At 35.0% G+C, this 288,358-nt stretch overlaps 3 protein-coding genes and 1 long non-coding RNA gene across 6 annotated transcripts; all 4 read left to right on the forward strand.

The window, feature by feature from the left end:
* The first annotated feature begins 46,658 nt into the window (after positions 1-46,658).
* LOC136028872 (amyloid-beta-like protein) lies at positions 46,659-204,272 on the forward strand. Its single transcript, XM_065706814.1, has 13 exons — positions 46,659-46,835; positions 61,022-61,228; positions 100,831-100,957; positions 109,671-109,892; positions 144,085-144,293; positions 160,862-161,032; positions 176,000-176,097; positions 181,993-182,149; positions 183,742-183,932; positions 188,727-188,908; positions 195,861-196,003; positions 199,961-200,170; positions 203,331-204,272. Exons 1-13 carry the CDS (start codon positions 46,773-46,775, stop codon positions 203,586-203,588), a joined length of 2,238 nt encoding a protein of 745 aa, XP_065562886.1. The 5' UTR covers positions 46,659-46,772; the 3' UTR covers positions 203,589-204,272.
* LOC136028871 (syntaxin-5-like) lies at positions 82,152-85,300 on the forward strand. The gene has a single exon (XM_065706813.1). It carries the CDS (start codon positions 84,321-84,323, stop codon positions 85,281-85,283), a length of 963 nt encoding a protein of 320 aa, XP_065562885.1. The 5' UTR covers positions 82,152-84,320; the 3' UTR covers positions 85,284-85,300.
* A 6,098-nt stretch (positions 204,273-210,370) lies between the features above and the next one.
* Positions 210,371-245,206, forward strand: LOC136028873 (N-alpha-acetyltransferase 30-like). 3 transcript variants are annotated; one of them, XM_065706817.1, is made up of 4 exons: positions 210,371-210,389; positions 226,120-226,591; positions 239,864-240,043; positions 242,088-245,206. In XM_065706817.1, the coding sequence occupies exons 2-4, from the start codon at positions 226,178-226,180 to the stop codon at positions 242,223-242,225; spliced, it is 732 nt and encodes a 243-aa protein (XP_065562889.1). In that variant the 5' UTR covers positions 210,371-210,389; positions 226,120-226,177; the 3' UTR covers positions 242,226-245,206. The 3 variants fall into 3 exon arrangements, with proteins under 3 accessions (XP_065562889.1, XP_065562888.1, XP_065562887.1); XM_065706816.1 differs by lacking the exon at positions 210,371-210,389 and adding an exon at positions 210,469-210,589; XM_065706815.1 differs by lacking the exon at positions 210,371-210,389 and adding an exon at positions 210,528-210,622.
* Positions 245,207-252,346: 7,140 nt separating this feature from the next.
* On the forward strand, positions 252,347-277,147 carry LOC136028875 (uncharacterized). Its single transcript, XR_010617898.1, has 3 exons — positions 252,347-252,393; positions 259,795-259,979; positions 277,039-277,147. It is a non-coding gene; the product is annotated as an uncharacterized LOC136028875 (long non-coding RNA).
* Positions 277,148-288,358: the final 11,211 nt, after the last annotated feature.

The following is a 288,358-nucleotide window of genomic DNA, read 5'->3' on the forward strand; positions in this document are numbered from 1 at the left end:
GCAATATTAGCATGTTACCACTACTACTTCTCCTAAAACCGTTACTGCTACTAATACTACAGCTACTACTGTCACTATTACCACTGCTAAAGCTAAGGGTATTAAGGGGACAATTTCAGGGAATTCGAAAGGGATGTTCAAATAAAAAAAAGGCACTTGCTGCTACTGCTGCTTCTTTTGCCACTCCTGCTATTAAATTACTAATGCTATGACTACTACTTCTGAGCCTAAGAGTATCAAGGTTAAACTTTCAGTGAATGTTTAGGGGGATGTTGAACTAGCTCTAAACACACTTTGTTCATGCAGGTTGTCAAAAGAACGTATCTGCAATGTCCCAGGAACTGTTTACAGTATTAAGCTGACATTATCAACCTGTGTTGAAATGTTAGGGAATGTTAGGAAAAGCAAAACGTGCTATTTGCATACTGCTATTAATGGTCCTAATATTACTACAACTACTGCCACTACTGAAACTAATGGTGTTTATTAAGTTGAAACTTTCAGTGGTGGGATGGGGTTGATAGGGCTGTTGAACTAGCAAAATGGAACTCTGTGTATACTGCTATTATTAATAGTGCTGCTACTTCTACTACCACAACTACTACTGCTGAGGTTAAAGGTAGGAAGAAGAAACTTTCAGAGAATGTTTAGATTGGTGTTGCAAGCAACTAAATTAGACACATTCTCTACATGCATGTTTCCAAAAGGGCTTGTCAGCAACATCCGAAAAACGTTTCTGGGCTTTAAGTTGAAACTTTCAGGGAATTTAGGGGGGGGTGCTGGACATGCCAAAAGACACCATGTGCACACTACAACTACTACTACTACTGCGATTGGTACAACTACTACTACTACTTCCACAAGAACTGCTGCTACTTCTACTATTAATAATGCTACTAAAACTATAGCTAGTAGTACTACTGAAACCAAGGGTGTTACGGCGAAACTTTTTGGCAATGCTGAGGAAGATGTTCAAGTAAATTGAAACGCAATATTTCGATTCACGCTATTAATAGGGCGTAACAGCTAAATTTCAGGAAAAGCTTATAGCGTTAAGTTGAAAGTTTCAGTGTGTGTTGAGAGGAATGTTGAACTAACCTAGAGGTGCTAAGTTCATAAGGCTACTGCTACTTCTACTGGTACAGTTAATGCCACTACCAAGTCAAGGGTATTAAGGAAGAATTTTAGGGAAATGTTGAGGGGGGCGTTCAATTAAATTGAAAAACGCTATGTATATGCAGGCTGTCAAAAATACATATCAGTAGTATCTTATGAACGGCTGAGAGTATTGGGTTGAAACTCTCAGCGTATGTTGAGGGGTAATGTGAACTAATAAACTGCAGTATCTGAATACCACTACAACAAGTGTATTAGTGGTATTTAGTGGTAATAAGACAGTAGTAGCAGTACTGTCACTGCTACCAGTACTACTATTACTAATTACTATTGCTATTACTATTACGGGGGTGTCAACCCTACTCCTCTTAGTTTCTGTTTGTTTTGAGTTTGATTAGGTTGGTTATTTATTGTAACCTCTGTCATTTTGAATTTCATTTTATTCATTGATGTTGATTTACGGTAGTTTTACACTTCAAAATTTACTCTATTTTGTATCGTCTTTGATTTAATGTTGCTCTTTACATTTCTTTGTAAAACCTCTTTTTTGGAAAAGTTTTCTGAAGTTAATAAAATGAAATGTTGGTTGGGGTTTTCTGTTACGTAGAATTGTTTTTACCGAAAATTAGGCTAATTTCATCAAGCTAGGAACTTGAAAATCAATACGACACAATTTTGAAACCATAAGAATTGACCCTGTAAGATGTTCTAATGTTGTGGTGTCTGTCTGCATCTTCCAGGTCTTCAGCAAATATTTTTCATGGCCGCAATTTTACTTCTCCTTAATTCACACTTTAATTCCTGCTCTATTTCCCTTGCTGTCTTGGTATTCCCGTAAGATCTGTCACTCAGAAACTTCTTGTGCAAAACTCAAACCCCTTTCACTAGTATTCCTAGCTGTGTTTCGAACTTTCCGCCCTGAGACATCTTTTGCAACTTCACCAACTGTTGCCCAAAATTCCGTATATATTCTATACTGTCGAATTCTAAAAACTCCAGTTTAATATCCAACGATTCTTCGAAATATCCTCTCAAATTATCATCATTGGGCCTACAAAGGCGTAGCTACCCGGAAGGTAGTAACCCATCCTAAAGCTCAGGTTTAAAATGGCTCTAGACACAACTAAATGGTAGTATTTAGTTATAACATTAATAGCGACACTCCTATATATTCTAGTGTGCTGTTTGAATCCGGCCAGTCTTCAATTTACAATATCATAGCCACTAAGGTTGCCCGTATTACAATTATGGGAGCATCCTTCTAACTTGGGGGCTATTTTATCACCAGAAGTTGTATTGGCTACACCTAGATTATAATACCTTCAAAATAATAGCAGTTTATTACCATTTATGTTTTCCTTCCTTGCACCAGGTTTACCTAAACTTGGATGACATAATGAACTTGGATGATGGAAAAATACCATATTACTACTCGGGATTTTTGTCTATTTGCTCATGTAACTCTATGTAATATGAGCAACTACAATAATATTATTAATTCCCTTTCAACCAATGCAGGACATACACGATTCCTTATTCATCGTAAACTCTACTCCCTTCTTATGTGCCCCATTCTTCCTATTAGAATAAATAAATTTTATATCACTAAGTTTTTAGGGTTCCCAATCTTGGGAAATAAGTTTCTGAAAATTTTACATGTCTGAATTCGTCAATCAGAATGTCAGTCAGATGGTTGTCTTTCAACGTCGTAACGTCCCGTGCAAACGCCATACCGTTGACTCTATGTCACCTTATACCTCTCAAAGAACTTTCAATTTTGAGAAAAATCAAATGAAACATTTTGGAAACTTTTTCCACGGCACGAGTTTCTTTTATTTTTTTAATATATTTATTTTTATATACACTTTTAACGTGTTGGTATGTTAAGATTGTCCAAGATTTAGTCACGGAATTGCTGTCAGTGATGGTCTGCAAGCTTTGATTAACGAACTAGCTCGTCTAATTGCAATAAATACATGTAGTTTTACTCTATTCGATTTTTTTGCAAGTTTGAAAAGTCGGCCAATGTCGAAAGCATATGGTATTGAATATAATTAAAGACGGTTACCGCTAAAAAAATTTGGCTGGTGTTTTTATCACAAAAAGAAGTAACGGTCGCATAGTAAAAGCGGATTTCACTAGAGGCACTTTTCCGCAACATTGATTAAAACTAGCAGAGCTTAATCACGAAGCAACATAATGGTTTGACTGGAATTACACTTGAATGGAAACATACAGCATATATTATTTTTTGCGTGCAAACAAAACTTACATGCCTTATCAGGGTCACCCCAATGGGGAGAAGGGGGCTATCAAGGCACTATCACTGGGAAATGTATCCACTAAAAAAGAAATAGAGAAATGCAATGGTTCGTGTAAATCCGAAGATCTAAAATACATTTAGCTTTGTTTACTTGTTTAGAAAGAAAATTGACGATCTTCTATATAATCCTATTTAAACGTTTAAAATTATATATCCTGAACATTGATACAATTATGATTGCTATGGAAGAGGAGCGAAAGAACTGAAAAAGGAGAACACTTCAGTGCTATCCATGAAAAAAGTGATTTCCCTTATTGCTCAAGCTAGGGTGACTGTAAATTTCCTGTATCGATTTTTCGCCCATCACGAATCTAATTGTATACTTTTTGCTTCGATCCAGCTCCCTTTCTAAGGGGGTTTTCTGACAAGGGTGCTTCCAAGATTTTGTTTGCGGGGTAGGCCTACTCTTTTTCAGGGGAGGGGGTAAAAACTCTAAACTGCATCAAACACTTGTTTATAAGCATATTGCTTTTTTATGAGTTGGACAAAAATTCTAGAGGGGAAAAACCTGGTACCCCCCCCCGGATCCGGCCATAGTTTCATGCTGTTTTGGAAAATTCTCTTAAATTTATTTTCAAAAAAACATCTTACTATGAAGACTAATTATAAAACTAGTTACCATTCATAGATCACCTCGAAATGAAACTTTTTTCTCACCTGCCAGATTTTCTTAATGTGTTTCTTCAGTTTTGATCAGTATGGGCCATGGTTCGTCCTTTACTAGTTACAGCTAACACTGCAACCATGAATTTAGCTTCATGTAAGGAAAATCTATAACAAACAATGGTACGTCTAAAAGGGACATACTGAAGACTTAATTTTTGGAATTGGGACGTGGGGGTCTCCATGATATTTTATATCTCAAAAGTTGACGAAGCGTAGCCAATATACACAACTACGTACATGAGGTTTATAGTGCTGGTCGATTATGGTTAAATGTTTTGTGCGCTGACTATTGATGTTCTCCTGGGGATAGAATACAATCCTGCTTAACTCCTAGTTTAATATGAAACCAACTACTAACCGGATTTCCTACCTTAACTGCAGCAGTGTTATTCTGATACATATCACTATTTTTTTTTTTTTTTTTCAATGCCCGATTGGCTATAAAGGGAAAGTGTTTGAGCAGTGTCGGTTCTAGGCCATATAGGGGGGAAGCTGTCACCCAGTTTTTCTTACATCTGACATTAAATTCCTTTCTTTGTTGTTTTTACATTCCTATTTCTGGTCGCATATAAGGCCCTTTATGGCTCGAAATTATCGCCCCATTAACCCAAGACCCTAATCTGTCAAATTCAACAGTCTGCCAGATCCTGTCGCCAGGGAGAGCTACATAGCTTGTGTTTTGATCCAAGTAAGTAAGTACGGTACTTACTTGACTAAAAAGTTGTTGTAGTTGTAATTTTTTCATGGCCCTCCCTCAGTTTATGATGCCTAACACCGCTAGTGCGTGTGAATATAAAAAGAAGACGATTTTATTACGAAAATTATGTACAATCCAAGGTACTTCTCTAAACAATCGCCTTGACGATTGGGTCATTTTTCAAATTATTGAAGTAGCTTTGCAATACTTTTATATGTAGCTTAAAAAATAATTTCCTTAAAACTTTTTTTCAAAGAGTGGTAAAGTGCTACAAAGATGAGTAAAAATGACGTTAAATAACAGTTCTAAGATTGAAACGAACAGAAATTGCTATCAGTTAATAAATAAGAGACAAAACGAACAAAATTAAATTAACAATTGACTCAAACTTTAAATGAACAGAGATGACCACAAAAAGGAGTAGAGCTTACACCTCCTCAGCCTTAAGGGTTATTTGTACTTTACTGAAAACGATCCGTAATTCCAGCTGTGTGTTTTTATTTTTTATAACACCAAAGACACCACAACAACAACAAAAATGAGATCTCAACGCTAATCAAGGTTCAAACAGTTCGTGGTAACGAACTGTAGTAAGGAGCGACCCGGCTCAATAGTAAACGAAACTCTAAAAAAACGGAATTTCGATGCTAAAAGATATATCAAAAGAATCGGATTTTTATGCTGATTTTAAATATATAAGTTTCATCAAATTTAGTCTTTTTCATCAAAAGTTACGAGCCTGAGAAAATTTGCCATATTTTGGAAAATATTACAAGTAAGAGTGATGCGACCCGTCTCCTTCCCTCTATCTAAAACATCTAAACGGCTTGAATCTCATTTGCTTTTTATTGAGAAAAGTATATATTTGTATTATGAATATGTGGAGCTTTGTTTGTCATTACATAAAAGAAACTAGTTTTTTTAACTGAGAGTAAGGAGCTACATTAAAACTTAAAACGAACAGATATTACTCCGTATATGAAATGGGTTGTCCCCTCCGCAATTCCTCGCTCTTTACGCTAAAGCTTTTAATTGTTTTAAAAAGCAGAATTGTGGCAAAGAGTCAAACTTTAGCGTAAAGAGCGAGGAATTGCGGAGGGGACAACCCATTTCATATACGGAGTAATTTCTGTTCGTTTTAAGTTTTAATGTCGCTCCTTACTTTCAGTTAAAAAAAACTATTTTTTTATGTAATTTCTGAACGTTTTTGAATTAATGCATGTTTGATTTTGGCTCTCCACACATAAATTATTAAAATGAAATTTGCATATTAATTCCTTTTTTGGCTAAATGGCTTTCTCTTAGTTTTGATCAGACGATTTTGAGAAATAAAGGATGGGGAAGGAGGCCTAGTTGCCATGCAATTTTTTGGTTACATAAAAAGGCAACTATAAATTTTAATTTTTAATAAATATTTTTATTAGTAAAAAATATACGTAACTTAAGAAGCAACTTACGTAACAAACTTTTATATTCTTTAATTTTTATTATGTATATGAGGGAGTTTGTACCCTCGTTAATACCTCGTTCTTTACACTAAATCGTAAGTTTTGTCCCATTTTTTTAAGAATGACCCCTGAATCAGAAAGGCCGTAGAATAAATAGTTGAATTACTAAAAATACTATAGCATAAAGAGCGAGGTATTTATCTCCTCCTAATTACCTCGCTCTTTACGCTAAATTATTTTTAGAACCCCTCATATGCGTAATAATCTCTGTTCGTTTTAAGTTTCAATGCTACTCTTTACTTTCAATTGAAAAAAACTTTTCCATGTTTATTTTTTCATTGTTTTTTTATAGTAATTTTAGAAAATCCTGCGCCCTTTTCATTGAATTTCTGTTCCCCCATGACATATTTCTCTAAAGAAAAATCCTCCCACATAGCCCCTTCCCCTCAACCCCACCCCCAAAACCAAAAAAAATCCCCTGGAAACGACTGTACACTTCCCAATAACCATTATTATATGTAAACACTGGTCGAAGTTTGTAACTTGCAGCCCCTCCCCCAGGGACTGTGGGGGAGTAAGTCATTCCCAAAGACATAGTTATTACAGTTTTTGACTATGCGGAACTAAATGGCTATCTCAAAATTTTGATCTGTTGACTTTGGAGAAAAAATGAGCGTGGGAGGGGGCCTAGGTGCCCTCCAATTTTTGGGTCACTTAAAAAGGGCACTAGAACTTTTCATTTCCGTTAGAATGAGCCCTCTTGCGACATTCTAGGACCACTTGGTCGATACGATGACCCCTGGGGAAAAAAAACAAAAAAAAACAAACAAATAATCACGCACCCGTGATTCGTCTTCTGGCAAAAAATACGAAATTCCACTTTTTTGTAGATAGGAGCTTGAAAATTTTGCTACAGGGTTTTTCAGAATTTTTTCAGGCTCGTTACTTTTGATGACAAAGACTAAATTTGATGAAACTTATATATTTAAAATCAGCATGAAAATCTGATTCTTTTCATGTATATTTTAGCATCAAAATTCCGTTTTTTAGAGTTTCGTTTACTATTGAGCCGGGTCGCTCCTTACTACAGTTCGTTACCACGAACTGTTTGAAAACGTCAATAACAGCAAAAAACGAAAGATAATCAAAATAATAACAAAGATCATTGAAAATATCTAATGACAGTAGACTGATTTTTCTTTCTGTAAAGGGCAAATGACGTTTTGGCCTTTATAAGAATTATGGGGCAATAGTTCTACTCCCAGCCAAAACCGTTAACGAGATAATGCCCACAAGCTATTTTGATAACCTTATAGAAAGCTTGCTGTCTTTTGAATTACCTCGCTACTTATCCGTGTAGAGATTATAGGTCCTATAGAGGCTTAGATTTAACTCAGCATAAATGATAAGCCAATGTGTAAATTAAAAGTCGATGTATAAGTCCCATAAGAGCTTATAGCGCAAAATAGCACGCTTGTCTCGACTGGAGACAAGAATTGTTTAGCCTCTTCCCCATCGAACCAACACCAGGTTCAAACTTCCTTTGCCGTATCTTCTCCCCTTCCTTTGTGCACCAGTACCCGACTGTTTCAACCTGATCCTCCAAGCAGCCCCCAAGATATTGCAAACTTGCTATTTCGCTGACATGGACACGCATAGTTTATTGTGATATACCACTGCCTGAATTCAAAACTTAAAATTCACTGCCCCCCTCACCCTTTCCAATATTTGTTCCAATTAGAACAATTTACTCGGATATGCGTGTTGTCTTCAGTTTTTCATACATGTTGGTCATCGTTCTTCGCACTGGTATTGATTTCAACTATAGTCATCATTACGCCTACAGGCAAATGTTGGAAGGTACACCGTAGAAGGTTGCCACCACGATCATTTCTTAAAGTGCTACAATTGCGCAGATTTGCGTGCTACACAGCGTATTCGGTACAACAGCCAAAAATTTAATTGTAATACTGCTAAAATAGCGATTTTGTGCTACAGGTGGCAGTCCTGAGCACATGCCACAGTAGAAGTTCTAATAGGGATATATCCTTTTATTAGACAGTGATAATGACATTAAAAGAATATATTGGATATTTTGATCACATATACAGTGTATTCTGTGGATGTTATTATCATATTCTAATAAAACAGTATATTCTGTGAATGTTATTGTCATGTCTAATAAAAGGGTTTATCCCAATTCGAATTTTTACTTATCGTCACCGAAAGCCCGCTTGGTCTTCGAAATTACCTATGTAAAAATGGTGGGCAAACAAGCAATGGGAAATCCGTGAATGATTTTTGTTGTTCTTCTAGAATGTGCCTAAATGGTCGGAAACACGAATATTTTTTTTACTGATTTGGCAAATCGACAACGAGTTGCAAAGAAAACAGCAGCGATTTCAGTTTGAAAAATTTTTACTTTCCGTGGCTGATTTTCAAAAACGGCACCGAATTTCTTCGCGATCATTAAAAAAAGAGTTCAAGAAATGTTTTTTCTGAGGTCTCCTCAAATGTCTCCTTCTCTTCAGCTGGAAAATCCAAAGAACTAAGTTGAAGTCGATCATGCAACTACAGATAAACTGTACTTGACCATTATTGGTGTCCATGATTTTTAGTTTTGAAAATGTCGCTCAAAGGGCATCGCATCGCTCAAAGGGCATCGCATTTGTACCGCCATTGTTTGCCCAAATAGCTGCTGAAAGCGGTGCGTTTCCTAAATAGGTACGTGTGTCCGTTCCTTCAGATATTTTGAAAACTTTAAGACTTTTTCTGGTTTGTTCTTAAATTTAGATCAAATTGCAACTCAAGCAACTGTATCTGCGTGTAAATACAATCATGCAGATCAATATGCAACTGCTATCAAATTGCAATCCAGATTGCAACTTGAAAGAAATCTTTGTACACTTATGCAAGGGGATACACTTCGCAACTAACATTTTCAACTTGAACTCGCGCTTCAAATTTATTCTAGCTATTCTTCTGCTCTTTTTTTTTTTTTTTTTTTTTTTTTTTTTTTTAATGCACTCGATCACTTTGTCACTTGTTACTGTGTAAAACTCTGTCAATCTAGAATGCTTTGATTTTATCTTCACAATTTAACAGCAAGCAGCGGAAGGGTTATGGGAGGCGATAGCCCCCACTATATATGGGATAGGCCTGGGCACAATTTGAAAAATCATCATAAATTAAAAAAGGAGGGAGGATACGGCATTAGACTTTACAGTCCCTACCGGCGGTGCTGATCTCCGTTTCTTGGCCCTTCAGCCAGGAAGTGCAATGGGGGGTTGGGGGCCAACCATCCTGTACTTTCGCACACCCTTCCTGTTTACCTTCCCCAGATTTCTCCAGGTACCCATTTAAAGCTGGGTCGACTCTGGCTAAGCTTACAGAGTCACGCCACTGACTCCCGTCCCAAACTGAACAATTGGGTACACTGGGTTTATCATAAATTAGATAAACATTAAACTCAAAAATGGAATTTTGTTAATGCTGATTTTAAATAGATAAGCTTCATCAAGTTTAGCCTTACCCATCAAAAGTTGCGAGCCTGAGAAAATTTGCCTATTTATAGGGTGAAACACCCCCTTAAAGTCATATAATCTTAGCGAAAATCACACCATCGCATTTAGCGTATCAGAAAACCCCATTGTAGAAGTTTCAAGCTCCTATCTACAAAAATGTGGATATTCGTATTTTTTGCCAGAAGACCGATCACGGGTGCGTGTTTCTTTGTTTGTTTTTTTTTTGTTTTTTTTCGTTTTTTTTTTCTTTTTCTCAGGGTTGATCGTATCGACCCAGTGGTCCCAGAATGTTGCAAGAAGGCTCACTCTAACGGGGATTAAAAGCTCAAGTGCCCTTTTTAAGTGACCAAAAAATTGGAGGGCACATAGGCCCCCTCCCACGCTCATTTTTTCCCAAAATCACCGGATAAAAATTCTGAGATAGTCATTTTATTCACCATAGTCGAAAAACCTAATAACTATGTCTTTGGGGACGACTTACTTCCCCAGAGTTCCCGTGGGAGGGGCTGCAAGTTACAAACTTTGACCAGTGTTCACATATAGTAATGGTTATTGGGAAGTGTACAGACGTTTTCAGGGATATTTTTTGGGGGTTTCGGGGGAAGGGAGAGGTTGAGGGGGGTTTACGTGGGAGGATCTTTCCCTGGAGGAATTTGTCATGGCGGAAGAGAATTTCAATGAAGGGGACACAGGATTTTCTAGCATTATTTTAAAATAACAATGGAAAAAAAAATATGAAAAGTTTTTTCAACTGAAAATAAGGAGCAATATTAAAACTTAAAACGAACAAAAATTATTACGCATATAAGGGGTTCACCTCCTCGTAATACCTCGCTCTTTACGCCAAAGTATTTTTAGTAATTTAAACTATTTATTCTTCGGCCTTTGTGATTCAGGGGTCTTTCTTAAGGAATTGGGACAAAATTTAATCTTTAATGTAAAGAGCGAGTTATTTACGAGGGGGTGAATCCCTTCATATACGTAATAAAAACGTTCGTTACGTAAATTAATTCGTAAGTTACGTATATTATTTGCTTACGAAAACTTTCGTAAAAAATTAATAGTTCTAGTTGCCTTTTTAAGTAATCAAAAAATTGAAGGGCAGCTAGGCCTCCTCCCCAGCTCCTTTTTTCTCACAATCTTTCGGTTAAAACTATGAGAAAGACATTTAGCCAAAAGAAATTAATATGCAAATTTTGTTTTAACTATTTATGTTCGGAGAGCCAAAATCAAAACATGCATTAATCAAAAACGTTCAGAAATTAAATAAAAAAAAACAAGTTTTTTTAACTGAAAGTAAGGAGCGACATTAAAACTTGAAACGAACAGAAATTACTCCGTATATGAAAGGGGCTTTTCCTCCTCAACGCCCCGCTCTTTACGCTAAAGTTTGATTCTTTCTCTTAACGCTATTTTTTAAAACAGTAAAAAACTTTAGCGTAAAGAGCTGGGCGTTGGGGAGGAAAAGCCCCTTTCATATACGGAGTAATTTTTGTTCGTTTTAAGTTTTAATGTCGCTCCTTACTTTCAGCTAAAAAAAACTTGGTTTTTTTATTTCATTAAAACTAAAAACGGATAGACTAAAATGTGTTGTACACATTTTACTCATTCACTCAGATATAAAGGAAAACCAGATTTTGATATCAAAAGTTTGTCTCGTCGTAAATGTTTAAAAGAACTTCTTAGAAAAACTGTGAGAAAATCGCATTTTGTTTTTAGTGCTATCAAGAAGAGCTTAGTTACGAGCAGTAGTTTCGGCTGGGGAGATACAAAAGGCGTTATGTGACATATCAGTCAAAATAAGATATATGTAGATTTCACAAAAATCAGGCAAGCCCCATTAATTCATTTTATCAGAATATCCACTTTTATTCTTAAGATATTCTCCGTTTTATAATCCATTCAAACGCGTTATAACCTTATTTTGCAGATCAAAAAACTATAATTGCACGACTCTTTCGCAGTCATGTAGATTTCACATAAGGCCCGCCATGAGACGGCCAGAAAACCAAGGTTGGAGCTAAAAAAAGATATGGTATCCTCAAAACAGGATACTCCAGCCTGACTAGCGCCGGAGAAAAAAAAAAGAGAGACACGTCAACTGCATGCACATAGGTAAAAATTTGATCTTCTCGGGTTTTTAGGAGGGGTAGAAAACCAACGACCAAATGCATCCGATCATGATAATTCAACGTTTCATTTCTCGTTTCAAACAACCCCCCATTTCTGATTCATTTCAAGCTATTTTTTAAACTTCCATAAATTTATTTTCGTAACAAACTTTTACCATTAGCGAGTCAGCTTTAAACAACATTTTGTTCTAACTACATTTTTTTCAAAGCACAGTTTTAATTATGGGTTACTATGGGCTGGGGTTCACTCTTTTAATAGGTTGCAGCAATAACTAAAATCATGGATGAAAAATCCAAAGCATAGTTATCACTTCTTCCACTTTCCTGTAAAACCCATCTTGTAAGATAACACAATTTGAGTTTACCACAGCCAATCTAGAGCAGAGTACCACTTGATTGTTGTTTAATTCTGTCTCCGAAAACTTTCTTAGCTACGACCTGTTTTTCAGAACTGGGAAAAAAACATTTGCTATGCTTCTCCCCAGGAAAACTTCACATTAAGTTCACATTGAGTCACATTAAGCTACTTTTATAAATCCTAATACAGCGGGAACGATCTAAAGATTTTGTAAAATGAGTATTTAACTTGTCGAGCGTAAGATTCGGTAAGCAAACGGTCTGATTTCAAACATATTACAGAAGAAAATGATTCCAAAATTTCCAGATGAGAAAGGTTTGATTGTAAATGCAAAAATTTGTTGAACTGTTTTTCTCTTTGTTCTCAACATCATTCACTCTTTCTAATCAAAATCACTCATGATCTCAGCTACATGATGTATCTAACTATGCTACTTCTATTAAAATCGGAAAAAGATCAATTTACCAAAGTGAAAATTGAATAAAAACAGATTTACTGGGGGGTAGGTTGGGTCAAATCAAACTTTTGCCTTTTCTCCCTCTTTCTATTAATTCTAGACAAAAGGCAAAGTGTGTGCAGCTTTTGGGAAAATTCCAAACTATTGTGGCAATCAAAATTCAAATGATTTAGCACCCCGCCCGTAGCTTGACAAATGGATTTGTTCCTCGTAGTAAACTCGTTGTAGCTTTTCTGGCATTCAAACTAAAATACATAAATTGCTGCGACAACATGAGGAGCTTGGGGGCACGAAGGGCACAAAACTGGCGACCAGAACTTCTTATCCTTAAGGCGTTTAATCCTTAATGTCATTCGTTTTGTACAGTGTACAAACTTCGGTAAATTAAAATATGCTTAAATTCTATTGCAGGTTTTGTCTCTGATCCAGACAAAATTAATAAAGAAGGATCAGATACTAACAAGTTGAAACGCTGTCAATTATCATTGCAACAAATCTATCCGCTTCAAGCATTTCTAAAGGTCAACTGCCAGCTTGGCTATATAAGTGGTCAAAATCCAGATTAAAGTTGAATTGAATGTATTATTTTTTCTAAATTTCAGTAGTTACAACTTCAGTATTTTTAAGAACATTTAGTAGATTCTTTTTGGCAATTAATTTCGGTACTTGTCTATAATATAAAACACACTTGAGAAGTGAAGTTGGGTGACAATAAAATATAATGAAAACAAAATACTTTATTAGTAAAATTGTGAAGGTCATTTGTGAATTATTAAAGTGGGAGCTTCAGCGTCGGCTGGCCGTCTCAAAGACAAAGAAAAGTTCATTATTAACGCGATTCTTATGGACACCGGTTAGTTTGCTGTGACAGTGATAGAATATAGTGTCTCACCATGGATGTTCAGTTAAGATTCGGGATTTGGCAAGGACCGAAGGACAGGCAATTATATTTTTCCAGGATAAGAAGTTGCTGCCCAAAACAAAACACTGCGTCATTGGGCACACCATGACTTTGTACTGTTACGACGAGCAACATTTTGGAAGTATAACAGTACGTTCTCCGTCGTTCTGGGAGCATATTTACAAGCTGTAGGATTCACAATTTTGCTAATAAAGTATTCTATTTCCATCATCTTTTATTTTATTTTTTTCATTAGAATTAACCAAACTTCACTTATCGAGTGTGTTTTGTACAATAGACAAGTACCTTACTTTTTTCTGATGATTCTGAATATATAAGACCCATTAAAGTTAAAGCTACGAACGTAAAAGTTACGAGCCTAGGAAAATTTACCCTTTTTTTAATAAAGTCAAAGGACTCCCGAAATGGCGGTTGGTTTTGATGAAACTCACACACTCAAATTAAGCATATAAAAGAATCTTGTTAGAATTTTTTTTTTTTGCATTTTTTCTGACAAGAATGGTCACGGATGCGTGTTCATTTTTCTGTTCTTTTCTCCGGGGATGATTGTATCGGACTAATGATCCTAAAAATTCGGAAAAATGATTTTTTGTTCGGAAATTAAAAGTTCTGGTACCTCTTTTATATGGCGAAAAGATAGTACCATTGCAAAGTGGTGTTTCCTGCCATTTTGTAACACAAAACAACAATTCTGCCCAAAGTGGGAGGCAAAGTTATCGGTCGAAAATTATGGGATAGCTAATCGATTACAAGTTGTCGAAAAGCTATACTTCGATCTTCCCATTTTTAGGGGCCACACTGTGGCGCATTCGTCCCTAACGTTGAACGAAGTCAATATAAAATAAACGATTAATATATAAATTTATATAAATCCTCATTTATCCAAGTTAATTCATTTGAGGCTTGATAAAACTATGTACAGTAATGTATAGTTGCGCATTAGCTATTACTGAGAAAGCAGGTTTATCTTTGTTGAGGGGTGAGGGGTACCTGAAGCCTCAAAAGTTACATTTTTACGCCAAAATTTCTAACACTCTATGTGCCTCTTGGTAAATATAGACAGATATTTGAGGGATGGGTAGGGGTAGAAATTAAACTCCCTTCATTACTGGGAACATTTTTGAGTAAGCCTGTATTATGAGTGCTGCAGGGTGATAGCCCCCTTTCATTGCAGAATGTTTTTTCCTGTGTAACATGATAAATTACATTCCTATAGTTACCATCACAAAAGGGGGAGATTTTTTGGGATGAGGGTTGCCAGAAAGTTTCCCAGGAGAGATGGCAGGTCTATGTGAACTTTTTGATGTTCCTTAGCCTCAGGGGGGGGGCTTCAGATAAATATAGAAGAAAGTTTAGAAGAGAGGGGTGCATAAAGTGATCTTTAATTCATATTCATTTCTCGGAATGGTTTTGGACTATGCCTGTAACATGGGTGCTGCAGGATGACAGCTCCTCTGTTATTGCAGAAAATATTTGTTATGTAATATAAAATACTACATTCGTATCTTTACCGGCACAAAGGATGGTGAAGTAGGAGTATCATGAGTGCCGCCATGAAATCTCATAGGAGGGGAAAGGGAGAAGTACTGCCAAAGCTTTGGTTTTACCGAATATAAGTATATATATATATATATATATATATATATATATATATATATATATATATATATATATATATATATATATATATATATATATATATATATATATATATATATATATATATATATATATATGCTTGTACATTGTCGCACAAGCATATTATCTATTAGTCAACAGATTCTCGTACGGTGAGGGGGGTAACGAGGTGACAAAATCTTTTTAGGTCCGTTTTTCCAAATTTCCTAAGAGAAATGCTTCAGATATCTAAAATAAATTTTCAACCGATTACAGATAAAAATGATGGAAAATACAGTACGAGTGCTGATGGGATTGGATCCTCCCTCTTATCATGGAAATGAAGGCTCATTTTGGACAATTATACTTTTATTTGGAAAAACAAATTCGCTAATTGAGCTCTCTTCAACGAAAAATATTCAATTAAAAGTAAAAGCGATGTGAAAACTTAAAGTGAACAGAAAGTAACAGGTATAAGAGAGGGTCTGTACCCTCCTTAGTCCCCCGTTCTTTACACTAAAGTTTGACTTTAGCCTTCAATGCCTTAGGAACAACTGTTCTAGAACAAGGGTAGTTGGAATGGAATTGATAGTATTTTTTCAATATCTTAGGAATGGGAGAGTTTGCTTATGTGTAATTTCTTGAGACAATACAATTTTTTTTTTCAGAGGTTTTAAAAGGCAATCGATTAGACATTTGTTACACCCATAAATGGTTTTAGCAGAGAACTTACACCCTTAGCTAAAAAGGGGGCTGAGGAGGTGGAGGCTCCCTCATATACGGAATAATTTATGTTAGTTTTAAAATTTAAAACTGATCTTCACTTTAATTTGAAAAAAACTTAGTTCTATTTAATCGCGTAATAGAATAAACGGGCAGGAAATACTACAGATAAACAAAAGAAAACTAAAATGAACAAAAGTTAAAAATAAATAATAGCATCGATCTTAAAAATAGCTGCCATTGCTATGGACGAATAAACGAAACCTAAAACAAACACAATTAAAATGAATAACCAAGCTAAACATAAAACAATTTTGACATTGTCACAATTGATAAGTAGGTCCCCACCCTAAGGCACCCAAAGGCTTGAGTATTACTTAAGATTTTCTAAAAATTATTTGCATTTCATACAGCATGTGTTTTATTTGTCATACCGTCAGCAGACCTTACCTTAAACCTTAGATCCTCCTGCACCTCTTGAGGCGCTTAGAGCAAGCATCCAAGAAGTGTCGACAGCATGGCTACCACCCTCTAATGATTACTCGCTATTTTTAGTGATGTTTTATATTGCCTAAACCGAGAAATCACTAAATAAGCCCTTAAATGAGTAGATTATTGTAGAAAATAATAAATCAAGCTACACTTGAAAATTGAATCATAATTTTCTGACCAGTTAAAACGATTTTTGCTTCGTCGAAATGCATAGAATAAAGTTTAACGGAGAATATCCAAAATGAAAGTCCTCGAGAACCCTCCATCAAAACCATCGTGATCGTTGCATGATTTTTCTTTCATTTCATGCAATTTATTTATTTTTGGCGGTTTTCATACCTTTATCTCCCCCTCTCCCTCGAAATAACCTCATATAGATGAAAAGCTTCAGCGAATTCTTTCACTTTCAGTATGACAAAGTATTTCGTTAGTAGAAGCATATCAAATGTGTTTCCAAGTTCTGAAAAAGCGGTCTTCTCTAAGAAAGCTGTCAGGAAAAGAATTCAGCAAAGTTTAAGTGCACTCGGTTTCCAGATAATAAAAGCAAATACAAAAAGGAATAAGATAATCAATACATAAAAGTGAACCCTGGCAAAAGAAACTTGGAAAATTCAACAAAGCGTGTAGTTGTTCAATTTTTATATACATCAGATCAGGTTTAGAATCGACATGTCCAGCCCCAGCTGAAAAATGAAAACTTAGCGCCCTTACCTAAGATAACACGGATAAGCAGCTGAATAACGTTTGCTGTTTAATCTTCTACCACGGTCATCTAATGTAACAACCGAACGATTTTAAGCTGTTGTCTTATCCTGCTCGGTGCCAATTGGGGAATTCACACCCCCCCCCCCGTCATTTTGAAAAATACCCATTTTGGGTTTTGATTGAAAAATATCCTTTTTGGTTTTTGTATTGAAAAAATCGAAAAAAGACAAAATAGCCACCTTTCCTAGATTTTGAAAATATATTTTGCCTCCGATAAAATTTTTGTGAATTGACGTCACTGATCCTGTTCTAATCCTGGTTTAGCCCCCTTCCGTCAAACCATGCTGTTCTGAAGATTTTGGGCGTGTGTATCCTAAAAAGATGCATTAACCAGAACCGTCCAATATGAATCCAACGGGTTACATGCGACCCGTAGCAAATGCTTCCAAGCAAGGAATGTGAAACTCGAGGTTAGGTGTTTACCCGCTGAAAAATACCCCACACCCTACGGAAAATACACCCCCCCAGAAAATACCAGGAAAATATCCCCCTGAAAATAACACCCCCTGGCTGGTTGGCCTCCAATTACTTTCGACTTATAAAAAAGGGACCAGGACTCTCAATTCCTGATAGGGTTAGCATCCTTCAAAGTTTCTACGACCATGAGGTGGAGGTTGGGACGAGGAAGGGGCAGTCCCACTCCTGTACGGATATTTTTAAGGTCTCAACAAATTTCAGTGTCTGTGCTAAATTCCCGGTTGCTTTACAATTTCACATATATGCATATAAAGGCTTTAAGCCTCTACAATGGGTTTTTCTTATTGTTCTGTAGTTAGAGAGGGAGGGAGATGCCTCAAAGAGTGTATTTTAATGCCAAATTATCCTAACTCTCATTGAGCCGTCAGATAAATACATAATTAGTTCTAAGGGGAGACGAGGAGAGAGTGAAGGTAGAAATTTATATACATTCCCCATGGTGGTACCCAGTACTTTTGTTTGGAGAGTTGTTTTTTCGTTGGGGGGGGGAATACAATTTTTTGAAAAACGTCAAAAATTTCTCTTCATTTCTGGCAATATTTCTTGTCTACGCTGTTATTATGTAAGAAAAGGGTAATATTAAACCCCAAACGATCAGAATTTAGACGGTATATGAGGGACTTAATTTCGACTTAAAGGGACTGCCCCTTGCTCATCCTCACCTCCACCTCATGGTCGAAGAAACTTCAGAGGGTGCTCATTACGTTAGAAATTGAGAGTTAGTCCTTTAAGTCGAAAGTGACTGGAGACCAACCACTCTTGGGGGGAGGGTATTTTTCCGAGGGGATATGTTCCAAGGGGGTGTTTTTCTCGTGAGGGGAATATTTTCCAGGGGGTAAACACCGGCTCCCAAGAAAATCGGTAGGTAGAACCAGCTTGCATAGATTATTTATCAGTATTTTAAAGCATTAGGAATGCAGAATTATAAGATATTGCTAATTGTCGAGTTCAGTTTCCAACTCTATTCCTGATATCAAATTTGGCCAAAATGATTATAGAATACATTGTTGTTGTTTTTTTTTTGTTTTTTTTTTTTTGTTGTTGTTGTTTTTCATTGTTATTTCAAGTTCCTACAGGTAATAAAAATAAATACTGTAAAGGGGCTTAGTTGGAGGCTGTATTTGGGAGAAGGAAATACCTGGTTAGCTATTTCGTTTATTCCAGTCAGCATGTTTAAACGCTTGCCAGGTTCCAAGATGAACAGCTTGTAAAATGCCTATTTTCTATTAAACATTTGACTGTTGGTGTAGATTCAAATGGTTCAAATCCTGCTTTGTGCTTTCCATTGCTAAAAGTTAAAGACCCTTGCTGAGGTCCCCTGGGTGCATATTCCTGATTTTTTTTTTTTTTTTTTTTTTTTTAAGGTTTCAACCAATGGACAAAATTTATTTTAGGTTTTATAGTAAAAGACTAAGATCTTACTTTTATTTTACCCTGAATCTAGTATATTGGATTGTGAAATATATATATATATATATATATATATATATATATATATATATATATATATATATATATATATATATATATATATATATATATATCGAGAAAATTGAAAATATAATATATTTAGAATATATAGATATTTATTGAGAAATTGAGAGTTAGTGCTTTAAGTCGAAAGTGGTTAGAGACCAACCACAATCGGGGGTGGAAGAGGAGTTATTTCCCTTGGAGATATTTCTTGGAGATAAATATCTATATATTCTCGATATATTATATTTTCTATTTTCTCAATATATATATATATATATGTATATATATATATATATATATATATATATATATATATATATATATATATATATATATATATATATATATATATATATATATATATATATATATATATATATATATATATATATATATATATATATATATATATATATATATATATATATATATATATATATATATATATATATATATATATATATATATATATATATATATATATATATATATATATATATATATATATATATATATATATATATATATATATATATATATATATATATATATATATATATATATATATATATATATATATTGAGAAAATTGAAAATATAATATATTGAGAATATATAGATATTTATTGAGAAATTGAGAGTTAGTCCTTTAAGTCGAAAGTGGTTGGAGACCAACCACAATCGGGGGTGGAAGGGGAGTTATTTCCCTTGGAGATATTTTCCGCGGGTGTTTTCCAAGGGGTCTGATTTGATAGTAAATGACTGAGATTTTACTTTTAGTCTTAAATAGCGACGGAGACCACACTGCCTTTCCATCACAAACACCAAAAACAAGACGAACATAGGGAATTTCTCAAGACAGTGGGAAACAAATTAGAATGAATATTTTGGCCCTATGTCCAAGGGCCGTTCTCAGCAATGCAAAAATATATAAGAAACAACAACTTACAAGAGGATAAAATCAATAAAACTAAAATGTAGTCAGTGGATGACAGTGGGAAACAAATTATAATGAATATTTCAGCCCTATGTCCAAGGGCCGTCCTCAGCAATGCAAAAATATATAAGAAACAACAACTTACAAGAGGATAAAATCAATAAAACTAAAAAGTAGTCAGTGGATGACAGTGGGAAACAAATTATAATGAATATTTCAGCCCTCTGTCCAAGAGCCGTCCTCAGCAATACAAAAATATATAAGAAAAAACATCTTACAAGAGGATAAAATCAATAAAACTAAAATGAATTTTTTTTCAAAACCGTCCCAGCATTCTTGCCTCAGCGAAGTCCAACCAGGACTGATAAATAAATTGTTATGAAACGAGGCAATTCAATTAAATGAAAGAAAATGATTAAAAACAGGTTTTAATACCAGCCTAGCTTTTTTCGCTGCTGATCTCATAGGTTCTGTTGTGACAGGTTCTGTGTTAACATCTATTGTTTGTTTTATAATATTTCGTTAGTTCATTTTTAATTAAATTCGTGTATAGAGCATTTAGTGTATATTCTCCTAAATCCCTATTTAAGGAAATATTATTATTAATCTTAAGTTTGATTTCAATTGCTTCTCGAACTACTTGCTTTATGCCTAGATCATTGCTAATAATGGCGGATTCTTCAAAAAGTATTTTGTGGCTAGAATTTTCAAAATCATGGCTGCTTAAAGCAGAAGCAACAGAAACAGAATTAATATTAGAATTCAGGGCTTTGGTGATATCATCCTTATGCTGTTGTAGGCGTTTCACGAGATTCTGGTGGGATCTCCCTACATAGAATTTGCCACAGTTGCATGGTATTTAATAGACATCCCTTTGGCGAGTAACTGGAGTTTTATCTTTACCAGAATTTGGGAGATTTATGATATTCAAATTATTGGTAAATAAAACATACAGATTATTTTGTGTGTATACTTTTTTAAGATTTCTAGTGATTTTTCGAAAATATGGGAGGTAAACTATGTTTTGGGGCTTATCGGGATTCTCACATGGTAAATTATCGTTGATTTTATGGGAGCGTCTTTTCACTCTATGGTTAATTGTATTATTAATAAATAAAAGAGGATGCCCATTTCCAAAAAGTATGTCCCTGTTAAAGTCTAGTTCAGCTGTGATGTATTAATCAGATCAAATGTTTAGGGCACGATCAACGAGAGATGTTATGACACCTTTTTTAACTTGTGGGGGGTGGTTTGATTCGCAATATGAATATCTATTGTTTTGTGTTGGTTTTCTGTAACTAGTAAAATTGAGTTCATCTAAGTTACGAATAATTAGAACATCTAGGAATGAGATTTTATTTTCAATTTCAATTTCTAAGGTAAACTGTAAATTACTATCATATGCATTAAGGTGATCTAAAAAACCCTAAGTTCACTTTCCCAATAATTCCAAAGTGAAATTACGTCATCCATGTAACGTCCCCAAAAGATATGTTTCAAAAAATACGGATTTAATGCCCAATTTTCAATATGCTCTGCATAAATATTCGCCAGTAACCCGGAGACAGGCGCACCCATGGGTAAGCCATTTATTTGCTGGTAATAAGAATTACGGAATTGGAAATACATTGAGTACTTGTTACAAAGTTTAACCAAGGTCATTAAAATGTCGCAATCTAATCCTGTTGCTGGAACTTCTATTAAGTCATAATTCTCATTTATTTTATTTTCTAATAATTTCTCGGATTCTGCTACATTAATATTTGTATACATAGACACAATGTCAAAGCTACTGATAATTGTATTTTCTGAATTATTTACGTTTTTGAGTTTTTCAACTAAATCGACCGAATTACATATATAAGATTTTTGAGAAAAAAGCAAAGGATTGAAGGCTGTAGATAACCATTTTCCAATGTTGGAGGCGAGGGCTTTCGTACAAGCTACAATTGGCCTTAAAGGAATGCATTGCTTATGTAATTTTGGTAGACCATAAAATTTTGGACAAAAGCTGCCTCGGGGAAAAATTTATTATATAATTGTGGAGTAATTTTACCATTTTGTTTTAGTTCTTTTAATTCTTTTATAATTTTGTTAGCAAACTGATCAGTATGATCGTGGGTTATAGTTTTATATGTAGTTTTGTTATTTAGATGTGCATACATTTTTTTGTCGTAATTTTTCGTATCCATGACAACCAAAGAATTGCTTTTATCTGCTTTAATTATAGTAATGGACGGGTCTTTGTGGAGACTGGATAGAATTCTTAGGTCATGCAAATTATCTGGTTTTATATTAGCCTCTTTTTTTTATTATTTATTATGTGTATCAATAAGACTAGCCCTAACTTCGTCTGGGTTAGAAGTAGATGAATAATAGAAATAGATTTGTGCAAAGAAGACTCTAGAGAGGAAATCAAATCCGCCATAGGAACTTGTTTCGGAAGAAAAGATAATTTTGGACCTTTTTCGAGAGTTTGAATTTCCAATGGTTCAAGCGTTCTAGAGGACAAACTAACCACTGGCGGTCCAGGAGTGAATCTTGGAGCATAAATAGGGTTATTTATTGATTCATTTCGTAAGTTTTCCAATTTTTTAATAAGTCGTTCCCTTGATAAGCTGAAATCATGACTAAATAAATTTCTTTCCAATCCAGCAACTTGGTTAAAATCAGCAGAAGACAAATTTTCGAATGAAAACTTTTCTAGAGATTTCTTTTCAGAGGAAATAATATATCTTTTTTGTTTTTATCTATAATAATGTTTATTAATGTTTTTAACTGTAATGTATGAGCAAATCGCTCTTCTTTTCAGGTATTTAATCTTAAAGACTTGGGAATATGATTTTCAAATTTGCAAGATTCCAAGAATTTTTGTTGGTTAATAATATTAGCTTGTTTTTTGCCTAAACTAATGAATAAAATATATCACTGGTCAACTGCTCCCCATAAGCGAGACGTGAACAGCGACGAAGGCCACACTGCCTTTCCATCACAAACACCAAAAACAAGAACAACAATAGGAATTTCTTAAGACAGTGGGAAACAAATTAGAATGAATATTTTAGAATGAAACAGAACAATATTTCTGTTTCTTTTGATTCTGCTTTAAGCAGCCATGTTGTTGAAAATCCTAGCCACAAAATTCTTTTTTAAGAATCGGCCATTATTAGCAACGATCTAGGCATAAAGCAAGTAGTTCGAGAAGCAATTGAAATCAGACTTAAGATTAGTAATAATATTTCCTTAAATAGGGATTTTGGAGAATATTCACTTAGTGCTCTATGAGCAAATTTAATTAAAAATGACCTAATAAAATATTATAAAAAACAATAGATATTAACACAGAATCTGTCACAAATAGACTTATGAGATCAGCAGCGAAAAAAGCTAGGCTGGCATTGAAACGTGTTTTTAAATCATTCTCTTTCATTTCAATGAATTGCCTCGTTTCATCATAATTTATCTATCAGTCCTGATTGAACTTCGCTGAGGTAAGGATGCTGGGACTGTTTTAAAAAACTTTTCATTTTAGTTTTATTGATTTTATCCTCTTGTAAGTTGTTTTTTCTTATATATTTTTGTATTGCTGAGGACGGCCCTTGGACATAGGGCTGAAATATTCATTATAATTTGTTTCCCACTGTCTTGAGAAATTCTCTATTGTTCTTCTTGTTTTTGGTGTTTGTACTTTTATTCTACACTGAATCTACTATCTTGGATTCTGAAATATAATATCCATAATAATAGTAATTTATCTATTTGTTCTATATACAAAAATGTCCGCTAGATGAGTAAAAAAAAAGAAGAGAAACAAGACAGGACAAGACCTACAGAACTACACAAGGACAACAATAATGTTCTCACTCAGCAAAAACACGTTCTTCACTCATAATAGAAAACATACCTTACCTGACCTAGCACACACTTTAAGGTACTATAACTCGTAATACTAACGCTTTAAAGATATATAATGCAAAATTACTCTAACTTGGCCCAATACGATTCATAGGAGAGTCAACTATTTTGTCAGACTGTTTACGGAAACTGGTCGATAGCTCGTCAATCTTTTCTTAAATTTCAAACAACGGGTCACCTAGAAATTTAACTATTTCTAGTTCAAATAGGCAATAGGAATAAAAATATACAAAATTAAAAAAGACGGAATGAATTTGATTGCGTACAGTTGCAGAGAAAAAAGTTCCAAAATGGTGGAATTAAAAATACACGGGGCACAAACAAATAAGTTATAAACCCTACACAATGTTCTTTTATCGAATTATTCCTTAATTCTAGCGAACAAACCATAAGATTTTCTAAATTTTCCTTCAGAACATTTAAAATAAGTATTTCTGGCTTTTGTCTATAAGTATATTGTGTCGTAAAGGATGTGCAAAAAATAAATGCCGATCGAATATTCCAGATGACAACCAGCTTAAGGGAAATAAGATCATTGTTTCAACAAGTTTCAAACAGGTTTTTCGGATAATCTGTTTGTCATTATAGTTACTACCGAATGAGAGTCGATTTGTATACATACCCGTGGTTTGCCAATTTGGAACCAAATGACCAGGATTCTGATCAAACTTTGTGGATGAGTGCCAGTACCAGTAGTCAATGTTACCCGCCCTCGTAGATAGTACTTGTCCAGGTCCAGGTGTCTTGATTCTGAAACTATTGTAACATTTTGAAAAATAAACCATTAAAACGACCAAGTTTCATCAAACCAAGATACACATAGGGTGCTTAGCTGAAAGAAATTGCAATTTTTTTCGGTACTTTTATCTTTTTTGTGTAGGACTGACAGGAGCTTATTTAATCCATTGAGCTTGTTTCGGTATTAGGCTAATGCAGAACTGAGGCTCTTGAGAAGAAAACATGCTAAATCAAAAACAATTCTTACTACATAGTATGCAGAAATATTGTAGTTAACACATTTTGAAGCTGAATCCACTAGACCTTCACCCCTCCCCCATTTTACTGTGCGAATGTAGAGTCCACGTAATACGTATACCGTGTGTTTTTCGTTTCTTCATTTCATCAGCGTTGATTCAGTTTACGGGTAACAAGTTGAAACAAGAGTAATACATGGTAAAATGCATGGGAAATATATAATTAGGGCTGTATGTTTGCATATTAGGGGGCTTGGGGTAAAGTATAGTTGTAGCGGCTTCTGAATGTGTTACCAACAATTTTTCTGCTTAATATAAAGTAAGAATTGTTTTCTTATTACAAGAATTGTTTTCGTTAAGAATATGAAAGTTACAAATTGGAATGTTACGACGTTAAAAATATCTCTCGTATCGATATTTTGACGGACGAATTCAGACGTTTCGAACTGGACTAGTTTCAGAGACTCGAATCCCAGGGTTGGGAAACATGAAATTAGTTGAAATAGAATTTACTTACTCAGGCAGGAAGGACTGGGTGCACAGGCAGGGAGTAGGGCTCATGATAAATAAGAAAGTTGCTAAAACTTGTTTAGATTGGGAATTTGTTAGTCATAGAATGCTAGAGGCTCATTTTAAAACTAAATAATTTAGGGTTCAGGTATAGCCCTTGTAGAACTGACTAATGGAGATAGTAGTGATTCAGGTAAATTTTATTTATAACTTCAGGAACAAACAGACAGGGTCCCAGGTAGAACTATGGTATATTTACTTGGAAATTTTAATGCCCAAGTCAGTAGAAATACCGATAGATGGTATCCTAGCCTAGGTAAATTCGGTGTAGGAAAAGAAAACAGCAACTGTTATAGCCCGCTGCAATTTTGGTATGACAATCTAGTTACAACCAATTCAGTTTTGATCATAAAATGGCCCAAAAATTAACCTAGTATTCACATGACGACAAGACAGCCAATCTTATTGATTATGCTATTGTAAACTGGAGACTGGCATAATCGACATAAGATATTAGGGTATATAGGAGTGTTGTTTTTGATATTAAGGTTATTTATTGTAATTTCTGCTCGTTTTGGGTTTTGTTTATTTATTGATGCTGATTTGTGGTAGTTCTAAACTTGATAGATTATTTGACTCTATTTTGCTCATTTTTGGTTTAATGGAGTTCTTTACTTTTCCTTGAAAAGCTTATTTGGTGGAAAAAGTTTTTTAGAATAATTTCCGTTCATTTCATACTGACATAGTCTTTTCCAGGGAAACTAGGTTGGTAAGCTGATTGCCCTCCAATCACTTTTGACTCTTAGAAAGGGCCCTAGAACTTTTAATTTCCAATCAAATTAGTATCTTTAAAATATCAATGATATTACTAGTCATGACAGAGCTACGCTGCCTATGATATTGTTTATATTTCCTTTTGATACAGGCATGCATACATTTTTTTCGTTTAATTGAAACCTCCTAAATGTTCCCTAAAATTTCAATTTATTGCCCTTATTGTCATTAGTTAAAGTAACCGTAGAAGTAGCCTTAAAAGTATACATAGTGTCTTCTGGCTAGTTCAAAATTTGCCATAATTTACCCTGAAAGGTTTAACTTAATAATATAAGCCGTTATTGTGGTATTGCTTTGTCACCCTTTTCACAATCTCCATGATAATAGTTCATTTTGATTTAGTTCAACATCTGCTAAGTAGTCCTTGAAAGTTTTACCTTAATACCCTTAGTTTGTGTAGTAGCAATAATTGAAGTGGCAGTTGTAGTATTAGTAGCAGTATGCACATATAATCTTGGTTTTTTTGGGGTTTTTTTTCAATATTCCCTTCAACACCCGATGTTCAAAACTTAATGCAGAAATCAATACTTAAGATACACTCTTTTGACAGTCTAAGTACATATAGTGTCTTTTGTTTATTCTAATTTACCATTATTATTCTCTCAAATATTACCTTCATAGGCTTCCGCCCAGCGCCCACGGGGCAACTGTTTCAAGACAACGGTTGGCAACTGCAACTGGCTTACGACCAGTTTGCATACAAAATGAAACGTGTCTCTGCCCAAGGACGCGAGTGGTTGTGGATCAGTTGTGTTCATCTAACTGAGAAGTGCAGTGTGGTTAACTATGTTGAGTTCCGACGAGGAAGACTTAACTGATTACTATGAGTACTGCAGGTTTCGTAGGTTTCAGAGGGAGTATTGAGTCAATCCCTACTTGGAAAAGAGTGTAAAGTCCCATCTGTTCTTACCTGACATGTCCACTTCATCTGACACCATTTGCCAGGCTTTCTCTGTCGCGTCTATCCTTGAGTACGCTGGAAGTTTATAGTTGTACAGCTCATCATGCTTTTCCACTTCTCCTACGGATTTCACGTTAGTTCCTGGTCTGACATTTTGAGAGCCAAAATATTTGGACAATATCAACGCGGTAGCTCCCAAAATATATGGGACGACACTCTGCAACGCAACTCACCACGACTGGAGATTCATACGGAACTAGTTTTAGACATTGGAAATCAGTCTCATCTGGATGGTCTCGTCGACGGGCCCCACTCTACTTCAAGGCCATGGTCACAAAATAGTTGCTTGCGTAACCGGTGAGCAATTCTAGTCTCAGTATAGTTGCCATGTGGACGCCAGGTCTTAGTCTTAATAGTACTAGTATCATAGTAGTTACGTTGGCAATGTGAGAAGTAGTGGCGGTGTTGATGTTGCATTAGTAGTAGTAGTAACAGTAGTAGCAGCAGTTTTGATAGTGGTAGTAGCATGTATATCTTGCCTTTTGATCAGTTGAACATCCCTTTCATGATGGCCCGAAAGTTTCACCTTGGCAAGATAAGCCGTTCCAAAAATATTGCTGATTTACGCTTTTGACCCCCTTTTCTCGCCCTCTTCATTTTAATACTCTAAGCCTTACAAGTTGTTGCAATTGAAGTAGTAGCTAGAGTAGCTTAGCAGCAGTAGCAGCATTAGTAAAAGCAGCAGTGGTAGTAGTGTTTGTAATAACATGCATATATTACCTTATTGTCAATTGATCTTTCCCTTTAAGTATTCTCTGAAAGTTCCAACTTAATACCCAAAATCATTGTTGAAATACGCCCTTTTGATAATCTGCATGTAAATAGTGTGTTTTGATTTAATTCAAACTCCCAATCAATATTCTGTCAAATTTTCAACTTCTCATGCTTAGCCTTAATTGTGCTAGTATTAAAGTAGTAGGGGTAGTAGCAGGAACACTAGTAGCAGAAATAGTGCATAATTATTATTAGACGTAACAGTAGATAGATAGATACTAGTACAGTAGAACAGTAGATAGATAGATACTACTAAAAATTGCTGATACGCCCGTATGTATACACATAATATATTTTGATTTACTGCAACGTTTCTTCTCAATGTTTCCTCAAATGTTTATTTTAATATCCTCAGCCTTAGTACTACTCGCTACAGAATAGTAGTTTTAGTGATAGTAATGGTAGTAGTTGTGGAAGCAGTAGAAGCAGTGGTAGTTATAGTAGTTGTAGTGGGCAAATATGGCCTTTTTGGTCAATGGATCATCTCCCTTATCATTTCCTGAAAGTTCCAAATTAATTGATTCCGTAGAGTTACAGCCTTTTGACAATCCATGCACACATAATATTCGATTTATTTCAACTTTCCTTGAAAATCACACCTTAATATCCTAAGTAGGTTAATATCTATTAATATCTAAAGTTGTAGTCAAACATGCATACCTTTTCTCAATAAAATGTACTGTGTGTAAGCAAAAAACAAATTGCCTAACTTACAGCCCTTGCCCTGACCCCTCAGGACGGCGGGGTTGACCCCCCAAACGTATAATTACTGAACCTTTTGGAAATGCTGGAAAAAATAGATATCCCAAAACTTTGTTTGGCTGTTTGTTTTTGGGAATAATGGGCATGGGAGGGGGGGGTCTGGTTGCTCTCGAATCACTTTTGACTCTTAAAGCGGGCACTATAAATTCCAATTTCAAATCAAATGAGATCTATCTGAAGTTTATACGACAACCCATGCCATAAATACCTTATATGCCCCCAGAGCACAACTTGCAGTTCTTGCCCCAGGGCTCTTAGGGGAAGGGGTATGTCAACCCTGTAGGCATTGTTCTATCTTCTTTGGGCTATCTTGTTTTAGATGGATATTTCACAATTTCAATCAGCTGCGTTTCGTGAAAGAGGGGTAGTTAGGGAGGAGGCTGGTTGACTTCTATCACTTTTGGCTCTTAAAAGGTAGCTAGAACTTCCAATTTTCAAACAAATTAGCCACCTCTAAAGTGTATACAGCTATCCCTTAGGTAAAAACCTGAAATGCCCCTGGGCATAACTTACGACCCTTGCCCATAGACTCTGATGGTATGTAACAACCCCAAAAACATTGTTAAATTACATTTGGACTATTTTGAATAAAATAACTATCAAAAAATTTCTATTGTCTGCATTTGGGAAAAGATGACATGTGGGGGGAGGGGATTAGCTGCCCTCTGATCACTTCGACTCATAAAAGGGAACTAAAACGTCTAATAACTTTCGTATGAGACCCCTCTGAAGTATATAAGACCACCCTTTCTATAAAACCTTATATGACCCCAAGGCAAAACTTACAACCTTTGCCCCGAGCACTGTGGGGTGGCTGTCATCCTCAAAGACATAATTTCCGGACACTTCAACTATGCTCAATAAAATTAATATCTCAAAATTTTCACTGCATGTGTTTGGGAAATGATGAGCGTGGAGGGGGGCTGGTTGCTCTCAAATCACTTTTGACTCTTAAAAAAGACACTATAACTTCCAATTACAAATCAAACGAAGTCCAGCTGAAGTTAGTACAAACAGCCATTCTATTAAAACCTTATATACCCCCAAGGCATAACCTACAACTCTTGCCCAAGGGCTCTGGGTGGTTGTGTCAACCCTAAAGGCATTTTTATATGTTCTTTGGACCATTTTGAGCAAAATGGCCATCTCGCAATCTCAATCAGATGCATTTGGTGAAAAGAAGAGTAGTTAGGGGGAGGGGTCTAGTTGCCCTCTGTCATTTTGATTTCAAAAGGGAACTATAACTTCCAATTTTCAACCAAACGCGACTCCTCAAAAATTTTATGCAACCATTCCTTCCATAAAAGCCTGAAATGCCCCCGAGGCATAACTTACATTCCTTTCCCCCAGGTTCTGAAGGTTTGTTCCAACCCCAAAAGCCTTGTTATAAGATCTTTTGACTATTTACAATAAAATTGCTATCTTAAAATTTCCATTGGATATATTTTGGAACATTTCGATGTGTTTGTGTGGGGGGGGGGTAGCTGCCCTCTAATTACTCTGAATCTGAAAAAGGTCACTAAAACTTCTGATTACCAAATCAATGAGCTTCTTCTGAATTTTGTAAGATCACATTTTCTATATAAACCTTATATGCCTCCAGGGTATAACATAAATCCCCTGCCCTGAGGGCTGTGGGGAAGTTGTCATCCTCGAAGACATCATTTTCGGACCTTTCAACTACGTTGAACAAAATGGCTTTCTCGAAATTTTGATTGGATATGTTTGGGGAAATGGTTGGCGTGGGAAGTAGCTAGTTACCCTCCAATCACTTTCGACTTTTAAAAAGCGTACTAGCCCTTTTGATTTCCAACTGAATGAATCCTTTTCGAAGATTCTACGACAACTCTTTCGATATAAAGTCCTCTGGTCTTAACCCCAAAAACCAAACATAAATAAATAGCACATTGTGCCTATATCGTTCTTTACTTAGGCAGCGCTATCGTGCTGCCTATAATATATAATTCTTATCTATAAAATTTCATAGGAAACAATTTGCCGAAATTGCATTTAGTCTCTTTGCGTGGCGTTCTCTAAGTTGCGAACTGTAGGATTTGTGAAGAGTATGTTAGAATGGAAAATCTAATCCAAAAGATTTGAAGTATGATGTGGGAAAATCTCTCGCCATTGCTGATATGAGTCGTCTCACTTCTGGTATTGAATCAAACACTTAATGAACATTTACTGAAAAAATCTTTAATTGAGAAACAAACATTACAAATAAAACAAACATTATGTGTTTACCTATGTTTTAAACCTTTTTGCAGGAACTGGTTCGTTTAAGGATTTCAGTTGGGGAAAAATTAGTAGTTAAGGTAAAACCGAAGAAATCCATTAATGCAATTAAATTCGTAATTATGATAACCAGCAGTTAAATCAAGTGGCTGAATAAAGACTAGACGTTCTAAAATTAATGATTAAATTAGTTTTTTTGAGCAGGGTAATTGAGTGAGTAAATTATGTATTTCAAATAGTAGTTAAATAAATTATCTAAAATCAAGCAGTTAAATAATATGGCTCCATTTTAAGCAGAACGTAAAAATGTATTTAGTAGGCTTCTAAATAAACTAACTAAAAATTAGAAATTAAATTAAAAGTGCAAAATAATCTATTCACGCAACTAAATTGACAATAAAAATATTTGATTACTAATCAATTATCAACTAAATCAGGGGACTCAATGATGTGGTTATATTTTGTATCCTGTGTAAAACCACATGTGGTACTCTTTGAGCAAGAGACGCTAAAAATTATCAAATAGGTAAAAATAGACAAAATTTAAAAATACAATTGAATTTGCGATTCAACCAGTTGTCAATGAAAGTAAGTGCCTGAATAATGTGACTATTTTTCTGTACATTATGTGTGTACAAAAATCATTTACTGAAAAAATCTTTAATTGAGAAACAAACATTACAAATAAAACAAACATTATGTGTTTACCTATGTTTTAAACCTTTTTGTAGGAACTGGTTCGTTTGAGGATTTCAGTTGGGGAAAAATTAGTAGTTAAGGTAAAACCGAAGAAATCCATTAATGCAATTAAATTCGTAATTATGATAACCAGCAGTTAAATCAAGTGGCTGAATAAAGACTAGACGTTCTAAAATTAATGATTAAATTAGTTTTTTTAAGCAGGGTAATTGAGTGAGTAAATTATGTATTTCAAATAGTAGTTAAATAAATTATCTAAAATCAAGCAGTTAAATAATATGGCTCCATTTTAAGCAGAACGTAAAAATGTATTTAGTAGGCTTCTAAATAAACTAACTAAAAATTAGAAATTAAATTAAAAGTGCAAAATAATCTATTCACACAACTAAATTGACAATAAAAATATTTGATTACTAATCAATTATCAACTAAATCAGGGGACTCAATGATGTGGTTATATTTTGTATCCTGTGTAAAACCACATGTGGTACTCTTTGAGCAAGAGACGCTAAAAATTATCAAATAGGTAAAAATAGACAAAATTTAAAAATACAATTGAATTTGCGATTCAACCAGTTGTCAATGAAAGTAAGTGCCTGAATAATGTGACTATTTTTCTGTACATTATGTGTGTACAAAAATCATCTTTGATGGTCAGACCATCTATTCAGACAACTACGTTAAAATAAAATTATTTGATTACTAATCAATAGGCAACTAAATCAGGTGGCTAATTAATATGGCTTTATTCTTTTATCAAGTGCAAAAAATTATATGTGGTAATCTTTGAGCAGGAGACACTAATAATTAGCAAATTAGTAAAAAAAAGACAAAATTGAAAGATGCAATTGAATTTGTGATTTAATCAATTATCAATTAAATCAAATGCCTGAATAACGTGACTTCATTGATTTGTGCATTATGTAGTACAAAAATCATCTTTGGTGGTCTTTGAACTGAAAGTACCATTTCAATTAAATTAAAAATTCGAAAAAATCTATCCAAGTAATTAAATTAGTAATTAAATAAATCACCAATTAAATCAATTGTCTAAATGATATGGATTCATTTCATGTACTGAACATAAAATCGTTGACAAGTAACCGATAGCAGTAATAAATAGTAATTAAATTTAAAATATCTGTTAGGGCGATTGAATTAGTAATTTGAGCCATTGCCCATAAAATCAAGTGGCTGAATAACATGGTTTCATTTGCACATATACTAAATAAAGTCAGGCATGGTAGGCATCCTATTGAAGGCACGACACATTGTTTTTAGTCTTTACTGGTTGCCCCCGAGGGGCGGATCTAGAGGCATAGCCGCATATACCTCCCTAGAAAGTTAAATGTTACATTAGCTTATGTGGTGAAATCATAGGTAATTATTGCGTTAATATTAAGGAGAATCAAGAATACCAACGGGAGAGTCTCAGTATCATTGGTGATCCCACCTATAAACATAAATTATGTGCCTATCCTTGTCGTCTCTTAAATTCTATCTCGGATCGATAGGACTTTCGAAATGCGACCTTGTAGATCATTAGCCAATAGAGAACAGCTTTGCCAGTTGTAATCGTTCCAGCGACCCTAGACTATGTGAGTCAATAATCAGCATTAAAAATGGGTACTTGTTAAATACCCAAACCATACTTTGTTTTCTCTCTGTAATAAAACTGGTTTGTGTATATATATATATATAAAATATATATATATATATATATATATATATATATATATATATATATATATATATATATATATATATATATATATATATATATATATATATATATATATATATATATATATATAGTATTATGTTATTATATTTTATAATACTATTTTATGTTATTACTATGACACAGTATTATGCTTTCATTATATGTTAGTATATTTCATTAAGATTAACCGTACTTCACTTCTTGAGTGGGGTCGGGATATTTAATAAGTACCGAAAAATGAAGCTAAATCTGTTTTAAAAAGGCTGTTTTAATTTTAATAGAATGGTTATGATGGCTTGACCTTATTGTATGGATTCAAAACCAGCTTACAGCACCAAGGTATCAACATTTCTCCTCTACCCCAACCTTTTAATAGATTCTATGTTAACCTTCTCCTATGAGGCTTCCTTTTCCTATGCACCCTTTATTATTACTTCTTCCAGTTCAATGACGATTTGTAACTCGTTTGGCCTCGGATAGTTGGATTTCTGTCAACTGTTTTGCATATTCATGCTAATTTTAGCTCAATTTTGTCGATTTTAATATTTTTAACCAAAGTTATATTTTCGATTGGGAAAAGTAAAGAAGACCAGTCGGCAACTGTGTTAACTTCATTCCCCTCAGCCTTTTTTATAGTAACACGTCTATAAAACTATAAAACCTATAAAAAGAAACAACTATAAAAACTTAAGTATAGGTTTAATCCTCATTATTAGTTGTAATGGTAATCACAGCGCCACTTAAATTGATAGTCCTGGAGGGGGGTCAAACTGCCCGATAACTTCTATCTATTCAGAATAGATTTTAGAAAAGTCACGGTAAAACAGGAACATTTGTAGTAAAATCGCGGCATTTTCGGTATAATCAAGACACCTGATGCTGAAATTTTGAAGGCTCATCATTTACTAGCTGGCGAAATACCTTGAGATGCCTCACCCCCCCCCCCCATTCTCCTTCACTATAAGTCACCTTTATACTCTTAGTACCAGCGACAATGCAAGCAAAAATAAGAAAAGTAATTCATTTAATACAGTACGTTTCAAATTAGCAAATTAGTATGTAAAAAATCGCTAAATATTACACCTTTATACTTTATTATACATTATACAAATGCGCCATTACGCATTCCTCATTCTCTTTATTAGTCTTAAACAGATGTTAAATTAGCCTATTTATACAAGCACAAAATCAATTCGAAGATGCATTACGTCGTTAAGGTATTTTCTACCTTTTACCCGATGCTAAACCCGTATAAGAAATTACTCCTGTGAACAAAGAAGCCTAGATCTCCCTAAGATAATCCTTTTATCGATTTTTAAAGTCCTTTTTCGCCACTGCTTTGTATCTAATCAGATTTTTAAATGTATTCCTAGGAGCTGCCAAATATTCGTGCACCAATCTCGAATATTGTACTTATTTCTTAAGAAAGAGATCTACGTAGATTTACAAGAACATTGCGTGTCATAATGTTTATTATAGGTAGCGTGAAAGTCTTTTCTGTGGAAGGCCGGATTCTTAAGGCGTGTATAAACCCAGATTTTTTTCGAATTCAACAGAATCTGTTATAAAAAGAATGCATCACATTTTAAAAGAAGTTTTATATTGAACAAATATAAGAAAACTGTGCAAACAGGAATTTAGATACTATAAAATTGAGTAAAATGTAACGAGAGTCTTAGTAAAAAAGGAAACGAATGAGTGCTCCTTTTTCTGCTAGGTTATTTTTCGTTTGAGCGCATGATTTTTGTGACAGTAATTTCATCAAGTTTTAGTCATCCCCAATAGGTTGTGATGCTTAGGCTCAAAATCAAATTCCTCAATATCTAAACACAAACAACCGGATTATTTTGGCAATCAGACTGTTTTGATTTCTTTCTTTTATTTAAGTTGAAGTAATTGAAACCAAACGTTATTTAATCAACTAATGATTTTCATATAATTAATATCGTATGCGAAAATTACCCTTAAGGAAAGTATGTTTAACTACAATGAAATAAAACTGCTTTTTTTTGGGGGGGGGGGTTATGGGGGTGCTCTTTTCCCCAGTCTAATTTGTGGGATTAAAACAGGGCTAATGAAAATACCAAAATAAGTTTATTTTGCAATGACAAAGATAAAAAGCTGTATTTCAAAAAATTAGGAAGGGGAAAACTGACTATACCGAAGGCCACCACCTGCACACCCCACCCCTCCTCCTAGGTGGGGGTAATAGCGTGAACATTAAAAAATTAAAAGACACTATCACAATACGAGATGAAATATCTGGAATAATTGTGCCAATAGAAGTGTACTGGCTGAAAAGAGTAAAGAATATTGAAGGTTGTCTAAAATATAATGACTGTTATGTTGACAAAGAAAATGCTGTTATTCTTACAGAATTCAAAGAAAATTCTGTCGATTTGGAACAATATTTCATTTTGTTAATCCAACTGGAAGAATGGAGGAAAAAAAGTGGAAAAACCCAAGAATTGTTAAATGAGTAAGACGTGCTTAAAATATTTGAACAGAGTTTCCGCAGTTGTAAGATTAGAAGAGTCTGGAATTGCTCATAAAGATCTAAAGCCAAATAATATACTGATCGATAACAATTTTGAAATGACATATATTGACTTCTAGTCATCTAGAAACACGAAAGAGGAAATTACAAAGCCGGTACTTTATTTTGCTCTTCACTGTTATCCTCCCGAACTAAACAAGCATCACCAAAGAATGGCCGAAAACAATAAGACTGATTCTTATGTATTTCTTTCAGATAGTGATAACTGAACCAAGGAAGAAATGCGTAGATTCTATGGAATATGTCCAGTCACAACCATGGTCTTTAGGATTAATCTTGGTATGAAGTAGTCTTTCTTTAGTCAACTGTATAGAAGGTTTTTTTATGCAGTCTTGGTCAGTTTTACGGGCATTTGAGAGCACAGAGACAGTTTTACAAGCTTTAGAAACTAGAAAGCCTGCAGTCTCAATGTCATCCTTCACCAAAAATTTAATATCAATGTGTCTGAAGCAAGGTCCAAATAAACGGCGAAAACTCAGGAAATTTGGGAATATTTAAATTTTAATGTACCAGTTCTTGTAAATAATAAAACAGAAATTCCAAAAAAAAATGGAGAGCAAAATATTTTCATGGGAGAAAACTGAATCAGGTGGAGTAGTATTTTCTATTTTTTGATATATCTTGGTGTTACGGTATAAGGAACATAAAATTATGTTTGATAATCGGCTGCTACTGCATCTGCAGAAGTTAAAAAACGTTTAAGATTCTTATGGTAATTTACCATTCTGTAAAAAGAAATGGAAAATCGGCTGAGCTTATCCTTACAGATATTGTACCAAACGGCGGTAAATTTGAACTTGACCTTGAATAAAAATCAAATCATGAATGGCAAAACTACACAGAAAGACTGTGTATAGACTTCTTATCCTTTCAGAAGACCAGAGGAATTTATTTTTGGCGCCATGCTATTTGTCATTATGATATTTCTTTGAATAAAGTACCAAAAATGTCACAGTATGTGAGGTACCACTGTGTGTAATAATAAAGTACCACAGTATACGAAAAAAAACTACTGTTTTTGCAAAAAGGGTGCTCAGTGAAGTGGAGGTCAAGCAGTATAGAGACTTTATGTCAATTGCAAAATGATTATTTTATTTAAAACTATTGAGTATCATGCTTTAGCTACTATGTATCAATGGAAGTGGCAACAATGAAAAGGTGAAGAGTCGTTGAATGAATATAACACATTCAAAGTATTCAAACAAATAGATTCCATAGTTATTAGATTAAATGAGTCTGAAATTGCTCATAAGAATTTAAAGCGAAATAATATACCAATCAACGACAATTTAACATAATAATAATAATTTACTTCAGGTCATCTAGAACTATGAAAGAGGGAACCCCAAAACCTGTACTTGCTTTTACTCGTCACTATCGTCAAACCAAATTAAACAAAGATAACGAAAGACATGACTGACTTGACTGACTTGAGTCTCGCCCGTCCAAGAATGTCGTCTTTTGTCCTCTTTCTTTGTAATGGCGTGAATATGCCTTCTGTATGTCTCACGGTCTTCTTTTAGACAAAGAGGATCAGAAAGGCGATGGGGCACAAATATCTCCCTCTACCTCTTTGGGGGACAATAACAGTGACTTTGGCCTTCAAAGATAGTTTTTTGGGAGATGGAACTCACTCATCTGTCTGACGTGACCGAGCCAATAAAGTTACTGGAGTAGGATCTTGGTGAGGATTGTTGATTGGATTATAAGACACTCAAGGAGTTCGACCTTTGGAATTCGATGAAGATAGGTAGTACCTGCGATATAGCAGACGTTTAGTTTGAAACACTGCGAGTCAATGCTGATCTACCTTCAACATCCATGGTTCATATGAGCATACTATCATGGGGATAATCAATGTATCAAAAATTCATGTTTTAAGTCGTAGAGACAGATCCTTTCTTCAACACATGGGCTTTGAAGCTGGAGCTCGTGATACTGAGGTAAAAAAGGTAAATAATACGGCATTAGACTTTACAGTCCCTATCGGTGGTGCTGATATCCGTTTCTTGGCCCTTCAGCCAGAAAGTGCAATGGGGACTGGGGGCCAACCATCCTGTGCTTTCGCACATCCTTCCAGTTTACCTTCCTCAGATTTCTCCAGGTAGCCATTTAGAACTGGGTCGACTCTGGCTGAGCTTACAGAGTCACACCACTGACCCCGTCCCAAACTAAATAATTGGGTTCACTAGGATTCGAACCCTCGTCCTCTCAGACAAAGGATCCTGAATCCAGCGCATAATTGCACTCGGCCAGGACTCTGTCCGAAGACTCGTGATACTGAGCCTTCCTTTTATATCTTTTGAGTTGTTGTTGTCATTGGTTATTGAACTGCCAAGGTAGAGGAGCTCTTTGACCCACTGGATACCCTCTTCGCTACGTAACAGGTCTGGCTTAATTATATCCTCCATCTTTCGTGAGCAGAACATTGCATTGGTTTTCGATACATTTGTGACCACTGCAAAACAGCTTTTCACTTTAAGTACTTTGTTAGTAACGACTTGTAGGTCCTCAGGCGTTTCAGTCATTCCGTCAGTGTCGTCAGCATAAGCTAGCTAGTCTGTTAAGACACCCAATGTCCATCACATGTTGTTTCCACCCGGGAGAGAACTGCTGTGAGGAAGAGGTTGAATAGTTATGGGGTCAATATACATCCTTGAAGGACTCCTGCAGACATTTGGAGGCTGTCAGTGAGAATTTCACTAGCCATGATGCTACATGTATATTTAGGGCACATGTCATTGATAAGGTCGACTAGGTTTCATGGGATTCCGTAAGGAAGGAGCATAATCCAAAGACCTGTTCTCCAGATAAGGTAAATTGTTTGTTTAAAAGTCAATGAAGAGCTGGTCATATTCTGGATCTTTTTTTTTAGTTTTGGGGCACATTGGAAATCTGGTCAATGGTCGATCTCCCAGGGCTGAAAGTGGCTTGGTATTCTTGGATGACTGAAAAAGACCCTGCTCTGACCTGTTGAGGTATAATTCTAGTGAGAATTTTGGCAGTCTAACTTAAAAGGCTAATAGGACGGTAGTTATTACATATTGCGTCTCACCCCTTCTTGTGCAGTGGTTCACACCGAACTTTCAGCAGTTCAGCTTGTATTCTGTCTTTTTCGGGGGGTCTTATTTGTCTTCAGCTCTCGGATACCGCCTGAAACTTCAGAGCGGTGGAAGATGGGCAATCTGCGGAAGAAGTGAGGAATCTGAGACAGTAATAGAAAAGCGGTGAAGGACAGCTGGATTTGGAAGGACATTAGGACTAAGATTTCTTTTTAATACTTTATCCCTCTCGAGTGGATACCTTTTTTACTTTGTATGTGGGAGCCGTTTTTGTCTAGCAGTGTGTAGGCATCATAAAAGAATAGCAGAAAAAAGTAAGTCTACTATGTTCTGTAAAAACGAACAAAAAATCAAACAAAGCCTATTCTCACAGATTTTATGCCAGAAGGTGGCAATTTCTAACTTGGTCGTAAATAAAATATATTTAAAATGTTTTCAATTTTTGATTTGATAAGTAAAAACTTATTGAAACTTATTGAAAGAATTCACGGCCATATCTTGAGAAGATATGGGGGTTTTCGCTCCAACTTGTGTTAAATTTCGCTCGTTTTGGGTTTGACTCGGTTATTTATTGCAATTTCTGTTCTTTTGAGTTTCATTTATTTATAAATGGTGAATGGTAGCAATTTTACGTTTGGGAGGTTATTTGACTTTATTTCTGCTCATTTTTGGCGTATTTTTCTTTGAAAAATTTATTTAGTGGAAAGAGATTTTTGAAATTATTACAAGGATAAGGCCATATTTATATGATATAAAATCAATCGGAACACCCTGAAGAAAGAAGATTACTATCCCCTAAAAAGGTAACAGCGGTAGCAACGTCCTTCGTTTTGGTAGTAGTTCCTGCTAAAAAAGCTAAAACCTTTTTCCTGCATGTTCAAATTAAAAAGAACACTTTATTGCTCTTTTTGTCAATATACTTATTCTTATTACTTTCAGCATTAGCTTATTACAGATTTATGAAAAGAAAATCATAGACACACTTTACCTACGCAAAGTGTGATGTGGGCACAATATGTATTTATTTCATGACTTCTTCTAAACTTCGGAAGCAGCTCTTTCAATTGTAAATTGAAAGTTCTAGCTTCCTTCTTAAGAGTCAAAAGTGATTGAAGTACAATCCTCCCCTCCCACGTACATCAATTCCTCAAACACTACCAATCAAATTTTGATTCAGCACCTTTGTTCAGAATAGTTGAAAGGTCCAGTAACTATATCTAAATCAAAAATTTTATGTGCATACGGGTTGTCAAAAGAGTGTAACTCAAGAATGGCTGAGTGTATTAATTTGGAACTTTCAGAAAGTAATGAGAGGGATAATTAATAGACCAAAAAGACAAGATTTGCATGCTAATGCCACTGTTTCTACTACTACTATTACTAAAAAATGATGAGACGGGTGGTTAATTGACCAAGGGCATACCGAGGGATTTTTGAAATTACCAAAAGAAGCTATTTGTGTCTTACCACTATTGCTACTATTACAACTACTATGACTATTACTTTTAATGAGTTTAAGCATACTATTGTGAAACTTTCAGAACACATTTAGCGAGGTGTTGATGAAAGTCAAAACACACAATGAGACCAATCAGATTGCAATTAATTAAAACCAATCAGTATAAGCAATTTCTCAAGATTAGCTCAGAATATTAAGTTGAGACTTTCAAGGTGTGTTGAGTATCCCCAAGATACTCTGTGTATACTGCTACTGCTGCTACTGTTTCTGTTTCTGCTGCTATTACTGTTATCGCTACAACCACTTCTATTGAGGCTAATGATAGGAAGTTGAAACTTGCAGGAAAAGACAAGATTTGCACGCTACTACTGCTACTGCTACTATTTTGTGTCCTTTTTCTTGTGGCTTCAAACTAAAGATTGCACTCTATTGCTCTTTTTTAGCCACCCACTTATTTTTATTACTTCCAGCAGTGGCTTCTTACAGATTTATGAAAAGAAAATAATAGACAGCACAATGGCACTGCCTAGGTAAAGTGTGATATGGGCACAATGTGCTACTTTTTTACCACGGCACTTCTTATAACAGGACTTCTTGTAGAAACTTCGGAAGGAACTCTTTCACTGAAAAATGAAAGTTCTAGCTTCCTTTTTGTGTATCAAAAGCGATTGGAGGGCAACCACCTCCCCTTCCCACTCTTCTTCCCACTCTTCAATCATATCTAATCAAAATTTTGAAACAGCGATTTTGATCAGTATTTTTAAAAGGTCTAGTAACTATATCTAAATCAAAAACTTTATGCGCATACCAGTTTTTCAAAAAAGTGTTTTTCTTTTACGTTGTCTTTTTGTCGTTTTTCTTTTTACGTCGTTTTCGTTTTACATTTTTCTTGTCTTTTACGGGTTGTCAAAAAGACACTATTTGCGTCTTACCATTATTGCTACTACTACGACTACTATGGCTACTATTTCTGTTGACTTTAAACGTATTATGGTGAAACTTTCAGGACACATTTAGCAGGGTGTTGATGGAAATAAAAACACACTTCGTGCAATCAGGTTGTCAGAAGGATGTATAAGCAATTTCTCAGGGCTAGCTCTGTGTCTTAAGTTATTACTTTCAAGGGGTGTTGAGAGGGACGTTGAAATAACCCAAAGAAACTGTATGCATACTGCTACTGCTACTACTGTTGCTACGTCTGCTACTATTGCTATTATTGCTGAGACCACGACTATTGAGACTTAGGCTAGGGAGCTGAAACTTTCAGGGAATGTCCAAGTGGATGTTGAACAAAACAAAAATACTCTGCAAAAACAAGCTATAGAATGGGCATATCAGCAGTATTCTAGGAATGGTCAAGGGTATTAAGTTGAAACTTCCAGTGCACATTAAGGAAGATGTTGAACCAACTAAAAGGTTATCTATGTATACTACCTCTAATATTATACTACCACTAGTAATTCTGCTCTGATGGCTAAGGATATTAAGGAAACATTTTCAGGTAATGTTGCAGTATATGTTAAATCAAATTGAAACACGCTGTATGTTTGGAGACTGTCAAGTGGGCTAAATCAAACCACAGTTAAGTGCAGGGTATTATTCTGAGGACGGTATTAAGTTTTATCTCTCAGGAAAACTTGACGAGGGGATAAAACCATATTAAACGATACTATAAGTATCCAGTTTTTCTAAAGGACGTATGTTATTAAAAAATGTTGATAAATCTTTCCAAAATATAATCAATAAGCCAAACTATGGATTCTTATAGAAAAAAAATAGAACAGATTTAAAATATTTGTTTCTTTTCCAATGAAAAGACTTTGTCAACAAAAAACGATAGAAGATTAATTTTAAAAACTTTTATAAAAATAGTGACTGAATATGAAAAAGACCGTCTCAAAACAGTATAACTTACTCAAGACAATCTCAAAGCCATGTAACTTACTTTAATATATGAATGAATTTTATATTTTTACTACTGAGAGTCTCGAACTTCAATCTTCCACATCTGGGAGAGAGTTTTTTAGTCACTATGCTATCCGTTCGATAATAGAAAAGTATTTTTAGGTTTGATGATATCATATATCTGGACATTTTTTTATGTCTTACAATTAAAGACAACATTTTATTGCTCTTTTTTGGCAATAAACTTGCTTTTATTGCTCTCAGCATTGGCTTGTTGCATATTTACGAAAATAAAATGTATTAATATTAACATTTTTCAAGCCCAGCCACGCAAAAATTTAAGTTTGATCATTTAACTTTTTAAATGTAAATTAATTTGGTTGAATCAAAGTAGCTCGTAATTTAACTTATTGTTTAACCTGTTTGCAGAGGGAATACACAATTACATGCAATAAGTTTATTAGAGTCCAGTTACTATTAATTGAAGACTGGTTTATCTTAATTGTTTGGTTATGTTATTTTATTCCTTAATGCTTGTTTATTTTGTTTTGCATTAAGTCAAGTATACGTTATTTTGAGACGAAGAGGAGCTTTTAAGGCATTGTAAACAGGAAAAGAGTGGCCCATTTTGAACGCGAAAAAAGCCTGGCCACAAATCAAACTGAAACCAGAACCAACTTTAACAGTGTGTCCTCATTTGAAATTTTTTTGGGAAATTTTCAATGAAATAGGCGCAAAATTTAGTTTTTCTTTTTTAATGGAGAAGAGGCTTGCCCTATTGAATTGATAATATTCCATTATTCTGAAAGTTAATATTTATAGGTGCTCTATGGTTCTATTAAAATTTTTATGTGGGAGAAGGTGAGAGCTGTGGTAGTGACTTCTTAAACTAAAAATACCTTGTTTATTTGCCATATAGATGTACGGGTCCTATGGTCCTACGATCTTATTAAAAATTTTATGTGGGAGAAGGTGGGAGCTGTGGTAGGGTCTCCTTAAACTGAAAGCCCCCTGCTTATTTCCCAAATATATATATGATCCTATTAAAATTTTCATGTGGGAGATGGTGGGAGCTGTGGTAGTACCTCCTTAAACTCAAAGCCACCTGTTTATTTGCCATATAGATGTATGGTCCTATGGTAATACAGTCCTGTTAAAATTTTCATGTGGGAGAAGGTGGGATATGTAGTAGTTCATCCTTAAAACTGAAAGCCCCTGTTCATTTCCCATATAGATGTCTGGTCATATGGTCCTACGGTCCTATTAAAATTTTTATGTGGGAGAAGGTGGGAGCTGTGGTAGTGCCTCCTTAAACTGAAAGGACCCTGTGTATTTCCCAAATAGATGTATCTCTTTATAACATTTTATACACGACAGTGGTTTTTACCAACAGCATTCGCTTTTTCTTCCATAGCACCAGATAAGGACTGTTTCCAAAGTTTTCTCCAGCCTTTTAAGCATCCCATGAGAATTAACAATTCTTTTCGTTCAGAAACTGCTCGTATATCAGCCAAGTTTCAGACTGAATTCTTGCGACAAAATTAATATAAAACTTAAAGGGGGGAAGATAAAATCTCGGTTTGTGCACTGCGCAATAGGAGATTATTTTTCATTCATATGTTCACAGCATCAGGTACTTAAAAGTATCTGATATGCCGCTATTCATTTACCTCGTTCTGAAACCTAGAGGTTAAAAGATATTCCTCAAATACTCGGTTTTTGGCGTGTCCTCCTTTAGATAAATGGACGGAGCTGTGTGCCTTTACGTCTACCTAGTCGGTAGAGCAAAGGGAGGAACAATGCAAGAGAACTCGTTTGAGGAAGGTGAATTCATGTACTTGTAGAAAACAGCCATCGACGCTCTATCAAACCTTTCATTTAGAGGCTGGAACGAGCCGTGTGTAGATCTACAATACGCTCTGTTTGCCCTATTCCGAATCCTCTGGAGTGGTGCCAACAGTGTTTCTGGGGCACCAGCATATATCGGAAATCCATATTCAGCTATGGATCTGATGCAGGACTTGTAAAGCGGGGAGGGGGATAATGTTTTACACTCTGTGGTAATACTTCGACTTTTCTTCTATGATTTTTGTTTTGCTTTAAGCGGCCCACTGATACAAACCGGTGAACCCACTAACAAGCCAATTTCGTAAAAATAATAAATAATATTTCAATAAATCAAGTATTTCAAAAGTTTAGCACCACAAATGAAATCTTCAGTATCAAGATCTATTCGAATATACGAACAAATGACTATTGCGATTTGCAGGGCTTGGTTCAATTACGCGATTGAGCATCCTGTGTTGGGCGTAGGGGTGAGGCAAGAAGAATGGTTGTATATACGGCAGCAATAGTCGTGAATCTGGCTGAAAAAACAGATTGTATATGACGTTTGCCTTTGCTCTTTACGCTATACTACTGTCGTTTGCAGCAGCTCATTGCTGACAATTTAAGTAAAAGCCAAGCACCAGCACTTATATTTGTGACTCTTAAATATGTGTTTATTGTTTTTAATGTATTGCGTGAAGTTTTAAATTCACCAAGAAGTGTCTCTATTAAATAGTTACATTTCGTCACTATCGCTTGAATAGTATTTACTTCAATAGCACCCCTCTTGCCCTCCCCCGGAATTAAAAAATGTAGCTACACCCCTGCCTGCTAAAGTCTTTTGCTATGTCATATTAAAGCTCAATAACTAATCTACAGCAAATTATGCAAACAAGGCCATTGGTGGTTCTAGTGAGGGGCCATAGCCCTCCCCTCCCTCTGGCTCCAAGAATGCCCAGGACACAACAAAGTTTGATTAGCATCTGATAATTAACTTGGTAAATTGAATGATTAAATTATTTTAAACAATCTTACCACACTCTGAAACATCCCAAGTTTTACGACAAACTTGCACGTAACTTGAAATTGGAAAGAGAATGAAAAGAATCTTGAGGGTTGACGTAATAGTTCATAAAAAAATGCTGTCTGATGAGAAGTTTTACATAATAACAACAAGCATTACTATATATTTTTCTTATAATACAAATACAGTTCTTTAAATGTCCTTCAATTTTCTGAAAACTCACTAAGAGTCTTAAGACCAACAGTTCTTAACAGACATTTGGTATGTTCTTGAAAAGGGCTATTCTGTCAGTAATTAGAAGAAAAACAAAAGTCTTACATCTTAAATTTCGAAGGACACTTCTATGGCCCAAATACAGAGTATAAAACAAGAAAAATTTCAGAGATTATTTTTCCTTGCCAAGAAGAAAAAAGTTCTGACGCTCAATAGCGCAATATTACTATCTAAAACCGTGGATTATTGTGAAACATAAGAAATAATCGGTGCCAAAAGTATTAAGTTGTTCCTCTGTGGTAAAACATTTTTTAGCAAACTTCAAATTGTCCCGCCACTTCATGGATCCCTTACCCACTATTTATGAAATCCTAGGTATTTCTCTGTTGCAGCGTAGACCAAAAGTTAGCAATGAAATTACTAAAATTTAATCCAAGCCCCCCCCTCTTAGAAATCCTTGATCTGCAACTCAGTCAAGTCATAACTCATACCTGTGAGATGGGACAAGAGCGAACCACTTTACCGGCTCATCCCCCTTTGTTTCTGCTTACGCGATCATAAATAATGCAGGTTTGCTTCATTTTTCAAACTTTATCGAGGAGCTGAGGAATAGAAAAGAATAGAATATATTTATTCACTGCAATAGCCGGAGCTAGCATTAGCATGTCATGACAAAAATAATTTATACCTTCAAAAACACTCACAGGAAAATTTAAACAAACATTATATTAATCAAACACATATTAATCAAACATTAAATATTAGTCGCGTCAATATTATTAAAATGATGGGTAAAATATGGAGCAAATGATTTGCGATATCTCTCAGTACTATAGGCTGAGCAAGTCAGTAACTGTGGACAATTCTTTTTTATTTGTCGGAGTCTAGTAACTGGTCCTTCAGTTGGGGGGCTCTCAAAGTTGGGTAGTAGATGACAAAGAGCTGGGGAATTAAACAATTAGTATATTTCTTTACAGCGGGGTCTACTCAGGAAAGAAAACTGTGGGGTTTTTTACTTTTTTGAGCGAAACCTAGGAAATTATCAAGTAAGTTGGCAGAGATGGCGTAAAAGATCTCAGATATCCAACTACCACAACATCAGCAACAATTCGTTTCCATGGAAATATTGGAACAAAGATTTTTGGCCTAGATTTCTTTCAAAGTCTCTAGTTAGAAGAGTGGAACTTGTAGAAAGTGTTGCATATAAAGATGTTTGAAAGTTTAGTATTGTTTCTAATACTCTCCTTCAATCCAGGATTCTGTTATATTGAGGTAAGCATGAAATGGTAGCCTACATGATACGGTAAAATAGGCTAGCCTAGATTGTAGGCAAGGGTAGGAATTAGATAGGGAGAAAAAAGAAGCTTACTATTAGATATTCCAATGACGCTCCCAAATATATTTATGGTAGCATAAATGTTCACTTGTTTCCAAGTGTGTATTACTGCATATAGCAAGATTCTGATGATCCTGTATTGTTTCTTTGTTATTATAGAGAAGTACATCCATTTCTGTTTGACCCTCCTCCTTCATGGGGCAAACTAAAAATGCATAAAGTGGGCTTGCTTACAGGCAAAATCACCTATAGGCCTAGAGTGAAGCATTTAGTCCATGAGCCCTGTGGGGTCCTGTGGCGTCCCTGTATGTCTGTATTCTATATTTATTTAATAAACCTTGTTTGAGGTTTATTTTTGGTAAAATTCTTTTTTTTTTGAGTTTTATCACTCTTTATTGAATAAATTTAGAATACAGACCTCGCCCTGCTGCCTGCAGGGCTCATAGACTAATATGCTTTGCTCTATGTGTAAATATATCTGTAAGCAAGCCCTTTTTATGCATTTTTAGTTTTGTTTGATGGGGATTTTGAAAACCTAAAAAAAGGATGTGCTTCTTTAATAATGACAAAGAAATAATATCTGATCATCAAAATCTTGCTATATACAGTAATACACACTTTAGAACACCTAGAACAAAAGTATACATTTACCATATTTATTGCTTCTGTTTACAATTGAATTCCTGTATCCTCCCAATGAGGCTAGATGTAGGCTAAGCCTAGCTATAGGCTATTCAAAAGTCTGCTGGTTTGTGGGTTTTGCTCTACTCCATGACCAATGTAGGGATAATATGAACATAGCCTAGGCTATGACTCAATGCATTTTTGCTCTTTCAAAACATAATTAGCCTATTATTTCACTTTCATATGCTAGTAACCATATGGGCCTAATTATTTGTATAATTTGGCTGGGAAGAAAGTGAATACATCACTTGATGCATTCTATATACTCTTTCCAAATTCAATAATTGCTTTAGGGGAAAATTCCATTTTGAGCCCTTAATCAGGTCTGATAAGGTAACTTATTACCTTGCCTATAGTTTTTAGACAAGGTTATGTGGTAAAGTTTAAAATTAGTTCTTAAAACTAATAAAATATAGATAATGGATTTTTAAAAGAGATGTTAAACAACTCTTTGAGTTTTCAGTACACTGTTAGTAACAAAGACAAAACCATACAGCAAACAGGCATAATTTGTTATGGGGTAGGAGGGTAACTGCTCTCTCCAGGCCTTTGGGTTTGCCCCCCCCCCCAGCTCAAATTTAATTTTTTCCAAAAAATCTTATCAAAACTAAGATAGGCATTCATAATTCAAGCATCCAGAGGAATACGTCAGTTTCCTTTGTTATATTTTTGCCTTCATGGTACCATATGGCTTTTTCATTCTTCACTTGATGTAGGAACATCTTCACTTTCATGTTTACTTGATTTAGGAAAATTGGCTCCAACTTTGCACTCCCCCCTGGATTGGGGGGATGACAAAATCACATCACTGGCACAAATGTGATTTTCTTTGTTGTTCAAGATGGGAGCTGTAAGTTTCCTGTTTAGGGTTGTCAACAATAGAGTACTTTTTCTTTTGCTGTTATTCCTTATTTGAGAAGCTTTGTCTTTTGTGAGTGAGCTTTATGGCTTATTCTTAAATCAGCTACAAATTGTAATTTTTTAACTAGATAGTTTTTTTTATATAAGCACATTTTTAAACTTTTGTGGTATTACTTACTATGGACTGTTTTTAGTCCACTTTAAAAGCTTCAAATAGAACTTGCCCTGTATACAATTATTGAATTTCAAAACAGCATAAAAAAGGGTATTTAGTGATGTATTTACTTTCTTACTATGGATATGTTCATATTTACCCAAATACAACCTTCCCTCCCATATTGGTTCCATATATAGCTAGTCCTAGGATTTTGGTTTCTACAAAAGTAAAAACAATGTGGGTGTGAAAATTGGTCTGAAGAAAAGAGTAACATACAGACAAACTCTTAAACTTTACTGTCACTTTCAGTGACAAAACCAAACTCTTAAACACCAATTTTGGTAAACTCCTATTTTAGGGGCTTCTTGCTGTCTTCTAAACTAGTTGAGTTAGGTGAATGAAACTTTCAGGAATGAATCTAGGGCTGAAGAAAAGCCCTGACAAGGTTTTGTCAAGTTATTATGTCTATCTTTTACTTTTTTCTGGGTTTTAGAAGATTGCATACATGATAGGACCTATCTGAATTCTTGTAAAAAAATCATTTTACTTTAATTTTTGGCTTTTAGTCTCTTATTTGCCATACCAAAGACCCTCCCCCCCAATTTAAGCAATAGATTCACAGATCTTTGTAACTTTATAAATTTTGATCTAGCAAAGATACGAAATTTAAACAGTTTTCTTGTGCCTTATTTTGAAAGAATATATGTTTTTTAAGACTTTGCTTTTATAACATAAAGCTTTGAAAACATCATCAAAGGTTGATGCCCTCTGGAGAAAGAAAGATTAGTGTTACGTACTTCAAAAAACATTCTCATTGCATGCTTTTGGTGGTGAACATATCATTAAAAGTTTCATTTACATAACAACTAGTTTTTCAGATAGCGAAAAACCCCTGGAGTAGAAATTTCCCCAACATTCTTACTTTGTACTTCTACTTTAAAGTAGTAAGTAATACCTACTTCCATGCTACTATATATAACATCTTTTGAGTGAAACTTGGGTTAATTTCATGCGTTGTATTATTATACTCAATGATTTAGATAAATATAATTATTACATTTTTAGTTAATTTCAGAAAAATACTCAAGAATTTATGGTTTCTAGAGCCATAATTTCTAGAATTTACATTCTAGAAACAAGCCATAACCCTACTAAACATAGGAGCATATAGTAAAGTATAGGGAATATCAGCGTTTTTTTTTCTCTGAACAGCCAAAAAGACATTATTATTTTTTTTTGTATTTTTTAAGGAGGGAGATTGAGGTAACTGTTTCCCTCACATGCCCAAAATTGAAATTAATTGTCAGTTATAAGTACAAAAAAAAATATACATTTCTGACAGTTTCTGTTCTAAATATTAAAAGGACAAAATAATATGATCTAACAATTGATTAACTGTACAGTAAGTTTGACATTGTATGCCTAAGAGAACATCCTTTGAGTGAAACTTGGGTTAATTTAATGCATTGTAAAGTACCACCTCATGTTCACATGCCTTTTGTTATACTCAATGATTTGGATAAATATAATTATTACATTTTTCATTAATTTCAGAAATATACTCAAGAATTTATGGATTCTAGAGCCATAATTTCTAGAATTTATATTCTAGAAATAAGCCATAACCCTACTAAACATAAGAGCATATAGTAAAGTATGGGGAATATCAGTGTTTTTTTTTTTTTTTTTTTAAAGGAGGGATATCCAGGTAACTGTTAGCACCCCAGGCTCTGTTTCTTATGCTCCCAGATCCCACCAAGTTAAATTGTGTGTCCAAACTTCCTGATAGATTCCTCTTTTTTGGTGCGGTTGATCTAATGTGTGGCTTCAGTTTTATTCAGTTCAGTTACAACTGGAAAATCTCCTTTGTCATTCTAGGAAATTTATACAGAACAGCTGGTAATTACAGTCTCTATTAAACCCAGAAAGTGCTTTTATGTAAATATGTACTTATACTTAGTGGTGTGGGGAATAAATCCTTGCTCTTCAACAAAGGCTGGAAAGAAAGTCCCCTTCTGGAAAGATTATAAATATTTGACGTAATAATATACTTTTTGTATCCCCCTCTCCCTTAAGGGTAGAATATTTGTGCATATATAATAAATAATGGTATTTGTATGATATATTCCTTACCACTCAGGTTGTTAATGTATTGACACACCGTAAACTGGTTTCTTTTGCTAGTTTCTTTCAACTTAACTGGAGAAAAGACAAAGAGAAGTGACAGAATAGATGGTAAATATATAATTTGGGCTATACGCATAAGGGAGGGGGTTTAAAGTATTAAGTGTGGGGATTAAGGTGGGGACAGTGTGAAGTAAAAAACAATTCTTGCTTCATAATATCAGAAGAATTGTAGCTACCACATCTTGCATCTAGACCTGCTGTACTTTACCCCTCCCCCCTAATGTGCAAACATAATGCCCAAATTGACACAAAAACAAGAAGAACAATAGGGAATTTCTCAAGACAGTGGGAAACAAATTTCATGGGAAACAGAATGGGACTGTTTTGAAAAATTTTTCATTTTAGTTTTATTGATTTTATCCTGTTGTAAGTTTTTTCTTCTTATATATTTTGTTTTGCTGAGAACAGCTCTTGGACATTAGGGCCGAAATATTCATTCTATTTTGTTTCCCATCTTGAGAAATTCCCTATTTTTCTTCTTGTTTTTGATGTTTGTGATGGAAAGGCAGTGTGGTCTTTGTTGCTATTTAATAAGAGGTTTTTTTTTCTAGAGAGAGTGTACTAAAAAAAGTACTAAAAAAAGACCTGAGACTACATATATACCACCACAAACAAGATTTTTGTGCAGATCATTTTGATAACCTATGGTTATCCCCCTATCCTTTTTGGGTGTAAATGTGTTGTAATTAGTATTTGTTGAATATCCAGTCTATGGTTGTACATATTTAGATGAATTAATGTATCTTTTATAGGCCCCTTATTCTTCCTTAACCAATTCGTTTTATTGTGTGGGAAGCACTCACAGCTTTTTCTTTGTCTGGTATGTTGCTAAAATTGGGTAAAAATTTAAGGAAAACATAGAGTGTTTTCCCAAGGCATATGTTGCTTGAAACTAAATGTGATTTATTTATATTGCAAAACAGTAGTCCAACTCTGTATCAGGGAATCTGTAAATCCTTGTCACCAGGACATATACCAAAAAAATTGTTGAATCCCAACCAATTTTGATAAGAGGTAACAACTAAGGCTTTCTAGTTGTGTCTTTTGGGATCTGGGAGCAGTTTGCCTTCTATGGGGAAATTTTAACCATCAGGATATGTTAGATCTCAACCAAAACTAGTCAGAGTAGAAAGTAGATGTCTTAGTAATGCCTTTTTGGAGTCTAGGACCTATTCATCCTCTATGGGGGGCGAATAGGGGTTTTCAGAGACTAATCAAACTGGGCAGTAAAGAAGGGCTAAGCTCATTGTGGGCATAAGTTCTGCACCTGAACCAATGGGTTGATAAGGGTTTGAAAATCTCATTGTCATCAGCCTAATTACTTGATGCATTCTGAAATTTTCACAGCTATATTTATGTTCTCTGGTTCTAGTGCTGGCCTAACATATGCACAGAAACAGCTGTTTTATAGATGGTCAATATTTGTAGGAAATTGTTTATGTCCATTGAACAGAGAATGTTGTGTCTAACATTGACCCTTCTCCTATCCCAATTGGAAATAAAAAAAAAGGGCCTTTAAACCTATTTTTCTCATATTTTAACCCACAGCAGATTCACAATGCTCTGACATTGTAGGTTGCTTGGGGGGGGGGGGGGCATCAGTGAGTTTTCAGAGGGAATGGGTCAAAAACAATGTAGGAAAAGTGTTTTGAAATTTTGCCGAAGGTGGGGGTCTTTCAGACCGTCTTTTGACAGGGGATTCTCCCCTCTGTGTACAACTATAGCCCTTGTTAAACGACCGTATTAAAATAAAAAGCTTCATCAAAAGCTAAACAGAAATATAAAAGCTTAAAATGAACAGTAATTACTAAGTATGAAGAAATCTGACTTTTAACGAATGGAAATTACCACAAATGAGAGGGGGTTACTGCCCCTCTCCTCCCTCTAGCGTCTAGAGTAAGATTTGTGCTTTATTCAAACTCTTCTCATTGTTTACTGTTTTTGTTTCTAAGTTTTATTTAGCGAACCACTTTCCTTAGATTTGAAAGCTCTGGCAATGTCACTTGTCAATGGGGTAAGGTATATTTAATGGGAATATAGCATGGTGGTCCATGCTCAGCATACATCAGATTGACCGTTCTTTGTTTTCGTCTGCATTCCTGTCCCAAGCAAACCATTACCCCAAGCTTTTTTGACAATCCTAGAAAATGTATCGTCCTTGGGCTGCAATTCGAAACTTCATAGGTATGAAGTGGAGGGGGAGAAACTTCTCCCCCTCCAATACATAACCTAAAGAAGCCTTGAGTGGCCTAGAAGCCCTCCAGCAAGAAGGTATCTCAGCAGCTGCTCCGTATTAACGTATAGTTTCTCGGTAAATAATTGTCTAGTATAATTCTTCAAAAGTATCTGTGATTTTAGTCTCATTATTATACAGGAAATAAACGCTAATCAGGGGTGCGTTTCTTGAATGAAGCAGATGGGGTGGGTGGGAGTTTTTATGGCTTCAACATCTTCTCATCCCTTATTGCCCGAACTTACTTAGTGGAATTGATGACTGATGTTAATAATTTCGAAAATATTTGGTTTAGCACCTCCGGATAATTTTATTGTGTTCCTAGACTGATTTTTACTGACGTCAAATGTATTAGATTTTATCACGATCTTCCATTTTCATTTTGGATTCAAAGATCCTATTCATTATGAAGATGGTCAGGTCTAATCTTGCGACTTTTGAAAGGAAAGTTTCTGAATTACTAACACTGAAATCAATGCTAAAACTTGCCTTGTTAGGAAACCTATATTTTAAAATGATTAAATCGAAAGTGCCACCCTTAGAATTGTCATTTTTGATTAAAAATATGGTTTTATTTGCTGATTGTTCACATTACCTATTATCTGAATAAAGGTGACGTAAAGAGGGTCAAGACGGATTGCTATCGGTATTGTAAGTTCTTAATTTATTTACCACGATCATTTTGGAACTGAAGGTTTAATTAGTAAATATCAGGCAACGGATATTGTTGTCTCAGTGGAAAAAACAAGTTCAAAATTGATTGATGAAGCGCAAATCCGTCTTGGTGCTAATAATAATCTTATCCGCCTCTTTTGCTAAATTATTATTTCTTTTTCTTGTATATTATGTTATTTGTAATTCTTTGTTTTTTCCTCCTTGTACTCCACTTTTTCCCTTTTGTAATTGGGTAAGAAATAAATTATTATTATAGGAAGTATAATAATAATTATTTCTTTAATTATTGCTTCTATTATTGAATTTTGGCATTTTTATAATTTCAATTGTTAAATTCATTTTGTTAACATGTTTAATTGCAAAATTCATATCAATTACCTTCATAAGGAATGGCGAGAATATTAAATAATAAAAAAAAAAATGCAGTCTGGCAACCAGTTCAGTTGTGGAACTGCAAAAAGGTGGTGTGTACTACACATTGCTCAATTTACAGCAGAGCAGGCAAATTGGAAAACGCACTCTAGGTTTTTTGACTGTTGTGTAGAACTTTTCGTTTATATCAAAATAAAATACCAAAAATGTTAAAAAATGAACCTCAGTGTATGGTACGAAACTTGTTTTTAGTCTTAGGAAATTTCTGCTTTTTTTGCTGGAATATAAAGAAATGTTTGTTTTTAGAACATTTCTTTGATCCGTACATGAAAACTTAAAAAAGAACTGATGGATCAGCTATGCCTGCTGTAAGTAAAGAGACACAGACATGCTGGGAAAAAGAAGGTATAATATCTTGAGAACCAGATAAGGTTCTCGTTGATTTTTGAATTAAAATCAAATAGTTGTATTGAGGTTCTTTCAGGTTCAGCACACTCGGTTCCTCCATTATAATAGAAAATTTCCATTATAATGAAAAATTCTTCCATTATAATGGAAGAGTGGCAAATATATTGGAAAGTTGGACATATACTGAAAAATGAATTTAAATGTGTATTAGACCAATCTATTATTATAAAGTATGTGGAGTTTAAGAGCAGGTAGTTTCATAAAAAAATGTCATAATCTGCAAGTCAGTTGTTTTGCGCAACAGAAGTTGCCATGAAGTGTCCCATAGCGCTACTTGTAAGGGGTTTTAATTTGCTTTATACAGTAGAAAAGACCATTGTTAGGAACAGCAACACAATGACATTTTGGAGGTGCTGCACATTTGTTCTGAAAAAGGGCTATTGGTGTTTATAGTAGTGCTGAGTCTAGGAAAGGAGGTGGGGTTCCAGGTACCATTGAAAGGGGATGCAAATGTTTGTTTACAGTAGATAGACTAAAAAAAGTGTTAAAAATATTTTTCTGGGGAATAACATTTATTTGTCGCATTTATTTAGAAATAACGATTGCATTTTATATCGCCGTTTATTTGTCAATTATTCTTAGTAAGAATAAAAATATATTATTGGCGATGCATCTCACTTGGCTGGTGAAAGGCACTAGACAACAAACCAAATAATGCACCACATTAACCATACTCACTGAGGTCATTTATTGTTGTAAAAATAATGTCAGCACTGGGTCATATAATTATGAAATTACAATTTTTGAAATAGCGACCCTGGCAGATGCGTAATAGTAGAGGCTTCAGTTGTTGAAGTCTTGATATTTTAATGATCTTTATAATTCCTTTTAGTTTTCATGTCGTTCATCTTTCCTTAATTTTTGCCAATTCAATTGTAATTATGGGTAAGCATAAAATTGATAATTAGAAATTTATGGCTGTTAAAAAGAACACTTAGGACCTCATATCCATTGTTCTTTCTACCTAATTTGTAGTCTTAATTTTCTCCATTAGGGGCATAAAAAACCCCTCACGCAAGCAGGCTCATAGCCAACTAAAAAATGAAAGGCTATGATGCTATGAAGGATGATGCTATCCTTCATATGATGCTAGGAAGGCTATGATAAGGATGTTGAATTTTCAGGGTGAATAGGAAAAAACTCACAAGGTGAGAAGCAAAAGAGCTGTACAGAATCAATTTAATAAATCTAAACATAAATCAGAACAATATAAATAAATGACGGGTCGTGTTTTCTAAAGTTTTTGCTTTTGTTTCAAATTTTTGTATATAGAAATGCTCAAATTTGCCTTTAAAAGCTCCTTGGGTGCTGAATTACCCCACCCCATTTATAGATGACGTATAGCCATTATCTGTCATGCAGTATGGTTCACCATCGAAAAAATTAATAAATCAGGGAGAACTTTTATCTTACATCGACCAAATATTTTCTTATGTGTTTTCATTTACTTTTTGCTATTCCTGCAGGATGTGTCTTGTATTTTTGTTCCCATTAAAGCTGACTTTTCTTTTTCGGGCTTCATTCTTGACTGGAAATTTTAATCAAAAGAATCGCTTGGCTGGTTTAAGTGCTATTAACCAGAGATTAGATGGCGTATAGCCATTATCTGCCTTGCAGTATGGTTCACCACAAAAAAAAAACTATAGAATCAGGGAGAAATTTTATCTTACATCAACCAAATATTTTACTATGTGTTTTCATTTACTTTTTACTATTCCTGCAGGATGTGCCTTGTATTTTTTTCTTCCCACTAGAGCTGACTTTCCGTTTTCGGGCTTCATTCTTGACTGGAAATTTTAATCAAAAGAATCGCTTGGCTGGTTTAAGTGCTATTAACCAGAGATTAGATGGCGTATAGCCATTATCTGCCTTGCAGTATGGTTCACCATAAAAAAAAACAATAGAATCAGGGGGAAATTTTATCTTACATCAACCAAAGATTTTACTATGTGTTTTCATTTACTTTTTACTATTCCTACAGGATGTGCCTTGTATTGTATTGCCTTGTATGTGCTATTAACCAGAGAATTTTCCATTGGTTTTTGTCGCACAATATTTTATTTGGAAATTTTAAATTTTTTCTGTGCTGATACTCGAAACAGATTGCTACAAAAACTCTATGATCATTCTAAATAATTCTTGTTTCATCAATGGACTAAGTTATTCTGTCCTTTATTATATTTTAGCTTTAGATGTCTTGCATCAAAGACTTTTGAATCTGTCTCTTATGTATTGTATTATCTGTTTGCTTGATGTGTCTTGTATCTACAGCGAAGGAGCTTAGGGTGGCAGTGAAGCTCTGCTCCTCAAATCACTGTGCCCTGTTGACATTTCGCGTTATTCCTCTGTATTCATGAGGCTACATGTCTTCATATCCATTCCTTCCATTTTTGGTTTGTATTTTGATCCTTGCATATTTTTTTATTCCTTTACACTTTGAAACTAAGTCATTCTTAGAACTAATTCTGTATTTACATGAAGGCTCAATGAGGGGTGGAAACCTTGGTCTGACTTGTAAAAAATGCATATAAACGCATTTTTGATGTGTATTTAGAGTATTTTTGTACCATCTCCCCCAAACAAAAGTCCTGGAGTTGGTATGTTTTGTCATTAAAATGGACCATTTGAGGCACCTCCCTCCCGTAACCCCATTATAGAGGCTTAAAGCCCTTATATGCAAATGTTTGGATTGTGGATTTTTTTGCCAAAGAATGAAAACAATAGCAAGTAAAATAGCAGGGAATTCACTTGAGACAGTGAAATTTGTTTAGACCTTGAACATATTTTGGCTCTATGTTCAAGAGCCGTCTGCAGCAAACTACGCATATAAATTAAATAAAACCTACAATAAAATGAGGTCTTTGAAACTGAAATTGGAAAATTAAAACAGTCCCAAGTTTGTTGTTTTTATTATGAAAAGATGTTTGTTCTTCGTTACTATTTAAAAATCATGGATGTTTTTTTTTTCCCGAGGGATGATCATATCAAACCAAGAGTCCTAGAAGACCGGGAGATGTCTCATTCGAACAAAAATTATAAGTTTAAGTGCCTTGTAAATGACCAAACAGAATGGAGGACAACTTGCCCCTTTCCCGAGTGCATTCCCCCCCCAAGACATCCGAGGACGTACCCAAAGATCTGAGATAGCCATTCGGTTCATCATAATTGAAAGGTGCAATAAATATGCTTTTGGGAATGGCAAGACCCTTTACAGATCTTAGAGAAAGGGCTGTAAGTTTTGTGATTTGTCAATTGCTTACAAATACCATTTTTTATTGGTAAACAAACGGACATTTTTAGCGGGTCGGGGGTAAACGCTGGCTCCCCTGTATCCCACACCAGGTTTTAATTGAATTAGAGAGTTAAATGGCTTAGAGTGTTAAATGGCTTAGAGTGTTAAATGGCTTGGTAAAATTAACCTTGGCTGGGCTGCCAACTTAATTGGACAATCTGTCTTGGCTTTTTTCTACAATTGGCCATGACTTTGACTTTTCCCACAACTATTCCCTTTTTTTAAATTCAAAAATCAACGGAAAAATCTTTTTTTAAATTCAAAAATCAACGCAGCTTGAGTTCTTGTATTCTTGCAGAAACTCGTTTTTGAATTAAGAAAGAACGCTGCTTTGCGGTTATTATTGTTTCATTTCTCCCCTTCTAGTTACTTATGAAGACACTAAAGTTTACCTCAGCTTTTGTTATCGTAGACGATTTTTAACAATACTTTATTCCTCAAGTTCAAATGTTTTGCTCCATATCCTGGCAGTATTATATGGTTATTGTTTCGCTTTCACATTTCTAATCAAACTTTTTTGCGGTCGGATATATTTTCGGTATTTTTAGTTTGATGATAATATGAATGACAAAAAAAGAAGCGATTTTAGCGATTCTTGCTAGACTAGAAGCTTTTTTTTATTCGATTTGGATCTGAAATCTTACCCTTTTTTTTTTTTTATTTAAGATTGTCATTAAGTACAGATAAGATATTAGAAATGTGGCACCCGGACCAGGATCTAGAGCCTTCAGTTTTGGAAGAAATGCTCTGTAACGAATTTTACTGACGGTAGTCAGTTAAATAGCATTACGGAAACAGAAGTAAAATTACTGTACCTGATTTGATGAGGCATTCAGTCTTTTATCGTTTTCGCTTTTACTAAATACCCAACAGCTCTGCTTTTAATCAACCTCCCCCTTCCACCTCTACCACCACCTCCACTTTCTTTTCCTGTATGCAGTCGTGATTGGTTTGCTCTGCAGAGGCAGGTAACCGTGTAGATGGGAATGTCAGTGTCTCAAATCACAGAGGCTGTAAACATCATTATGAATTATGAAGATTTTTTTTTTGTCAAATTTGGCTGAAATTTTTGCAAAAGTCAACAAAATTTATTGGCTTTATGACTTTAGCTGTAAATCCTGATTTCAACAAAATCGGTTCATACTATATTCAGTATAAGCCAGGCTGGGCTATAATTGATCTTTGCATATGCCTGAATTAGACAGATTGTATTTACTGTCTCCTCCCGAGAAAAAAAAACAAAAAAAAAAACGCTTCATAGGTTGAAACCTCAGCTTCAATCGGTTGGGCTCTGAAAACTTGTGCGTGGATTCCCTGTCTAACCTTCAGAAATTCGTATAGGCTGGAGTTTTTAGAACTTGAAGTTTGAGAAACGCTTGAGTAATCTGTTTTCTAAACACCCGCTGAAGAATATTAGGGATAGAAAGATACTGAGGGTATATTACACCTGCTGGTCTAAACCAAAAAATTGTTAGATTAATGCATTTTTTAAAATAAATACAACATTGAGATGAATGATTTATGTTATTATAGCTAAATATATAAAAAGTTTAATGTCTTAATTTCTCAAGGCCATTTAATACACCATATAAAAAGAAAATGACGGAACTCCTTTTATTGTTATATTTTCATATCTTCATGGTATTTTTCATTGCCATATAAACGGATTTTTAAATAACCATAAGTGCTAGGAGATGATCGTTAAAAAGACGTTTTACGAGGGGGTTGACATAGAGGGTTATTAGGGAAGAACAACAGATCTGAACGATCTCACTGGTTGCATGGAAAAAAATTTCCCTCGGAAGTCGTTAATCTCTAAAATTGACCTGTTGACATAAATTGATATTTTCGTCTCAATTTACCGTCTACATGCTGCGAAATGTTTCAAACAGTTTGTGGTAAGGAAAGGAGTGACGCGGCTCAATAGTAACCAACACTCTAAGAAACAGAGTATTGATAACAATAGATACATAAAAATTCATCAAATTTAATGTTACCCTTCAAAAGTTACGAGCCTGAGACAATTTTGCTAATTTTTGAAAAAGGGGGAAAACACTCCCAAAACATCAAGTGATCTTAATGAAAATAACACTGTCAGATTCAGCATACCAGAGAACTTTACTGTAAAGGTTTCAAGCTCCTATGTACAAAAATGTGGAATTTTGCATTTTTTTACCGGAAGAAAAATCACGGATGTGTTTATTTATTTGTTTAATTTTTTTCCCAGGGGGTGTTTGTATCGAACCAGTGATCGTAGAAGATCGGGAGAGGGCTCATTTGGTTGGAGATCAAAAGTGCTAGTGCTGTTTTCAAGTGACCAATAATATTGGAGGGCAGCTAGCCCCCTCCCACGCTTATTTTTTTCTTCAAAGTCACCCGATCAAAATTTTAAGATAGCCATTTTTTCGGCATAGTCGAAAAATCTCGTAGAAATGTCTTCGATAATGACTTGACCCCCCATAGTGCCGGAGGGAAGGGCTGCAAGCTATGAACTGCCCAATTGTTTACATATACTATTGGTTATTGGGAAATATACAGACGTTTTCATATGAGCTTTTTTTTCTGGGGAGATGGGGGTTGCGTGGCAGTATATTTCCGTGGAGGAATTTTTCGTGGGGGGAAGGGATTTTCTATGGAGGGGAGGGGGGTGGATTTCCTAACATTATTTAAAAATGATCAGAAATTAAATAGAAAAACAAGTTTTCAACTGAAAGTAAGGAGCGACATTAAAACTTAAAATGATCAGCAATTATTACATAAATAAGGGGTCGCCCTCTCCTCAATACCTCGCACTTTACGCTGAAGTTTTTTAAAAACTTGTAAAAGAGCTTATTATTCTAATTAAATAGCCTTTGTGATTCAGGAGTCATTCTTAAATAACTGGGGAAAAAAAAAATCCAACTTTAGCATAAAGAGCGAGGTATTGCGGAGAGGGTGAACCCCCTCATTTATGTGATAATTCTGTTCGTTTTAAGTTTTAATGTTTCTCCTTACTTTCAGTTGAAAAAAGAAACTTGTTTTTCTTTATTTAATTTGCTAAAAGAATTTGGGATCCTTTGATCTGTTGATTCTGCACTGAAAGTCTGTTGGAAAAGAGCTGGACTTAAATCACCTTCTTGCTAATTAATTCATTTACTTTACCGTTTTGTATTTTGTAGTTTTTATTTACTTTAATACTAACCATTATTTTTAGGCCCTTGCTGCCGCTGAAGCAACGGGAAGCTCTCAAGTAGCAAGTCCCCGATTTGAGCCTCAGGTTGCTGTTCCCTGTGGAGCTGGATTGAAAGGAGCCAATTTGTATCCTCAGTATCTTGCTGGTCCAGATAGATGGGTCTCAGATTCAACAGCTGAGCCTGGATGCATTAGGGATAAGATGCAGGTTCTAGAATTATGCCGAAAGGTATGACTTTTTAAGGGTGACTTTTTTAGGGTGAGCTTAAGGGTGATTTTATTTAGTTTAACTTTTTTAGTTTAACTTTATACTTGAAAGGGGCATCAAAAATTAGTTTTTATGCATATTTGTTACGCTTTTACGAGTCAGACAGAAATTTGGGGGAGGGGGGACTCAAACGCGGTACCCTTTAAACTATATTAGTCACTTTTGTACTTCTCCAATTTTTTTCTGTTTCGAAAAATGAGACTGTTCTCTACTAGGTGACCACTACTGTGTTAGCCATGACTCACGACCAGGGATGTATCTAGGATTTTTTGGGGGGTGGGGGGTACAAAAACTTAAAACACATAAACAATTTGTTTTTATTGTAGCTAGACAAAAATTGGGATGGGTTAAACGCCGAGCCCCCCCCCCCCCCCCCCCCTCACCCCAACGAGTCAAGTAATTTTATCCAGCCAAAGCGTCTATGTCGTAGCTTTTTATTATTTAAATTATTTTTGATGCGTGATTTTTATTCTAATTTTAAACTCAAATAACCTTTTCTTTTGTTTAATTTCTCTATTTGTCTTGGGAAGTCTAAAGTTAGTCCCTGTATTTTCTTGACAAGATAGCTTTGCATACTAAATAGGTATTCCATAAATTATAATATTAACAAGGATGACTACATAACATGACAAATGAAATTTAAGACAGTCATGCATAGATTGCTTTACGTCAGAAAAGAAAATTAAAATTCGTGAAAGAGTATAAAATAAATTAAACCAGTTGTTGTCAAGTTTTTTTTTTATATATTTTCTTTTAAGAGTTTGTCTCATTCAGACGTCAAGGGTAAATGCAACGGTGTATTTAGGATTTCAGTTCGGGGAGGTTTTGCAAAAAGTTTAAAAGACGCATCAAAAACTTGTTAAAATACCTTTTTCTTACGTTTTTACGAGTTGTAAAAATGTGGGAGGGGATGGGGAGGTTAAACCAACTGAAAAGGTGTAATTCTTAAGGTACGAAAATACTCATTTAAGACTATTTTCGAATCGTGAGTTTTAATTACTCTCCTTTACAGCTTCTATTTTTTTCTGAAATGCTATTGCAACTCCCTGTTCAAATTCCTTGAAAAGCAATATAAGGATCAGAGATATACACATAAATAGCGTACATCCTAGTCAAGGGCGTATCCAGGATTTTTGTTCGGAAGTGGTTTTACACAAGAACATATCAAAATTTGATTATATGAATTTTGTTACGTTCTTAGTCATATACTCTATACGACTAAATAAACCATAAAATAGATTGCAACGTCCATATAATCCACCCGTTTCTTCTTTTATTTGGCTTTACTTTCATCAGTTCATCTTTTTGTAGAAGTTATTGTAATTCAAAAGATTACGCCGAGGGCTGTAAAAAAGAAGGACGGCGATGTTCCACTCAGTCCAAGACTCAGGGGTTGACCTACTATTCTTCTAAAAGTGTATTCGGATTCTAGTTTCTTGAAAAGAATAGAAAAAGAATATTAATGTGAACCCCTACATCTATGCATGTATATTAGACGCGACAGTCTTGAGTTAAATTTCACTTTGATTAATTAAGTATGGCTAAATAAGCCCTAAAATAGATTACACCGTCCATGGAATCCATCTGATTCTTCATTTATTTGGCTTTACCGTCATCTATTCGTCTTACTTTGATTTATTTCAATTCGGAAGATTGTGTGGAAGGCTGAAAAAAAAGAAAGAAAAGAAACCCTTTGATTAATTAAATGTGGCTAAATAAGCCATAAACTAGATTCCAGCGTCCATGGCATCCATTTGTTTCTTTATTTATTTGGCTCAATCGTCGTTTGTTCATCTTAACTAATGGGTTATTTCAATTTGGAATTTTGAACACAGGGCCGTAAAAAGTGACGCCGACAAGGCCATATCCAGGATTTTTGTTCGGTGGGGTCACAGTAAAAGCTTTACAAGGTGCATCAAAAGTTCGTTTATAAGCACCTTTGTTATTTTTTCACAAGTCGGACAAATTTCGGGGGTGAGGGGGTCAAACTGGGCACCACCACTCCTGATATGGCGATGAACGTCGGCATTCCACTCCGTCCATGACTCCAAGATTGACCTACTCTTCTTCTAAAAGAAATTTTTTGGTGCATTGTTTAAAAAATAAAATAAAAAAACAATACAATATTGACATAAATTGAGAGAAAAATATATAAACCGAAATTTGGCTATAAATAGAGACACGGGAGATATTTCCTTAAGCCCAATTTATAACAACTTGATATTAAAAGACTATCAATATTTATGCCCAGTCGAATTTAAGACAGCCTATCCGCATATCCAATGAAAACCGAAATTGTAGACAGGCAAAATCTGTTGCAAGGCAAAAGGATACTTATTCAATTTAATTGGTAAATTCTCTTTCATTGATCTCTGGTTCGTTTTTATGGCACTTGGTATTAACCGAGTGACAAATAGCAATCGCAAATTCTGTCGGTCCCGGTTTTGCTACTTTAGGCACTTCCAGGTAAGCTAGGACGATGAAATTTGGCAGGCATATCAGGGACCGGACCAGATTAAGTTAGAAATAGTCGTTTTCCCGATTTGACCATCTGGGGGGGAGTGGGGGGCCCGTCAATTAGGAAAAAATGAATTATTTTTAACTTACGAACGGTTGATCAGATCTTAATGAAATTTGATGTTTGGAAGGATATCGTGTCTCAGAGCTGTTATTTTAAATCTCGACCGGATCTGGTGACATTGGGGGGGGGAGTTGGTAGGGGAAACCTAAAATCTTGGAAAACACTTAGAGTGGAGGGATCGGGATGAAACTTGGTGGGAAAAATAAGCACAAGTCCTAGAAACGTGATTGACATAACCGGAACGGATCTGCTCTCTTTGGGATAGTTGGGGGGGGGGGGCAATTCTGAAAAATTAGAAAAAATGAGGTATTTTTAACTAACGAGCGGATGATCGGATCTCAATGAAATTTGGTATTTAGAAGGATATCGTGTCTCAAAGCTCTTATTTTAAATCTCGACATTTGGGGAGTTTGGGGGGAGCCTAAAATCATATAAGACGCTTAGATTGGAGGGATCGGGATGAAACTTGTTGGGAAAAATAAACAGAAGTCTTAGATACGTGATTGACATAATTGGAACGGGTTCGCTTTATTGGGAGGGGGGTAATTCTGAAAAATTAGAAAAAATGACGTATTTTAACTTACGAAGGAGTGGTCGGATCTTCATGAAACTTCATATTTAGAAGGACCTCGTAACTCAGATCTCTTATTTTAAATCTCAACCGGATCCAGCGTCATTGGGGGGGGGGGCGGAAATCTTAGAAAATACTTAAAGCGGAGAGATAAGGATGAAACTGGATGGGAAGAATAAAAACCTGTCTAAGATACGTGACTGATATAACTGGACCGAATTCTTGGAAAACGTGAAAATTGAGGTATTTTTATCTTACGAATAGGTGATCGGATCTTAATGAAATTTGATATTTAGAAGGAATTCATGTCTCAGAGCTCTTATTTCAAATCCCGACCAGATCTTTTGACATTCGGGGGAGTTGGAGGGGAAATCTTGGAAAACACTTGGAGTGGAGGAATTGGGATGAAGCTTGGTGGATAGAATAAGCAATTGTCTGTGATACGTGATTGACATAACCCTACTGGATTCGCTCTCTTTGGGGGAGTTGGGGGGAGAGGTTCAGTGATTTGGCGAGTTTGGCGCTTCTGGACGTGCTAGGACGATGAAAATTGGTAGGCGTGTCAGGGAGCTGCATAAATTGACTTGATAAAGTCGTTTTCCCAGATTCGACCATCTGGGGGGCTAAAGGGAGAGGGAAAATTAGAAAATAATGAGGTACTTATAACTTACGAGTGGGTGATCGGATCTTAATGAATTTTGATATTTAGATGGACATCGTGACTCAGAGCTCTTATTTTAAGTCCTGGCCGGCATTAAGCCTCTGATTTTTCTTTTAAATCAACCTATTGATTCTTAGAATTTTGTTAGAGCTCATACCATATGAGCTCTTGGCTCTTAGCTCTTCTTGCCCCGTCACAGGTGCCATATGAGCTCTTAGCTCTTGTTTTGATTCAGTGTCTCTCCTCTTGCAGAGTTCATTTCAGAAGGTTAGGCTTTATTTTTTTTTCTCTTCTTTTTTTTTTGTTGAGCACTGAGGACGACTTGGTGGAGGTCCTTGTCGAAATATTTACTTGATTTTCTTCTTCATGTTTTGCTACTGGCTCACAAAATCCTCGGTTTTTCACCTATTTGATTTTTTGTTCGTTTGTTTTGTCCTTTCTTGGTTTCATACGTTCAAAAAAACATTAGAAAAAAACAGGAGCAATTCACTTTAATGTCATTTAATGCATATATGTTTGTTGTGGCAACCCGAATCGGATTGTATAAAACCAATGCTAGAGTTTCTTCTGGGCTGCACTGAGATAAATAAGACTTAAGATCATATTTCATTGTGTCATTCATCACTGCCTGCTAATGTTGTCAAGAGTATGTAGTCAATGTGCTATTTCTTCTACGGGTGTGTTTGGCTAGGATCAATTGAACATTCTCACGAATTGACGGATAAATGGGTTATATCTTCAAAGGTGTGTCGTTCTTCGGGATATCTTAGTTTGTTCGTATTTCTAAATGATGGATGAAGGTTGTTGATTAAACGCATAATAACTTTTCCTAGTCGGCGTCAATTCCCTGGCAACGAAAGAAGTTCTACTCTGACTAATTTTCTTTCTAGCCTGTGTTTCTCTTTATAAACTAGTAAGAATTTCTGTATCGATCAATGGAAAAATTGCTAACTTTAATAGTTTACTGAAGTATATTATGCTTTGGATTTTCTGCTATCTATTGCTTAAATAAAAAGTTTTGCATCCTGAAGTTTCTTTGTTGGCTTAAAAATGGATGGTTTGTTAAGTACAAAGTGCATGAAAGTTGTCTTCCCATAATTAGATCGGCTAAATTAGACCATTCGAAATGCTGAAAAAAATTTTGGGGAATAATTTTCACGCTTAAGTGATTGTAAATTCAAGGTTGCTTAAGCTTGTCAAAATTTAGGGGATATTTCAGCAAGTCTTTGCGGCTTTCAGTTAGTTTCAGGAATGATTGATAGTAATCGTAATATCAATATCATCACTATCTTTACTATCTTCTAGTGACGTAGATTCCTTTTCTTAGCTCTGTAGATTTTACAGTCGGTTCTGACCCGTCTGCAAAATCTACAGAGTAGAAAAAATGAATCTACATTACTAGTGGCTAGTAAAGACAGTCGGAGCATATGTTTATATTAAGATTTTAAAGAATTGACACGCTGTGAAGTCAGAGTGACGTGGCTTGATTATTCAGCCGAACATCTTAAGAAAGAGGATCACACTTATATGAGCGATTGATTTGCTTGAAACGTTGACTTTGTAACACCTGGTACGGCTTTGCTTTCTATCGGTCCTCGCACTAAGCATTTTTGTTACATATCATGGGTACATGCATTTCTCAAGGGGGTTGAAAATACTAAAAATTTAATTTTGTCAAGCCTGTCAAATGTCAATCCTATAATGCCTGATACCCTGTAAAGCTGTTAAAAAAGGAAATGAATATCAAGGGGAACAATTGTATTATTCACTGTGCATCTTTAGCCTTATTTAGTTAGCCATAAAATCATGCAAGGTACTTGCATTATCAGAGCCATTTTCCCCTATGGGGTTTTTCCTTCAAAATCTATAGGTTTTCTTTTCTTCCCTCGGAAATATTTATTTTATTTTAGTGAGCATGAGAAAATTATTCTCCTTTTACAAAATTGTGCTCGAGTAGGCTAGTACTGATCTTGTCAAAGGTCGGTTCTTTATGAAAAGTTATCTGAAAGAATTCTGGCATAATTAATAATATATCCTTTGGATGGATACTTCCTAAGGGATACCATGCTGTAGAACGAACTGTATTTTATTTTATTTTTGTGCATCTATTTATTTTTGTAATATTACATAAATTGATATATATATATATATATATATATATATATATATATATATATATATATATATATATATATATATATATATATATATATATATATATATATATATATATATATATATATATATATATATATATATATATATATATACATATATATATATATATATAAGTTGTTTGTGTGTCTGTTGACTGACGTCATGTTTGTCGACTGACGTCATTATAAGGATTGAGCTGTATGTCGTCATGAAGTTGATATATATTATATATATATTATATATATGTATATATATATATTATATATATATAATATATATATATATATCTATACATATATATATTATATATATATATATATATATATATATATATATATATATATATATATATATATATATATATATATATATATATATATATATATATATATATATATATATATATATATATATATATATATATATATATATATATATTATATATATATATATATATCTTTCTATATTCACAGGTGGTACACAGGGACACAACTACAATGGCGCGTAACGACTTACGCCCGCGGGGGGGCTTGGGGGGGGGGCGCCAAGCGCACCCACCAACTTGGTGTTGGGTTGGCGTATATATATATATATATATATATATATATATATATATATATATATATATATATATATATATATATATATATTCTCTAAGTACTCATTTGTATAATCTTCGTGTTATTCTTCAGTTCATGTCATGAGGTGTCAAAAACAGTTATTTCAACTAAATTGAGAAATTCTGGCGTGAATTTAATTCGTCCTTCCTGTTGATACATCAAAAAATCGGCCATTTTAAAGGATTTGTTTCCTCCTCGGAATTGTTGTGATTTTCACTGTTGCTTCTCTTCTAATCGCTGGTTTCGTTTGCGGTTCGATGTGATCACCCCTTTCGCTTTTCTTCTACCCGCTGATTCCGTTGTCTATTATTTTCATTTGGGATTCTTTGTGTTGCTTGTTGTCGCATGTCTTCTAGCCATAGATCTCGTTGTACTTCATTTTCGGGCATCATTACCCCAGACATTTTTCCTTGCCTTTTGATTTAGGTGTTCGGATTCGTTGTAGATCCTGAGTATTTTCTATGACGTCATATGTACCAAAAAACCTCTTTCCCAGCTTTTCCCTGGTTGTTACATTTCTGTTTTAATTGTGTTGTTATATAATTTGGTAACAACCTGCAATGTTCCAATGCTTATGCCCACTGAAATATCTATATTACACATTGGCTTTGTTATCGTTTTATTTTTTTGTTTTAAGTCTTTATTATTTTCAAGTCTTTAATATCGGTTGAATTAAGCAACGCAAGCAATCGTTATATATATATATATATATATATATATATATATATATATATATATATATATATATATATTAAATTAATTAGTTTATAATGGTGTTGATCTTCTCAAGAATCAATTATTTCTTACGAAAATTTGTTTCTTATCCTTTATAACCAAATAATGATATGTATGTAGATATAAAAGGCTACCATACTTGAGTAGCGGAAAGCATTTCTTGTCTTGATTATTGATTTTGTTCCTGAAAAGTTTCCAGGACTTTCCCCACAAATTGTTTGTGCTTTTTTTGGTCGACTGCCTACTGAATCAGCTTTTCCCCCCTATCCTCGACTAGTGTTTGGAACGTCTCACTGAAAATTATGTCGTTCATAAATCTGATTTCCCTTCCTAAAGTGCCTGACACAAACAGTCCTTTTGGGATTATCATACTTAGCTCAGTCTATGTAGAAACGACTGGAGGACCGAAAACCTTGTATTTTCTATCTTTCTATGCAAGCAAAGACTCGTTTTAACTTGTTTTACTTGAATGTGTTTTCTAAACTTACATTTCGCATTTTGGTGTCGCAAGAAACTTTTGAACAATATAAAAATTTGCAGTTCATAGCGTGGTCACTTCTCAGGGGAAAAGGGACAACCACAGACAACCGGGGGGGGGGGGAAGGAAATTTTGAACTAACTGTAGGTAAATTTGAGGAAGATCGCCCCCTCCTCAGTACTTATCAGCGCTCTTCACGCTAAAGTTTTTAAGTACTTTCAAAAGTATCTTATTCTAATTAAATGGCCCTCGTGTTTCTTAAAGAGTCAGGACAAAAATTCAATCTTAAGCGTAAAGATTGAGGTATTTAGGAGGGGACACACCCCCTCATATACAAAATAACGTCTGAGTGTTTTAAGTTTTATTGTTGCTCTTTACTTTCAGTTGAAAAAAATTTAAATTGAATTTTAGATCGTTTTTCAAATAATACCTGAAATCCTGTTCCCCCTCCATTGAAAGTTCCTCCCACGCAAAACCCCCCGGACAATTCTATTTTGGCTGAAGATTCCCCTTGAAAAATTTCTTGCGGACAATTCTGCCAAAAAAATTCTACTTCGCATTCTTTGATTTGAAAAAAAAACTTCGGTTTATTGTTATTTATTGAAAACCCCGTTATTAAGTAATACTGCAAACAACAGAGAAAAAAAACTTAATGTCAAATAATTATACACTACGCTAACATGAACAACAAATAATGGCGAAAGCATAAATACATTATATACAAACTTACAATTATAAACTACACGCGACGCATTAGTTCCGGTTATCAAGGATGATTAACTGTCATTGCATTGCTTTTCCTGCTTGTCAAAGATACAGCTTCCTCTGGATCAGTTTCTCCAAACTTAACGAACCTCAAGAAACATGAGTATTTGTCTTATATCAAACTTGATAAAGTCTCCCCAGAATGGGCAACATACAGAATGTGAGGAAGGGCCAATTAATTGAAAGAGATGTGTGGGAATCAGCATATGAGACAAAAGAGATATTAATACCATTGGCAATGTAGGAAGATGGACATTTTCTTGATGATCAACAACATTAATGTTGAATAGAACGGGAGAAGAAACTGCACCTTGGCGGGCTCCTCTTCAAGCAGGGATTCTTCTAGCTTGGGGGATCGACTCCTTGTATTTTGAAAGTTGGAATCTTATGACGGAATTGAAGGCGTGCATACATGTCTCAAAAAGCCTTACTGGTGCAACAATTTATATCTCCTTTAGCAGCGAGAAGGGACATTGTCGCATGGATAAGGGAGTCGAAATGTTGACTGACGGAGGAATTCTCCTGGTGATATTTGTGAGACTCCTCTCCACTTTGTATAGGAACGATTTCTGAAAATATATGCCGTCAAAATTGAGTAACCTACTGGATCTGAAAACAGTAGTTTTGAAGCATAACATTCCATCCGAAAAAATATTTGGTTCTACCCTTAAAATTTTGAATCTAATCAACTTTTCTTTTTGAAATCAAACTTCAAAACGTGTTTATGTAAAACCATTAGTTCTTGATATTTAAGTGAGAAGTTATTCTTGTTGGCAGCAGTACACGGTGAAAATCGGAGACTTTTATCCAATACTTTGGGCGTCTTTGGAGCCACAGAAGGATTCTAAAGACAAAGACGTTTCTAGAAGACCTGTTACAGCACTTTTGCCCGTCACGACAGTGTTGAGTGCTTGGCTAATTATTGTTTGGTTTTTTCATCGCTGCTAAGTTTGTGCTCTTCGGTAATGTGTAGCATAAAATTTGATTTTTTTTTCTATAGCGATTATAGCCCATGGCTTTCATTTTTTTTAACACCCTTTATAATATGATATTAAACCAGAAAATTTTGTTTTGCTCAAACTTTCTCAACTGACAAATTCCAATTTCATCATTAGAATGATCACCACTGCTACCACATGTCATGTTAGAAGATCATTAAGTCAGTTTTCAAATGCTGGACATCTGAAAAAAGGATGACTTTCTATATCATGGATGATAGAAGGTTGAAAACTCACCTTCTTAATATCCACGTGTTAACTTTCTTTGAAAGAATCTACCATTATATTTCCTTTCGGTAAATAATCTTAATTTAGGTTCTTAAAGTTTCTTCCCTGCGTACTTTTGAAAAGGATACAAATGTGGCAGTTTTGTTGGTTCGTAATAAAGTTCCTTGCCTGGATCGGTTCAATCGATGCAGCTGTTTCTAGAAGAGGTGTGACTGAAATTCCAAATTAAGAAAGAAACCAAAATAACATTTTCTAAATAGGAAAATTATATGATTAGAATTTCAGAACCGTGCAAATAGCAATCGCAACTTCATTTCAACGCTGAAGTGTCTTGTAAAATCTAGATAAAAGTATGTGGCTTCATTCAGCTTAGCGCAAGCTTAAAAGTAAATAGTCTTATGTAAATAATAACACAGAGAAAAGGTTTACATTGTCACTTACTTTAAACTGATTATGCTTCCAGGCTAAGTACTGAATTTAGGGATGCTGGAGATGTAAGAGCGAAAACACGTGGTTCTACTTTAAGATACAAATAAAAGAAAACAAGCGTCTGAAGATTCTCTGTTAGTCTGTGAATAAATATTGACAATTGAAGCGATGGAGTTTTTTTTTTTACTTATTACCCCCTGCCCCATAACAACCCTAGTTTTGACGTCCCCTTGCTCAAGTAAACCAAATGCTGTCACCATAAATGAAAGCTCAGTTATTTAGATTTTGGGTGCAAACGATTTTCACCAAAATATCCTGGATTCTGTCCTTCCTACTTGACTTAATGATCCTGCTCATAATCCAATTTACGATTTCACCTCCAACGTTAACTATTCTGGCCAGTGAACTGGCTTCATGTCTCCTACCGACCATTGAGAGGATATGACTGAGTTTATTCCGTATCCTGATAGGAGGAAGCTTCCAGGTTTCTCTGAGGGGCTCATTCTCAGAAGGTATTCTGGTTGGTTTTTCTGTTGGAATGCGCGATAGGTGACCTGTCCCTCCCTCAAGTGGCATCCTGATTTTATCAATGCCTGAAGTCCAACTTAGAAGGTGGCAATACCGAGGGCCACTTCACTCCAACCAGACAAGGATCCCTATGATGTTTGGTCCTGGATTCCTCTGGGCCTCCAGAAGAGTAGTAGACAGCAAATCACCATAGGTCGCTCAGGTGAAGATTGTGAAGATTAGTCAAGAGTTATACGATCATCCCTCAGTTAGCTGTGGTCTCTGGCTCAGAATCGTCCGAAATGGAAGTTAATTGTTGCTGCCCTATGCGCCATTTGGCGTTGGAAGATCTAAGTCTAAGTAAGTGGAAAACTCAAAACTCTAAACTCCAAAAACGTGGAAAAGTTTGTCCACGTTTCGAGCATAAATCGCGTTATTTACTGTAGAATTGCAATGTTCATGATTTTTAATAATTATTGTCTTGTAATTAAATCCAAACATTCTTTCAAATGGTGAAAATCGAGGATGAGGTGTTTAACTTGGTGCTGATATAGAGAATTCACCTGCTGGAAGTTTTCCCCATTTAGCTGTCAATTTCAACTATTGCAAATTGACCACAGTATGTTCTACCCACTTGAAAAATATAACCTGTTGTAGCGCAGTGGTTGATACTCTGCTTGGCAATACGGAGCACCCAGGTTTGATCCCCGTTGAAGCAAGGTTGGGCGACAAGCTCGCTACTTGTCCCTGTAAAAAAACAAAAACAAAAAAAACTCAGCAACTAAAATATCGACTCGAAGCCCTATGTGCCAGCAATGGCTCAGGAGGATCTTTATCCTTTATCCTTTTTATGAATAATATACAATTTCTGACAACATTTTATTTATGTCTATGCACCCTCAAAATGTTGTTATTTTGAATGTAAAGTTACAATTAATAGACTAGCAAGAACATCAATTAATAAACCAGAATTAAATGAACTAAAACTAGCAATATTCTTTTAAAAATTGCCAGCGCACCACGTATTCCCAAAAGTAATTTGAATACTTTTTCTAAGGTCGAAAAAAATGAGTGAGGCATCGCACCTCAGAGATGCTCTAAGGGCTTCAATAAAAGCTTTTAAATAGAAAAAAAAACGATTTATAATGAATGTAACACGGCTCATACAAAACATTTTTCGCGCCTGTAAATAATTGTTTGGCACAAATGTCTTAAATATCTTGTATCTTTGGGTTGCACCATTCAATGAACCAATGCCGTAGTCAGGATTTTGTTAATGGGGGAGGGGGTGTTTTTTCCAAAAGATTGGATTGTAAAAAGATCTTTAAAAAATGCATCAAAATTTGTTTATGTACATTTTTGTTTACGTTTTGACGAGTCAGACAAGAAGGGTTACCCCCCCCCCCTGAATATGTCCTTCTGTGCAACAAACTTCACTGAATGTTGCCAAAATTAGCAAACACGAGGTGTGGACGGTTTGGACAAGATTGCCCAGTTTTATCGATTCTTTAGACATCTCTAATTTTCTTACCCTACATTCTTTAGAAATAAGTTGCTTATGTTGCTCCTTTACAGATTAGATCTAATTTTTCTCCCTATTTGCTGGAGAACATTCTTTTTATTAGATAGCCTGTCGTAATAGTGAGCTTTCTCAGGCAAAATCTGGACATCCCATTAGACTCAGACTGTATGTTTTGTTGAAGAAACGCATTGCAGTAGGGAAGCCAAAGGGAGAGGAGTTGGTTTTATGGGAAAATGATTTTTGCTGCGACACTATCTGATCTAACACGATTTTCTGCTTACAAAATAGAGAGAGAGAGAAAGCAAGCTTTTTCTATACATTAAAGTGAAGACGTTAAGACTGCACAGAAATTACGTATATTTGAGGCAGGTGCTCCCCCTGATACTTTTTGCTTAAGGTTAAGTTATGCTTTAAAGGATGTAAACCATGTTTTGAAACGTCTGTTCTTTAAAAACGGCAAAACTGTCTGTTCAGTTTGTTTTTGAGAATAGAAAAAATCGAAAAGCAAGTACTTACTAACATACAACACCTTATAGAGCCCAATTAACTTTGAATAATGACATGAAGACCGCGTGGGAGTGTACTCTTGGAACTAGTATCTTTTTGTGCCATAGGGTGCGAAATTTTTTGACTGCTGAAAAAGGACACTAGCGCTGTGTTCAATATATCTATATATATAAAAATAAGTTGTCTGTCTGTGTGTCTGTCAGGTTACGTCATGTTTCTGTGTCGACTGACGTCATGAAGTTAGTTGTCGTCATTTTTGCTATGACGGTGACGTCATTAAAGATATTTAAGACATATATGTTCACGTAGAAATCTATTAATGTTTAAGTTTAAAATGACTGATGAATTTACAATGGCAAAAGCCGATGAAGATGCTCAAACAGTCTATGCCAAAAAACTTGCTGCTGATAGAGAAAGTCAGAAAAGAAAGCGTGCCGAGGAACTACCAGAGCAACGCGAAAGCAGACTTGCTGCTAAAAGAGAAAGTGAAAAAAGAAGGCGTGCCGAGGAATCACAAAAACAGCAAGAAATCAGGCTTGCTGCTGATAGAGAAAGTAAGAAAAGAAAGCGTGCCGAGGAATCACAAGAACAGCAAGAAATCAGGCTTGCTGCTGATAGAGAAAGTAAGAAAAGAAAGCGTGCCGAGGAATCAGAGCAACCTGAAAGTTATCGCCTGGCATTCAGGTACAGCCCAGTCGATGATTATAGCTTGAGTAGATGTGTTCAAATCGGGACAATGTCTAAAATTTGTCCGTATTGCAAGGCCTTGAAATTCAATGGTGAAACAATGGGAATGTGTTGCGCCTCAGGAAAAGTTAAACTTCCTCTATTGGCTGCACCACCAGAGCCATTGAAGACTTTCCTTACTGGAACTACGTCAGAATCTAAGCGTTTTTTGTCACAAATCAGAAAATACAACTCATGTTTCCAAATGACGTCGTTTGGAGCCCAAATCTAAAATCCAGATCAATTTATGTCTACTTTCAAAGTAAAAGGGCAAATTTATCATAGAGCAGGGTCTCTTCTACCATTCTCAGGCGAGAATCATAAATTTTTACAATTGTACTTCATCAGTGATAGAAATTCTGAATTGAATGCACGTTGCGAAATTTCTCCCAACGTTGAAAGGACAATCGTTTCCCAATTGCAACATCTTTTCCACGAAAATAATAATTTAGTGCGTCTGTTCAAAACAGCCATCGATTTGATGCCTACTGATACGCATAAAATTGTTATTTCCGCTGACAAAACGCCTCCTGGCCAACATGTGCGTAGATACAATGCTCCAACTATCGACGAAGTGGCAATCGTTATGGTCGGTGATCAGTTTTTACCTCGAGATATTATTCTTCATAAGCGAAACGCTCAGTTGTTAAGAATTGCTGAAACTCATCGATGCTACGATGCCCTACAATATCCTATCATTTTTTGGGATGGAGCCGACGGCTATCACTTTAATATTACATTGATGAATCCAGCCACCAACAAAGAAATGAATAAGAAATGCAGTGCAATGCATTATTATTCCTATAGACTAATGATTCGGCAGGATGAAGAAAATTATATTTTAAAATGCCGTGAATTGTTTCACCAATTTGTCGTTGATATGTATGCTAAAATTGAATCAGAACGTTTGCTATATATCCGCCTGAATCAGACCAAGCTCCGCTCTGAACAATACATTCATTTGCGACATGCAGTTATAAATGACGGTAATACCACAAACGTTGGAAGATTAACAATTTTACCTTCGTCATATGCTGGCAGTCCCCGTCATATGCATGAATATGCTCAAGATGCTATTGCGTATGTTCGTCTCTATGGTCGTCCAGATTTATAATCAATACATGAATCAATGAATCAATGTATACATGATTAAATACATGTAATCAATCTTGGGACGAGATACTGCAGCTTTTACTTCAAGGACAATAGGCGGTTCATAGGCATGACATTACGGCCCGTGTCTTCCGGCAAAAGTTGAAATCACTGATAAACTACATAGTAAAACTTGAAGTGTTTGGGTCAGTGCGGTGCTGGATGTACTCAGTGGAATGGCAAAAACGAGGTTTGCCACACGCACATATACTAATCTGGCTACATAAAAAAATTACTTCGAACGAAATTGATGATGTGATTTCCGCTGAAATACCTGATAAAAATGTCGATAAGGGGTTACATGATATTATTGTAAAAAATATGATACATGGACCTTGCGGTGCACTGAACGAAAATTCACCATGCATGGCCAAAGGAAGGTGCACAAAGCAATATCCTCGACTTTTAGTATCCAACACAATTACTGGCAATGATGGTTACCCACAATATAGAAGAAGATCTACTGAAGATGGCGGTAAAACAGCAATAATAAAGAAGCGTAACGGTACCACCATCGAAGTAGATAACCAGTGGGTTGTTCCATATTCCCCATTATTATCAAAAACATTTAATGCACACATAAACGTTGAATACTGTAACTCCGTAAAGGCAATCAAATACATATGTAAATACGTCAACAAAGGCAGTGACATGGCAGTTTTTGGCTTGCAGCCCGAAATCAAAGATTTCGACGAAATCGTACAATATCAGGCTGGAAGATACATAAGCGGTAATGAAGCTGTTTGGCGAATTCTTTCATTTCCGATACATGAACGTAGTCCAGCTGTTGTTCACTTAGCGGTACATTTACAGAATGGTCAACGTGTTTATTTCTCGGAAACCAACGTGCAACAAAGAGCCCTGAATCCATCGAATACAAAATTAACAGCTTTTTCTTTCGCAAAAAAACTGCTGTATACTGAAGTGCCTTCGTATTACACGTGGAATACTAAAAATAAAGTATTTGAACGTCGAAAACAGGGTAAGTCAGTCGACGGCCAACCTACCATCTTCAAAGATACCAACGGAAAGCTCCCAGTAGTGGGAAAGCCAAGAATGTTGTATATTCGCAATTTTTACGTAGTTTGAAACACATATATAAATCTATCTATCACAGGTGGGACACAGGGACACAACTACAATGGCGCGTAACGACTTACGCGCGCGGGGGGGCTTGAGGGGGCGCGAAGCGCCCCACCAACTAGGTGTTGGGGTGGCGCGAAGCGCCATCCCAACAGCTAGTATTTTATAAACGATTGCAATTGATTTTTTTTCACTGATAGCCAAGGCTGTATCCAGGATTTTTGTCCAGAAGAGAGGTTTTGAAATTAAAAAAAAAACATTAAAAATTTGTTCAAGTACTCTTATGATATACGCCCTATATAATAGAGTCTGTTTCTCTGACGCTTAATCCTAATGAAATATACCAGTAAGATAAAAACATAATACTTTAGAAACAAATTTGGGCTATATATTTGCACATTAGAGGCCCAAATAAACCTGACCCTCTGTTTTCCCTAGGACAGAGCAGTAAACAAATCTACTCATTTGGAGGTTGCTCTGTACAACGCGTGTCACTACATCGTTTAATAGACTACAAGGTTTTTTTTTTCCTTTAACTATCATTTTGACATTTTTAGCCACTAAAAACAAGCTATAAAGGCTGCAACTTTAAGGAAGAATTTATATTTTTCCCATGGTGGTTGTATATAACCTTTGATGACTCCAGGACATCAAGAAGAGACTCACATTGTCAGTGGTTACCAGATAAGTGACAATGAAAATCAGTAGACAAGCGTGTCACGTAGTAATAACAGGGCATGACCTCGATATCAGCTACACGGTTTACTTTCTTCTTAAGACTGGCGAATTGACGTTTCTGGACGCAAAAACGATCTAAATAGGTCACAACTTTAAGAAAGAACTAGCATTTTTCCCTTGGTGGTTGTATTTAACCTATGGTGATGCTAATGCATCAAGAAGAGGCTCATATTGTCTGCGGTTACAAGATGAATGACAATGAGAATCAATACAGACAGACCTGTTGCGTAGTAATGACTGGGCATGGCCTCGAAATCGGCTACCTTTGCTTTTTGACAGAGGCTGATGCAGAATCAGGTTCTTGGATTACGTCCGTATGAATTCTAAGGTCGTTATTCATGTGGTGGGACAAAAATTTCATTTTCTTCCAACGAATTATCATTTATAACACTTGTAACTTCTCATTTTTTGGGTCTTGTCTCATTTGATAGTCCAGGTTGTTGATTTTTACCAGGTTTGAATTTAATTTGTTTGGGGGTGTTCTCTTGATCTTATTACGTTTGATAGTTCCGTTGGTTCCAAAAAAATCATCATTTTAGTTCTCATTGCTGTCATTTTCAGTTCTGACACGTTTTGATTCTCGCTGTTGCTTATCTTCTAACTCCATTTTAATGTTAGTCACAAAACATTCATAAAATCACTGTACGAATGTCTTGAAAAGCACAGATGCCACAAAAGGCACTGTTCTTCCATCAACATTGGCTTATTAAGAGTTCTGAGCTTTCTGATTGCAAACCTGAGGCTAATATCGTAACTAGTTGAAGTACCTGTGATCTAGTCGAAATAGTTCGTTCATTTTCTTTTATTACTCGTTCTTTTCTTATGGTAGCTTACTGTCACTAAAAATCATAGTAAAGCGACGCAAAGAAAGAATCATATGAAGACTTTTTATGGCACTTGGTATTAACCAAGTGACATATAGCAATCGCCAATTCTGTCTGTCTGTCTGTCGGTCCCAGTTTTGCTACTTTAGGCACTTCCAGGTAACCTAGGACGATGAGATTTGGCAGGCGTATCAGGAACGAGACCAGCTTAAATTAGAAATAGTCTTTTTCCCAATTTGACCATCTGGGGGGAGTGGGGGGCCGGTTAATTCGGAAAAAATAGAAAAAATTAAGTATTTTTAATTTATGAATGGGTGATGGGATCTTAATGAAATTTGATGTTTGGAATGATATTGTGTCTCAGAGCTCTTATTTTAAATCCCGACCGGATCTGATGACATTGGGGGGAGTTGGAGGGGGGAACCTAAAATCTTGGAAAACACTTACAGTGGAGGGATCGGGATGAAACTTGATGGGAAAAATAAGCACAAGTCCCAGATACATGATTGACCTAATCGGAACGGATCCGCTCTCTTTGGGGTAATTGGGGGGGGGGTAATTCTGAAAAATTAGAAAAAATGAGGTATTTTTAACTTACGAACGGGTGATCGGATCTCAATGAAATTTAATATTTAGAAGGATATCGTGGCTCAGAGCTCTTATTTTAAACCCGACCAGATCTGGTGACATTGGGGGGGAGTTTGGAGGGGGAAACCTAAAACTTGAAAAACACTTAGAGTGGAGGGATCGGAATGAAACTTGGTGGAAAAAATAATCACGAGTCCTAGATACATGATTGACATAACGGAACGGATCCGCTCTCTTTGGGGTAGTTGGGGGAGGGGTTAATTCTGAAAAATTAGAAAAAATGAGGTATTTTTAACTTACGAACAGGTTATCGGATCTCAATGAAATATGATATTTAGAAGGATATCGTGTCTCAAAGCTCTTATTTTAAATCCTGACTGAATCTGGTGACGTTGGGGGAAGTTTGGAGTGGGGGAACCTAAAATCATGGAAAACGCTTAGATTGGAGGGATCGGGATAAAACTTGGTGGGAAAAATAAGCAGAAGTCTTACATACGTGATTTACATAATTGGAACGGATCCGATCTATTCTGGGGGGGGGGGTTAATTCCGAGAAATAAGAAAAAATGACGTATTTTCAACTTACGAAGGAGTGATCGAATCCTAATGAAACTTCATATTTAGAAGGACCTCGTAACTCAGATCTCTTATTTTAAATCTCAATTGGATCAAGCGTAATTGGGGGGGGGGGGGGCTGGAAATCTTAGAAAATACTTAAAGCGGTGAGATCAGGATGAAACTGGATGGGAAGTATAAAAACCTGTTTAAGATACGTGACTGACATAACCGGACCGGATCTGCTCTCTTTGGTGGAATTGGAGGGGGAGGGGGGTTAATTTTGAAAATTGGGGTATTTGTAACTTATGAAAGGGTGACCAGATCTTAATGAAATTTGATATTTAGAAGGATCTTGTGCTTTAAAGTTCTAATTTTAAATTCCGACCAGATCCGATGACGTTGGGGGGAGTTGGAGGAGGAAACCGGAATTCTTAGAAAACGTGAAAATTGGGGTATTTTTATCTTACGAATAGATGATTGGATCTTTATGAAATTTGATTTTTAGAAAGAATTCATGTCTCAGAGCTCTTATTTCAAATCCCGACCAGATCGTTTGACATTGGGGGGAGTTGGAGGGGGAAATCTTGGAGAAACACTTGGAGTGTAGGAATCGGGATGAAGCTTGGTGGATAGAATAAACAAATGTCCTTGATACGTGATTGACAGAATCGTACTGGATTCGCTCTCTTTGAGTGAGTTGGGGGAGGGTTTCAGTGATTTGGCGAGTTTGGTGCTTCTGGACGTGCTAGGACGATGAAAATTGATAGGCGTGTCAGCGAGCTGCACAATTTGACTTGATAAAGTCGTTTTCCCAGATTCGACCATCTGGGGGGCTAAAGGGAGAGGAAAAATTAGAAAAAATTAGCTATTTATAACTTACGAGTGGGTGATCGGATCTTAATGAATTTTGATATTTAGAAGGACATCGTGACTCAGAGCTCTTATTTTAAATCCTGACCGGTATTAAGCCTCTTATTTTCCTTTTTAAATCAATCTATTGATTCATAGAATTTTGTTAGAGCTCATACCATATGATCTCTTGGCTCTTAGCTCTTCTCGCCTCGTCACAAGTGCCATATGAGCTCTTAGCTCTTGTTTTTTAGGTCTATACACGATAAGCCTTAATGTGAAAACTGCTAACTGCCCGAAACTAGGCCATCTATTATTTCTCTCTTTTTAATGAAGCAAAAACAATGTTGTAATTATTATCTACGTATTCTATCTTGGACTGATTCCAATGTTTCCTGACAAGAAAACTCCCTAGATACTCTGCTCTTGATGCGTTGGACTCTATCGATCTATCAACCGGCTATCATATATTGGTCATCTATATTAGTCACCACCGGCTTCTTTTATCTTTTCCGTGGTATCTACTTTGGAGCCTATGGTCAAAACGAGGCCAGGAAAAGATGATAGATCAACTTCGCAGAATCACATAGTTCGTGGTAATGAACTGTAAGTAAAAAGCGACCCGGCTCAGTAGTAACCAAGACTCTAAAAACGAAATTTTGATATCAAGATATATCAAAAGAATTGTATTTTTTATACTGATTTCAAATAAATAAGTTTCATTAAGTTTAGTCTTGCCTATCAAAGGTTACGAGCCTGAGAAAATTTGCCTTTTTTGAAAAAAGGGGAAACACCACCGAAAAGTCATAGAATCTTAATGAAAACCACACCAATAGGCTCAGCGTATGAGAGAACCCTATTGTAGAGGTTTCAAGCTTCCCTATGCAAAAATCTGGAATTTTGTATTTTTCGCCAGAAGAAAGATCACGGATGGGTGTTTGTTTTTGTTTTTCACAGGGGTGATCGTATGGACCCAGTGGTCCTAGAATATCTTGAGAGGGCTCATTCATACGGAAATTAAAAGTTTGTGTGCCCTTTTTAAGTGACCACAAAGATTAGAGGACAACTAGACCCCCTCTTCCACCCATTTCCCCCAAAAATTGTCTGATTAAAATTTTGAGATAGACATTTTGTTCATCAGAGTTTAAAGGCCCAAAAACATGCCTTTGGATATAGCATACCCCCCCCCCCCCGAGCCCGAGGGGAAAGATCTTTAAGTTGTAAAAATAGCCCATAGTTTATGCATAGTATTTGTTATTGGGATGCATCGATTAGGGAGAGGGAGGGAGGGGGAACCTAAAATCTTGGAAAACGTTTAGAGTAGAGGGATCAGGGTGGAACTTCATGGGAAAAAAAAAAGCAGAAGTCCTAGATACGTGATTAACATAATCGGAACGGATCCGCTCTATTCGGGGGAGTTGGGGGGAGGGCTAATTCTGAAAAATTGGAAAAAATGAGGTATTTTTAACTTACGAAGGAGTGATCGGACCTTAATGAAATTTCATATTTAGAAGGACCTTGTAATTCAGATCTCTTATATTAAATCCCGACTGGATCCAGAGTCATTAGGGGGAATTGGGGGGGGGGGGCGGAAATCTTGGAAAACACTTAAAGCGGAGAGATCAGGATGAAACTTGGTGGGAAGAATGAAAACAAGTCCATGATACGTGACTGACATAACCGGACCGGATCTGGCGACATAATTCCGAAAAATTAAAAAAATGAGGAATTTTTAACTTACGAAGGAGTGATCGGATCTTAATGAAATTTGAAGTTTGGAAGGATATCGTGTCTCAGAGCTTTTTTTAGACTTTCTAGGACGATGGTAGGCGTGTCAGGGAGCTGCACAAATTAACTTGATAAAGTTGTTTTCCCCGATTAGACCATCTGGGGAGGCTGAAGGGAGAGGAAAAATTAGAAAAAATGAGGTATTTATAACTTACGAGTGAGTGATCGGATCCTAATGAATTTTGATATTTAGAAGGACCTCGTGATTCAGAGCTCTTATTTTAAATTCCGACCGGCATTAAGCCTCTGATTTTCCTTTTAAATCGATCTATTGATTCTTAGATTTTGCTAGAGCTCATACTATATGAGCTCTTGGCTCGTCCTGCCTTGTCACAAGTGCCATATGAGCTCTTAGCTCTTGTTAATTGGAACAATAAGAAGCTTTTTTGAAAAGTACTAAAAAACTTTAGCGGAAAGAGCGAGGCGTTGAGAAGAAGGCAACCCCCTTCATATACTTCATAATTTCTGCTTGTTTTAAGTTTTAATATTGCTCCTTACGTTCTGTTGAAAAACTTGTTTCTTTCCTAAACTATCTAAATGAAGGATCTAGCTTGTGATCCTAGCTTTAGTTTTGCTGCTATATGCACTGGAGGCACTATCAGAGCTATGAGACGTCGGCAAATCTTTGGATTGGATTTCTAAATTATTATTAAAAAGGATCTCTTTCCAATTATGGTTGCAGCATTGGATGCAGCCTAATAAAGAACGAATATAAGTAAATAGTGACTTAAAACTTATGATATGCACATATATTGAACGGATAGAGAGCTTTTACTCCTCCCCTAATTCGTAAAGTTGACAGTTTGCTGGTGCTTTACTGAAACCAACACAATTAAGAACGGGAAAATCCTCAGTATTTTCTGTACGATGGCTGTGCTCTTCTTCTACTAGGCTGCAGCGATATCTGCAATCACGATCTTGTATACGAAAACATAGTTTTTTTTTTTGCAAAAGCTGATTTTATTTTACATGTAGTTTTTTCTTTCTAACAAAAGTGACTAGATGTGGTGATTTCCCTTAAACTTTGTTATTAAAGATTTCTCTATGATGTTTTGATAGCCTTCTAGCCCTGGTGAGAAAAGAAAAAAGGGAGACATATCAGTGCTACAAATGCCGAAAAGTGATTTTCCTAGTTTTTGAAGATGGGGGAGTGTAATTCTCACGGTTAGGGTCTTAGACCATGCTGATTCCAAGGGTGCAGTTTTCGTTTAGGTCAGACGCCAATTGCAAGGAATATTATGTGTTTTTCAAATTCACAATAATTTTCTTTTTGTTATAAAATCTTATTTTTAAGGTGAACGAAAAAAATAGTTACCATTTCTGAACCACTGTCAGATGGCAATTTTTTCTTTTGGCAGTTTTTTTTTCTTAACGCGTGTTTTAAACTTTTGGCTGTTATGGGAAGTGGTTCTTCTTTGAATGGGTTGCAGCTACAGCTGCAACCATGATTGCATCTATTGTTGCAACCAATATATATGTCGCATTCTTAATCCTACTATTTTTTTTTTTTCATTGGCGGAGAGTATTATTAAAGCTATTTGATAAACTAGGTTGATTTACAAAAATCGGAGATATCATTCAAAATGCTCTGTTGTCATAGTTTTTTTATTGCAGTAAAAATCAGTAAATTATTTACTGTATAATCGGGAAAAAAAATCTAAAATTTAAAATAATTTTATAAAACATATAATACAATTGAAATGAAAAAGTCTCAACAAACAAACAAAAGCAACTAGCTTCATCTTACGAGTCTTACGAGTATTATGATGCATGTTCTCATTTCCTGTTCTGTTTCAGATTTCTGTTGCTGTTACTAAGCAAAACAAAAAACTATAAAATGTAAAATAATTTCGCATATCTCAACATATAAGATAATCTAAATGGAAAGAAAAGTCTCTATCTAAAAATTTAGCCGCTAGTTCGCTATCTCTAGAGTAGTTTAATGAAGTGTGCATGGAAGAAGTGCTGACTTCTTAATTGATAAAGATATGGAAACCAATTCGTCATATTTTACTTTGGCAAATTCATCATTGCTGAGGAACAGGAGCCGAGAATTCCAAACCATAGTGCACTCCATGTATGAAAAGAATTTCCATCAGACTTTTCGTAAAAAGCCTCAACCGATCCAACAGCACTCTTATTTTATGCAATCGGCAAGACAAATTTTGTTAGAGGACATCCAAAATGCGTATTTGATGCTGGAAAAAGTTAGCAAATTGCTTCGAAAGAAGTCCTTATTTGATAACAGTTCCAATAAGGTAGATTCAGTTTGCATCCAATTAAATACTAATATTCCTTCTATCAAAGAGAAGATAAGAGATCTTGATGATAAACGAAAACTCAGTAATCATGGGAACAATAAAGACCTATTGTGGAAACAAACTGTCATCAGTCTAGAAAAACACTTAAAGAATATATCGACCGAATTTCGGGACATTTTGGATATAAGGAACAAAAACATGGCATTTCTAAGCGATAGAAGAAGAGAGTTAAGTGACTTTCGTTTCGACCCAAGGTATTCTTGGCAAGGTTTTCCACAAGGCTCTGTTTTGGTTGCAGATGAAAAGGCTTCCTTAGTCAAGGTCGCTTCTTCGTCTCCCAATAACATAACAATTCCCACGGAAGCAAACCGATATGATCAAACACAGATGTTGGTAGAAACTGATCAAACTAGTGAGTATTTATCCTCGAGACTTGAGGAAGTTCAACATATTGAAAGAACTATTGTCGAAATGGGACAAATTACGCAACAAATGGGAGGCTTAATCCAGGATCAAGGGGAGACGATGGTAAGGATTGAAATGAACATTGACGAAACTGATATCAACATAGAAAGCGGAAACAAAGAGCTTCTAAAAAAGCTAAGCTCAGTGTCTAGTAATAGGGGGTTGTTAGTAAAGTTTTTCGCTGTTATTGTCTTTTTAGGACTTCTTTGCATTGTTGTGAAGTAAACCTATTGTAAAGACGGTATGATGGTTGGTATTTCTTTGTGTTTGGTTTTATTTTTCGTGTCGTATTATTTACTTTTCCTCTCACCAGGGATTCTTCAAACCCATACAGTATAAACAAGAAAACATTGGTTATAAAAATTATTAGCTCTACAGTATTCGAGATTTCTATTCATTGTCATTTCTTCTTTAACTACCGAGCCTAACTCATAAAAAGTCAAAACTCATAGATGTCTAATTTATTGGCATAAATCACGTTTACGTTTTCTGGGCCGCCCAAAGTGTTACGGCACCCTTTGTTTCGCTTCTTTGACATAATTGTTAAAACACTTTGATGCTGTTTCTCCTCATTCAACCAAAAGCTATTGATACTAGCCCCTCGAAATTTTAAGATGGGATCCAAAAGCGTTTTTTTTCTTCAAGAAAAATGATGAAACGTTCCTATAAGATGGTCTCAAGCTTGAAATGCTTACCATCTACAAGTCAATGTTGCGTTACCATACCCCAAAACATAAAACCCGTAATTTTTTGGAAGAATAATATGGGTCCGGAAACGAAACCCAAAAATGGTCAGAATTTGTTCCGTATAGGAAATGGACTAACTCTTCCTTGTCCACACCCCCACCTCAAGGTCACAGAAACTTCGGAGGGTGCTCATTAGATCCGAGATTTAGAGTTCGTCCTTTTTCGTAAGTCGAGAGTGATTGGAGGCCAACCAGCGCCGGAGGGGGAGGTAGTATTTTTCTGAGGGAGCATTACCCGCGTGGGGTGTTTTCCGGGGGGGAAGGGGGTAAGCGCCGACCACCCTAAAACACCATAGAAACTATTTACATGTGCCAAGTACAAGTTATGGAGACAAATGGATCCCTTCGCTAAATGAAAAGAATTTGCGTGATTTTGAGGAAAATTAAAGTCCTTTTGATCGTCATTTTGTATTCTCAGCCCAGAGCTCTTACTATGTTATGGTGGTATCTTAAGTCTAAAGGCATTTATTGTACTAGGCTATTTATTGATGGTAGGTCATACTGTGGGGGAATATGAAGACCTATCGACATCTCAATGGCATGATTAATAAGCTACACAGAGATCTCAAGTCGTTCGTTGATGCCAAAGCTGACTAATAGGACCTCTAAGGACCTATGTGCTTGACCAATAGAAAACGTATTATCTGTTGACAGAGTGTTCCTTGAAGACACAGTGTCCTACATTTCAAGGTGGAATGAACACTTTTCATCTCTGCTTAATGCCTCCTCTCTCTCTTTCTCCATCTGTAGCAACTTCTTTCATCCCCCAACCTGTGATCTATAATAGACTGGTTAATGTTAACATTGAGCTGTTCTCATTGGAATAAATTGAAAAACCGTAAAGCTCCTGGCATCTGTGAAATCTCAACGTAGCTGCTTAAAAACGGGGGCGGTACTATCTTTTTATGGCTCCAAATGCTATTCAATTCAGTTGGGGACTTGGAGATCATCCCGAAAGACTAGCGTACAGGAGTGATTCTACCACTGTGGAAGAGAAAAGGTTCCAGGAGAAAGTGCAAGAACTATAAAGGGATAACGCTCCTTTTATGCCTGAACGGTGAACGATAGAGCAGGAACTCTCAATAAGACAAATCATCGAGAAACCAAACGAGTTCCGCCAGCAGGTTTTCATTACTTATATCGATTTCAAGGCAGCATGAGTTGCACAACCCGGAATTTGAGCTATGGACTCAAGTATGGTGATAGATTTGTCACTGATTCTGACTTTTCTGTTGATATAACACTAGTCACAGCAGCTCATAGCTCTAAAGACGCTTCTGGGTGAAGCTGCCAGGGCAAGAGTCTCCATTAACTTGAAGAAGACGAAAGTTATATCATCAGATGGCTGCATCGACCATGAAGTTGCTGCCCGCGCGGCCAAGGCCTCTGTCGTCTTCGATAGACTGAGTCATGTTTGGAAGAAGCCAATGATCAAACGAGCCACCAAAATGAAGATTTTCGGAGGGCCAGTCTATTTGATCCTGCTATACGGAGCTGAAACGTCGCCTGATACTCCAGCTGTCCAGTGCTGTCTCAACACTCTTCAAACTAAGTGGCTTTGCACAATCAAGGGAATCCGATGGACAGACTTTGTCAGCAGCGACCGCCTACGAAGTATGACTTCCGAGTCACCTTTGTCACACCTGGTTGCCGAGCAGATACTTCGTTAGTTTGGGCATCTTCTGTGTTTGCCAGCCGACGCTTCGGCTCGGATTCTTTACGACTTTGAACCAACCAGTAGTGGCTGGAAGCGTCCAAGAGAAAGACTCGAGTTCTGGTAGAGTGATAGTCTTAGGATTTTTGTGGACCAAGCTGGAATCACGCTTTCTGCTGCATAGGCCCTTACTGCAGACCGTCCAACGGGGAGAAGGCTAACGACGTTCTCGGCGCCATCCCGGCATGAGGATCAAGTAATGCGCGGTATAGTTCATAGCATCATAGGAAGTAACGCCGATATTTGTTTTTTGAGATTAAGAGTGGGAACCGTTGATGGCCTTTGATTCGCTCAGACAAGATCGTAAGCTTGGGCCTTCGGCCCTCGCAAATGAGTCACTTTTAGACAATTAATGTTTTCACTGGAAATTTAACAAATGTTTTGTCTACAAAAAAGCTATCAGCCTTTTTTTCTTTTTGTGTCAACAAAAATATATTCACAGCATAGTAAATCTAAAAAACTATTTTAAAAAATCATTTTCAAAATGGGCTTTACATAACATGGATATCATTGATCTAAGTTATAAATCCGAATTCGAAACCAACAATACTCCTTTCCCGATTCGCGTATTTGAATGTGTTAACTCTTCACTCATAATCATTTAGAGTTTATTAGCGAATGGTTATAAGTAATGTAACGCTAATCACAAAAAACTCCTAAAATCACTGTACGATTGTCTTGAAAAGGACGTATTCCACAAAAGCACTTAGCTTCCCCCAAAATTGGTGTATATAGAGTTCCGAACTTTTCTGATCGCAAATCCGCGATTAATATCGTGATTCAGACTTCCAAACTCAAAATATTAAAAACTCAACTTATTTATGCTGGGTAATTTTGAAGTTCGGTATACAGAATTTGATTGCCCTATGCGGGTTCCATAGACTTCTAATCCCACCTTCAGCTTTCTATATTTATGGCAGATAAATCTTTTTTGACTCATGGAAATTTTTTGAGCCAAGTTTCGGTTCATTTTTCATTCCTATATAGTATTTGTTTTAATTACAAAACGTTTTCAATCCCATGAATTTCCTTTAAGATGAGCTATTAAACAGCTCTATACGATGTTCTAGTGCCATATGTGGAAAAGAAAAGAAAATAAAGAAAATTAATAAAGAAAAGGCGGTTCTAATAATGTACTACTTGTTTTGATATGACTCTTTTTTTTAGGAGTTATGGGTTATTGTGTTTTTTATTAAGGGACGCGATCGTCTCTTACTAGGTTGCTAGCTACCGCTGCAGCCCGGATTGTCCCCATTCATGATTAACTAGACTAGACATAGTCCCCATTTAAAAGGAACTATATCAGTCCTTTATGTATATGTAATAAAAGAAAGAGTTCGATCTTTATCATAAAACCAGACCGATTCCTTATATAATTTCATAGTGTAAAAACGAATTTGTCTCATGTCTTCTATATAACTTATATTTCATGACTCTCTGATAGTATATTGGTAAGCATACTCGGTTGTCATGCTGGAGACTGGGGTTCGATTTCTTGTCGGAGAGAATTTTCATCTATTGAATTTAAAGCAATATTAAAGCCTATAAAATAATTCATCAGTCTCTGAAGTTGCTCTGTATATTAATGTAATCTATGGTTCTTTCTTTCTTATATAGTTAGTGGTCCATGAAATAAAATCATTTTATTTAAAATTTTCAGTATCTACTGTAGTTTCAATTCACCAATCAGATTTTTTGTTAAAACTCTACTGACTAAGCTATTTATTCTAAAACTTCTATTATAATTTACTGTGAAAATTTTATGGAATATCACCCGCAAAAATCGTACTCTTTTTCAATTTTGTTTCAAAATGAATCATCTTTCATAATGTAAAAGCCTCAGTGGCTCAGTCGGTAGCACGTAGATTTCAAAATCTAACGGTCGTAAGTTCTGGCCTAAAATAAAGCATATTATGATTCATCTTACTATGGGCTAGAATTCGTTCTTAATTATTTAAGTGTAGTTATGTTGCCCATACACGTTAGGATAGTTAAGAGTTCGTTCCTTATTATAAATTACGTAGTCCCCATTTATAACGAACTATATGGATCCCTTGTGTAATCCAGTTAGCATATAGCTAGAGTTCGTTCTTTATTATCTATCTATCTATATATAAATAAGTTGTTTGTCTGTCTGTCGACTGACGTCAGACGAGGAAAAAAACTGCATCAATTTCATCATATACCAATTCAAAAACGAATTTATTCAAGCCGAAGTAGCTGAGTTGGTAAAGCGTTATGTTCCAGGTTCTATGTCCGAGAGGTTCCAGGTTCGAACCTTGGCTTTAGCATTAATACAAAAGAAGAAAAAAACTAAAAAAGGTAAAAACTACAAAAAAACTAAGAAAGGTAAAAAACTAAAAAATAAAAAAAAAATAAAAAAAAACTAAAAAAAGGTAAAAACTTCAAAAAAACTAAACAAAAAAAAACAAAAACTAATAAAAAAACTAACAACTAAAAAAAAAAACTAAAAACTGAAAAAGAAAAAAAAAACTAAAAAAAAAGGAAAAAACTGAAAAATAAAGGAGAAAAAGAAAACTAAAAAAATAAAAATAAAAAAAACTAAAAAAGGTAAATGTATTCAAGCCGAAGTAGCTGAGTTGGTAAAGCGTTATGTTCCAGGTTCTAGGTCCGAGAGGTTCCAGGGGCGAACCTTGGCTTTAGCATTAATACAAAAGAAGAAGAAAAACTAAAAAAGGTAAAAACTACAAAAAAAAAACTAAAAAAGGTGAAAACTAAAAAGAAAAAAAACCTGAAAAATAAAGGAGAAAAAAACTAAAAAAATAAAAATAAACTTAAAAAGGTAAAGTTATTCAAGCCGAAGTAGCTGAGTTGGTAAAGCGTTATGTTCCAGGTTCTAGGTCCGAGAGGTTCCAGATTCGAACCTTGACTTTAGCATTAATACAAAAGACTGAAAAAGAAAAAAAAAACTAAAAAAAGGAAAAAAACTGAAAAATAAAGGAAAAAGAAAACTAAAAAAAATAAAATTAAAAAATACTAAAAAAGTAAAAACTACAAAAAAAAGGTAAAAAAAAACTAAACAGAAAAAAAGGATAAAAACAACAAAATTATTTCATCATATACCAATTCAAAAACGAATGTATATACCGAACGGGACGCAGGGAATATAAATGACGACCGGGACACTCAAAGAGAAATTACAGACTGGGACACCGGGACACAAATGACGACTGGGACGTGTGTGTCGACTGACGTCATGTTTGTCGACTATAAATGACGACTGGGACACAGGGACACAACTACAACGGGGACGCCGGGGGGCACAGGGGGGATATATAAATGACGATGGGGACACAGGGAATGTTTGATTAGCAATCACCATCAACAAAGCTCAAGGGCAATCATTAGAATAATGAGGTATAGATCTGAATACGGATTGTTTTTCCCATGGACAATTATATGTTGCATGTTCAAGAGTCGGTATACCTGACAATCTATTTATATGTACAGACAATGGGACAGCGAAGAATGTTGCATATTCGCAAGTTTTACACAACTAAAATGACGCGTAACGACTTACGCGCGCGGGGGGGGGGGGGGCTTGGTGGGGGTTGTGCGAAGCGCCACCCCAACAGCTTGTAATTTATATAATGCTTGTATTGTCTTAACTTTTAGATACTATGTGTAAGGTTTCAGCTATATCCGATGAAACTTGCATAGTTCCCTTTTTCAATGAACCATATCGGTTTTTTATTTTAACTATCTTATCCAAAAATAAGTATGTTGCATCATCATCTATATAACGACTCCTTATAACGCTTCAGATACTATGGACTTACAAATCGGTGCTTAATGTAATTTTTATTCGGTGTGATTCTCAGTTTCCCTTGTCTTTTGACTGAATATTTTGATTCATCTAGTTTTTGGTTCGTTTCTATTTTTGTGCTGCAATGGGATGGGTTCGTCTCTTACTTGGTTGTCACTACCGCTGCAACCACAATTTGTTTGCTACTAGATTTGTAATTTGTTCTTTACGATATTTTTCAAGCCAATGGATTTTCTTAGTTATTCAATCCAAGGAGCTGTAAGAGTTTTGGGCTACTGTATTTCTTAATGTGGGATTGTCTCTTGCTGGGTTGCTAGCTACCCCTGCAACCCGGATCAAGCCAATAGATTTTCCTCGTAATTCAAGCCAAGGGACGGCAAGTTTCAGTATGGGACTATTCCCCAGACAAATACCTTTTCAAAAAATGCTCGTATTATCCTGACTTTTAGCTATTATTTGCCATAGTTTGTTCTTTACTAGGTTTCAGCTATATCCGATGAAACCTACATGGTCCCCATTTATTATATTGATCCTTTATGTAATTAAATAAAAAAAACGAGTTTTTTTAACTGAAAGTAAGGAGCGACATTAAAACTTAAAACGCACAGAAATTACTTCGTATATGAAAGAGGCTGCTTCCTCATCAACGCCCCGCTCTTTACGCTAAAGTTTGACTCTTTCTCTCAATTCTTCTTTTTAAAACAGTAAAAAACTTTAGCGTAAAGAGCGGGGCGTTGATGAGGAAGCAGCCTCTTTCATATACGAAGTAATTTCTGTGCGTTTTAAGTTTTAATGTCGCTCCTTACTTTCAGTTAAAAAAACTCGTTTTTTTTATTTAATTTCTGAACGTTTTTGAATCAATGCATGTTTTGATTTTGGCTCTCCGCAGAGGAATAATCAAAACGAAATTTACATATTTTTTTTTTTGGGGGGGCTAAATGGCTTTCTCATAATTTTGATCGAATGATTTTGAGAAAAAAAGAGCGGGGGCAAAGCCTAGTTGCCCTCCGATTTTTTGGTTAATTAAAAAGGCAACTAGAACTTTTAATTTTTTACGAATCTTTTTATTGGTAAAAGATTTACGTAACTTATAAATTAGCTTACGTAAAGAACTTCTGTATTCTCATGTTTTTATTACATATATGAGGGGATTCGCCCCATCGTCAGTACCTCGCTCTTTACACTAAAGCTTAAATTTTATCCCAATTCATTAAGAATGACCCCTGAATCACAAAAGCCGTAGAATAAATAGTTGAAATTACTAAAAATACTTTAGCGTAAAGAGCTAGGTATCATAAGGAGGTGAGCCCCTTATATGGGTAATAATTTCTGTTTGTTTTAAGTTTTATTGCTGTTCCTTACTTCCAGCTGAAAAAGCTTTTTCACATTTATTTTTTAATTTTTTTTTAAATAATGCTAGTAAATCCTGCTCTCCCTTCATAGAAGTTTTCTTTTCCCATGACAAATTCTCGATGGAAAGTTCCCCCAGCATATCCCCCTCTTCTCAACCCCTCCCCCCAACCAAAAAAATCCTCCTGAAAACGCCTGTATACTTCCCAATAACCATTACTATATGTAAGCACAGGTCAAAGTTTGTAACTTGTTGCCCCTCCCACGGGGACTGTGGGGGAGTAAGTCGTCCCCAAAGACATAGTTATAAGGTTGTTCGACTACGTTGAATAAAATGGCTATCTCAGAATTTTGATCCGTTGACTTTGGGAAAATAATTAGCGTGGGAGGGGGCCTAGGTGCCCTCCAATTTCTTTGGTCACTTAAAAAGGGCACTAGAACTTTTCATTTCCGTTAGAATGAGCCCTCTTGCAACATTCTAGGACAACTGGGTCGATACGATCACCCCTGGGAAAAAAAAAAAAAAAACAAAAAAAAAACAAAAAAACAAATAAACACGCATCCGTGATCTGCCTTCTGGCAAAAAATGCAAAATTCCACATTTTTGTAGATAGGAGCTCGAAACTTCTACAATAGGGTTCTCTGATACGCTGAATCTGATGGTGTGATTTTCGTTAAGATTCTATGACTTTTAGGGGGTGTACTCCCCCTATTTTCTAAAATAACGCAAATTTTCTCAGGCTCGTAACTTTTGATGGGTAAGACTAAACTTGATGAAACTTATATATTTAAAACCAGCATTAAAATGCAATTCTTTTGATATAGCTATTGGTATCAAAATTCCATTTTTTAGAGTTTTGGTTACTATTGAGCCGGGTCGCTCCTTACTACAGTTCGTTACCACGAACTGTTTGATTCTTTATTAATTATGATGGCATAAGCTACTAAAGTGCTACAGAAAAATGTAGTTTTTTTTTGTAAAAAATTGATTGCATTTTAAAACTATTTTTTAAGTACAAAAGGTTTTTAACCCTACTAATTTCCTTTAAAACGAGCATTAAACAGCTCTCTGTGATGTTCTAGTGTCAAGCTGTTTTAGGAAAAGTAATCAAACAGTTCGTGGTAACGAACTGTAGTAAGGAGTGACCCCTTGTAGGAAAAGTAATCAAACAGTTCGTGGTAACGAACTGTTGTAAGGAGCGACCCAAAGAAAGAAATAAAGGAAAAAAGATGCCATATATACAAAATGTCGTGGTTTCAGCCATTTCTTACCCAAGATAATATGAAAAAAACTTCGTTTTCTTAAAGAGTTAAAGAGGCTGCGTCCCAAAGTCGAACCTTAAAACGTACAGGAATTAGGAGAGGCAGTTGGGGGGCTGCCGCCCCCCAAACCACCCGCTTTTAAAGACTCTTTTGTACAGGTTTTTTGTTGTGGGGGGCTGCCGCCCCCCTAACCCCCCGCTCTTGGCTTCGGAAAGGCCCTCTTTTAATTAACAAAACAAAAAACCTGTACAAAAGAGTCTTTAAAAGCGGGGGGTTTGGGGGGCGGCAGCCCCCCAACTGCCTCCCTTAATTCCTGTACGTTCTAAGGTTCGACTTTGGGACGCAGCCTCTTTAACTCTTTAAGAAAACGAAGTTTTTTTCATATTATTTCTGTACGTTTTTCTACAATCCATGGTGGATGTAATTTAATAATTCCTGTACTCCTCGTACAGTAATTAGGACTGCCTCTCCTAATTCCTGTACGTTTTAAGGTTCGACTTTGGGACGCAGCCTCTTTAACTCTTTAAGAAAACGGAGTTTTTTTCATATTTTGTTAAAAAAAAAACGCCCGATAAGGGACTTGAACCCTTGACCTTAGGATTAAAAGTCCCACGCTCTACCGACTGAGCTAACCGGGCATGTTTGAAGTCGAAATACCTGCAGGTGTATAAATATAACTTTTAAATAACTTTTAAGAATTTCAAAAATTAACATGGGCTCTTATGAGAAAATGGGTTTTTCTAAGCTAGAAAATCGGGGGTTAAGATTTTCCGACGAAACTTTCCAGGAAAATTACTCGGAGAATTCCGCGTCGAATGAGTCTTCGTACACCCAGATCCGATGTCGGCTGTGACCTGTAGGCGTGGCAAAAAAAAAACAACAAAAAACAAAAGGAGAATATGAATATTAAGTGGCTATGCGTGGTTTCTGGAAAACAGGGAAGGAGTTATCGAATCGAGCTGAAATTTCGTGGATAAGCTCCTGGGCCCTAGGCCCTAGGGTCTAACAAGTTAAGGTCCCCTAGGGCCTAGGGGACCTTAACTTGTGAATTTCAGCCCGATCGGACAACGTTAAAGGGGGGCTGGGGCTGGGGGGTCGAAACTTTCGGCCAGATTTTCCCCATGAACGAAAAGTCGGAGGGGGATGAAATTTGGCAGGTTTCTTAGTTGGAGCTCGGGCTACGAAATGCATCCCTCCCCATCCCTCTGCGACCACTGGAACCGAAGATCGCTTAACATTGTCGTGGTTCGCCTCTTTAAAGAGGCACGAGTGTGCCTCCTTGAGAAGTAACTTCAAAAGATTCTTGTATTATCTTAACTTTAGTTTGTATTTAGCACTGTGGTTTGTATTTTAATAGTGTCCAGCATTATCTGTTGAATCTTAAATAGATCCCATTTATAAAGAACTACATTGGTCGACCTTGTACGAGAAAAAAGCAGTATTTCGTAAAAAAATGAATAGATATAATTTTTTTTTATTATGAAAGGTTCTTAACCAAATCAATTTCCTTTAAAATGAGCCATTAAACAGTTCCCCAAAATGTTCCTGAGCCCCACTATCGGAAGAAAAAAAAAGGCGTATATGCATAATATTGTGGTTTCAGCCACTTTTCTTGATTTTCAAGCCAATATATTCCTCTTCTTGTTGAAGCCAAGGGACGGAGGGTTTCTTACGGGGGGGGGGGGGTTGGACAAGGTGGTTCTAAAGTACTTCTTGTTTTCATCTGACAGTATTTTTAGTAGTTAGGGTAATTGTAGTTTTTACTAAGCTTCGAACTTTTAGTTTTCTTTGTTAAGGTTTTTTATGGCACTTGGTATTTTACCAAGTGACATATCTGCCTATCTGTCCCGGTTTTGCTAGTTTGGGCACTTCCAGATAAGCTAGGACGATGAAATTTGGCAGGCGTATCAGGGACCAAACCAGATTAAATTAGAAACAGTCGTTTTTCCGGTTCGATCATCTGGGGAGGGGAGTGGGGGGGGGGACGGTTAATTCGGAAAAATTAGAAAAATGAGGTATTTTAACTTACGAACGGGAAATCGGATCTTAATGAAATTTAGTGTTTAGAAGGATATCGTGTCTCACAGCTCTTATTTTAAATCCTGACCGGATCCGGTGACATTGGGGGGCATTGGAGGGGGGAAACCTGAAATCTTGGAATACGCTTAGAGTGGAGGGATCGGGATGAAACTTGGTGGCAAAAATAGGCACAAGTCCTAGATACGTGATTGACATAACCAGACCGTGTTGGTTCTCTTTTGGGGAGTTGGAGGGGGGTTAATTTGGAAAAATTCTTAAAAATGAAGTATTTTAAACTTACGAGCGGGTGATCATATTTTAATGAAATTTGATATTTAGAAGGCCCTCTTGTCTCAGAGCTCTTATTTTAAATCCTGACCCGATCTGGTGACATTGGGGAGAGTTGTAGGGGGAAACCTGAAATCTTGGAATACGCTTAGAGTGGAGGAATCGGGATGAAACTTGGTGGCAAAAATAAGCACAAGTCTTAGATATGTCATTGATATAACCAGACCAGATTGGCTCTCTTTGGGGGGGGGGGTTAATTTGGAAAAATTCGAAAAAATGATTTATTTTTAACTTACGAACAGGTGACCAGATCTGAATGAAATTTGATATTTAAAAGGACCTCGTGTCTCAGAGCTCTTATTTTAAATCCCGACCGGATCCGGTGACCTAGGGGGGGTGTTGGAGTGGGGAATCTGAAATCTTGGAAAACATTTAGGGTGTAGAGATCGGGATGAAACTTGGTGGGAAGAATAAGCACATGTCCTAGATATGTTATTGACATAACCGGACCGGATCCACGCTCTTTGGGTTAGTTGGGGGGGGATTTACTAGTTTGGGCACTTCCAGATAAGCTAGGACGGTGAATGTTGGCAGGCGTATCAGGGACCAGACTAGATTAAATTAGAAAAAGTCTCTTCCTCGATTCGACCATCTTGGGGGGGGGGACGAGCGAACAAGATAGTTGAGAAGAATTTTATTTGTCGATAAAACAAATGATTACTATTCTTAAGTATGGCTTGTGGTCTTGGGGTATGATCTCGCTTAGGGTGCGAGAGGTCTCTGGTTCGAATCTTGGAGCATCTCAATTTTTACATGAAGAAGATCCGAAACTAGATACGTGATCAATATAACGATCGCTGAAAGTTGGCAGGCGTATCAGGGACCCAGCCAGATTAAATTAGAAATGGTCGCTTCCCCGATTTGACCATCGGGGGAGGGGGAGTAGAAGGTCGATTAATTCGGAAAAATTAGAAAAGATGAGTTATTTTTAACTTACGAACGAGTTATCGGACCTTAAAGAGATTTGATATTTAGAAGGACCTCGTGCCTCAGAGCTGTATTTTTAAATTCCGGCCAGATCCGGTGGCATTGGGGGGAGTTTGGGGGGGGGGGGGGCTGAAATCTTGGAAAACGCTTAGAGTGGAGAAATCGTAATGAAACTTAGTGGAAAGAAGCTCCTGGCTCCTGGGATCTCTTCACAAGTGCCATATGAGCTCTTGGCTCTTGTTAGTTGTTGTGATCCCTTTTTAGAATATGTACACACATTTTATTCAAAACAGAGGTATTTTTCCTCAAATTCCCCTTCACCTTTATACCCCTTGGAGTTTTTGTTTGACAAAATTCCAGATTTTTTAAGGGAAAGTTAACAGTAATGTCAACTAAAACTTATATGTGTATAATACCCTATTTTAACAAAAACTCGTTCGACTTCTTTTGCTTAATTGCCTCGAAACAAAAATTAATTTAGAAAAAAGTTTTTCTGATGGAGTTAAAGTGCGAAAGTGAAACTTCAGACGAACAAAATTTATTGCTTCGCAGTCTATACAACATATATCAGCGATACTTGTTCAAATTAACTGGTCCATAATATTTCCTTAAATTTGTGGAATTGTATAAAACTAGCGCTTTACTAAAAATGGTCCCTACTTGAGGTTTTGAGAAAATTAAATTGGTCACTAAAATTTTCTGATTGCATAATCGATGCAAAACAACTCAGAGTCTTTTGAATTAGTCTTCTATTTCCTGCAGATACTTATTTTTTTTCCTAATCGTCTCTTGTTGCGTCCGTCTTTGAATTAGTCTTCTATTTTCTGAAGTTACTTATTTTTTCCTCCTAATCGTCTCTTGTAGCGTCCGTCTTTACAAAAAAAGAAAATACGAAGGGATTGGGGAAGCATCTAACCTGAACTTTCTCTAAAATAAATTATTATCTCTTCAAAGATGATCTCATTTGTAACTTTCTCCCCCGTATCTTGACTACTGCCATTTGTGTCTTAAGCCCATTTTAGCTCATGAAATAAAGCTAATAAAAGCTGAAATTGCCTTAGTCGAGAAAGGGCCCATGTATCACTGTCAACGGAAACTTCAAACTTGAAAAAGAATTGCGTTTGTTTAAAAACTCCAAGAATAATTACATATTTCTAATTTTAAAGTATGAAGTTAAATGCTGATGATCCTCATCTTATAAATATTATTTTTTAGATGCAATGACCCATTTCTAACTTTTATGTTTATACTTTTCCTTGGCAATGTAAAGCATCTAACTTTGTAATCCTTGTAAGAGTTGCTGATAGAATTGGGAAGTCTTTGAAATATTGACTGTTTTTTTTTCCCTCGTAATGTTTATTATTTAACAGTATAAGAAGGTTTCAGAGATACAGCATCATATTTAAAAGCTTGCTGGGCTGTTGGACTTTTTTGTAGTTAAGTTAAATATTGCTGTTGAAGTTAGGGTTAGCTGCTTTTATATTCTATTCAGTTCTATGATTATATTCCAGCCGAACCACCATATAAATAAACATAATAAGCGAAGTAACAGGATCCTGGCGCTGGAATCTCTCTCGGCCCTTTCACCACTAGGTCGGAGCAATACATTTTGAAGTGGATCTCAGCTAGACGACGTGTGATTTTTTTTAAGGGGAATGTCAGCAAGGACGTATCCAGGATTTCTTTTTTCGGGCGGGGGAGTGGTACAAAAACTTCAAAACGCACCAAGATTTTTTAAATGCATTTTTTCACCTTTTTACGAGTCAGACCTGTTTTTTTTGGGGGGAGGGGGTCAAGACCCTGAACCCCCAGTTAATCATATATGAAATTTGAATATTACGCGCACCTCTGTCATGTGTCTTACAAAGCTTATTACACGGCCTTCCCCGTTCGCATGTACCTTCTACAAACCTGGTTGAATTGAGTGTCAATGAAATCCGAAAAAAATGGAAAAGTAAAAAATTCTCCTTTAGAATTTAAGCCTTAATGGCCGGAATTATATATATATATATATATATATATATATATATATATATATATATATATATATATATATATATATATATATATATATATATATATATATATATATATATATATATATATATATATATATATATATATATATATATATATATATATATATATATATATATATATATATATATTATACTTTTTTGCGTACTGAACTAATTGTCCACGTAGCTTAGGTACCGATCTCCTGATTCTCTACCGTCAACCAGGAATGCTATGTGTGGTTCAGATCATCCGACGCTTCCCATGATTGTCCTCTAGGTTTTTCCAGGTACCTGTTTGTATCTGGGTTGACTTTGGCTGAACATACAGAACAATTGTTCTAACCGATTTTGGGCTATGTAATACCAAGGCATTTCTAAAATCCCGATTTTAGAAAAAAATTTTAAGCTCTAAAGTATAGTCGGCCAAAGGATGCACGTCCTGCCCATGATTCGTTTAGTGAAGCCTGAAGAGGTTTTCTGCTAATCAAACAAAAATATTTTTGGTAACAACTGTTTGATAAATTGTTGTCAGAAAGCAATAGTTCATAGTTTTAAACCTAAGTTTTGAGCGGACAATCAAAAATTTCGATATTCAGGAAAGCAAAACCTTAAAATTGGAAAAGTAAAAAATGGAACAAAAGGGAAAGTAAGAAATTCTCCTTTAGAATTTAAGCCTTAAGGGCTGGAATTGTTGATATATATATTGATATATATGATTGATTGTTGATATGATATATATATATATATATATATATATATATATATATATATATATATATATATATATATATATATATATATATATATATATATATACTTTTTGCGTACTGAACTAATTGTCCGCGTAGCTTAGGTACCGATCTCCTGATTCTCTACCGTCAACCAGGAATGCTATGTGTGGTTCAGATCATCCCACGCTTCCTATGTTTGTCCTCTAGGTTTTTCCAGGTACCTGTTTGGATCTGGGTTGTCTTTGGCTGAACATACAGAACAATTGTTCTAACCGATTTTGGACTATGCCATTTCTAGATCCCGATTTTAGAACAAAAATATGGAAACTCTTAAAGTATAGTCGGCCAAAGGATGCACGTCCTGCCCATGATCCGCCAAAATATTGACACATCTCACCGGTGGGGCCTGCGCCCTACGTCATGCCTGCTAATAGAATTCTAATACAATATAAGATACTTCTAATTATCTTCTCTAATTCAAGGTAACTGTGTTTATGTGGCTAAATGCCTTGACTCCTTAAAGGTTATCGTGTGGCTTCTTTTATAATTAGGGCCTAAATTTTCCTTGTATAATTTTATTATCTTCTACTATGTCTATCAGGTTTGAAAGGCAGTTACATGAAAAGAGATAAAAGTTCCTAAGAGACTAGGAATTTCATCTTTGAAGGCTATCTTTCGGAATTGAGATTGACTAACACACTGGACATGGCTGAGCCACCGAAGCTTCTGCAGTTTAGTCCTGCCAATGGAAGTTCATTGGATTTTGAGACGCTGCAATAGTTCAAAGTTCAATGTTTGTCATGTTGACATGGTTTATTTTATTTCCTCATTATAAGTCTTGATTTGTGTTGACATTCTTTTATTTTTAGTCTTATCCATCGAGGAATATTACAAATATTGTTGAATCAACTAAAATCACCAAAATTGATGGATGGTGTAAAACAGGACATAAAAAATGCAAGAATACTTTGTACGTCAGACCTTATAGATGTATTGGTAAGTACAATATGTCTTTTAGTTTTCATGTTGTATTGATCATGTTTTGTGTATATATAATTTTGTGCTTCTCTAATTAATTCATATTATTATGTTTTTCTAATTAATTCATCTTTAATCGATACAAGATCTAATGCAAATGTCGAGAAGAAGGGAGAAAAATATAGTAAATGATGGCCAAGCTTTTCAAGAAACCAAAAAATATTTGGAGTTTGGCAAGTAAAGTTATATTTGATAAAAAAAATAAAAATAATAAAACTGGAGGTATATTGAAGATACGAAGTTTCGTTAAGTGAAGCCTGAAGGGGTTTTCTGCTAATCAACAAAAATATTTTTGGTAACAACTGTTTGATAAATTGTTGTCAGAAAGCAATAGTTGATAGTTCTGAACTTAAGCTTTGAGCGGATAATCAAAAGTTTCGATATTCAGGAAAGCAAAACCTATAAATTTCTTTATTCTGAAAAATTACAAGAACTAAGAATAAAGCTTTTAAAAACTGTCGCACAATTTCTGTGTTTTGCCGCCGATTTTCTACGGCTATTGTTTTTTTCTTTCGCATTTTATGGCAGTTCATTTTATGGTTGTTGTATTTTATGAGACATCAAACACAACATATCTGGTTAAGCATGGTCACTGTTCTGTTTTTCTGAAGAAACAGAAAAATTAAATAAACAGGGCTTGAATGAAACAGAACAGAAACAGAACTGGTCAATAAAAAAACTGAAGCTTCTGCAGCCCAGTCACAACATATTAAACACACATTAAACACAACACATTAAACACATTAAACACAACATGTCTGGCTAAGCATGGTCACTGTTCTGTTTTTCTGAAGAAACAGAAAAATTAAATAAACAGGGCTTGAATGAAACAGAACAGAAACAGAACTGGTCAATAAAAAAACTGAAGCTTCTGCAGCCCAGTCCTGCCAATATGGTTTATTTTATTTGCTCATTATTAGCCTTGATTTGCGATGACCTTCTTTTATTTTTAGTCTTATCCATCGAGGAATATTACAAATATTGTTGAATCAAGTAAAACCACCAAAATTGATGGATGGTATCTTTGGATTTGTGGTGTCTTGGTAAAATCAGTTTTTACCACAAATCCGTGGTGTTTGTGTAAAAACACCAACAGAAAACAGCTGTTTTTGTTCAAAAACACCTGTTTAAACAGATGTTTTTCGAACACTTAAAGGTTAAAAAAAAAATTTATAAGTTTTGGCTCATCATCAAAATTTGGTTATAGCATCTTTTATTTAATCAAATAATTTTTATTTAATTAATTATAGCATCGGTTGTTTAATCAAAGCTTATCAATTAAAAATTGTGCTTTCCCTTGGTTTGGATATTGTCCGGGCATACCGCTTCCACATGAAATAATCGGCCATCAAAAATGCCTGCTCGCTCGACACACTAGTAGTAGTACGCGAAGATACTTCGGAACTATTTCTGGCAGCTCGGGGAAGATCTCTTCGTTTTGAGTCCAGAAAATAAATGAGGTTCCAATATGAAAACATTAACCTTTTAGTCTCTCATTAACTTCTAGTCAGGATTGCCACTTGCCACGGGCATTACTTTTCTCTGGCGGTATAACTTTTAAGAAAAACTAGAGTTATTGCAGTATTTTTTCCACAAAAAAGAGCATTTTTTCTAATAAAGGGGCGAAAAATTCTCTTTGCCCACAAACATCGCCATAATTTTTTTTATGGTTATTTTCTTTTATTTTCTTATTCCTTTTTCCCAAAAATTCGCTTTAATGTTTATACAACGTTTCCTCGAACTTTCCGGAAATGCATACTAGCTATTTGAGACAGTTCGAAAATAGAACAATTTTCAGCATGAAATTACGCAGTCAGCTCAAAGTCGTTAGAGTTTAAACAGAGCCCATAGTTGATTCGGGAGGGGGCAGTTTTCCCTTCCGGGCCATGCTTTCCCCTCCCCCCATCCTGATGTTTGAAGCTTTCTTAAACAAAAGTATGAAAGAAGAAAAAAGCATGGGAAAATGACACTTTTTACTGCCAGTTCAAAAATGTTCGTCACCTCGTGGCTTAAAACAGCCTTTTAAGTTTAATTATTTCCAAACCAATATAAATGAAAATTTTTCAAAAGAAAAAGTAATGGTTTAAGGGCACGTCACATATTTTTACGCCGCTTCGCGCTAGAAAATATTGTTCTACGACTCACCGAATTCATTCTTAAGTAAATAAGGAATGTGGAATTTCTCAAATGCTGAATTTCAAAGAAACTTAGAGCCTTTGCTACATAACACTTCCTATAAATATTCTCTTCTCTTAGAGTACTAGGTTTTCAAAGCGATGTAAATATAAGGACAATTGCACTTTTTGATAACTTATTCGGAAATTTACTTCGCTTTGTGGCAGAAAATACTTCCTCTAACACATAGAAATTGTTATTATTTCAAACTTCTGTTTTAAGAATACGAGCGAGCGGACAGAGTAGTGACACCCTCGACTATAACTAACTATAACTACGCAACCCAAGGATACTAATTTTATTTCTTTGGCGAGGCCACCCCCTCCCCTCCAGAAACTCTGGATCTGTAAATATTTCGAAGGTGTAACATAAGAAAAAATGCACTTTTGCCCTCCCCCTAGCATTTATATAAGTTTGCACTACTGTATTTATGCAAATTAATGCGAAAAGATAAAGCCTATTGGAAAACTCTACGACCCTTTGAAAGATAGACTAGCAGTCTCTCCTCAAAAGATTTTAAGGTATATCTGGCAGAGTTACTAACGCTGCAAGAGCGTCTTTGAAACCTGCTGTTTCAAAAATGACTGGAACCAGCTTTCCTCACTTTATTCTACCACAGCCTTAAGGACTTAAACAGTACAAAGGCGAGTTGTGGTGGGCTTTCTCGCGGTTTCTGCACCATTACTTAGTGTATCCTACAGTAGTGGCGTCAAAGATTGAGGGACCAGAGAACGATCCTCAACCGACAACCTTTCAAATGTTGTATGATCCAGATAAGCTGCCTTTTGTAAAATATTAATTTCATAAAGTACTTGTCATAAAATACTATTTAGCTCCACGACTATGAATTCTTTGAATTGGTGCAACAATAAGTTTATCACCGGCTTTAGTATTGCAAAAGAGCTCAAGTCCTTCTAAGACTATGTGTGCTCGACTGCCAGTTGTATATGAAGAAGCACTTACCGTTGCAGTGGTATTGCGCATGGTAGAAAATACGGTAATAGTAGCTTCTAGTACTGTCCAACGATTAGACATAAACCAGAGAATTCTAATAGAATCATTACATTTGTCGAATGTAAAAAAAAAAAAAAAAATCCAGGCTCCTTAATTTTTTTGTAGACTCGATCATTTCCAATGTGCTATTCCATCGCACTTTCATGTCAAGAGGATGTGAGAACAAAGGCCACTCTATTTACAACATCTTTTAAAGTTACCATGCTGGACAGCGGAAACTTTATTTTCTGTATATTTTGTGCAGTTTTATCAATGTTTGAGCAACTGTAACGTGTCATCGGATAGCCTATGCTACAACCTCGTTTTCTGACAGACTCCCAGCTCCCCACTGTTCTTCTCCAGTACTTTCGCCACCCTCTTCCGTAGGCACTGCATCAGTTTCATCAGATTCTTCAGCAAAGTATCTTCACTTCCGGAGTTTTCATTAAAAGAACAGAAAGGCCGACTGAATCATTTCACCCGCCTTCAGTTCAACTTTTTTTTTGTAGCAGCAGCATTTATGTAACGATGGGTGGTTCTCCAGGATGGTGCTTTCAAGCTCCCTGCTGTTTTTTAAATAAGCTGTTTCATACATGACTTATCACTGGGTTTTGCAGTTTTCTAAATAATTTTCGCAGTTTTATCAATGTTTGAGCAAGTGTAACGTGTCATCGGATAGCCTGTGCTACAACCTCGTTTTCTGACTGACTCCCAGCTCCCCACTGTTCTTCTCCAGTACTTTCGCCACCCTCTTCCGTAGACACTGCATTATTTTCATCAGATTCTTCAGCAAAAGTATCTTCACTTCCAGAGTTTTCATAACAAGGAACAGAAAGGCCGACTGAATCATTTTCACCAGCCTTCTGTTTAACTTTTATTTGTGGCAGCAACATTTATGTAACGATGGGTGGTTCCCCAGGAAGGTGCTTTCAAGCCCTTTGTTGTTTTTAAAGAAGCTGTTTCAGCTTCAGAACAGAAAGTGGCAATTTGTCCTTAAACTGGGTTTTGCAGCGGAGCTTCCGCAGTGCAGCTTATTTTGATTGATTAGAAATAAGGAATGGTCGTATGTCTGCTCTTCTTATTCAAATTTCACTAATTCATTGCCCTCTGTGTCACTTGCTTTGCTATTGGGAGCTTTCTTAAGGGAAGCAGAATGATTTGATATATTTTTTTTAGTTAGTTTCGGTTTGTTATTTGCTGCACTAGTCGAATACACTATTTTGTTTTGTTTTTTTTTTGCTCACCAATTGTATGCTTCCATTTTAAGATGATTTATAAATGACACGGCAGAGACTCACTTAGCCTTCAGAGACCCTTTGCAGAAGTTGCACCTGATACTTTCTTTGCTTTCTTATTTCCTGCAGGATACCCAGAGGGATGGATTATAAGTTTTGCTTCGGACATCCAAGTCGTCATCAGAAGATGACATCATGCTTTTCTGAGAACAGATTGATTTTAGGATTTTTCACAAAATTGGAAACACCTTCTAGTAGCCTTCCATTGTGAAAATTGCACCTCCACCGACATATCTGACGTCTTTCATCTCACTGGTATAACTAGTGAGAAAGGGGCTAATTGCCTCATGAGCAGTTTAGTTGATGCAATAAGCCAAGAAAATCCGTTAGAAAATAAATGCAAAATGACAGCTCCCAACTGCGGTTTCCTAAGAACTTAGACTATATGCAGCACAATATTAATTTTAGGGGAATTTCCATGTCTATAATGGGAATTTAAGACACAGGTAAGAAATAATATACCAGTTAGTGTTAATTTTTTTTTTTATTTCTTGTGCTTCATGGCAAAAAATACGGTGTTCACAAGAAGATCGGCTCAAAATTAATATGGTTTGAGCAATTTGACAGCTTTGGGAGTTCCTTGTGGTGCTATCCCCTTTGATTGAAAACCCTGTTGACGCAGTTTTTAATTTCTTGTGCTGCATGGCAAAAAATACCGTGTTCACTGGAAGATTGGTATCATACAGAATGAAAAAAGTGTTTCAGCATTTTATAAGATTTTGGTCCTTCCGGAAAAGCTGCTAGTTAGGCCACTGTTTCGACTCTAGGCTTTTCCTTGAAAGGTTTCTATTATAATTTGTTTTCGAGATGGTTTTGGTAACACGAGGAAAAGTATATTTGGCTATCTTGTTATGCTTATGCAATAAAGATTTGCGAGCAAAAACGTATATCTCTACTCGACAAGATTTAAATACATTTACATTTCTTCTCTGACAAAGTATTTAAGAAAATTTGCAATTAATAGTCAGTATTTATCATGTATGGGTTAGTATGGTAATCAAGGCAAGTCACTGTTATCTAGCAGCATAATTTCCATAAAAACAGTCAAATTAAAGTTCTCCCGGCTAAAGATGCAGATTACTTCCCATGCAATGTAGGATGCAGAGGCCCTACCAATAGGACCAGGATATACAGTAATAAGTGATTTTGTTTGCATCCTGCTACTCCTGCACAGTAAGCAATAACTTGTTTTAGTAGACCTCAACTGCACCTTTACCGTTTTAACGTTTACACACATACCTACTCTTACCTGACTCCTAGACCCTAATTCTGCCTAGCTGAAACAATCTAGCAGCCTTATTTGATATCTTAGATACACTAAGTTCCATAATTTTACTTATGTTCCCATTCTAAAAATTGTATGAGGTGTAACTACGCTTCTTCACGATTTCAAACTGTTATTTAAAATACTATTTCCTAAGTTCGAAATTCTCAAATATCTCATTCTCGTATCACTAAAACAAATTGGAAACAGAAAAAAAACAACTAAAAGTCATACAATCTTAACGAATCACACCATCAGATTCAGCGTATCAGAGAACCCTACTGCAGAAGTTTCAAGCTCCTATATACAAAATGTGGAATTGTGTATTTTTTGCCAGAAGACAGATCACGGATGCGTGTTTATTTGTTTTTTTGTTTTGTTTTTTTGACAGGGGTGATCGTATCGACCCAGTGGTCCTAGAATGCCGTGAGAGGGCTCGAAGTTCTAGTGCCCTTTTTAAGTGACCAAAAAATTGAAGGGCACCTAGGACCCTTCCCACGCACATTTTTTCCCCAAAGTCACCGGATTAAAATTTTGATATAGCCAATCTGTTCTGATTAGTCAAAAACCTAGTACCTATGTCTCTGGGGACGACTTAATCCCCTACAGTCCTCGGGGGAGAGGCTGCAAATTACGAACTTTGACCATTGTTTGCATATAGTAATGGTTATTATGAAGTGTACAGACGTTTTCAGAGGGACTTTTTCGCGTTGGGATGGGGGTGTATCAGGGGAGGGGGTTATGCGGGAGAATGTTTTCATGGCGGAATCTATCATGAGAGAAGAGAATTTCCGTGAAGGGGACGCATGATTTTCTAGCATTATAAAAAAAAATGAGAAAATAAATAAAAAAATGTTTTAACTGGAAGTAATGTGCAGCATTAAAACTTAAAACGAACATAAAATATTACTTATATAAGGGGGTTCGTCTCTTCCACAATACCTTGCTCTTTACACTTAAGTGTTTTTAGTAATTTCAAGTATTTATTCTACGGTCTTTGTGATTCAGGGGTTATTCTTAAAGATTTAGAACAAAATTCAAGCTTTAGTGTAAAGAGCAAGGTATTGACGAGGCTGCGAACCCCCTCATATACGTAATAAAAATACACAAATATAGAAGTTCGTTACGTAAGTTAATTCGTAAAGTACGTATGTTTATTACTAACAAAAACGTTCGTAAAAAAAGTAAAAAAGCAAAGTTGCATTTTTAAGCAACCAAAAATTTGAGGGCAACTAGGCCTCCTCCCACATCTCTTTTTTTTTATCAAAATCGTCCGATCAAAACTATGAGAGAGCCATTTAGCAAAAGAAAAATTAATATGCAAATATTCTTTTTAATTATTCATGTGTGATGAGTCAAAATCAAAACATGCAATAATTGACAAACGGTTAGAAATTAAATTAAAAAAAACATGTTTTTTGAGCTGCAAGTAAGGAGCGCCATTAAAACTTAAAACGAACATAAATTATTCCAAGGAGTTGTTCCTTCCTCAAGGGTTCGCTCTTTACGCTAAAGTTTTTTATTGTTTGAAAAAGTAGAGTTGTGAAAAGAGTCAAACTTTAGCGTGAAGAGCCAGGCGTTGTGGAGGGAACAACCCCTTTCATATACGGAACAATTTATGTTCGTTTTAAGTTTTAATGTCGCTCCTTACTTGCAGTTAAAAAAACTTGTTTATTTATTGAATCTATTGTAAAAACCGAAACAGAACAGGTAAATAAAAAACAGATAATCTGTATCTGTTTTTTTTTGTATGAACAGAAGAAAAACAGGTACTTCGAAAACAGAACAGAAACATAAACACTGCCCATGCTTATATTTGACATCCGGGGATGAGCATCAAGTGTAATGACAGGTTGAAATTTCTCGTCTATTTTGTGCAAATTTGTTTTCACCGCTCTTTTTAAAATAAAACTCAAAACTTAAATTGGATAGTTTTTATTCATTAGAGGGTATCACCTTTGGCTCCGTTCCAGAATCAGAAAAATAAGTTTCTTATTTGAAGTCATGTATGCAGCTTATGAAGTTTTTGTCCTTTCCTAAAGTTATAATTGTATGTTACTTTATATAAGTATGGTCTTTGTAGTATAAACAGTATTAGTTACTTGGAAAGAATAAGGGATTAGAACAAGAATGCGTCAGTGAATATTCTCGGCAGAAAAGTTTCAGTAGTCCAAACAGTTAAAGTAAAATAAGTGAAATACACCCATACTTCGCTTTACGGCCAGATACGTTCTACGAAACTTGGCCACAAAGCGATAAGCCGTATAAGTACTCAGCTATTTTAATACAATTCTAAAGGGATCAGTTACAAATTTATTATATGTAACATGGCTTTTCATTCAAAACGCATTTTATCTCTTTATTTTTATTTGAATTAAAAATACATTTATAACAAGAGGATACATAAAATAATGAAAGACAAAAAACTACAATAACCTGTAATCAAAAATGAAACTATATGATGTATGCATACATTATGTGTATGTATACATCCATGATTTTTTCAAAACGGTTCTAATCTGAATACGATGAATGTTTAACAATCAGTAATAAATATGTACAAAAAACTTTCACAAACAGGTCTAAATCAGCCGCTTTATCTGTACACACTGCTGAATAACGCTCGTAAACCAGAGCATATATAAAAAAGTGCATCGATATTGCGCTTGCGCAAGATTGGTAGATATATCGACATCGAAATATGTTTTGTTTTTGCCGTTATAGCGAAACATTTTAAGTCGTAAGTCGAAAACGTGCCTTAATTGAAGAGCGTTATAGCGAAATGCCGTATAAAAAGCGGCCGTAAATCGAGGTATGGCTGTATTTTATTTTCTTGTTAAGATGCTAGAATTTGGCGACGAACATTGATAATAACATGGATGACAATGAATGACAAAATATGACAATGATGATAAATGACAATTTATAAAGCCTTTTTTTTTAGAGGGTGCATTTCAAAGTGAAGCCCTTTTAGTTCCTGAGCAATGCGTCTTTGACCATATCCACAACGCAAGCCGCTGCTGGTCTTATGACGAATGGAATTCAACCGCATCTGAAGCTTGTCGCTCCCGAGGTCTTCGCCTTCGAAGCTTTGCTATCCTGTTGCCATGCGGTGTTGATGTCTTCTCTGGTGTGGAATTCGTCTGCTGCCCTAAAGCTAATAAAGGTACAAAAAAGCAAACAAATATATCAATAACATTTTGAGATTGACAAGGGTGGTTTTTCATTTTTGAACTATTAGCAGAGTCTATTGGACGACAGACATTAAAAAACCCGTAGCATATATTTTTTGAAAATGGGAGAAAAATGTTCCTCTATTCTAATACCACAAAATTATAAGTCCCCTCAACTCCCCCCTCCTTACTCCCAAAGAAATAGTGCAAGTTTCAGCACAATCCCCCAACCGGGAAACAAAACAGGAAAGACTTACCAAGACGACATGTAAAGTTCGTCTCCATTTTAATGAAGTGTACTTCTGCTCATTATTGCTCAACATCAACCGACTGTGTATGTCATTTGAGACCACTGAGAAGTAAACTTCACTCAAAACAAGGTAGATGAGAGGGAGGGGGAGGGTGTTGCCGACCAGCCCCCCTCTTCTTGGATTTGTAACTTTATGTCATTTGAATCTCGCTTGCTTTTGCCTTATACAACAGTCTATCAAATCCTGTAAATAGAAGCTGTGTAATATTTTGAATTCTCTCTGAATGAAGATGTTCAACGCATCTGATCTCTCTACTGAAATTCCAAAATCTTTATTCATTTAAAGAAATCAACATGGACATTTGTATGGAAAGAATGTAGCTCATTTTGAGTATATTCGTCTAAAGTTTAAAGTATTTTGAAAAGTCTTGGGTTCCACGATTACGGAAAAATCTAAAGGTCTCCACGAATATTTAAAAACTGAATTTCTTAAAGATACTTGCCTTTAGAACCTTCTATCAAATTTTGAAAAGTATAAAAAAGAAAAAGAAATTTTGACTTGAAAGTCGAAAATTTTGTTTTGCTTCTCACTGAAGATATTCAGCATATCAAAAATCCTATCAGTATACTTAAATGAAGAAAAAGAAATGAAGTTCGTTTTGATAAGACTCTTCTGAAATTGGAAATTTATTGCAGAAAACTTGGTTTTCGCGGGTTTGGAGATATCTCTGAGTCTTCAAACGAAAAAAAATAAAAAACTAATCAATCAATCTATGATTAAAGGAATTGGTTTTGACGATATTCTTCTAAATTTGAGGTATCTGGTGTAAAATCTTGCTTTTTTTTAGACGTGTTTACCGGAAAAATCATTTGCTCAAGTCTCAGGCCTTTTCAATTTTTATGGCACTTGGTATTAACCAAGTGACGTATAGCGATCGCAAATTCTGTCGGTCTGTCTGTCTGTCCTGGTTTTGCTACTTCAGGCACTTCCAGGCAAGCTAGGACGATGAAACTTGGCAGGCATATCAGGAACAGGACCAGATTAAATTACAAATAGCTGTTTTCCCGATTTGACCATCTGGGGGGGGGGAGTGGGGAGCCGGTCAAATAAAAAAAAATGGAAAAAATGAAGTATTTTTAACTTACGAACGGGTGATGGGATCGTAGTGAAATTTGATGTTTGGAAGGATATCGTGTCCCAGAGCTCTGTTTTTAAATCCCGATCAGATCCGGTGACATTGGGGGGAGTTGGAGGGGGAACCTAAAATCTTGGAAAACGATTCGAGTGGAGGGATCGAGATGAAACTTGGTGGAAAAAATAAGCAGAAGTCCTAGATACGTTATTGACATAACCGGAACGGATCTGCTCTGTTTGGGGGAGTTGGGAGGGGGAATAATTCTGAAAAATTAGAAAAAATGAGGTATTTTTAACTTACGAAGGATTGATCAGATCTTAATGAAATTTGAAGTTTAGAAGGATATCGTGTCTCAGAGCTCTTATTTTAAATCCCGAGTGGATCCAGTGACATTGGGGGGAATTGAGGGGGGAACCTAAAATCTTGGAAAACGCTTTGAGTGGAGGGATCGGGATGAAACTTGGTGGGAAAAATAAGCACAAGTCCTAGATACATGATTGACATAACCGGGACGGATCTGCTCTCTTTTGGGGAGTCGGAGGGGGGGTTATTCTAGATAATTAGAAATTGAGGTATTTTTAACTTACGAAGGAGTGATCGGATCTTAATGAAATTTGATGTTTGGAAGGACATCATGTCTCAGAGCTCTTATATTAAATCTCGACCTTATCCGATGAAGGGGAATTTGAGGGGGGGTGGAACCTAAAATCTTGGAAAATGCTTAGAGTGGAGGGATCGGGATGAAACTTGGTGGGAAAATAGGCACAAGTCCTAGATACGGGATTGGCAATATTGGCATAACCGGAACGTATCTGATCTCATTAGGGGAGTTGGGGGAGGGGGAGGAGATTAATTCTAAAAATTTAGAAAAACTAAGGTATTTTTAACTTGTGAAAGAGTGGTCGTATCTTAATGAAATTTCATATATAGAAGGACCTCGAAACTCAGATCTTTTATTTTTTATCCCGACCTGGTCCAATGTCATTGGGGGGGGGGCAAAAATCTTTGAAAACGCTTAAAGAGGAGAGATCAGGATGAAACTTGGTGGAAAGAATAAGCACAAGTCCAAGATGGGTGACTGACATAACCGGACCGGATCCACCTTCTTTCTTGGAGTTTGGGGGGGGGTAATTAGGAAAAATTAGGTATTTGTAACTTACGAACGGGTGATCAGATCCTAATGAAATTTGATATCTAGAAGGATCTTGTGCTTTAAAACTCTCATTTTAAATACCGACCAGATCCGGTGACATTGAAGGTAGTTGGAGGGGGAAGCTGGAATTTTTGGAAAACGTGAAATCGAGTTATCTTACGAATGGGTGATCGGATCTCAATGAAACTTGATATATAGAAGAATGCTCCATTTTCAGATGCTTTATTTTCAATTCGAATCGGATCCCGGGACATAGAGGGTTGGAGGGGGGAAATAGAAATCTTGGAAAACGCTTAGAGTGGAGATATCGGGATGAAACTTGATGGGAAGAATAAGCACAAGTTATAGATACAAGATTGACATAATTGGTACGGATTCGTTGTCTTTGGGGGATCTGGGGGTTGTTAATTTGGAAAAATTAGAAAAATTGAGGTATTTTTAACTTAAGAAAGGGTGACCGGATCTTAATGAAATCTGATATTTAGAAGGTACTCATATCTCTGAGCTCTTCTTTAAATATCGACCAGACCTGTTGACATTGGGAGGAGCTGGTGGGGGAAACCAGATATTTTGGAAAGTGCTTATAAATGTCGTAGGTACGTGACTGACGTAACCGGACTGGATCCACTCTCTTTGGGGGAGTTAGGTGGTGGGGTTCAGTGCTTTGGCGAGTTTGGTGCTTCTGGACGTTCTAGGACGATGAAAATTGGTAGGCATTCCAGGGAGCTGTACAAATTGGCTTGATAAAGCGTTTTCCCCCATTCGAACATCTGGGGGGCTGAAGGGAGAGGAAAAACTAGAAAATTTGAGGTATTTTTAACTTGCGAGTGGGTGATCGGATCTTAATGAATTTTGATATTTAGAAGGACCTCGTGACTCAGAGCTCTTATTTTAAATCCCGACCGGCATTAAGCCTTTGATTTTCCTTTTAAAGCAATCTATTAATTCCTAGAATTTTGCTAGAGATCTTACCATATGACCTCTTGGCTCTTCCAACCTCGTCGCAAGTGCCATATGAGCTCTTAGCTCTCGTTTGGCTTACTGATATTCAAAACAGAAAATTCTGCGCGTTGTTTATTTCAATCTTATGAAGAAGCACGTTCGAATAACCAGTACTTGTTTTGAATAAGGATTCTCGCTCAGGTATTTGGGTTGACAGGTAACTTTGGCAAAGTAGCAATCATTTGATGTGTACTTTTAAAACATGTAACCGCCCACATTATTCTAACTAATCTTCGTCCATAAACTTAACAGTAATTGTGGGACTGTATAAAAGAAAGAGTGGGAGTAGGAAGCTTTGTTTTGCAAAAAATACGGTCTTCTTTTCGGATCATGAAAATGATCTTTTAATAAAATGCTAGTCAATTTTTAAGTATATTTTACGCTTTTCTTTTTATTTTTATGGTAATTTTTTTATTTTCCTTTATCCACTGTGAATTGTTCCCTGCATTTTTCCCTATTCAAGCATGTTCAAGTAAGGTCTTCTACTGTTTCTTCGATTTGAAAATAAAAATTTTACTGTCATTTTGATCTGAAGGAAGGTGGGCACAAGTGTCTTATTGTTTTTTTTTTCTCTTTTAGAAAATTTCCTTTCAAATACTGAAAATGCATTAATTCAGAGGTTTTCAAGCTTTTCAGCCCCTCCCCCACCCTTTGATCAGCCCCAGATATGCGTCCCACTCATAAGAATAATTTTAATAGTAAGGCATATTAAAAATAATGGCTTGTGTTGCAGGGGCGGATCTAGAGTCATTTTTTTTGTGGAGGGGGCAATGTGACAAGGGTGCCCATAATTGACCTAATTGACAAATTTATTTTTTTTAAAGGACGGAAAATAGGAAAAAGACAAGGAATGAGGGCACCAGAAAAATCTTTGGGGAGAGGGGGTCGGGGTCCCTCCCGGCTCCTCACTGTCGTGTCGATTGTTTCCGCTTATATTTGCCATATAAATATTCCGAATTGTGCACTTTAACGGGAGGTAATTATTATGACGCGAAATTTAAAAATAAATTTCTGTCCTACCAATACAATTTTGAATTTTATAACTTTTTGGGCCCTGCCCCCCTATAAAGCTATTGCCCCCTCCTTCTCCTGGAGGGTCGTGCCCCACGCTTTGGTAACCTTTGCATTAATTGATTATTTTATAGAAAAAAGAAAAAAAAAATCCGGAAAAGGAACATGTCAGGAGGGTTTTGATACTTTTTATAAATGGATGATTTGTCACTGAAGCCAACCAGTCCCTATAAAGTTGGTGCGATGTGTGTAAGAGTAAAATGGAGCTTCTTACTCTTGGTTTTAATCTGTAAGAATAGTAGACAATTGTAAAACCAGATTGTCTTGAGAAGTATTTCAATACAATCAAACAGTTGGTGGTAACGAACTGTAGTAAGGAGTGACCCGGCTCAATAGCAAACGAAACTCTAAAAAACAGATTTTGGTATAAATAAATACATGAAAAGAATCAGATTTTTATACTGATTTTAAATATATAAGATTTATTAAATTAAGTCTTACTCATCAAGAGTTACGAGCCTGAGAAAATTTGCCTTTTTTTGGAAAATAGGTGGAAACACCCCCTAAAAGTTATAGGATTTTACAAAAATCACACCATCGCATTCAGTGTATCAGAGAATCCTATTATAGAAGTTTCAACCTCCTATCTAAAAAAATGTGGAACTTAGTATTTTTTTTTTCCAGAAGACCGAACACGGGTGCGTGTTTATTTGTTTGTATGTTTGTTTTTTCCCCCAGGGGTGATCGTATCGACCGAGTGGTCCTAGAATGTCGCAGGAGGGCTCATTCTTACGGAAATTAATAATTATAGTGCCCTTTTTAAGTTACCAAAGAAATTGGAGGGCACCTAGGCCCCCTTCCACACTCATTTTTTACCAAAGTCGACGGATAAAAATTTTGAGATACCCATTTTGTTCAGAATAGTCAAAAAACATAATAACTATATCTTTGGGGCTTATTTACTCCCTCACAGTCCCCGAGGGAGGGGTGGCAAGTTACAAACATTGACCAGCGTTTACATACAGTAATGATTATTTGGAAGTGTACAGACCTTTTCAGGGGATTTTTTGGTTGAGGAGGGGGAGGTTGAGTGGAGGGGGCTACGCAGGAGGATCTTCCCTTGGAGGAATTTGTCATGGGAGAAGAGAAATTCCACGAAGGGGGCACAGGATTTTCTAGCACTATTTTTAAAGAAACAATGAAAAAATAAATATGAAAAAGTTTTTTTTCCACTGAAAGTAAGGACCAGCTTTAGAACCTAAAACGAACAGAGATTATTACGCAGATCTCTTCCTAAATACCTCGCTCTTTACGCTAAAGTATTTTTAGTAATTTCAACTATTTATTCTATAGCCTTTGTGATTTAGGGGTCAGTCTTAAAGAATTGGGACAAAATTAAAGCTTTATTGTAAAGAGCGAGGTATTAACGAGGGGGCAACCCCCTCATATACATAATAAAAATATACGAATATAGAAGTTCGTTACGTAAGTTAATTTGTAAGTTACGTATATTTCTTACTAATAAAAACGTTCGTTAAAAATTTAAAATTTTAGTTGCCTTTTTAGGTAACCGAAAAATTGGAGGGTAACTGGGCCTCTTCCCCCACCTTTTTGCTCAAAATCGTCTGATCAAAACTAAGAGAAAGCCATTTAGCAAAAAAAATAATACGCAAATTTCGTTTTAATTATTTATTTGCGGAGAGCGAAAATCAAACATGCATTAATTCAAAAACGTTCAGAAATTAAATAAAAAAAAAACAAGTTTTTCAACTGAAAGTAAGGAGCGACATTAAAACTTAAAACGAACAGAAATTATTCCGTATATGAAAGGGGCTGTTCTCTCCTCAACATCCCGCTCTTTACGCTAAAGTTTGACTCTTTCTCTCAATTCTACTTTATAAAACAGTAAATAAATTTAGCGTAAAGAGCGGGACGTTTTAGGAGGGAATAGCCCCTTTCATACACGGAATAATTTCTGTTCGTTTTAAGTTTTAATGTCGCTCCTTACTTTCAGTTAAAAAACTTTTTTTTTTATTTAATTGTGTTTAAAAGCGTGAACAGTTCATAATCAATGAGATCATAACATCGGTCTGAATGAGCTAGGAAATTTTACTCTTAGCAATTACATTTTTAAACTCGGTATACTCTATTGTTTGGTCTTCCAGCTTCTGATAAGTTCAGGAAAAAGTTTCTGAACTTCGTGAGGAGCGTAATGAGCGACCCGGCTCAATTGTCACCAAAACTCTAAAAAATGGAATTTTCATACCAATAGCTACATCAAAAGAATCGCATTTTAATTCTGATTTTAAACATATAAGTCTCACCAAATTTTGTCTCACACATCAAAATTTACGAGCCTGAGAAAATTTGCCTTATTTTAGAAAATAGGCGGAAATAACCCCTAAAAGTCATAGAATCTTAACTTAAATCACACCATCAGATTCAGCGTATCAGAGAACCCTATTGTAGAAGTTTCAAGCTCCTATCTACAAAAATGTGGAATTTTGTTATTTTTTGCAAGAAGACAGATCACGGATGCGTGTTTATTTGTTTGTTTATCTATTTATTTTTTCCAGGGGTGATCGTATCGACCAAATGGTCCCAGAATCTTGTGAGAGGGCTCATTTTAACGGAAATTAAAAGTTCTAGTGCCCTTTATAAGTTACCAAAAAAATTGGAGGGCAACTAGGCCCCCTCCCACGCTCATTTTTTCCCAAAGTCACCGGATCAAAATTCTGAGATAGCCATTTTATTCAGCGTATTCAAAAAACCTTATAACTATGTCTTTGGGGACAACTTACTCCCCCAAAGTCCCCATTGGAGGGGCTACAAGTTACAAACTTTGAGCAGTGCTTGCATATAGTAATGGTTATTTGGAAGGGTACAGACGTTTTCAGGGGGATTTTTTTGGTTGGGGGAGGGGTTGAGAAGAGGGGGATATGCTGGGGGAACTTTCCTTCGATGAATTTGTCATGGGGAAAGAAAATTTCCATGAAGGGAGCGCAGGATTTTCTAGCATTATTAAAAAAGAAAAAAAAACAATGAAAAATAAATATGAAAAAGTTTTTTCAACTGAAAGTAAGAAGCAGCATTAAATCTTCAAACAAACAGAAATTATTACGCATATGATGGGCTCACCTCCTCCTAATACCTCGCTCTTTACGCTAAAGTATTTTTTAGTAATTTCAACTATTTATTCTACGGCTTTTGTGATTCAGGGGTCATTCTTTAGAAATTGGGACAGAATTTAAGCTTTAGTGTAAAGAGCGAGGTACTGACGAGGGGGTGAAGCCCCTCATATACGTAATAAAAACATGAGAATACAGAAGTTCGCTACGTAAGCTAATTTGTCAGTTACGTATATCTTTCAAACAGTTCGTGGTAACGAAGTGTAGTAAGGAGCGACCCGGCTCAATAGTAACCAAAACTCTAAAAAATTGGATTTTGATATCAATAGCTACATCAAAAGAATCGCATTTTAATGCTGATTTTAAATATATAAGTTTCATCAAGTTTAGTCTTACCCATCAAAAGTTACGAGCCTGAGAAAATTTGCCTTATTTATGAAAATAGGGGGAAACACCCCCTAAAAGTCATAGAATCTTCAAGAAAGAATCTTCATAGAATCGTCATAGAATTTTCAAGCTTCTATCTACAAAAATGTGGAATTTTGTATTTTTTGCCAGAAGACAAATCACGGGTGCGTGTTTATTTGTTTTTTTTTTGTTTTTTTTTTTTCTTTTTCCCAGGGGTCATCGTATCGACCAAGTGGTCCTAGAATGTCGCAAGAGGGCTCATTCTAACGGAAATGAAAAGTTCTAGTGCCCTTTTTAAGTGACCAAAAAAATTGGAGGGCATCTAGGCCCCCTCCCACGCTCTTTTTTTCCCAAAGTCAACGGATCAAAATTTTGAGACAGCCATTTTTTCAGCATAGTCGAAAACCATAATAACTATGTATTTGGGGATGATTTACTTTCCCACAATCCCTGGGGGAGGGGCTGCAAGTTACAAACTTTGACCAGTGTTTACATAAAGTAATGGTTATTGGGAAGTGTACAGACGTTTTCAGGGGGATTTTATTTTGTTTGGGGGATGGGGCCGAGGGGAGGGGGCTATGTTTGAGGATCTTTCCTTGGAGGAATCTGTCATGGGGGAAGAAAAATTCAAGGAAAAGGGCGCATGATTTTCTAGCATTATTATAAGAAAACAATGAAAAATAAACATGAAATCGTTTTTTCAAATGAATGGAAGGAGTAGCATTGAAACTTAAGACGAACAGAGATTATTACGTATATGAGGGGTTCTAAAAATACTATAGCATAAAGAGCGAGGTATTTAGGAGGAGATAAATACCTCGCTCTATATGCTTAAGTATTTTTAGTAATTTCAACTATTTATTCTACGGCCTTTCTGATTCAGGGGTCATTCTTAAAGAATTGGGACAAAGCTTAAGATTTAGTTTAAAGAGCGAGGTATTAACGAGGATACAAACCCCCTTATATACATAATAAAAATATAAGATTATGAAAGTTTGTTACATAAGTTGCTAATTTATAAGTTACGTATACTTTTTACTAATAAAAACGTTCGTTAAAAATTAAAAGTTCTAGTTGCCTTTTTAAGCAACCGAAAAATTGGAGGGCAACTAGGCCTCCTTCTCCACCCCTTATTTCTCAAAATGGTCTGATTAAAACTAAGAGAAAGCTATTTAGCCAAAAAAAGAATTAATATACAAATTTCATTTTAATAATTTATGTGCGGAGAGCCAAAACCAAACATGCATTAATTCAAAAACGTTCAGAAATTAAATAAAAAAAAAACTAATTTTTTTAGCTGAAAGTAAGGAGCGACATTAAAACTTAAAACGAACAGAAATTACTCCGTATATAAAATGGGTTTTCCCCTCCGCAATCCCTCGCTCTTTACGCTAAAGTTTGACTCTTTGCCACAATTCTACTTTTTAAAACAATTAAAAGCTTTTGCGTAAAGAACGAGGGATTGCGGAGGGGACAACCCATTTTATATACGGAGTAATTTCTGTTCGTTTTAAGTTTTAATGTCGCTCCTTACTTTCAGCTAAAAAAATTAGTTTTTTTATTTAATTACTAATAAAAACATTTCTTAAAAAATTAAAAGTTCTAGTTGCCTGTTTAAGAAAGCAAAAAATCGAGGGCAACTAGGCCTCCTCCCCTGCTCCTTTTTTGCCAAAAATTTTTTTTGCCCATTTTAGCCTTTTTAAGCCATTTAGCCAAAAAAATAAATGTGCAAATTTCGTTTTTGTTATTCATCTGCGGAGAGCCAAAATGAAAACATGCATTGATTCAAAAACGTTCAGAAACTAAATAAAAAACCAAGTTTTTTTTAACGGAATGTAAGGAGCGACATTAAAACTTAAAACGAACAGAAATTACTTCGTATGCGCTCCCTTCATGGAAATTTTCTTCCCCCGTGACAAATTTCTCCATGGAAAGTTCCCCCCGCATATCCCCCTCTTCTCAACCCCTTTTCAGTCGGTTCAGCAAAAATCAAGATAAACGTCTAAAATTGTTCCCATTGTTATTTATTTAAAAAAAAACCTAAATGAAATTTTGATGTTACTTTTGTTTGACAAATTCATTATTTTTCAACAATTTAGAGCCTTCAATGTTGCAACTATAATTTCATTTAAATGTACGTGGGAAACAAGAAAAATGTATTTAATTATCAAAGTAGCTTGAAGTAGATAGTCTTGAATTTATTCACTTTTTAGCATATGGGTCTTGCCTAGCAAAGTTTCTTCATTATTTATTTATACATTCTGTATAAATTTATGTATTTGTTAGTATAATTTAAAGCTTTAATAATATGGTTTTGACTGACTTTTTTTTTTTTTTTTTTAGCTCTATCAGATAAACTGGCAAAAACTCTGTTTCTGCTTTGTCTTGCTTGTAAATTTTGCAATGAAAATAAAACAGCAAAAAACAGTGAAGAAATTTAACAAAAAAAAAGATATGAAATAGGCGCTTAATGAAGCAAATAGAAAAATCTTATCACTTTATATCTCATCAAAAATCAAGACATATATCTTAAATTGCGGATCCTATTGTTGTTTTATTAAAGAAAAAAGGAAAGCCAAAGTGAAGTTTTTTTAACTTGTTTGGCAAATTCATTATTGTTTATGTTTTCACAAACTCGCACCCCTATGTTGCAACTACAATTTCATTTCAGTATATGTGGAAAAAGTGGAACTAGAGCGAAATCTTGGGGAGGGGCAATGTGACAAGGGCAGCAATAATTGGCAAATCAACAAGTTTATTTAAAAAGTAAGCGTAAAAGAACTAAAAAGAAGAAATGAGTGTGCCAGAAATTTTTTTGGAGGGGGTCTTGCCCCTCTGGACCTGCCCATGTGGGAAGTAGGAAAAATGTAGATGATAATCAAAGTAGCTTAAATTAGATACTTTAGTCCTTGACTTTTTAGCACACGGTGTTTGCCAAGCAAGAAAGGCTGGAGTCATAGGCACTTCAATGGAAACTTTTTTTTTTAATGTAAAAAAATTAATTGAGTGGACTTCAAACTTTGAAAAAACTTCCGTTTCGGCAATCAAAATAATTTTCGCGATAAATTTAGCTTCATTATCTAATACGCTATAAATTGCCATGGATGGTTTCCTCCTTGTAATTCTGTCTCTTTCAAAAGTATAGAAAAACTACTGATTAAGTTTAACTGTATTATTTTATTTTAATGGATTATTCATTTAGTTCCTTAGACCATAATTATAACTTTAGCCTATAGGGGGGGGGGGGTAAGAGGAGGCGATGTTGGACTTCTTTGTGGGAGAAGTTTCTGATTTGAAATCAAATCCATTCAAACATACATAAAGATTAATTGGCTTAGTAAAGTTTTACAATCTAAGCAATCCATTTAGTTCTCACTAAAGTGTATAAGACATTAGCATTTCGGGGTTTTAGGGACTGCAGCACTAGCCTCATTTCTATTTTTTTATGTTGTTTTTTTAGTTTGGCTTCATTGTTCATTGTATTTTCTGCTTATTTCAAGTTTTTTTCTTCATTCATAGTAATTTCCACTTGTTTTAGGTTTGAAATCTTGTACTAGCTAATTTCTGCTTGTTTTAAGATTTTAATTCAGTCTTGGTTTTTGTTTGAAAAATTGTTTTTTTTTTTAGTTTGGTTAAAGAATTTAAAAAGAATTTGGTTAAAGAATTTAACTTAAAGAATTTAAAAAGCTTGAAACCTCTGCAGTATGGTTCTCTGATACACTGAATCTGACCGTGTAATTTTCATTAGTTCTTCTATTTTGAAGGTGTTTCCCCCCTTTCTTGAAAATCAGGCAATTTTTCTAATAATCTTGTCTTTTGATGGGAAAAATATACTTAATGAGTCTTATATATTTGGAATCAGCATAAAAACCAATTCTTTTGATGTATCTGTTAATATCAAAATTCAGTTTAGAGTCTTGGATGCTATTGAGCTGAGTCACTTCCTACTTACAGTTCGTTACCTTGAACTGTTGATTAAATGTTAGATAAGGATTCTTGGTGAATTTTTTGAATTTTTTTTTTACTTAATTTTATATTTTAGTTTCATTAATTTGGTAATATTTGAAAATTATATTATTACTTCACTCTTCTGCTATTTGTCTTTGCGGTATCTTGATGGCGAATTTCCTTCCCTGAACCCTCTCTCCTAAATTGACATAATGTTGGTTTTATAACCTTACATCGAAATATTTTTAATCCTCGGGTATATATAAAACTCCCGACTAGCTCCTAATGCTCGAAACTTTGTGTTTGACATTCCTTGCAACATTCCTTAGTTTAAAATATTTCCTCAGAATTATTAAGTTTCTGACACTTATAATTTTCATTTTTTACCCACATGCCATTGCCTCCACTATCTGTTTCAGAGATTTGGGGAGAATGACTGGCATTTCGGGGAGACGAAAGTGGATTTGAAACAAAAATATTCAGGGATGAAAAAATACAGATTTTTTACTTACAGAGGCTGATATAAAATTCAACATATTTTTCTCACAAGATTAAAAAATGATTATATTGTTAGGGACATCCCTGCACACAAGAATGAAGGGAATTCTCTCTCGGAAGCTTTAGAATTGCAGGAGATTTTCCCACCTGTCCTAATAGAAACTGAATCTCTGTCTGAAAACTATCAAAATTGTATGTGTGCTCAGTGAATATTTCCGAATTTAGGTAAACGAGACGGGCTTTGCGTGTTAAATTTGGGGAATGGGAGATACGGATATCATGTTGATTTTTTCAAGACCGGTTAAGTCCTCGGCAGTTTTTGTCAGCTTTTTATTAGCATACGAGGTGCAAAGATTAATGAAATAACAAGTACATGCAATAGCCACTACCCAAAAAAAGATTAAAAAACGCATCGAAAAACTTGTCACTACCCATGGATAATTTTTGCTGATCAAGGTATCGTTGGGATTGTTTTTCTTCATCATCGGACTTGCATTATTGGAGGAAAAATCAGTCTAATGTGGAACTAGTCTTTTTAGGATTTCTACAGTTTCTTTAAACTTCGAAAGTATGGAAATAGCTATTCTATTGAATCACTCCAAACGATTAATTTCTGCCAAACTTGAAATCTTTCTTGTTAACGTATAGCCCATCACAGCTCAACGTAATCGTCTGTTGCAGCTGATGACCAGCATTTTTCATCGTCTTAAGTAGACTCCCTTTCAACTTTTCACTTGTTGCTTCCCCAATAAAAGAGTTTTCAAGGTGTCAGCTAACGACCTTGGCTTACTGGCAAGAGAAGTACCTTATTTGTATTTAAAGCTCTTTAAGACTGGCAAAATTTGTTGTTTCATCATGTTCTAATAAGTAATAATCGGAATCCTTGATGTCTTTCAGTAATTCATTCTGGAAACACGGTACAGCCCCTCATTAACTATATATTTGAACTTGGAAAAGCTCAATGTGAACTTTTCTGAAACATCACAATCAGTGGTCAGTGGTGACCACTGATCACATCACAAATCAACAAATCAATCACAACATCACAAATCAAATCAGTGGTGCCATCACATATTAACAGTAATAGATACCTAGCAAAGGTTGAAAATCGTTTTAAGGGCTATCTCAACGATTCTTTCCAAGAAATGGTCTTCTTCCAATTAGGACGACAGAAACAGACCCAAAAACGAAATACTGACATTTTTTTTTAAATAGTAGTAAAAGTTTGCCTTGTCAATATTTGACCTTGTAAATATTGACCTTTTCAATATCTCAAAATATTTACTATAAACATAGAAACGTTGTAAAAAGCAATGTAATGTTTTGTGGGAATTCCTAGATAGAATTCCAGTCTGTCCGTTTCATCAAGTATTCCCTGTGTTTGTTCAAGACATCACAAGGAAGATTTCATCATGATTAAAGTTAAATCCAGAAATGAGTCCTTTGCTTCTGCCAATTTGTAATTTTTGTTTGAATAACTTTGTATTCACATTATATTGATCCTTGAATATGCATCAAGTACCAGATAAACTACTCCATATGTTTTTAAAAATATAAAATATCTAATTTGAGGCATACAATTTTTTCTAAATTCTTGTTTTCTTACAACCTATGTGAATTCCGGGGCCCGCAGATACCACAGTAATGTTCTTGGAAATGCGCCGCAGTCACCTATTTTCATTCCACAGGGAAATTGGAATCCTACACAAACGGACCCTTGCGGCAATGAAGAATTGTGAAAAAGATTAAACTTTAGCATATAGAGAAGAGGGGTAAGAAGGGTATTAGCCTCTTTGTACTTAAAATAGTTTATGTTTGTCTTAAATTTTAACATCACTCTTTTCTTTCATCCGAGAAAGCTTGTTTTTTGTATATATTCTATTTAGCTTATAAATAGCATGACAGCCTTCAGTTCACCCTTGTCCCAAACAGATCCGATAGATAGTCCTCCCCCTCACTTCTTCCGAAGCTTTTTGGCATCCAGAAAGAGCAAGATTTAAGTGGTAAAGTGCCGCAATTGTCCAACATGCTGCAATTGCCCAATTGGCTGAAGTTGCCCGACGTGCTGCAATTATACCTGACGTACTGTAAATTTACCCGACGTGCTGCAATTTTACATGTTCAGTTTTTACTTAAGTAAATGGCTTGAAGAAACTAAAGGCTATTCGTCACATAAGATGACAAATAGAGATATGATATACACCAGAATCTCGATGTTTGCCGGTTATGTGGCAATATTCAATTCAGTCTTACAAGCTAGTCTTTTATATCCTGAAGATTACTTAGAGAACAATCTATTCTCAAGAGGACATCCGGTTCTTCGTTTCGGTTTGATGTTTTCAGTAAAGGGCTAATTTTTGGGGAGTTCGACAATTTAACATAGGGAAATATCACCAGTCAATTTATTTTAGCTAGTTTTCCAGATATATGTTGCATAATCTGCGGATCAATGATTTTTGTCTGTTTTTAAGTTTCAACTTTGCTCTTTACTTCCATAAGAAAAACCTTTTGTTATTTTTGTTAGCAACAAACGGGAGAGAGACTTTTCTCTATTTAGGCAGCGCTGTTGCTTTGCCACTGATTGCATAGCGATTATAATAAATGTTACTAGAACAATTAACTTAGCTTTGTCTGTAGGAGTGTAGGAATGATGTCGGTAGGAGTGAAAGGTAAAAACCGTCAGACTAGTTGCTTTAAATCTTTTTGAATCGTTTTGAAAGTATTGATTAAAAAACAATGATTAAAAAACCTGATTCAATAAAGTATAGGAAGATAAGTAAAACTCTGATTAACCTAGTTATATTATTTTGTTGCTGTGTTGTCGTTAATGTTATGACAAATAAAAACACACTGCTCGAAATACAAATCGTTTTCAGTAAAGTGTAAATATCACTCTGGCGTTTAGAAAGTTTTGTGTGGTGGTAGGAGCACTCATGTTCTGGTAATAACTCTCTATTCTAAGTTAGACTTGATTATTCATTTTAGTTTTTGTTCATTTGAACATTCAGCTTTATGTTTATGTGGCTATTCATTCCAATTTCTCTTCGTATAAGTTTGATCTATTATGTCCCTCAGATTCAGGTTGTCTTAGGTTTTAATGTTGCTCTACAGTTTTCTTTAAAAAACTTCGTTTTCGGAAAATGCTTCAAGTATTAAGTATGGTTGCAGCTTCACATACCTAGAATTTTTCTTTCCTCGGCCCAACTTTTCGGTCGTGTCATTTTGTAAGTGACAGTGAATCTAAATCCTTTTACACTTACGAGAATAAAAAAAAAAACTTTCATTGGGATTCAGAAATAACCGAAAGAAGTTCCAAATCCTGTAAGGATTTTAAGAGAAAGCTGGTGTTATTCCTTGCAACATAAACTTTTTCTTTCTTTTATAGATTCTTTTTTTGTAGAAAATCAAATTAGGCCTAACTGTCAGAAAACCTCCAAAAGGGAGACTTTAATATCGAAACCATGAATTAGCTGGTAAAGACTGTACCAGCTATCAAGGCCGTATACAGGCCTTGATTAGGGTAAGGAGTTTGACTCTTCCCCCCCCCCTCCAAATAAAAAACGAAAAAATGTCACAAAATGAATATAAATAAATTTTTTGATGCGTTCTGTAATCTTAATACTGGATACGACCCTGCAAGTTGCATTGTGGAGGAAATGCAACTGATAATTAAAAATGGAATTTTCTTTGTTTTGTTGTTCATTTCTTTGTTCTTCTACTGCATTCAGAATATCAGAACCATGATTAGCGAATTTGTAATTGGAATTAACACTGAACTTCAAGAAGAAGCAGAAATGATAATTTTAATTTTAAAGTATAATTTAAAAATATACAAATTGTGCCGAAAAGAATGTTTATTGTTAACAAAACTTCTACAAAGAGAGCAATCTTGTAAAAAAGAAATACTCCCCTTAGTCTTCCTCAATTCTACTGCAGGGGTGTAATTTGCTATGGGACAGCAAAGGCAAAAGCCCCTCCCAGACCTTGGTTCCCCCCCCCCAGGTGACATTTAGTTTATTCCAAAATCTTGTCAAAATTTAGATAAACCTGCATAATTCAATCATCAACAGAAACAGACGAGTTTTTTAGTGCATGTTTACCATAGTACTATGAAGTACTTTTATTGTACTTTATGGTACCGTATGGCTTATTTTTTAGTTTTTAATGTCATTTTCAGTTGCTTTGGGAAAATTAGCTACAAATTTGTCCCCCTCCCTTGATTTTGACGAAATTGCGCCACTGTTCTACTGAAGTATTGATTTTGCATCAACTCATATTCTTAAAACGCCAGCTAAATTGGGAATTTGTAGAATATCCTTTTGATTACTAAACAGAATATTAGCTGTATTGTTGGAGGAAACGTACTTACTTGTACTTGTGGCGGGAGTCAGGCGTTCCCCCCTCGCCCGGCATCCAGGATCCTTGTGACCTCTATGGACAAGGTTTCACGATCTGCTGCCAATTGCTCTGCGAACGGGAGCCACTGGGCCGACCATCTATGTCCAAATATCTTAAAACCTCCAATGGGATCCAGGTCAGACTTGATCAGGATCCGCGAGTTCTTCTTTTGCCCTCCTTGATGCCTCTTCCAAGAGTCGTGGGGCTCAAATAGAAGGATTTGACGGGGCAGGTATTCTGGTGGTCTTTGCAAGACGTGACCCAGCCATTCTAAGCGGTGCTTTTTAAGGATGGTAGCGACATCTCTTCTAATCTTGCAGAGTTGGCGAATATCGGAGTTAGTTATACGTAGTTGAGAATAAAAAAAGTTTTCAGGGAAACGTCGTTCTGTTCTCCAGTTTAGATCTTAAATCGCTTCCCTTGCTTATAAATTATATATATTCTACGTAATTTAAACAAGAGCAGGCACGTACGAGGGGATTGACTGACTTCAGATTCACTTTGTTGTGAAGGAGAGTCATTTCGTAGTGTAAAAATTTTAAGAGCTTTGTTAAAAATAATAAAATGCTGCATTTGAGGGTTTCTTAACCCAAGGGGGCGCAGACTTTCAGAAATCTTGTACACCAGGCGATGCGTACTAAGCGGGGTAGAAGTGTGACAAGCGTGGCAAAAATTGTGCCAATCTTGGCGAAATTGTGTGGTACACATAGCGTGAGATTTATATCAGGTGGCCAAAAGGGGACATCTTTTTAACATCTTGTCATATTTGCAGAATCATAATGGCAGTTCTAGATTTCGCAACATAAGGAAATAAATAACTAGATTTGTTGTTTGTTATTTAACTCTATCAAAGGTGGAACCCTATTTGTATTTTGTTATTTATTTTTTACTGTAGGTTTGATTTATTCCAAGCAGTGACCTTTTTTTATATATGTTGTTAACTATTAAATTAACATTTTTAAGACCACGTTAATTGATGAATAAGTTAATTTATTTTGCACAATAATGAACCCACCAAGGAGCATCAATACGATATTAGACGTATAAACAAACAAACAGGGATAACTTCTGTATGAAAAAAAATCTTTAAAATTTATTGTCAACTTTTGTTCGGATGGTTTACTCCCATTAAATTTTTATTATAGCCTGAGATATAGAGAGCGCAGCGACAAATTGATTGTCACCCAGGAAAATCATCTCGTTAAAATGCTTCCTGACCAATTTTATATTCTAGTTTCTTTAAAAGTTATTTCTAATCGATATTCTTTAATGAGGCAAGAAAAGAGAAGAAAATCAGATATCCATAAAGGATAGGGTCACTGACTAAACCACGAGAGAGAGGACATAGATAATTGTTCGCAGCTACTACTACTGCTAACAACTCACCGCATCACCAAGCCAACTAAGGCCAACACAGATACTCAAGCTCCTCCTCCATCCCAACCTCTTCAAAGCCTCCCTCTTTACACCCTTCCAACAAGTTCTCATTTTTCTTAAATCCTTATGACATTCTCTCACCCCAACCGCGGATAACCTGCTTTCTGTTTAGCCTTAGACAGTTGGCCGAAAGGAAAATCTTCGGCAATCTGTCATGCTTCATCTGCAGAACATGCCCTAGTCATCTCAACCTTTCTCTTGTTATAGCCCTAGAAAGCGGGATTGTACAAAACTTTTCATATAGCCTGCTGTTTGAAATAGGGTCAGTCAGCCGGGTACCCAGAACAATCCGTCGTAGGCAATTTCTCTGGAAAACATCTAGCAGATCTTCATCTGCTTTTAGCGTTCCTACTTCAGAATCATATTTGACCACTATCATCACTGCAGCTTCCAGTATTCTAATCTTGGTTTGCAGACTTATCTTCCTATTCTTCCAAGTTTTTCTAAACTGTGAAAAAACACTGAACCTTTAACATCTTCACTGTTCGCAGCGCTGAATAAATAGTACTCGTTTTGACACCAAATACTGAATAAACCACTTTTTTCTATTAAAATCAATTATTAAAGTTATCGAAACATCGAGTTAAAGTTGGTATGTTTTGGTGTTGCTCGCTAATTTAGCATAATTAGCAATACAGGCTCAAATTATATGACTTTCATTAAGCTATCTGAATACTTCTTGCCGGAAAATGGACACTCCCTACAAGTAAAACTGAGAATTCCTTCTCAGAGAGAAATATATCGGTTAATAGCAAATGCAAGACTTGCAGATGTTCATATCTTCTCAAAAATGACTGGAAAACTTTAAAAACTTCTTGTACAAGTCTTAAAGACTGTCGGTTTTGCTAGTATTTCTATAAAGGTGGTAGACCACTCTAGGCCTAACAGCTGAAAAATTAAAAAAAATTTGTTGTGCATAAATTTAACTTAAGAGGGCTCTGTTGTTGGTTTGGAAAGAATTTTGACATAAGAATGTTGTGTCCTAGACAAACTTCATATGAAGATGATTCTGATTGATCTTTATCCACTGATTACACTTAGAGGTGCATATTTTCATGGAAGGTAGGGGGGCGGTAGTGATGGGGACTATCTGTAGCTCAGTGACTACGGAACAAAATTGTAAATACTGTGTATAAAAAAAGAACGAAAACTAGACTATTCAGTAACAGAATGTATTTTTTTTTCTTGCTTAAACTCCGACAAGAGAAAATGTTCCTCGGAGAAGCTTAAAAAACTTTCTAAAGAAAGTTTTTGCTGTCTTGTAAATTATAACAATGTAAGTTGTCGAAATATTGTCAAATTTAATATTCCTTTCTCAGACAAGTGTTGGGAATGTTTATTGGGGAGGGTGGTAATAACGAATTTTTTTCCTTAACTTAAATAATAAGTGCACAGAAATTTGGGAAAATTCAGGATTTTCTTTTGGGGTGGTGAGGGTCTGAGCCCTGAAGCCTCTCGCCTCCCCTTTGTATGTCCATGTCTGGTCATACTGTAGTTTCCAAGAAGAGTGGCAAATTGAGTTTTTTTCTAGTAGTAACAACTTACTATAAATAAAAAATTAATCAACAGCGCACCGGAATCATAGCTTGCGATGTCATACAACGAAACCAATAACAATGAAGACTGGAAAGGAATCAAATAGTTCGTGGTAACGAACTGTAAGTAAGGGGCGACCTGGCTCAATAGTAACCGAAACTCTATAAAACGGAATTTCTGATACATCAAAAGAATCGGATTTTTATACTGATTTCAAATATATAAGTTTCATCAAGTTCAGTTTTACCTATCAAAAGTTATTTTCCAGAAGAAAGATCACTTTTGCCAGAAAAAAGATATTTTGCGAGAGGAAAGATCACTGATGCGTGTTTATTTATTTTGTTTATTTTTTTCCTGGGGTGATCGTATCGATCCAGTGGTCCTAGAATACCGCAAGAGGGCTCGTTCGAACGTAAATAAAAGTTTTAGTGTCCTTTTTAAGTGACCAAAAAATTGGCGGGCAACCAGGCCCCCTCCACGCTCATTTTTTCCCAAATTATACCCATCAAAATTTTGAGATACCCATTTTGTTCACCATAGTCGGAAATCTGATAACTATGTCTTTGAGAATGACTTAATCCCCGCAGTCCCCGGGGGAAGGGCTGCAAGTTCTGAACTTTTCCTATTGTTTACATACTGTATTGGTTATTGGGAAGTATACAGACATTTTCAGGAGGGATTTTTTCTGGGGGGGTGTTCGGTGGGAGGGGATTACCTGGTAGTATCTCTCCATGGAGGATGCTTTCATGGGGGAAGGGACATTCTATTTAGGGGCGCTCTATTTCACAGCTTTATTTAAAAAAACGATCAGAGATTAAATAAAAAAACAAACAAGTTTTTTCAACTGAAAGTAAGGAGCAATATTAAAACTTCAAACGAACATAAATTGTTACATATATGAGGGGGTTCGCCCTCTTGTCAATGCCCCGCTCTTTGTGCTAAAGTGTTTTTAGTACTCTCAAAAAGAGCTCTCTATTCTAATTAAACGGTCTTTGTGATTCAGGAGTCATTTTTTAAGAATTGGACCAAAATTCGAAGTTAAGCGTAAAGAACATGGTTTTGACGAGGCGGCGATAGCCCCTCATATACATACTAATTTCTGTTCGTTTTAAGTATTAATGTTGCTCCTTACATTCAGTTGAAAAAACTTGTTTTTTTATTTAATAGCAAATAGAATCGAATAATTGTAGTAAAATGTTTTTTTTTAGAATTAAGAATTAAGGGGTTGAGGAATCATTAATAGATTCCTGATGTGTCATTTATTAAATAAAAGATAAAAGTAATCGGTCCCACATATATGTCTCTTCAATCTTCAGAAATATTTCCTGCAACTGAAATATTGCTTAGCCTATATACATGGATATCTTCAAAGCAATATCTTCAGATGCTTATCTCGTGGCCCACCCTATTAGTGCTCAATTTTTGTACGTCACCTCTTCACTACTACCAATTTAATAACATTGGATTTGTTGTTTCAAAATATGCATATGAAAAAAAAGTAATAAAAGTCGATTTCTTTGCATTAAAGACTAAGTGTATTTTTGATGATATCCCTGGTGCTGCTGCCTGAAACTCTTGGAGGGGAGGGTGACACCAAGTGGGGAAATAGACTCATTGATTTATATATAAATGCTGTTTATATTGATATCTATCCTTGCCACTTATGAATTCTGCATTTTAAACTTGCGTGCCACAATTTCAATATTTTAATTTTTGATAAAACCACATGTTGCAACCTTTCCGTTTTCTGTGGGAATTCCTATTTCTACATTATTCGACCTGCAGAAGCGTATATAAGTTTATTTATTCTGTAGTATTTGTGCTGAAAAAGAATAATCTTAGAAACGAAATTCCTAATTTCCCACGGGTGCTAAAGATGTGAATAAAAACTGCTTCTACAGCATAGCAAGGAACTCGGAAGTTCTTCTACTGGGAAAAAGCGCTATCCATTTCTTTCTTTTTAACATTTATTACTGAGCTGAGGATAAATAAGAAAGGTGGAAATACGCTGGAAAGAAGCCCTTGTTCTCAATAAAGCTCTTCTTTCACACAGAAAATGACACGCTAACGATTTTCCTCTTTCGCCCCAGCAAATTACCCTTCAAGGAAATTAAATTGAATGTCACTCATCCCTAGTTCCTTGTTTTCTAGAAGATATCCCTTTGAAGAATAGACATTGACCGCCTAGTGACTTAAATTTAAAAAGAAAAACAATTGATTTACTTCAGGAGCTGATCGGTTCTTTTTCAAAAACTATTATTTCGACTGAGGTCGTTCTATTGACAACACCCCGTAATGACGGACGTATCGGCTGAGTAATTTTAAATTTGAAGCGTTATACAGCATACATTTTGTAGGGAAACATAAAAAACCAAAAAATCTATTTTGTTTTCTTCTGTTAATAGTAAGCAGTTGTTCGCAAAAGCATGAGCGTCAATTTCCACAGTATAGAGGGGAGCTAAATTTAATTTTCCAAAATATAGGAGGGGTCGAAATTTTGTTATTTTGTTGATTTATTTCAGTGAAAGTGCCAAAAATATAGTTTTCAGAAGTTTTTTACCTAAAAAAATATTTCCAAAATCTAGAGGAGTAGAGGACAAAAATATAGGCATCAATTGTCTTCCCTCCTCAACTAACCCCCAATTGGTGCCCCTTTGCAAAAGTAGGATCTATTCAACCGGAGCAGTTGCTCCAGGTGCCGTGGCTTGGGGGGGGGTGGTACCGCGGATGGGGAATTGTCCATTCTCTTTCAGTATGTCACTTTGATTCGTCTTTTTCGCTTATGTTTGAGTCCGTAAGGGGCGCTGCAATCAGTTTTTCCCCGGGCGCCACCAACCCTAGGAAAGGCTCTGCTCATGCTCAGTGTAAAAGAATAAGGGTCTAAGTGGTTTAACATGACTCTTAAAAAATATCCAGAACTACTAGCGCCCCTAATAATATAACGTGTGTTCTGGAATCAAACAGTTTGTGGTTACAAACTGTAAGTAAGGAATGACTTGGCTTAATAGTAACTAAAATTAAAAAAAAAAAACGGAACTTTGACAGCAATAGATACATCATAAGAATTGACTTTTTATGGTGATTCCAAATATAGATCCATTATGTTTAGTGTTACCCATCAAAAGCTACGAGTCTGTGAAAATTTGCCTGGTAGTCGAAAATGGGGAGAAGTCACCCAAAAAGCAAGGAATCTTAATGAAAATCACACCAACGGATTCAGCGTATCAGAGAATCATACTGTAGAGGTCTCAAGCTTTCATCTGCAAAAATATGAAATTTTGTATTTTTTGCCATGAGAAAGATCACGGATTTGTATTTGTTTGTTTGTTTTTTGTTTTTCCCAGGGCTGATCGTATCGAGCCAATGGTCCTAGAATACTGGAAGAGACATCATTCATTCAAACGGAAATTAAACGTTCTAGTGCCCTTTGAGTGACCAAAAAGACTGAAGGGCAACTAGCCCCCTCCCACACCCCTTTTCCTCACAAAGTCGTCTGATCAAAATTTTGAGATAGCCATTGTGTTCAGCATATTTGAAAGGTCCAATAACTATGGCTTTGGGATAATTTGTCTTCCTCCCACAGCCCCTGGGGAAATGGCTACAAGCTATGAACTTTGCCCCTTTTTTACGTATAGTTTTTGTTATTAAGAAATATACAGACATTTTAGGGAGAGATTTTCCACGGGAAAATTTTTCTGTGGGGAGGGAAGTTTCCAGGGGAGATTTTTCACTGAGGAAGTTTGTCAGAATTCGTAAACGAAATTCTCTTTATTTGTCTTACTTTCTCTTTGCCGACTCAGTTTTGCATGTGGAGCTGTTCTGGGGAATTTTTTTTAGGGGGATTGGAATTGTCTGGAGGATTTTTCCATGAGGAGATTTTCTTCCGAAAAAATTCTCCCTGGGAAAATTTTTCCGCAAGAGTAATTTTTCACTGGAAAGGGGCGGAATTTCCGGGAAATATTTTACGGAGCGTGGGGGCTTTCTGGCGTGATTTGGAAAATGATCAGAACTTAGAGTCCATTTCAATTGAAAGTATGCTAAGGAGAATTTTTTCAGGCGGAATCGTCCACAAGGAATTATCAGTAAGGATGGAATTGGCCGGGGGACTCTTCTGGGAGGGGGGGGGTTGATTTACGTGGGAAGACCTTTCCGCGGGAAAGGGAATTTTCCAGGATTCTGGATTTCCCAGCATTATTTGAAAAATTGCCAGAATATAAATAAAATAAAAAAAAACAAGTTTTTTTCAACAGAAAGTACGGAGCAACATCAAATTTTAAACGAACATAATTATTCGGCATATGAGTGGGATTGCCCCCTAGTCAATACCTCGCTCTTTAAGCTAAAGTTTTTTTTTATCCCAAATCTTTAAGTACGACTCCTGAAACGCAAGGGCCGTTTAATTAGAATAAGAGGCTCTTTTAAAGGCACCAAAAAACTTCAGTGTGAAGAGTGAGCGACTGAGGAGGGGGGAAGCCACTCATATACGGAATAATTTCTGTTCTTTTTAAGTTTTTATAATGCTGCTCCTTACTTTCAGTTGGTAAAACTTATTTTTTTTATTTATTAAAAGTAAAGAACGCTCATAACATCAGAGCTACAAAGAGTAGAGAGGCTCACCAGTAAAACTACTAAAAGCATTAAAACCACACCAAGAGGCGCCCTATGGCTGTCAAAACTTGTTTTGTGAATGCAGAAAGCTTGAGAAACTTGGGTTCAAATTTTCTGTGCTGTTCCGAACTAAAAAAAAATGTATATATATATAAAACGCTTTTGTCGCCGCTTTTTTCAGTGTCTTTTCTCGTCTGATTGTATTAGACTGGTGCTGTAAGCAGTCAAAAGAGGGTTCATTTGGCTTTGAATTTTGATATTTTGCCACTTTTGTGGTTTTAAATCTTTATGTTGGATATAGTCTTTATATAAATCTTATATACTTCTTTTTAAATCTTTGTATTTGAAAAAATCTATTTCTATTTATCGTTTGTAAATTAGCTTTCGAAGAACCTAAATTACCTATCACCCACTCTTACTCGCTTTCCAACCGATTTCCCTTAGAATAATAGATATTGGCCTCCTTACGACTTTCCATTCAAAAAGGGAAGTGACTAACTGCCTTAGGACCCAATTGATTGTTTGTTGAAGTAGGAAAGAAAATAGCCAGGTTTTTCAAATTTGAGCACGCAATAAAATGATAAATGAGAAATCATTTATTTAAAGACAGCTTTTATAGTCGTAGATAAAAATCGGACCTTTACAGACCTAGTCCTTGGGCATTTTGTTATAGGCACAGGTAAAAAACGACACGACTGAATTATTAAGTCGATTAGTTCTGCTAGGCACTGACACTAATTTGTTCTTCTTTCTGGTATTAACTACTGAGTTGGCAGCAGGGGATAAAATTAAGATGCAAATATTGCATTTTTCAAAATGTAGGGATATGTTTGTTATTTTGTTCTTTTCCTTTAATCAAAATTCCTAAAAGGGTGCTTTCCAAATCTAGAAATCCAATTGTCTTCTTGACCTCACCTAATTATCGCCCTTTGTCACTGGTCACACAGTAAGCCAAATAAAAATTGATTGTTTGGAAAATATGATGTATAGAGGTCTCTGTCAGGCTAATCAAAACAACATAAACTTTTGTCAAAGCTGGTGCTTTTCATGGAAAATTACCTTGAATGGAAATATGATTTCGCCAAAAAGGGAGATTTAATCTAACAGGTGACTAGATCTTAGTGAAAATTGCTAAAGCCTATTCAGAAAGGCCAAAATCTCATTTCGAGCTGTAAGCGCCATCTGAAACTAGAGTTCATTATTTTAGTTACCACATTTATTTTTCGCTTGAGATTGTGAATTAACCTCCTAAGAGCTTAAATTATATGAGTTGCTTTCCATTAAATTTCCTTAGAATAACGGAAATTGGCTGCCCTGTGACTTTCGATTCAAAAAGAAAAGTGATTGATTACTTTAGCGTCCTATTGATTGTTTCTCGAAGTAGGAAAGAAAATAGCTTTTTCAGACGTGAACACCGGGTAAAGGAACGTCACTCGTCCGACAGAAAGCCAAATGAACAATTTATTGTTGTCAAAATTATGTTGTGTAAAAGGCTCTAAGTGTAACAGTGATTATAATAATGTAAGTTTTGTCATACCTATTGTTGCCCAATGGAAAAATAATTTTTGCGGGGACATTTGCATGATTTTACCCAAAAGGTAAACTTCACCAAACCATTGATTAGATATCAGCCTCTGTAGAAAACTTGAAAAATCCTATTTTCGGAATTCCGGAGCCATCTCAAAGAATACAATTTTTTTTTATTTAATCTTTTAGTTTATAATTCCTCTTTTTTTCCTCCTGGGCTTGTAGTATTGAACCGGTATCGTCGGAGGAGTACTTGATCGATTTTTGTTTTTGGTGTCTAAATTTATTGTTGTGAACGGATGATCATGTACCCTTTTGGGTTTGTTTTGAAAGAAGTCACTTTCTCAATAGATCTATGTTTTTAAACGATAATTTTTGGTCAACTGTGTGTTGTTCTCTTCCACATCCCTGGAATAACCTACACAAGATTATTCTATTGCGTATTACTCGTGCTGAGTTCCATCTTCTCGTAATTTACATCCATCAAGTTTCTGGATCAATTAGAAAAAGCTATGGAAAATCTGATTGGTTCAGGTCAGCGCCATCTAAATCTTGGTATCATGAAATCTCATTGTGGATGGGCCTTTAACAGAGAAGAAATTGGCCGACTTGTGGCTCTTAGTTTAAGTATAACACCTGGTTGCTTGTAGTTATTTTCATGATCATGGGCGGACCTACAACACTGGATCCAGAAGGCCCACTGCCTCCCCCCAAGTAAAATGAATAAATAAGGCACCACTTACCGTTGTGCTAAATCGGTTTGCCTACTATAGGACTCTAACATCGGCTCGTAACGGCAAGAAAAAAAATAATTCAATATTTGTATTAACGTGTTAATACAATTAAAATTAAAAAAAGATAAACATCCGTTTTTGATTTTACTTTTTTTATTCCTTTCTTCTCTTAATTTTGTCTCTGCCCCATTTCTTTCTTTGGTTATGTAGAACACACACTAAGGCGGTACTTGCCAAGCGTAGCGAAACTGTACCAAGCGTGGTAGAACTATATCACGCATGGCGGAACTAAGCTACTTATGACGGTGCTATGTGACACACATGGCGCTCTGAGGTTTACACCAGGCCCATGGAAAGTGGGCAAACACCCCTCGGCAGGTTAATAGGCCTTCTTGGCTAGTGCAATACCACTGTGACGCTGCTGTTGGTTCGCGATGTCATATTCGTGCCTTTATTGCACAACTTAGATACCAATATACAGTTATGAAAACTCCTATCTTGCCCATGAGAAGCTTTTGGTACTGAGCTCTGAACTTGGCACCTCCTCCAAGCCCGCGCTCCGACGCGTAGATTCTACTACAATACCATAGGCGGAAACGCAATTTTGTTTTGTTGCATACACAGCTTAGATACCAATATTGGTTATCTGTGCTGTGCTGCCAGTTTCCTGTCTCCAGCCGCTAGCATCGCTACCGCGCACTGTGTCCTTAAACTAAATCGAGGTTTCATTACTGCATTGGTATCTAAGCTGTGCTTTATTGCTAAAATAAAAAAAAAACAAGTTTTTTTAACTGAAAGTAAGGAGCGACATTAAAACTTAAAACGAACAGAAATTACTTCGTATATGAAAGGGGCTGCTCCCTCCTCAACTCCCCGCTCTTTACACTAAAGTTTGACTCTTTCTGTCAACTCTACTTTTTAAAACAGTAAAAAATAGGTGCCGAAATATTCGGAATGTTTTTTAATTAAAGTATTGTTTTTTTTTTGTTTTTTTTTTGTTTTTGTTTTTTTTGTTCACTTCTTTGTTGAAATTAAAACCCGTTTTTTCTTGCTTAATTTTTCCTAAATAGAAAAGCAGTGTGGTCTAAGAAATTATTTATTTCGTGATGTTTTTTCTGTCTTTCCTGCTTTAGTAGTAGAGTCTTAAAGTAAGCAATTGGGTGTTATATTTGAACTTAGTGTCGTAAGGCGGGCAATTCCACTTCTGTTAAGGGACATATTTTTGGATAACTTGGACGCAAGCGTGAATGATGCGTAACAGAATTAGATCTCAGGGCGATAGCTTAGGCCCGAAGCCTCCTTCTCCAATTCGGTATGAGCATACGTGCCTTTGTCCAAAAGTATAACTACGTTTTTAATATATAAATATGTAACTTCACTTAACAGGACGTAAGATAGAGGACAAATAATTGTAATCGATGGTAAAAGTTTCGCACGAATGCGGGATTAAATAATATGCGGAAGTAAAAAAAAAGAATAAAAAAGATCCGAATGCATTGCCATTTTCTTTTTTTTCCTTTGTGAGGCAATATCACTAGCTATTGTTATCTAGTTTTCTACGCTTATTAAGAAACCCGAAGGGGTGTCAACTTCCAGAAATCACGTAGCCTACATAAGGTGGCGCGTGCCGAGTGCCAAGTGTGGCAAAATTGTGTGGCATGCATGGTGCTCCTCAAAGTTCAACATGTGGCGTAAAACAGAAGAAATCTGTCTTGTCTTTTTATTTGTTTACTCCGTTTATTAAATCAATTCGAGCAAATTGCTGATTAAATCGTTTTGTATTCGTCGAGTTTGTTTATTCGGGAAAATCTTGCCTATGATTTGCCCTGATTTGTTTTTTTTTTTCTCGATCTTTCCATCGTCGACAATTATCGATTTCCAAGCTTTAATTCAAATGTCATGTTTCCCTGGAAATTAATGGGAAAGGCTTTTCTATCTGATAGAACAGAATCAGTCAATCAAGCTGATATTCTGTTTAATAAAACCTTGGAAATTAGATGCTATTTGCTACTTAATTTCTCTGACATGAATCCAATCAACTTTGGTAAAGTACGAGAAGCTGGATTTAGTCTCGGATAATTTAATTTTGCCATTGAATATGCTTAGATACAGCGCTTAGTTCCTTTTATAAAATTATTCGTAGCGTATATGAAATTGATAAATAGCCAGACTGCAACAGACAAGTGTAAAGGTAGGTAAAAATTATTTTAATTGAAGAAAGAGATATTCCTTCCCAGGACCCTTCGGGGGGGGGCTGGGCCTGCGTCCCGTGCGGGCCCCCCCTCCTTTGTTTTTCTTAGGCAGTCGTTGGTGGTTTCTGCTGGATTTTATCGAAGGTCCAAGTTGTGAGTGACTAGCCCATATAAAAAAAAATAATAATTATTATGCTGCACCTTAACACTAAGTATATCGGAATATTCTACTACTATTAAAAACTCACTACAGCACCAAACCACCTGAGGCCAACACAGCCCCTTGCACACCCTTCAAGGAATTTATTGCGCTGTAAACGACACAGCATTTACGTTGGATTCAGATTGATAGTGCATTTGACTGTCTGCAGGATCATTGATGCGCGAAAAGGCTTTTTCCAAAGCCCTAAGACTCTTTTTGCAAATGTTCTTTGGACTTCTGTCTAAAATTTTGCCACTACTGCTAGTTAGGTAGAGAGGGAGATTCCTCCCTTTGCACGAGCGCTGCACACCCAGGTAAAACGTTGAGTTAGAGGGACATGACTTTTTTTGTTGATTTTTAGGCTGGCTGCTATGGTAATATAGCTTCGAATTGTACATTTTAATTGTATGCGGGATCATTGATGCGCGAAAGGGCTTTTTCCAAAGCCCTAAGACTGTTTTTGCAAATGTTCTTTTAACTCCTGTTAATATTAAATAAAAAAACAATTTTTTTTACTGAAAGTAAGGAGCGACATTAAAACTTAAAACGAGCAGAAATTACCCCGTATATGAAAGGGGCTGTTCTCTCTTCAACGCCCCGCATTTTACGCTAAAGTTTGACTCTTTCTCTCAACTTTACTTTTTAAAACAGCAAAAATACAAAATTCTACTTTTTTGAAGATAAGAGCTTAGAACTTGTACTGTAGGGTTCTCTGATATGCTGAATCTGATTGTGTGATTTTCGTTAAGATTCTATGACTTTTAGGGGGTGTTTCCCCCTATTCTCTAAAATAGGGCAAATTTTCTCAGGCCCGTAACTTGATGAAACTTATATATTTAAAATCAGCATTAAGATGCAATTCTTTTAATGTAACTATTGGTATCAAAATTCTGTTTTTTAAAGTTTTGGTTACTATTGAGCCGGGTCGCTCCTTACTACAGTTCGTTGCCACGAACTGTTTGATTTTGCCACGACCTGTTTGATTTTGCCACTACTGTTAGTTAGGTAGAGAAGGAAACTCCTCCCTTTTTTACCTGGTGGGCGCTGCACACCCAGGTAAAACGTTGAATTTGAGGGACATGACTTTTTTGTTGATTTTTAGCGTGGCTATTATGGTAATATAGCTTCGAATAGTACATGTAATTGTATGCGGGATCATTGATGCGCGAAAGGGCTTTTCTGAAGCCCTAAGAGTGTTTTTTTTTGCAAATGTTTTTCTTACTTCTGTCTTTACCTCTTAACATTTTACCTCTACTGATAGTTAGGTAGAGAAGGAAATTCCTCCCTTAGCCTAAGCGCTGCACACTCGGCAAAAATAAAACAGCAAAAGGGACATGGTCATATTTTACTCACCCTTACTTTAAGCCCCTTCACCGACATAAGGCTTAGAGATCCTTTCTCTGTTGAAATATTCAGAAAACAGGTTGAAATATCGAGAAAGCATCCAACGTCGGGGAGTGGACACACTTCACAGGAGGGATTTTGGTGCAAAAAAAAAGATAATGTTTACTAAAATTAGAAACATTTTTCTAACAAACTGGAGAAGTCTTCCTTGCCCTTCGGTTATCTGTGTTATCTGCTGAATAGAGGAGTATATCATAAGTCAAATGCAAGAGTGGACCCAGAAGGCCCACAAGAGGAATCATGTCCCAAAATCTTATGTGAATGTAAACGAAATGCCCTAACCTTTCATCATAAAATTTTGGAAAGAGAAAGAATGGGTGATAAAGAAGGAAGGGGCTCATCACATTGTAGTTAGTTTATTGATCAAGCTAAATTAATAAAGTTCAGTTTATCCATCTATTAGAGCGGACAAAATGAAAAACTTCGGAAATTTGTGCTCTGTTCAACGTTTTGAACTAACATTATTATTTTTTTTTTTTACTTGAGTACCCAGATTATCCTAACTCACTTCTCTCGTCTTTCAAAACTGTTTGAGGTAGTATGGAAAATTGTCTTAGTTTGCGCTGGCCTGTACAGTATTACCCGTGCTAATTTCTGTATTATTCCGATGGTTTCACTATAAACAAAATGGAAGGGGAAATATTTTTACACAGAAATTTGTTCGGAATTTCTGTGTACTTTTTTTTGGGAATTTCCCTACTTTGTAAGCATACCTATTCCAGATGGATTTGTCTAAATTTATTGATCTCTAGAATACCTTTTTAATAACAAAACAAGGCTTAAATTTGCTTCTACAAGCTTATATTTTTATTTATTCAATAAAATGATTATATTTTTTTAATTCAGTTTCTTTAGTTTTAAAAACAGACATTTCTAAGATATGACTTGCCTAAAGTCGGCGTTGCCGGGGAAACCCTCTTTAATAATAGAAGAAAGCTTGACTTTTCTTTTGAAAGCTGACATATTTTTAGACTTAATAAATATTCATTGTAAATAAAACTTATGCTAAAAGGACTTACTAGTCAATACATTTCTTCTTGTTCCCTGATGCAGGGAAAAATTGTCTATATTAAAGTACCAAGGACAGTGAAAAAAGAATCTGAACTGAAAACACATGGCGCCAGAACTTTGCAATTTTAAAGCAACGAAAGGAAAGATCTTTGACGTATGGTTTTCAGGCGTAAGTAGACTATGCATCGGCACTGTTTCTGTTTTCTGTTTCTGTTTCTGTTTTTTCTTGCCTGTTTCTGCCTGTTTCTGTTTTTACAAAAAACAGAACAGAAAACAGAAACAGGCTACCTGTTTTTGTTTTACCTGTTTCTGTTTCTGTTCTGTTTTTTTTTCATCTGTTTTTTTCCGTTTCTGTTTTTTTTTTTATCTGTTTTCTGTTTTTTTTTTTCTGTTTTTTTTTTTCAAATGCCGCGCTATCTAGCGGGCATGATACCGAAACGCATGATACCTACCCGTACCTACCGTACCGAAACGCACATCTAGCAGGCATGATACCATGATACCGTTGATTTTTGAATTTAAACAAAAAGGGAATAGTTGTGGGAAAAGTCAAAGTCATGGCTAATTGTAGAAAAAAGCTAAGACAGATTGTCCAATTAAGTGGGCAACCCAGTCAAGGTTAATTTTACCCCTTTGATTGCCGTTGTGACTGTCTCCCATTTATGCTACACCTCTCCGTGCAGGCATGTCCCTTGACAATGCCGAAATAGAGTCAACCCGTTGACTACGGGTTGACTACTTGAAAATTTTCCTCTCATGCATGTCACTCCACAATGCTCAACTAGAGTCAACCTCTCATGCTAATTCACGGCGGGGTAAATCTGAGCGAAAGAGAGAGATAGAGGAAGAGAGAGAAGCTTGAACGCTATACAGTGGACATGGGCTAGATGGGAACCCCATACGACAATGTCTCTACTGTTGGTATATGTGTAGCGGATGGCTATTACCGCTTGAGCAACGGTCTAACCATTGACGGCTTTAAGGATTCGTGCTTTAAGCGGCAAACATGGGCTCAATGAAATCCCATATAAAAGAGGAATATAGCGTTGGTATTTACTTAGAGCAATGGGTTACCGCTAGAACAGCGGTCCAACAAGCCACGGCTTGAAGGCATCCGTACTTTAAGCGGTGAACCTAGACACCTTGGTATGTGTGTAGCGGAGGGTTATTACCACTTGAGCAATGGTCTAACCATAGAGCGTTGGTATTTGCTTAGAGCAATGGGTTACCGCTATAGCGACGGTTTAAATAGCCTCTAACTTAAGCGGTGGACATAAGCTAGATCGGATGACTCTGTGTCTGTCTGGTATATATTAGCAAGCAGCGGTCTAAGTAGCCTCGGCTTGAAAGCATCCGTGCTTTAAGCGGTGAATATAGTTTTGGTATATGCTTTGAGCAATGGTTTACCGCTAAAGCAACGGTCTAAGAGCAACTAGGGTAAATTGTCAATTATAAATGACATTTAAGCTTGAAAGGAATATAGCGTTGGTATCACCCGATTGGACACATTTTATGACAAATTTCGCCCCCCCCCCCCTAAAAATACGCTAGTGTGTTGAATTACACGAAGTTGCTCATCTTTTGTATGTGACTACAAGGATTTAACAAGAAGATGTTTTCTTTCCTATTAGAAATAGAAGAAGTAAGGAAAAAACAGGAAAAACAGCTGTTAAAACAGCTGTTTTTTTTTAAAAACAGCTGTTTTCTGTTTTTTCGAAAAACAGAATAGATTACAGAAACAGGTCACCTGTTTTTGTTTGACCTGTTTCTGTTTCTGTTTTTCTCAAAAACAGAAACAGTGCCGATGCTTAAAGTAGACCTATTAAGGACAGAGGAGTTTTTAAGGGGGGACAGCTCTTGTCCAGGGTGCAGAAATTTTCGGGACGTAAGATTTCAAATTTAACAATGTAATATTATCAGTTTGTGATTTTGAAATTTTTTTTATTAGAATAAAGTTGAGGGCGCTGTTGACAGTAAATATAAGTAAATTGAATCCGAAATTTCATTTTCCCCATTTCTTTTACCATATAAAGTATAAAAAAAGTCAGATTTAAAGAAATAAGCAATTTTGTTAATAAATGAAAATATAATTGAGTATTTTGTTAAAATTTGGCTGGAAGTTTTTGGAAGACAGGAGGATGGGTTCATATCAAGGTTTTGTCCCGGCCACAAGGAAGGCCGTAACCGCTGCTGAATATGGGTCCAGGGCGAAGGGATAAGATATGTTTTCACTTTGAAGTCCTTGGTACTTTCTTTTTTATGTTCCCGTATTTGGTGCCCAATTTAACTAATTAGTTTTGCATATTTATTTTTCCATAGTTCAAGGTGGAAAAACGTTTCCACAGTTAAATATGGAACCGTTGATGAAGATGTGATACTGCCCTAAAGATTTCATAATTTGAAACAATCAAAAGAAAAATCTTGGAATTTCCCAGTTTTTCGAGTGTTAATAAACGTAAGATGTTTCCAGGGGGCAAAAAGTATTTTTATTTTGATATTCTTGGTATTTAAACAAAACTGTTCTATTGAACGTAAGAGAGACCATGGAAATAGTTTACTATGTATGACATATTAAAAAAAGATCATTGATTATTAATTTTAGACGGAAATCAGAACACAAAGACTAATGTTGACAGCACCAATAAATTCGGAGATGATGACTCAGAAGATTATTTTGACGACAGTGATGAGTCTGATGAGGATGATTTAACAGACGACAAAGATGATGACGATGATGATACGGATTTGGAAGAGGATGATTTTGATTTGGAAGATGAATCAGATGAAGATGATGATAGTGACGAGGATGACGTAAGACTGTTACCTTTACTTGAAATTGTTTACATGTTTGTAATGCAATCCAGCCGAAAGCGATTGCGCTGTGCAGAAAGTATCCACTAAAATAAAGAAAGAAGAAAATGGAAGAGAAATTGTTTGAAACTTCTGAAAGATAGATTAAGCATAATGACAGTAGTGATAAAAAGCGAGCTGGAATTTCTTAAGCCTTATTTTTTCTTGTTTCCTTTCTTGAGTTTTTGATTTCAAAATAGAGCCTATCCAAAGCATAAACTCGGTAAACAGAAACAAGCTTTAAGCTACAATTTATTGAGAATAACGAGAAGTGCTCAGGTAACATGCAAGAGGGGATAAGGGTGCTACTGCCAAAAAAACGTCAGTGCCATCTAGCGTTTGGCGTTTGTTAATATTTTTCAGTATAATGAGCCGACAAAATATGCGTATTTTGAGATAATTAGGGTTTAATTAGTGAGTAATATCAATTTTTAATAATTACGAAAAGGAACAAATACCAAGAACTGCCAATCCTTAGTTTTTTTTTTTTTTTTTTTTTTTTTTTTTTTTTTTTTTTTTTTTTTTTTTTTTTTTTTTTTTTTTTTTTTTTTTTTTTTTTTTTTTTTTTTTGGTGACACTGTTACCAGTTTCCACTATTGTAAGTCGTCGTGGTTTTTATTGCATGGCTGTACTATGCTTTGAAAAAAGTAGCAAAATTTAATTACGACTGAAATGACCCAAATTTGCTTCAATAAAAGTCAGAACAAAACTATGTATAAATTGAATAGCGATTTTTTCGCTATTAGAGAGAGAGAGAGAGAGAGAGAGAGAGAGAGAGAGAGATTTGTGTGCAAAGCTCTTATCTTAAAGTCATGTAGTTTTACCCTTTTCCTTAGAATTCCTTCCATATCTTGTGTATATAACATATTTTTGTGTGTTTTGAATTAGTCTCCCCCCAAACCAGATTCTTGCGCAAGCTCATGTTGCTTGCCATCTGGTATCAGCTGCTTCAAAATACATTGTATTCTAAAAATATATAATAATCGCGTTTGCAGTTCTTCTACTATTTCTCCTGTTTTTCTCTTTCATTATAAAGAGGAGCACCTTTTTATCAGAGATTGAAAAGGTTAGAATTGAAGTATATCTCGCACTCTAAATGTCAACAAAACGTTTCAAATTGAATATCGGATATGCAAGAATCATTCTGCAATCTGATCATTAACTAATTTTATCTCATAATTTTGCTAAATGAATAGTACGAAAGGTGCTTTTCATATAAACTTTTAGTACATCATCCTTCGCCGAGTAATTACCAATTAGGTTTGATTTCGCAGAAATTCCTGAATTAGTTAATATTTCATATAAATATTGGTGGCGACATAAAACATCAAATCGCAAAGTAAGCAAGAAAAAGAGAACAATAAACAGCCAGTGAGAAAGTTGAAAAATTATGCAAATATCTCGGTCGAGACCTCCGCTTGACTGTGCAGAGTAAAACTGATATAAATTTAAAAACCGAGCCTTAAAACAAAACACAAAACTAAAATATGATAACCCTTTCTTAGTAACGGTTTCATTGTTACTAATTTTTCAACTTTTTCACTAGCTTTTTATTGTCCTCGTTTTCTTCCTTTCTTTGCGATTTTATCATGATTAGCCAGTGTGGTCTCAGAAATTATTTATTGCAGACAACCCTGCTTTTTATGTTTGTCTGTGATTGAAGTCTATCAAAAAGGCTCAATTTTCTCCTATTCATATTAGACTTTATGTCAGCTGCCCAATTTTTCTTTACTGTATTACTGTAAAATCATCCCCTTAAAATAGAATCCAAATTCTATTTGGGAAATTAATTTTCCCGGAAAACGTTCGGAAATATACAAGACCCTTGGTAGTTTAGAAAACACAGATACACTTTTTGCAATGAGATATCCTTTTTCAGAGACACTTTCCTTTTCTTCTTATTCCTTTGCTCGTATTTGCAACTGCAACTGCAATCCGGATTTGAAAGCATGTCACGACCTCACTTTGTGGCTGCTACATTCTCTATTAGAGTGCTGTCATATATAGAAAGTAGGATAGCAGTACGTGTTGTGCCTTAGAATATCTGAACTCAACTTCGCGATCGGAAATCTTGAGTTCTATCTCCTAAATTGGGGCTTTGTACTTTCTTTTTGTGAATATTGGAAATTTAGAATTTAAATATTGCTAGAAGTGATAGTAGTGGGTCGTCCAGAAAATATTATCTTGGAAAATGGTTGTGTTAGATGAATGAATCTCTCGGGAATGTAACCAGAGTCTTACTGATCTCTTAGGAAAACATTTCCAAACATCTAACCTCCATTTTTTCTCTCTCTAGGGGCACTGACCTTTGGTGACCTTTAAAGACCTCTGTGTTACAATAGTGAAACCTTGCAAAAAAGATCTTCTTCTCAAATGAGGCACAAGAAAAGTACTTTGAGCCTCGTACCTTTGCTCAATCCTGATTTGTATGGTTTAAAAGATCTGTAAATCTATTTATCAATTTTAAGAAAAACACCTTGAAATGGCTTAAAATTCTATCAAAATAACAGAAGTTGCATTTTCAAATACTAGAACCATGAAAAAGACTTTCAACCCAAAATTAAGGCATAATTTTTTTTTTTTGTCAGAATTGCGGTAGATATACACAGGTTGTTTTTTTTTTGCCCTAAATTCATTCCTAAAAGTTTCATTCCCCTAACTGAACTATTTTTCAAGATGCAAGAAGCCCATAAGCTAGATTTATACCAAAATACAAAAAAGGCTGTAAAATGAGGAATAATCGCCATTTGAAGCTGATTCATGAACTGCAACTGTTACTTCCGCTAATCTCTTTGGTGAAAGTATGCTGCGAAAACAAATTTACGGATATTACTAAATCCCTCAAAAATGGTATTGACTCGAAGCTAAATAATAATAATTATATAAAAAGGTTGCACCATTGGAATCACCATACCCAAAAGTCCCATATAGGAGAATTAATGGCCCCCATCTTTAACAACATGGAAAATTATATTTGAATGAGAGGCAGTGTTGTGTTCATTTTCTTTTTTTTTTCCTTTTTTTTTGGTCGCTGCTAGTGGACTTTTAAACAATATAGAGAAATTTTTAAAGGCGGATTTGAAAGCTAATTTTTATATATACCTGCAGAAATATCAAAATTAAAAAGTAAGGAGCCGCCATGACGCTGTGCCCAAAACCGAAGGGCATATTTCATGCGCCTGTAATTATACAGGATAAACATCTTCCGAAGCCATTGCTTGTGCATAGGGTGTCAAAAATGAATTTTCAGTTTCTGGGCCCTTTGTACAGTAACAAGCATGTCGCCCAAACTCGCTGCAGCGGGGTTGCCAAGCATTGCAGCATTGCCAAGCAGAGTATCATTCCACTGTCTGACCGAAAAATTTTACAGGAGTAGAGGACATAAACTTAACAGGGGAAAAAAATGTATTTTTTGGACCTTGTTTTTTCATTGGATATTTAAGGAAACAAATAGTTTCTTTAAAAAATTGTTGCGTTTTTGCTTAATAACGTTGCTTCAATTTAGTTTACAGCAGTTTTGCCAGTTTTGTAGACTTGAGTAACACCGACTGCCGATTAGTCGTTTCTTGCCGAGAAACGACTTGCCGACACTAGCCAAAAACTTGCTTTAACCGGTTTTCGGCCATCAGGCAGCCTCTAAATGGAGTTTGAGCTTAAACTTAGCTCGAGTTTAAGAAATAATGTTTCTTGTTTATAGACTAAATAAAATTATACCCAGTAAATTTTTAGTTAGGGGATGCTAAAATATTTTGCTTAAATCATGGCTGGATTCTGATACCGTTTGTAAAGTAACAACTCTGAAAACGAATAGACAAAGATTTATAAAAGTCTATTCAAGTCCTAGTGATTTTTTTATGTTCAAAAACATCAGATATGCCCTTTTAGTTTTTGGTACTCCTGTAAAGATAAAACCTTGGAAACTGAATTGTTTGTATTTCAGTCCGAAAATTCAAAATTGAATTGACCTCCATGTGCCCCCTCTCCTATACTCCCTTGAAATTCAGCTTGGTCCCTCTAAGCCATTTCCAAGATATTGCGAGTTTGTTATTTTGATTGCCTTGCAGCACATAATGTCTTCTGATTTACCTCGCTAATTAACCGTGGAAGTCCATGGTGTGCTCATAGTGCATAACGTACTTGGATATGAAACAAAAAATTTTAGCTCCCCCCCCCCCCCAATCTATGACTTTCCTGGAAATTTCAATATAATTTCCCAAGCTACTCCCAAGATTTCGCATTTATGCTATTTTGAGGTTGTGATATGTCCGAAGTTCGTGGGCATACTCTAGGGTGATAAACTATGCAGGGAATGGAATCAAGACGCTTTTGAAGCAACTTTAAAAATTACGATAGGTTAGCGTCAGCTATGCCATTCTTAAATACAAACTTTCTGATTTTCACTTTATTTTTTTATTTTTTAGGCTTACTCTCTTTTGTTTTCAAAGAGATAAAATGTTGGGGTTTTGTCAAAATATAAAAATTAATTGTCCCCAACGATGCCCAAAGTAAGTTATTCGGTATATTATAAAGCTATATCTCAGCTATCAAATGACAGAAAAATTATTTCCTCATTTTAAAAATTAAACCCAGTGACTGCAGGAAAATGACACACTAAAATCTCGCAAAGTGAACATAATTTAGTACATTGCTGCTTGACAAATTTACGAAGAACCTTTATGTCTGAAAAAGTCGAAATCAGTAAACTTGAACTTCACGCGTTTATCATATCATAGTATCCTTGTTCATATGCCTTTGTTATACCGTGGAGCCTACACGCCCCTGAACCATTCAGTAAAATATCTACTTCATTTTTCATCGCTTTGAAAGTGTCATTCCCATAAAAGCTCTTTGAACTTACGACTTTTATCTTTTCTCCTATCTAAAAGAGTTTTTAGAATAAACGCTCTTCCTAGACGATAAGAAGCTAAAAGAATTTGTTGCGTAAATCTTCATTAATTTGATGCTAGGGAGCTTGTAGCGAAGGAAAGTCCCCTTAGCCCTCTTGTTCAAGGCCTACAATCGAGGGGTTTCCGTAATCACGTACACCAGGTAGCGCGTGCCAAGCGTAACGGAAGTTTGCCAAGCGTGGTAGTAATTTTGTCAAGTGAAGTGGAAAATGTGCCACGTGTGGCAGAAAATATGTAAAGTGTGTTGGAAATGCGCGGCACGCGTAATGCTCTGATATGTAAATCACCTGATTGAAAGTGGGCGCTCCCTCGGCTGTAATGCAGTTACTGATTCTAATTCTACTTTACTTGACTTTTTCCATTGAAGTTTGTTTAAAATTTATCTTAAGTGTCAATTTTGGTGTATGTCATTGTCCTGAGTTGATCAATAAGTACAAAAGTGCGAAATTATTATTATTGTTTTATTTTTACATGCCAGATTTTACCCCTCATCGTTGTGACGTATATCCCTTGTACCAGTTTTTGAAAGACTGAGAGCGTTTCGGGTACTTAGTTAAGTCGTCAAGCCTTAATTTTCAGTATAAGATCTATGTTCTCCGTTTTAGAATGACTAAAGAGAGACGGTTCTAAGGGGGGGATCTCTCCTCTCAGTGCTAGGGTATAATTTTCACGTTTGCTTTGTGAATTTGCCGGTCAAAAAACGAGTACATCTGGTATTGTTTTAGCATATCTTAATTAAAGCCATCAAAACGTAAGTAAAAGTTCTCTAAGGTTCATCTTGTAGACTGAGAAAGGAATGCTTCCGTAGTCAGCAAAAGACAAGTATGATTATGCGACACAGGGCCACCCTATAAATTTAGAGTGACCCATTTGATTGGCCACAGAATAGGGTATTTAGTTGGGTCGTATTTTACTTCGATTACGGATACTAAATGCTTCGTCAGTGTGTCTATAGCAACCTTATTACTTTCTTAAGTATACTAATTTTAGTAACGAGAGACCTGGTTAGTTAGAATTATTTATCGGATACTATTTTCTTATTGCGTAAGGCACTAATTGGAAGAGCTCAACAAGAACAAGTGAAGTATGCTTCATTAAATACTTTCAGATTGCTCAAGTTACCCAAGTTGCCAAGTTTAATATTAATTTAAATACACTGGGTGATTTAAGATAGTCATATGTCTCTTGGGGTAGAAGTTTTTTAATAGACACCTTCATAAGTGAAATTTCCACTATTAATTTTATGATAAACCTAATAAACGAAAGAAAATCATCAAACTGGCAAAGAAATGTCCTGTTATTCATCAGAAAAGTATCAAAACTATATGATAAGTTAAAAATCTAAGCTTAGTTTATGTTTGGTCATAGATATGATGTATGTATAAAATTATATATGTACTCATGGTTATCAAACAACCATATGTGCATTTTATTTAAATTATATACAAAATTTTATTTAAAATACCAGAAAAAAGCAAACACAAATATATAGAGAACTTCTTGGGAGGGTTTAAAGAGCTTTGAAAGGATTGGAACGGTGGAGCAGCGTGCGTAGCTGTGTTTTCTCGGGCGGCTCGGTACTGCAGTGAATTTTTAGTAGCAGTAGGGTCCATTAAAAGAACCGCACAAACACAATTGAACCAAAAGCACAAGGAAACATGAGAAACCCAAAACTTGAGATTCTTGAATTTTTCTTTGCTATGTGTAGAGAAGATAAGAGAGACTTGGGCAAATCGAGACATAGGGAAATACAAAATAAGTTTTACTACTTATTCGAACAAATGCAATATTTTATTCAATAGTTTGAACACAATGAAACATATTTAGCAACTTCCTCCTAGTAGCTAGATTGCAAAAAATCTCCGTAACAATGTCCTTCGTTATTTTTAATTACTCCGATGAATTAGAAAATAGATCTTTTGTTCAAGCTCTCACATTTGAGATGTGATCCCAGGACATTCTTCTTTTTTCAGGTTTTTTCTATCCGTAGTCACTATTTCCTCTCTTTTTTTTAATCTTATTCTTTATTTTATTATTATTTGGAGTACTCTACTTTAATTGCCAATTGAGCAACAGAAAATAGACGATTGTGTCTTTTTTATATGGTTTCCCACTTTTATTGAAGATATTGAGAAATGAAGCCTCACTTGTTACTTTTAATTATTACCAAAGGCTGTTAAGAAAATGACAGCATTTTTCGTATCTAAAGATGCATAATGAATAATGAAAAGAAGATAAATTGGCCAATTTCAATTTGTCAGGAAGCGCCGTGCTCGTAACTATCAAATTTTAATTTCTAGTGTAATTTGAACTTGGTCTCCGTGATAAATCGGAACATAAAATCTGCCTTAGTTAATATATCATTTTAGTCTGTGTCGTCAATTTATAATGGATGGGTACTTCAGGTTTAGTGCTTTTTGAGGGTTTGAATAATGACAGGTCCCTGTTATTATTAAATTTAGGTGGATTGTAATTATTGTAACATAATTACTATAAAAATTAGATCTTTTGGATGAAATGAGGGACTTTGAGATTTGAATAGTTTCTAGGATATTAGGATAAAAATATTTCAGTAAAATATAGGCAAACATTACTGTCGTCTGTTGTCTCTTGGGCTACTAGTTTAAATAAATGCCTATTATTTTAAAATGAAAGAGCACACAGAATATATTTTGTTTAAACACTGCCAATGTATTGTGCAATAACACCTAAGCCAAGATAAACAAGAATTAAAAAGTTACAACAAATGATACTTTTCAATATACTTAAAATTTGTTCGTTTTAATTAGCAACTCTTAAAAGTAAAGTCGAAAATGTTCAAGGTATTTTTTCAGACGCTCAATGGTAATTTTTTTGGGGGTGGGGAGGTGGTTATAGCAAAATTTTTTTGGTAGGTTCAACGATAAAAATATATATAAAAAATATATATTTATATTGGATAACTCAAATAAGATGCCCAGAAGAATGCATCAAAAAAGTTTCAATAACTCGATTATTCGAAGATCAAGAGGTGATGCTTTGATAATATGCAGCCTGCTTACTGTTAATTCATACTGGCATACATATTTCATTTTCCTAGAAAGTTAGTTTTGTTTATAGCCCCAAGCTATATATCAAAACTTGAGGATACGCTGCTAATGAAGTTCTTGCTTTATAATATATAGCAAGTTTCCATTTATTACATTATGATTTTTCTTTTATTTTCATCCATGCTTTTAAATTATTTATGTAAAAAATTATAAATGTAAAATATAATTTCACTCGAAGATAAGATTTCAAAAATGGTAGATTATGCGACACATCCGCTATCTACATTTACAGTTCTTCCAAAATCTTGTTTCCTTTGCACATCGACTGAAAAAAAGAAAACTATACCCATAGATAGCAAAAGAGTTGTATATTTTGCTCTTTTTTTATTCTTGTCAACGAGATATTTTTTTTTAATTTAAAAAAAATTATATCAAGAATGGTTTGAAAACATGAATATTAATGGTAACAAAGATGAAAGTCAGATTACTAGAAACTTGCTGCATATTGTAAAGTAAGAATTTTTATTAATAGTATTTACTTTAAATATTTATGTAGCCTAGGGCTGTATCTTGGACCATTGGCGGGGAGCATTTTCAAAGTAGCGATTATTATTTGGAAATAATGTCAAGGGAATGAAATGATGCTACTCTTTTGTTATTACAGTGCCTCCTTCAGAATAGCTCTAATACCATTACAATGTTTGTTTTATTTACCGTTTCTGTGCATAGAGAAATTTACCCTTTCAAAACTGATATTTTATCTGGCACCATGTATAAATCTGATTTTTTTTTTAATGTTGCTAGGAAAGCTAAGGGGTGCATGACTGTAAAAGGGGAACTCTACCTGGTACGGGAGAATCTCTATTCTTCTTCTTCATCTTAGTAGTAGATAAAGTCGACGCTATGCACTAGATGGCTGACTCAATTTTGTGTAACATTTTTAGCCCATATTCGCCAATCTTTACTTTTGCTTATCAGATATAGCTATAAATCCTGACTTTTTCTCTGTTGCTGACTAGTTTCCCTTGAAAAAGTTTATGACACCAAACCTTTCTGAAAAGGATTTTTCCCTGGCTTGTGCAAGTACTTATGTTGAAACTTTTAATGTAGACTCTGCTATTGTTCAAATCCACTTTGTAGGGATTATTTGAAATTTATTCCTAGTCCATTCTTCCATGTAAAAGGAAGGAATGGAAATCAAAATACTGAAGCAAGGGCCTTTTTTGCAGGGTAACAGGGCTGGTAGTTTAACTTTTTTTTCTATTTGCAAAATTGATTTTTTTTTTTTTTTTTTTTTCTAATAAGAACTTTGCTTGTCATCTGAACTTTTATTTGAGAATAAGTATGTTCGCTTTTCAGAAGATATCTTGGTGCTTGTAGGATATAGCGACCACTCTTTGGTCTTGATCTGTAATGAAACCGATTTTCTGTGTCCACTCGGGTATAATCAGCTTAGCCTGAACGAGATAAAGTACTATGCTGGTATATTTTAATTAAATGTTTAATATACAGAAGTGGTTAGGTTAGGTTTTCAATATATTGCTTTCTGGGTAATCTGTTTTCCATAATTCTCTGTTGTAGTTTCCATAATTTTATTTTTACTAAAGTATTATATTTTATCATATTTTGGTTTATTTCATTATGATTAACCTAACTTCACTTCTTGAGTGTGGTCGCTATGTCATGTAAGTGCCGCCATCTTAACCAAATCTATATAGAAAACAGTCGAAATATTTTTTGGTGTCAATTTGTCTGATAAATATGTTATCACTTATACTAAGTATTACTAACATTTAAGTGAAAGCAAGTTTGATTATGGTTGAGTCTTTGATTAGTTTGAATGGTTGTATGTTGTTGAATGATTTGATTATGTTAATATATGATGTCATGACGTTGTCCATTGAAATGGTCAAACTTTTTATGTTTTCATCATTATACTTTTAATGCTCAAAAGCTACTTTATTTTTCTGTATGCTTATGAAAGTTAATGCTAGATTTTTTTTTATTTTTTCATCTTTGTGGCCCTTATATAATAGCGTGTTTTAGAGCTATTGGAGCTTTAGTATCAAAAGTGAAGCTGTTTAAATGTTTCTTCTTCTTTCGTCTTCTTTCTTCTTCTAGAAAAGTTTAAAATTAAAAATTGAAATTAAATTTTTTAAAAATTAAAATTTCAGGCTGTGTTAGTTACGTATTATCAGGCATAAAGAACTTTAGAAAAAACAATTCTACGGTGAAGACATAAGGGGGAACTTATCCCCAAGAATTGTCTGAAGGACGATTCGTACTTTTAGAAGTAGTGGTTTGACCATCCTGCAAAAATGTTTAGAAATCGACTTTTCTTTATTTTCGACTTCATCACAGGGATAACTCTCTGAAATCTCCTTTGCCCCATCTAAGGTTCAAGTTTACATGTACCTATGATAATAAAATGGGGCATTCCAATCAAACCAGAACATAATAACATGAACTTTTTGAACATATAAAATAATCCAGTTTTTTTTTTTTTGGGGGGGGGGGTATTGAAGTACTAAGGACATCAAAAAAAAAAATAAATAAAAGAGTCCTTCGGACTCATCTGGGGTCTGTCTATGCAAAACAAAGTTCGATTTTCAAAGATTTTTCTATTGGTTGTTTTGAAACTATAATTTTTAGGGCAGCACCACATTTTCGTCAGTGTTGCCACGTTGAACGTGAAAATAAATAGGCATAACTAGTTAGTGATATATGGTAACGCCTTTCGCCAGGAAGAAATTCAAACATTAAAAGCATGTTGATTCCCAAATATAGACACCTTGTGAAGCTGTTAAGTCCTAAATTTTTTAACTTATTCTTTGCTGATTTTTCACACACGTTTCTTTTTCAAATTTGGCGGCTGCTGCCACCAAAAATTCATTGGTCTATGAGGATGTCGTTCTGATTAAGGATTAAATGCTCAAATTTTTTTAATTTTCTAAAGATAAATATGGATGTGTAAGTTTCAAGCTAATCAATTCAAACAATCAGATGCCATTTTATTCCTTATATTTTATTAATAAAATTTTATTTTATTACTAAATATACAACTAAAAATTACTACTATAGGAACTACTAACTATAATTTGCTATCAGCGAAATTATGACAGTAGTAAATAATAGTATGGATGACTTATTGATGTAAGCATTAGTCCGAAGTATGGTAAACATGAGAAGTATTTACTGGAAGTGTTTTTTTTTTTCTTTATTAAAACAAACATTAAAAAGAAACAAAATAGACATAAAAACTTTTTTTTTTCGTTGTAGCTCTTAAGGTCGTGCGGTGAAAACTGGGTGATATCACAAAATACTTTATAGTTACTTGAACTTTTTATTGCCAGATCTTTCCAATACAACGTCCTGTTCTTCTAAGTAATAAGTTATCTTAAAGAGCAATGGTTATATTGAACAAACAAAGTAAATTTATATCCGATTGAAGAGCTTAGCTTGGTAATGCCAAGTAACTATGAGAATAACTTGCTTAGAGCTTTAAATGCTTTTATTGTTATATTTAGTTTTTTTTTTTTCTTTATTTTTGACGAAAGAAAATCATTGAATACTTTTAACTGAGGGCTAAGAGAATTTGCTTTAAATTCTACTGGGCTAGGAGAAGTTTTAATTATTTTAAAAAGTAGAGTCCTGACAAAGAGTCAAACTTTAGTGTAAAAAGCGAGGCTTGAAGAGGAGACAGTCCCTTTCATATACGGAATAATCTCTGTTCATTATAAGTTTTAATGTCGCTCCTTACTTTCTGTTAAAAAAAACTTGTTTTTTATTTATTTAATCAACTAAAGGGTTTAAAGAATTGCTTTTGGAACTCAAAGAAGAAAAATATGCTGAGCCAAAAAAGAAGAAGAAAAGTATTTTGACACAAAAAAAAAGAAGAAAAAAAACACTAGGGAAATGCTGTTTTTTTTGTGTGTGAATTCCATTAGCCTGAGACCTATTTCTTATTCGTTATTTTTATTTTCTTTGGCGTAGAATGTTTTTCTTCTTTAAATAAGTTTCGCCATATTCCCATAACCTTAGACGATCCTATTATTTTCTTCGGAATTTTACTTGACAATACTTTTATTTTTTAATTTAAGTAATAATCAAAGCTACTTGTTTTTGCTGCTTACTAAAAGGTTCCGCTTGGATAGGGGTTTGATTAAGGTTCCGCTCCGAATAAGCTCCCATGATAGATAGGCTTCGTGCTTATCTTTGAAATGTGCTATCTTCCTATCTTTTTTCCAGCCATTTTACCATCTTTGTGTCGTTGTTAGGTAACGTGTAATACATCCCCTCTTCTGAAGGAAAAACTATAATAAAAATAAGAACAGTACCAATCGATTCCCCAATCAACACCTTTCCAATTATAATGATCTACTCCCTGATGGTGCCGGTTATGGCCCTTGGCAATATGCAAAACTACGAGAAAACATAATAATAGGGAAATTATTACTTACTAACATGCATCAATCTTTATTAATCAGATTGTCATGTTCCTTCCATTTTTACCCTCATTTTTATGTCATTTTAAAATAGTATGTTTATTCAACTGATCAAACAGTTCGTGGTAACGAACTGTAGTAAGGCGCGACCCGGCTCAATAGTATTCGAAACTCTAAAAAACGGAATTTTGATACCAATAGTTACATCAAAAGAATTGCATTTTAATGCTGATTTTAAATATATAAGTTTCATCAAGTTTAGTCTTACCCATCAAAAGTTAGGTTACCTTGATTACCCATCAAGGAGTTGTCCCGTCCGCAACGCCTCGCTCTTTACGCTAAAGTTTTTTATTGTTTAAACTTCAACTTTTTCTTTATTCACCTTAAAAAATACAAAAACAATATTATGCCCCAACAGAAAGCAGAGTTCGTAAGGCTGGGACAGTGCAAAAACATAAGAAAAAACATCAACATCTCATCGTAATACTGATTCCAAAATTTAACACGGCAAAAGACAAACAAAATAGAAAAGAAAATTATAAAAGAGAAGTAACAAGAATAAGTAAATAAATAAATATCGGGCAGGAGGGGCGGGGGAGGCTATCCCAGACACAGGGACACAAAAACAAAACACACAAATAAGAAGATCAAATAATTTAATTTTCCATCATCAATGGTGAATAATCAAAATTTTTGCAAACAATCTTTAATATTTGCTTTTTTAAATTTAGTTTAAAAAGTAGAATTATTATAAAGAGTCAAACTTTAGCGTCAAGAGTGAGGCGCTGCGGAGGGGACAACCCCTCTCGTATACGGAATAATTTCTATTCGTTTTAAGTTTTAATGTCACTCCTTACTGGCAGTAAAAAAAAAACTTGTCTTTTTTTTATTTAATCACAATTATGACATGCTACTGTTGGTGGGAGATAAAAATATAAACAACCTTAGCGAAGAAACACAATGAAAAATGAAAAGTGATATAGACAATGAAAAATTACGGAGAAATTGAATTAGTGCTGTATGTGGTACTGTTAAGTGGTATGGGTGGGGCAGATTGTCACAACAGTGACATATTTGTAAAGATTATTAATTAGGGAATTGAATGCTACTAATTTTTTTTTATTTTCATAGTTTCTTTCAGAAGAGGGGATGCTCTAAACCGCTACCGTCTTTAAAAAAAAATGTACAAATGAGCTTTTTTATCATTTGTTTTGCGGGATTTTGCTGCTCGAAACACCAATCTACTACCATTGTATCATATTCTTTCTTCTCACTAATGTCAAGAGCTAATTTTCTGCTTTAAGTCAAAGGTAGTCTTTAGACCTGAACCGTTTGGTAATGCTAAAGCTAATTAAGAATAACTAACAGCTAAGGTCTCTTAGTCCCCTAAGAGCTCTTCCATCCCTAAATTCAATTATATTCCACTTTTGTCCTTGTTTTCAAATGGATAACATCTCTGCTCGAAACAGTTTTTCCTTCTAAGCTTCTGATTACATAACTAATGTATATCGCCAAATTGCCGTACTCGTTCGAGTAAAAATAAATATAAAATATAAATGTTCAACATAAATGTAAATATACATTATAGGTCAAAACGTTTTAGAAATATGTTGGGAGCTGAGAGCGTAACCGGACAATGGTATAAAAGAAAACAAATAGAACGCATACTTCCATGTAAGGATCATAAATTAACTGATTTTTTTTGTGCAATAGGGAAATACTAGCTTCAGCCACGGTGCCCGTCGGATGGTGTGTCATAATTGTTGCCAGATTATTGATTTGGTGGGAGTTCCGGCCACTTGCCTATTGTATAAAGTAAAATTTGATCAGTGTAGGCTATAGTGAAATTTATGTTTACTCTCTGATGTTTCGTAAGCTTGAAAGAGTAAATAAAAACGAAGGGTTGAATATATGACAGATTTAAAACTATTTACAGCAAATTCGAGTCAGATAATGAAAAAGAGAAAACTAAAACTAGATTTGTTTTTTGTTCGTTCCGGAGAAGGAATCTTCTCCAGAACGTTCGTTCTGGAGAATTCTGTTCGTTCTGGAATGGAGATGAATCATCTGGGAGAAGGAATATCCAGATTGTTCTGGTGTGTGTTTATGCACATGGCTATGGAAAATGCTCTGAAGTGCAATTTAGCTAAATTGGTTTCCCAAAAAAAACAATTCTGGTGTATCTTCTAAGAAAGTCTTTGTCCATTTATTTGGCATTTATTCCATTTGTGGGGAATCTCTTTGTGATAATTTACGGCTCAATCAAATGCTTTAATACCAAAATCGTAAAAAAAAATGTGTGGAAAAGGGGATTTAGCTTGATTGGCTTTTGAAAGGCTCATTTATTGATTGTTCGAAGAAATCAATAACCGTCTGTCTTTCCTTTAAAGTCTATTTCCATGTAAATGTTGCCCTATTAAGACTATATTTACGCCTTATTCATTTTGATTTCGTGGAAAGCTTATTTTAATTTTTTTTCTACACGTGCAGAACGACTCCATGCTCTTGCTCTCAGTATTGACAAGCTACTGCCTTTATATATTTTTCTTAAGCGATTTTGTTTCCCGCCTTTTTTATTATTGCGTAGAAATTCTGAAACGCCTTTTCTTCTTTTCTTTTTTTTTGACCAACAGGATCGATTTATTATCTCTTTACTATGTTTCCAGTCCAGTATTGTCAAGCGGATCGATTGATAGTATTCCACCTTTTTCTTGTCCTCTTATCTGGTTATATAACTTTTATTATAAATTCCGGAAGGCAAAGACAGTGTTAAGGGAGAAAAAGTAGAAAATTCACTTTTCTAGATTTGTTAGTCAGGAAGAATTTCCGAGACGTATTTATCCTGGCAATCGCCTGCAAGTAGGTAAATTTAGTCACGTATGCAGGAATTTGCTCGGGGGAAGTTTCAGCATTTCAGTGGAGCTCATTCGAAAAAAAAAACCACTAAGAAATATGGTAAATTGCATGTAAAATTAAATGAATATGCGGAGAATATAAAAAAAGGGATATTTCAAGATTTCATTCGAACGATTTAAGATGCCGATTTGAACGTGTTCAAAACCTAAATGTGGAGACAGTTGTAAAAAGAAGATTCATTCTCGGGTATAAAACTTTCTATGACACTGAATGTGGAGAATTTCCTCGTGTATATTTTAGAATAAACTTTAGGTTTGTGCTTCCTATGAAACATGTGATTTTGCAACAAGCCGAAGCTTGTTGCAGTTTTATTCAATCCTAAAAAGGGCTAATTTATAGCCCTTTTATTTATAGTCCTTTAGGGCATATATCTTAAATTCTTAACAGGTTTGATTATTTGTAATTTTTCTTTTGCATCTTCACGATTTTGTTGTGTATACGGTTCTATTTTGTACCAAAATACAAGTAGCCGAAGCTTGTTGCAGTTGATGCAATCCTAAAAAGCGCTTATGCCAGATTTGCCTCTCAATCACTTGGTCTATCTGTCTTGGATTTTTCTATGATTAGCCATGGTTTGATGCCCACAACTACTTGATTTTAATTACATACAGCTGAAGCTTGTGTTAGTAGGGTAAGATGCTATTATCATTGAATTATTAGTTACAGGTCTATCAATTTCCCGAGTCATCAGTGTGTCATTGCTTAGATCTTTTAATTTCTTTTTTGTTTTAGAATGATCTAAACTTGACCTAAGGAATATAATTTTTTTTTTTCACTACTTCTCGTGTTGTTCGGTCTAAAAAAAAGTACGGTAAACTTCAAAATATAATTTGGTAGATAACTTCAGCTGAATTACCTTTATAGAATGATAGCTAAAATGTCGCCATACCTTAACGTTAAACAATAGAACAGTATAAAAATAACATTCCAAAATTTGCATAGGAACCATAAACCTTAATGACTTAAAATCGACAATAAAAAAATACTTGTATTAGAAAACCTTGCTTTTATTTTTTATTAATCCTTTTGTTTTCGTCAAATATCCTTGTGAATATGCAAAGTTAGTCAATAACATGTTTTGAGATTAAAGTAAATAAAATAAAAAACAAACAAAAAATAAAACAAAAACAAAACAGCTGTAAAATGGACTTGGTCGTACTGACTTTTGAAAGACTCAATTATAAACAATAAGTCTTGTGCTTATGATAAGTCTTTAAATAATTTCTTTTTAGGATTTTGACTTCACGTCCACCACAACCACTACTACTACTACGACAACCACTACTACTCCTCCTCCAACTAGAGACCCATATTTGTCCCACTATGACCCAAAGAGAGAACACGAAGATTTCCTTGAAGCTGAAAAGCGTCTTGATGAAAAATTCAAAGAAAAATTTACAAAGGTAAGCACAGTCTAACATAATTTTGTACTTGTTAATTGATCTCAGAACAAACTCAAGAATTTTTCTCTGTAAGATCTGACAAAACCGGTTTGCCTCTCTGCTATCGGTTATGATTTGCTGGTTTTGAGTGAGAAAAACTACGATGTAGGTATATTTTATTTAAATATATAATACATAGAGGTGGTTAGGGGCTAGGTCAGGTTATTCTGTATAATTAACAAGTACCCATAATTTTGCTAATTCTGTCATGTCTAAAGAAGCTCTTGAAGTTTCTAGGTCATAAAAGCAAAAGTCTTTTCAAAAAATACTATCAATAACTTCTCTCTAAAGATACATACTTCGTAGAATCAATGTTTAAAAAAGAACTTAAGAGACCTTAATACAATTCGTGAAAATAAAGAGGATAACTTTGCCACCAATATAGACCTTGTACATGACATAAGTAGATAATTATTTATTATCTATAAAAATCATTTCATTGGGGGGGGGGGGGAGGTTGTAAAACCTAACGGAGCACCTGGCATATGTGTTTGTTCATGATCAAGTATAAAAAAAAAGATACGACATTAGACTTTACAGTCCCTACCGGCGGTGCTGATCTCCGTTTCTTGGCCCTTCAGCCAGGAAGTGCAAGGGGGATTGGGGGCCTACCATCCTGTGCTTTCGCACACCCTTCCTGTTTACCTTCCCCAGATTTCTCCAGCTACCCATTTAGAGCTGGGTCGACTCTGGATAAGCTTACAGAGTCATGCCACTGACCCCCGTCCCAAACTGAACAATTGGATACACCGGGATTCGAACCCACGTCCTCTCAGACAAAGGATCCTGAATCCAGCGCACGAATCTACTCGGCCAGGACGGTTCATGATCAAGTATGACCCCGTGTAATAAATTTCTGTGGTTTTTCCGCTCCGTAAAACCCTAAGCACATGCTTATTATGCTTATTGTTTAATAAAGCCTAGTCTTTATCGTTTAATGAGTCGCCATTATCAATACTATTGCAAATTTTAGATTTTTCTTTGCTATGGCAGAGGGGCTGATAACAAAACCTCCATTGGAAACTGTGGATACAAGTTCCCCAAACTTCTTTATCACATCTCCTCTGTAGTTGAATGCTCTAGTTTCGATGAGAGATTAATTAATCGTGACTGTATTAAGTGAAAGCAGATAGAAATGTATTGATTGAATAAACTTAGCAGAAAGAAGATCTTAGCTGTGATATATGGGTTTCGATCGGGTGATGGGGCCCTGCGGCTCTAGATTACAACTTTGGGTACATTTTTGATGAGTTGAGACACACGTTTTTGAGCAAGAGAAAGAAGATAAGGCAGGTCAGTGTGGCGTGCATGTAATTCCTTATGTTATGTTCATAATTCTGCACATGGTTTATCGTTCGGCGAATAAGAGTAGGTAGTATCGTAAATATGAAAAAAAGTACCTTCTTATGCTTCAATTTTCCAGGGATATCTCAAAATTCCCTCCCCCCTTCTCTTTTGCTAAGGTTTGTCAATGTTAGTATTGTTTTGCGCTCAGAACCAAAGGGTGTGGGGAATCGATGAGAATTAGATCTTCAGCAGCAGTATAACAAGGAGTAATAATAATGGTGATAATAAAAACAGATTTTACAGTGTCTGTCGACATCAGTATAGATGTACAAGTGTTCAAACAGAATTGAATAATTATGATATTAATCAGAATTCTTTTGTTTGTAATATTCGTTCAAAGTCATGTCTGTTCAAAAGCCAGATTTATGAAATTTCAGTAAGTTTATTAAACTCTAGGCAGGTACTGATGACAGATTTTTGGACTTCTCCACCCCCCCCCCTCGACCTCCTTCATTTTAAAGTTTGTGAATCAAAATCTATATAACTAGACTAGCAAACTTCAAACTGGTACTAGTGACTGAATTTGGGGCTCCCTACCCCCCTCCTTCATTTCAAAGTTCCTGAATTGAAAACCTTTTTAAAGACAATTTATTAAACACGGGATTAAATACCATTTTAACGGCATGATATGGCTAGAAAATTGGCTTGGAATATACTATAAAACAATTTTTTTTATAAAAACATAGATCAGGGACTTCTCACTACTTTGAGAATAAACGGGTCAACAGCAGAACTGGAACTAGGTTTTTTCTCAGGGTGGCAAATGTTGACTTTACTGCCCCCTACCGCATCATCAATACTGTAAATATTGCAACTTTTGCCCAAAAATATTGCAATTCAAGCTTGTTTTGCCGCTCCCTCCCGGGATTGCTGCCCATGGCGCTTGCTCCCTCTAACCCCACCCTAGATCCGGCCCTGATCAAGAGTCGAAAACATGCCCAGGAACACATTTTTAAGTTCAAAGAATTACAACGTTTGTGAATGTCAATCGAAAGTCAAAAGAATTACAATGTCAAGCGCCAGATTCTTTTTTTTTGCCACCACTTTTTGCTCAAATGACCCATACTTTTTGCTGAAAACTATCTTTACCACCATCTATATCACCCTAAGGTTGTTTACAGCATACAATTTTATGTTCTATTTTGCATACATGTCTGTTTGCATTAACAATATCCTAATGTTTGATCAAATAAAGTGTATTCACTTTGTATCTGCCCTAAACCGAATAACTTGAAGGGCACTATTCACAGTTATTTCTGGTTATTTCACAGTTACTGTTATTTGACAGTTACACAGTTACATCTGGATATCCAGAATTCACCAATCTAGCCTTCACCTAGATTAGACTTAGTTTGCACGTATAAACTGCTCTCCAAAAAAAATCTAGTCAATTATCGATGGATTTTGTAGAGTACAGATTCGAGTTTTATGTCTCCAAAAGAGTTGAAGATTCTCCTCTCTCTTGGGTGGGATACCTTGATTAAAAAGGAAAATGATTAAAATTAAATCTAGAGAAAGTATATGTAAAAAAACATCTTAAGTCTCCTGCCGGGCACTGCTCGGCGTAGAGAGCAGTGTTTGGTCTGCCTCCTCCATCCAATTCGGTCCATGGCGACTATTTGCTCTTCGCCCTGTCTGATGTTTGCCATCGTCAAGAACTCGGACAGGCTGTCGGACCAACGTTTCTTTGGTCGGCCGCGAGGTCGCTTCCAACCAACTTTGATAGGGTCGAAGTCTTATATCATCTTTGCGGGTAGATGTGGTGGCATTCGAAGCAGATGCCCGAACCATCGTAAGGTTCGCTCGGCTGATTGAGTAGAAAACCAAGACTGCTTTGTGAGCTGCAGAAGCTTCTCATTGCTGACGAAGTCAGATGGGTAAAAAAACACGGGTAAAAAAACATACCCGTTCTTATTTATAAGCTTCATGTTGGTTGGACTTGATATACTTTCCCTGTAGCTTTCTGTAAAAAGGGATGATCTATAAATGAAGAATGGGTTCTAGAACTGTATTGACATGACATTTCCAGGTAAGGAATTAGTCATAGATAAAGGTTATTAATCGTCAAGTCCGTGTTTTCCTTTTTTCCACAATCTGTTATACACATTGATGAGTGTTATTTCATCTCCTATTTATCATGTAATAATAACAAGGGATTCTAAATTTTATAGATGTGGTGTATTTATCATTAACAGATTTTCTCTCAGTTATGCTTGCTTTTGGAATTTTACCAAATGGGGGGGGGGGTCCTGACTCGCATAGTTGAAACTACATCATCTTTGATTAACGACATATTTCCTACACTTATCAGTTTACCCGTCAAGCTAGACCGTATTAGTTTTTACTTTTAATTTATAACGGGGTGGACCCACATACTCTGGGTCTAGGCTCAGTGTTCATGAGTGTCTTTTCTTCAGTAAACCGACCCGTGTAATTGAGGTCAAGGCATCTCTTGATTCACGTTGACAACTTTGACTTGAAAATTTTTTCTTTACTTCATTTGACCTGATAGTGATACCTCCAATTATTTTCTTCTACTTATACTTGTTTCATATTTGAGGATATGAAGACTAAGACGACTTAGCGTTTGTTAGATATGGGGGGATAGAGTTAAACTTCATTATGTCACAATTGGCATATTATTCGCTTTGAGAATGATTCAGATTTATGTTCTGTACTTTTTGCTTTTTGAGGCCGTAAAAGGGACCATCCTTAATATACCTTCTGTGTATCATGCCAGTGGTCAGTCAAAAAGCACTATTTTTTAAGTCCATGGATGTTTCATGGTCTTCTCGGGATTCAAAAAGGAAAAATATTCCTGGAAGGCTGTTAGGTTTTCCACCCTTAAACTGGGAGATTCAAAACCGGGAGATTTGGTGGGTATGCGGTAAAGCAACGACCTCTTTTCCTCGAACTTGCTTCTATTGAATTGTCGTTCTCATGGAATAATTTCTAGCTGACTTTGAAAGAAAAGCCTTCTGTGAAAGAAGCTTCATGTTCTACGTCCACGAATGACGTTTTATGGACCACAAAAGTGGCGTTTTACGGATTGGGAATAATAGGTTAGCTAAGCATGTACTTTTTGGCAGTCTCTTTGGGGCACGGTAAAAAGCAGGACGTCTTAGAATAGAGTGGAAGAGGCAATAAAAAGGAAACTAGGAACTATATCCGAGGGGATTAAAGTGAAGCTCTGAACAGATTGGGGCGATGAAGAAGGGTGCGAATTGTGTTGGCTTCAGGTGACCCTCTGCCGTGATTAGTTGCCAGTAGCAATATTTGCTGTAGCTTTGATATCAATTTTTCGTTTTAGCATCTTTGATGCGAGAAAAAGGACTTCGTTGTAAAAACAACTGGCCGTTAAACAGTAAAACATCTTAAACATTTTTTTGTTTAAAATTAACTTCATCTAACGTAACGCCGTAACTGCAACCAAAAACTTTGTTTGAATCTTATATGTTTCTTATTGCCCTGTATGAAACATGGAAAATCGTATAAATCTTTACAGGGAAAAGCTTTCTAGATTTCTCCAAGAAGCGATGAGGATGCTTACATTTTCTTTCCAGATGATTGTCACTTTTTTTCTGATTCTTGTATTAGTTCAAGACAGGTAACGGCTGATCTGCCCATTCCCCTTTGCAGTTTTTTTTTCTAAATTGTGTACTGGCTAGACTGGCATAGACTGATATGATTATGAGCTGAAATGACTACATTGGTCCTCGAGTTTGCAGTTTTTTACTCTGACACCCTCGGTTCAATTTCAAGAGTGCAACCTCTTATAATTTTAGTGATCAGGATGTTTTACAGATAACCATTTGAATGATAAACTCAAATGACTTACCTAATGCTCTATCTTTACCAATCAATAGTAATTAAAATAGAAGTGATAAATTTTACGACGTACTTCAATTGTAAACAATCGCCCGAAGGAATGGTGCTTTTGTATCTCCAAGTTCGATATTCAACTGAAGATAATTGCCAGAAAACCCCTTTATAGAGAAAAAGGATTTGAACAACAAACGGCATTCAATTGGTAGAACGTCTGTATGGCTACATGAAATAAAGCATTTGTAACATAAAGTCTTAATAAACATAACATAAACATAAAGTCTAATAACATAAACATAACATAACAAATAATAACATAACAATAATAACATAATAAACAATAATATAACAAATAAAACAAATAACATAAAAAACAAAGAATAACATAAACATAACATAAAGTCTGTAAGTCTTTTATTTGTGTTGCTGTTTCCTGGAAATCTTGTGTCTTATATTGTTGTTGAAGAGTTTAAAGTCCAGCAATTTTATTTGACAATATTCAATTAAATCATTGAAGACAGTACTTGAAAATAGCGCTATCATGCACATATTAGCTCTATTTTCCTCACTGTTACCATCGCTAAATTTTTTGCTTCTTATTTATGTTCTTTTCTCTTCTTCTTTTCTGTGCTTTTTCTTTTTCTTTTTCTTTGTATAAGATTGATTGAAGTAAATTTAATTTTTGTATATTTATATATTTAACTTTTTCTTTCTTTTAACTTTTTGGTGATTATGCTTGATTTCTATATATTTTTTTATTTTGATTTAGTGCTTAGTTGAATCGTATTTCTGTCCCCTCCTTTATAGGCCTAGAAACGTTTGAAAATAAGTACTATATATTCATTGTGTGCTTAATTAATTATCAATACATCTTATCTCAATATAGCGTCCAATATAAATCCACAGTTTCAGACCAAAAATACGTTTGAAAATTGAAAGAAATTTGATTCATATTACTTTGAATGATTTGTTTAGATTTTTGCTGTAAAATATAAAGTACTTCTGTAAATAAAAGGTGGTCTCTCGAATGAGAAAATCGGCGGCGATTATAATAGAAATGATAAATCTTTACGACGTATTTCAATTGCAAACGACTGCACGAGAGAATCTCTGTTTTCCCTTCCAATGTTCATTGTTTAACTGAAGATAATTGCCATAAAATCCCGTTGGTGATTAACAAAATTTGAATCATAAACATCGTTTCATCCCTGGAACTTTCGCTAATGGGCATATAAAATTGAGCATTTGTTACGTCTACTTTTCTTTTATTTCTGTTGTCATTTCCTGGAAATCTTTTTTTTTTTTTTTTTTTTTTTTTTTTTTTTTTTTTTTTTTTTTTTTTTTTTTTTTTTTTTTTTTTTTTTTTTTTACTGTCTAGGTTGAACAATTGAGGTTGAGGATATTCACTGAAACTGTTGAATATGCCGCTTCAACATGATGTTGTCATTCCTGTTAGTTCGCTTTTCCTCACTGCTGTCATTGCCTATATGGCCCCCGATATTTATTGATCCATATTTTTAGATAGTATAAAATCGAAAACTGAAAAAAAAATTGATTCTATCTTCATCGAAGTTTATTGAAAGCAATATGGACAGCTGATAATGAAAAGAACCTATAACCTAATGTCCTTTAGTAGGAGTAATACCCATAAAATTAAATGTATAGCTTACTGTAAACTACATTACGGTTTTTTCTGAATCCTGAATATCTCTCAAGGTCTATTCATAGTTAGATTTAACAAACATCGAGCTTATGATAATATTTGACCCCCTCGTAATGAGATTCGGCTTAATCCAGAGCTAGGTAAAGCCAGATCTAAGTTCAGTTTATTTGAGCTTTTTAAATCTTTACTAATGTCTTCCAAATCAAGGGCTTAGGGAACAATTCTTAGCTTTTTAGAAATAAAACTAGATTAGAATTTAAGTTTCAAAGTCCAGGAATTAAATTCCAGTGATGATATTTTGCGAAAGCCTCCTCATAATAATTCAAGCAAGAAGAAGAAGAAGTTCTAAAATACAATCGTTAAAATTTCCTATTTAAGCTAGGCAACCAGGTCATTCTTAAAATTCTCCATTCTATATAATCAGAAAGGTAGAATCTGACCGCTATCTCAGCGTAATATAAATCTCAGCTTTAAAGGATTTTCTTTAATTAATTTTTTTTATTAACTTTATGGAAATGACAATAAAAAATTTTTTTGCTGTATCTGTATCGATTAGTTTAAATTAACTAGTTTTAAAAGACAAAAATAAAGTCAACATAATCTGAAACAAACGAACATAGAAAGGGTCCAAATAAAAGTAGCTTGGATTCAAGTCATGCCAAGCTGGTACGTGTTGCTTTTTGGAATGGCATTCCTGGAAATTTTATTTAATTCCAAACTGCCACATTTACAGAGAATTCTTACGAAAAGATTTTCAGTTTCATTGTGTTGCGAGAGCAACACTTTGGTTTTGTCCCGGTTTTTTTTTTTTTTTTTTTTTTTTTTTTTTCCTATGCCGCCGATCTCAGCTTATTCCTGGAAACTGGTAAGGGTCTAAGCTGTGCGGTTTTTACGGAAAGTGTGGACCTCAGGCCGGATTGATGAATATGACATTACATTTTGGAAAGCTCCGTAGAACTCTTGCCTGGGGCCAAAAAGGATGGTTTTTGCTTGTCCTCGAGCCAGAGCCTATGGTGTGCGAAGTGAAGTGGAGTTATATAGCCTATGTCAGAGAGGAGTATCTGAAGTTGTGCAGCCAAGCTTTCGTTTCATCAAACCATGTTTCTGCTTTCGAGTGGAAAGCTCCGTTCTAGCAGGCAAGCAGGCAGGCACCAGTTTCAAATTGAAGATGGACTAAAATCTATAAGTGTTAAATATATGCGGTAGTTCCCCGGCCCCACAGCCAATATATCTTCTTTGAGTGATAAATAGAAAAATTTACAGAAACAAAAAAGTGCGATTTTCCCACGGGTCCGAAAGTGCTGCCATCTATTGTTTCTAGCCATTTCTGTTCGTGATTTCAGCTGACTTTACCATTCTTTTTTTTCTACTTGGGATTGCAATAGAGAAATGGTATCAGATATACCTCTTAAACTTTAAAAGTTCTCTCATTGCTAAAGAAATTAGAGCTTATCCTTTGCTCCTTTCTAAGTGATGGTGTTAGAAAGTTGGCCTCCGGCAAAAAAGTCAACTTTTGAACTAAGACAGATAGAATTTTTTTTTTCAATGACAATCGATAGACCTTGATGAGCTGATCAAAGTATATGTCATCCATTTTTTGTTACAAAAATTCCTTCATGACATACACCAGTTTGAAAGTTTCAAGGGGTTGACAACTTAAGTGGTAAGGTACACACTTGAACTAAAAATAGGCCGATACCAATTGTGAGATATGTAGGGGACTTCCAAGCAACAGTCGATTATTAGCTTATAATCATCTTTGGCAATGAGGGGTTTGCAACTTTTGCTGATTGGTGTACCTATTATCTGTTTCTGGTGTAATTGATGGTAAGAACAACTTGGTTCCCGATTGTAAGACATGTAGGGGAGTTGTAAGTAATAATCGGCTGTTAGGCTACAATGACTTCAGCGACAAGGGGTTTGGAACTTTTGCTAGTTGGTGTACCCATTGTTTGTTTCCGGTGAACTTGGATGTATATCCCGGGAGAGGGACTTGTAAGTAAGAATCGGTTGCTAGAGGAGGCTCACGAGGGGCTACAAATTTTTGCAAATTGGTACACATCTATGGAATCAGGGACCCATAAATTTCCTGTAATGACTCGCTATCCAATAATAAGCGATCCTGGATGGCGAGTCATTACAGGAAATTTATGGGTCCCTGATGGTATTTTGATCCTGAAAAGTTACAGATAGCTTTATAATACCAACTAGATTACATAAGATAATGTTCCAAGTTTCCATCCGTCACGATGTCTACGATTGAAAAGGATAAAGTTCAACCGGCTGCAAAGTGACATTTAGGGGCCTAGTAAGTAATAATCGGCTGTTAGGTTACAATCATTTTCAGAGATGAGGAGTTTCCAACTTTTGCTTGTTGGTGTACCCATTATTTGTTTCCGGTTGAACTTGATGTCTATCTCGGGAGAGGGACTTGTAAGTAAAAATCGGTTCACTTTAGGCTAGAAATTTGTCCAAATTGGTGCACATTGTATTCGATCCCTGTAAATCTGTCGGTAAGAAAGTTCATATCGATGGTCTATCAATCACTGTAACCTAGAATTAAGATGTTACGCAACGGGTACAAACGATAATACAAAACAATGAGGTAGTTTCGTAATAATTAATAGAATGTCATCTATGGTATTTTGATCCTGAAAAGCTCCGGATAGTTTTATAATTAATACCAACTAGATTATACAAGATATTGTTCCTAGTTTTCATCCGTTACGATGTCTACGATTGAAAAAGATAATGTTCAACTGGCTGCAAAGTCAATTTAGTCCTTTCTTTCAATATTCTTTTGTTGTTGTTTTTTCAACGCTGGGGTGTGATCATGTGATTACTGATTGCGTTCTTCTTTGAACATACTGTTTTAAAAGCTTCGATAGGCTGACAACTTCAGCATTTAACCGATAGCGAAGAAACAAAACCAAAGTGTTGCTCTCGCAACACTTTAATCGGCAAAGCCGGACAAAGGTTGCCGCAACACTTCACGTTGCCCAGGCAACGTAGGTCTAGTTAAATTTGAATCGAAGAAGTAATAAAAGAAGCTGACGAACTGTGTAAAATTTGGAATTATAGAGGAAATCTAGTGGTGGTTTTGGTCTCTCTTGCACCCAGACCAAATTCTTGATTAAACCCCCCCCCCCCCCCTGTCTCCCAAAAATTTGCAGGTTATATGTATACAAAATTTCCATTTATTTACGAAACTTCCTATTTATTTAAATTTGACTTTTCTTACTTTAGCCTCTGCAAAATCTTTAATTGTGTCGACATCCTGAAAATATGAACACGTTTGAATACAATATATTACAAAAAACATTAAAATTAATTAAATTTAGTGTGCTTACTTTTATTTTGAAGGAATTGTGATTAAGCTATGGGAAAAAATGAAAATCTCAGAATGCTTGTGCTTACTGCCTACTGCGCCCTCTACTTTATTTTAATAAAAGTAAAATAAAGTGATTGTAACCGTTAGATTATTTATTTGAAATTTTGCGCCCGTTCTGTGCCTGGGAACAAGTGACCCCTTCCCCCATAAAGGTGCCTCCTGAGGAAGTTGCTCAAATCTTCACCTTTTTTGGGAAGCTGAAACTCTGTACTCCCTTTCGTTCAGAACATTGCTCTTTATTCCCTCTCATGAAGTTATAACTTCTTTTAGATTATCGATCTGTCCCACCCAATTTGAATGCACCCTTTTCGTTAAGTGACAATTGGATTACCAAAATTTGCAATTTTTCACATCTATCCGTAACTGACCTATCGATCTTAACCGTTCTTTTACTATGGCCTTTTAGAGGAATATTTTAACCGAATTATCATACATTTTTTTCTTCACCCTTTTTGATGCGCGTTCCTTTAAGAACCTCTTTGGACAACCTTTATTACAATGTTCGCTGGTATTATCTTAGTTCTAAAACTTATTTTCATTCTTCCAATCTGTTTTCATCTGCGTAAAAACACCCTGTGTCTTGTTTATTCTATATTTTACATCTTCACCAAATCCAACTTATTTATGAGTTATGCCATCTATTTGAATGCATTTAAGTGACTTGCTCTTTTTAGCGTTAATATTAAAACCTACCATCTAGTACCCGAATCACTAAACCACATAGAATCTATCTATTTCGTAAACGATTTTACCAAAGATCTTAAAATCATCTTTATAATTGGGAGACAATAATTTTATTATAGTCGGGTTCTTTTATTAAGTGCTCTAATTCTAACTAATTATTATCGTTTATATTGACATCGGTAATAAACCTATTAAATATTATTAAGACATGGAATTTCCATTCTTGGAATTTCCGCGCTTTTCAAATATAAAGAAAAGTTTAGCTGAAATTCTAAATACAAATCTTTAGTTTCATCATCGTCGATATGTGGATATCGGGGGTCAACTTAATTAATGTCAATCTTTTTCAAATTTGTGGACGCTTTAGTGGCAAACCACTTAACGGACTCTTAGTTTTGTTCAGTCTTCCGAGTTTTCTCTAAAAGTAGGGATTATTGCCAACAAACTACGTAAAACTATTTCATGCCTACCATTAAGCAATGTTTTGAAGACAGTTTTTTTAAGGATCTACTTAAGAATATCTAATATACAAAAAAAATACATTTTTGGGTGGTGTTTTTTTCAAATTCTACAATAAAGATAGTACCTTTTTAGAGTTATTTCAGGGAGAGAAATAAGTCTCACCCTGAGTATACCCTCACCCTCAGTATAAGGATGAATAAAACTATACATAGTAAATCTATTCTAAAATATATTCAAGAACATTCCGCATGCTCAAGCACTTAGCTAAACATCTACTTTTTTATTTTTTATTTTTTTATACCAGATAGGTGGTACCTTAAAACGAAAACAGAGTACGTTTAATTTTGAGAACTACTACTACTACTACTAATAACTCACTGCAGCACCAAGCCGCCTAAGGCCAACACAGCTACGCACGCTCTTCCTCCAACCTAATCTATTTAAAGCCTCTCTCTCTACATCCTCCCAACCCAGACAAGGACGACCTGCTTTCCGTGTAGCCCCAGACGGTTGGCCAAAAAGGACAATCTTCGGTTATCTGTCATCCTTCATCCGTAGAACGTGGCCTAGTCATCTCAACCTTTCTCTCATTATAGCCCTAGAAAGTGGGATTGCACCACATTTTTCGTACAAACTACTGTTTGAAATACGGTCAGTCAGCCGGGTACCCAGAACAATCCGTAGGCAATTTCTCTGGAAAACATCTAGTAAATTTTCATCTGCTTTGTCCATTCTAATTACAAAATTCTCTATGCTCAAACATATAACCAAATGTAAAATACATTTTTTTGCATTGGTTAATTAAGATTAAATAATTTTTGAAATGAGCTTTGAGTGCGTATTTGCTAAAAAATATTTTAGAATATTCTTTTTGCTCGATTACGTAACCAAAAATCAAAAAATTTGGTTATATCAGATAGTTGATACATTACAATCATTAACAATGTGTTTTTAAATGCCAATTTTGAGTACGTGTTTTGGAAATATACTGTACAACTTTCTCCACACTCGACTGCATAACTGAACTCCCGAAATATATGAAAAATTTTATATTTAATGATTATGATATTTTTTCGAAAGTAGCAAAAAATCATCTTGTGAATTTTCTCTACCATTTTTTTTATGGACTTGCTCAAATTAATCTAATGTCTACCCTGTACGAGTTGACATGATATAATCTTGCAAGTACAATCTCTTCAAGACAGTCTTTTTGTTTGACTTTCCATTCGCAACATTAGAAAACTAGCATTTACATATTAAGAAGATAGGCATCTATCGCTCTCCATAGGAAAGGCTTTCATTTTCCTTGACATTTTTGAGAACACTGAAAAAATTCTGTAAACAGAGTAACTATGGCGACGCGGCAAAACAGCAAGAAAGTATCTGAAATTGGCTCTCTTTGGAAAGTCAAGTTTTCTGCTGAAAGGCCTTTTAATTTTATAGAAAGATGTTTATTACTAGGAGACGGGTTGCCAGAGCAAATTTGTCCTTGATCTTTGTCCTCTGAATTGATAAGAGGAAATGACAAGTTAGTTATTTGAAATTCTTGTGATGTTTGTGTCAAGTTCATAAGCAAGGTTATAACTACTTCTGCCTTGACTGGTATTGAACGTTTGCATCCTTAAAAGGAACGGGCAGTTCAAGCAAAATATGTGCTCTTTTTCTGATTTTTGAAATTTTTTCTCAGATAACATAGACACATCCAAGAGTGATCTGGGAGAGGGGGAGTAGGTCAATAGCATGACTATCGTTATTCTTTAGGGGATATTAGCAGACGACACCACTCAGTTAACCCGTAGCTGTACGTTTTAAAACCGTTGTTCTAAGTTGTTCTCAGTCTGTTCGTAATTGCCGAGTGTGCAGGCGGTCAATATGAGTCTTAGACCTTTGTTAAATCAATATTACCCTGGAATCTGAAAATACAGATTACATGAGTTGTGTCATGTATTGACCGTTTTTACTATTAGGGCAAGTTGACCTACGAGTCAGTAATGTCGTCACGTTAAGGCAGGGGAAATGTTTGTCTAAGAAAAGAAAACAGCTTGTCTTATGCAAAGTTAATCGGTTGAACTCCCGAAAACTAAAAATGATTATGATTGTATGGAAAATATTATATGATTGATGAATCCTTGTCAAATTAAAGAGGTAGATGACTGGAAAGAGCTATTTTAGTTCAGTGTTATAAATTTTCGGATTACAGAATAATAGTAATAATAATAAAAAAAAAATTCTGCTGTAGAACTAGAGTAACTTGCTTGCGAATGTACCGATTGCCCAACCAGTCTTAATAGATATATATGTCATTTAAGAAGTTTTTTTTTATTCCAATTTAGCCAAAAATAAACCTTTCTTTTATTTATTTAAGATCTGAAACCAGTATAATACGAGCAAAAGAAAACTTTCTTCAAGCAAGGAATAAAAATCTTTTTTAACCCTTACTCCTACTCCCCCTCCCCTTCTTATAAGAATTTTTTTTTACAATTTTTCTAACTTAAGCGAAAAGTAGAAAAAAATATGAGTGCCAAGATACCGTTAATTAAAGATTTACAACAAGATACCGTTATTTAGGGATTTATAATAAGATACCGTTGTTAAAAATCTACAACATGGACCTACTTAGTTCCCCATGACGGTCAATGTTGGTATTACCGGAACAATTTTTTTGGGTCATGAAACTATTGTTAATTGATGCATTTTGACTTTTTGAACATCTTTTCCCTCTTGCGAAACTACTGCAAACTCACCGTTATGGAGTTATTCCGGCCCAGATTCTTGTATTTATACATATAGAATTGCAATCATTTCCGTTTTCGTTGATCGGATATTTGAAATCGCGAATCTGTAATAGTTTAGAAACAAATTTGGGCGATATATATTTGCACATTAGGGGGGTGGGGGTAAAGCATAACATATATTAAATACGTAAACCAACCATTGCTGTATTTAATATATGCTATGCTATACCCCCCCCCCCTAATGTGCAAATATGTAATAACTCCATAACGGTGAGTTTACGGTAGTTTTGCAAGAGAGAAAAGATGTTCAAAAAGTCAAAATGCATCTATTAACAATAGTTTCATGACCCCAAACAATTGTTCCGGCAATACCAACATTGACCCCCATGATATTGAACTATATACACGTTCGAATGATTCCTAATGACATTGGAAGTCATTTCCTGAGTGTAGCCAGTTAGTACATAGATTTAGTGAGTCAATTGCAATCGGTCGGATTTTAAAAGGTACTTTTTAGTTTAAAATAAGCTATTGTGCTTAATTTAAGATAAGAAGTCGCGTCAATTCAAAATACTGTGTGTTTGAGGGGGGAGGGGGGCTACTGACGTATTTTTCAAAACCTTAAGGGCTTAGAAAAATACAGGTACCACGTGCTTTGCTGTTTTTGTGTATTTTTTTTTTTGCATTAATACCAAAAAAGGCCTTTTTAATGAAAATGCCAAAAAAAGGCACAAAAATCTGGGGGGGGATTAACCCCCCCCCCCCCAATTGAAACCCCTGTTTAAAACCTAATTGTGTAATCACGTTTTTTTTAATTTTAGATAATGAAAGATTGGACAGACTTGGAAGGTCGCTATCAAGAGATGATGAGGAAAGATATACATGGTGCCGAAGACTTCAAGCAGAAGATGACTATTCGGTAAACTATCGTCTTTTTTATAATAAGTATATAAACCTTTACAACAAGTTTCAATTGGTAGTTGAAACTGACGCTAACCATCAAAAGACGCTGATTATTATTGTTTTTTTTTTCAATAATATAGAAACTTATGCTGAGAACAATTTTTTGTTTAATAAAACCCAGAAAAAGAGATTAATCTTCCAAAAAAAAGTCAAAATAGTTGATAAGGTTCACTGTTCTATTTTTTGTAACTGTATGCTATTGTCTTAATCTAAGACGGACGTTGTGAATTAATGCAACCATGCTTGATTCCTTATTTCTGAGACTTAATGGATTTCTGTGCCCTCCAACGGGCTTCCCCTCCCAACAAAAGTATGCAGCACTCTTGGCCTAGGTCACAGTCCTTGGAAGTTCCAAGCTAATCGAAAAAAAAAAGAAGTTTTTTCGGCCATTTTGTGGCGGGACATTATGCTCCAAATTGAAAATTTTTCTGCTACTTTGGGATACAACCAAGGGAATTTGGTTTTCGATTCCAGTCTGTTCAGAAAAAGGGTATATAGGGCCCGTTTTATTGTGAGTAAATTTTTCTTGTGTATTGTGGTGCCATTAGCCTAAGGAACTTGGGTACAAGTTTCAAGCAAATCGGAAAATAAAGTTTTCCTCGCCCATTTTCGGTTGTTCGTGCTCTCAATCAAATTTTTTTCTTCTTTGTGGATTTTTGAAAATTCAGCCCGAATTGAAAATCTCGTAAAAAAAAAAAAAAATCAGAACAAGTGAAAATTGTTTCATAGAAATAAAAAAGAGACAAATAATCTTTATGAAAGGATCTTAAAGAAATGACCTCATGTTCTACGCGGATCTGACGTTACTCAAAGCGTAAGAAGCTCACTTTCAGGCTTGTTCCTTGTATATGCTACTGAGTAGCCTGGAAGAAGAGTTATTTTCTGAAAAATTATTAGGGATTTTGCAAACATTAGAATAACACTTCTTATCCACTCTACGATTCTTATACCGTCCCAAATCCTTTGAAACATGTCCTAGCCTTCGAAAACATGTGCCTTAGGAGAATCCTGAACATATCGTGGCAGGAAAAGGTCACCAACGTAGAAGTTCGCCGACGAACCGTTCAGCCATTAGTTACTGACCTTCTGAAACGTAGGAGACGGACATACCTTGGCCACGTCCTCCGTATGCCAGAGGATCGACTTCCGAATACAGTATATGAGTGGTACCCCGAGGGGAGTCGAAAGAGAGGTCGACCAAGACACACCTTACGACGACAGTACGACCTAAACCTAAGTAATGATGAGGTGTCTCTCCAACGACAATGGGAGGACGTCACGGCTGCAGCTCGGCTCCGAGATGTCTGGCGAGGTTTCGTAAACGCCCTATACGCCACCCCTGGCTCTGGAGGATGTAACGTAACTAACGATTCTTATACCGAAAAAGTTTTGAATTTAAACATGGAAGCAGTATTGTCGCTAGTCAACACAATGAGTTAAAAATAAAACTTGACGTGAATTTATATATATATATATATATATATATATATATATATATATATATATATATATATATATATATATATATATATATATATATATATATATATATATATATATATATATATATATATATAAAGGTAGCAAACGAACTGAAGTTAAAATGGGATTTCCCTCTAATGCATTTGCAATTTTTAGTTATTAATTCATTTATGGTTTGTCGATTAAAGGTTGAGTGTGTTGAAGTGGAAAAAGGAATTTTGAAAATTCAATACAAAGCATTCAAGTAAAAAAAGAAAACCAATCTTTGCCCTATCTTCTTTTTCTTTTTATTATGCTTCAAGCTCAAAGAAACGAATTTTCAAAGATAGTGTTTCGATATGGATGGATCGAAAAGAGAACGAGGGCTTAAAAGGATTCTTTAATCGGTTTCCAGATCCTTCTTTTCTTCTTCCAGGATCTTATACTTCTCTCCATAGGATTAAATTTGTCAGCGAATTGATTGTGTATTTTTTTTTTTTTTTTATCTGGTTGGAGATTCAATTTTAAAGATTTGTCGTATCTCCTTGGGATGGATGATATCTTATTCGAAAGAAGAGTAATTTGTTTAAGGAAAATGGAACTATATTTACAGAAGAATCATTGAAAGAATCCATAGAGAAATTACGAATTTCGCACTTTTTCTCTTGTTCATCAGCTAGGAATAATGCAGAAAAAAAGAATGCGTCAATTTAAACTATTTGTGCATAAAAATAAGATTATCTGTTATGTGTTTGATATATCCTCTCTCCCAGGTATTGTATTTATCCAAATCAAACAAATGTGGGAAAAATAACCCTTTAGTGGTTAGCCTACTAGTTTTTATTCAGATTTTTTTAAGCTTGTATCCTCTTACATGGCTTGACGAACTTGCTTCACATTCTGATGCAACAGCGGCAAAACGCAACAGAGGACATACGCGTGACGAGCTTAATATGAAATCATGGGAATATCCTGTAGGTGCTATATTTAATCGAGGTCACTTCTTGTCAACTTGAAAATTGAATTTTCGAACACAAATGGTTTTAGCTTGTGTTTTAATCCTAATTGGTGATTTAAATTTCCTTTGTTAGTTCAGTAAATTCTTTAACACGAACCGAGATAATACTGATTAAAATAATACAATTCCAATGTTGCATTATGTATTCTCATGTTATTTTTTCTTCATTCTTAATACCCGAAACTATAGTGTTGGCAGAGTTGTAGATGAGAAACATCAGTTGTGCATATAGCAAATTTTTTAGCTGTACAAGTGAATTTTCGGGCGGGATATAAATTCTTTAACGCAGTGAGGGAAGTCCCCTTGTCTATATTTGTGCAGCCATTAATATCCCATTGCCTATTTCCCTCCCTCTCTCTTCCTTTTTTTCTTTTTTTTGGCATCTGCTGTTTCTGAAGATTGAGATTGCAAAGTTTTGTAATTTTCGGTCACTTATTTTAGTGAAACTTTGCGTAGTGTTGTATTTTCATTATTTCTATGACTTTTCTTCTCTTTTTTTGGAATCGTAATTTTTTTTCTTTTTTGGAATCGTAAGAGATAACGTCGGTAAAACTATATCAGGCCGAAAATGCTCAATTTGAATATTCGCTTATTTGAGGTAATAGTTTTTTTTTTAAATACAAATAACGTTAAGCATAGTTCTTGTCGCTTAGATGTAGATCTTCAGTGGAGAGTGTAAACGTAGATGTCCACATACGTTTTAAATATAGGTTTAATAAAAGTAGATTTATTAGAATTATATTCAGTACAGGTACATAAAAGGCACATTCGTTCTTAGCCACGGTCAATTAAATATCCCTCCGTCTGCCGAAAAAAATAGTCACCCTTGAGCTCTGTAGTAATACTGAGTGGACTATCATCGTCAGAAGGAAAATATTTTTTCGATTGTTCAATTATTCGATTGTTTGTATTACTCGATATTTCTATATATTTTCATTGTTCGACATCTTGACTGGTGTGTGAAAATGGCGCTCTACTGCAGCTTAACTACTTAGTTTTGCGATGACCATGTTTGAAAGAAAATCTGAGGACACGTCCATTTGATATTGACGCTACAGCTAGAGTTCTTTCAGGGTTCTTTCAGATAGGGTCAAATTTGCTAAGCTATGGCCATCATAGCTGAAAATCTTGAAAAAAAGCAAAAAAGATGTAGACAATTTTTGTCCTCATTTGTGGGAAAAATCCCAAATAATGCCTGTTGATTGACAAAGAGTAGAATTATACCTGTTGAGAACCAACCAAGAATCTTGGTCTCGATGCGGAGGCACGATGCGCCATATTTGGTTGTTTCATGAAGCAAGTCTTCCACAAGCCCCATTTAGCTACTGCACCAAAGCAAGAATATATTGTGCCTAGCTGTTCACTGTTTTTCTGTATGTTTTGGGTAATGGGTGTGTAGTGTGGCGTTGCCGGAAAGAATTCTGCTGTACAGACCAAACACCTCCAACAAATTGCCCTCTCAGGTGAGATCGACTCATGTTCTGTTCCATTGTGTGGTCACCCTCTTTGCATTACAGCTTACACGTCTGCAGCATCATCACCAATTTTAACTCAAGAACAAGCGGAATGGAGGGTTCCAGGGGAAGAGCAAACAGGATGGATGATACTAGGAGAAGAGCAAGCGGGATGGACAATCCCAGGGGAAGAGGAAGCGAGATGGATGATCATAGGGGAAGATCAAGCGGGATGGACGATCCCAGGGGAAGAGCAAGCGGAATGGACGATCCCAGGGGAAGAGTAAGTGGGGTGGACGATCCCAGGGGAAGAGCAAGCGGGATGGACGGTCCCAGGGGAAGAGCAAGGACCACAGGGGCTGGCCCAGTTCAAGGTTGACTCAACATTGAAAGTATAAAATTGCATATTATATTCACTTAACAGTCTAAAATGAGTCAAACATGTAAACGATGAAAATAATGAACGACTGAACTTTTTTCACAAATGGGGAGAATAAGATATCTACGTCTTTGATTGTTGGTGCTGAATGAATTATTAAATTCCTTAAATGTAGTAAAAATGGATTTTTATTACTCTCCCTCTCCCCCTATTATTCCTTTCGTAATGGAAAAATAAAAAATACATGAAAACTGATTCTATATTATCGGTTTTGAATCTCTTCCTTATTTAAAGCCCTTCAGCATAATGTAGCTATAAGGTGATATTTTCAAATGTCCATTCATTTTTTTCTTCATTTTGATGAATTGATGTCACGGTCCAGAATCTTCCTATCTTTGGATCCTCTATGGACCAGACTTACTAAAAATCTATAATTTCTCTTCGGTTTCTACGGTGATCAGTTCATATCTGTTGAGATATTGACTGCAAAGAAATGGGAAGGCTTAAACTTAGGGCCAGCTAATTGGCTATTGTTTTTTGGAAGAACATCATGCTTCCTTTTCACTACTCTTACTTTTTATGAACCTATTTACTGAGTTAGAAGTTTTCGATAAATTGGGGATATCTCTTGAGAAGAAACTGCTTGAAGATGTCAAAGGTGAAAAAAATAGCTGGAGTAAATGTGAAAGCCTTGAAAAATGTGAAAGCAAGACTTTCCTTTGATTTTGGGCCTGACTAGTCCCTTTTGTACGAGAGGGGTTGAAATGGTTGGCAACGCTTAGTGTGTATTTCACCGTTGTCAGTGTATGTGAAAACAGGGTAAGATTGTGACAAAGTTGTACGTTTTCAGATGACATTTTAATTTCAAATCCGTTATCATAGTGCAAAGACGGATATGGGCCAAACAATTGAATTTACTTCAGAGTAACTTACTATAGCTCGTGCCACCTCCTGACTGAATAACTTGCAACTATACCAAACGAACCCGAGTGCACCAATTGTCCCTTTTTCCTTTAGATATCCAAAAGTGCATTTTTTTTTTATTGTTTCTTCATTTAAAAGATCGAGAAAAACTCATGCCCTGGTTTCTCACATATTCATGAATTAGCGACCCTGAATGTATCATATGTCGAAAAAATTTCGTCTCCTTTTATACCAATCTGACCAGTCAGACATTATCATCAGAACTAACCCAAAGTAAAGGCACATACGTTTTAATACCTTGCACTTTTGAAGGCTATTTGTGACTTAATTCAGAACATTTACTTGCTTTTAATGATTTCTCTACAGTTGTTTTTTTCTAATTTCAATCTTTACTGTCATCAAAACCAATTGAAGAAGGTAATAAAATGACAGTATTTATTTATTAATGTTTAAATTGTTTCTATGTTGTAATCTTTCATATGTGAAACCTCTGTGTCTTCATCTGAACTAGCAGGATCTTCGAAATAAGAGTTGATATTTTTCAGAGTTAGAATTTTATTTGAGACCCTTCTTCTTCCATGAGCTTATCTGATATCTATATTCTGTTATTTCCAGTTTCCAAAAGTTGGTTCGCGCCTTGGAAGACGAAAGCCAGGCTGAAAAACATCAGCTAATTGCTGCTCACCAGCAACGGGTTTTGGCTCGTATCAACGTAAAGAAACGAGAAGCAATGACCTGTTATACTAATGCTCTTAATGAAATCCCTGCAAGTGTGAGTACCTTAGCATTACCGAGATTTATTTTTATGTTTTATTATCTCTTTCTTTCTATTTATAATACGACTGTGCAGAAACTTCTTTTCCTCTAAGCTTAACAATTCTCAGTACACATAAATCTCAGACTTTCAAAACCCCTTCCCTCCCCCCTGAACACTGCCCAAAGACTATTATGAAGTGTTGCCACTACTAACACTACCAACAACTCACTACTGTACCAAACCGCCTGAGGCCAACACAGCTCTTCACGCTCCTCCTCCATCCCCTATCAAAACTCTACACGCTTCCGAGAAATTCTAATTAATCTTAAATCTTTCCTTATGATATGCACCTCACTCGAAGACGACCTGCTTTTCGTTTGGTCCTAGATGGCTGGCCGACAGGGACGATCTTTGGCAATCTGTCATTCTTCATCCACAGAAAGTGTCCTAGCCATTTCAAAATTTCTCTCATTGAGAGAAAGATTAAAGTGTTGGATTTAATTAAACGCATTTTTGGAAGTATGACTGACTGAATTCTAGCTGGTCTGTTGCATTTGAATTTAATTATCTTCCTTCTTTCTATAATTAAGGGTATTTTAAGCGGAAAAGCTGTTAATTTTGAAAAACTTGTAATTTTTTATTAATGTTTTCCGGGTCTACAATAAGTTGTCGCATAGCGAAAGTTTGATTAAACTGTTCAAGTGAGTGGGAAAAGTTCCTCTCCAAGGAATTTCATTATCTTCTAACGTGAAGCTGCTCTTTATTTTTGAAACTTGCTTTGAAGTTTTTGACTTGCCTGATTTGAAGACAAAAAATGTGTTTCGATTAAAAATTGGTCCTCTCGAGCTCTAAACTAGAAATTTGACTTTGTTCTTCTTTTTTTTTCTTATGACAATATTTGATGATATAAAGCTAAAATAAATGTATTGTTCATATATTAGCCGTAAGTGATTCATAGGAATACAGTTGTTTTAGCAAATCTTCTTTTTATTTGAATACGATTTTTTTTTTCTGATCTGAAGATTATATTGTGGTTTGATAGATTCAGCTTCCATGGGGTTCTTGAAATCTATTCTCGCATCTGATAAAATGTAACATAACATATGTATATATGTGAAGATCATGGTTGCTTTTCCCTTTGCCCTTGTGTTAAAACAATCGTTTTTGATCTGGACGCTTTCAAATTCACATAAAATCACCAAGGAAACTTGGTTGTTTTATAAAAGCTTGAATGAATCGTGTTAGTCATATTAAATATACTAAACTTTTCATCGGGTATTTCAATATATAACAGACTATTTTTTTTACAGACTAGGCGTGAACTATTTTGTATGTGTTGAGAGGGAGGGGACATATTGTTTGACTAAACTCAGGAAATGTTTTTTGACTTGTAAATAGGTTTTAAAAACGCAAAAAAGCTCGCTATTTTAACCCTCTGTAAAAAAAAAAAGGAGTAAAAAATAAACCAGGTAAGATATTTAAATATTTCAGACCTAGTATTGTCCATGATTGTTGCATGAAATCCATAACCCCCGCCCCCTTGTGATAATGCTAGGTATGCCACCAAGTTGTAGCCTAGTAATAAAATTTAAGTATTTTCTTTTCAGACTCCAAAAGTACAGAAATGTCTTGAGAAGCTTCTCCGTTCAATGCATAAAGATCGTCATCACACTATTGGTCACTTCCGTCATCTTCTAAAGACCAATCCAGGACAAGCTCAACGTGAAAAAGAGACCACCGCTGAACACCTGGCTGATATTGATAAAATGACAAATCAGAGTCTTGACATGCTGAACAGGTAAAAACTGAATAATGATTTAAATAATTAAAATCAAAGAGGAACCATGTACAAAACTCAAGAGTTTAGAATGGGTCAGGAGCAATTGGGATTTTTTTTTGTGCCCTTAGTTCTACTCCAGAGACAAATTTCCTTAAAATTACACTTGTTAGATATCAGAATTCAGTGTTATCAATAATTGAATTCAGTTTGGATAAAGACTAAGGGTAAATCATATGCGGAACTCAAAATGTTTGGACGGTTCTGGACTACTGGGAATCTTTAGTGCTCCTAGTACTCCCTAGTACTCCCGGGTCAGATTTTCTTATTACTCATAGTCGGATACCGGTATCAATTACTGAATTCTGTTTCATTAAATGTCAAGAGGAACCATATACAAATTCAGGATTTTAGAAGGGTTGGGAGTACTGGAGATTTTTTATGTTCTTAGCCCTACTCTAGAATCAAGTTTTCTTAAGGCAATTTTTTACAACCGTATGCAAAACTCATGATTTCAGAAGCATTGGGGAGCACTGGAGATTAATTGTGCCCCTAGTCGTACTCTAGAATCAAATTTTCTTCAAGTTACTCTTGTTGGGTATGAGAATCCAGTTTCAGTAAAAAAAAATAAGGGGGAATCATATGCAAAACTCTAGATTTTGGGACGGTTCTGGACTACTTGGGATCTTTGGTACTCCTAGCCCTACTTCCGAGTCAGGGTTTCATGTTACTTGTGTTCAGATACCGGAATTCGGTGTTATCAGTTAATGAATTCTGTTTTATTAAATGTCAAGAGGAACTATATACAAATTCAGGATTTTAGAAGTGTTGGGAGTACTGGAGATTTTTTATGCTCTTAACCCTACCCTAGAATCAAGTTTTCTTAGGGGCATTTTTTTAGAACCGTATACAAAACTCGAACTGAAGTCTCATACCTAGCAAGAGTAACTTTAAGAAAACTTGATTCTGGAGTGCGACTAGGGGCACAAATGATCTCCAGTGCTCCTCAATACTTCTGAAATCTTGCATGAAGTAGTCCAGAACTGTCCAAAAAGTTTGATTTCTGCATATGATTCCCCCTTAGTTTTTACTGAAACTGAATTCTCGTACCTAACAAGAGTAACTTTAAGAAAATGTTATTCTGGATTTTGGAGTCTTTTATGCTCTTAGCCTTATTCCTTAGCCAAATTTTCTTAAAGCTATTCTCGGATATCAGACTTTAGTGTTGTCAATTATTTAATTCAGTTTCATATAAGATCAAGAAGAATCATATTCACAACTTAAGATTTAAGGATGGTTTGTGAGCATTGGAGATTTTTTTACGTTCTTAGCCCTAGTCTATACGTAAGTACCCAGATATATCACTTTTGGGGATATTTCAGTATACACAGATTAGGTGGATCCATTATTAAGTTGCAATTATTTTTGTAGTTATAGGAACAATTCCGAATTTTGGAAACAGGATATATATATATATATATATATATATATATATATATATATATATATATATATATATATATATATATATATATATATATATATATCAATTATTTTTGTAGTTATAGGAACAATTCCGAATTTTGGAAGCAGGACATATATATATATATATATATATATATATATATATATATATATATATATATATATTATACCAACACAATAAACATTCATCGAAACATATGCTCCTGTATTTATTACTCTTGGAAATAAAGTTAACCAAGTTTATATATTGTATAGATTTCAATTGCTTTTTTTTCTATTTAGCCTCTTCCTCCGTAAAGTTAATTATAGCTAACGTCAGTGCTACTAATTAATTTTCTACTTTTATTAGATTTTAAAACTATAAAAATGCAGTAACTTTTGCTTTTTATGCGTTATATATTTCTATTCTTGCGAAATATTCTATGCAGCATTTGATCAATACATTTGTGTCTAATTAGCCAGATTGCTATAGCATTCTGGAACATAGAAACAGGCCATCAAGCTCTTCCAAAATAATGATCGGCGATGTTCTTGTAGATAATTTGATAGGTTGTTACAAGAATAAAATGTCAACGTTTCTGGATTCCATAATGCAAGACGTGGAAATTTAGAGATTTTTTAGTTTTTAATGAGCGCTTATTTTGGCTTCCTAGACTTATTTGTTGCTGACTTTTTTCATTTTTTTTTAAACTTCACTAAAAAAAAAGGATTCAGAGTTAGTTTATCCTATTTGACAATAAATTGGCAACACAAGCGACTTGAACATTGTCTCTTAGGTAAGGCTCCACGCCCGGGAAGGAACATGCGCGAAAAAAAAAAACAATAAAAGAAATATACCAACAAAAAAAACTGAAAAAGACAAAAGTTATACCAAAATCCAATATCACACCTCAAAACTCCCAAAATAACAAGCTGTGCAGAGGTGCAGCAGATGGATTTCTAATCAAACAATTGATAAAACCCAAGTAACCCATGCTTAAACTAATATCCAAACCCAATCCAGAGATGTCAACTTCAGATGAAACCGTAAAAAGCTCAATTATTAACTAGAAATTCTTCAAGAAAGAATAAACAATGAGTTGTCTCAGTACAGAAAAAAAAAACTTTACTAGTGTAAAAAAAAACAAAATAGTGTTTGGATTAATTATAAAAATTAAGAAAGTTAAGAGAGCGAATCACTACCTCTCCACCTCTGGTTACGTATATAATAACGTATGCGCCCAAATAAGGTATAAAATTATTTATGTCAAATTTAAAATATTTAGTTGATTGTTCACAAAAATTGGTCACAGTAGGCTAAAATTAAACAGTGTTCAAAAGATAGATAAAGAAAAAAATAACAATTTTTTCATTAAAATTCAGAAAATGGAAAAGTAGGCTAATTTTTTCTCTAAAATCTTTATTGCTAAATTATGAAACGAAAAAGAAAGAAAAACAAACAAAAAACATAAGATATCAAATCTTGTACATTTCTTTTGAACCTCTTACTCCTTAAACGTACTATCCAAGTACGTACAGAGGAATAAAAGTTGGGGGTGGTCACCCCCGCCACTTTTCAATTCTAGCAACCGATTTCAAGCAACTGAAAGTTACTGGAAATTAAGAGCATAAGAATCGTTTAATATTTGGATCAGGGTCCAATAAACTCTCTGGTTACGGTTTACGTATTGTAACCCAAAGAGTAAAGCAAATATAATCTAGAACACTAGCTATAAAATTTTCATATGTGTAAAATAAGACCAATGCTTTCACATCATAGGTGGTGTGCACCGGGGTTGTCAACAGCCGACGTCTAAAAAGAGTGCAAAACAACGACAAAAAGGAGATTTTCGCTCAAAAAGAGTGCAAGTCAAAAAAATTGCACCCAATCCCCTAGATTGGATAAAAAAGAGTACAGTTCACGCAAAAAGTGTGCAAGTTGGCAGCCCTGTTCCTTGGGTTAAATGTACTTCTGACAAAGTTTCCAACTACTGACGTTTAAAGCTAATAAAAACTAACATCCAAAAGAGTGAATTTCACTCTTCCCCATCCCTCGAACTAAGGACTAACGGAGAAGTAAGGGTGAACGAAGAACTAATGTAGATAGTCATAGAACTAAGATAGCTCTAGAATCTATAAGTAAAAAATAGTGTATTTCACACTAAAAGTGTGCAAGTAGGCAATCCTGGTGTACACGCATTGGTTTTGAAATGTTCTGGCAAGTCTATTTTCATCTTCATCATCTCCACCCTATGCTGCTTTCAATGGAATTGGTATTTCTTTATTTATAGAATACAGTAGATAAAGAAAAGGTCTTTCAGCTGGAATACGTACCCTTCTACACATGCTTATGGATCAGTGTCCCACGGGTTTCCAAGTTCTTCAGTTTAAGATCCCTTTATTTCACAGGTGACGCACTCTTCAACAGCTTCAACTATTGTGAAGTACTCTGACATACAGGTTCAGCTTCACTTAACTTTGAAGTTCTTCTTGAAATCTAATAATTCTTGATTATGATCGAACTGTCTCTGTACAGAGTCACAATTACTTTCAGAGAGCGCCCAGTTTGGGAGCCTGTGGTATTCACGGTTTTCTTAAGTGAGCCCCTCCATAGCCTAGGGTTATTTGAGATCCTTCTAAGAGCAATAAAAATTCATTAGTAGATTTCAGATAGAACACAAATGCCTTTCGTTGCTTCAGAGGGGTGAAAATATAACAGTTCAAAACAGGGATGAAACGGATGAAACCTTTTAATAGACAGTGAAACAAATATAAAATTTTAACTGAATATTTCTGACACATATACAGTGTCTATCATCAGTTGTAAAAACCTTTTACTGTTGATGATCGACACTGTATATGTGTCCGAAATATTCAGTTGAAATTTTATATTTGTTTCACTGTCTATTAAAAGGTTTCATCCCTGTTTTGAACTGCTATATTTTCGTCATGGAAGGCAGTGTGGTCTTCGAAGTTATCTATATTTAGAGGGTTGAGTAGGAGAAGATGTTGTTAAACTGGTTTTCTACCCTCCACATCTTTAAGAAGAACAAAAATACCAAATGTTATGATTGAGGAGAAGCATAACACTTTTTTGGTTCAAATAAACTCTCGTTACTGCATGTGCTCTTGTATTAGCCTTTATTACTACTGATTAATTTCAGTAAACCAAGATAAATTTTTTTATTGTAGGAAAAACCAGGAGTTAAGTTTTTAAATATCAAAATAAAAAATCATCAATATGTATTTATTACATAATACTTTTTATTCAAAAAGTTTACAATTAGAATTAGGCGAAAGTCATTGCTCTTAAGCAATTGTATCCACTAAAAATAATTTTCCTTGGTTTAGGTTTCCAAGTTTGTCTGCGAAGATCCTTCCTTTAATGAAAGATTTCCTGATTGCTCTTCGTGCTAAGGATGATACACCAGCGCCATTGAGAGACTTCACAAAAGAAGCAGAATCTGGAATCCTGGATTCGTTCAAAACTGAAGAAATTGCCAAACAGCAAATGATTACAACAAAACAACTGGGTAAGGTTTGAGTTCCTATTCAAATTTAATGTGTGAATATGTTTTTTAACGGTTTTCGGAATATCTTAGATATATTAGGGCTATGGCTTTTGTTTATACTTAAATAGTAAACTCAGAGTCGAGGAAATAAAAATTGGGATGTACAAGTGGGACGTTTTTTGTTATAATAGGAATTAGGCAGAATAAGTCTCTTTCGAAATTGTGGCTCTTTAATGTATTCGGGCAATTGTTTGCCTTTTTGTGCTTGTTTCGTGTCAGTAATTAATGTCTTGAGTTTATGGACTTCTTGGAGGATATTTGGGGTGTTTTCCCCTATTTTCTAAAATAAGGTAAATTTTCTCAGGCTCGTAACTTTATATGGGTAAGACTAAACTTGATGAAACTTATATATTTGAAATCAGCATTAAAACGCAATTCATTCGATGTAACTATTGGTATCAAAATTCCGTTTTTTAGAGTTTCGGTTACTATTGACCCGAGTCGTTCCTTACTATAGTTCGCTACCACGAACTGTTTGACAAGTCCAGATTTACTACTCAGTTGCAATGTCTTTAAGCCATCTGGCTGTTTCTCTCAGATTCTCGGTAACCTTATCCATGGCCCCTACTTGACACCTCCTTAATTTGTATAATATCCTTTCTCCACTTCTCTTAAATTCCTGTTATTCTCAAAGAATTTCTCACTCAAATACTTCTTGTACAAGCTCCTTTTCTTTATTAAAAAAGGTAGCTGATATGATGGAAGAAAAGAAAGTATTAACATCTTGGATACTCATTAACAATTAGTCAAGCAATATTAGCTCTATTACTAAATTCCGCCTCTAAATTATCTTACCAAACTGTACCTAAATAGCGAACCTTGCGAAAAAAAAATTGAAGAATTTTGTAAATGTTGCTAATAGTAGTTTTTCTAGTTCTGGCCTACCTTTTTAGAGAAATAAGTCATATACTCTCCATTCGATTTAAAAATTTCAGTGGGACTGGCTTTTTTTTTCTAATTTAGATTTTCACTTTAGGTCGTTTTTGTGATTGTAAATCAAAAAAAAAAACTTACCAAATCAGCGCTTTCTTGTTTGAAAAATAACTAACTACTAAAATAAAGGATTTTATTAAAAAAAGCAGGTTAAATAAAAAAAAGAAGCAGGAATAAAAATAGCGCAAGGCTGGGATAAAACCTTAAAGGTTAGAAATAATTCTTTTATTTTATTTAGAATATTGAAAGGAAGAACATGAATCTTTTTTTCCATAGTAATAACAAAAAATCACATCACAAAAATGCGTTTCATAAATAATTTAGAAAGAAGACTTTCTAAGTTCAGTTACACCTGAAGGACCTTAATGAAACGTTGTATCTCGATTTCAATGTTAGTGGAGCATAACCTGATGTGGAGCCCGAGTTCTTGTTTATATACAAGATTAGAAGAGTTTATTATTTAAGCTATACATGAGCTGAAACATTTCATTGGATGTGTTGCTTACTTTGCATTTTAAGTGCTTCAACAGCTATGATTCGTTTTCTAATATATTTGATGGTTTTATTATTCCCCATCAAAGGACAGATGATTGTGCATAAATCAGGTACCTTCTATAAATTGAAAACTGGAAATAATTATGAATGATGGGTGACTTGCAAAGTGGGCCAATAGTGTTCCAATAATCTATGTATATGGATAAAGGGGCACATAATGAATTTAACCATCGTGTGTCTAAAGTGTTGCCCATAAAAAAAGTTAGTAAGCAAGACGGCACTAGACCCTTAAGGTCCAAACCGGCGGTGCTGATCTCCGTTTCATGGCCCTTCAGCCAGGAAGTGCAATGGGGGGTTGGGGGCCAACCCTCTTGTGCTTTCACACACCATTCCTGCTTTGCCCATAAATCGTATTAGTGATTGTTACTTTTGTACCGTTTATACTTCAGGATTTAAACTTTTATTTAAATTGTACAGAGCAACTGTGACTCTAAAAACAACAAGATTTATATATATATATATATATATATATATATATATATATATATATATATATATATATATATATATATATATATATATATATATATATATCGCTTGGGGAATAAAATTTCTCGTGTTCTTCTTCTTGTCATGTTCTAACCTTATCCTACTCTTTCACCTCTTAAACTTATTCTAGCTAATGTTTTAATCAAGTATTCATCCAATTGTTCTTCTTTTAATCCGTTTTTCTTCTTCTGTTCTTCTTATTCATTGGGTCAAAGTTCCCACTTAAACTTTTTGAATGGGATTTATCTTTCCATTTAAGTTGCTTTTTTTGCTCAAGTGTGACACCAAAATCCTCCAGGGACACTTCATTCATGAATTTTCTTCTTTTTTAGACAGCCCTGACTAGTGTAGCTCTGGAATAAAATTTTATATTTTATCTTTCACTTGGCTTCAGACCAAGTTCATATCTTATTTTTCCGTTTCTTCTCTTGAAGTTACTCCAGTTAATGTTTTAATCATGTATTCTTCTCGTGGTTCTTCTTCTTATAACTCTTTTCCTTCTTCTTCTAATCTTGTGTTTCTAGTTCTAATTCCTTCTTCTAACAAACTAATTTTAGGATAGTTTGAGAAAGGGTAATATAACATCCGTTTCACAATCGCAACATAATTACACTGCAAATAACAAGCTACTTGAATGTGCCTTTCTTATGTTTTTCAATTAGGGAAAGTGAGAAAGTCCTTTTGGCAGAAGAAAACACTATATTAAAAATTCTAGAATAATACAGTGAAGGAGCACATGCTTTTGATTTTAAAATTTTTGCTTTTGCTAGTTTTAAAGGTTTGGTAGTTTGAAAGAAGCTTAAAAAATATTATTTAATTGCGATGACAGGGTTCTAGAAATTCGAAGGTAACTCTTTGTCTAAAAGTAGAAGAATGAGAATTTCCAGGGGGCGTATGTCGTACAAAACATGAGAGAAGATATCAGGGAAATTTGTGAAGACAATTAATGCAACTGAAGCTGATATTTCGGCTATATATGCAACAATCGTCATCAGCGAAATATAGTATACAACCAGGAAAACTTTTACTTTACAAATAAAAACTTTACTTTTCTGAATAACTAGAAGACTTTACAATAAAAACAAACTTTCTGACAAAATCTCATCTGTAAAACAAATTTCAAAACTAGAATCATAAGATTAGTTTTGAAAGAATCTAGGCCTTCTCAGCTCACATAGGCTCAGCCAAGACTGACAAAAAAAACTGTTCATTGATGCTACTTGAATTGATTAAAAGTTGAAAAAAAAAGTTATCGCAATATTTGTTCTTGGTGCTTGCTAATCTTGTATTCCTTTTGGAAGTAGGTTCATTCTTATTTGCTCCTAATTTTATTTTATTCTGTATTAAATCGGTTTTTAAATTAATTTTGTGTACATATGGTTGCACGTGTACTCGCCCAAGTCTCTATTTAGGGATATATGATTATATAAATTACATAAATGTCTTATAGTTAGTTTACCTAAAAGCTTTAGCTGAAAGATCACCATGTGTCTGCCGTTAACAATGTTCGATGCTTTATACCTGCAGATGGGAGGTAGGTTGGGGTTTTGTTGGCTTCATATGATTAGTCCAAACAATCCAATGGTAGTTAATATCAGTGAAAATTTTTATTTTCTTTAAAGGAAGTCCGTTTCGAAGCTAAATTATCCCTTCCTGTTCAATTTATTTACATTAGCAAATGGCTGAGTTGTTTTGGAGAGATGATGGGGAAAGAAAAGGTTGATTAACTTGATGAATGCCTGGTACTGGTTTTGACATTGCAGAGTAAGGCAGTAGAAAAAGGGGAATGGTAGGGGACTCTGTCCAGTCAAAGTGGTTAAATTTATGTACAGTTCCCTTTCTAAACTGTCATATAAATTTTGTGGTTAAAATAACGTACCTACTTGCATATTGGCATTACCATACATGCAAATGATGTCTTTATGGGAAAATTATCACTATTGCTGTTACAAATAATGTTTGTTTTTTTTAGTACAAAGCCTTCTGTGGCCAACGCGAATGTATGCGTTGAGAAAATAAGGGCTTTATTCTTTGTTTCCTGCTATGAAATTCCTGCTTCCATTAAGTTTTCTTTACGTCTATTCAATCCGTTTTGAGCATGTTTTCTTTTTTTGGCCTCACCTTAATTCAGAAAAAGCATATTTTTTATCATCGTTCATTCCTGAAACTTGACTTAGTCATCTTAACGTAGTTTTTATTGTAGATGAACACTGTTGGATGGAACCAAATTTTTGAACAGCTTTTTATCGAATAAGTTTAGCGTATATTTTTATGACAATTCTCATTGGGCCAGGATGCTAAAGACTTAGGGCCTTAACTGAAATTTGTCAATCATTTACTTGGGTTGTCTCCCTAAAATTGTGTCTGTTAAGCTTCCTTTTAAAGGAATTAACAGCCAAATTTTTAGGGATAACATTTCTTTTATACCATTCCAAGTGGAGAGGCTGCATCTTAAAAAGCTTTTAGTTTTATCTTCTAGAATAATCTGTTTATTAACATTCATCCTACTATTTGTCATGCAAACCCTGGATGATAGATTCGAATCTTTTTTTATTTGTCTTGTTTTTTTGTGTTTTTTTTTCTCCTTGAAACGCTTAGGAATTGATTTATATGAGCTTCTTTTATAACATACCACATAATACTAACATATTTTCTAGTTTAAGATTTACGGCAAATGATTTACCATGTATCGGTCTAAGCTTGACAGGGATTTGAAATTGGAGTAGGCAAAAACACAATAAATGATTGTGGCTTTCAGTTGTGTGGTTTTACTTTTAATGTTAGAACGGCTAACAATAGTATGGTCTTAGATTAGCATGAGCAATGGAAAAAAAAAATCGGTAATCTTTTTCCTGAATGAATTGTTTTGGATTGTTTTTCCTAAGGATTGTTTTGATTACCGGCTGACAGACCGTATTTCAAACAGTAAGCTATATGAAAAGTGTGGTTCAATCCCGCCTTCTAGGGCTATAAATAGAGAAAAGTTGAGCTGGTTAGGACACGCTTTGCGAATGAAGGATGACGGACTGCCAGAGATTGTCCTTTTACGGCCAATTGTCTAGGGCTAAACGGAAAGCAGGTCGTCCACGGTTGGGGAGTGAGTATGTCGCAAAGAAAATTTCAAGGGGAATGGGAATTTCCTGGGAGGATGTAAAGAGGGAAGCTTTGAATAGATTAGGATGTAGAAGGAGCGTGCGTAGCTATGTTGGCCTCAGGCGGCTTGGTGGTGCTGTGACTTGTTAGTAGTAGTAGTAGTAGTAGAATAGAACACGCATAGAGATAGGGATTAAAAACGCAACTCATCTCGATCCGAAATGAAAAAAGTTTAAAATAATCCTAAATCCACCATTCCCGTCTATGTCCACGAAGGAAATTATCTGATTCCACAGTCTATAAGTTGTAACTTTGAAATTGTTAATGAGCAGATAAACATTTGAAAATGAATATTCTAATGAATCAGTTTTATTATTACAAAAACCTTTGAATTTATAAAACCTCAAACGACGCTATTTTTATTGATTCCCATGCGTCCATTGTAGAGATATTCAGTTTATTCATTCCCAATTTTCAGCTCATTAATCTTTATTTCAGTCATTGATTTAGTAATGTGTTTTCTATGGGCAGAATACAAATTATCTAGAAGATCTTAGAAGTGGTTAGAGCAAAGCTTCGTTTTCGGGGAGCAGGTTCCAACACGGGCTGACGCCCAGCTCTGCATCATGTGTTTTCCGAACAGTTGGTTCAACACAAATCTGTTATATACCATTTTCTGGCACTGTTTCCTCTCGTGCTCAATCTGGAAGTGCCAAAATACTTAGTTCAAACTCGGAGTTCTAGAATATTGGCGCTCAGTTTCGAAAAGTTACCACAAAGGGGAAAATTAATGACAGTAATGACTGAAATGAAGATTAATGAACTGAAAACTAATGAAAATCTGAAGTAACATATATTAAAAAATTTCTGTACGCTTCTTGATGTTAGTAAATGATGTTTGTATGGGAAATCATCTACCATTACCAATAACGATTGTATGCACTCGACTGTAGACCTAAATCAGATTGAAAACTGGGGTTGCATACCCCATTTGTACTTTGGAGTTGGGTTTTAATTTTAATTTTTTTTATTAACGTTTCTATTAGTCTTATTAAACCAGTAACGATTGAATGGAGGTATGTGGACCAGCCCTTTCATCGATTTGACAACAAATAAAAATCTTTAGTTGTTGAGCACCAGTTCAAGTCCTGTAGTTTTAAAAACGACAATATTCTCAGCCTTCCCGTCATAAAGTGTTTTCAGCAAAGGGGGTCCCAACCCCGTGGTTTGGCTGTTGAAAACCTGCTTCGTGGAAATCCTTGTCGCATTACTGGCGTCCAAACCGTGTGGGAATCTGCTGAGCCTAAGAACGAGGTTCAATAGCCAATGGCAAATTGAATAGCAATTCTAGAAAAAGAAACCTTTACCTTTTCCCTAGAGGATTCAAATTTTGCGTTGGGTTTCTCCGCGTAATTTTACCCACTGTGGAAGTCTAGTAATAAAAGGTCTTTGGATTAATGCATGTTTAGTTTTTCCAGTTTAGTTTTCCTAATACATGGTTCTAGTCTCTTGTATTTTGTTGTCTTGTATATCTATATTAATTTCTAATTAGTTTAGATTTTTCAGTGTCCTATTGTTCAAGTTAGGGTTTTTATTAACGAAAAACTCGAAAATTATTTCGATATTAAGGGTTTCAATGCTTTTTATTCAGTAAATTATTAAGAAGTCAAACAATTTTGATTGTTTTTGAATTTGTGAGGCTATTTTGAAATCCTGGTGAACATTTCATTCCATGATATATGGTAGACATATTGCTGAATACCAACCAGTTCAAAATGTAGTAGACTTTGCATACCAGGTGTAAGAAAACACTAAAAAAAAAATATAAGATTATGTTTTTCAGAAAAGGATCGTGCTCGTAAATTAGCTTCAAAGAAGCTTCGCTTTGGCTACAAAGACGAGAAGCCAGCATACTTGAGCAAAGAAGAGTCGGCTGCTTTCACCAAAGGATATAACAAGGCTCCGAAACAAGTTGAAGTAAAGAATGTAAGATTGTTATTTATATTTTTTTTTTCTCTAATGAGGTAAAAATTTTGAAGTAAAATGATAATTTAGCAATTTTGATTTTAAAAGGGAAGTTTTAATTTCCCCATGAACCAACCCGATTTTTTTTTTTTTTTTTTTTTTTTTTTTTTTTTGCACCCTCGTCAAAGAAGGAATCTGTTACTACTACTACTAACAACTAACTGCAGCACGAGACTACCCATGGCCAACACAGCTCAAGACGGTAAAAATTTGACTTTAACAATGACTTTTTACAATTTGAATTTTTGTCTCTCAGAACCTCCAGGATTTTAAATTTTAATTTAGTTTCTTTGTGGAAAAAAAACAAAAAAATTCTTGGTATAAAATTAATAAAAGAAATAAAATTTTAATTTTGCAAAGGAAAGCAAAGTACAATATGGATTTCGGGTTGCGTAAATAATCACAATTGCATTTCAAATTTAATTAATAAAGTATGAATGGGTCCAATGTCGACCTTAACCAGATTAACACAGGGGTCGAATACCCCTATTCTTTCTATGGAGTAAATTATTTTTATCAACGTTTCTCTTATTCTTATTAAACTACACGATACAAATTTATAGGTAAACCTAAGTCATAACAATGCAGTAAAAATAACATGGTTCTAATCAAGCCGATTTCAGGCATTAGTATTTGGTGTATTCTTTCTCTGGCTAAATCACTTTTTTTTTGTCTGCTTAATCCTTTGAGCACAGAAACTGCTTTGAGAAAGGAAACTTTATCCGATAATGTTTTTTCTTTCAGTAAGTCAGGATAGATTGTCTTTATCGGAATAAAGCCAGAGCTCTTACTTACAAAAAAGTAGCATTGATATCTAATGATTGATGTGGAGTAGTGCTTTTTGGAAATGCGTCGCTAGAGAATTCAGACCAACAAATATGTTTTCTTGCTCCTTCAATACTGTCTTAGATTACATTTTTTTTATTTTGCGCGTGTATATACAACATTATGCGAAACCAAGCTCCAAGGGGTTGCAGGCAGCAGATGGTAGTCTTGTCTGCTCTACATTCTCTGGTAATACTCAGGGTTGCCAACTCACAAAAAACTGAGGGGAAAGGACATGGATTTTTTTTCCGGTTTTCTCTAAGAAGGATACAAAAAAAATGCTTTTAAAATAGGGGGTATTTCTTCAATGATGATACCAATAAGGGTTATTTTTAAAATCTAAAGGGGGCAATCATCACCTCTCGTAGCACCCCTGGCAACTCTGTTTTTAGATCAAGCTTACGCGATTCACACATATACCCCAAACATTATACATTTTGTAAAACACGAAAAATCATAACATCATAATAAATATCACTACTACTCTTTTGCAAGGAAAAATCTCCTCGCTACAGCTTTGAACGATGCCAAACAATCCGAATTTTAATTGCAGCGTGAATTATATCCCAAATAGAAGAGGTACGATTCTAATTAAGAATGCAGCTTTAGTTGCATGTCTAAAGGGGCCTACTAGGTCAGAGGCTCGTACCAGTATACCAGTTGTACTCGTCTATTTCATCTTCTTTTTTGTACTCCCCAGTTTACTCATTGCTCTATAGCCCAGTTTTCATTTAATGTTTTATGGGTAAAATAAAAAGTAAACAAACCGGTGAATTGCGAGAGGAATCTTTAATTACAAGACGATGAATAAAAGTTCAAATAGGGATAAATCTTTTTAATAGATAGTGATAAATTTCATAAAGATACTATATATTTCGGTATGCAGTGATCATCTTCAGTAGTAATACTCCTAAGTAGTAATAATCCGCCATCAAAGTATTTTTTGTGAAAATTATTACTGTCTATTAAAAGAATTTATCCCTATTTGAACTTTTTTTTATCGTCACTGAATGGTGGCCTTCGAAATTATTTAATTACAAGGAAAACGATTCTCGGATTGGATAATTGATCTGGTATCTTGTAATGAAACAGACAAATAAAATCCAGGCTTTACTCTATAAGACTGACAAAAGTGGGTTGCAGTGAAGCTGACAAAAGAAAAGAAAAAAGAAAGAGATGAAAGCATTGTTAATTACGTAATTATGCTTAAACAGATGCTACCCCTCCCTCCAAAATATGCATTCAAAAATTTTGCAATTTTAAAGTTTCAAAGATATCAATGTAAAAACATTTTCGTCACTTAAACCCATAGTAACTATTCATACCCGAAAACCTTGGTTACCTAATATTTTTCTTTTCTTTGTTGCAAAATTATGAAGCTTTTAGGGTATTACCACATTTTTGTCAGTGTTGCCACGTTTTACTATGGAAATTAATAACCGAAACTAATTAGTTAAATTTGACATCGCTTTTAATCGGTAAAAATTCAAGCATTAATAGTTTTTTTGTTCCGAGAACAATTCCGCCTTTATAGCTTTCCTTTCCTTTGGAGTTTTCGAAGGGGAGTATTTTTTTTTTTTTTTTTTTTTTTTTTTTTTTTTTTTTTTTTTTTTTTTTTTTTTTTTTTTCACCCGCTACTGCCAAAAACTATATAACTACATATGGAGGTTTTATCCGCTTAAAATTGAATTCCTAACTTTCCTCATTTGTTTAGATATATATAGTTGCGTAAGTTTCTGCTTCAAAAACTAGATTTTATTTTCACTGTCCTTGGTGCTTAAACAGAGCTTAAAAATGGTTCTATAGCTTTTTAGGAAAAATAGTTTCTCAAAGACCCTGAATAAATAAAATCTCAACAACGCACAAATTACAATAGACATTATAGTGTATGCTGCTGAACATTATGGGTTCGATTTAGTGTGTAGAGCAAAGATTTTATTTAGGACTATTCGAAGTAGACCAAGTGAAAAATATTTATTTCAGTCATGGCTTGTGTCCTCTATTTCCCACGCATAAAATATTTGACATTTTATAACACAATTCATCATTTGGGTTGTTATCCATTAACTAATTATCTACGTTAGTTGAATTATAAAACTAATTCAACTAATGGGTAACGACCCAATTGATAATTTTTCCAAATGTCTCAACTTATTTTTGAAAATATTATCTTGGGGGGGGTGTACATCAAAGTTTGCTTGATTTTTGTCGTCTTAGCCCAAATGGGATTTTTTTTTTTAATAGAAATCCGAATCTAATCAGGTAATTTTGACTGAAAAATAGTAAAATATCTAGAATTTAGCTGTTTTCTGTCCAAAGTTCTTCCTAATTCTATGTCTTCTTATGTGTATTGTTTTCACTTAAATTAAGGCAAGCTCTTGCAAAAAAATGCCAAGGAAAAAATCTTCTAGATACTGTGACTCTCTTTCTCTTTTTTTTCTCTCTTTGTCGCCCTCTCATTTATCCTTTTCGTACAACAACAAAAGAGAGAATAATGAGGACTTTTCCCAAGACAGTGAACCAACAAAACCTATTTGAATATTTCGGCCCTATATCTAAAGGCCGTCTTCAGCAAAGAAAATAAAAAACAATAAAACACTTAAAATAGCCTTGGTATCATTACCTCTTAACGAAAAGTTCAGCTAAGACTCCATGTATTATGGAAAGGCAGTGTGGTCTTCGTCATTATCCTTTTCGTTTTTCATCCGCTCCACAGTTTGGACGCTTATAAGTTTTTATAACCATAAAATTAAAAATTCAATATGCTCTTGATTTGGGGCGGGGGACTTCTTCTCTTTGTACTACATATATTTATATATATATATATATATATATATATATATATATATATATATATATATATATATATATAAATATATACATATATATATATATATATACATATATATATATATATATATATATATATATATATATATATATATATATATATATATATATATATATATATATATATATATATATATATATATATATATATATATATATATATATATATATATATATATAGATTCATGTAAGCAATGTAGAGTCTAAATTATCGAATTATACTAGTTATAATTATTTTTCAAGATTGAAATCGGATCTGCTGAAATTCAAGCTGCTATCACAACCTCAGACGAAGCCCCTCTGTCAACTTCATCTTCAGTAAGCACTGGCTATTCAAAGGAAAAATCTAGTGATGCTCTGAGTCCACCATCCCACCCAGCCTATGTTCCTCACATACAGGAGAGGGCTCATATTGCACATGCACAGCTTCATGATCTTGGGCATTCTGAACCGGTTAGTTCTCTTAATTCTTCTTTCCTTGCATTATTTTTGGCTATTTTATAACTCATTTCATTTTTACCTTTTAAATAAGTAACCAAAAAAAAAGAAAAACAGAGAAAATCCTAGAGAAGAAGAAAAGGCCAATTTTATTTAATGAAATCAATCTATGGATAACTTTTATTTTTGATGTCATTCTGTCATCGCTTTCAAATATCAGTAATACAAAAAGAATGGAGAAGAAAACGCAGCACTTTTGGATCTGTGTAAAAATACTCCTTGTTTGTTTCTCTCTTTTTTTTCTATTTGAAATTTGACATGAAATTTGGTAAGGAGGTCTTTACACGAGGTTTCTTTACAGGCTAGACACTATTAGGCTTCAAAATTCATTTCCTTTGATTTAATGAAATCAATGAGACCAGTTTGTATATAACTTTTTAGTTTTTGTTATCATTCTGTCACTGCCTCTGCAAGCATATAGATTTTTTGTATTTTAGTTTGGGTATGGAGCACTTTCTACGATGTTTTTTCATTCCTTTTTTGATCACTGGTGGATCCAGGGGGGAAGGGATCCCCCAAGACTTTTCTGGTTCCCTGGTTCCTTTATCTCTGTTTTTCACTCTTTTGTATAAAATAAATTTGTCAATTTGATCAGTTATTGACTCCCTTGTCATATTGAACCCTCACTCTGAGGTTTTTCTCTAGATCTGCCCCTGATCTTGTCCATAATTATCGCTTTTTGTACTTTTTGAAAATATTACAATATGACTACCTATTAAGAACAGTTATTCAAAATGGCTGGTTTTGTCGTTTTTCCCATTAGATCTGTCTCTTTCTGATGAATAAGTCTTTCATCAGGTTAGGTTGTGGTAACAATAATTTACTACTAAATGTTTAGATATTTTAATTATCTATTGTATTTTCTATAGACTTTCTTTTCTTTATTTTTTTATCAGCAAGGTATAATAAGTAGATAAAATAATTTATTTATAATGAAATAATTTATTTTATTTATACTTAGTTGCAATTTTTAAGGTGTCCCATTGTATGTACATCTATATATATTATATACGTATATCGTGTAGTCTACACACGTATATTATGTGCTTGAATAAAACATCAATGTATTTGAATATAAAGCAAGCTAAAAAAACACATTGGATTAAAAAAGCTATTGTAGAATATATTCTGTAATAAAACAATTTTAACTTAATTTTCTAGGCATAATTTACCTTATCCTAAAATATACTTATTTTGTTATTTCGGAATAATCATTCGAAGTTATTCGAAACTTATCCTATATTTCAAAAATGTTATTTTTTGGAGGGTGGTTTCATTTAGAAATACACCTTGGGATTTCTGAATTAAAAAAAAAGATATATATGTATATATATATATATATATATATATATATATATATATATATACATATATATATATATATATATATATATATATATATATATATATATATATATATATATATATATATATATATATATATATATAAATGTTAATCTTATGAAAATATTTGAATTAAACCACCTATTTAAAACGGTTTTCAAATATAACTGGTTTCTTCTCTCATACTCAATCAATCTTCTTCGTCTACCCATTCCGCTTTTCTCTTCCTGATAAATAAGCCTCTCGTGAAGTTAAGTTTTAGTAACAGTCATTTCCAACCAAATATTAAATATATTTTAAGTTTTGCTTTTAATAAACTTTCCCCTTTTTTACTTTAATGTATATGAAGTATCTACTCTTTCTTTCTTTTTCTTTAGATGTAGGGTAAGTAATCGCCTTTTGGATGAACTTTCTTTTAATATTGTAAGGAAAGCAGTTGAACTTGAAAAATTGAAGTTGCAGACGTTTTCAGAAATTGATATTGATAATTTTTTGGGTTTTATTCATTAGAGTTTCCTATTTATCTTTAAGATAAAAAAAAATTTGTGAAAAAAATGAAAAATTCTTGAACAAAATAAGCATGGAGCTATACAAAATAGGCATTAGATTATTTTCCGAATTTTACAATGAATAACAGAATTTTCAGCAAAAATACACGCTTCAACAGAACACAAACTAATACCGATTGTTGTATTTGGAAAAACACTGATTTGTGATGAAACGCCGGCTTTTTTCTTCATATTTCTTATTTTTCTCTTATTCTTCTTTTTTCTTCCTCTTTTTCTTTTTTCTTATTTTCTTTTTTCTTATTCATTCTTTTTTCTTATTTCTTCCTCTTCCTATGTAGCTCTTGGAAAATTTTACATATTTACAATTTGAAAATACCAGAGGTATGAAATATGTCAGTTCTTCTTTTGTTTGCTCATGACTTTTTTTTATATCTTCTTGCTTATAAATCATTGACATGCAAAGTCAGGGACTTAGAATTTCTGGAGAAGGGGTATTTAGAATTTTGTTGTCTGACAGCTCTTTGGCTAGACGAATTATATAATGTCTTGGTCATGTCAGTTTTTTAGATTTCTTTCATTTTTTTTGACTAGGCATTGAAGATTGGCCTGAAATATCTGCTATTCTCATTTTCTTATTAGGCTCAACCTTTTCAATTCGATTGATATTTTTAATTGTAAAATAAAAGTAACTTCTTGTCTTTGCACAATCAAGAAACCTAATTTTCTCATTCTTAACATGGGCTGTCCTCAAACTCTAGCAACGAAAAAAAAACTCCTAACCAATAGTAATAAAAAAAGATACTTAATAATATACATGAATATTATAATAATATACAATATATGAATACTATATAATGAATAACATACTTTTCTCATATACTATTTTCTTACGACTTTAAATCGGTTGGTTCTCTCAGAATTTTCTATCTAGGGCTTTTGCCCCATCTGCGGGGTAGAATTGTTGTCTAGCCCCAAAATAGCAGCAAGCCCATTTTCTGTAGCACATATTTTTTAAGCCAACAATATGCATCAGTGCTTTCCTAACTTGGTGTCACAATAAAAGTGTACATATGGAAAATCAATCAAAACATAAATAATAAAAAATTCATTTCTTATATGAATCATATTTAAATTGTATAAAATTGTGTTTTAACATTTAATTGTATAAAACAATATTATTAGATTATTTTAATAAAATGAGTTGTTAGTAGTCAAGTTTAATAATAGTTCTGGAGACATTGCATATACGTATTGTTTTCCAGGGATACTCAATTCGCCGAGAAATATACCGTCGTGAAAATCGTAGCGTCTATGTGACACTTGCATTCGGTGGAATAGCTCTGCTAGCTGCTGCAGTTGTTGGAATTGCTGTCATGCGCCGTCGCGCTGCTCGTCATCCTCATCATCAAGGTTTCATTGAAGTTGATCAGCACGCATCACCAGAAGAAAGACACGTTGCTAACATGCAAGTTAACGGCTATGAAAACCCCACCTATAAATATTTTGAAATTAAAGAGTAACTTAGGAAATATTAAGTAACTGCTTTCTTTTTGCTGTGTGCTGTTTAAGGTGGAAAAGAAAATCTTATGATCAAGCTTTCAAATTTCAGTATTCAAATCTTTCTGTAATTAGCACAATGAAGAAACTACCTTTTTAATTCTCGAACTTTTTTTCTCGATCATGGCAGCTTTCTATTCCAGTAATAAAAGTGTTTTCTTTGTCCAGAGATGCTTAATATTTTGTTGTTTCTTTCAAGAATTAAAAAGTCTTGATTATATCGAGTCAGAATCCGCGCCATACTGCTTATAACTAATTTGTCGTTTTGTATATAATTTATGTTTTGTGTATTATCGTATATACTCAGTGTCTTGGTCCCGAGACATTCCCACTGCTTGTGTTTTCAAAGGCACTGACAAAATAGATCATTAATTCTATCATCAAAGATAAGGCATCTATCTTTAACCCCTTTTTTAAAATTTATTGTGTAGTAACCGTCCAAATTTGTGTTTGAATTTTGTTTTTGTGTTTTAGTTTTAGCAGCTTTTGAGATTCGGCTAGTTTTATGCTTGCTCTGCTCTCCTTTTATTTACCATATAACAGTTTTCTTTATATCTTCTAGGGCTACCTTGCTATAGTTTCTGTTTACTGCCAAAGTGAACTTTGGACTTTTACGTAATAAAATTGTAAATAAAAAGTAGAAAAAATTCTTGTTCTTAGATGGCGTTACTTAGGTTTCTTTGTACAAAATTAAGTCAAGCTTTGCAGTCGAGCTCATTACGTTTTTTCTTCTACTTTGTTTTTCTTTTAGAGCCGTCTTCTGTAAAGAAGTTTATGCTTTTTTGTCATCGTCTTTCTCTCTCTCTCTCTCTCTCTCTTATATATATATATATATAATATATATATATATATATATATATATATATATATATATATATATATATATATATATATATATATATATATATATATATATATATATATATATATATATATATATATATATATATATATATATGTATATATATATATATATATATATATGTATATATATATATATACATATATATGTATATATATATATATATATATATATATATATATATATATATATATATATATATATATATATATCTTATCTCTCTCTCCCTCTCTTTTTTTCTATATTGCTTCAACATTCATAGACGTCTATGTCTTTTTTTTCTCTCTCCTTGTGCTTCTTCTTGAATATTCAGGAAGAGAGCTTTAAAACCTAAGATAGAATAGTCAAGTCATCAATTTGATTAATCTACGTGTCAGCTAATTAACAGGTAATATTACATGTTAATAATTGACCCATATTTTGCTTATCAAGCTTGTAAGATTGTACTTATCTTGACTGAAACCTTCTTTTGGATTTTCTTATTTTCTTGCACTTAGCGCTTAGGTCTCAGGTATGAATTCAAAATTACTAGGAAGTTTTTTGAATGCCAATTACAATCTTATGCCTCACAATAATAATCATTTAAGTGACATTACAAATGGTAACCACTTATTTCAAAAATTAATCAAATATTCCTTCCACCAGTAAGTGAGGATGTTCGTAACATTCTCGTCAAAATCCTTTCGTCTCTGATCAGTGCAGAGAACACTTTCAGGATAGTCAAAAGCGTATCAGATCTTGCCTTTTAGCCTCTACAACTATTTCTAAAACTTGAATGTTGCGATATTTGATCTGTAGCCAAGAACACCCACCGTGTATTCCCCTTCAAATGTTCCTTGGGTCAGATCTAAAGTACCAAGGACGTCAAAATATTAGCATTTAATCCTACTCCCTTTTGAAAATTTGCTTTGGCTTTTCTGAAAGTATGAAGTTTTAAGACAGTGCCATATTTTTATCAATGTTGCCAGGTTGAACTGCAGAAATAAATAAGATAAACTAATTAGTTAAAGTTGACAACACTTCTGTCTGTGAAAATTCATCAGTTGATAAAATCTTGATTTCCAAGCAACTATACCTTCAGAGAAAAACGCCCCGCCCCCTCTTAAGCTGTTCCATACCATGCGTGTTTAGCTCATTTTTCTAACTCGTTTCTTCCTATTTTTAATTTGCCGCCCACTATTGAAAGAAATGTGATCTTCTCCTTAGAACTACTCGAAAATATAAATAAGTAACATTGTCATTTTACAGCAAATTCAAAAATTTTAATGTAAGTAATAAAAACAAAAAAAAATCAACCATTAGTCATTTTTTTTAAGTAAAGAGTGACAATCAATATATAACAAAACTTTATGAAATAAGGATGCTGTAATAAATACAATTTTCGATCGTTGTTTAAAGATTTACTTGTCCTTTGAACATTTAATCGTCAAACTTTTGAAATGAATACCCTGTACTTGTACCATAAGCTCCTCAGGCAAGTGTATTGCACACTCTTGAAGATGGCATCAGAGGGTTAAAGCCAGACTGAACGCAAGGCGTGGCAGGAACCCTCAATGCTGTGATGATAGAGAGTTTAAATCGATCAGTTCAATTATTGCGCATTAAAGATAATGATAGTGATGAAAATGAATTTCAATGGTTCGCAATAATTGTACTTTTTGGCCATCCAACTGAGGCCATAAAATGCAGAACCTTCTAGAATGGGTGGTCAAACCGCATAAGAAATAGTCTAATTGAAGTAGGGTAGTGTAGGTGGAGGTACGTTGGTCTAGGGCACATTCATTATGCGGTAGATTGTCAGTTGAAGCATTCTGTTGGTCAGTTGTGTCCTTATAAGCTTAAGCATTAAGTTCCCTGTGCATATTTTGGTGTGTTATTTCTCTGCGGTGCTAATATTATTATATTTCAATCTTAAACGATAATTTCGTTGTCATTCCATAGCTTAGATTCAGCTTCTAATCAAGTGGAAGCCCGTTGATTTTTTAATTAAAATCAAGTTGTCATCAAGCCTTGGCTAATTGGAGAAAAAATCCAGACAGATAGTCTGAGTGAATGAGAGGCAGATCTGGCATAAGCTTGAAAGCACGTCTTAAACATGCAAAAATAGCAAGTTTAAATGCACAGTTTAATAGCAAGTTTTCCTATTTTCAAGCAAGTTTATATAAGTCTTGAGAAAAAATCAAGCAGTATCTAGTTCTGATCCGATTTAAAGAGAGATCTAAATCTATTCAGTCCAATGAAACAAATATCTTATTCTTTCGGTGTAAGCTACAGCTGTAGATGTATATTCTGTCTAAAATATCTAGATGTATAGATGTCCATATATAGATATGTATATTGTGTATGTATAGATGTGCATAGATGCATAGATCTAAATATATAGATGTCTCTGTCTAGATGTATTTTCTGTCTAAAAGCGACAAAATGACAAAAAAAAGAATACAAAAAATGTGAACTTCACTAGCAATGGAGTTAGGGACTTAGAACAAAGACATCTCTAGATCAGAACTTAGCAGTTTTCTGTTTTAAGGAAATTCGTGTTCTGCAGTTCCCTCCAGAGAGCATAGGGGGCTAGTAACAGAGATAGAAGCGCTGCCAATGGTGGGGAGGAGAAGGGGAATCGTCCCTAGAAAAAATGAAAATAAAAATAACTTGGGAACTAGGTCGCTATTATTTCTCTTAACCCTTCATTGTTTTTCTCCTCTCCTTTAGATTTTTGAAACCTACCTTTTTTTATATTTTCATTAAAAAACGGCCTTTCTTATTATTTTGATTGAAATTTGGTTTTTGTCCCCCCACACTTCTCTCAGTTGCACATGTAAAAAGCAAACCCAAATCGTTAGGCATATGTAGAAGGGATGGAAACTAATTCACAATCATCCTCCAGGAAGATTAACTCCTTAAATTCTTCAGAGATCATTTCAATTTGTAGAAAATAACACTTGGTAGGTCATAATGAGGCAGTCAGAAATAATTCATACAGAAATTTAATAAACAAGTCTGGTGGCGACACGCCGTATCTCAAGTTGAAAATATTGATGGAAATTCTTACAATTTTTTTCTCTTTGAGACTCTTTCTGTATATTCCATTTACCTTAAAATCAAGTTTGCTTTCAACTATGCACGAATCATAACTGGGACCATTTTAATATGTGAAACCGGTATATGTCTTGCAACATGCCTCGCCTTAAGCTTTGACAAAGTCTAAAAAAAAATCTAAATCTAAAAGGACCAGTGCAGTATTAATGTAGAATCCAAACAAGCTTATGTTAAGCGTCATTTTAATTTATTGGAATCTAAGCTCCAGCTAAAGGTCCACATTACTTGAGACTGAGCTGGAAAATAAATTGAAATTTGATGGCAACTTTTTTTTTATTATGAAATATTCAGGAGAAGGTAAGTCTTGTGAACATAGGATAGCTTAGAATGAGCACAAATATACCTGCTGACAGAAGTGAAAGAAATGAGAGGTGAGACATTTGGCTGAAGAGAGTGATTAAATGTATAAGATAATTAACAAGAGAAAAAAAATATTTATAAGAAATAGCTTAGGTTTATTTATTAGCTTAACTATTTTAAAGGCAAATCTTAATTTGTCTTTTTCAGAGACAAACTAGAGGTCCGCTCTTCATGGTTACTGCCAGGAATTTTTTGCCGGGGAGGGGGCAAGCACTACCGAGATTTGTTAGAATTATTACATACTTGCCTAAACAGAAAACACAGCAGCTAGGCGACCATGGAAAGCGCAGAAAACATCGGATTGACCACTACTATGGACAAAACAAAGAGCATGTCCATCACAAATTCACTGCTTGTTCTGATATGTACGAATACGAATTTAGAGCACATCAAGTACTTTAAGCAATTGAGAAACTGGATTGATTGTAATGGCGAAACAATTACAAGCACAGAATTAGGCAGTCAACTGGAGCCTTCAACAGACTTAGGACACGCTCTTCGTATACAACAAAACCACCTTCATGGAACACCGTATGATGGCCAAAGTAGACAAAGCACCCAGCATCCAGAGAACTTACAACCGAGAGCTATGGACGGCTTAGACCTCATTAAAACTGGGATGAGAAGACGTAGCCCTTTTGGCGCAGCTTTAGGACAAGTGGAGAGGCTTCGCTGACGCCCTATAAGCCATCCATGGCTCTGGAGGATTTAAGGTACAGTAAAGGAACCGTCAGGTGTGGATGCAAGTAATGGCCTAATGTCACATTTACTGATACTTAACCATATTCTCGATAAGTATAGAAAAACAAGGCTGTGCTTCAACAGGATTGTCTAGAGGAAATCAATATTTAATGACACCATCCGTTGATGCACTGGACATATAATCTCTCCATTAATAAATTGGGGCTTGAAAATGAAGGCTTCTCTAATATATCCAACCATACGAAAGTTCATTGAAATAAAACTATTTATTGCGTAGTAACCGTCCAAATTTGTGTTTGAATTTTATTTTTGTGTTTTAATTTTAGCAGCTTTTGAGATTCAGCAAGTTTTATGCTTGCTCTGCTCTCCTTTTATTTACCATATAACAGTTTTCTTTATTTCTTCTAGGGCTACCTTGCTATAATTTCTGTTTACTGCCAAAGTGAACTTTGGACTTTTACGTAATAAAATTGTAAATAAAAAGTAGGAAAAACTTATATTCTTAGTGTGCAGTTGAGCTCATTACGTTTTTTGTTTTATTTTGTTTTTCTTTTAGAGACGTCTTCTGTGAAGAAGGTTATGCTCTTTTGTCATCTTCTCTTTGTCTCTCGAAATGAAATGGCGTGGATTGTCATAGATTCAGCTTGGATTCAGCCAAGGTGGAATCGAAAGTCTCGGGCTATTGGAATAGTCCCATAGCTTTTTCGAGTGAGGACCTGTGTTCCAACAACTCTCCCACAACTGCTGGTGGGTTCTTCAAACATAGAAACAACCGCAAGAACAGGGAACCCTGTTCTTATATAAATCGACAAAATCAACCTATCAGAATCTGAAATAATATCTTACCGGGGAAGCAATTGGCTTTTAAAAATGCTCCGCATAAATTGAAAAATTGAATTGCCATTGAGTATTGTATTTTTATTAAAGAGTGAGGTATTAGGAAGAGGTGAACCCCTCGTATGCGTAATAATTTCTGTTCGTTTAATTTTTAATGCTGCTCCTTACTTTCTGTTGAAATAACTTTTTCACCTTTTTTTTCAAAAAATACTAGAAAATTCTGCGCCCCCTTCATGGAAATTTTCTTCCCCATTACAAATTCTTCCGTGGAAATTTCTCCCGCGTAACCCCCTCCCCCAACCTAAAAAATCCCCCTGAAAGCATTTGTAAACTTCCCAATAACCATTGCTATACGTAAACACTGCTCAAAGTTTGTAAATTGTAGCGCCTTCAACGGGGACTGTGGAGGAGTACGTCGTCCCCAAAGACATAGTTATTAGTTTTCTCGACTATGCTGAACAAAATGGCTATCTCAAAATTTTGATCCGGTGACTTTGGGAAAAAATGAGCGTGGGGGGCCTAGGTGCCCTCCAATTTTTCGGTACTTGAAAAGGGCACTAGAGCTTTTAATTTCCGTTATAATGAGCCCTCTCGCGATATTCTAGGATCACTGGGTCGATACGATCACCCCTGGCAAAAAAACACGCATCCGTGATCTGTCTTGTAGCAAAAAATACATAATTCCACATTTTTGTAGATACGAGCTTGAAACTTCTACTCTACGGTTTTCTGATACGCTGAATCAGATGGTGTGATTGGTGTAAGCAGCACAGCCATCTGTATGGTAAGTACAAAATAGGTGAGCAGCTATTTGGAGAAGTAACACCAAAATGGTCTCTGCAGGGGAAAGGAGGTCTCCCAAATATCTTTGAAAGAAGATATCTGATACTTTGTTCTCTTTATTGTAATTTAATTTTCTGATCGTCCACGTGTTGTGCGTAGCGACAATTTTTTTTTTATCTTTCCCGTAGCACAACACCCCAAAAAAATGGTATAGTTTTTTGATCAGAGGTACAATTTTAGGGCGTTTTGCGGTACTTTTATTCTGAAGCGTTGGCAACACTAATCTTGGTGCTGTTAACAAAACTATACCCATACTAAAATGTAAGAAGTAGGCCTAAGCCCTAATTTTTGACTGTAAGGCCACTCAAATTCTTATTTAGCTAGGCTACCTTTCACTATCTTGGAAAGGGGTTAGGTTAGGAAAATGCGACTTCCAGGGATGGGTCTACAGGCTAAAGTATGTCCAGGGAAGGTATTTTGAAGTAGGCTATGTTCCTCCATTCTTGACCCTCAAAATATGTGTGTTTAAAAAGTGTGTGTGTTTATTTGTTTGTGTGTGTTTAAAAATAAGTGTGTGTGTGTATGTGTGTTTTCCATTCCTCAGTTGGTAGCCTTTGGATTTTTTAAAAATTGTTTTAGAGTTTTTATAAACTTTCTTTTTAATTAGGCCTAACTACAGACTGATACCATTGGTAGAATTCTAGACTAGCTGCTTTGTGGTATTTCGGAAAGTAGCCTAGTTAGGCTAGGACAATAGAACTTCAAGGATATATCTACAGTTTGTCCTGTAAAGGTATTCTGAAGTGCTCACCTTTGCCCTGTCTCCTTCCAGAGGACACTTATTTTTGATGGCCTTTAAAAATCCTTGTTTTACCTTACCTTTTATAAAAGTGATGCTTTGCAAAATAGATCTTGTACTTAGTGAAGCATAAGAAAAGCTTCAAAGATCTGCAAATAAATTGCCTACATTTACATGGCTTAACATTTTACTCAAATAACAGGAATTGCATTCATAGAACTAAAACCAGAGAAATGAAACTGAAAATTAAGATATAATTTTCTTTTGTCTAGTTTCTAATAGTTCTTTCACTTCCCAGAGTATATTTTTGGCCCTGGATTCATCACTGAGAGTTTCAGTTTCCTAACCTAACCACTTTCCAAGATAGCAAAAAGTAATTCACCTAGAATTTTACCCCATATGGTCTTTCAAAATATCACAGTAGCTTTTCAGACAACATACCATTGTTCAGGGGGGACCATCAGAGGACCCTCTCCCCTGATGGTCCCAATGTAGCCTTAAGACCTATATGTATACAAAGTAAAAGAAAAATTTAACAGAAGGAAATTCTTCTATTAATCAGGTGCAGGCTATGCATAAAATTTCTATTAATCACATTGTTGTCTCATTTCTCTTTGATATCTGCATTTTGAAATAATTATGTTTTATCTAACTATTGTATTGAGGTAACTTTGGCAGAATTTCTTTCATCAGTTCAAGAATGTAACAAACCAATTAACAAAGAAGACATGCAATAGACTACAACTAGATGTAAAACAACATAGAAATAGCCTACCTAGATTGTTTAATGTTATATCTAGGGACATAAAGGAGAGGGGGGTGACATGTATTATCAGAAAGGCAACTATAATATTTAGAAAGAGCATAAAATGGATGACATAATGATATTCCTTTTATTTTATTAGAGTAATTCTTTTAGATGTAGTCAAACACTAGAAGTTGATCTAACTTTGGTGAACTTCTTGAGACACCACAGATATCACACCTTACTACTATTAGTGAGTTAATGGATACATGATTTTGTCCTATTGCTTGCAACTGAGATTTAGATTTGCATTGATGGATCTTGAGATGTTGCTATATGGCTGCAAGTATAGAAAATACAGACAGTCTTTGGTTCCCTCAAAAACCCATTGTGGAACTATTACAAAATTAGTGTACAAACAAAGTCCAAATCTACCTGGTTTTGGTTTGGACCATCCTTTTTTACAGATACAAAACTTAGTTGACAAAGCAACTACATGAAAATACATTGAAGTTGTTTGTACATAACAGGGACTCTTGTGCCTATTCCCCATAGTCAGGATGACTACTTTCTCCATATATCACCAAAGGATATTGAGAAGAAGATAAATATCCTAAAAAGGACAATTGCTTGCCCATCAGATATTCTAATTGTACTTATCAAAGCCTTCACTGACAAGCTGTCCTTGCCCTTGGCAGATATTTTCTGCACAATCACAGAAAGTGGTTGCTACCCTGACACCTGGAAGCAAGGATTCATGATCCCAATTCAGAAGATGGATGCTGAGGAGGGTTTCAATGGGGTTTGCCCAATTATGCTCACCTCAGTTTTTTCGAAATTATATGGAAGTTTTCTGACTGATTGCCTTACATCAAGAATTGACGAACTTATTGAACCAAAACAATTTGGTAATCAACATGGTCTTTCTACTACTCATTATTTTGTAAGCCTATTGGATATAATATATAAAAATTTGGAAAACTCAGATGTTTGGCTAAATCTACTTCTAATAGACCTCCAAAAAGCTTTTGATCTGATTAACTGCAATGTTTTAGTTGAAAAACTGCTAAAAGAATTTCCTGTTAATCCAAACCTTGTTAGAATAATAGCATCCTTCCTTTCCAGTAGAATTCGATGTATAAAATATAAAAATGTCTATTCAGATCTCCTTCCAGTTTACTATTGTGTGATCCATGGTACCCTCCTTGGCCTGCTCCTGTTCCTGATTGTGATAAATGGACTTTCTACTGAACACCCTGACCACTTGAAATTTGTCAACAACATGTCCTTAGTGGGAAAATGCTGAAAAAACTTAAAGAACTCGGCCATGGAAATCATGGGAGATATTTCCAGTGAAACTGCACAGACTGACATGATTGTGAATGCCAAAAAGTCAAATATCATGGCTATCAGTTTCTTGAACAGTACACCTTCATTTAGGCAACCAATCCCTCTGGAGATGTCCATCCAGCAGTGCAAATTTCTAGGTATCACTATTCTGAGCAATCTGAAGTGGGAGGTCCATGTTACTAACATCACAATGCAAGCTAATTTGGTACTTTCTATGGTTAAATTTTTCTTCAAATTTTCTTGCCCTGCAATCCACTGTTTAAGAATTTATACAAGTTTTGTCTGCCCTTTTCTTGAATATTCTTGTCTTGTTCGGTATTTTGGCTCAACTACTTCCCAATCTTATTCAATAGAGTCAGTCCTGAAGGAAGCATTAAGAATTACCTACAGTCAAGGTAAACTCCCATATTGTTTTCTTCTTAAGCATTTCTAGCTCACTACCTTATCTTAGAAAAGAACCCTCCTCTGCACCCAGTTTGGCACTAAAACCACAACAAACCCCGTTTCCAAGATTTATTCCCCCCACTTTTCAACCTTTAAGATCCTGGCCTCAAAGACCCAACTCCCAGAAAGTCCCCACCCTTTAACCCCTCCCACCAATCCACAAGAGATACAGGATGAGTTTCATTCCTGTATTTGTAAACATTATTAATCAGTGCACTTGCTGTATTGACTCAGCTTTTTAGTTGATGATCTGTTTTTTTTTTAATCTGACAAGTGTCTCTTAATCTGACCCTGTGTGTCTGTGTCTGTGTTTTTCTCTTTTTTGATCTGATAAGTTTTATCTGGCTGTGGCACCATATGCAGTGAAAGTTGTTTTTAAAATAGAATAGTATAAAATAAAATAGAAATAGTACCCATATGCATGACCATATATCAAACATGGATATATGAAAAAAGTGCAGTATGTATTACGTTTTCTATTTTTGAATGAAAATACAAAAAAAAATATATTTTAGAAATCTACAGGGGGCAATTATCCCCTCCTGTGGTACCCCTGTGATGTGGCTTGTAATTCATAAACAATTCATACATAAACCACCAACATTCTTCTTTCATAAAACACAAAATATTAAAGAGAAATGAGAATGATGCCCTCAGAATCAACCAAGAACACCAATTGAAATGGTTGGCAAATCCTTCTAACTGAGCCCCCTCAGTTCATGGAAGAGATGTCAAGGAGGACAGCAGGAAAACTGATAGAACCTTAAAAAAAAACATGCCGCATACTTATATTTATTCCTTAAAGTTAACACTAAAAAAAGTGAAAACATTTAAAACATAATTTATTTTCTGAAAAGAGCAAGTTATGTTCTGGTCTTGAAAAGGTATGGGGGTTATAAGCCCTACTCATGTTAGTTTTTGCTTGTTTTGCATTGGACTTGGCTGTTTATTGCAATTTCTGATTGTTTTAAGTTTTTTTTTCACTTATTGATAGTGATGTTTGATTGTTTTACACTTGGAACATTATATGACTTTATTTCAGCTCATGTTTGGCTTAATGGAGCTCTTTAATTTTCTTTGAAAAACTTGTTTCGTGGAAAAAGCTTTTTAAATTAGTTTCTATGTATTTTTATTGATAGACTTTTTCATATTTTTATTTGTTTGCATCTTTTAATTTTTTTCTATACAAATCCATTGTTCAGGTTGCTAATTGTGTGTTGGAGAAACTTTTTAACAATTTTTAATCCTGAAACAGATAGTATTTTTTAATTAAATTTTATAACTTTTTTAATTTTGTGCTCTTTTACAACCTGAATATACTTACACTCTTTTATGTATTTAAAATTTAAGTACAATCCCTTTTCATTTAGTTTAAAGCAACATTTAGTTTTAGAGCATAATAATCCAATTGCATAATTGTGGGGTTGACATGCCCAATATCCCTGAAGACACGGTTGCTGGATCATTCTACCATGCTGAACAAAATGGTTGTATCAAAGTATTAGTTGTAGTAATTGTAATTGTATTAGTAGAACGTTGCAGTAGTCACGGTGTACACATATTGCCTTTTGGTTAAATGATCTTCCCCTTTAAGCATTGAGAGTTCCAAATTAATACACAAATAAATTCTTAAGATACGCTATTTTGACGATCTAAATGCACTTAGTGTCATATGTCAATTCAAATTTACCATCTCAAATAGTTTTCTCCCAAATTTTACCTTTATAGAAATAGCCTTAATAGTACTATTATCACAGTAGTTTTGGTGATAGTAGAAGTAGTTGCAGTGTTAGTGTTGTATTAGTAATAGTAGTAGCAGCAGTATTAATAGGGGTAGTAGTATGTGCATATTGCCTTTTGGCCAGTTGAACACTGCTTTCATGATGCCATTTTCACCTTAAAGTACGAAGACACTTAAAATGAAAACTAATTCATTAAATTGGTCAAGTGGTAACTTACACAGCCATATACATCTTAAATAAGTGTAAAAAACTGATAATTCATTTTTTAAGGAGATACATTGCCAGCTCACATACTGTATTCAATCAGGGCAGTCCTTAGTCAATTTTAAAAATAGAGAACGTGTGTTGATAAACAGCAAAAAATTAAATCAGTATATATCCATAGAAAGTATTGTTTTCTTGATTGTTCTACTAAAAAAGAAATTGGGATCTAGTTCAGCAAATCTCTTTTCTTTGAAAATAAATTTAAAGCAATGCTTCTTGAAAAGAGCTTGGCTAGGTTACGCCTAGTCTTGATGTTATCCAGGGTCTTTTAACCATGAAGCAGTTTAAAGGTAAACATTAATGTCTCTAAAAGTAAGTATCAAGATGTACCCTATTGATAGTTTTGCAGACTCATTAACTTCCACTGATACCTTGTGTAGGGTAAAGTAAGATACCTAGTAGGCTGTGTGATTTGCTTGAATATCTTTATATAAATCTACCTTATAGTTATCATATAATAGTAGCATATACAATATTTGTCTATTTCATAAAGCACATTCAAGAAGTGAAGTTTGGTTGATGCTAATGATAAAAAAAAACAAAATATGATGGAAATATAATACCTTATTAGCAAAATTGTGAAAACTACAACTTGGAAATAAGCTCCCAGAATGCAGTGTTACACTTCCAAAAATGTTGCTTCTTGTAAGAGTACCAAGTCATGGTGTGTCCATTGATGCAGCGTTTTGGGCAACAACCCCTTATCCTGGAAAAACAAAATTGCCTGTTATATGGTCCTTGGCAAATCCCAAATCTTAATTTGAACATCCATTGTGAGACACTATATTCTATCACTAGTCAAAGCAAACTAACTGGTAACCTCTGGAATCGCGTTAATAATCAACTAAAATGAACTGGGTCAAGAAATGCGCTAATAATGAACTTTTCTTTGTCTTTGAGGTGGTCAGCCAATGCCAAAGCTCCCAATTGAATAATTCACAAATGACCCTTGTAATTTGCTAATGAAGTATTATATTTTCATCATATTTTATTGTCATGAAACTTCACTTCTCGAGTATGTTATATATAATAGACAAGTGCCCCATATACCTTTTATGCTTTTTTTTATATTAGCAACACAAATTACTTTGACAAACAAGATCAATTACTGTCTTGTCATAACATAACAAATTAAATTCTGTTCAGAGGGGACAGGACAACCAGGGCCGCTGCCTTGGGTTGGTTGGTAGAGGGGTCGCCTGTTTAGGTGGCAAGGTAGAGGGACTGCCTGTTTCGATCAAATTTTTAATTTTGGTTTGGCAGTCTTTGCTTATATTTGAATCGGGAGGGGTGGAATGTAATTATGTTTTCTCCCGGCACTGCTAGCCCTAGGTTTAGCTCTAATTGCATCTAAATAGTTGAGGATATATCATTCGCTGTCATTTCAGAAGAGATTTATACTTGTTTGAATAATGAACAAGTTTGACTCACATTAAAGCAAGAAGACAGAAATTTCAGTTCCTGCAATTCTTGACAAGAAATATTTCAAAAGTATAACAGTTCAGTATCCTGCTTACTCTTGTACTAGGAGGTAGTTTAATTTAGCAAAAGAACTCTAAGTTGATGCTCTGTAAATATAATTTTACATGGAGTAGTTCTTTGTAGGAAACTGTTAGTATGGAGATAGAAACTTTTAAAACACTAAGAAAGGATTTTTAATAGAAAATAATACATAAAAAATTTGACTTTTGATGCTGATTCAAAAATATATTGGATGTATAAATTGATCAAATTTAATAGTGCCCATAAATAGCTGTAAGCTTGACAAAATTTGACTGATTTTCAAAGAAGAACAAATACCCACATAAAGTCAGGCAATCTTAATGAAAAACACACCCTCAGATTCAGCATATCAGAGAGCCATAGTGGCTCAGTGGTAGACATTTCAAGCTTCTATCTGAAATTTTTTTTTTCACAAGAAAGATTACGGGTGTACTTTTTTTTAATTTGCGTTTTTCTTTTGTTTTCCCTATTAATTACTGCATCAGACTAGTGGTTCTTGAACATTAGGTTAGGGCTAATTTAAATGGAAATTGGATTTTTAGTGATTAAAACGTTGTGCAATCACCAAACTGTGATTGTTTCCTAAAGATGGCCAGGTTTGCCATTAATTTTCAATTCTGAAAAAGCAAATCAATTTATGAGCTTTGAAAATTCATATTGATCTTCTCAGTTGTTAAGAATGTAAAGCTGCTCTGTTAGGCGTTTGTACTTCGGAAGTAATGTAGTTAGTCCGTATAAGAGAAACACTAAACATCGGCAATGATTATCTTAACTAAGTTGATTTACAAAGCTTTTCATGAAGTTCTCTGCATTGACAATCATGGATCAGCTATTATAAAAGATGGTTGGTAGGCATTGTGTAGGGGGGGAAGGGTATCATAAGGCTGAAAGAATATGTTTCAATGCCTAAATTGTCCAACTGTCCATGGGCCTTCACAAAAGTATAGGTAAGAGTATATGTGAATGGTGGTGGTGGATGGCTAGTTTTTACCATGAATGGGTGGTAGATCATTTTGTAGGTGGGCCTCATGCCTCAAATAGTACATTTTAATGGTCATTGGTAAAAATGTGTTTCAATTTAAAAATTAGACAAAAAACGTTGTTAGAGAGAACAAACAAGTCAGATATATGAAGGAAAATACCCCTTACTACCCATTTAACATCAGAAGGAAGTGAATAAAGCTTCAAGTGTGCATCTGTTTTCTTGAACAGACAGGAGATGTAAGGCTCCAAGCTTTGACATATTCAATCTCACTTTTAGGACCAAGGATGTCAAGATAGGCCAAGAACTTGTAAAGAAATGTATATCAATCTAAAAATTAGGCAAAGAAAATTCTTGTAGGCAACAAAAAAAGACAAATAGTTGCTTCACCTTTATTTGTAATTCCATGCATATAAACTGTTAAAACAAAAAATGTTGTGAGGAATATAAATTTTGCTCCCATCACATTTTTTTAATTTGCTACATGCTTTAGTTATATATTAACAAAACAAGCATTCCTATACACAACAACTTTGGAATTATACCCATAGACACCTGCTTGAAAAACTAGGCAGCCTGGTCCTTGTAGATTGAAATGGCTATATTTGATACCAACCTGCTTGAGACTCTAGGTGGGCAGACCTATTAGGTTTAGGATGCTTGTTCATCTGTAAGTTCATGCAACTTTGGTAGACATTGTCTGTTATGAGTTAACCCAAAAATCTTGGTCATCCCTACTGTAATTCCATTGGACTATCCCAGTAGGCCTGCCTGCCCAAAGTCTTGGGTGGGTTTGGTTATCTTTCAGGTGAACAAGTGACTTAAGCCCAATAAGGCTCCCCTTCCTATAGTCTCAGGCAAGGGTAACTGAGTTTTAGGATTAAAACATGAGCAACAAGTCGCCTGTGCTTGCAGGCAAACAAGCAATCTAAGCTTAATGTATGGGATTTTCTGAATATATCAGCCTATAGGCATTTCTACAAATTATGGGTATTCACTAGTGAAAATGACTTGTGATTGACTGTTATTCTAAAATGATGCAAAAAAAAACTTCAGTGGAACAAAAACAGGAATTATATTAAGGACATTATTAGAGTCATGGCTCCTCTGAAGGAAAAATTTTCATCGAATAAAACGGTACGATTAGATCATTATCATTACCTGTCACTGTTATTACGTAATGTATTATTAAGTATCATGTATCGTTATTTTATGAATTGTATATGGTATATTATCGTATTGTTTATGCTTTTCTATGTACTGTTGTTTATTCTAATTCAGCATTAGGCTACATAATTTTGGTATGCTAATTCCGTATGTGGGGGGGGGGGGGAATTATCCCGGAAATTTTTCTCACTGGTCAGTTATTTAAAGAAACACATTTTTAAGCTTTGGGTTAGTACAAGCAAAATAAATAAATTCTGAGTAATTGATGACTGAATATAAAAAAATCAATAGAAAAGCACGTTTGTATACAGCAAACTCAGGTAGTAGGTAAATTCTGAGTCTGACGGAGTATTAAAAGGAATTAAATTTGACACGGTTTATTCCTTGAATTTTCCCAAGGACTTAAAGGTTTAACCCTTTTGATTATAATTCTTGAACAGATGAACTAAATTTGACACGGTTTATTCCTTTAATTTTACTAAGGACTAAAAGGTTTAAGTCCAAACTGATGAATTAAATTTGACGTGGTTTGTTCAGTGAATTCTCCCAAATGTGCATAGCTTTAACTCTTTTGATTGCAAAGTTTGAACTATGAATTAAATTTGACGTGTTTTATTCAGTGAATTTTCTCAAGAATGGATGCTTGAACTCTGTTGAAAAATAAAGTTTGAACTGATGAATGAAACTTGACACGGATTATTCATTGAATTTTCCTTAGGACTAAAAGGTTTAGCTCTGTTGAGCATAAAGTTTGAACATAGGAATTCAGTTTCACACGGTTTATTTCTTAAATTTTCTGAAGGACTAATAGGTTTGGCACTGTTGAGCATAAAGTTTGAACTGATGAGTAAATTTGACGTTGTTTATTCAGTGAGTTTTCCCACGAATTTATAGGTTTAAGTCTGTTAATTAAAAAGTATGAACAAATGAATTAAATTTCAATTGGTTTATTCAATGATTTTTCTAAGGACCAATAGCTTTAACTCCATTGATTACAAAGTTTGAACAGATGAATTAAATTTGACACGTTATGAGTAGAATGAGTAGCTTTAACTCTGTTGATTACAAAGTTTGAACTGATGCATTAACTTTGACATGGTTTATTCCTTGAATTTTCCTAGGGAATAAAAGGTTTAACTCTGTTGAGTATAAAGTTTGAAATGATGAATTAAATTTGACGTGGTTTATTCAGTGAATTTTCCAAGAATGAATAGATTTATCTCTGTTGATTACAAACCTTGACCAAATGAATTAAATTTGACGCTGTTTATGTCTTGAATTTTTTTAAGGACTTAAAAGTTTAGCTATGTTAAGTATAAAGTTTGAAGTGATGAATTGAATTTGACGTGGTTTATTCAGTGAATTTTCCCATAAATGAATAGATTTAACTCTGTTGATTACTCAGATAGTTGATAAATTCCGAGTATTTTACTTGCTAGCTGAAAGCCAAAAAATAAAAGCACCTTTGACTACAACAAACTCAGCTACTTGGTAAACTCCGACTCTTTTAATTGGCGATTGAGTGTCTCCAGTTGTGGTTAATAAATTCTGAGTGTTCTAATTGCTAACTGAATAACAAAAAATTCGTAAAAGCACTTTTGACTACAACAAACTCAGCTACTTGGTAAATTCCGAGTCTTTTGATTGGTGACTGAGTATCCAAAAAACTTTTGCATACAACAAACTAAGCTAGTAGGTAAATTCTGAGTGTCTTAGTTGCTGATCGAGTATCAAAAATTTAATAAAAAACATTTTTGATATAGTAAAGTCAGGTAGTTGATAAATTTTGACCATTTTACTTGCTGGCTTAGTGCCAGAAAAATAAATAAAAGCATGTTAAAGCATGTTTGACTGCAACAAACTTAGCTAGTTGTTAAATTCCAAGTCTTTTAATTAGTGACTGTGTATAAAAAAATCAATAAAAAAAAGCACTTTTGCATACAACAAACTCAGTTAGTAGGTAAACTCTGAGTGTCTTAGTTGCTGACTGAATATTAAAAGGAATTAAATTTGACACAGTTTATTCCTTGAATTTTTCTAAGGACTAAAAGCTTTAACTCTTTTAGTTACAAAGTTTAAACAGATGAATTTAAATTGTAACGTGGTTCATTCATTGAATTTTCCAGGAATGAATACCTTTATTTCTGTTGATTAAAAAGTTTTAACCAATGAATTGAATTTGACACATTTTATTCCTTGAATTTTCCTAAGGACTAAAAAATTTCAAATTTGTTGAAATTTTGAAGCGCTGAATTAAATTTGACGTGTCTTATTCAGTGACTTTTTCCAAGAATGAATAGCTTTAATTCTATTGATTATAAATTTTTAACTGATGAATTCGACAAGGTTTATTCCTTGAATTTTCCTAAGGACTGAAAGATTTAAGTTTAAACTGATGAATTAAATCTGCCGTGGTTTATTCAGTGAATTTTCCCAAATATGCATACCTTGAACTCTTTTGATTACAAAGTTTGAACTGATGAATTAAATTTGAAGTGGTTTATTCAGTGAGTATTTCCCAAGAGTGTATAGCTTTAACTCTGTTAATCGCAAAGTTTAAACAGATGAATGATATGCCGCCCGTGAGCCCGCTAGTAGTGTCCTTGTCTGAAAATTCCTGGTCTTGCATATCTGTATTTTTGAACAAGCATTCTAAACGTTCGAATTGCTTGAATACCCTAGAAAATAATAAAAACATTACAAAGTAATGCAGTGAGATTTTTATATTGAAATAATGACATATACAATGTTTTTGTTATTAATATCATCATATAAACAATTTTAATGTTTTAATTCGTTAAAATGGTTCTTTATGTTGTCTCTTGACATTGCACTTACTACATTTTGTTGTCATACATGGATTTTGATATGGTTTCGGCTACAGGTTCAATATGAGTTTTGTTATTGGTACTATTGAATTCATTGACTTTATCTCTTGATAAGCTATCGAAGGTCGTATTAACGTTTGAAGGTGCTTTATTTTTCATCGATTCGTCTTTATGTCCCTTCGTGATATTATCTGCCAATGCCCTTTTAATTTTGCATTTAATTTCACTGTCTATTAACACATTATTTTTACAAAGATAAACATTCCGGTACTTAGACAAGATGTGGTGTATGATGTTGGTAGAGGAGTACGCCTGTCTTCTTTTGACCTTCTGTTGAAAGCTAAGATCCGAAAGCTTGCGCGAGGGTTTATCACTGGGTAACGTGTTACCAAAAGCACTAGTAAGAAGATGCCCCTCTTCATCAACTATTATTTTTATGTTAGCATTCTCTTTAAGTGATATGATCTCTGGACATCTCACTCTCACATATCCACCATCATAAAAGTTGAATTTTTTCGGTACTCTAAAGAATTTTAATCCCTAACTGTCATGACAATGCATGCATACGTGTCCAATAGTGTTACCATTAGTGCTTGTTTTGTAGTTCAAATAGTTGTCTTTGTCAGTATTCAATGCTAAAATAACTCCATCATGTGCACACGCTTTCTTGAAATGCTTCATATTCACTTTTTTCAAATAATACGTAAGTGTTTATCCTTCTAGTGCACAATTAATATTGATTGAAAACATAGAATAAACTAACTAATTTCGATGATGAAACACATATTGCTACGGAGGTAACCTCATAAAAAATTGTTTAGGTTCACTTAGCATAGCCCGCCACGCTAAGTGAGCCTAAACAAATGTAACTTGAAAGCAGTTAACTCAATGTAACATAGCTTAAAATTCAGCTATGTTGCCATCTACAACTGAAGCTGAGTAAGTGGCAGCACTTGAGCTAGCGGAAACGTGACGCCATCTAGACTTTTAAATGTAAAACTCAATATTAATTTTAGGGTTTTTTTATGTGGCTGCCTTCGTAGTACTCTGTGGTTGGTTATCGAAAGTAGTTAGTTTATTGTATTTTTCCATAAATATTAATTGTGCACTGGAAGGATAAACACAGGAAGGCTGAAACCATGTTAAAAGCCGTGTATTCTAGTCATTCTTCTACTCTAATTGATAACGTTTTCGTGGGACATAGTTATTTGAGACAAAGTTGTTCTGATTTGATCATATATCCAGACTCGGATCATCTCTCAGTAATTGCTCATGTAATGTGTCTCAGAAATGGACGTATCCAGTCAAAGAAAATACTGAAACATGAACTAAAAACGCAGAATTTGAATAACTTGGCCATGGAGTTGAGTTGCGTTAAGTGGGACACTGACCTTGATATTTCAGGTGATTCTTCTATAGTTTATGACTAATTCATTTCAATTTTTCAACCGATTTATGAGAATCATGTCCCTTGCGACTTGTAAAGCAAAAGAAGGACGATCCCCGCAAGCCATGGATTATGAAGGAAATATTAGACATGATAAACGACAGAAACTTGTTATATGAGCAATATCTTAATAGTCAGGGTGATGCAGACTTTACAGGACTCAAGGCAATGAGAAATAAGGTGATTAGTATGAGAAGGCAGGCAAAGAAGAAGTACTTTGAGAGATATTTTGTGATAACAAGGGAGATACAAGAGCTACATGGCAAGTTATCAATGAGTTCATGGGAAATCAAAAAAATAGTCAGTCGCCTTACATTGGTATAAACTGAAGTTCTCTGAGGGATAAAAATATTGCTGTGAATCACTTTGGTCAGCTTTATTCACAAATTTGATTGTCTGTTCAAGAGAGTGCAAGATGTGACAGGGAAAAAGTTTTCAGTGAGGAATGCAAGGACTCTTGTGGTGACAGTGTTGAGTTCCAGTTTGAAGAGTGTACAAATGATGAAGTGATTAAGATAGTGAAAAACATAAAATCCAATTCCGTTGGGGTTGATGGCGTGAATCTCAGAGATTTTAAAGCTATTATAACGTATATACTACCATGTATCCTACATATTATCAACCTGTCTTTGGAAACAGGGACCTTTCCAGAAGTGCTAAAGCAAGCGAAAGTTATTCCGCTTTTCAAAGGGGGTGCCAGGTCAGATGTTGGTAATTGGAGACCGATTTTGATATTGCCTCTATTTTCAAAAAATTTAGAAAAGGTGATTCCTCGTCGTCTATATGACTATCTTACAAAACATGGCCTACTCAGTGACACTCAATTTGGGTTTAGAAAGGGTCATTCAACTAGTCACGCTGCCAATCATCTTGTGTATTTTGCAAATGATTGTTTAGAAAAAGGTGAGATTCCCCTAACAGTATTTTTTGATTTAAGAAGGCATTTGAAACAGTAGATTTTTGAATTTATTGCTGAGATTAGAATGTATGGGTATTAAAGGAGTATGTCTTAAGTGGTTTGAAAGATATTTACGCGAGAGGTCTACTAAAGTGATGATTTATGATGTCTTTTCTTCCTCTTACGAAGTGTCACTTGGTGTGCCACAGGGATCGGTTCTTGGTCCGCTTCTTTATCTAGTTTATGTAGATAGCATGTGGTTTTATCTTCCAGATTGTTGCTTAACGTCGTTTGCTGATGACATTGCTGTTACATTTTCTAGTCATTGTATGGATAGCCTTGTCTTGAAAGTGAATGGCGTTTTGAGAATTTCCATGGTTTACTAGACTGAGTTTTTATCAGTTAACGTTGCTAAGACTAATTTCATTTTATATGCTAGAGTAGGCAAGCCCACTGATATTAATGGTTAATTCTATTTGATAATAAGCATATAGTTCAGGTTCAGGAAATCTTTTCTTGGGAAAATTAGCTGTATAAACCACATAAAGTTTACTTCATCACTTCAAACTTTGTAATCAACAGAGTTAAAGCTATTCATTTTTGGGCAAATTCACTGAATAAACCACGTCAAATTTAATTCATCAGTTCAAAATTTATGCTTAACATAGTTAAACTTTTAAGTCCTTAAAAAAATTCAAGGCATAAACAGCGTCAAACTTAATTCATCTGTTCAAACTTTATACTGAACAGAGTTAAAGTTATTCATTTTTTAGAAAATTTACTCAATAAACCACGTCAAATTTAATTCAATAGTTCGAATTTTATACTTATCAGAGTTAAACCTATTAGTCCTTGGAAAATTCAAGGAATATACTGTGTAAAATTAAATTCTTTTTTATACTCAGTCAGCAAACAAGACACTCAGAATTTCCCTACTACCTGAGTTTGTTGTATGTAAAAGCAGTTTTTTATTGATTTTTGATGCTCAGTCACCAATTAAAATATGCTCACCAATAAATGATGCTCAGTCACGAATTAATTAGCTGAGTTTGCTGTAGGCAAAAGTGCTTTTATTCATTTTGGTATTTAAAATGTTGCTAATCCATAAATGCACACAGGTTTGGCTATGGGGGAAGAGGGGAGGTTGCCAGAGGACTTTTCTTGGAAAGATACTTTCAAAACAAGAAAATAAATGTAAAATTTGGGTACCCTTTTTAATTTTTCTGGAAGGTTGAGGCCCTTTTGCCTTCCCCTATGGGAAGTCCCGTGTGTATAGATAAAAATTAATAACCTAATATTGCCCATGATGTGCCTATACCTTATAAGATGGGCAAGCATTTGGATCTTTAATATTAGATTAAGCATGATAGGCCTAAAGAGAAGAAAGAAATTGCAATAAAAAAAAATGCGAAAAAAAAAATGAAATTTCATAGAGAAACAATGGTTTAGAAGATGAAAACAATAAACATCAGTTAAAGCCTCTTAGTCCACCAAAAACAATAAAATTTCTCATGACACTGAATTTCATTTACTCCCCCCCCCCCAAAAAAGAAAAGAGGAGAAAAAGTGAAATGAGTTGGGAGACAATGATGGAATCGGCAAGCAAAAAGGATAAGGGAAGTGCTTGCTTGAAACAAAACCGATTAATAGTCAAAATAAAGGCAAACATTTTTACTTTTCAGATGCCCATGAAATAAAGCTGATTGTTAGCCTGTACTATAATTCTTCAGCTGAAGCAAAATGATGAATGGGAAAACAACAACCCCAAAGGGGTCTCCTACCCAGCAAGCTGATGTTCCATATACTTCTACAATGGAGGAACTTGCAACAGCTTTGAGCAAAACTTCACTATTGTGTAAAGACTCTTTTCTAAGCTCAGAAGAAACAGAAATAGACACTATTGATCATAATCATGTGAATTGTTACTCAACATCCTGTATTCAAAATGCACGTAGTGTGATGGATAGTTCACAATATGAGTGTTTACAGCAAGCTATTGATGGCCTCTCAGATCCTAGTATAGCGTTCGAGGAATACCAAAATGAACTTCAAATGCCATGTATTATGAAGCTGATTCAGAAAGATCTGTCAGAGCCGTATTCAATTTATACATATAGGTATTTTATTCACAACTGGCCAAGACTTTGCTTTTTGGTGAGCATAATTTTAAATTAGATTAGGTTACTCTATTACAAAAAACATGACTATTGCAGTGAGTAGTCAGGGGCAATAATTGAGAGTGGATAGGAGGACTGGCAGAGGTAAATGCTCCTTTTAGATTTCATTCTCAAAATTGAAATAAGTATTACTAGCCATTCCTCTATATTAATTTTGAAAAACACATGTTGTTTATCATCAACAAAAAAAAGTTGAAAAGTTCTTACTCCCCCCTCCTGCATTTTCGTAAATTGGTGCCTAAAAGAAATAAATTTGTAATAAGGCAGTGAAAGCCCCAATTATCAGAATTATTCTCAGCAGCCATAATGAGAAGAAGATAAAAAAAACAAAGATATTTTCAAAATATCCGTTTTACAATATTATGGAAAGTCCTGTTTTCCAGGACTTTTTTTTCCTGTTTGTCAACGTGTATTTAAAATGATTTAACAGGAAGTATGAATCCATTTGATCTGTTGCTACTTCTCTCGATATAGATGATTTAAAGAAAACACGTGTCTGCTTTTCCCTCGTACTTTCTGCAACAAAATAACCTGAATCTTTTTCATACCAAAAAGCTTTTTCTATTGATCTAAAAAATTTAACAATAATGCATTGATAATGTCAGCAGAAGAAATATTTAGTCTGCCCATTGGGCCCCTCTCATTCACAGTAAATCTAATGATGCTGAATTGTTGTAATTTGTATTACTATTACAATTACTAACAAATTACCCTGTTTTATTTTTGTTGTTTGGTCTCATCATGTAGGATGATCTTAGAGTGTTCAGATAGGGCCTATTTAATGACAAGTTCTGTTTTTTTCCTATTTGAGAAGTAGTGAGATCGATTTAAGGATATTTAACTCTTTGTATCTTATGTCTTTGGTCCTTCTATGATCTCACATGGTATTGGATTAAATTTTTTATCGAGCCATTTTTATCATAATTGTTGAAAAGTTCAAAAATATGCCTACATAGGCACCATGGTCTCTGCAAACCCAGGGACGAGGGCAGGGGCATCATTTCGGGGGAAACTTTGGAGAAAAAACTTATATAGCCCATGCTCCTTGACTATTCTGATATGGAACCCTCTTGCCCCCTCCCATGAAAATGAGTTTCGGGGTGCAAGGGGTGCAAATTCTTAAGAGGAGGTCTTATAGATACATGTAAATTGGCAAATATACCTTGTTGAAATCAAAAATACGGAAGAATTTTTAGTCCTTATGACCCATAGGGCTCTTGGGCCGGAGACCCCTTTTAATCGTTGTGTTATCATAAGAAGCCCAATTGATGGTCAGTGGTATCCTCTCTCTGCCCTTTGTAGCGCCCATAGCCACTGATTTTTTCTCCTTCACCATTAATCACGAAGAAGGTTTAACGGCAATTCCTTAAGGGCAAGGTGCATGTTACATGATAGGGAATATTTTCTGAGAGACACAGGTGCTTGTTACATCATAGGGAATATTTTCTAAGATATGCAGGTGCTTGTTACGTCATAGGACATATTTTCTAAGATATGCAGGTGCTTGTTACGTAATAGACCTCGTTTACTTTTGGTTGTTATGTAATAGGGTTTGCGATTTATGTAATAATTTCTGCGATTCTTTAAGAAACCTCCAGGGTTCCGCTAAATTATCATTTTTGGGTGTTATTTAATAGGGTTTGCATGTTACATAATAGAGTGTTTTTACTTAAAAACCCACAGGGGCCAGGAAAAACCTTCAGGGCTCGCTTTCGGGAAACCTTCAAGACGCGGGACCCCTAGCGAGAAATTCCACCAGATCCTTAGCATCCAGTTCCACCGGGGGCCCCCTAGCATCCAATTTCTTCGGATGCTAGGGGGATGCCCTAACATTCAATTTTGCCGGGCCCCTAGCAACCAATTCCAGTGGGCCTCTAACATCTAATTCCATTGGGACTCTTGCATCCAATTTCATCGGGCCCCTAACCTAACCACTGGGGGCCCTATCAACCAATTCCAATGGGACCCTACCATTCAATTTTGTCGGGCCCCTAACCTAACCGCCGGACCTACAGCATCCAATCCCATCGATGGCCCCCTAGCATCTGATTTCATTGGGGCCTCGAACCTAACCGCCGGGGGATCCTAGCATCCAATTTCAAAGGTGCACATAGCATCCAATTTCACTGGTTGCCCTAGTATCCCATTCCAAATGGGGGCCCTAGTATCCCATTTTACCGGACCCCTGACCTAACCACCGGGGCCCCCTAGTATCCAATTCAATCGGGGCCTTAGAATCTAATTTTACCGGGCCCCTAATCTAACCATCGGGGGACCCTAGCCCTCAATTTCATCGGGGCCTCTAGCATCCAATTTCACCGGGGCCCTAGCATCCAATTTCACCGGCCCCCTAATCTAACCATCGGGGCCCTAGTATCTAATTTCACTAGGGGACCAAGCATCCAATTCCAATGGGGGCCCCTAGCGTCCCAGTTCGCCGGGTTCCTAACCTGACCTAATCACCGGGGGCCCCTAGAATCCAGTTCAATCGGGGCCTTAGCATCTAATTTCACCGGCCCCTAACCTAACCACCAGGGGACCTTAGCATCCAATTTAGTGGGGTCCCCTAACCTAAACACCAGGGGCCCTAGCAACCAATTCCAGTAACCATTGGCTCATTGGCTTATGTCCCAAGTAGGATTCGAAAGGGACTTCCCCTCAATGGAACTACACCTTGGACGTTCTATATCATGACCAACAAGTCATTATATTATTATTATTCGGGAAATACTGTCTAGCGGAAACGTTTCGAAAAATCGATGGTTTGCATGTTTCCTAACCACTATCTCCGAGCCGTGTAACTATCCAGCAAAGCTATTGATTTTTGCTATATAGATGAAGCTGCTTACTACATTCTATTAATGTTCTAAGATGACCTAGACAGGTTAAGTTACATAGCAGATGTTACATTGCATCGGCTTTGTATGTTTCATTACGTAAATGATCAAGTATTAAAGTTATATCCTGGATCAATAAATCTAGTGGACACTGACTTTTGTGCACACAAATTTTATTAATAAAACAAATTTACAAGCATTATTAAAACTCAGAAAAAGCAGTTAAAACATAACAAACGTAAAAACAAAACGCTAAGAAGGCTTATAAGGGATAAAATACAAGCAAAAAGAACCATGAATTAAAGAAAGGCGGGGATCCTACCAACCAATTCCAGAAGAGGGACTTGTTATTAAGGTAAATTTAAACCACATTAAGATATTTCGAGAGGTTTTAATGAAAATGCCTCGTTTTTTAGCCAACACTATACATTCCCGATTGACAAGCGCACATTTGAATAATATTTTCTCTTCAAATTAAACATAGTCTCGTTAGACGTAAATTTAAGCCACATTAAGATATTTTTGAGGGCTTTCAATGAAAATACCTCTTTTCTTTTACTAACCGTTAGATTTCACTCTCCCTTGGTCTAAAAAAATTCTTTTAACACCTCCCACCTTGATTTTAAGCTGTAGAACATGTTAGTCCAAGGAGTTCACGCCACCATGGCAATATGTGCGTGGCCTGTAAAAAATAGAAAAAAAACTATTAAAGCTAAAAAAATTGAAAATACAAAACACGAAAAAAGCTTATAAAGGATAAAATACAAGCAAAAAGAATCATGAATTCCATTGAAAGAAATCCATTGGTTTATGATTTAGCAAGGCAACCCTCCGTGATACTTCATTTCAGTTCACGCCATTGCGCCACACTATGACGAGCATCTAGCACTCTCTATTACTCCCTCAACATTCCTGATACATTTTCCAGATATTTTCTTATTAAAAACATGCATTAATTCCATTTAATCATATTTTTTGCAAGCCAAGCTACGATGATACATCATGTCAATTCACACTACCGTGCCACACTATGACTGGCCCTTTGGCAAGCTTTGGTACCCCTCATCATTCCTAAGACATTTTTTTAGATTTTTTAATAAAGGGATAACAAATTCTCCTTTCCCCGCTTCTGGTCCCCCAACCGCTTACGGTGGTTCTAGTTCCGATTCTGCTGTCTCCCACCCCGGTTCCAGTTCCGGTCCTGGTCTCACCGATTCCAATGCCAGTCCCACCGGTCTCGATTCTGGTTCCATTACCACCACTTCTGCCCCCTCCCCCAAACTACACAGTTCTGATTTCACCAACTTCGGGCATTACCTAAATCTTGCAAGTTCAAACAAACGCAACATAGAAACAATAGGGGAAGTTTTCTTTTTAAAACAGCCCTAACAATCTTACTTCAACGAATTTCAATCAAGACTGATAAATAAAATGATATGAGATGTTAAATTCATTCGAACAAAACTTAACAAAACAATTAAATACAAGTTTTCAAAGGTATTCTTGCTTAGTCGGCAGCTTGCCTCATAGGCCTTTTTGTAACTGATTCAATATTATTATAAATTGGTTTAGTGAAATATTTTGTTAGGTCATTTTTAATTAACTTTGAGTATAAAGAATGTGTGAATACTCCCCCAAGCCCCTATTTAAAAAAATATAATTTTTAGATTTATTTCGATTGATTGCCAAACCACCTATTTTATCGCCAAATCATCACTAATGAGAGAAGGGTTTTCTAAAGCAGAATCAAAGGAGTTATTAGAATTGTTATTAGCCGTTTTTCTAAATTCTGTTGGGTTCTGCCAACGCAGTAATTGCCAATAGTCCCATGGTATTTGATAAACCCCTCTTCGGCGAGTAACTTGGGTTTTATCGTTACCGGAGTTTAAGAAATTTATGATTTTTAAATTATTAGTCAAATCTACGTACAGATTATTTTTTGTGCAAACGTTTCTTTTTTGTGTGATTTTTGGCATGCAAGGAATAATATTTGAAGGCTTATTAGGAGCCTCACATTATGATATATCTTCGGTTCTAAGGGAATGTCTTTTTATTCTATGGTCAATTATATTATTGACAAAAGGAATGGGGTATCCATTACCAAAAAGAATGTATCTGGTAAAATTTATTTCTGCATTTACATACGAATTGGAGCAAATGTTCAGGGCACGGTCATTGACAGAAGTTGCAACGGCTCTTTCAACTTATGGGAGGTGATTTGAATTAAAATGAAGATATCTTTTGTTTTGCGTTGGTTTTCTGTAGACGTTAAAATCCGGTTTATCAGTATTACGAATAATTAACGCATCTAAAAACGGTAGTTTATTTTTAATTTTAATTTCTAGCGTAAACTAAAAATTTCTATCATAAGTATTAAGATGATCTAAAAAGCTTCAATTTCCCCTTAATTAGAACTTCTTAAAAGAAGTTCAATTTCCCCTTAATTCCAAAGTGAAATTACGTCATCCATGTTGCAAGTTAGTATCAAAATCTAGAATGGTTCTCGCAAAAGCTTTTCTGATATTATCAAACATCTTGTCCTACATTATCAAAATCTCTCCTGATATAACAAGAATCTTCTATTGCATTATTAAAACCACGCACGATACTAGCAGAATCATGCAAGTTATTTCCAAAATCTTAAATGGTATTCTCGTAATCTTGCAAGTTATTGACGAAATATCTTCAGCAACAATCAAAACGTGACTGCTATCACCGAAATCTAATTTGATGCTATCAAAATCATCTTACCTGTTAACGAAGCTTAACATAGTTCTATCGAAATCGTGTCTGCTATTATCAAGATTATCAAAATCTTGCCAAATATCACCAACTCTTGTGTGATATCATCAAAATCTAGCCTGATATTATGAAAAATCTTGCACTACACTATCAAAATCTCTCCTGATGTAACATGAATCTTCTATTGCATTATCAAAACTACACAAGATACTATCAGAATCATGCAAGTTATTAGCGGAATCTTAATGTATTATCGTAGTCTCACAAGTTATTTACAAAATATCTTTAGCAACAATCAAAACGTGACTGATATTACTAAAATATGCTATGAAATTCATGTTATCTATTAAAGAAACTGAACAATCTGCTATCAAAACGGGCGTGGTATTATCAAGAATAACAAGAGCCTGTCAAATATCATCAAAACCTTACATGGTATTATCAGAGTCTTTTATGATGTTACTAAATCGTGTTAAATGTTACAAAATCTTGTCCTGCATTATCAAAGTCTAGTGAGATATTATGAGAATTCTTTCGGGCATTACCTAAATCTTGCAAGTTATTATCAAAGTCTAGAATGATTCTCGCAAAATCTTGTCAAATATTATCAAACATCTTGCCCCACACTGTCAAAATCTCTCCTGATACAAAAAAATCTTCTGTTGCATTATCAAAGCCACACGATATTATCAGAATCATGCAAGTTATTACCAAAATTTTACTTGGTATTATCCTAATCTTGCAAGTTATTAACGAATTATCTTCAGTAACAATCAAAACGTAACTGCTATTGCCAAATTTTAATATGATGCTATCAAAATCATGTTACCTACTAGCAAAACGTAACATATTGCTATCAAATTCGTGTCTGCTTTTATTAAGATTATCAAAATATTGTCTAATTGAATGAAAACCTTACATGATATTAACAAAGTCTTGCCAAGTATTAGCAGACTCTTGTATGATACTATTAAAATCTTGCCTGATACCATGAAACATCTTGCACAACATTATCAAAATCTCGGCGTGTTTAATATCGTCAAATCTGACATGATTATATCTACATCGTGTCTTCTTTTATCAAATTTAACATAGTGCGTTCAAATTATGTCTGTCATCAAGATTATAAAAATCTTGCAATTTATTACTAAACTAGTGCATGAGACTATCAGATTATCAAAATCTTGTCAAATATTGTCAAAACTTTACATGATATAATCAAATTCTTGCATGATATTACCAAATCGTTTAAATACTACAAAATCTGGTCTTGCACTTTCAAAGTCTTGCGAGGTGTTATGAAAATCCTTTCTGGAATTGCCTAAATCTTGCAAGTTATTTACAAGTATTTGTGCTACATTAACAGACCCCCAGATGGTATACTGAGAATCTTCTATAATACTATCAAAAGTTGCCATAGTATTATCAAAAACATGCAAGTTATTAACAAAATCATGTATGGTATTATGAAAATTTACCTGATATTTACAAAAATATTTTTCTGGTTTTATCAAAACGTTCTAGTTTCGTCAAATCTGACATGATGTTATCTAAATCGTGTCTGCTAACACCCACTTTAACATAATGCTTTCAAATCATGCTTGTTATTATCAAGATTATCAAAATCTTGCCAAGCCTTACTACTATAATATCAGTATCATACTAGTATCATTGTCAGATGGTATCATATTCTTGTATTATACTGTTAAAATCTTGTCTGATATTATGAAACATCTCGCACCACATCAAATCACATAATCCATATCAAAATCTCAATCGGTTTAATGAGAATCCTTTATGACAATATCCAAACCATACATGGTATTATCAAAATCTTGCTAGGTATTACCATTTAACCATGCTAGCTGTTAACGAAATATTTTCAGCTATAATCAAAGCGTGACTGCTATTACCTAAATCTTATATGAAGCTATCAAAATCATCTTATCTGTTAACGAAACTTAACATAGTCCAACCAAAATCATATCTTCTATTATCAAGATTATCAAGACCTTGTCAAATATTATCAAAACCTTACATGATATTATCAAAGTCTTGGTTGATATTACCAATTCCTGTTAAATTAAAAAAAAACTTGTTTTGCATTAAGAAAGTCATGTGAGATATTATGAGAATCCTTTCTACTATTACCTATATCTTGCAAATCATTATCTAAAATTAGAATGGATTTAGCAGAATCGTGTCTGGTACTATCAAAATATTATCAAGTATTACCAAAATCTTGTCTGATTTTGTCAAACATTTTGCACTACATTATGAGATTCTCGTCTGATATAATGAGAATCCTCTATTGCATTATCAATTCCTTCTATGGTATTATCAAAATCGCACAACCTATTAACAAAATCTTGTAAAAAAATCCCAGTCACTAAAAAATTTTAAAGTTGTTAATGGCACTACAACTGATTTTTTACTTAGGTTACATTTTGTCTACTGATTTTGAGCTAGGTTCATTTGGGTGTAGTAAGCGTGCACGCGCATGCTTACTAAGCCCAAACGAACCTAGCTCAAAATCAGTTAACATAGTAAAATGTGAAGAGACTGCAAATCAAGTAATGGGCTAGTTGGGTTAGTTGTCGAACAATTTGTTTCTTATATAAGCCTTCTTGCCTTACCATATAAATTAGATTGTGGTTTTAGAAAAGAAGAAAAAGTTGGCATCCATAGAGTAGGACAATAAGAGAGGTAGGAGTGAACTAAGCAATGCAACAGAACTTTTAAAACTGAACCATGAAAAATGTGTTTTAGCTTCCTCAAAATTCCAAGACTCCTTGAGATTATCGTATTGATTAATCCAATATGGTGCTTCAATGAAATGTTTTCATCGAGAAGAATACCAAGAAATCGGTCATACCGATCCTTAGGTCTACTTAGAGAACCCCTTGAAAGCTTGATATCAGTTAAGTTAGGGCACGCCATAGAAATATGGGAAAAAGTAAAAAACTTGACTTGGCAACATTTAGGGCAAGGCAATTAGCATCGAACCAAAGAATGACTCTCTAAAAGGTCCACTAATTTTGGAGCATGTCAGACTCTGTTCCTACTGCAGTACCAAAGATACTGTCATCAGTGAAAGCAATGAGAGTATCGTTATCCTGCGAAAGCAATTGACTTTTTTTAGCATTGGAATATTCAGGATGACACTAGGTAACAGCAGACTGTAGGTTTCTGTTTCTTAACTGAAACTATGAGGTAAACCAAAAAACATAAACCAAAAAGAGAAACGGCCCAAGAACAGTGTCTTGAGGAACAACAAAATCAACTTCATACGAAAAGTGGTAAAGGTCTGCGGAGATAGTTCTACCTGACAAATAGGAATCAAACCAAGCATGAGCCTGTCCTCAAACCATTTTGTGATAGCTTATAGAGCAGAATATCATGCGTTAAACAATCAAAAGCCTTACGGACATCCAGGAATATAGCAGCAGGAATCCAACCAGAGTCAAGCGCGGTGTGAAGAAAATTTAAAAGCGATACACACACTTGCTCCGTAGAATTTTTACCTTGGAAGCCAAACTGGAAATCATGAAAAATCTTTTAACCTCTAGAAAACCAAGTATGCATGTAAGAAATCGGGTTAACGACGCTTCTTGACTACTAAGGTCCTTGCTTCGGCAGAAAGGCAAGTAGACGGGAAAGCATGGTCTTTTCAAAAGTTTTGCTGAAAACAGATAGCAACGATATAGGGTGATAATTGGCTGGATTATTTCGTGGTCCAACTTTATGTAAAACAATTAGCCTAGCTCGCTTAAGAGAACTGGTGAAAATCCCATTTTCAAAAGGAAGATTTATAAGCTTCGTCGATGGAGAAATAATTGAAGGAATAATGAACTCAACTACAATAGTTGGAATGCAGTCAGGGCCAGACGACGAAGAACCTGTCAAGCTATTTACAATCCTGGCTATTTCAACATCAGAAGCAGGATATAACACCATCGATTTGAGATAAGGCGGACCAAGATAAAAATTTCTAATCTGGTTTGTGACTACGAAGACCTGACTGAAGAAGCAGTAATTTTCCCAATATCAGCAAAATCTGATATAAATGCTACTTGAACGTATTGAACACGCTCATCACCAACTACAAGACTTGTAGGGATAGAAGGAGCTGGAGAAGAACGTTTGAGGACAGAATTGATCATTGCCAAGTTTTTCGAATATATTCCCCACAGTCAGAGAATTTTTTGAAGTAACAGAGGAATTTGGCCTTCCGGCACAAAGAGTTAAAAACATTCCTGTAGAGTTTGAACTGTTGAAGATGTGCAGCGTTCAAAGATGGCTTTGCTGACTTAAAAGTTTTCCAAAGATTATTTTTTTTTTCAAACTCTTTAGAAGGCCAAGAGTCGTCCATAAGTTAAGAGGATATAGATCTTTTTGACCTTGAAGTATAGGAGAACAGAGCACATACGTCAAAAATAGACTCTTTCACTGACTTATAAAAGGAATCAAGCTATGAACAAAAATGATTATCCTACCCAAAAATGTTCCATGTCTTCTCAGCTAAATGGGATCTAAGGCGGATCAGTTCATTCAGACCAAACCTAAAAGAAAAAGATGCTCGAGTATTCCTACTCAACGTTTTTTCAAGGTTAAAACTGGAAACAACAGGAAAATGGTCTGAAATATCACTCACTACAACAGGATTCCGAACGAAATTAAGGGACGAAAAAATAATATCCGTTAAAGACGATGACATATCAGTTAAATGTATCGGCATACAGGTGTTGGTAGAACTCCAGCAGCGAGCATATTTGAGAGAAAATCTACCGTGGTAGAAGACGCCGTATCAATTAGATTTAAGTTAAAGTCTTCCATTATTACAAGTTCACACGAACGTCTGCCTATTAAATCAAAGACGTCAGATAGGACCTGAAGAAAAGAAGGGACCGATCCACTTGGAGATCTATAAATATGACCAATTATCAAAACCTTATTTTGTGATTTGATTTCAATAAATTAGGATTCAAAAATCCCTTCATCATTCCTTGACAGACCGATTCAAACAGAATAGGGAAAAGCATCAGAAATATACATTACTTGACCACCCTCTGGCATCCTTCTGTGATTTAGTCGCTCCATTTTGTAACTGGGTATAGTACCAATTGAGTACCCTCAATGTACCCATTAGACCATCAACTAAAATATTTTTCAAGTAACAAAGGATTGAAATCCCCAACTGACGCAATGACTTGTGAGAACAGGCGACTAACAAAATGCAAAGCGGATAAATGTCTACACATAAATGTCTTCAATGAAGAAATATCATTCAACATATATAAAAAATAAACTAATTTTTTCTTTCCGCCTAGAAAAATAAAGAACCAAATATGAAATTAGAACTGATATATTGAAAAAAAAGAGAGAAAGACAAAATCACAAATAGACTTAAAACTAAATGGTTTCAACAAGCGAACGTCTGCGTTTGGGTGGTTATCAGCTTGTTCAGGCTTGTAAATGGCCACGATTAGTCCACACGTTCTTTAAACCATATCTTGCGCCTTCAAGAAGTGATTTTTTTTTCCTTGCGTAAGATATTCAGTAACGAATATACCTGAATTAGCGAGCTTCAATTTCGTTTGAAAATAGTATGCGCCATATCTTTAGTCGCAAATTTAACGAGAACTGGTGCAACGGGCGACGGTGCCTGGTTGTTTGACGTTGCGTTTGGTAGTCTGAAATGGTTCCAATAAAACGAAAGTTTACTTACGTTTAGGAGACAGGGCCACGGTATGCGGAGGCAGACATCCTTAATGGATGGGGTCCGCGGAACATGGGAGCCTATCAGTTTTTTTCCACCGTATTCCGATGTCCCAAACTGCTGCTATTCAAATTATCCAAATCAAATCTATCTGTATTCAAAAATCACAGTTACTTTTGTGACGTCAGCAACTAGCTAGCAAACAGTGCACAGTAGAGATGTTCATTCAACGAGGAATGAAATGCTACTCCAAATAAATGTTGCTCATTCGTTTAAAACCGGAATACTGTAAATTTCTACGAAGTTGCCAAGAATTTAGGCCACCAATGCATAGGATTTCCAAAACTGAATATTCAAGATGCTGATTCAACTTTGAATTAGGAATTTATAACGGAATATGTCCTCCATTATCTTTCTGTTGTTTATTTCAATGCTTCAATTCTATTTCTGAGTGTTTCCACGTAGTTTTTTTCCTCTCTGTAATTTCTGGCGATCTGCCCAGCTTTAATAGCACTGCTGCTGCAAGTACTGCGGTGTCTTGTGATGAGTAATGCTTTTTTACATCGTCCTCTGGTTTTCCTTTTTTTGGCTGTTTTTGACACAGTACTGCTCTTTCCTTTTTCCAAGTGTAATACTTTTTGGTCAACATTATTCACCTTCCCTTTTCTTCGTTTTATTAACACAATTTGGCGTCCTTCAGCTCATATTCAAAACTTTTCTCTAACATTTCCCACTCATCATCTGAATCTTTAAAGTTAAAAAACTCACAGCCACATCATCCTATAGCATCATCTTTAGTTTCATAGACTGCAGCTATGTCAAATTTATATTCAAACTTTAAATTTGATAGCAAATTTCTATCATAAGCCCCGAAGGGTCGAATTCGAATTTTGAAGTCATAAAAGAAACAAGAAAACTAAAAAAAAACTGGCAAACAATGCCAAAACACCAATAACAGAATGAAAAATCATTCTTTAGTCAAAGTATTTATAAAATTTGTGTCAGATTAAGTTAGAAAAGTAAAAAACTGGTAAAACTTAAAGATTAAACTAAAAAAGTTGAATTGCAAAGAGTTCACACTATAAAAAGTCAATTTGAAGCTCAAAATGAAAAGAAATTAGCCCATATGTGATGTTAGATGGGAAGAAAATGATGCTATGTATCAAGAATTGAGACCCGGAACACTCAAAAAATTATTGTAAATAATAATGATGGCTTTTTCGCCCTCGTCAAACCTCCCAAAAGGCTGTAGTTTTATTTGTGCTTCACTGAAAACTATATAGATCGCTTAATATTAAAGTCAAGTTTAGACGATTGATTAAAGGATAAAGGATAAAGACTCCCCGGAGCCATTAATGGAGCATAGGTCATCGAATTGGTGCTTCAGTTTCTATGTTCTTTTTATAGGGACTGGTAGCAGGCCTGTCGCCCACCTCTGCGGCAGTTGGAATTGAACTCTCGGTCAATCAGAACATCAATCAACTGTGCTACCACGGGCTAGGTGATGGATTATCTGTAGATTTGAAGGGACGGAAATTTCGAGGAAAGTTTGCTGCGTGATAGATTATTGAAATTAAATTGGTTGTTATGCAAATAATGATATTATAATAAGATTCCTGGAAGTTTGAACAATATTTTGATTTTTTAAATTTTATAATTGATGTCCAAATTATGTTCTGTTTTCGGTAAAACGCTAATGAAACACACCTTTTCGAAGATTTGACTTAATGGACACAGTTTTATTGCTTTGTTTTGCCCGAAGTGCTTAATAATTTTGGACGACTTATTTTCGGTCTTCTAGGGGGAGAGTGGGGTCAAGCTGTAGAGGCTCCCCTACCTTCCTCTGTGGTAGTTTTGGTGATCATGCCCATTAATGTTTGATCACTTGCTGTTAACATCAATTTTTACCTTTCCGACCAGTTACTATTGATTTCAATATTGAACTTTTTAGGCAAAGCATGAAGATCAGTGTGTTGGTGCTATCGTTTGTAAATTGGATTATCATAAGAAAATATTCAAGCGAGGATACATTGCCATGCTGGCTGTGGATGAATTATTTCGAAAGAAGAAAATAGGCACGGGGTTAGTAGCTCGTGCTGTTTTGGCAATGCAACAAGATGGTGCAGACGAGGTATGTTAGTACTGCCAGTTTTTTCTCCCTCTCTTGATTCGTGTAAATCGAATCGTTTTGAGAAAAGTATTTTGTTTAACTATCCCTAAATATTAACTTCTTGTGACAGTACAGTTGATGAAAGTCTGGAACCTCTAGGAACTGTGGATCAAACCCACTTGTTGCATACAACCAAAAAACTATACACAGCTTTGTTGGTCTTGTGCGGTTTTGTTCTCTGATGAGGCTTTTTTAACATAGGCCAAATGAAGACTTCTTTGTCCAAATATCCAAAACCCAGCAGCATTTTCCAACAAGGATAGAATGGCTATAAAAAAAACTGGAGCTGTTGTTTTCTGCAATACTTGCTCACTAATAAAGGTGGTTTGTTATAGCTCGCGCTAAATGTTAATGCATGTCAAGGCAAGATTTTCTCTTGGTAGGTTAAATGTGTAAAAGTACTCTTTGGTCCATATATCAATATGGCTTCATAAAAATAGTCTCAATTTCCTTTGACCCGTCAAAGCGACTATTTTTTTATTGTTACTTTATATGGAAAATAGTGCCTATCCTCATCCTCATCAGTTGCTAGTGATGTAATAGTGCCTCAAAATAGTGCTCATCCTCATCCACATCAGCTGAGTAGTTGCTCTCCGAAAAATCAAGCAATTCTTCACCTTGTTTCCTTTTTAGCATGTAGAAAACTCCACTCGTATATAACAACAACAATTCTTTAAATTCCTCTACTTTTGATTGATTTTATTCTCTTTAAAATGTTGATCTATACACCCATTTTTTGTGTCTAATCCTATCATATTTATTTTTATTGTTTTTATATATAATTTTGACTTTAAAGTGTAAGTTTGTCCCATTTGGACTTGTGGTAGCCATCTAAAGTAAAAAAAAAAAAAAAAATTGTACAGTTCATTTAAATTTTGAAGAAGTTTAGTATAGAATTACTAGACTGGCGGGCAGTTCCAGCTGCCTCTCTTCTTTACAAGGAGCAGTTCCAGCTGCCCTCCCCTCCGTGTCTGGAGGATGGTTGTACATATTATGTTTTGAAACTTGGTAAACCAAAAAGAAGAAATATAGCAACATCTCTGACGTTAGCATAACAACCAGATCTATGAAGAAATGGCTTTAAATTCACATCAAGATTCTTGGGAGATCTCTGACTAAGTAGCTAAGGATTTATCCATTTTCTGTTCATCGTAGTCTTTTGTTTGAACCTAGAATATATTTTTTTATGAATGGTCTTTTAATAGATTTGTTTGTCAAAATATGTTTGTATGTTCACATCTATCTGCTTATAACTCATCGTACAAATAAGAAAAATGGAAAAGAAAAGGAAATAATAAAATGAATAAGATAATAATAAGAAATTGAATAAGAGAAAATGAATAATGAAAATGAATAATGAAATGAATAATGAAAATGAAAATGAATAATAATAAGAAATTGAATAATAAGAAAATGAATAAGAGAATAAGAAAATGGAAAGAAAAGGAAACCAAGATATGAAAAACAACACCATTTTGTCATCAAAAAGAAAAATTTTGCCAGTTTGCAAACAGCACAAATGAGCGTTAAGCTCACTTAGCTTTGGAGATGGATCTGATATAATAAATTTAGTTATTAGTCTAAATTATGGGCCCACGGAACTTGCAGCAGAAACTTAGCATATCTAGAAACACGCACTTTATTTTGAGACCATCAGATTCACTAAATTCTCGTTAAAATGGCAACTCAACATCCCGTCGTAGGAACAAGTTGTCAAAGCTGCTAAAATGCTGCTTGGCTTAACATCATAAAAGACCCCTAAAGACACTAACATCGCAAAAGACCGTATATCTAATAAATTATTCCTTTTATTTACAATTTCCCATTTCCTAACAAATTACTGTTTTTCTATTTCCTAATGAAAAGCAAGGTCTTCTTACTTTATATAATTGTTAAGTACCTCAAAGCTTTTCAAACTTGTTAGCACTAATATTACTGACTTTCAATGTTTATAACAAATTACTTCCTTAATTATTATGACACTATTTTTCATCATATTTTTCAGGTTGTTCTGGAGACTGAGATAACGAATAAAGCAGCACAGAAACTATACGAAAATCTTGGCTTTGTGAGGGACAAAAGGCTATTTCGCTATTATCTTAATGGTCGTGATGCACTTCGTCTGAAGCTTTGGCTACGATAACAGTTGCTGTAGAAGAGTTTCCATCTGTGATAGAAGTGAAAAATGTACTAAAATGAAATTTCTTTTTTTAAGTGGACATAGTTCATTGTTGAAAGGCTCAGATTATTGGCGACTATATTTAGTTAAACTCAGTTTTAATACGGTGTAATCATCAAGTAAGCTCTAGCGTGTAGATGGCTAACATAGTAGTATAGACTCGGATAGCTGTTTTTTATATTGGCAAAGTATACACTTGGCTAATATTCAATTTGCAGTGTACATTGTTAGTTTTCAATATGTAATGTCACATATTGTGTAATATTCAATGTGTAGTTTTCTCTTGTCAAATATTCAACTGAGTGTATATGGCACAGTTCGTTGAATTTCAATCAATAACATGCAAAATACAACCGCTTGAGAACGAGAATAGCAGTGGGTAGGATTACCCGATTCGATAACTCATCGGACAGCTTATCTTGGATTTGTGAAGGCTGGATACTCTTTTGTGAAGGCTGGAGAAAAAATATCTTGCCTCCCTCCCCAAAAAAACACTAAGTATCGTCACCTCCTCCTCCCTTCCCAAGAAAATACGTTTTCTGAAGGTCTCAATTCGATCCCCCAGCTGGGAGACGGTATTTACCAAACTAAGTATAATGTTTAGCCCCTATTAATGAAAATCACCAACTTTAAACTGTATCTATTTTGAGAAACACACCCTTTGTCCTCTTGCAAAAAACATATACTTTCTAGTGGTTATCGCAAACGTACTGACGTTTCAGTCTAGGTTGTTGTTTTTCCTTACACATTTACTGCTTAGGTTATGATACCCCGTTATTGTCTCCTGACTATGTGATTCGTCCCATCCTTCTGTGACCTTTTCTCATCAATACATGGAAACTCAAAGTCGTTGTCGAGATATTGCAAACAAATACAACGTAGAAACAATAGGGAAAGTTTTTTCAAGACAATGGAAATTATTTATGTAGATATTTCGGCCCTATGTCCAAGGGCCGTCTTCAGCACAATACAATACTATATATATATATAAAAGAACTTACATCAAATTGTGAGAATTAAAACTGAATATAAAAACACTTATTAAAACAATTTTTTTTTTTAAATATAGCCCTAGCATCCTTACTTCAGCGAAGTTTAACCAGGACTGGCGAAAAGAATGAAATGAAGAAATATAAGCTCATTCAAACTAAAGAGAATAAAATGATTAGATGCAATTTCTTAAAGCTAATCTTGCTTGTTTAGCAGCCTGTCTCAAAGGCCTTTTCGTAGTTGGTTCAGTACTATTATAAATTGGTTTAGTAAAATATTTTGTTAGATCATTTTTAATTAAATTTGAGTATAAAGAATTTAGTGAGTATTCCCCTAAGTCCCTGTTCAAAGAAATATGTTTATTTATTTTGAGACCTAAGATATAACTTCTATGACCTAAATATACAGTGTCGTTCCATTTACCCTCGTGTCTTTTCAGTGAGAAAATATTAAAACTAGCCTGTCAGACGAATGGCATTAAAAAAAATGCTGTGTATACTCTTTTATAGGGCTGGAGGAAAAACATCTTGCCTATTCCAGTCCCTCCCCCAAAAAAAGGTTAAGTCAATTACCCTCCCCCCCCCCTCTAAAAAACATCCTGAAAGTTACAAATAGAATCATGCCCTGAAACAAAACGCTTACCAAACTATGTATATCATTGGGCACCTTTAATAAACCCTAATGATTATAATCAGTCTCGTGAGAAATGCCTGATTTGCCTCAAGTAAAAAAAAGTATACTCTCTTGGGATTATCGCTAACATGGCGCTTCAGTTTAGGTTGTTGTTTCTTCTGTGACGCTTTTAGGCCGTTGTATGACAGTATGTTATTGTTCCAAGATTAATGATTAGCTGGGAGTTTCCGACATTATCAAGTGTACGAAATGGCGCTAAGAGGTCTTGTTATTTTGACCTGACAATTTTTTTTTTAAATTATAACCCAATTATGTTAGTCACAAGCATAGAAAATAAAGAAAGCAAACGAGTTAACAAAATTCAACTTTTTAACCACTTTCATTGCAATTCTTTTTTTTCTTTTTTTTGTAAATTAGACTTGATTCTTTGTGCGATAGTATCTTTATTTTAGTACTGAATAATAGAATACTTCACACTAAAGAAATCAACCAGTATAGAAGTATAAATATTTTCGGGGGATAATATAAAATAATTGATAGCAAATTTCAATCATTATTCTAGGTTTTTAATACGCTTCAACTCTTCAGTAATAATAGTTCTTGTAAATACATGTATCGTCGCTGTTACGCCTAAAGGTCACTTCTGATATTAATCCCACCTGTAATTGCTTAAAAGTGCTTGCTAAGCTGTTCTCAAAGGGGGGATCAGCAGGGTAATGTAGATCTGGAGGATTGAAGTATGATTCAACAAAAACTGCACTGCTCGTCCTCCCTTGAGAATGCAGCTCAGCAAACGGTTTTGGCAATTATTTCAGAAATTCGAAAATGTCGTCGACCCCAAGGCGTAACAGCGACGAAGTAGTATAATGATGTAATTGCAAATGTTAGTGAGTCGCCGGGGAACCGGTAGAAAATAATATATTTCGAATTGTTAAAGAATGATACCTGATTAAAAGCTTCAACTACGTGTCAGAAGGGCCGTTCCTAGGGTTGGAGGCTCTCGGGGCAAAATTAATTACGGCACCCCCTCGTGACTCAGTTATACATGAAAAACCAGCCGTGGTGTCCCACCAACCGCCCCCTCCCCAGTCACGGTGCCTGGGGCAGCTTTCCCTGGTCTTTTCCCTCCCCCTTTTGAACCGCCCTGATGTTAGAAAACAGCTTTCACTGCTTGTTGTCTCGCATATAGCCCTGGAATGTTGTCGGCGAGTCTTCAAGATTTTAAGCTGCGGAGATCAGAAGGTTGTCCTTGGGGATTGGGGTCTAAAGTACTGAAAAGGTGTATCTTCAGACACAAATAATAAAACATTAAATAACCAGAACGATTGCAAGAATTGACTTTTTTTTAAGAATGTAGCCCATCTTTTTTTCTTTTTTAGTCCATCTGCTGAAAACCTCTTCGTCGTTTCATCCACTTGTCCACATAGTTTTACCGCTCCTTTTTTAGTGCTTAAAATGATAAGAAAAAATTCTCTTTTTTCCAAATTATGTTTTTTCTCCTTTTCTTTCTATTAGTTTTCTCCTCTCTGCATATAAGACTTTGTTGGTAATAACCGTGTTAAACACTGGCCTATACTTTTTAGTTTTTCTACCCTCCTATACAACATATGTAATATAACACCTTACCACAGCCAACAACCCATCAAGACTAAAGACCTTACAATATTATAATTTTAAGTGATCTCCTTGCGCTTTTCTTTGGAAAAAAAATAAATAGTATTTCTGCTTTTGTGTTAAATTTATGTTGTGTAACATAATACCTTTTAGTTACCGCTGACAAAATTGTCTAATAGCAGGTGAAAATTACTATTTCGTTTTGTTAGGTACTAAACTTAAGAATTTAAAACATTCTATGATTGGTCAACAAAAAGAAAACCCAGCGATCATAGACAAGTTTATACTCTTACGGATCTTACGTAAACCTCTGTGATGCGTCATTCAGGCCAATGCTAAATCTTTATAAGGAAATAGAAGTTTCTTTATTCCCGTATGCATTAAGCCATGTTTTCATACTCCTTTTCTTTCAAAATTGGCTATGGGACGTGGAAACGGGAAGCCGAATATGTTTGTTCTGGCACCAGTATGTTCTGCGTTTTTGGGTACTGGCTCTAGTCCCTGGTTCCCTCTGCTGCGTCAATCCCGACACGATTTTTTTTCTGGCGGAACAGAAGTACGACAGAATCGGATGAAGGTTCACAAAAAATGCAGACTTTGTGTCGCTGCGAGGAACTCTAGAACAGCCAAAATTAGCTTTTCAATCAGCTCCATGACTTTGGTTGTGATTTTTTTTTTATCATAACAACGCCTGCGATTTGTCGTATCAGTTGAAAATATTCAACGCATCCGACATGGCAGCAAAACGGATGGTTTTGCGTCGCTTGTCCCACGATTTTTGTCGCATGTCGCAGGATTTTGCGCGAAATCGCAGCAGTGGGAACCAGGGGTAGCAGCATTTGACCATATTCGCCTGAAAAGGGCCAATGAAGGATCAGTTTCAGAACAAACGTAGTTAGCTTAAATTAGCATGTAAAAACAGAATTATCGAAAAGCGCTTTAAATTTGACTCCCTTTTGGCATTGAAAGAATTGAAAAAATATAAATAATACAGAAAAATGTTTCATTGCAAGGGAAATAAAATATCTTCTTTTTGAAAAACTTCATGTGGTCTAGATGGATTAACATTAACTTAAAAAATAGTTTTTAACTTACCGTTGATTTGGATACTTTTTTCATTAGATTCGAGAGCTAAGGTTAATTATAAAAACAGCATTAGAGAATTTGGGTATTATGTTGTTTTGAAAACATGTCCCTCATTTTTGTAGAGTAATGTCACTTACATTTTACGTCATTTACTATTTTGTCAAATTACAAAAATGCACAAAGTCAAATGCTGAATAATAGCCAAATCAAGATAAACTGTAAATTATAACAGTTACCATGCTACTAACAGTACTAATAACAACTCGCTGCAGCACCAAGCCGCCTGAGGCCAACACGGCTACGTACACTCCTCCTCCGTTCGACCTCTTCTGTTCTACTCTTAACGTCTTCACTGCACCCATCGTCTTTAATAATAATATTACCTAAGTAAGTGAAGTTGTCCATTTGATCGATCTTCTCGCTACCCAACATCACCTTTTCATCTTCACTTATTCCTAGCCTTAGTGACTTGGTCTTCTTAACAAAAATTTTCAAACTTACTCGTGCACCCTGAACTCAAAAAATATCTAAAAGCTCAATCAATTTACTAATATTTTCATTTAGGATGCTTAAATCATCAGCATAATCTAAGTCTAGGATAGTTTTACTTCCCCATTCGATTCTGCGTTCTCCCATTGCCTTTGCTGTGCTCCTTAAACGTAGTCCATCAAAGTGATCCATATAGATGAGTATAGAACGCAACCCTGCTTATCTCCTGACTTAGTACGAAACCAGCTTTTAACTTTATTTCCTACCTTAACCACAACAATGTTATTCTCGCACATAGTACTAATCAATTTAGTGTATTTGTCTGGTATACCATACAAAGATGAGACTTAGCTGAATCAAACTCTTGCTCATAATCTGTAAAACGGAGGACTAAAGTTGACCATCTTCAATCCTTCCTAAAACCGCTCTGTTCTTCTTTTAAAACTTTATCTACAAAATCTCGAAATCTAAAAAGTATCATCATACTAAGAAATTTTCTAGCTACAGAAACCCGGTTAATGCCTCTATAATTACCATATTAACTCTTATAATCTTTCTTATTGATGGGTTTAATTAGAGTTTTCCTAAAATTGCTAGGTACTTCCGCTTTTTCAAAAATTATATTCATAATCTTCAGTAGTTTATCTGTAGCCTCATAACCACCATATTTTAGAAACTCATTTATCACACTATCGGCACATGGGATATTTTTTTTTAAATTATTTTAGTACTGTCGCTAAATCTTCCTTCACAGTCAAATTGTCACAAACTTTTTCATTCTTTTCTATCTAACTTCGTATCCTATATTGCGAAATATATCGTCCCAATGACTATCCCCATCATAAAAATACTGTTCTTTGGACGATTAGATTCGTGACCTTACAATTCCGATTGCAACTTTGACTTCTTGCTGTAAAAAAGAATTTTGGGAATTGAATTGTTGATTCTACCATCCTTCGGGTCCAGGATTCTGGGCTTACAAATTTTGTTGTTCCATAGTTTGCAATTCGACAGGTCAGGTTTAAAAACTTCTTTGTTGCAGTGATAATTCCTAATATTGTTTCGAAGATATGAATTTTCACTAACACTCCATACATTTGATCGTGCAAAAGACTTCTAAATGATAAGCGAAAATAACTAGTTTCTTAAGTGAGAAATCAATCAGCGCTACCTAGCGAAACGTAAAAACTATATTTATATTTAAGTATCTTTTCACTTTTGCTTTACATCGGTTTGAATTACTTTTGTTTCATCCATTTTATTTTATATTCAATAAAATATGTTTGAAAACAAAGGAAGTCTTATGCTTTCGTAAAGTTCTGGTCAAGTATAAATAAAATTAGATTTTTAATTCAAATCCAAATTTTCTCGAATGGAAATGAAGCTCATTTTTCTTCTTTTTTTTGGGGGGGGGGACTCTCCACTGTCAGTGGGGCTAGCAGTTAGGAAACTTTACTTGAACACATGGCAAAACATCCAAAATTTTCTTTCTGGATAGTTTCTCATGCTATTTGAAGCTGAGAGAATTTATATAGGTATAATGAACGGCTAATATAATGGTATGCTAATGTGAAAATTTGAGAACACAAAAAAATAGAAAAACAAAGGAAAGATAGGACAAGTAAGAGAAAGAAGTCCTTGCCATATCATCAATGTGATTTTAGATACTGCCAACGTACGTCGTCTGTAGAATTTGTTATGTCTTCCAGTGACTAACCCACCAACACTTTGCTTGTCTTTCATTGGGGAGAAACGTCTCCCATTCATTGGGGAGACTTATGTGAGGTAAATCTAGCGAGGATTGTTTTACAGGAAAACTATAAATTTGAGATGAAACATTAGGAAAGAAACTTGTCTGAATACGATTTGTATACAAAAGGGTTAAACCGATGAACTTGAAAAGAAATTAATAGTTTATTTTTCAAAGCGTACTCTAACAATATAGTTTGCTACGATCTTAAATTCAGAGAAACTCATTTATTTTTGCCTAAAATATATACCAAAGGTGTAAAACCGACCAACCCCTGGCCAGACCGTGTGATTGATGAAACTCGATCGTGAGGTCGAAAATTTGTATCCTTGACATTTTGTCGCCTCAAATATTGGGTAAAGTTTCCATTCGTAAAGTAAAAAATTGATATTAGAATAAAGTGCACCTCCAGGTGAATTAGTGATTTGACTAAAGGTGGATCTATTTATAAATGGGTATTTTCAAAGATAATATTCTTGGTAAGTCTACCCGTTTCGTCTAGCGGTTGGGGGATCGATGTCATACCTCCGGGTATAGTTTGTATTTGTAAAAAGTGTACCTTCAGACAGATAAATGATTTGACTAAAGGTGGATGTATTTATAAATGGGTATTTTCAAAGATAATATTCTTGGTAAGTCTACCCGTTTCGTCTAGCGGTTGGGGGTATAGTTTTGTTGAAGACTGGAGTAAAGCAACTTCTTTATATAAGTTCCTCTGCCTACTGGTATATACACAGGGGTGGACCGGCATTTCAAGAAATTCGGCAATGTTTTTTTTATGAGCTTGCTTCTTCTCCTTTATGTAATCCTATGTATCTCCACTCTCTTAAAAATGTCAATTTGATCTTTATTCTTTCATACATTGTCATTTCTATGTAAAATCTAGATACCTTTAAATTTGACCTTGTTTTAAACTTCAATACTGAGTCGCGATGGGGATATGTCATAAAAAAGGAAGTGGGAATAATTCACTAACTCGATTTGTATTCCTCAATAATTATGAATTATTTTTTCCAATTATTTTTATCAATTTAAACATCATTAAGAATAAAACCTCTCCAGTTTTGTATAGGAGGAAATTAATTTTTTCTTTGATCCTCGTAAAAGAGTGTAATTGCACTTTTTCTTTTTCTCGCCTGTCGTTCAACAGGCACTACTACGGTATTTTTTTATTTTGAGCTACTTAAGTATAGCGAAACTCTTTAAGCCGAATCATTTTTCTTGTTAGTAAGTTAATCTAAAACTTAAAAGGAGGATTTTACATTCATGTAGTAGTAGTAGAACAATTTCATAGAAAATAGTCATTTTTATATAATAGCACAACAAAAGTGGAGCTTGCGAGGATGTGCTAAAATAAATAAAAAGAAAAGAGTGCGGAGCATGAGACCATTTACCGAAACCAACTTAAAAATAAACAGCGAAACACTACAACATAAAACCCCAAAACAACAAATTAAAATAAACAGAAAAATAACCCACTGAAAATATAGTTAGTCTGTTTCGAAAGCATACCTACCGAGCAACTCCATACGTAAATCAGATTTAAACTGTTAAAAATTACCATTATCCTTAATATCTTTTTAAGTTTGATCCAAAGCTTGGAAGCTCTATAAACAAAAGAAAAGAAGACCTAATAGAAGCAAGTCGAGGAACCTCAATATATCCTCGTGTTGGTGAACATCTGACCTTTCACAAAATATACTTGCAAAACAATGTTGAAGGCCCTCATTATGATACTTATACCTAAAAATGTGCTGCAATAGAATCAATTAGGGAATGTACATACCCCCCTGAAGATTTTGATATATACTTTTTGGGGCGTATTTTCATGGAAAAATGCATTTATTCTGGTAGATATATCATTTCGATTCCTACCTAAGGAGTTTTTCCGCTGTCCAGCTTGTTTTTGCTTGTACGTTTTCCCGCTTGTACGAGTCAAGATTGCGAGTTGCGAAATCTTGCTGTATCACGGAAATTTTTTTGTGTTGATCAACAGTTTTGCTGCAGCCGAAAATCGTGGAGACAGGTGTTTGGTTGATAAGCAACGCATGATTTTCAAATTTTTATAAATTTGGTTCTTATCCTACCGTAAATTTCTGCAGTTTGGACAGTTGTTGATAATTTATAAAATAATCTGTTGGGTTATTTCATTTCCATTAAAGTTTTCTTTAGAAGATCACACGTTATCACAGATGATCATAATTCGTTCTGATTAGGAATTCATTTATGCTATAGTGATTAGAATGACACCGTAGACAAAGTGGTTAAAGTGTAAAAAACCTGACCTATACTATAAAAAGAAGCTTTTCAAATTAAGATCCAAATCTCTACGATTGCCAATAACTTTATCTGAAATTCAAAGTATATAAAATTAAATATAGTAAAGTGATTTTAAAGACAGCAATGATCAGTTATAATAAATTCAAAAGTTCTTAGAAGGATATTTTGATGAGATAGGACAATTTTTGGGCAATGCAATTGAAACTTTCACAAAGATGTCTACATTGCAATTCTGCACAATAATGTATTTTGGTCTCTAATGTTTCATTATTATTTACAGGGTAGTAATTGTTTTTAAGAAATGTCCTAACTAAACACTGTCTAAGACTCTCTTGAAGTCACTGGCATTACATGTCGTCAGTGAACAAAACACAAAAACCAAAATCCGTACTGAAGTGCTTCATTTTATTAACAGATTTAGAATAGGTAATATACCTGTCTTTGTCAAAAAATTCTAAGCCTTAGAAACAGGGACAGTTTCTTAAGGCTTAGAATAGGAGTAGACAAACACAACTAGTGCTTCATTTTGTCAACAGTTTAAAATAGATAAGGTATTGTATTTTTCTAAAATCCTAAGTCTTAACAATAGGGACTGGATTTGGGTTGACGAAGGAGCATGGACAAATTTCATAAGAGCATAATTTAGTCCCAGGGCCCATTTATTTCAAAAACTTCAACACATCTAGTTGCACTATTTTCCAAGATCAAACCAAAATCGAGGAAACTAGCACTTCATTTTGTCAACAGTTTAAAACAGATATCTTTTTTTGCTAAACTTCTAATCCTTTGAAACAGGGACTGGGTTTAGGCTGGATAAAGGAGCATGAATAAGTCTTATTAGAGCATAATTTAGTCCCAGGGCCTGTGAATTTCAAAAACTCTTAATTATTTGGTATAACAATTTTCCAAGATAGAAAAATACCCTGCAACCTGGAGTTGTACCTCAAAAACATTTGACCTCTGAAAATAAAATTTCTCAATGATTTACAAAAAGTTTTGTCTAATGTTCCAAAACAAAGTAAAAAAAAAGTTGCCTTGGCTGATTGCTCAAACTATCTTGAGCTCTAAAACATATTAATGATGCCCACATCATAAGTTTAATATTTTGAAAGATTTCTTTGAAAGTTCATCCCTTTTTCCAGATTAGATTTTGGGGCTGGAAACTAGTATCCATATGTAGCACGGACGGACGAACTCGTCTCATTTCAGTTACCCATATTCTTTCTATCATTTCGCAATGTAGAATTTGAAAAATGAAAACGTGACTGAATTCACAATCTCAAATTGAAGGTAAAGGTTAAATAGAATGGAAACAAATTTTCTTAGTGAAGTGTACTTTTTCAATCCTAAGACGGAGCCATTGAAAATGAAGATAAAGTTCTGGTTTAAGGGGCTCTTGTTATCTGGAAAAGTAATTGACTAAAGGTAGCCTAAATGAAAGTACCTATTTCTGCTTCTTCCCTATTCAGAAGGCATTGACGTTTGAAAATCTTTAAAAATCTTCAGGCTGTAAAAGTGAAACATCACAAAATAGATGTTCTGCTCAGATGAGGCACAAGAAGTGCATTGAGCCTCATACCTTTGCAATATACCAAATTATAATGCTTTAAAGATCTATAAATATATTTCTTAAATTTAGAAAAAATATCTAGACAATGCCTTAAATTTGTTGAAATTTCAGTTTAGGGTTCTCTTGCTATTTTAGAAACTAGGGTAAAAAACCGGTATGCAATTGAGCAAAATTACATAGGCTAAAACTAAAACCCTCACACCTTGTTATCAAATAGGAATTGAAAAGAATTGTGTATATCAGTGAATAGTTAAAAATTCTAAGCTATGCATCAATATGGTTATTATTAAAATTATTCAAGGTCAAACACTTGAAATTATTAGTTTATTAGGTAAAATTCTAGTTTATTGACTTTTGGCTATCTTGGAAAGGGGTTAGGTTTGGAAAATGAAACTTTCAGAGATGGGTCTACAGGTTAAAGTATATCCTAGGATGGTATTTTGAAGTACCTACCTCCACTCTTTCTCTCTCTAGAGGGTCCTGACCTTTGATGACCTTTTAAAATGTGTGTGTTATAAGAGTGAAACCTTGCAAAATAGATCTTCTGCTTCAATGAAGTACAACAAAATTGTTTTCAGCTTCATAACTTTGCTCAATCCCAATGTATAGGCTAAGGTTTTAAAGATATGCAAATACATTTCCTAAATTTTGAAAAAAAAAAACATTGATATGGCTCAGAATTTTACTCAAATAACAGAAATTTTAATTTCTGAGCTAAAGGCAAAGAAAAAGCAACTGGTAACTGAAAATTAAGGTAAAATGTTGTTTTGTCAAAATTTTAATAGATGTTCAATAGATAAATTTCAATTTCAATGTCATGTAGACAAATTTCAGGGCCCTCTAGAGGGAGAAGGAGTAGAGGTGGGTACTTCAAAATGCCTTCCCAGGATATACTTTAGCCTGTAAACCCATCCCTGAAAGTTTCATTTTCCTAACCTAACCCCTTTCCAAGATAGCCAAAAGTCAATAAACTAGAATTTTACCATTTATTGACTTACCTAGAAGGATATCTTTTCAGAAATACCAATTATCTTATTTTGATGTATTTATCCTTTTAGTATTTCAGTTCTATTCACATATCAATAGAAAACTGATTGTCTTCTGATTCTAAAAATGTAAGTTTTATTGCTTGGTATTTATTATATAAATCAGAAATATAATTTTGCTTTTTGATTGCTTATCAAAACAGAGACCATATTTTGTTAATTTTATATTAACAGAGACCAATAATCATGACAGATTATTGGTGAAAAAAAGAAGACAGGTAAAAGGTGGGGATTACTAAACTCACATTGTATCATGCTGTAGTAAAATAGGGGAAGTCTGAAAACCCATCTCTATTTGGTCAATGTTGGTATTACTGGAACAATTTTTTTGGGTCATGAAACTATTGTTAATAGATGTATTTTGACTTTTTGAACATCTTTTCTCTCTTGCAAAACTACTGCAGACCTAACCTAGCAAAAAATTGTCTCTAAAAGCCACAAAGCAATTTTCAGTCTTAAAACATTAGCAATTTCAAATTTCCTATCAATGAAAATGGAAATGATTGCAATTCTATATGTATAAATACAAGAATATTTGGGCTGGAATAACTCCATAATGGTGAGTTTGCAGTAGTTTTTCAAGAAAGAAAAGATGTTCAAAAAGTGAAAATACATCTATTAACAATAGTTTCATGACCCCAAAAATTTTTTCCAGCAATACCAGCATTGACCCCCCTATTTTTCTGGAAGGCCAAAGAAAAGTGATCTTTCCCAAAAAGAGGTCTTTTAACCTAGTTTGATTTAGGTAAATGGCACTTTCAGGAATGAATCTAGGGCCAAAAATATAGGTACTTGTGGATTATTCAGAACACTATCAATAAGTGAAATTAAGTTCTTTTTTGAAACAAACTACAATGCAGGTAGCCTACATTTTATGAGAAAATCTGATTTGGTACTTGTGTATTATTCAGAACACACTCAATAAGTAAAGATAGGTTCTTTTGAGAAACAAACTACAATGGGTACATTTTGATTAGGTAAACCTAACCTAAATGTTCCTTCTTGTAAGAGTATAAAGTCATGTTATGTCCATTGACACACTTTTTTGTTATGGGCAACAACCCCTTATCCTGGAAAAATATAAGGGCCTCTTTTCTAGTCTTTGGAAAATCCCAAATCTTCATTTCAAAATCCATGTTCAGACACTATCTTCTATCACTATGGGTAGCAAACTAAATTGAGTTTTGTCTTTGTGGCTATAAACCAGATTTTCTCATAAAATGTACTTTCATCTTAGTTTTTTTCATGAAAGAACCTTTACTTATTGAGTGTGTTCTGAATAATACACAAGTACCAAAATATATGTTGAGGCATTTTGAATCTATTATTACATCCCTTCCATTGTTTCTAGGGTTTGAAAGATTTTGTTGATAAAAGATCTCTGGATCCATTCCACATAATTTTTTTCCTCTTCTCAATTACTTTCCAATAAGCCCCTCATCTAGGATTCTACCCTTTAATGCTTTCCAGGATAGCAAGAAGCCCCTAAACTAGAATTCTACCTAAAAGGAATTTTAACTACAAGAATTAGGGAAACAAAAGCATTCTAGTTAAAAAACTGGATAAATAAATGTTTACTAGCCTGTACTAGGTAGCTGCTGATTTAGGATAGTTCATTGAAACTTTCAAAAATAAATCCAGGGTACAATTTGTTTCCTGGAAAGTTGTAACACAGCCAATTACTTTACTAGATAAAAGATGAACACACTGTTTGGTGTGCCTTTTTATGCTCTTTCCAAACAGGTTTTACTAAGCTAATTAGAAACTGTAAACATGCCTTTTAAAAAAAATCATGCCCATGGCCTGTGATCTGTATCTTGGTCACAAGCATGATTGATACCGCCTCCCCCTTTCCTCCCACTGTGATTATTGCTATCCTTCAAAGGGAACATATGTTTTTCCAAGAATATTTTTCTTAACCAAATAATTTTATAGCCTAGGCCAAATTTCTTGTGATAAATATATTGTGGCTTGTCATTTTTACAAAAAAATGTCCTAAAACATAAAAGGAGTACCACTATGTTCCTAATTTATGCTCTTTCTAAATGACATAGTGGCTTTTTGGACAAGGCACCACATCCCCCCTGATAGTCCCAGATGAAACCCTAATAATATATTTCTTTGATTGGGTCCATTCATGCATCATAGATTCTTTGTTGTCAGCTGGTTGCTGCTGTCTCAACTGAATAAAATTTAGTTTTGCATAAGTTAGTTACTATAGAACATGAAAAAAATATTATTTAAAATTACTTAAAAAGGTGGATAAAAATGGAAGGAAAAGGAAACATTATAATCTGATTAATAGAAACCGCATGTACATTATAGCCTAAAATAAGAATTTCATTGTTTTTGTGTTTTCCTTGTGGTTTGATATTTTTGTATTCTTAAGGCTACATCTGTGACCATTAGGCAGGATAGGGTATACTGTCAGAGAAGCAACCATGATATCAAACAGTTTGTGGTGACAAACTGTAAGTAAGGAGCAACTTGGCCCAATAGTAGCCAAAACTTCAAAAAATGGAATGTTGATATCAATAAATACATCAAAAGAATTGGCTTTTTATGCTTATTTCAAATTACAAAATTCATTAGGTTTAATATTACCCATGAAAGCTACAAGCCAGAGGAAATTTGACTGATTTTGGAAAAAGGGGGTAAATACCCCCGAAAATTCAAGCAATTTAATAAAAATCACACCATCAAATTCAGCATATTACAGAATCTACTATAGAGGTTTTAAGCTTTTTTCTAAAAAAAAGTGTGGAATTTTGTATCTTTTGCCAGAACAAAGATCACTGGTGCCTGTTTATTATTATTTTAGTTTCTGGGGTTATTATGTCAAACCAATGGTCCTAGAAGATTGGCAGAGAGCTCATTTGAACAGAAATCAAAAGTTCTAGTATGCTTTTTTATGTGACCAAAAGGATTGGAGAGAAACTAGCCCCCCTCCCATGCCCTTTTTTTCTCAAAGATATTTGATCAAAATTCGACTCAGCATAGTTGAACAGTCCAATATCAATGATTTTGGTGATGGCGTGACCCTCCATAGCTCCTGGGGGAAGGGCTGTAAGTTATACAATTTGCCCATATTCTTCACTTGGTATTTCACCAAGTTCACTATAGTATTTTTTACTAGGAAGTATACATAGCTCATAGCTCAGTGCTAGAGCATTTGACTGCAGGTCAAGAGGTCATTGGATCAAATCTGGTCATCCCTTAGTTTTGGAGAGAAAAAAAATGAAGAATTATGACAATAAATTTTAACATAAAGTAATTAAAATTTGTATCAGGCAGTTTGTGATAATGAACTATAATTAAGGAGCAACTCGGCTCAATAAGAGTTTAGATAACAATAGATACATGAAAAGAATTGACTTTTCTATTATTCCAAACATACAAAGCTCATTAAGTTTAATGTTACCTATCTAAGGGTACAATCCTGGGAAAATTTGCCTGATTTTCAAGAAAGAATGAAATGCCCTTAAAATGTCAAGTAATCTTAATGGCAGTTTGTAATGTTAATGGGAAATGGATTAATTGCAGTCTTCTTTCTTGGGAAAACTGAACAAAAGACTAAAACCCTCCCCCCTAGATTTTGAAAATACATTTTACCCCTTCCCTAATTTTTGGTAAACTGATGCCACTGGACTGGGCCTATCCACCACTCATGCAGGAAAAATAAATTTTAATATGTTTCAAACAGTTTGTGGTAACAAACAGCAAGAAAGGAGCAATGCAGCTGAATAGTAACCATATGCAGCTGAATGCAGCTGAAATAGTAACCAATGCAGATGAATAGTAGTAACCAATGCAGCAATGCAGCTGAATAGTAACCAAAGGTCTAAAAAAGAATTTTCATAACAATAGATACGTCAAAGCAATTGAATTTTTATGCTGATCAAAATATATAAACTTCATCAAGTTTAATTTAACCAATCAAAATTGACAAGGGCAACTAGCACCACTCACTCATGGCCTTTCCTCCAAAATTGTCTGATATAAATTCTTTGATAGCCATTTTGTTTGGCATGGTTGCAAGTTAAAGTCCCGTCTCCTAACGGGCCGATTGTATTACCAAATGCTATTCCGGTTAGAAAGGGCATTAGGCAGGGTGCAATTTCGTCACCCCGGTTGTATAATAATAGTGTTCTCGAGGCCCAAAAGTTAGTGCAAATGAGCTGCATTTTCCGAGGTTTGGATGTAACATTACTTAATTACGCAGATGATATTTTTAATTTAAGTAGATGTTTGTCTCGTATTGAAGAAAATTTTCAGATTCTAGATGATGCTTATAGAGAGATAGGCCTATCTTTTAATGCAAGTAAAAGCGAGATTGTTGCTTTCAATAGGAGAAATGCAGATTGTATAGATCTTGCTGTCAAATTTGGTGCTCAAGAGGTTCCACTGTCTGACTCCATAATGTACTTAGGAATGCCTATAGGTCATAACATGGCATCTACACGTGCTCGCCAAATAAGTAATTTCGCAGAAAAGGCACGTAAGGCTTACGGGGCGCTATCTTCAACTAAAGCGAAATATAATCGACAAATTCGAGCTAGGCTATATAATGCACTGGTGATCCCACACTTTCTGGCTTTATCACCGTTTTGGCATATATTTAGTGTTAGTGATAAAAGAAACCTTCGATCACTTTTTTACAAATATGCAAAGTTTCTTTTAAATACCCCACCGTGGGTTAAAAATTCCAAGATGTCTGCAAGGTTCGGTATCACAGATCCGATTGCTGCTGTGACGAAACGTCGTTCTGAATTTTTGGGGTCGCTTGGGCCTAGTAGTCTGGCAATTGCAATTCGTCCTTAGTGAGTTTTTGTAATAATGTTTTTATTTATTGGCGGTGTATCGTAACGTTTGTTTTTGTTTGTGCAGTTAAGTGTTTGTTTTTTTTTTTGTTTTTTTTTTCTTTTCTTCTTTGTACTCCATTCGTGCCATTTGTGGTTTTGTATCGAGTGGGTGAATAAAATTATCTATCTATCTAATAACTATGCTTTTGATGGTGATATAACCCCCTAAGCCCCCTTGGGAAATGGCTGTACAGTAACTTATGAAGTTTATCTAATGTTTACATATTGTATTTGCTATTGGGAAGTATATAGATATTTTTCAGGGGAATTTTCTATGGGGGAAATTTTCCACAGGGAGGAAAGTTTCCAGGATAAAATCTATAGGGTGATTTGCCAGAATTCCTGTACATAATCCTTTTTTTTTGTCTTGCTTTCTCTTCGGTGACTCAATTTTATTTGTGGAGGTGTTCCAGAGGAATTACCTGGGGAAAATCTTCAACAGGGTTGGAGTTTCTGTGGGGGGATTTTCAGCAGGAAAAATCTCTATGGAGAAATTATTTTTGGGAGAAATTCGCAAATGGGGAGCTTTTTTGGGAGGAACTTTCAATTAGGGGAGGGATTTTTGGGAATTTTCATGGAAGGGGAATTTCATTTGAAAAACGATCAGAAACTAAATATAAGTAAGGTCTTTTTTCAAGTGATTCCTCCCCAAGGAGGAATTCTTCATGTTGGGAAGAGTTTTCATGGTGGTGGAGGCGAATTTCCCAGTGTTATTTCAAAAATGATCAGAAATTAAATAAAAAAAATTTTCAACTGAAAGTAAGGAGCAACATCATAACTTAAAATAGAAAGAAGTTATTTTGAATGTGAGGGGGGTTTCACCCTCCTTGACACCCTGCTCCTTATGCTAAAATTTTGTATTTTCTCCCAATTCTTTAAAACTTTAGCATGTAGTCCCTTGTGTATGGAATAATTTCTTTTTGTTTCAATTTCTAATACTGCTTCTTAATTTCTGTTGATAAAACTTGTTATTTTATTTATTTAATAGCACTACAAAGACCTGTAACCAACAGAACACTTGACTTCAATGAACATATTGTTACAACTAAGATGAAAAAACATGTTTTAATCATGCTTACTGCAACTCTAATACTGAGATCTAATACTGAGCAAGTCTGAGTAATGAGTGAGAAAATCTCCGTTTGATCTTCTCAATTTCTAATTTCGTATACTTCTTTCATATGAAAAAAAAATACTTATTCTTGTTTTACAGCAAAGGGAGAATGAGCATCCTTCAGGGAGGTCACAGACTGACAAGTGTCCTATAGATAGATGGTTAGAATGTGTATTTCAAAAGCCCAAGAGCCACACAAAAATTTGTGAAAAATAAGGAAATCACCAACAGAACAAATTACAAAGTACATAGAAACATAATACATAACGAAAAAATACCTAACGGTAATTTAGAAAAAAATTGTAACTATATATAATAATTAGTTGTAGAAACTTTTCCTTCTTTCTATGCTTTTATCAATGTACACAGCAGCACGAAATATTGTGGTTGGATGGAGAGACTACTTTCTAAAATACCAAGAAGCAGCAAACAATCCCATGTCAGTATTTTTTCCCTTAAATCAAAGAGGACCGGGTACTGGCGGAGAAAATGGTCCAAATCTTCGTCCTCATCTTTACAAAGAGGACACACATGCTGCCCTTCAGGATCGGCTATCTTTTTATCAAACATCTTTTGCCTGCTCTGGATTGGAAGGCAATTCGCCCAGCTGAATCCATCAACATAAAATCATAGATGGTAAATTAAATTTTAAAATAAACTTCCTCTCCAAAACTAGGTTTGGCCTGATTATAATGATTCAATGTTGTAGAATTCTAAGCCAGCCCTTGAAAATACTGGATTCCTTGACCCTCTAAGATGAATCGTACCTGGCTTTCTAAATCTGTTGGTAGATCAAGGGAACCAAAACCATCATTCATCAAGTAAGGCATTCCGACTTTTTCTAGTAATGACTTAATATGGGACAGCCAATACATTTTCTAACCATAATTCAACATCTGATAATAAGCTGCTGTTACTAGTCTATCTTCAGTACACCTGATGAGCTCAAACCAAATCAAAGCATCAAAATAGACTTACGTAGTTTTAACGACAACAGGCCCATATCACCTTTCAGAATCTGTGAATGAGTTGTCTCATGTAACCCAAACACTCTTCTATAATGCTGGAGCTGGAGGGACTCCAACTGCTCTGCTGCTTCTCCACCCCAAATCTCTGCTCCATTTTCAATAGCTGGTAAAACTTTTGTATTAAATATTCTTTTTCGCATTTTTTAGGTTTTTAGTTCCCATTATCGCCGTGTTTCTAAAAACACGGCCACTTTGCCTCTATTAATTATTTCATCAACATGACTTTTTAAACTTCCATTTTGCAATAAAACAAATCCTAATCATTTTATTCTTTTACTTACAATCAGTTCCTAGTTGTTTAAATTAAATATATAAATTATCTTCGCCACTTACCCTCCTTAAAAAAAAATAACAACTTCACTCTTTTCTACATTCAGCCTTAATTTTTTCATCTGCAAATATTCTTCTATGAGACTCAGAAGTGACTGCAGATCTTGCAGTACATTAGCCACCAAACTAATATTAGCTGCAAATAATAAAAGTGATAGTTTATGGGTCCCTAGACTATAATTTTCCAATAAAACTCGCTCCATGGCCAGGTACTCTTCAAGCTCCCTTTTTGGGTATTTACCACCTTACCTATACTCATTGCTTTTGGTGACCCTGCTTTTTATCTTTCACCTTGAACGGTAGGTCTGCAACCGCCCTCTTTAGCTGCTCCAAGGTGCTCTGTTAGATTCCGATTTAGCTTTTTCTTTTTCTTTTGTGTAGGGATGCTAGCCCCCCCCCCTCACATAGTGACGCCCATGCCCATAGTTGTGGATTTTATTTGCCTCTAAGGATTTAATATATTGCAGGTCCAGGTCTCTACCAGTTTTTGAAAATGCCAAGTTTTCTGTGGGAGTGTTAATAAAAGTATTGGTTAAGTCTGCACTGTGCAAAATATGCAAAAAAAAATTGTTGCTACTTCCGAGAATACCACCAACCTTAGTGCTCCTCTGAAGATAAATCACAAAAAAAAAACAATATCAAAGTATAAAGGCAGTACATCAGCAAGGGTGGGGTAGTTTTAACCCTAAATTTGATTTGCGTCCATCAACATGTTCCTAGTTCAAGTGTCACTTGAAACGTTAAAAATTTAAGCAGACCATTGAGCCAGAATGGTGGCTATACCCAAGTTACTCAGGACAGGAGTGACAAGACTGACTCGGAAGAACAAAGTGCAAAACAACCAAGAATTGTCTCTATTTTACTGACGAAGTACACTGTAAAGCACCCTAAAACTGTGAAAATAAACAAGCTGGTTGTGAAATTTCTCGCTAAAGTTATGCAACTCCTCTCTATCGTGTCCAATCCTGGGCTTATTGATCTGGTGCAGGATTTTGACCCTAATTGTACTTTGCTTCCCGAGCTAAGTTGACAAGAGATATTCTATCAGAAATTTACACTGTGAAGAAATTGAAACTGGAAGAGGCTCTAAAAGACATACTTCTTTTCCCTTACGACAGATATATAGACCTCCTGGGCCATCAAGTGTTTCATGGCTGTCACTGCCCATTTCATCGAGGAAAAAGGCTGACTCTGTTGTAACGTACTTGCTACTACGAAAATTGAAGAGAGATATACTGCTGATGCTATTAAGGATCACCATCCGAAAATTACCTCTGAGTGGGGGATCAAAGAAAAGATTGTTGCTGTAGTAACTGATAATGTAGCAAATGCAGCTCAGGCTGTAAAGAATACTATATCCCTAGTAGGTTAAGGCTGAAGGCCTGTTTTGTGCTTCGCAAATACTCTAAATTTGATTGGTGGGGGGAGGTGGATGCTATTAGTGATACTGCTGAACTGTTGTCTATTGTCCAAAAGACTAATATTATTGTCAGCTTTTTTGGACGCAGTGTTGTAGCTACTGACAAGTTGCGCTAGGTTCAAATCACTATTGACAATGTTTGCGGCAAAAAACTGATACCTGATATGACCACTAGATGGAATTCGCTTCTCATAATGTTGCGTTGTCTACAAGATTTGAAAGAGCCGGTAACAAGCTCGCTTGCGCTTCTTGGTAAAGTGGACCAAATAAGCACTGATAATGAGTGGAGTGTTATTATAAACGTGATTGCGTGCTTACACCCTTTGAAGAGACAATTATTGAGTTCTGTCCTGAAAACTATTCCTGCATCTCGAAAGTCCTGCTTTTGTCTTAGATTTTTAGACGCCACCCTGTTCAGGCAGATATTGGTGGATTCTCAGATATGGCAGATGACCTTCGAAAGGCTTTGCTGGATAAAATGTATTGTAGGTTTACAAGCCTTGGTCAGGTCACACCCGTCACGATTGCCACATATCTTTACCTTCGTTTAAAAAAAATGTATTTTTCACCTGATTATCTTCTCTAAGTTGAGAGCAAAATTGCAAAAGAGATAGATTTGACCCTTCTGGCTGCTAAATCTCTATGAGAAGATGCAAGTGCCATCGCAGTCCCTGCAATGCCGCCACATCAGAATCAAGCCAGTTTGTGGGCTCACGCGATGAAGCCCTTATAGTCAATGCAGGACATACCTCTACAGCAGCTGAATCTATCGTGGCTCTGCACATTTTCAATAGGGAGCCAATAGTTTGAAGAAAAACTGATCCACTCAAATAATGAAAGTCTCGTGCTATGGGGTCTTAAAAACACCTGTACTAAGTTGCAATGAAATTCATGTCTGTACCCGCTACCAGTGTCCCTTCTGAAAAAGCCTTTTCCAAGGCTGATCAGATAATCACTGAAAGGCAAAACCGAGTTCCAGAGAAAAACATGAACATGCTGTTGTTTTTGAATAGCCAGGAGTTTATTTTTCTTTCTTCCTGAGCCCGAGTAATCGAAGTTTATTTTAATTGTTTGATTTGATCTTATTTGTATTTTGAAAAAAAAATGCAAATTACTCTTTAATTCTAATTTGCATTATTGAACCTTGGCAAATCCAAGGATTAATCTTTACAAAAAACTGGTCCGAATATCAATATATTGAATATCGAAAGTAAATTTCGATTCAAGGAACTTTTAGTGATTCCCAATTTTAATGTTGAAGCTCAACTACAGAATTATAGTAATCTGAAGTTATTTCTAGCGCAACCTCAATGCTAAATTAACTCATTTCTCTTTTTTTCTGACTTAATCTGTTCATGCCATTGCGCACATTACAGTTTTTTTTTATATTTATTTTAGAAAAGACAAAAACAAATCAGAGTAACCCATAATATATCTCATTTGAAATTGTTTTGTATGTGTTTTGTTTTATTTTCTTTTGCTACTCCATCATAGTATAATGTTAGTGGGTCAAATATAAATTAATAATATTATAACCTTTCTCATTATGTGTTCATCATGCTCAAGGCGCTGCATTAGGCCTGGTTTAAGTCTGACAAAATTGTACTTCTTTTCAGGCAAAGACATACCATGGGGGGGGGCAGGGCCCGGATCCCTGATGGTATTTTCTTGTTTGAAACGAAGCATAGCTTTCTTAGACTTAAAATATGTGTAATCAGCAATGCCCTTCCCAAATATTTTGATTTCCCCCTGACTTTCCCTTACTGCCATCAGAAATACCATTCGTCAGACTATTTGGGAGAGGGTTGGGTCTATTGATTTTAATGACTATTTGGTCATTCTTGCGCATTTTTTTTTACCTATATATCGGCAATCTACAACACAATTGGTAAACTTGGAGTAGAATCGTGTTGGTTCTAGCTGTTATTTTACAATCTCAATTTGTTTACCGACTTCTTCAACCCACTCTGAGGTTGACTCCCCCTCTTCCTCTGTCTGTAATACCTTTGACGGTCACGTACTGTGGAAGTCAAATAAGAAGGTGTATCAATACCTCTCATCAAAAAAAGGGCAATCTAATTGCAATATAAGTACGGTAACCTATTTTTAACAATTCTGTAATTAGGTCTATTAATATCTTTTTTATTGGCTCCAGATTTAAAAATCTGCTATTATTATTGAATAGTCCTATCTCTCTTCCCATTGTCCTATTATATATTTTATTGTTATATTGTTTGTAAATATGTTTTGGCAAGTGAAAATTTATAGCTTTGTAAATATTTAGCCTTGAATAGATTTGTTCTCCCATAAACTCCGTAAAGTTTCCCACGAAGCTGAATTTCCTTCCATGGATGATCCAGAATTTTTTCCGAGGAGATATTAAAGGATAATATTAATTTATATCATAATTGTTGTAAAGACTTGTATGTATTTTTAAATATCATAATATTTATCTTCTTTGTATAAATATTCTTGTACAGGGGGAGGAGGTAATCGGTTTTCTAGGTCAATCGGTAATGTAGGCAAATTCAACAGAAATGATTCGGGGAGGATTAAAAAAACAAACAAAAAACACACACACAAAAAAATGAAACTTTGATACCAATAGTTACATCAAAAGAATCGCATTTTAATGTTAATTTTAAATATATAAGTTTAATCAAGATCAGTTGTACCCATCAAAAGTTACGAGCCTGAGAAAATTTGCCTCATTTTCGAAAATAGGGGAAAACACCTCCTAAAAGTCGTACAATCTTAATGAAAATCACACCATCGGATTCAGCGTATCAGAGAACCTTATTGTAGAATTTTCAAGCTCCTATCTACAAAAATGTGGAATTTCGCATTTTTTGCCAGAAGCAGATGACGGATGCGTGTTTATTTGTTTGTTTTTTTCCCCCAGGGGTGATCGTATCGACTGAGTGGTCCTAGAATTTCGCGAGAGGGCTCATTATAACAGAAATTAAACGTTCTAGTTCCCTTTTTAAGTGACCAAAAAAATTGGAGGGCACCTAGGCCCCCTCCCACGCTCATTTTCCCCAAAAGTCACCGGATCAAAATTCTGAGATCAAAATTCAGAATTTTTCTCAGAAAAATTCTGAGAAAGGGCGATTAGAGTTATACAGTCTAAAATATTGTGCAAGGTACAATAGTCATATATAAGCTGGTGTATTTTAGTTACGTGCTATATAAGCTGGTGTATTTGAGTTATGTGCTATATAAGCTGGTGTATTTCAGTTATGTGCTGTATAAGCTGGTGTATTTCAGTTGTGTGCTATGTAAGCTAGTGTATTTCAGTTATGTGCTATATAAGCTGGTGTATTTCTGTTATGTGCTATATAAGCTGGTGTATTTCAGTTATGTGCTATATAAGCTGGTGTATTTCAGTTGTGTGCTATGTACTATATCGCTCACATTTGTGTAAAACTGGTGCTTTGTGTTTGCACAGCTGGGGTTTAAACACGAGGGTTGCTCGTTGTATTGTTGTATAGGGTTGCTCTCCTCATTCATTGAAAAAGAAAAAATAACCACTAAAAAAAGTTAGTTATATTATCTTTGATGCTCTTACTACCAATTATGCTATAAAAAGAGAACAAACAAGTAAGTTTTTCGGACAGTTCGTTGAAACGAACTGTAAGTAAGGAGCGACCCGGCCTAATAGTAACTGAAACTCTAAAATTAGGAATTTTGATAACAACTGATACATCGAATTAACTGATTTTTATGCTGATTCTAAGTACATACAATTCATTGAGTCTAGTGTTACCCATCAAAAGTTACGAGCCGGATGAAATTTACCTGATTTTTGAAAAGGAGGAACAACCCCAAAAAGCAAATACTCTTGATGAAGATCACATCATTAGATTAAATAGGGACAAGTTACTGTTGGTTGAAAATTTTGAGATTGCCCATCGACTTAAAAGTATAAAAAAACTACATATTGGTCTTCCCAGTTGCAGAGGAAGTAATGCCGCACGGTGGCACATTTGTTTCTGAAAGTCACGTAGTACATACAAGATAAACTGTTAATATGAACGTACCTGAACATGCTTGATCTGACTAAGTTAATTCACTTGATTTTTCATGGAATTTAGTGATGTTTAATTTTGTATCAGCTATTATGAAGGAGGGGTATGGTTCATTGTGTAGACCTGGGAAGGGCGATAGATGCCTAAAATAGCGCATTTCAATGCCAAATTGTCTAACTCTGAAAGGAGCCCTCAGATAAATATAGACATGCAATGGGGGGGGGGGGAATCAATCTCTCATCTACCTTCGTTTAGACTGAACCTGAATAACGGCGCTGGGGGATGATACCTTCCTTCTTATTACAGAAAAATGTTTCAGACATTTATTTTACAGCTCCTTGTAACTATACTAATTTGCTTCGTATCATAAAATTATATACATCGAGGTTTAAATGCGCATAACCTATTATTAAGGAGGGCTGCTGGGTCATTATGTAGGCAGGAAAGGGTGGATGTCCCAAAGAATGCATTTCAATGCCCAAATATATTGACTCTCATTGAGTCTTCAGATAAATATGGAATGATTTTTGAGGACGAAAGGGGAGAAGTTGATATCTAGTCCTTCTTGATTCCTGGGAATTTTTTAGGCCCTCACCTTTATTATTTGTGCTGGGGGGGGGGTAATAGTGTCCCTCCCATTGCGATAATCTTTTTCTATGTAGCTTTAAATATTTAAATCACTGGTCTACCAGTACAGAGGTAGAAAAGTCAAGATGGGGTATACTGAGCCTCGCTAGGAAATTTCTTGGAAGAGGGAGGACAATTGCTATAAGGAACTTTGTTGTCAGTGTTTTTCATCGGTAAAATTTGTCATATTTATATACAATGTTTCAATGTATTTAAACATACGTATACACTGTATTTGAACATCTCTGAGAGAATCATATTTTAGAGGTTACAATAACCAGCCCCGTACAAGATCAAAGGTCACACAGAATTTCCATCCTTATGAGCAATAATACCTCTCTCAGTACTTGTATGATTTGGTGCCGACCACTCAAGGTGTTCATCCATTGACGCATTTTAGAACCGTTTTTTTGTTAGTTTCTTTCAGCTTAGCGTGAGACAAGACAAAGAGAAGTGACATAATAGATGGGAAATATATAATTTGGGCTATGCATTTGCACATTAGGGGGGGGGGGGGTAAAGTATTTGTACAGTGTGAAGTTAGAAAACAGTTCTTACTTCATAATATGCATAATAATTACACCTAACACACTAGGCATGCAGACCCGCTATAATTTGCCCTCACCTCCCCCCCCCTAATATGCAAATATGTTGCCAAAATTTGTTTGTAAAGTATTATGTTTTTATCATACTTAGGTATTAGTATTATATTTGTATCATACTTAGGCATGTTTCATTAGATTGAGCGTCAGAGGAACAGGTTCTACTTAGATGATGAATGTTAGGTCGGCAATATATCATACAAGTACCCCTCTTCCCATCTATCGGAAATTCTGTAGTAAAAATATTATTAGAAACTTATTCAACAAAACTACTGTTCATAGAAAGTTTCGACTAAAATATTCAAATTTTGTCCTAGATTTTAATTCCAATCCAACATTTTAATTCTTCAACAGAAAAGCCGGAAAAAGTGGGACTACCAAACCACTGACAATTATTGATATATACAATTTAACACTGGCAATTCGGGGGTCTATGGTGCAGGCAGCCTACATTATGTCTTGGTTATGCCTTGGCATGAATTGAAGAGCGATCGTAAATTAAATTAAAACAAAACAAGTTTTTTTTCAACTGAAAGTAAGGAGCAATATTAAAACTTAAAACGAACAGAAATTATTCCTTATACCAGGAGGCTTCCCCTTCTCAACCCCTCGCTTTTTACACTCAAATTTAAGTTTTTGTCTAATTCTTTAAGGACAATTGCTCCAACACACAAGCTTTTGAATCGGAATGAGAAATATTTTTAAAGCAATATAAATCTTTAGTGTAAATGGCAGGGGGTTAGGACGGGTCAGCCTCCCAATATACGGAATAATTCTTGTTCGTTTTAAGTTTTAATGTTGTTCCTTACTTTCAATTAAAAAAAAACTTTTTTTTTGTTTTGTTGCTCTTCTTGATCCCATCGGTACTGTCTAGTAGCATGTGCTGTATGTTCCACATATGCATGACTTTGTGCCATGTTTCACATTGGCGATACCCCATCTCCTCTGGAAAACAAGTCCCCGTGTGCATGACAGATTCCAAGTGATATATTGACAATCTTTAAACAGAGAAATCGATTGAATCCTTACCGTTTTCAATTTTGACACCCCCTAACTAACTAAACAATTTAGCTACCTATCGCAGGTTTGAGAAGGAAGTATGGGGAGGGATCCGCTACGCTTTTGCTTTTCGTTACTTAGTTTGCATGGCTTTGCGATACATTTGCGCACCTTTTTCTTTCTAAATGGGGAGGAGGCTCTAGGTCCGGATCTCCTTTCTCGCCGCCCCTTCCAGAAAATACAACTATGCCTGTAGAGTAGGAGTTGTCAGTGGTTGGGGAGGAAGGTAGGAGTCTGTTAGTCCTTGCTTTAAAGCCCACTCTCTCAGCAGAGTCGGCTAGAGTACCGCAGAAGAGTCGCCAGTAATCTTGAAGATATCCTTTTGCTGCTACATCCTTTTTGCGTCAAAATCAGGTGCAGTGTTTTTGTGGATGCTCGTGGTCCGTTCAATATAAAGTATTTTCCCGCCCTTTTCACCGACGAGACGGTTTCCCTCGTGGTTCCGCTGGGTTTCTTTGGAATACTCGGGGTCTCAAAAGTGTTTGGAACACCTAAGGCAATAAGATAAGTTCATTTTATTAATTCCTACCCTAATTAGGTGCTTGTAAATTCCATTGACGATAGATATATTTGTTGGTACAAAATAGTCTGGTCCAAAGGGCCATATAACCAAACCAGCATAATTCAACATCGAATAATGGCAGTCAAATAAACACTGGTTGCAAAGTTGTATTGAACAACTTTATAATACAATTCTAATAGGATTATTCCTTAGTTGGGTATCTGTCAAAATTTAAGTTTTTGATATAATGAAATCTAACTAATGATTCTCTAAGAGTCATGTATATGAATGGAATTATGAACCTTGCCATGTGAAAGCAGTATATTACTGTTGATCTTTCAGTAAATAGTAAGTAGTTTAGTTATTTACATAATATGCCTTCGGCAGAAAGCGGCGAATAATGCCTTTGATAAAGTTTCACACTTAGGATGCATGTGGTCTCATAGTGGAATGAGACCCGCTTGTCCATATCATACTGTGATCATATGAATGATGGTAGTTTTATCGTGAAGTATTTCAAATTATCTCACTATCTCATTTGCATAATAGGATCAAAAGTTGGTTGCTATTGGTCGAATGATTCTTGATTTCTGGTCGGATGCGGTTTTACTCCTGGTTGTAATTGTAGTTAATAGACGGCTGAAATTACCTTGGGGTCTTGGTTTTGGGACAACGTTTCAAATATGTCACTATATGGGAGCAAGATTTTAAGTTCTTTCATAGTATCAATTCTTGTATAGGAATTGCAGTTGGGGCTGAAGCGGTGATCAATTTTTGGGTTTGAAACATGTGATGACTGATATGGATAGGGGAATAAAGCCATCTGTGCAATCGAAAGATGGTTATAGCTTTATAGTCATGCATACTGCACGAAAAAACCAAGGTGGTTTCCACCTAGCTAGATATAATCGCATGTTTATCATGATCAGGAATGGATTAGCCTGTTAGCGGGCCCCATAGGCCAAAGTCATTTGTGTGCTTGCTGAATTTAATGTAATACTGACATTCCTCAATGTAGAGGACTTACTAACATTAACAGGGAATCATGCACGCATCATTTTGTTTTTCAGGGGTAATGCGGCAAATATAGTCTTACGAAAAATGTCAAGCCATAGAATATATATGAAGATAGTAAAAAATTTAAGACATGGAGCAACCTCCCTCTTCCTTCTCCTCTTTTAAAATGACTAATTGTACGCATGCTCACAACTGGCGAAAGATTGCCTTCCTCTCCTCCCAAACGACTGATAACCATAATGGCAACTTCAGTTTGCACAATGTAGTCAAATAAACGCCAAACTTATCTGAGAACGTGTAGTTTATCTTAAATATTTTTAATTTAAAATATATTTAGTAAATGATGAGAGGGACTGAACTCCCTATCCTCCTAGATACACTCATGAAAAGGAATACTTGGATTCAGATTCTGCTGACTCCCCCCAAAATTTCTGTCCAACTCGTAAAAACGTAACAAAAATGCATGCACAGTTTTTTAATGCGTTTTTTAAGTTACACCCTTTACTGAGATACACCCTTGCCCTTAGAAATTTCTGAACTTTCTCGGCGCAATTTTTTTTATTATTTTTCTCCCGTTTTCGTTAGTGAAGCAGAAAGCAGCTTGCATCTAAGAAAAAACATTTATATTCTCCCGTTTTGTCCCGGAGATAGAGATATTTAGTTTTAATGAATTTTACATCATTAGAAAGTGGGAATTATTCTTTGATTAAACAGAGCAGAATTTTCTTCTTAAAGTTCAGGAAAGGGCAATCCCTAAAAATATTCTAGCGTGCCTGCTAGGAAGGCGCTAAAATTCAGCTTGAAGGAACTATCATCTGTACAATTTGGGAGCCTCGGGAGTTTCTATGGGGCTACCCACTTTGATTGAAAGCTTTCCCGACATAGGGGACACATATTTCCTAGTTTCAAAATATTTTCGTTCAAATTTCGTTGTCAAATCTTTGTTCATTTTTTCCGAGGGATGATAGTATCGATCCAGGGGTCCTAGAATGTCGCGAGAGGGCTCATTTGAACGCAAATCAAAAGTTATAGTACCCTTTTGATTACCAAAAAACTTAAAGGAAACTAGGCCCCCTCCCACGCTCATTTTTTTCCCAAAGTCACCGGGTCAAAATTTTGAGATAGGCATTTTGTTCACCATAGTTGATAAGTCTAATAACTATGCCTTTGAGGGCGATTTAATCCCCCACAGTCCCTGGGGGGAATGGATGCAAGTTATGAACTTTGCCCATTGTTTACATATAGTATTGGTTATTCGGAAGAATACAGATGTTTTCAGGGGGGATTTGTTCTGGTGAAGGGGTCGGGGGAAGGGGTTACATGGGAAAATCTTTCCATGGAGGAATTTTTCATGGAGGAAGAGAATTTTATGGAGAAGATGAATTAAAATAAAGTAGTCGTGGGCATCAAGCCATGGCTAATTGCAGAAAAAGCCAAGACAGATAGTCCGATTGAGTGAGAGGAAAATCTGGCATAAGCCCTTAATAGGATTGTTTAAGATGATGTCAGTTCATTTGTTAATAGATAAGTCTATTTATTGACATTATAATTATAATGCTGGATTTCGCAGCACTATTAAAAGACGATTAGAAATTAAATATAAAAAACAGGTTTTTTCAACTTAAAGTAAGGAGCGACATTAGAAATGAAAACGAACTGAAGTTATTAGGTATATGAGGGGGGTTCTCCAATCCATATGAATAAATCATATGGATTTTTCGAACCTTTAAATCATTTTTCCTCCTCCCCGTGCAAACCCGATTGGCCCCCTTAACTATTTTGCTATTCAATATAATTCAACTTGTTTCTTGTGAACATTCTGATTTTACTTTTTTTATTACGTGTTACGTGGGAGGATCTTTCCATAGAGGAATTTTTCAGGGGAGGGGAAAGAGAATTTTCCATGAAGATGGTGCCGGATTTCCCAGCATTATTTAAAAGAACTATAAGAAATTAAATTTAAAAAAAAGCAAGTTTTTTCAACTTAAACTATCAAATCTTAATAATTCCTAAGTTTTCTTTTTTGGAACATATAGAGTTTGGCTTTTCTTTTAATGTATACAGTTAGAATTCCATTCTTAATTCAATGTATAATATGATAGTATAGTAAATATATACTGAATACTGAGAATCATACAGCATTGATATACAGAAAATGTATCAAGTCGTAAACTTTTAATGTTCAGCGTGTCCTAGAGTGAATAGGTAAGTACTAGTTTTCCTAATACTTTTATATATATTATTAAATAAAATAAAAACAAGTTTTTTTAACTGAAAGTAAGGAGCGACATTAAAACTTAAAACGAACAGAAATTACTTCGTATATGAAAGGGGCTGCTTCCTCATCAACGCCCCGCTCTTTACACTAAAGTTTTTTACTGTTTTAAAAAGAAGAGTTGAGAGAAAGAGTCAAACTTTAGCGTAAAGAGCGGGGCGTTGATGAGGAAGCAGCCCCTTTCATATACGAAGTAATTTCTGTTCGTTTTAAGTTTCAATGTTTGTCCTTACTTTCAGTTAACAAACTTGTTTTTTTTTATATTTAATTTCTGAACGTTTTTGAATCAATGCATGTTTTGATTTTGGCTCTCCGCAGAGGAATAATTAAAACGAAATTTGCATATTTACTGTTTTTCTGGCTAAATGGCTTTCTTGTAATTTTGGTTGAATGATTTTGAGAAAAAAAGAGCGGGGGAGGAAGCCTAGTTGCCCTCCGATTTTTTGGTTAATTAAAAAGGCAACTAGAACTTTGAATTTTTTACGAATCTTTTTATTAGTGAAAGATATAGATAGATAGATAAGTGTATTTCAAAAGCCTAAGGGCCATATACACACAACAATATAAATAAATAACACACAAGCAAGAACATTAAACAACAGTACAAATTACAAGCACGCACAGAAACAGAATACAGCGCGAAAATATCTAAACTAACGACAAAATAAGTATACGTAACTTATAAATTAGCTTACGTAAAGAACTTTTGTATTCTCATGTTTTTATTACATAGATGAGGGGGTTCGTCCCCTCGTCAGTACCTTGCTCTTTACACTAAAGCTTAAATTTTGTCCCAATTCATTAAGAATGACCCCTGAATCCCAAAAGCCGTAGAATAAATAGTTGAAATTACTAAAAATACTTTAGCGTAAAGAGCGAGGTATTAGGAGGAGGTGAGCCCATCATTTGCGTAATAATTTCCGTTCGTTTTAAGTTTTAATGCTGCTCCTTACTTCCAGCTGAAATTTATCATATTTATTTTTACATTGTTTTTTTTAATGATGCTAGTAAATCCTGCGCTCCCTTCATGGAAATTTTCTTCCCCCATGACAAATTCCTTGATGGAAAGCTCCTCCAGCATATCCCCTCTTCTCAACCCTTCCCCCAACCAAAAAATCCTCCTGAAAACGCCTGTACACTTCCCAATAACCATTACTATATGTAAGCACTGGTCAAAGTTTGTAACTTGTAGCCCCTCCCACGGGGACTGTGGGGGAGTAAGTCGTCCCCAAAGACATAGTTATAAGGTTTTTCGACTACGCTGAATAAAATGGCTATCTCAGAATTTTGATCTGGTGACTTTGGGAAAATAATTAGCGTGGGACGGGGGCCTAGGTGCCCTCTAATTTTTTTGGTCACTTAAAAAGGGCACTAGAACTTTTCATTTCCGTTGGAATGAGCCCTCTCGCAACATTCTAGGACAACTGGGTCGATACGATCACCCCTGGGAGAAAAAACAAAAAAACAAATAAACACGTATCCATGATCTAGCAAAAATAACAAAATTCCACATTTTTGTAGATAGGAGCTTGAAACTTCTACAGTAGGGTTCTCTGATACGCTAGATATGATGATGTGATTTTCGTTAAGATTCTATAACTTTTAGGGGGTGTTTCCCCCTATTTTGTAAAATAACGCAAATTTTCTCAGGCTCGTAACTTTTGATGAGTAAGACTAAACTTGATGAAATAATGCTAGTAGCCTATATCCTGCTCTCCCTTCATGGAAATTTTCTTCTCCCATTACAAATTCTCTAAGGAAAGTTCCCCCAGCATATCCCCCTCTTCTCAACCCCTCCCCCAAACCAAAAAAACCCTCCTGAAAACGCCTGTATACTTCCCAATAACCATTACTATATGTAAGCACAGGTCAAAGTTTGTAACTTGTTGCCCCTCCCACGGGGACTGTGGGGGAGTAAGTCGTCCCCAAAGACATAGTTATAAGGTTTTTCGACTACGCTGAATAAAATGGCTATCTCAGAATTTTGATCCGTTGACTTTGGGAAAATAATTAGCGTGGGAGGGGGCCTAGGTGCCCTCCAATTTTTCGGTCACTTAAAAAGGGCACTAGAACTTTTCATTTCCGTTAGAATGAGCCCTCTTGCAACATTCTAGGACAACTGGGTCGATACGATCACCCCTGGGAAAAAGAAAAAAAAAACAAAAAAACAAATAAACACGCATCCGTGATCTGCCTTCTGGCAAAAAATGCAAAATTCCACATTTTTGTAGATAGGAGCTCGAAACTTCTACAGTAGGGTTCTCTGATACGCTGAATCTGATGGTGTGATTTTCGTTAAGATTCTATGACTTTTAGGGGGCGTTTCCCCCTATTTTCTAAAATAACGCAAATTTTCTCAGGCTCGCAACTTTTGATGGGTAAGACTAAACTTGATGAAACTTATATATTTAAAATGAGCATTAAAATGCGATTATTTCTTATGTAGCTATTGGTATCAAAATTTCATTTTTTAGAGTTTTGGTTACTATTGAGCCGGTTCGCTCCTTACTACAGTTCGTTACCACGAACTGTTTGATATTTTTTTATATTGGCAGTTTTAGTTTCATAAGATTTGCATTAAGTTCCTGGTGCCTGATACTAAATTTTAAAAATCAGAAAACTTTCTATCTTTCGTGCTTACTATTTCATAGATTTTAAAAAAATTATCAAACTTTTATACAGTTACTTACATGGGGTGGGGCAGTCTGACCCCTGTTTGAATATAGCAAATATATTGGTTCTTTACTAGCTAATGATTTGCCTTCACTCTGAGGAAATGCTCAATATGGTCCTTGTGAGAGTAAAGAGCTAGCCACACAAAGCAAAATTGATTTCTCCTGTGTTGTGGTTTTCTTTGGACAAATTTCCTGAGGAATACCATCTCCTTTCTCTTCTGTGCAGACATACCTACTTTGTGAAATCCTTTTCTTTGTTTATTGGGTTAAATTCAGAAATAAAAGCTAATCGGTTGAAAGTAAAGAGTGAATGAACCAAATTGAAAATCGCTTCCGTGTGATAAAATTAACCTAAAACTTAAAAGCAAGGCAATGAAATTTCATGGATTTTTAAAATCCTGCCTGAAATAGACACCTACAATAACAGTAGCTTTAAGAACATAATCAAAATTTTATACAGTTACGTACGTGGGGCGGGGCATTCGGATCCCTTTTTTGGCATGGCAACTATGTTTGTTCTTTACCAGCAAACGATATCGAACTCTCCTATGTTGGGCTTTCCTTTGGGTCAACGCTATGGAAAATACCATCTCTTTGCACGTGTGTGCCCACATATTTACTATTTATCGTGTTAAATTACGAAATTCAAGTAGATTAAAGAGTGAATGAACTAAATTAAAAATTGACCCTGAACGACAAAAATTAGCTTAAAATCTTAAAAAATATTTCGCGCGTTGTTGGATAGGAAAATGTAAGTGAGGCAATTTGAAAATAAAAGAAAATTCTATGTACTGCAATGGCACAGTAGGTTCGATATCAGGTTGGTAATTCGGAACCCAGAGTTTGAACTTAGCTGCAGCAACACACCACAGGGCTCGGGATTCGATTCCGGTGACGAAATTATTCTAAAGCGTTTATATTAAGCTTATTATTAAGCATTGATTATTTATTATAGTATTTATTTATAGTATTATTATATATTATTATAGTATTATATTATTTATTTATTTATTATGCGTTTATTATAGTATTATTAAGTGTTTATATTCAAAAGCGTTTATTATGGCGAAATTATTCTCAATAACAAGAATTTAAAAATATTTCTTCTTAACATGTACCTGGAGATCCTTACAATTTATAATTTGGCTTTTTGAAAACTAGGGCTGAATCGTCTCTCTTAGGACTTCTGAGAGTGACCAACCCTACTATTGTCAAAGTCAAGAAGAAACTCGGGACAGGACTGGCTAAAGAAAAACATCAGTTTAAACTATTTTTTTCTTAGTACGATTAAGTAGTTTTAAACGTTATCTCTGAAAGTAAGTACGCAATATGGGAAAAACCCCTAGAGACAATGAGTCCTATAAACAGATGATTGTTTATAAGATTTTTGTTGATGATTTATCAAAAATATTCCCTTCTCCATCTTCGATCTTTATCTAGAGACCTACTTAAAAAAACATTTTTCTAAGTTTCGTGGAAATTAAACCTAATGATTGTAGTTTAATATATATAAGTAGCTTTTAATTTGATATGGTGTCTCTGAAGATAATTAGACCAAACCGGGCTTAAAAAGGTATTAGTAAGCTCTATAAACTAAAGATTGTCCATAAGATGCTAGACTGTCATTTACAAAAAAAAATAATAATAATAATTCCAAAACAGGCACTGCCTTAACTTTAAATATGGAGCTTGGAATTATTTTTCTTTCTATTTATAACGAACTTGTTTAAAAATTAATGTTAACTTTATTAACACATGTGTATAAGCTCTCTTTTTTTAGGTCGCTATGAAAATAGAAGCACATATGGAGTTGAAATTTTTCACAAACTTGAATTCAATCACTATAGCTTTCATCGTGAAGTTGATGCTTTGGTGTGTTCTATTTCGGCTATCTCTAAAGTATGAATTGGGGGTCGTTTATGTGATGCTCAGTATATTCTTCTTAATTTTAACGAATTTAAGAACAGAGAAAAAACCAAATGAAGTTAGCGCATATTCAGTGTTTAACCCTGGATGCAAGGCAATCGATGGAACGTTAACGGCGGAACAATTTGAAAATGAAATCAGATATAGGAGATAATGGTATCAGCACTCTCTTGGTTTTCTTCTTATCTTGAACTTTGGCTTCGATGCAATAAATTTTTTGTCTATTTTGATCATTTTTTTTCTTGCTTGTATTGTTAATTCTGTCTTTAAGTAAGCCCCTAGGATTTGAACTTTTAAAAGACCAAGGACAGTTAAAATTGAATCGAATCGTTTTAACTTGTTAAGTGAAAATTTGCACAACCATTTATGTCTTAAAATAAGGGAAAATCAGGAATTTTTAGTGAAATCGACATCCATATGCAAAACAAAAAGAGTTTACTGCATTTTCAGTACTTAAGCCTGGATGCAGGGCAAGATTCAAAGATTTGAGGTTTTTTGTTGCTCCGTTTTTGAGAGATTTTCGGGGAGTCCCCGAAAATTCGGAATAGTGGAAGCACTGAACAGGACGCAAATGACGAATCTAAAGCAATGAAAGAAAAAGGTTATACCGAACTCTTAACTGTCATTCTTGAGTTTATAAGTGGCCACGGAATTTCTGTGTTGTGTTAATTATTATTATTAAATAATTTTTTAAATAATCATATTGTTATTATTAATAATATCCATTAATTAACAACATTAATTAATTAATATTCATTTAATTAATTAATTAAGAACATAATTAATAACTATTAATTATATTAATAGATAAAATTATACTGTTAATTATTGTTAATAAAACAATATTATCCCGTAAATAGGCAGAACGGTGGCGGAGTGCACCTGGCACTTTGTCTATAAATCATATCAGTCCAGTTTTTGCTGTGAAAAACATTCGCACGGTGATAATTTATTGCATCCCTGTAATTTTGCGCCCCTAAGCCAGGGCCTAGTGGGTCTCTTGATAAATCCAGGCCTGGCTGGATGTGAGGCACATGTAGTTGTTGGCCGTGGTGGGTCCCAAATTTAAAATAAGAATGAGAAACATGGGCGAAAAATTAGCCAAAAACAAGCTAAAAACATATGGGACCCAGCATCTTAGGAAGGTGTTGCTTTCCCTTTGAAGGTGTTATTGTTTTTGGGAATAAATAGATTGCTGTTTTTTTGTCGTTATGAATGAAAAGTGGTGCTAAATTTAACTGATTAGTTTTGCTGATTTATGTTCACGGTTCAACCTGGCAACAATGACGAAAGCGTGATACTGCCCTTAAAAACTTCATTATTATGAAACAACAACAACAAAAAATCACATAATTTTGGTTTCAAATATGAGCAGACCTAAGATAGGTCTCGGGGGCAAACAATGTTTTTATTTTGATTCCCTTGGCACTTTAAGGGTGGAAATGGTCAATCAAGACAATCAAAAAACGAAATCCACGATTTTAAAAAGGTCAATAATAGCTAAAGAAATAGCCGGTGTATCAAAATAGATCAGATATTGAATGGTGGACCAATATTCACGGTCCTTCCTCAGTGCTGAAAAAAGTAAATACGATAAAAAGCAAAAACAAAAGAGACTTTCATGCTGAAATTGTCAGAAAGTGACAGCTGTTAAAAATTGATAGATATTGTTTCGTATTTATTTTTTAAATATTTTAATTGTAGAAAATACATATATTTTAGTATTTAAAAAAATCAATATTTTTTTATATATTACATTTTGTTAAATATTTAACTTTTTTTTTTAACGTGAAGCAAAAATCTAAGACTACAGAAAAAGGCGTGGAACTTTTTCTAATGGTGATTTCATTCTTGGAAATCCTTTCCGACGGGAATTAAACCTTAAAAGTAAATAAAATGTAAATTTTGTGCAAACAAAACTAGTAAAAAAAGCAGGCATCTAAAATAAATTATTAAAATACATGCATGAAGAAGTGCCTAAAAAAGGCGGAAACGTCTCTGCGTTACAAAACTATAGGTTGTTATTATACTGTATCAGTTAATGAAGAAAAGAAAATTGTTTTCTGGTGTGTATGTCTATTTTGAAATGAAGAATATGATTTATACAAAAATATTTTGTTTACAACTCTGGCAACCTTCGAGTCCTGTCGTTGGAGACATGTTGGTACATCGACATTACTTAAATTGGGGAAAGCTCTTGAGGCATTGGAGTCGAATTCATGACCCTGATCCCCCTGGAATCGTGGAGCAGATCTTTGTGCCAATTTGAGAGGTCTTATGTGTCAGTTTTTTGTTGTCAAGTTCTCATTTTAAAATCAGCACGGTTGATCGATTTTTTTTATATTCCTAAATTTGTCATGAGAATAATAGCTAGATCGGGGTATTGTATCTCAACCAATGTTAATCAGAAGTAAAATCTATTGTTCTATTTCTTAAAAAAAAACAGGGACTGATTTAGCCTCATTGGGGGATGAGAAAGGGCAAACTAGTCTCTTGTAGTCAAGAAATATCTCAGACTAAAAATTAATAAATTAATCAGACTAGATTAATAAAAAAAATATATGGAAAGTAAGAATCATTGTCACAAATGGGGCTTGTCGTTGGTGAATTCTCCAAATTCTGCTATATATGATTTGATTATATATGATTTGCCGCTAGTCTTAAATCGAGGTTTCAGATGCCTGTTGAGTCTTCTGGTTAAATGCAAGTTTCTGTATCTTATTTTGTTGTCTAGATAGGCCTACTTAGAATTTCCCATTTGAAAAAGTATATAAGAACAGAAAGTTGTAGCTTCGTTTTTACTCACTATTTTTGCTTCATTCGGAAGTCATAAAAAAACACTCATATGGTGCTTCCCCTATCCCAGAATCCCCCCCATCCCAGAAAAAATAGGGTCTTCCAAATCCACCCTAAAATTAAAGATTTTATTTTTGGATTTACGCGAGTTAATTTACGGGGAGATTCAAAGAACCTAGTTTTCTTTTAGGGTAATTTGGAGAAACCAGGAAAATTTTGGAGATAGCCGACGTACTGCCTTATAGAGACAATGATTGCTAGTAGAAATAAAAACAACAAACGAATTTTCCAGTCTTTCTACTTTTAAGTTAAACCTACGTCATGCACCATACCGCTTTTAGTATTTATTACCCAGCCGATATCCCCTAGAATATTTCCAACAAGAACAGGCTCAATTCCTACATTTGGCCCACGTTCAACAGATATTATTGAAATTAATTATAATAACTTGTTGAATAAGCACAATTATTACGCTCTCTGTAACGTGGCTGGAATATCGAGATGAATTTCATGCAAAAAAAAAAAATCTTGCAAACCTACCATAAGGATTGATAGATATACTAAGAAATTTCCGTCTTTAAAAGAATAAATTGCCGCTTATTGAGCTTTGTAGGACAAAAAGCACATAATGAATTGTAACAGACTCTAATAAGGATTTAGAATGCAATTCAATTATTTTAAGAAGCTTATTGGCCACGTGGTTATTGATTGAGAATTTCTACCGTAAGAATGAAGCAATAGTTAAGTTGAAGTTCACGGGAGGGGGTAAAGAGTGAAATCTGAGCAGGTCAGGGGGTTGAGGACGAGCCTGAACAGCTGTGCAGGCCTAAGGTGAATTCTTGCTGAAATGACTTAAGTAACAGTAGTTATAGTGTGTTGAAGTTCTTCAAAGCCCATCAAAACAACAATGACTAAAAATCGGAAAGCAAACATCAATGAAGCAAAAATTTTGGAAGTAACAGAACCATGAAAAGCCAAAAAAGCTATAGTCTTTATAGTTTATGTCCGCATTTTTCTGAAGTAGTAGCTCTTCTAGAAAGGGTTATATAGAGCCTAGGAGTACACCCCCCTTTCCTCTCTACTCCTTACTTTTCCTTTTTTCTTTTTTACTTTTCCCTCTTTACTCTTTAATATATCTCGGTTTAAAGTTTCGCACACACGCGATTGGTTGTTTAATATTTAAAATAGTTAGGAAGTTTTTTTTTTATAATATTTTTCAAATTGATTTTGTTAACAGACCTCTCAATGTTACTTTGTTGCATAATTTAATTCATATTTCTCATAATTATCTTCGGAATTCTACAATTACCATTTGTCTAATTCAGACAGGTAGGGGGAGGGTCGAATTTGCTTTCCCCTTCCGTCATGTCTGGTATCGAATCTTGTGAACATGTCTGGATTTAAGTAAGAAGTTTTTCTTATTATCAGTTATAATATCTATAATTTATGTAGTTTTAGATTCTTTTCTTATTAAAAAAGAAACTGTGGTTGCCAACAGATAACAGTCCATAAACGCACTTGGAGACATGCGTGTTTTAAAAATTCCAGACAAAGAAACTTGTGCTATAAAATTTTTATGTGAAATATTGAAACAAAACGTTGTTGACATTTACTGTGTAAATGGACGGCGCTCTTCGTTTTACAAAACATCTGAAAAAAAAAAACAACAACAGAGGAACGTGTCTAAGACCAGCGAAAAGATTCTTTTGTCTGGACCAAAAATAAAATAATTTCCAAAAAATATTTTATGAAAAACACATGTTTGGGATTCTAATGCGTTTTGTTCTTCCTTCTTAAAAAATTTCTGGCTTTTATATTCTCTTTTTATTCATTTTTCTCCACTTTTTCTTCTTTTTTTTTGGGGGGGGGGGAGGTATGACCCAGCTAATGGTGGAAAATTAAATTCAAAAGCAACGCCGAATTTCATTTAAAGCTGAATAGAAAAACATAATTTGATAATGGAAAAAGGTACTAATAATAGAATTCTAGTTACTTGCGTTATAACCTATTAAGAAGAAGAAGAACTCTCTTTATTAACTACTAATTACAAAAACTATAAATACACATAACCGCCCTGGGGAAGGCTCAAAGAGCCTGATGTTGGACGGCTGCAATCCTCTGATTCTCAACCTAATTTAATAAGAAGAAAAAAAAAAACAGAAACTAAAAAAAAAACGGAAACTAAAGAAGGACAAAACACTCTCACTCAATTACTCCTTAATACCAGAATATAAATAAATAAAGGCTAACAATAATTAAAAAAAAGAAGAAAAAGAAAAAAAAATTATCTCCCCACTTCCAATAAATGTTTTTTTAAATTTACTTTAAACAACCCAATATGTTCCGCCTCCCTAATGTCAGCTGGGATATCATTCCAAATAGCCGGAGCTAAATAACTAATTCCGAAAGCTGCACGTGTGGTGTCTCAGTACTCAACAATAAAATTATCTGCCTCTCTAGTCTCATACCCATGGAGTGAACGATTTACTCGAAAAAAACTGGTAAAAACTGGAGGACATACATCATTGCAACATCGATACGCAAAAACAGCAGCTTGATAATCTCGAATCTGACCAATGTTAAGCACTCGTAATTTCTTAAAACATGACGCGGTATCATTCACATTTTCTACATAATTACCAAGAAGACGTACTGTTTTATTTTGTAGGATCTGCACTCTTTTAAAATTTGCATAGAAATTACTAGACCAAAGGACACAACCATAAGAAATATAAGGCGCAACAATGGTGTGGTATAATAATAAAAGAACTGGTAATGGTAAAACATGCTTTAATCGACGCAAAATTCCCAAACCTCTAGCAACTTCCCAAACCTCTAGCAACTATTGGGCAAGATATTAATCCATAGTGGTGCATGCCCCCGTAGAACCTACTGACTGGGATGGTAGACACTCAGATGAATTTTACATACAGTTACTGGAACAAATAGACACGATCCCAGATGGAAATACGGCATTTTTGAGGGGACTTTAATGCCCAGGATGCTACAAACAGGGATAGATGCTACCATAGCTTTGTTAAATTTGAGGCAAGGAAGGAAATTAGCAATGCCAATAGACTGCTAAAAATTTTTACGTTTAATAAATCTATTATAACTAATGCAGTATTTGGTCATAAAATGGCCCGTAAGTTAACATGGTAATAATGTTATGGTGAGACAGCCAACCTTATTCATTAGGTCATTGTAAATCAAAGACTGGTAGGATTTATACAGGACAGTAAAGTATACAGGGGTGTCGCTGTTGATGATAAAAGTAAATATCAATACCTGGTAGTCTCTAGAGATTGTTAAAACTGAAAATTAGGAAGGGTAACTGTCTTCCGTATAGTTATGACGTTGGTAGAGAGCGGAATGATAACTTGAGAGGAGATTTCTAAAAACAGTTATATGTGAAACTTGAAAGTTTAGAATTTGGCAGTGTAAAAGATGGACGGAATAATCTTAGAAAAGAAGTTTGCTAAGTAGCAGAAGATGTCTTAAGCAGGAAATTGAGCAGCGTAGAGAGGAATATCAGCGAAAACATTTTAAGCTTGGTAGAGAATGGGTTTGTGCAAGAAGTTTTTGAGCTATAGTTCTTATGAGAATGAAACGAAGCTAAGGGAAGAGAAGACATTAAAGTGGGAATTAAGGACGTTTTAAATAGAGGCCATGGATGAAACTGCCGAGGATCTGTAAAATAATACTAAAATTTCGTGTTGTCGTGTCAAAAAATCGAGAGAAAGTAGTCAGACTGAGTTTTCCCATGTAAAGATAGGAAAGGGGCCCATTTAGTAATGAGGAATATGTTAAAGAGAGATTTCTAGAACATTTTGAGAATGTGTTAAACCGTGATAAAGTAGATATTGCTGATATTCTCTTTTGACAACCAGCAGGCGCATAGTGTGTTTCGACTGTGCTCAGCATATCTCTCAACATTTCACTAAAGTTTTACTTTAATGCCCCAAGACTTTTTGGAGGCATGGGATCAAAACTGTTCTCTTTCCCCAATAATAAAAACCCTCATATGATCACAAAGGATAACTTGGATATCTTAAATCTCTTGGAAAATGATACAGAGAAGAAGGAAATCTTTTCTACAGTTTAGAAGTGAAGGAAGATTTATTCCGCAGGGAAAAGCTAGAGACGGTGAAAAAAAAAAAATGAAAAGTAATAAGACCTAGGCTAATGATAGTGTGGCAAAGGAGTTTTTGAAACATAGTGGTTGTGAACTTAGAAATAATTTTGTGAACTGAATCCTTTAATTAAGCTCCTCTATAGGAAAGACGACAAGATTGAGTGGGATCATTATGTAGACACTAACTTGATATCTGTAGTAAGCAAATTAAGTAGCATGATAATGCTTATTAGACTAAGAAATGTTGTAGATGAAGCTTTAACAAAAGAAATGAATGGTTTTGATAAGGGGAATGGGTCGGTCAAGTTTTCAGTCTTAGATCAATAATTGAGAAGGGTTTGAGTCACCAGAACGCTTTAGTCCTCAGTTCTATATAGCATGGACATACATTTGATTCAGCTTGTACTATCTCTTTTGAGGTCCTATCCTTGTACGGTATGTGAGGTGAGTACATACAAGGGATTGGTGCTACGTACAAGAATTGTATTGCTGCGGCTAAGGTAGGGACTGAGGTTAGTAGTTGGCTATGTTTGGAATCAGGAAGCAGGGTTGTCACATATTCCTCTTTATGTAGATTATAGATTATTTTGATAGGCTAAAAGGGACAGTAACACTCTCTTATACTTAGAGTATCCCGCAGATTTGCGAGGAGTTTCTGACTTTTAGAAATCACATGCACAAGTGGCGCGTGCAAAACATGACGCAAGTGTGCTAAGCGTGGAAGAACCGTCTCAAGTGTTGTGGGGAGCCTGCCTCGATTGGAAGAACTGTCTGGCACACGTTGGGCTCTAAGATGCACATTCGGAGACGGGAAGTGGGTGATCCTCCGGTGATTTGAGTCTTCTAGATAAAAATGTTACCAAAATACGTGGGTTTTTTAGGGTTTTCAAGAATTTCAGTGGTTTCAGGGTGCAAGAATAGGTTTGGAAATTAATGTTAAGAATTTTAAGTCGGTTAGACTAGGAATAAATGAGGGTGAAGAAGTAATGTTAGGTAATGAGGAAATCGATGAAGCAGATAGCATCACTTACGTGGGTAGTTTTTTTTTTTTAGTCAAGTTGTAGGATGCAGTGAAGTTGTAAAAACTAGAATAAACCGAAGCGCACGGTGTTTTTTTTTTTTGCAGTTGGAAAAAAGTTTGGAAAAATAGGAAGACTAGTCTGAAAGCTAAAATTAGAACCTTGGAGACCACAATAATGATAATGGCCAAGTATAGCTCTGAAACTTGGACACTTTAAAAGTCTAAGGGAAATTTGCTAAATGTTTTCTAGAAAAATTGTTTTTTGGTACTTTTTTGACTGACCGCGTATTGAACAATAAGCTGAACAAAAAATATGGTTTGGTCCCACTTCTTAGTCCTATGCTGAAAGAACAGTTTAAATATCTACTTTTGCTAGGCTACGTTTTGCGGATGCGGGATGACAGATTACCAAAAATTATAATATTAGGCTATCAATGGGATGGCCAGAGGTCATATAAAAACACGAAAAAACAAAATTGAAACTACATTGGTGGGGATAAAGAGCGCAACTTTGGAAAGATTGGGATGGAGGAGGAGCACGCGTAACCGAGCTTGTCACGGGCAGATTGATGATACAGTCGTAGCATAACTTATGCTATTTTTGTTACCATGCTTTAAGATTAATTATGCCTGGTTGATTTGTGCAAAAAAATTTGTGGGCATATTTCGCTATGGGGATAAGAAAGGAGTTATGTTAAGTGGTGTAAATTCAGAGGAAACTGAAAAATGCTTTTCACCCGCGCCTGGTAACCTGTAGTTTTGGCAGGACTGTTTTTTAGGTTTTCATGCCCACAAACATTCCACAAATTCCCACAAGGGGAAAAAGGGATAAACTCTATTTTGGTAGAAAACCAGTGAATCTAAGTGTATTGAGAACAAAATAAGGTATGGGAAAATAAATTAAACCCAGAAGTAGGGGATTGAGCATTAAAGCGATTATGTCTCATGGCTCAGTTTGACAAATTTGATACATAGTTCCTTTTGTTGTATTGTCACTATAGCGCTACAATTTATACTCTTTAAATAGCAGTTTATATTATACAATTTTAGATCTCGGACAGATGAGATCAGTAATAGTGAAATCATTCACTTTTCATGCTCGTTCATTGATTTTATTCATCATTAGTTCCAGATATAGATGGCGTTGAATCATCTATAAACTGATTTTCACGTCTTCTACATTTAGTCTACTGTATTCTATGAAATTTACTCTCTAGTTTTACACTACATGTGAAGTAACTTTTAGAACTTAATAGAAGGATACACCAAGATTCTTGCTCCTATCAGTCTTAATGTCTATCTATTTTTATAGTTAGAAACGATGGTAGATTCTTAGGATGATTCCCCTTTTCCTCTCAGGCTTTTGTGTTGCAAAAAAAATTCTAAAAGAATTTTAGGCAGTCATTCTCCCCTCCTGATAAAAATCTCCATTGGTTAAAAAACACGGTAGTATACTTTTAGTATGTCTAATTTGCCGTTTATTTACATTGGATTTTGCGATTGTTCTTATATTTGATTAAACATAAAAACAAAACAAAAAAACAAGATTTCTCAACTGAAAGTAAGGTGCAATATTAAAACTTAAAACGAACAACAATTATTACGCATATGAAGTTGGCTGTCCCCTCCTCAATACCTCGCTCTTTACGCTAAAGTTATTTTAGTACTTCTGAAAAGCTTATTTTTCTAACTAAACGACCGTTGTGTTTCAGGAGTCATCTTCAAAGAATTGGGACAAAATGTCAACTTAAGCGTAAAGAGTGAGGCCTTGAGGAGGGGGCAGCCTCCTTCATATACGTAATAATTTCTGTTCGTTTTAAGTTTTAATATTGCTCCTTACTTTCAATTGAAAAAACTGTTTTGTTTTTTTTCAATTTCTGATCGTTTTTTAAATAATGCCAGGAAATCTGGCCCCATTTCTACGGAGAAATACCCCTCGCCACGGAAATATCCTCTAGACAATTCAATCTCGGTGAAAATTTGCACCAGACAATTACCTTTAATAAAGAACTTGAAAAAAAGAATTTTGTATAGGAATTCTGGCAAATTCCCCAAAAGTATGATTCCCCCTGACATGTTCACCCCCTAGAAACTTTCCTTCCCATGTAAAATTCCACCGTGAAGAAATCACCAGCAGAAAATTCGTCCTCACTCCCCATCCGAAAATGTATGCATACTTTCCAATAACAAATACTATGCATAAACAATGGGCAAATTTCATAACTTAAAAACCTTACCCCTGGGACTGCGGGGGGTGGGTCCTGTTATATCCAAAGGCATATTATTGGGTATTTCAACTATAATTAACAAAACGGCAATCTCAAAATTTCGATCGAACGGTCTTTGAAAAAAAGGGGCTTGGGAGGGGGCATAGTTGCCCTCCAATCTTTTTGGTCGCTTAAAAAGGGCACTAGAACTTTTAATTTCCGTTCAAATCAGTGCTCTTGCAATATTCTAGGACCAATGGGTCCATGTGATCACCCCTGGGAAAAACACGCATCCGTGATCTTTCTTCTGGCAAAAAATACAAAATTCTGCATTTTTCCTGATAGCAGCTTGAAACCTCTACAGTAGGGTTCTCTGATACGCTGAATCTGATGGTGTGATTTGTATTTAGATTCTATGACTTTTAGGGTGTGTTTCCCCCTTTTTTCGAAAATAAGGCAAATTTTCTCAGGCTCGTAGCCTTTGATGCGTAAAATTAAACTTAATGCAATTTATATATTTGAAATCAGCATAATAATCCAATTCTTTTGATGTATCTATGGGTATCAAGATTCCGTTTTGTAGAGTTTCAGGTCGTTCCTTGCTTACAGTTTGTTACTATGAACTGTTTGATGAATAAGCCATGACAATTTAAAGACATCTGCATGATCCATTAATAAAAATAACACATTCCTATATTATTATTTCTATGGTAGTATTTGATAAAAAAAATACCATACGCTCTATAAATGAAAGCCAATCATCCCAAAAATCCGAAAATATTTAAGTCTTTTTTTTTGGCAAATGTAATGTCTATTAAAAAATAAGCATTTATTATGCGACCTGTAACCAATTTGGAAACACAATGAGTAATAAACAAGGACTTGATTTAAAATCAGCTTGTTTTTCATGTAACAATTAGAAACGATATTTTGACATTTATTTATAGTTACTAAGTTATACTTAAATTAGAATGAGAGAATTAGACTGAGAGCAGAAAATAACTGCGCTTTTGAT

The sequence above is a fragment of the Artemia franciscana genome, chromosome 7 (genome assembly GCF_032884065.1).
Source record: "Artemia franciscana chromosome 7, ASM3288406v1, whole genome shotgun sequence".
Classification (NCBI taxonomy): domain Eukaryota; kingdom Metazoa; phylum Arthropoda; class Branchiopoda; order Anostraca; family Artemiidae; genus Artemia; species Artemia franciscana.

Bases quoted from the DNA above. Each gene is read 5' to 3' on its own strand.
- LOC136028873 (XM_065706817.1), top strand. From the start codon at position 226,178: ATGATGAATGGGAAAACAACAACCCCAAAGGGGTCTCCTACCCAGCAA. The intron at 226,592-239,863 runs GTGAGCATAATT...TGAACTTTTTAG, and splicing joins GGCCAAGACTTTGCTTTTTG to GCAAAGCATGAAGATCAGTG. The intron at 240,044-242,087 runs GTATGTTAGTAC...CATATTTTTCAG, and splicing joins AACAAGATGGTGCAGACGAG to GTTGTTCTGGAGACTGAGAT.
- LOC136028871 (XM_065706813.1), top strand. From the start codon at position 84,321: ATGGAAACCAATTCGTCATATTTTACTTTGGCAAATTCATCATTGCTG.
- LOC136028872 (XM_065706814.1), top strand. From the start codon at position 46,773: ATGTTTGAAAGTTTAGTATTGTTTCTAATACTCTCCTTCAATCCAGGA. The intron at 144,294-160,861 runs GTAAGACTGTTA...ATTTCTTTTTAG, and splicing joins ATGATAGTGACGAGGATGAC to GATTTTGACTTCACGTCCAC. The intron at 161,033-175,999 runs GTAAGCACAGTC...TTTTAATTTTAG, and splicing joins TCAAAGAAAAATTTACAAAG to ATAATGAAAGATTGGACAGA.